Source organism: Myotis nattereri (assembly GCF_964212035.1).
Source record: "Myotis nattereri genome assembly, chromosome: 6".
Lineage (NCBI taxonomy): Eukaryota > Metazoa > Chordata > Mammalia > Chiroptera > Vespertilionidae > Myotis > Myotis nattereri.
Genome location: NC_138081.1, coordinates 40,199,718 through 40,488,075, shown reverse-complemented (window position 1 = coordinate 40,488,075; position 288,358 = coordinate 40,199,718). Strand labels below are relative to the sequence as shown.

Here is a 288,358-nt window from a genome sequence, read left to right as displayed (position 1 = left end):
GTATGAGACCTGGGTCCCCAGAGACTTGCCGGAACCGGAGTTCAGAGCAGTCGGGAGCTTGTGATTCAAAAAGACAGCCGCGTCCTCAGGTGCCACCCCCTTTCCGCGTGCGCGAGCCGCCGCCACCGCGGCGGAGGCGGCGGCGTACCTCTGCACTCAGCCTCCGCAGCTCCTCTGGCTCTCAGCGTGCTTTTCTTTCCTTCTAGTTGTAGAAATTACACTCAGCCAGCCTTCCTGTTGTTTTGGACGATGTTTGCTCCGTCCTTTGGGATAATTTTCAATTGTTGTGTGGGGCGACTATTTCCCGGTGTTTATCTATGCCGCCATCTTGGTTTCTCTACAGCTCAGTATTATTAAGTATATTCACACTAGAGGCCCGGTGCACAAAATTCAGGCCTAAACCAGCAGTTAGACATCCCTCTCGCAATCCGGATGCTGCATGCACCAGTGACCATACTTTTCATTCAGGTGAAAAGCATCTTGCTGTTGTATGGGCAGCTACATTTTTTTGCCCTGATTATAAAAAGTAGTACATAACATGATTCTTCTGAGGCAGTAGTACCATTTTCCCCATCTTGTAGGTGGAAAAACTGAAGCAGAGAGAAATTAAGTAATTGGCTTTGTCACACAGTTATAAGTGTCAGAATCAGGGCTGACCACAAAATGTGCATGCCAGAGTCCATGTATGTCATCGCTGCATCATCCTGTTCTTTCAGTGTTAGGGTAGTCTTGCCAGGTTTTAATTTTTAAATTAAAGAGACTGTCCCCAGTATATAGGGTAGGGTCCCTAGGCCTGGCCGGCGATCAGGGCCTATTTGTGGGGCAACCAGTGGGTGGGGTGATTGGGGGCCCCCCTGCTGGCACCCGCCTTGGCTGTCAGCCTGGTGCAGCCCACTGGCTGGCACCCTCCCCCAATCGCCACCGCTGGTTGCCTCCCTCTTGGGGGGGAGAGGGGTGCAGACGCTCAACAGTGGAGCTGCCTCCAGTCAGGGGCAGCTCCTGCGTTGAGAGTGTGGTCAGTGAGTGTCATAGCGGCCAGTCATTCCACCATTCGGTCGATTTGCGTATACCATTTGTATACCATTTTTAAAGAAATGATTATTCGCATCTTTTGCCTATTTTTGTGTTTATGTTGTTGGGGGTGTAGGAGTTCTTTATATATTCTGGATATTAACCACTTATCAGATATCTGATTTGTAAATAATTTTTACAAAATGGGTTGCCTTTTCATTCCAGTGATGTGTCCTATGATACAAAGAAGTTTATAAGTTGGATGCAGTCCCATTTCTCTCTCTCTTTTTTTTTTTTTATTGCTGGTGCTTTTGGTGTCATAATCAAAAAATCAAAAGCAAATCCAATGTCTTGAAGCTTTTTCTCTGTTTTCTGCTAGGAGTTTTATAGTTTGGGATCTTATGGTTAGAGGTTTAATTTATTTTGAGTTAATTTTGTAGATGGTATATGACATAAGGGTTTAACTTCACTCATTTGCATGGGGATATTAAGTTTTCCCAGTACCATTTGTTAAAGAGACTGTTCTTTTCCCTTTGAATGTTCTTGGCATCCTTGTCAAAGATCATTTATTTGATCATATACAGAAGGATTTATGTCTGTCTTCATGCCAGTACCACACTGTTTTGATAGCTATAACTTTATAATATGTTTTGAAATCAGAATGTGTGATACCTCTACCTATGTTCTTTTTCAAGATTGTTTTGGTTATTTGGAGTCCATTGAGGTTCCATAAAAATTTTAGGATGAATTTATTTCTATTTCTGCAAAAAAAAAAAAAAAAAAGCCATTAGGATTTTGATAGGGATAGCATTAATTCTGTAGATCACTTTGAGTAGTATTGACACCTTAATAATGTTGTCTTCCAATCCATGAGCACAATATGTCTTTCCATTTATTTACCCTTCCTTAATGACTTTCATCAGAGTTTTGTAGTTTTTGGTGTATATGTCTTTCACCTCTTAGGTTTGGTCTATTCCTGAGTATTTTATTATTTTTGATGTTATTGTATTTGAAATTATTTTCTTAATTTCTTTTCAGACTATTTATTGTTAATGTACACAAACATAACTGATGTTTAAATGTTGATTTTTCTATCTTGAAACTTTCCTGAATTTGTTCACTAGTTCTAACAATTATTTTTGTTTAATCTTTAAGTTTTTAATGTATAATATAATTTCATCTTCAAATAAAGATAAGTTAATTTATTTGGATGCAATAAACAGTTTTTTAAATAGTAAATTATTTCCTGTTTTATTGAGGCATAATTGACATAAAATATTGTATTCATTACAGGTGTATAACATAATCATTTGATATATGTATACTAGTACTAGGTATACTGGTTAATAATGCTGGATTTTGCAATCAAAGAAAACATGATAATTTCAAGAGAAACATCAAAAGTGCTTTATTTAAAGTAATGTCCACCGCTAGCTACACATTTCCCCATCTTTCAGGTAATTTGTGGATATCGTCCCAATAGGACTTTTCTTGTTTTGAGGTAAACCACTCAGAGACCCAATTTTCCACTTCTTTGTATGTTTTGAAGTGCTGCTCAGAAAGTGTGTGTGCCATCGATCGGAACAAGTGGTGATCTGAAGGAGCAAGGTCTGGTGAATACAGCAGGTGGGTTAATATTTCCCAGGCAAGATCTTTTAATGTGTCTTTAACTGGTTTGGAAGTGTGTGATGGTGCGTCATCATGAAGCAAAATTACTTCTGGCATATTCTGGTCATTTCACAATCAAAGTGTGGTTCAAATTGATTATTTGTTATCAGTAGCGGTCAGTATTAACATTTCACCTGGTTTTAGAAGCTCATAATACACCACACCTTCCTGATCCCACCAAACGCAGAGCATTGTCTTCTTTCCTAAGCGATTTGGCCTTGCAGTTGATGATGATGGTTGACTTGAATCAACCCATGATTTTGTGCATTTGAGATTCTCAAAATAAATCCACTTTTCATGGCCAGTCACAATTCGATGCAAAAAAGTCTTTCTTTCGTGCCATTGAAGCAACATTTTACTGATGACTTTTCAGTTTTCCATTTGTCTTTTGTTCAGTTGATGTGGCACCCAGTTTCCTTCCTTTAAAATTTTTTCCATTCCTTGTAAATGATCGGAACTTGTTTGCTGAGCAACATTTAATGTTTCTGCAAGTTGTTTTTGAGTTTGACACGCATCTTCATCCAATAATGCTTGTAATTGTTGGTCTTCAAACTTTTTCGGTTGACCTGGACGTTCTTTGTCTTTCACATCGAAATCGTCACTTTTAAAGCGTTTAAACCAGCATTCACAAGCATCTTGAGGTGGAGTATGTTCACCATAGGCTTCCCGAAGTATACGATAACTTTTTCTTCGAAATAAAGTAATGAATTAAAACTTCCTGCAAATGCTATTTTTTTTTTTTTGGCACAAAATTTGACATTTTTAAGCGTAAAAATATCTGATGTTAACACCTTCAGCAAATTTGACATATGAAGTTTTGAAGTTTGTTGTCAATACAACAAAATAGCATACATCTCAAATCGCATATATACCAGCATATGTGTAACTCCATCTATTGAAAAAAAAAAACCACATTATTAACTGGTACACCTAGTATAATGTGAAATGTATTTACTAAAGTAAGTTTAGTTAGCATACATAACTTCATATACTTAGAATTCTTTTTCTTTAGATGAAAACTTTAAAAATTTACTCTCTTAACAACTTTTAAATATACAATACAGTATTGTTAACTATAGTCACCATGTTGTACATTATATCCCCAGAACCCTTCTACTTTATAACTGGAAGTTTCTACCTTTTGATCACCTTCAACCATTTTCTCCAACACTCCTCCCTGCCCCCCACCACCTCTGGCAACTACCAATCTATTTTCTTTATCTATGAGTTTGGTTTTTTGAGATTTCATATATGAAGTCATATACCATATTATTTTTCACTGTTTGACTTATTTTACTTAGCATAATGCCCCTAAGGTTCATCCATGTTGTCTAAATGGCAGGATTTCCTTCCATATGACTGAACAATAGTTTATTGTGTATGTATGCATAGATATATATATATATATATATATATATATATATATATATATATATCATATTTAAATTTTTTTATTATTTTTAATCCTCACCTGAGTACATGCTTAGAAGAGGAGAGACAGAGAGATGGAGAGGGGGAGAGAGAGAGAGAGAGAGAGAGAGAGAGAGAGAGAGAGAGAGAGAGAGATGAAAGAGAAAGAAACATGATTGGCTGCCTTGTCTAAGTAACCCAACCGGGAAACGAACTAACAACCTTTTGATGCACAGAACGACACTCAATCAACTGAGCCACTCCAGCCAGGCACATATTTTTAAATCCATTCCTACATTAATGGATACTTGGATTGTTTCCATGTGTTGGATGTTGTAAATAATGCTGCAATGAATATGTAGGTACAGATGTTTTTTTCAAGATAGTGATTTTTTTTTCTTTTGGACAGATACCTTAAAGTGGAATTCTCAGATAATATGTTAGTTCTATTTTTAACTTATTGAGGAACTTTACAATGTTTTCCATAGTAGCTACCAGTACACCAATTTACATTCCCACCGACAGTGGACAGGAGTTCCCTTTTCTCTACATTCTCACTAACATTGTCTTTTTAATAATAGCCCTTCTGACAGGTGTGAGATGCTATCTCCTTGTGGCTTTGATTTGCATTTCCCTGATAACTAATGATGCTGAGCACTTTCACACAAGCCTGTGGTCCATTGCATGCTTTCTTTGGAAAAATACCTGTTCACTTTTTCTACTCAGAATAAATTTCATATACCAATTTTTACCATCAAGAGAATTTCCTACATCGTTAAAATACTTGTAAATATGATTTTAAATCATTGTATATTACTCCATCATTTAGATGTACTGTAATTTACAAGAAAATTCCTCATTCCTTTGTTGTTGAACATTTAGGTTGTTTTAAATTTGTATTATGAACAATATTCCAAAGCATATCTCTCTGTATTTTTTTCATCATGTTTAGGAATATATATATATATATATATATATATATATTCCTAGAACTGGCTCCACTAAGCTAAAGAGTATGGATACTAAGGCTTTGACACTTTTTTTTTTAATTTGGAAAAGCATAACTTTTTAAAAAATATTGATTGAACATAATTTGTGATATGTCATATCTATCTTCTGAATATTTACATTATATCTTACATGTTTAGATGGCTTGAACTATACCTTATATGTAGCTTTAAATACACAAATAGTAAATGAATTTTATTTTTTATAACATTGAGCTCTTTTGTTAACTTTAAAATTTATTTCCCAGTTCTGCTCCTGCTCCTCCTTTTGGGGATGCTCAACAACCAATACCCAAAAGTGGATTTTGAGAGGCCAGGATGGGGTGGGGAGCCTATTTTGGGATATACTAAGTAGGAAGCAATCATGGGGCCTTTTTTAGACAAAGCTTTTAAGGACAGAGGATGAGACTGAGAGTCATTTTCTGAGGAAATACAGGAAAGCCTGACGGTCCTGAAGTAGATTGGTCTTAAGAGTGCAGACCTGTGGTTTAAATGAGGCTAGTATCCCAGCTGGGGGGTGATTGGCGAGGCAGGAGATTTGGGGTGGTCACAATGATTGGGATGGTACCTGGCATCCAGGGAGCAGGGTGAGAAATGCTAGAGACATTGCATGGCTTGAAACTATTTCCTAAAATAATTTTCCAGCCCCTAAAGTCAATATATCTCCCACCAGCACACACTAGGCTAGTTTTACGTTGATGCATGTAGACTCCAAGGGCTACCCTGTATTCTGTCCCTTTAACCATTAAGGGCCATTGAAATGTGGACATTCAGTGAGTGAATAACTTTAAAGTCCCTAAATGTGGACCATTGAGTGTTGAAGCGCTTTAAAAATGTACACGCCAATACCAATGGGTTGAGAATAAAAAGAGAAAATTTATATCTATTAAAAACCTCTTATTATACCACCAACTTTGTATATTAGTTTCCTGTGGCTGCTATAACAAATTATCACAAACTGGGTGGCTTAAAACAGGACTTTATTCTCTCCCAGTTCTAGAGGCCAGGCATCTGAGATCAAGATGCCAGCATTCAAAAGGGCCACATTCCCTCCAAAGACTTGATCATTCCCTGCCTCTTCCTGTTTCTGATAGCTGCAGACACTCCTTGACTGTGGCTACTGGTCTCCAAACTCTGCCCTCAATAACTTTCTCCTCTTCTGTCAGTCTATAGTCCCTTTACCTCAATATATATATATACATATATATATACATATATATATACATATATACATATATATTATATATACATATATATATATATATATATACACACATTTTTTATTGAGAGAAAGGGAGAAACATCAATGATGAGAGAGAATCAATGATCAGCTGCCTCCTACACACCCCACACTGGGGATGGAGCCCATAACCCAGGCATGTGCCCTGATCTGGAACCCAACAGTGACCTCCTGGTTCATAGGTCGACGCTCAACCACTGAGCCATGCCAACTGCGCCCTCTGCCTCACTCTTATAAGGACACTTCTCATTGGATTTAGGGCCCACTTGGCCAAACCAGGATGATCTCCTCATCTCAAGATTCTTAATTTAATTATATAACCAAAGGGTTTTTTTTTCCCAAATAAGGGAACATTCACAGACTCTGGGGATTGGGACATGCATATATTTGGCGTGGGGATGGGGGTGAGCGCACACCATTCAGCCACTACACTTTACTTCCAGAATCTTGTCCCATTTTACACTAATCTTGCCCAATCTTGTGACAGGGGCATCAGTATCCCTTGTTTACAAGTGAAGAAATGGAAATTTAGAAAAAAATAAGTAGTTGGCTGAAGTGTCCTGATGCGTTCCAGGGCTAAGATTCACCGCGAGGCTCCCCGAGGCCTGGATTCAGCATTGAGAAGCTCCGCTCTGTGCTGGGCAGTTCATGGCATTGTCCTCCCCAGTGTAGACGCCGCTTTAGACAGCAGTGCTCCCAGGTGACCTGGTACACTCTGCTGGTCTCAACCTAAAGGAAGTAAACATTCTCTTTGGCAAAAGAGCATTCAGTCTAATACAAGAAAACATGTAGTCAAGCCATTGAACGTGCCCGTTTCACTATCAATTATCAATAAGTACCAGCCTAACCTAAACGTAGATAATCGTGCAATGTTCCAAAAGTGCCTTTTTCCATTTCCTTAGCCCCTGAAAAAAAGTCTCTTTTTTTCCTTTTTAGCTCAGTCTAATTTATTCTCTCAACATTTGTTGAGTACCTGCTATAATTTATGGCATAACCTCCCTTGAAATCTTTTTTCCCTTATTGTGGACATTTTTATTTTAGATACATTTGAACTCACAAAAAAATAAAAAGGTATAAATATATTCTAGCATTCTCTACATCCTGGATTAGTTTTTGAGCTGAATATACTGAGTATTTGCTTTTTGTTTTACTCCTTTCTTTTGCTTAAATTTAAGATGAATTAAGTAGCATCGAGATTTTACATAACTGTAACTGCCTACTTCTAAAAATGTATTTTTTTAAAAAATAAAGCTTTTTTCACAATTCGGATTTAGGAGTGGTTTGAAACAGGGCCAGGAGTGTACTCTCAGTCAGACCCAGCAAAGCAATTATGAAATAAAGGGAGTGTCATGCTGCTTTTCAAAGCTAGCTCATCCTTCTCCCCAGGACACCTTTTCAACAGATACACATTACTGTGTCTCAAGAGTGATACATCTCACAGAGTTTGAAAAGTTGATAGTTTAGAATCATAGCACCTTTTAGGGAAGGGATAGATTTCTTGATAATCTTGTGTGTTTAAGGCAATAATATCTTTAAGAACACCCCCCCCCCCAAAAAAAAAAAAAACAACACACACAAACACACACACACACAAATAGCATCTTATCACTGATTGGGGAAATTTAATGGAAATGCAGAAATTAAAATGACATTAATATGGTCACATTGCAGAGGATCTGAAGAAGAGACTCATGTTTAGATGCTTTAAAATGTAAATAGTGCCAGCAGGGGACAAAACCTCGCTTCACATAATCGGTTTTAGATAAACAAGTAGGAGAAATTTGCACTAATTCTATAGGGGCATAATTAAAAATAATTAGGAAAAATACCCCACATATTTTATAAAAAAACTCCAAGAAAACAGACAGAGATGGATTTTGCATTTTCAGAAAATGGTGAGCATGTAGCACAGGGTTGGGATCTGAAGTCCCCAGTGATGCAAGCTTCCTTCCTTGTGTATATACATGCCAATTTACTTGGAAAAAAATAAAGAGAAAAAAATACAAAAGACTGTCTCCAGGAAAGAGGAGTTACATGCTTAATGACTTGCTGGCAACCATCAATAAGTATGCTAGTTAAAGCAACTGAAGAATGTAATATACATACTGCATATTCAGGAAAATACTAAAAGGGATAGATAGAGATAGATAGATAGATAGATAGATAGATAGATGATAACCTATGGTGAAATAAAAAAGTAGACAGAATGACAATCACTCTGGTTTTTGCTACAGTAACAAATAATAGCCAAATTTCAACGCATCTACAAACATTTATTTCTTGCTCACATTACATGAAGGCTATTGGTCAACTGCGCTTGTGCTGAGCATGGCTGGGCTCTATGAATCTTATTCTGGGACCCAGGCCGAAGCAGCAGCCCATTATTTGGGGCACGCAATACTCATCTTTATTGTCTTAATTTCAGTGTCTTTATTGTCTATGTTCAAGTTGTGTGTTTCTTCTGTGGTCATGATTTTTGTGTGCTTGATGTTCAAATGCAGTCCTGCTCCGGCACCTTCTTCTTGAATTTCAACCGAAGTTGTTTTAAAACATGGCTGCTTTCTGCCAGTAAGATGGTGTCACTTACCTATCTTAATTTATTGATATTTCTTCCCCTAATTTTCACTCCTCCTTTCTCTGAGTTGAGCCCTGTTTTTTGTATGCAATGTAGCATACTTCTCGTCAGCTCACAGATTAAACAAATAGAGGGATAAAATGCACCCTTGTCTGACAACCTTGCCTATAGGAAACCATTCTGTCGCTCCATATTCGGTCCTGACAGTGGCTTCCTCTCCACAATACAAGGTACGCAGCAGGACAAATCACGTGCTGAGGGACACCCATTTCTTTCAGAGAAACCCGTAGCTTTCATGATCAATGCAGTCAAAGGCTTCACTGTCCTGTCATCTATAAAACATAGACAATCCTTCTTCTAAAATTCTTTGGAGCACTCCCTATTCAGTGAAGGATCGTGATTTAAAAAATGACAAATTTAGCCTGGCCAGTGTGGCTCAGTGATTAAACGTGGACCCATAAACCAGGAGGTCATGGTTCAATTTCCAATCAGGGCACATGCCCAGTTTGCAGGCTCGATCCTCAGTAGGGGGCATTCAGGAGGCAGCCGATAGATGATTCTCCCTCGTCATTGATGTTTCTATCTCTCTCTCTCCTTCTCCCTTCTTCTCTCTGTAAAATCAATAAAAACCTTATTGAAAATATTAAAAAATGACAAATTTAAGCTGTCCTACTTACTTCGAGCACATCACGAGAAGGCAGGGTTTTTGGAAAAGAATAGTAGTGCTGGAAAAAATAGAAGGCAGCAGGAAAAGAGGAAGACCAAATGTGAAATGGATTGACTCCATAAAAAAGCCACAGGCAAGAGTCTAAAGGAGCTGAGCAGGAGTGTGGCCTGAGCAGCACTGTGGCCTGTCTTTCATAGAGTAGCCACTCATTCACAGAGTGGCCAAGACTAGGAGCCAACTCAATGGCCTGTAACACAGTACTCACAGTGGACAGCAGAAGTTGAAGGACAGAGCCAAATCACACAAGGGCATTGTGATTTTCTGCTGGGACGCAGCATACTTCTCGATGGCTCACATTCTATTGGCCAAAGCAAGTCCAAAGTCAGTAGGGTAAGGAAACATGGCAAAGATTGAGAGGAATAAAAATTTGTGGACAAATAAAATAGCCTAAAAAAAAAAAAAAACAAATAAAATAGCCTATCACACCTAAGAATTAGAAAACTCAAGGCCTGTTTAGTTCAATGGTTAGCGCGTCCTCCCTCGGACCAAAGGGTTCCCCATCAAGGGCACGTATCTCTAGGTTGCAGGCTCCATACTTGGCCCCAGTTAGGGTGGGAACTGGAAGCAAACAATCGATGTTTCTCACCCCACCACTCCACTCTCTCTAGAAAAATAATAATAATAATCAGAAAACAAATGTATATATTTTAATGAAAATATTGTGATTATTAAACACTTAAGCAATTTAAACAGAAAAATCTAGATTGCTCTCCCAGTCAGTGGTGGACCCAAATTTTATTTGTTCTCAAACTTACGCAATTTTTGTGATTATTTTTAGGAAAATATGATCAAATACTACTATTACAAAATTAGGGCTCTTTGAAGCTTAAACGTAATTGCCTTCAGTTTACGTAATGTAAAAAAATCTAATGCTGATCATCAACAAAATTGTAGCAAAAACACTTAGCCACCATTTCAAAAAATATATTGGTACAGTTCTTCAAAAATAAAATACCATAATTTGTAATAGGCAAATGATTACTTATTCATTTGGACCTAAAAATACAGTAAGATAATCTTCTGTCCTCCTGAGACTGCCTCGGTCATACACTAAAAGGGAGGTGGGAATTCCCTGGAGGGCCTCCTATGAAAAAAACCATAGATTCACATTTTTATTTACTCAAAGAATCCAAATTGGCTGCCATTGTTTAATGTATTAGGTACCTCTTCATGGTGCTGTTGTGATGAGTATATTATTTTGGAAAAAAACATTTGCTCCCCTCATCCCAGAAAATAGGTGATGTATAGATGCCAGGTGTTTACTAAGAAGTACACATTGTTTTTAGTTTAAAAAGTAATTCATTTCTTATACATTTTCTATATGACTAGATGTTATTGAAGATAATGGGGGAAATGGTAAATCGTATCATCTTTAAGCCAGGTGAGCTCAAACTAAACAATAAGAGTGTTATATTGGGGTGTATGGCTGTAGACCCAGATCCAGTCAACAAGTTAAGACACAAGAATAACTTGAAAGGTGGAGGCCAGAAAGTCTTTACATTCTACCCATCACTTGGTAGGGTAGGCAGGATAATGGCCCCCAAAGAAACCCATTTCCTAATCCCTAAACCTGTGAACATGTTACTTGACACAACAAAAGGGGCTTTGTAGATATGATTAAGGTTACAGATCTTGAGATGGGAAATTATCCTGAAATGTCCACATGGACCCCCTCAAATCACAAGAATCCTTCAAAGCAGAGACTATTTTCTGTGGTCAGAGGTGATGTCAGTGTGACTGGGGAGAGAGACTCGACCTGATATGCTGGCCTCCAAGAACACAGCCCTGCTGACACATCGATTTCATCTGGTGAGATCCTCACTGGACTTTTGACCTACAGAACTGCAAGATAATAAGTTTGTGTTGCTTTAAGCCACTAAGTTTGTGGCAATTTGTGGAGGCAGCAATAAAAAACGAATACACTTGGTGAAGCAGGGAATGCGTCACCTGATGACTTATGCAGATGGGTTCTTAATTCCCCAGTGTGAGTGCTCCGGGAAGATTAAATTCCCTGAACCTCATCTTTTGACTCTCACCCAAGTTTCTGAGGCTCTCCCAGGTCCAAACACTGCCACGCTGTCACGGCCCACCAGGCAGTATTTCCAACCCAGAAATCTCTTCTAGTTTATTTTTTCCAGTTTCCTCAATGTGTGTTTGTGAAGTGACATTTCAGATCCTCTTAGTTTAATTATTCTGCAAGAGGAAAAGTGGGAAAATACAATTTGGCAACCCCGTGGGTCACACTCTCCAGTGTGATTAAGCTGTTTGCAGTGACCAGGGAAATGATGTTGGAAGCACGTTACTTTTCTGCTGGAGCAGTGTTTAACACTGTGGTTTGTTGGTGTTGCTGAAACTGAGAGCCTATAATATTTAGTTCTTCAGCGGTCCTTGAAATACGGACATATTTGAACTATTAAACTGCATTCTGTTCAAATCCACCTAAACACGGGTGCAACGAAAGCATGCCTGTATTTTTGTTCTTGGCTGGACATACTGCTGTGCAAAACAAGTGTCTGTCTAGCTCCAAAGGGGATACTCAGGAAGAAGCCATACGAGGAAGCTTTAATTAAAAACAAAGGCAAAAATGAGTCATTGGGGAAAGTTAGAAAAAGATAGAGACTATATGCAAAGGCAAGGGATGGACTAATTCCAAAATGTTGTTTAAAGTAGTTTGAATGGAAATGGTTTTTGACTGGAGGTGAGAAACGGTCACACAAAAGCTATAATAAATGGTTTTCCCTGCACATAAAATAGACTGGAAAATGGATTCGAGCAGCAAGGAAGGCGTGATAAATAAATGGACTAAATCTACTGAGGGAAAACAGAAGTCCTCCTGGAGAAAGACACTGTGAAACAATAAAGCCTCTTGCCAAATAATGGACCAGAATGATGACCCTTGAATTAATTGACATTGTCAAGTTATTGTATACTATTTTATTACACTTTAATATGTATTCTTTTTTAACATCAAAGGACTTAATAATGTCCAGAAGAGTGTTTAGCATCCTCACTGAGTTTAATTTCTGGATTTCAGCTATGCATCACCACACGAACAGAATGTAATACTAATGGAGCATTACTTTGCAAGGAATATTGGCTATCTATAATATACACTAGTTAAAAAGAAGCATCGCTTTGCTAATAAGATTTAAATACTGGAGGTTGGCAAAAGAGAAGGCTGTGTTCCTAAACTGGAGATATTTATTCATGCCGACTTTCTTCCCACTATAATCCAAGCAGAAGCCACAAGAATGTATTTTGTACTTCCCCTTGAGAGACAGCTAAGTGCAACAAAGAACACTGAACTTGGTGCCCGAACACCTGGGTTCCAGTCCTCATGCCCTGCCTCTGGCACCAACAATGCTAGGAGGCCTCCCAGAGCCTGTTCTCTACCTGGAAAACAGAGATAATGTTACCTATTTTTGTCTGATTCACAAATGAGGTAACATGATATACTACAATAGGAAGGTGCATTGTAAATTTTAAAGGGTACTATATATTAGAGACTTTACATTGGGCTTAAAAGATAGATAGATAGATAGATAGATGATAGATAGATATCATTGAAACACCAATTCAGTACAAATATATAGTTATAATGTTTGGTATAATTTTATCAAAATTTAATCTAATGATAGTTTGGAATGTGGTTCTTATCATCTTAGGCTGTATGTGTTTATAGTGGATACTCATTGCACATGAATATTTGGAAAATAAATGTTGCCTTCTCCACAGTGCTGCCTAGAGCTAGCTTTTTGCCTTTGTTTTTGAGTTCCTTATATTGTTTGTTTACAGCCAGATTATGCTTTCATTAAGGTACGGAACAAATGTTAAGTTCACTGATTTATTGACCAGAAAGTACTAACCACTTATTATGTGGGTAGCATTATACAAGGTATTATTTTGTAAACTCAGCAAAATGAGTGGTTTGGTCCCCCCACCCCCACCCCCTTCTAAACTGACTAGCTCTTTGTCTGAATTAATCAAATCAACCAGTAAGTTTTTGGCTTTCTGTAGACACAGCTTAAATGTCACTTTCTATCTCCAAGCTGCTATTTTGAGAATTGGTGATGTGTAGGTGAAAAACACTTTACTATTTAGAAATAGAGTACTACACAGTAAGGCTTATTAGACAGTTATTTTCACTTTGTAGTTTTTATTTCATTTAACCTTTTATTTTAAAATATATTTTTATTGATTTCAGAGAGGAAGGGAGAGGGAGAGAGAGATGGAAACATCAATGATGAGAGAGAATCATTGATCAGCTGCCTCCTGCAAGTCCCCTACTGGGGATCGAGCCCGCAACCCAGGCATATGCTCTTGACTGGAATTGAACCTGAGACCCTTCAGTCCACAGGCCAGTGCTCTATCCACTGAGTCAAACCAGTCAGGGCTCATTTAACTTTTTATTATGGAAGATTATAAATATGTACATAAGCATATGGGATAATATAAGGAATCCCCCATACACCTAACCCAGCTTCAACAATTAACTCGTGATCAATTTTGCTTCATCTGGACTCCCACCTAAACCTTTAGTTAGCAAACATCAGAAATTATATAATTTAATACTAAAATGCTTCAATGTGTGCCTCTAAAAGATAGGATATTTTTAAAAAAATAACCACAATAAAACCTAGCTGGTTTGGCTCAGTTGATAGAGTGTCAGCCTGCAGACCAAAGGGTCGAGTTCAATTCTGGTCAAGGGCATGTACCTTGGTTGCAGGCCCCTCCCTGGTCCAGGCCCTGGTCAGGGGGCGTGCAGGAGGCAACCAATCGATGTGCTTCTCTCACATCGATATTTCTCTCTGTCTTTTCCTCTCTCTTCCAGTCTCTCTCTAAAAACAAACAAACAAACAAACAAAAAAAACAAAACAGGAAAAATATCCTCAAGTGAGGATTAACAAAAAATAAAAATAATAATAACCACAATCACACATCCAAAACAAAATTAACAGTGATTCCTTAATGTCATCAAATATTCAGTATGTGTTCAAATTTCCAACTGTTTTATATTATACTTTTTGCTGTTTGTTTCAATCAATGTTCAAAAAGGTCCCCATATTGTGATTGGTTGAGCTGTCTGTCTCTGAAGTCTATTTTAATCTTCAACTCTCTCTTCTTTCCTCCTTGCAATTCATTTGTTGAAGAAACTGGGTCATTTGTTCTGTCATCTTTTCTACAGCCTAGATTTTACTGACTGCATTCTGTGATATAGTTTAATATGTTTTCCAATCTTACGTGTTTCCTGAATATTACTATATGGATGTAGAACTGTGCTGCCCAATAGAATATGCATATGTAGCTTTTTAAAAAATAAACTTCGTATTTTAGAATAGTTTGACTTACTGAAAAATGTGAAGACAGAGAGTTTACGCCCAGTTTCCCCTGTATTGAATATTAAGCATTTTCTTTCACGCAGGTAATTTACATACATATATTATTTCTATATATTTTACTATTAAATCAAGAGTCTGAAATTTTGAATTTTTCTACATTGTGCCAATTCAATCAGTTCAAGTGGCTATTTGGTTAAGTGATGCTAACTAAAGTGTCTGTGTGACCTTTGACTATTTTTTTTTTAATTTTTAGAGAATTGACTAAATATTTTGACATCTTGTAATTACAAAATACCTAGAGAAAGTGAATAAAATGGCAAGTATCATAAGGAGAGATTAAGTTTAGTTCTGGGGAAATCGTACAGTAAAAATTTAAGGCAAATCCTTTAAGGTAGACTTTCTGAATAGCTAGATAAACCAGTAGTTAAAATTTTCATTGTAAAATTTATGAATTACTTGTTATGAAAATACACAATGGTATTTTAAAAATCTAATACTAGAGGAATAACACATTTTCAAAGATTGTCATTTCTATACAAAATATACTAATTGGATTTTTCATCTATTTGTTAAGGTTATTTTCATAGAATTTATTTTTTAAAGATTTAGTTTCATGTAAGTTATCCATCGAGATTTCAAAGCCAGGCAAACCGAGCAAAACAACTTACCAACTATTTGACATTGGGCAAGTCAATCTTTCAGCATTGTTTTCTCCTCTGTAAAATCTGTCTTAAGACAAATTGATTCCTATATGTGAAGTACTTAATACATATCTACATGTATATGTAACATATATGTATATCTACATATATTAATATATGTGCTATATACATATATTAATATATACACACAAAAAAAAATATCTAGAGTCCAGTCCATCTTAATGTTCAATTATAGTTGTCCCTTTCTTACTTTTAATACTTTATTTTCCTTCTAAATACTTTAATATTACTCTTCTTTAGTAATATTCAGAAGTTAAACATTTTGCTAATCTAACTTCATCATTCAATTCAAATTAGTAGAATTTTGTTCTAGTTTATATGTTTCTTTATACCAACACTATAATGGGAATGTGTATATATATATACACATATATATGTATGTACACACACACACACACATATGTATATACACACACACACACACATTTTTATCTTTTGTATTTTTTAGTGTGCAACCTTTGCTCATTCTTCCCAAGGCATTAGGATTATATTATAAGTAGAATGCAAAAATAAAAAGGGTTTCAATATTCAGCTTTTAATATTCTAAGCAGGAGTTTGAGTTTGCAGCAAGAAAATACTTCTGAAATCCAGGCTTTGTCAAAAGGTTCCAAAAATTTCTCTGTTGACTTTGTCCATTGAAGTTATCAAATGCCAGAGATAGAGGCCCTGGCCAGGTTGCTCAGCTGCTGGGGTGTTGTCCTGTTCACCAGAAGGTTGCGGGTTTGATCCCTGGTCAGGCCCTTACGGGAGGCAACCGATCAATGTTTCTCACATTGTTGTTTCTCTCTCCCTTCCTTCTCTCTCTAAAATACGTAAAAGCATATCCTCAGGTAAGGGTAAAAACAAAACAAAACAAAAAAACAAAAAAAAACCAGCAAAGGATAGACAGAATTCAGGATAAGAACTTGGGAAGATCATGGATAAAGATAAGGAGAAATTAGGTTATCCCTTTTGGCCTAGGGCAGATTTATAGGAAAGAGAATAGAGACAGAAGTAGGAAGTAAGATTCAGTCCGACCATTCCTTTGCAGGCAGAAGCCCCTATGGAAGGGGTAGTGCCTTTAATATATTGGAGAACCCTGAAAGTGAGGGTTTCTGCTTTGCTCTCTTTGTGGAACCATGGGAGGAGACATGGGTGAGTAGCCCAGCAATGGCACTTGGTAGAAAGAAATTGTCTAGACCAAGAGTCTGGTCTCCTGGCTCTCCTGGCCTATGTGCTGTGAGCCGGGGATCCAGAGTGCCTGTGTGTCTTGGTGGGAAAAGCAAAGATCCAGAAAGGCCTGGTGGATTGACAAGATCCAGGGGTGAAGCAAACAGGCCAGTGGTCCAGTAGTGGGTGTCCACACAATGCCTCACAGCGCAAATGGGACCGTGAGCAACCAGCAGTCACAATGTCAGGAACCAGACCAGGCACTCAATTGCAGAGACCCATGAGGGTCCACTGAAGTCACCATCTGAATGCAAATCCCCTTCTCACCACCACTCTCTCCACCCCTTCTCCCCTCAGATAATGTCATGACAGTGTCTTGGAGCTAAATGGAAGGAGAGAAAAATTTTATATAATTAGCATTTTCTCAAAAGAGATTGACATGCCCCACAGAGACTGATTAAACCACCAAAAGCTCGGTTATGTGAATCTGTACATTTAAAACACACTCACTATCCAGTGAGTGAGAAAGAGTTATGAGAAATCAGTTATGAGAAAAAAAGTTACTAAATTTGCAACCCAATACAAATAGCAAAGGATTTGAAGATAATAAATGCCTGTCCTTATCTGGCTGCTCTGCAAACCAGATGGGACAAGTTGATGGGACGCAACTTTGTCACTGCAGGTATGACCGTGGCAGCTGCATGCTCTGAGCTGAGCATGCTAGGAATGGGACCACACAAGCAGCAGGCACATCTCAGCTCTGGGCCAGGAGGTGAGGGCACGAACAAGAAGCCAAGTTCACCATCTGAATGCAAATCCCCTTCTCACCACCGCTCTCTCCAAGTTCAAGCCAATTACAAAATGTCAGGTAGAAGAAACCAGGAGGTAAGGAGAACTGGAAATCCAAATGGTAGCAGAGGACCAGGTCTGAGTACAACCTCCCTCATGAGGAGGCAACATGGAGGCTCAGTTGTCCAGGAACATCTAGGGGCCTAGGGCTATCTGATGCTTTCCTTAATTAAATGTATTATGCAAAAGACTGGATATCACAACAGTGTGGTAATGGGGGGAATGGGGGAAGGTGGAAAGGGCATAGAGAGGATAAATGGTGAAGGAAAAAATAAAATAAAATACTGGATATCTAAAAGCAGGTTCACTGAAAGTATGTCATAGAATGTGTCTCTTAGTCCCACAGAGGAAGCCTTAAATTAACATTAAGAATCATTTTGTCAGGGTAGAGAAATATGAGAACGTTAAATCATAAAACTAAATAAGATCTGGATAATTAATTCAGGGGAAATTTCCTCAGAGGTTCACATTGAGGAAAGGAAGTCTGCAAGAATGTGTGTATGGAGGCGGGGGCGGGGGGGGGGGGGGGGATAGATGCAGGAATTCTGATGGACTATATTTTAATTCAGTCCTTTTTATGGCATCTAAGAGATTCTTTGATAGGTAATAAAGAGGCCCTTGCTAATGATCCAGTAGGAGCCCAGACAAGTCAAAAGACCTTTGAAACAAACACAGTAATTAGGGAGGAATGGGAGCACAGAGGAAGAACAGAGAGAGAATGACACTTTTTAGCCTGAACTAGCCAGTGTGGTATCTAGTTGGTCAACTCTCTCAGAGCATATTCACTGAGGACCTACAGGTGCTCGGCTGACCTAGAGGGTATAGACGGGAATGTGGGGTGCCAGAAGAGGCTTCCTGGAAACAGTAATATCCAAGTGGAGACCTGAAAGAGTGAGCATTTCTTTCCTCTCCTCCCACTCCCCTCACTCCCATCTCCTAGACCTAGGCTGTCTATTGTTCATCTGCATGGCACTTTTCCATTGCCTAACACAGTGTCTTCACAAAAGTGCTCAATAACTGTTGAATGAATGAACCAAACTCCTTTAAATCCCCTCAGAACCATCCCTGGCCCTCTGACCCTCTCCTGTAGTGGAGAGGAGCTTCCTCCTTGCTCCCAGAAGCCCTGTGACTACCAATCACTACAGCCAGCACTATAGGTTACTTTGATCTCTCTCCCCAGAAATCTGAATCCTGAGCAGAGTGGTGCTGAGACAGAAAATGGTGAGTGCAGATTCACTCCAATGGGCTTCCTGAGTGCACTGTGCATGGGCTCCTCCTACCTAGATTCCTGGAACAACTCTAGGGTCTGCCCCTCCCCAGGTTGTCATCAGCTTTCCTTTTGATTCTGTGAGCAAACCTGTGTTCTTCCAGCAAATTTCTTTTCTGTTTAATCAGGCAGAGTTTGTTTTAACTGCATACAATCAGACTCTTGTAGTGGTTGGATGTGCAAGTTCCACTTTTGCCATGGTTTATGGGTATAGATCAAATCAGCAAAAAAAGAAATAACTGAAAAAAGTCGTGTGTGTGTGTGTGTGTGTGTGTGTTTTCTACTACATGTATAATGCACAAGAAAAACTACACTTTGTGCTATAATATACAGGAGTGAGGGAAAAGTAGGTTTACAGTTGTGAGTATGCAAATCAGAGTTCATTCTTATATTTTTATTTATTAATTAATTATTGCACTATTTATTATTAACCTGCTTTTGCCCATCCCTATATATAAAGGGAAAACAGGCCAACTATGATTTATCATGGAAATCTATATGTGTCCTAAGGTAACCTGAAATTTTAATTACTCAAATGAGAGCTCTCTTTGCATATTTAAAGTTGTCATAATTCTTTTTAAAAAACATATAATGCAATATTACACACTTTTAAATTTAAGTTCTTTGTTAACTGGACTGATATACATTTCCCTTAAATATAATATTTACATTAAACTGATTTATTTATGAGGTAATTATAAAACAATAAAACACATCAAATTCATAAATTAGAGGAAATAATATGCAATTGTAGCTTAATTTGCTACAGTAAACTATAAACCCATTACATTTTATTAATACAAATATATGCATATTTTTATGTAAACACTATGTTAATAATTTCATGATGAACTTTAGCTGTTATTTATTTTTAAATTACACTTAATAAATTAAACTAGCAAATTTATAAAAGGTGTTCACTTTAAAAAGTACTTATTAAAATCCCTTAGGAATTAGCCTATAAGAACAATCACCTATGTTCTCTCTGAATAATAATTATTTTTTGGAAGAGTAATATACAAAGGTTTTCAATAAATAATTTTGAGGGATTTTCCCATCTCTCCTTTTGACTGCGAAGTTTTATTCATTTATTTTTCTTTATTTTTCTTGTTGACGCTATTGCAGATGTTCCTATTCCCCTCCCCACCTCTCCTTTGCCTGCCTCCACCCAGCCCCCACCCCTCCTGCCCTCTGATCATCATCACACTGTTGTCTGTGTCTATGGGTTATGCATATATGTTCTTTGGCTAATCCCTTCACCTTCTTTCACCCAGTCTCTCCCTCTCTCTGCCCCTCTGATGGCTGTGAAGTTTTAAAAGATTTAATCTACTTAACTCTTCTTTGGGTGAATGCATATTTTGCAAGCAGAATGTTACATTGAACACTGGAAATAATTCTAAGGCAGTATTTATAATGGTAGCAAAAAATTACCTAAAAATTTACCAAGAAGTTTTCACAATGCCTATAATGTACATTGTGTATAATACAAGTACACAGAGGAATTTTCTAATAGTTAATATGTCATCCTCTATGTTTGGCATATTCTTGGATTAAAAGATATGTTGCAAAAAAAAAATATGTTGCCTACAGAGGCAACACTGATTTTTATTACTACATACATTGTATTTACAACTAAGCAGAAAGAGAGAAGACCGAGTCTGGTATCATCTCCCTTCCCTTGTTTGAGGTTGCTTTGCCTGGCCTTTCATACCCCGACCTGTGTGGATCAGGCTGAAACTCTGGTCTTCAACAAGGGTTGACTTGGGGGTTATACGAGTGTTGTTATTTAGCAAACTACCTCTGATAGCACTTAGTAAAATAGTCTTTCATGAGCTGGAAAATATTTCAAAAGATGGTCCTGGTTTCCTTATTTTAAATTCTGGGCTTTTTGGTTTGTGAAAACTACTAGAAGTGTGTGTGTGTGTGTGTGTGTGTGTGTGCAAAAAATGCATAAAATAACTATATAGGAATAAAAAGACCAAGACAGAGAGGTCTTCTGAAATAACCTACTTTGTAGGTGTGCATGAATACATAGATATTATACACATTATAATTCCCAGATAATTTGTGCTACTATAAAGTTCTTAGTCATCATCCTAAACTGGGTCCTTGATATTTTCCCAGAAATCCTACTAGATCTTTCACATTTGCCACCAGCTCTTTCTCATTCCCACAGCAATCAATCACCAAATCTCATCAATGCTTTCTCCTAAATATATCTCCAATCCATTTGATGTTATACATTCCTGGGGCTCCTTCAGAGCTCTGGTCTCCATCCCTTGATGCTTGATCGTAGCATCAAACGTCTTGTGGGTTTGCCTACCTTTCTTACCATTCCTCTTCTTTCTGTATTCCCAATAATCCATTTCGGACTTCTCTTGACTTTTAAAACATGCCACATCTTCTTCTTCCACAAGTTTCCACGTGTCTTCCTTTTTCTCTCTACTATTTAAACAATATCTATCCTGCAAGTTCCAAATTAAATATCCCTTTCTTAGCAAGTTATTCCCAATTTTTAGGCCTGGCTGGGTTCCTTTCCTATATGTTCTGTCATAATAATCAATTCACTTGATTGCTTTTGTTGGTTGAATGTATCTTCCCTGCGTGTCTGTAAATTCCTAAGGGTAGGGACCATGTCTTGCTTTCTCTCCTGTGCTGTCAGCTCCTCAGGTTCCAACTGAAAATCCAGGGAATCTTTATCCAGTCTGGGAGAAGTTTCGAAACCTTCTCTTCTTACACTTCCTGCTTTCTTCCAAATATTTTGTCCTTGCCAAGGCCAATGTTTTTGAGACTCAAACGCAAAGAATTGATTCCTTTGTTCTCTGTCTTTGGTTGTTTCATCCCTCTGTCAAGACAATGGCAAATCGGACAGCCGAAAAGCCTGGGGTATAGGAATGTGTCTGTGAAAGAGGGGGCCAATCAACTGTCATTCCACCTCACACTCACAGCCAGCACCTGACCCAAAGATGACATCTGTTCTCCACGGCGTCTGGATCCTGTGCTGCACAAGGATCCTGTTCTCCTCCTGTGACTAAAGGTCTTATTCCCCCGGAACCAGGAATTTTGTCTGCTGACAGCTATGGCTCTCAGCTTTCTCTGGGAATTGCCCTCAGCTACAGAGAGCCTCCTTGCCTCAGTTCCAGCCCCTGGCTTTAGTCATCTCATATCCAATCTAAAAGCCAGCCCCTCCCACTGACTTAATCCCAGGAGTTGGCTGAAGCCTTGTTGTGACTACATTACAGACCATTTTCGTGGTCCCATTCTGCCCAGTCCTTTCCTTCACGCTGTGTTGATCCCAAGAACAGTCCCCAATAAATTTTCTGCACACAAACCTCTATTTCTGCACATAAACCTCTATTAGGAAGGAACAGTCTCCTTCCTTCCTAACAGACTTGTTCTTTAGACTCCTCTGTCTGTGTTTTTTTGTTTTGTTTTGTTTTGATTTGTTTTCATCTGTCTATCTCCCAGTTCCTGAAACCTAAAAAGGGTAGAGAAATTTCAGTTTGCTTAGAGTCTTCCCTTAAACAAGTGATATGGGAAAAGGATTATAGCCTATTTCTGTTAATTTTTTATTTTGGATACAGTCAGTGAGTATATTGTTCCAAGGAGAGGGAAAGACAGGGGACACAAAAACTTCTGCACTTTTACTTCTTGCATATTACAGAATATATAACATATGTATATGGAGAACTCATAGAATTAAAAGTAAGAAAGAAGTGTAAATGAAAGTTGCTGGTAATTTTTTAAGTACAAATTATATCAATTTCTCTAGGAAACAAAGTAACTTAAATCATTTTAAAGAGTAGAGCTGGTGTTTGTTATGCAGATTATAAAATATCATATGCCGAGACTTTTAGTGTCAATTCCTTTTCCCTAAAAAACTGAAGAAAATCAAGTTGAAGAAAAGGTAAGATTAAAAGAGACAACATTCACTGTGTTTTTTTAAGTCCAAAGGAATGATAATATTACTTTTTCCTGAGAGTCTAGAAGTCATATAGTCTAAAGTCCTGGCCAGTTCAGGAATATCTTCTGTGAGTTATTTTATTTTTGTTTAGAGCACACAAACATATTTCTTTTCTTTCCTTTTTTATTTATTTATTTATTTTTTTTTAGTGTGAATTAACTGTTAGAAATATTTTTGCTTCTGTTGTTATTTCACTACCATGGGTGTAACAGTAAGGACATTTAAAAGGAGAGCATGTGATTACAAGCTATTTGATAAAATGATAAAAGGGATTCATTTGTAAAAGTCGTTCTATTTCAAAACTACAATGTTCCCTGCTGTTTTATAAGGTTAAATTTAAATTCTTCAAAAATGGTTTCATGGTGCATTCATTTACAAATATATTTCTAATATTAATTTTATAGTTTCTTGTTTTGAAGTTTAATTAATAATCTTTGTTAAATGTCAACTTCAGGTTTTATGCATACAGTGCTTTTTCTTGTTCTTTGATTGTGTTAATATTGATGCTGTTGCCCTATCTTTTGTTTAATTTTGCCTCTGGGATCTATTACATTTAGTTAGCACAGAGCAACTAAAGGAGTTACATCGATTTACTTTGGTTTGCCCTCAAACTCATACTATACTTAACCCATATTCATGATAGTTCAGAAGGTTTTCCCTCCTTGCTGAACAACTACAAAACAGAGGTGAAGAGTGTCCGAGTAATGTAGCATAATAACTCTCTTGAGCATTGCCTCATTATGAATGGATTGTGCTACAAAGAATGCATCTGTAATTTGTTTCCCTGTGTGAATGTATGTGTATGAGGAGCAAGAGCTAGAATGTCCCCCTTGCCATAGAGTTTATTACTTTTTTGCCTCTTTATGAACACTAGAGCAATTTTATTCAGAACATGAAAATTAAAACAAAGTAATAACAATTGGCCAGTCTTTATAAGTGGTTCTTTTGTTCTAGGCACCATGCTGAGTGTTTTACATACATTTGGCCAGTTAAGCCCCATAACCCTGTACTGAGTGGGTTGGTATTAAATACCCACATTTTATAAGTATAACACCTGAGGCTCAGAGAGGTTTAAGTAATTTGTTTAAATTCACATGGCTGAAAAATTATCACAAGTCCTCTCTGATTTCTTTTAGCTACTCTTTTCAAACTTTTAAAGATTTCAACTTCAAGTCTTGACTGACTTCTCCAGAAACAGCCTTTCTGCCCTTAACTTCCAATGTGTTTAACTCAATTCCATTGCTTTCCCTCCTCTCTGCATAAAAACAAAACAAAACAAAAAAACACACACAAAAAAAACACAAAACTCCACACTTCTTCCCACTGCCAGCTATCTTCCCTTTTCCCAACCACCTCTCACTACTCCACACTTAATCTCTTTGTTATCTCCTAGAACTTGCTAACTGGATGACTAGCTGCCAAACAAAATCACAGGAGGAAAAGATAAAGCATCTCATCTTTCTCTCTTAAGCCTTTGCTCCCTTCAACTTCCTTGTCAGTGAGTGTTCAAGTTCTCCTATTTCCCGAGGCAGGCCCAGTGCTAAAAATAGGCCACCATGTGCGGTTGCACCAGTGGCATTTCCTGGGGTATGAGAGTCCCAGTCGGAACAACTGGTGAGATGAGATGATCAAATTCTGCAAGTGAGTGCGGGGACACCCTATCCCTTTCCCCTGCACCCACTGCTAAGATGCTCACACTTCCACAGGAATTTGTTTATAGCCACTCTTAGAACAGATCAAAAGGAACCAGTGTGTTTCCTCTTCTCAGATGAGGGTGGCATAATTTACCATTGTTTCAAGGGCGTAAAACAAATGTAATCATTGAGATAGAAATATAATTCAAACCTAACTGTCAACCATACCATTGTTACAGCTAAGCAGAAAAGCTTGATGAGACGTAAATGTTAATTGAACTACTAATGTTTAGCAAACCTAATTAAACACATTGCAAATCAATGGAGGGACATTTTTTTCTCATACATACATATTTGGGGAGCTATTTTAAAAGAAAGATAACATTAAAAAAAAAAAAAAAGACTTCCTGCCAGGATAAAGATGAAAAAAAATGATAAAGAGAAATTATATAAAAATCTGTACTCTCCCTCATCAATCTGTTATTATGAAACTAGAGGCCCAGTGCATGAATTCTTGCACAGCTAGGGTCCAGCCGGCCTCCCCTGAAGGGGGCTCATTGGGCCGGGCTGGCAGGGGGGAGGGCTGAGGGTGGTTGGCCGGCTGGCCCTGCCCCAATCAGGGTGTTGGGGGCTGATTCGGGGCTGGACTGGCTGGAGGGAGAAGGGAAGCCAGTCAGGTTAGCTGCTGCCACAGTGCATGCCATAGCCACTGGTTGTTCTGGTGGTGGTTCTGGTCGTTCCGCCGGTCTGGTCACTATATATATATATATATATATATATATATATATATATATATACACACACACACACACACACACTATATATATATATATAGTATAGTATATAGTATAGTATATATATAGTATAGTATATAGTATATAGTATAGTATATATATAATATATATATATGACACAAAACTTTTTCACACACACAAAAAGCTTTATCATCTTTTTCTGACATTAAAGAAGAATGTAAAAATTACACAAAATCCTCCACACAGAAAAATCAAAATTTTCTTAACAATCTTTAATGCATACACACAATTCATTTCCTAACCATGGGGCCAGGATGTGAGAAGTAACTTGCTGAAAAGTTTTTTTCCTCACTCTTAAAAATAGGTCATTAAAAGAAACTGGCTGTTTTTCTTCTGGCCAGTGTCAAGTGTAGATGCCACTTCCAGAAAAACTGCTGCAGCCATCTTGATACCAGCCCCAGCAGGAAGCCAATTCAAAATAAGTGAGTGAGAAATTACTTGAATAAAAACACTGGCTTAAGCCCACCCTGCCTCTGGACTGCCAGGCATTTGAGCCCAAAAAAATGCCTGTATGAGTTGAATTTTTTTGGTACTAGAAACTGAATGCATCCTAACACATATTTTTTGGCCTAACAAAAATTTTAATATTTATACCGGTTAATAATGCGGATTTTGTAATCAAAGAAAACACAACAATTTCAAGAGAAACATCAAAAGTACTTTATTCAAAGTAATGTCCATCACTAGCTACACATTTCCCCATCTTTCAAGTACTTTGTGGATACCGTCCCAATAGAACTTTTCTTGTTTTGAGGCAAACCATTCAGAGACCCAATTTTCCACTTCTTCATACGTTTTGAAGTGCTGCTCAGAAAGTGCGTGTGCCATCAATTGGAACTGTGGTAATCTGAAGGAGCAAGGTCTGGTGAATACAGTGGGTGGGTTAGTACTTCCCAGGCAAGATTTTTTAATGCAGTGGTTCTCAGCCTTCCTAATGCTGCGACCCTTTAATACAGTTCCTCATGTTGTGGTGACCCCCAACCATAAAATTATTTTCATTGCTACTTCATAACTGTAATTTTGCTACTGCTATGAATCATAATGTAAATATATGATATTCAGGATGTATTTAGGTGACCCCTGTGAAAGGGTCGTTCGACCCCCAAAGGGGTCACGACCCACAGGTTGAGAACCGCTGTTTTAATGTGTCTTTAACTGGTTTTGAAGTGTGTGAAGGTGAGTCATCATGAAGCAAAATTACTTTGCCGTGTCTTCTGGCACATTCTGGTCATTTCACGATCAAAGCGTGGTTCAAATTGATTATTTGTTGTCGGTAGCGATCAGTATTAATGATTTTACCTGGTTTTAGAAGCTCATTATACACCACACCTTCCGGATCCCACCAAACGCAGAGCATTGTCTTCTTTCCTAAGCGATTTGGCCTTGCAGTCGATGTTGATGGTTGACCTGGATCAACCCATGATTTTGTGCATTTGGGATTCTCAAAATAAATCCACTTTTCATCGCCAGTCACAGTTCGATGCAAAAAAGTCTTTCTTTCGTGCCATTGAAGCAACATTTTACTGATGACTTTTCAGTTTTCCAGTTGTCTTTCATTCAGTTGATGTGGCACCCAGTTTCCTTCCTTTAAAACCTTTCCCACTGCTTGTAAATGATCAGAAATTGTTTGCTGAGCAACGTTTAATCTTTCTGCAAGTTGTTTTTGAGTTTGACACGCGTCTTCATCCAGTAATGCTTGTCATTGTTGGTCTTCACACTTTTTCAGTTGACTTGGACGTTCTTTGTCTTTCACATTGAAATCATCACTTTTAAAGCGTTTAAACCAGTGTTCACAAATATCTTGAGATGGAGCATGTTCACCATAGGCTTCCTGAAGTATTCAGCAGCACTTTTCTTCAAAATAAAGTAATGAATTAAAAAATAAGGTATTTGGTAATTTCGTGCCAAATACTCTTTTTTTGGCACAAAATTCGACATTTTTAAGCGTAAAAATATCTATGATGTTAACACCTTCAGCAAATTTGACATATGAAGTTTTGAAGCTTGTTGTCAATACAACAAAATAGCATACATATCAAATGGCATATATATCAACATATGTGTAACTCCACCTATTGAAAAAAATCCACATTATTAACCGGTACAACTAGTATAGTGTTAATCACATGATTTGTTTATTTATTCATCCATTTCTTTATTTCTTTTTAAATTGAATTTATGGGGGTGACATTGATTCACAAAACCATACATCATCTGCACACCAGGAAGACAAACTAACTGAAAAATGGGCAAAGGACCTGAAGTGACACTTTTCCAAAGAGGACATACAAATAGCCAATAGACATATGAAAACACGCTCAGAGTCACCAAGCATCACAGCGATGCAAATTAAAATCACAATGAGGTATTATCTTACCCCTGTCAGAATGGCTATCATCAATAAATCAACAAACAGTAAGTGCTGGCAAGGATATGGAGAAAAGGGAACCCTCACGCACTGTTGGTGGGAATTGCAGACTGGTGCAGCCACTGTGGAAAGGAGTTTCCTTTAAAAATCACATATTTTCTTAACAATTTCAGGGTTACTAACTTGCTTTAAAAGGTATCCCCAATGTATAGGTTATACATATGATCTTCTAATTTTAACTTTCAAAAATTTTATTATTTTATTTAACTTTTAAGACTAATGCAATGATATATATATATATATATGTCATATGAGGTAGCAGTCCAACTATATACTAGTATATCTACCCAGCTCTCTTTCATATTCTACATAGTAATTATCACTTCAGCAACTGCTCAATAATTTTACTTGCTTCCATCTTGCCTCTTACCTTCTCAGCAGAAGACTTTACTTCTAGTATCACAGAAAATAATAGTATTCATCATGAATAAACTCCTCAACTTTCCTTTTCTGCCTCCAAATTTTCCTATATTATTTTTTCTCCCTAAATTTTCCTGTATGTTTCAAAGAAAGAAGTGGCCTTGTTTTTTTCCATCTTCTTCTGCCTCCTTTGAATTGTATGCCTATTAAGTATTGACTTTCAAATTTGTATTTTGGTCAGAATAAGTTATGCTGTGTGGCAGTAATAAAACAAAACAAAAACACAAAACCGTAAGTCTGATGGTTTAATAAAAATTGTGTTTTACTTATTTTACCCACCAAATGCATTGTGGACCTGGGCCACTCTGCACTGCAATTGTCTTTGATGTGGTGGTGACTAATGAATTCAGGCAGCTATGATCCTGTTCCTACATGAGTCTCTCTTGGTTCCCATGACAGGTGAAGAGAGACACTTCAATGACAAAGAGTTTTTCACTATCTCTGCCCAAAAGTAACACATTAAACTTTTGCTCACAATTTATTGGTCTGAAACTATTCACATGAGCTCAACTAACAGCAAGGAATCTAGAAATGGAATTTTCTTAGTCCATGGGAGAAAAAATATAAACAAATTCGAGAGCCATGTAGAATTGTTTTTTTCACTTTTCTATCATTCATTTTTCTCATTTTGATAAGTCTTTGCCTCTATCACAAATAGTTCCAAGTCTAAACCATCTTGAAAAGTGCCTACCCACCATTTCATATGTATAATTTCCCTTAGATATTCCCTACATTCCAGCCACACTGCACTGCTTGATGTTACCCACATGCTTCATGCATTCAACAGCTTTTTTGTCTCTTCCTCTCATGTAATTGCAGCTTCCTTGCACACAGATACTCTTTCCTAGAATGTGCGTTTCTCCATCCTTGCCTCTGCAGCATCTCTGCTCATTCCTCAAAGCCAACCCGAATACTTATGTAGCTTTCCATGAGTACCGCAGGTAGAAAAAAAGGCTCTCATATCTGTTATTTACATATTAGGATGCTACTAGGATTCTTTTGTATATTAAACTCATCACCAGTCTCTCTCTCTCTCTCTCTCTCTATATATATATATATATATATCTATATATATATATATATATATATATGTGTGTGTGTGTGTGTGTGTGTGTGTGTGTGTGTGTGTATATGTATATATATATATAGATGTATTATGTATTGGAGGGGACATGCTCATTTATAATACCTATGCTTCATATAGAAGTAAAATTTACTTGTATATTACTGAAGTTATAATTACTGAAGTTATAAACACTTGATAATGTTTATAACTTCAGTAATATACAAGTAAATTTTACTTCTATATGAAGCATAGGTATTATAAATGAGCATGTCCCCTCCAATACATAATACATATATATATATATATATATATAGAGAGAGAGAGAGAGAGAGAGAGAGAGAGAGAGAGACAGGAAGCTATCAGAAGAGTACCTAAACATGCAAACATTCAGTAACCTCTATTATAGTATATTTTAATTATTTGCATGATTTCTTAACCTTCCATCTAAACTATGAGATCATTAAGAGAATAATTATGTTTTATTTATTCATATACTCAGCAGCTTGTACCTAGCACACAGAAGGCTTTCAGTAAATGTTAGTGAATAAATGGCTGAATAGGTCAGTGAATAGTAACATTTCTGAACACTGATAGGGAAGACTGCATGTTGCAATTTTTAGGTATTTATGTTAGGGTTCTGTTTTATCTTTTCTTAAGAGAACACATTAAATACTTATTTCTTCTAAAGAATTATTTGGTAGCAGAAGTAGCATGAGGTAAAGAATTATGAATAGTATTATAATGTATTATTTATGAAACATTAAATAACCATGGCATAACACAAAACACATACTAAACAACCTATCCATTTAAAGGAGTTAAAGTATGCCTTGATATTTATGATATAATGCCTTGCAATTGAGGCGGGTATAGTCTGGCATGTCTCCCATGATTGGTGATAATGTTTATAACTTCAGTAATATACAAGTAAATTTTACTTCTATATGAAGCATAGGTATTATAAATGAGCATGTCCCCTCCAATACATAATATAAATTCTAGAAAGAATGGACTAATTAATAATAATAATAAAGCTAAACGAATGTTTAAGGAAACATTTTAAAATATTCTGAGGATATTTATAATTATTAGTAAAAGTTATTTAAATTTGGAATAGATAACAAGATTTAATAATGTTTAAATATTAGGATATCATTTTAACCATTAATTTTGGGTATTTTTATAATGCTTATTCATTTAATTATATATTCTACCATTTGGCTTAAATGGTATGACAAAAGTAGTTATCTTCTGAATCTTCCATTTGTTCTAAAATATAAGCAAATAGACAAAGGGATCCTGGCCAAATAACAGTGTTTTTATTCATTTGTTCATCATAAGTTATACCATATAGAATTTAGCCAATGTGGATCTTGCTTTTGTTAAAAAATGCTTTTTAGAAATTAAGATTCTTTTATATATCAAACTTATTTTATACACACACACACACACACACACACACGCACATATATATACTACTGGCCCGGTACATGAAATTCGTGCACTCTGAAGGGAGTCCCTCATCCTGGTCTGCGCCCTCTCACAGTCTGGGAGCCCTCAGGGGATGTCCGACTGACAGCTTAGGCCCACTTCCCATGGAGAGCGGGCCTAAACCCACAGTCGGACATCCTTAGCACTGCTGCAGAGGTGGGAGAGGCTCCCGCTACCACTGCTGGGCTCACTAGCCATGAGCCCAGCTTCTGGCTGAGTGGCGCTCCCCCTGTAGGAGTGCACTGACCACTAAGGGGCAGTTTCTGTATTGAGCATCTGCCCACTGGTGGTCAGTGCATGTCATAGCGACTGGTCATTCTGCCATTCGGTGTATTTGCGTATTAGCCTTTTATTATATAGGATTAGAGGCCCGGTGCACAAAAATTTGTGCACTCGGGGGGGAGGGGGGGTCCCTCAGCCTGGCCTGTGCCCTCTTGCAGTCTGGGACCCCTCGGGAGATAACGACCTGCTGGCTTAGGCCTGCTCCTGGGTGGCAGAGGGCAGGCCCAATCGCTAGGTGCAGCCCCTGGTCAGGCTCAGAGCAGGGCCAATTAGGGAGTTGGGGCACCGCCCCCTGCCATGCACAGAGCAGGGCAGATTGGGAGGTTGTGATGCCATCCCTAGTCACGCTCAGCATAGGGCCAATTGGGGGGTTGGGGCACCGCCCCCTGTCACACTTAAGGCAGGATCGATAGGGAGGTTGCGGCACCACCCCCTGTCATGCACAGAGCAGGGCCGATCAGGGGATTGGGGTGCTGCCCCCTGTCACGCACAGAGCAGGGCCCATCAGGGGGGTTGGGGCTCCGTACCCTACCATACACAGAGCCGCAGGGCGATCAGGGGCTTGGGGAGCTCCCCCTGTCACTCATAGAGCAGGACCAATAGGGGAGTTGGGGCACCACCCTCTATCACCCATAGAGCAGGGCGGATCAGGGGGTTGGGGTGCTGCCCCCTGTCACGCTCAGGGCAGGGCCGATGGGGGGGGGCGTTGGGGTGCCGCACCCTGTCACACACAGAGCCGCAGGCCGATCAGGGGGTTTGGGAGATCCCCACTATCAGGCACAGAGCAGGGCTGATCAGGGGGTTGGGGCGCCTTCCCCTGTCACACACAGAGCAGCAGGGCGATCAGGGGGTTTGGGCGCTGACCCCTGTCACACTGATCCCGGGTTCGGAAGGCCTTGCGGCTCCGCTGATCCCACTGCTTGGAGGCATGTTACCCTTTTACTATATAGGATAGAGGCCTGGTGCACGGCTGGGGGCCGGCTGGTTTACCCTGAAGGGTGTCCTGGATCAGGGTGGGGGTCCCCACTGGGGCGCCTGGCCAGCCTGGATGAGGGGATGATGGCTGTTTGCATCTGGTCACACCCCCTTCAGGGTGGGGGTCCCCGCTGGGGTGCCTGGCCAGTCTGGGTGAGGGGCTGAGGTCCGTTTTCAGGCTGGCGGGTGACTGAAGCTCCCAACCGCTCCTTTTTTCCTTTTTTTTTTTATTCTGGGCCAGCTTTAGCTCTGAGGCTCAGCTCCAGCTATGAGACCTCGGCTGCTGAAAGCAGGTTTCTGGCCTTTGTTTACCTTCTGTATTAGAAACAATGTTGCGGTCCTGCTGGCTGAAGCCTGGCTGACTAAAGCAGGTTTCTGGGGGTTTGTTTAGCTTCTATATTTGTTACAATGTTTCTTAGAGAGCAGCTGAGAGGCCGGCAAGGCAGGCGGGGAACCTGGCTTCCTCTGTCACTGGAGCAAGCAAGCCTCCCTGTTCGCGTCAGCTGCCTGGCTGCCGGCTGCCATCTTGGCTGGCAGTTAATTTGCATATCTCAGTGATTAGCCAATGGGAAGGGTAGCGGCTGTATGGCTAATTACCATGTTTCTCTTTTATTAGATAGGATAGGCAGGAAGCAATCAGAAGGGATACCTACATATGCAAACATTCAGCAAGGGTTTGCACTGAAATGGGAGTCAGAAACCAAAAGGAATGCAGAGTAAATCCAGAAACTGGAGTCAAGGATCAAAGGCAAGTTGGGCCCTAACAGACAGGTTATTGAAAAGAAAAGAAAAAAGATCAAGCAAGAGGAATATAGGTAGCCAAGGCAGTGAGCAAAAAACATAGTATGAGAGAGGATCACGAAGGGGGCAGAATAGTTAGCTGGGAGTGAATTAGTGCCAGAAGAATTGCTCAAAGAGCAAGAGTGTCTGTTCAGAATTCTGCTGGACAACTCATCTTTTCTACTTTTGTTTATTCTTAATCTCCGCATTGGGGGGTTTTGATCATAAGCCTTGAAGGCATGAATAATGACTTCTGACATTTCAACTCTCACAAACATTTTCTTTCTCTACAAGAAAAAGAGCAAAGGTCTTAACATTTCAAAATCCAAAGGTAAAAACATGCACCTAAGAATTTTTTTTAACACTGAGAAATTCTTTAAAATTTACCGAAGCCTTTCTCCCCCTGTATGTTGTTTTAAATTTCATTTTACAAGAATATATATATATATATATATTATAATTTCCCCCAACTTGGAAGACAGTAACCACATATTTGTCAATCATTCTGTATGTTCTATTTCATCTCACTGATTATCCATCTCCTACTAAGTAGGAACAAATGGAAAGTATTCAAGTCAACTTTTTGCTATTTTATTTATATCATGAGAGATTGTGGTGGATTAACAAAAAATATATTTTTATATAACTAATGGTCATCTCTTGTAGTTGCTGGCACCTTGGCAAAATTAAATTTCAGATTTGTTTCCAGAAGGAAATGGGCCAAGTAATTTTCCATGGTGGAGGTAGGCTTCATTCCCTCCTTAGATAACCAGAAAAGCACACCCCAGCTGGTGTCTGTGAATGACTGGAGAGAAAGGGGCATCAGCTCTTCTCTTGTGTGAGGCTGGTAAGTTAAATTCACGATGATAGCCACCTTCGTGCTATTATATATTGATTTAAATGCAAACAGAGGCTCCAAGAAGTTTAAAAGTTTAGCAAAGGTAGCAATGCTGGTGAATGGTGGAATTATCAGTTAAATTAGGCTCTGGTTCCCAAATAACAATTCTCACTTTAGGTAAGTTATACATTTACTTTGAGATTCAATTTCTTCAATTGTCAAGAAATTAGAAATATGTTGTTACTACTGTAACAAAAATCCTGGCACACAATCTCAGTGTCCAGAGATGAAATGTTTGAAGTGAGTATGAATATGACAAAGATACTGGACTGCCTTTTCCCGTCATAGAGAGAGCAGTACTAGTATATTCCAACCAATTTCTTCTTTAAAGAAGAACTACTTTTGTGAGAGGCATTAAGAGACAGTGGTTAAGAGCACAAAGCCCCTATTTTCTCATCAATAAAGTGGGGGTCATAATATCTGGTTCATAGGGTTGCTGTGAAGAGTAAATGAGATGATGCAAAGAAAGTGTGGGCTCAGAGCTTGAATATAGTAATCAATCAAAGCATGTTATAAATTACTAATATTATCATCATTATAAAAAAGCTATATTTCAATCTTAGATTACAATTACAAGAGAACAATGATGTTCATTGCTTAAGGAATATAAAACTCTGAAATAATTTTTAGTTACTCAAAATAAAAAAAACACAGCCATTTTTATATCTCTAATTTCTTGGAGAATTTTGTTTTGTAGGATCAACCTTTCTAAATGGAAGCCACACCAGATGGATGGTGATTCACATAGACTTATGCCCAAGATACTTCATTCCCAAAAATGATTGGCCAGGTTTTTGGTTTTTTTTTTTTAAGCATCAACTCATTTGTTACAAAAAGTAGGGGTCTCTGAAGGCTGAGCATAGCACTCGAGGGTGCCATAGTTGGCTCCCATTCCCAGGCATAGCCATTATCAAATTGGAGATATTCACAGACAGCCCAATAGCCCATGTCATTGATCGGTGCATAATTTTGGCCATAGAACTATTTTATCAAATGCAGACATTTTTATTACATGCAAGTTAAATACAAACAATCAGCTAGTGATTTGGTTGTAATGTATTAAGAACCAATTTAGGCTTTCCAACTAGGTAAACAAAGTAGAAATGTAAAATACAGCATGAAATATGTTTCTGATCTTTCCAATGATGTGGACCCCCATATCTAAATCAAATAATCGCTGAATCAAATCACCTACTATTCAGAATTGTGCGATCATGGAGTGAAATTCCCAATCATATTGTGTATGCACAGTTAATAATGGAACTTCATGGCTTTAATGAATGAGCAAAGGTAAAATATTTTACTATCTCCATCAAGCATTCAAAAGATCATAATCCTACTCAGATTATTTATGATTATAATTTTTTTTGCTAAAAATCAAGTTACCCCCCTCCCCCCAAAAAGCTTAAGCTATTTCTAAGGGCATAACATTTAGAAATAACATATGGTCCCTGTAGTCAAGAATAAGTTCCTTAAATTAGCCAAAGACATTCACAGAAAAGTGAGTTGGAGGAAATAGGATCATGGGCAAGAGGGAAAAAAATGTCATCTCTCTTCCCTCTGCTCTTCATGTTCTTTGCATAGCTGAATGTGGTTTTCATTTTCTACCCAATTCTAGAGGTAAAAATAGAGGTGCTATTAGTCTCAAAATGTGCTCACATTTTGTTTAGTTACTATTTTAAATGTTATTAAAATAGAAGAGTACACCATATCATGAAATGTGAATATTACTTATTCATTTAGTAAGCATGCATTGGATGCCTTCCATGTGCCCAGGGCTAGGCCCTTAGGACAGCACATATTCCCTACTCACTATCACAGTCTAGTTGAAGGGAGAAGACAGACATAACCTGGCTCCTTTTACTCTTGCATTCTCTAATCTTTTCAGGATCATATTACTTACCTGCTGAAAATCCTTCAATGCTTTCCCATGTCAGTAGAATAAAATCCAGCTAATTACTTTGTCTCATACAGTCATGCATGATCATGCATCTACCTCTCAAATTTTAGCTTTTGCCAGTACCATCCACTGGCCTTTCAGCCTCTCCCATTTGTCTTGCTTCTTCCCAACTGAAGGCTTTACATATGCCTCTCCTGTGTCTGGGGCATTCCAACACACACACACACACACACACACACACACACACACACACACACCATAGCTAGTTCCCTCTCATTCTTATTCTTCAGATTTCAACTTAAGTATCACCTCCTCCTGGAGAGACTGTCCCTGAAACTCACATGTAAAATTAAGCCACTTCACATGCTTTCTCTTATTCCCTATAATACATATTCTTTATATTTAATGATTTTACTTTTAGAGCAGGAGCCCTGGCCAGTGGTGCTCAGTGGGCTGGAGCACTGTCCCCTGCACAAAAAGGTTGCCGGTTGATTCCTGGTCAGGGCACATACCTAGGTTGTGGGTTCAATTCTCAGTGGAGGTGTGTATGGGAGGCAACCAATCAATGTTTCCTTCATACATCGATGTTTCTCTCACTCCCTTCCCCACTCACTAAACAAAACAAACAAAAAAATTCAATAAAACATATCCTTGAGTGAAGATTTAAAAAAAATTGGGAAGTAGGTACAGAGATTTTTCTTCGCTTTCACGCATGCATATCTTCCTCCATTATTAGTATCTCCCACCACAGTGATCTACATTGATATATCATAATCACCAAAGTTTATTTACAATAGTGTTCACCAAGAGTGTTCACTCTTGGTGTTGTACATACTTGTTCATGATAAGTTTCTCCTACTTATTAGCAGTGAAATACCTGGATCATAGTAGGTGTTCAATAAATTTTGCTGAATGAATGACTATTGAATGAGTGAAACAGCTAGGAAATAACTGCAGGGTAGCATTTACACAAGCACATAACAATTTAGTACTAATTCTAGATGTATATTCTGGGAAAGGCTTGATCAGAAAGGAATGGAACTTGCAGTCACAAATAATGTGTCCTACATGCTAACAATTTTTTTTTGTTGTGGTTAGAAACTTCCTGGTAATCACATTTTAATTCTAATTCCTGGAAGTAGGTAAATAAGACAATTATAATACTTAAAAAAAAAAAGGTGGGTTAATTAAGGCACTTGCCTCACACAAAGTTGAATTAGGCCACAAAAAAGATCCTTTGCATAATCTCTCCATGACTTTGCATTTAGTTAAGTGGATTCCAAGCTAATGTAACTAACCTCTAATTTTAAAGAAATTGTAGACATGCATTTATTATTTTTCCTTTGGAGAACTTCTTGATAAAAATTGGGTTGCTTTACTATCTATTTAAATCTCATTAGGGCATGGTTAGAAGTTCCAATAACAGCTCTCTCCAAGGGTTTGAGGTTTGGCATCCACCTTTGTAGGAGTTGATTCACTCTTTTTAAACTATTTTCCATGTAAAGAAGTGGGGCTCATTATCTTCACAAACCTAATAATTAACTAGGCATAATGCTTCTCTTTATATATCACATGACTGATGAGAAAATAAATCATTCATTTTACAAATATGTATTAGGAGCCTACGGTGCACCAATTATTAGGGCAGGAGTGAAAGGGTCAGAATCAACTAGGAAGGGAAAACTGGCATGGACATATCATTCAATGCAGAGCTAGCTACAGGGGTGGCACAAAGCTCTGCTAAAGAGCAGTTAGGGAGGATTTCTAGAGAAGATATTTAAGCTCAGGTCGAAAGTAAAAGTATGAATATTCCTGGTGGATTAGGGTTGGAACCTGGGTAGGAAGAAGCTGGGAGGATTGGGCAACCCAGGCAGAGGAAATCTATGTATATAAAACCCTAATATGCAAATAGACAGAACAGCAGGGCAACCGAACAACTGAAAAACCAGTCGCTATGACGTGTGCTGACCACCAGGAAGCGTGCATGGAACATGGCAGGCGTTGGCAGCAGGCGGCAGAACGCAGAACATGGTGGGCATCAGCCATGGTGGGATGGTGGAGCAGGTGAGTGGGGGTGCCAGACCAAGGCAGGGCGCCGGTCACTGTCATTGTGGCTAGCCTCTGGTGGTTACTGAAAATTCTTTGCTCCTGTGCACCACGGTCCCGTCTGGTGCTCACACCTGCTGCCAAGGCCAATCTCACTTGCACCCACTGCCGGAGCTGGAGCCGCCGCTTGCACCTGCTGCTGGCTCCCAGCGCCAGCTCCAATTGCTTGGTGCTGTCAGTGGGTGCAAGCAGCGACTGCCAGCCCTGATTGCCCTTCAGGGCTTCTCCACCTCCCCCTGCTCCTGAGGGATGATTGGGACAGCAGCTGCTGGCACTGGCCCCAATCGCCCTGCGCCATGAGTGGGTGCGAGCAGGGCCACTGGCAGATAGGGGGCCAGGGGCCATGGCAGGAGGGTCCAGGCGGGGGTGCAGAGGATGGGCCGAGCCCCGCCCCTGTGCCCACTGCAGCCTCGCGGCCCATAGTTCCTTTCAAGGTGCACAAATTTGTGCACTGGACCACTAGTATTGAAATAAATGTACAGGGGTATGAGACAAATGGCGCACAAGCTCAGCTTGAATGAAGCAACTAGTTTGAGAGCTAGAGCAGTTAGTTAGGCAAAAAAAATATTTATTGGGTGATTATTAAGTGCTGAGCACCTTGCTTGGTTTAGAACAGTGGTTCTCAACCTGTGGGTCGCGACCCCTTTGGGGAAAACACATAGATAATTACATATTGTTTTTGTGATTAATCACTATGCTTTAATTATGTTCAATTTGTAACAATGAAAATACATCCTGCATATCATATATTTACATTATGATTCATAACAGTAGCAAAATTACAGTTATGAAGTAGCAACAAAAATAATTTTATGGTTGGGGGTCACCACAACATGAGGAGCTGTATTAAAGGGTTGCGGCATTAGGAAGGTTGAGAACCACTGGTTTAAAAGATTCCTGAAGTAAATGAGACAGACCTTCAAAAAGATTAAAGGTTAGCCCAGAAGACAGATATTAGGCAAATGATTTCAAGTGTGGCATGTGCTTCAAAGAAGGAATATAGGGTGCTGTGAGAGAATACTAGTAAGTCTGGAAATATAATTAGGCAATACCAACAAAAGTTGTTTCTCTCTCATTTTTGCCCACCTTTGCTTTCTTCCACAAATGCTTCCATTTCCTTTCCCCATTCCCAAACCCAATTCAAGTAGCTTGTCTCATTGCCAAAGAGGAACACTTTGCCAGTTTAGAGAAAAGAAGTAACCTCTGCTGCTTCCTGGCATTGTGGTCATTGGTATAATAATTGAAAGCGTGGAAGTGGACGACTGACCTAGAGAGGACAAAGGATATGGGGTTTAAAAAGGGCAGTGCCTAGCATAGAGCTATGAGAAGCACACAGAGAAATTTGCAAAAGAGCTGACATGAGAAAGAGTCAAAACAGAATAAGAGAGAGAGAAGGCAAGTTAGGTGGGGAGTAGGCAAGGCTCAGCTCTATGACAGTGTCAGGAACAGGAAAATGAACATCACTACAGATCTTACCTACATTAAATGTATAATAAACACCCAAGAACAACTTTATGCCTACCAATTAGGGAACTTAAATGAAATGGACAAATTCCTTGAAATACACAAAATATCAAAGCTTGCTGAAGAAGAAATAAACAACAGAAATAGCCAGTGTTGATTAAAGAAAATGAATTTGTAGTTAAAAATCTTCACATGAAGAAAACTCCAGGCCCAGGTTGACTTCACTGGCAAATTGTATCAAGTATTTAAAGATGAAATAATACAAACTCTATACAAATGCTTCAAAAAAAAAAAAAGAAGAAGAAAAGGGGGAACACTTTATTTCGTAAGGCTAGCATTACCCTGGTAACAAAATGTGACAAAGACATAATGGAGTTAGGGTTGAAGACTCTGGGCTGAATTCCCCCCCCCCCCCCCCGCCCAATGTTCCTGATATACCTTTAACTTTCATAATTCCTGTGCAACCATGCCACATTGGAGATCTTTCCCCACAATCTTGCCTCCTACCCAGAGGTATACTACTATTGTGCTTATTATTCAACTGGGGGTCCAGTGCACAAAATTGTGCCCCTTGAAAGGAACTCTGGGCCATGAGGCTGCGGTGGGCACAGGAGCAGGTCTTGGCCCATCCTCCGCACCCCAACCCGGCCCCTCCTGCTGCGGCCCCAGGTCCTCTGCCTGCCAGCAGCCCCGCTCCCGCCACTGCTGCTCACATGCGCTAGAAATTCAAATTGTTTTTTAATACCTTCCATTCATCTCATCCTCATATTCATGTTTTTCTTAACCATCTTGAACATATGAAATATATATATATATATTTAATAGTTTGTTTTTATTGATTTTTAGAGAGAAAGGAAGAGGGAGAAAGAGAAACATCAATGTGAGAGTGTAACATAGATGTTACCTTCTGCACACCCCCAACTGGAGATCAAGCCCATAATCTTGGCATGTGCCCTGACCAGAATCGAACTGGCAACCTTTTTGGTGCACAGGACGATGTCCAACAAATGGAGCTACATTGGTCAGGGTTTTGAACATATGGAATATATTTAAATTAGCTATTTTACCATCCTTGCCAGCTAATTCTACTATCTGTATCACCCCGGGTCTGTATCTATTCATTGATTTTTTTTTCTCCTGGGTATGGGTTGCATTTTTCTGCTTCTTTATGTGGTGTTAATATTTACATAGTTAGGTGTTGTATTTTTTAGTGTTCACTTAAATATTGTTGGGCTTTGTTGCTTGGAATCAGCTTGACCCTTTTGATATTTGCTTTCAAGTCTGTGAAGCAGATTGAGAAAAACTTTTAGTCTAGGCTAATGTGTCCCCATTACTGAGGTACCATTCTTTTGAGGACTCTACTGAATGCCCATGCAGCAGGAGTTTGTTTCATTCTGGTTAGTCAGAATGCAGATTATTGGTTGTCTGTGTGAGCTTAGTGATGGTTCAGCCTATTTCTTCCTGAGAGTTGTTTTCTTCAGCCTCAGGCAGTTCCTTCCATAAATTCACAGATCAGTACTCAACCTCAAGACCTCGGAGGAGCCTTGAAAGATCTCTGGAGCTACCTCCTCCCCCAAAGCATTTACTTCTTCAGTATTTCCCCTCACAAATTCTAGTTAATTTTATCTCTCTGCACTTCAAACTCTATCTCTTAACTGAGCAAGACTGCCAGACTTCGTTTTGGTTCTCTCACTTTACTATGGCCTGGAAACTTCCCAGGCAGTGAGCTGGGGCAATCAAAGGGTTTACTTCATTAGTCTCCTCTCTCTTAGGGATCAAATGTCCTCCACTGTCTACTGTCTCAACTTCTAAAAAATGTTTTGTTGGTTTCTAATTGTTTAAAGCCAGTGAATAAATAGACTCTCTTTACTCCAGTATATCTACAAGTGGATGTAGCCAACTTAAATGCTTTAAGGTCCAGTGGTTCTCAACCTTCTGGCCCTTTAAATACAGTTCCTCATGTTGTGACCCAACCATAAAATTATTTTCGTTGCTACTTCCTAACTGTAATGTTGCTACTGTTATGAATCGTAATGTAAATATCTGATATGCAGGATGGTCTTAGGCGACCCCTGTGAAAGGGTCATTCGACTGCCAAAGGGGTCGCGACCCACAGGTTGAGACAATGTGGTAAAATTTATGGGTACATCACTCTGATTGGCCAAGAAGTATTAATTGGAGGAGAGTGGGACTAGATACAAAAATCAGATTAAGTAGAAATCATCTGTGCAACAGACAGCAGAAGCATAAATTCTAGGTAGTAGAAATGGGCGTGGACAAGAGGTGATGAATATAATAAATATTTAGAGCAATGGGATCTATTGATTGAATATGGAAAAATCAAATGAGGTAATGAACACAAAATCATTTTCAAACATTTATTGAATAACTACTGTGTGCCCAGCAGTATGGTAGATTAACAGACTACAAATATAAATACAATACAGTATCTGGGTAAAGAGAGTTAAAAGACTTATAAATATAATTATAAAACAATACAGGGACTGCCAGAATGGAAGTACAAGCAAGGGGCTATATTACATAAATGATGGAGCAATAATAGCAGAGGAGAGGCTTCCTTGAGATAGGGGGCCATACTTGAGATAACTCTTAAAAGGTAGGTAGAAGCTTTTTAGACAGATAGGGAAGAAAAGAACATTGCAGGCAAAGAATAATAAAAGCATAGTGACTTCCCAGAACAGAGACAGTCTCACTGTGAATGAAGTATAGATTATGTTGAATAATCAAGGTATATAAACATCAAAGTGTAATATTATAAAAGCAAGATATTATTGCATTTCCAAGGATTGTTCCTCTATACATATGCATACATCATGTGAAATGTGTAAATAAGTTTTGGTGATGCCATGGTACTCAAAGTAGATTCTGTATCATCAGTTATATAGAACAGAAGAAATCAATGTTTATGCCTACTTCCAACCCAGGATTCAAGGAATACAATTACTAAGAATGTCTGCATTTATGTACCAAGATAATGTTCAAACAATCCATGCAGTCTAAAAGAAATAGAAATGAATATTTGTAATGGTTCTAAGAAATAAAAAGAATTTTACATAGCATTCATTTTTTTAGAGTTCTCTTTATGTAGGTAAATTCCCTTGGCAATCATTGTTACACAACAAAATAATATTCTTTCTGTTATTTGCATCCATGACTCTAAAAAACATATAGCTCTCCTTAATATTTCAATTTTAAACATTCTGATGTTAACTTTGTCTTCATCTACCTGTTTCCCATTTGGAATTCCCATCGAGAAGTGTGCCTGTTCTCTAGTCATGACCCTCTCTTTAACCTTCTCCAGAAAATAGCCTCCAGTCTGTTGCTGTGTAGTAGAGGGTTAGTCATCTGCAGGGCCGAGTAGCGAAGGTGTCTGTGTAACTGCTTCTCAAACAGACTTTCAGCCAGCCTATTCTTGCCCAGCATTTACTTTCTCTATCAGAGGTGCCAGATACTAATTGCTGATCCTTTGGGGTGTGAGAGGGGGTGGGAGTGGGGACCGGATTCTGCACTACATGTAAATCAGGCTGCTTCTTGGCTTCTCCCCACTGCAGCCTTAGCTCTCCTGGGTCTGCTAAGTTAGTTTCCATTTATCTTTCTTCTTTCCAGCTTCCTATATTCTAGTGATATTGTTTTGTTTTGTTCTCTTTGTTTTTGTGGGTTTAAACCTTATGTTTAAAAATCCATTTACTATCACTATAGTGGTCTTCAGGAGGAAGCTGATATGTGTTCAATACTTCCTCTTTAACTGGAAGTTCTTCAGCTCATTCCTGTTTAATATCTGTGTCTTTTATAATGTACATAACATGTTTGTACAATAATACACACACACACACAATCCTATATAATAAAAGCCTAATATGCAAATTGTTCCCTCGGGCAGTTGTTCGACCAGGAGTTTGACCAGGAGTTCGACCACTAGTTAGACCACCTGTTATGATGTGCGCTGACCACCAGGGGTGTGGTGCAGAACATGGTGGGCATCGGCCATGTGCTGCGACCTTTCACTGGGGGCAGGGTGACAGGGACAGAGGTGTGGTGAGAATGCGGGGTGTCCTCCAAGCTTGCTCTCCTCCCCCTGCTACCCTCCCCGGGATGCCAGGGCTCATGCACCAGGGAAGCACACATGCTCAGGTGCCAGGTGCCCGCAAGGAACTTGCCCCACACCCGCGTGGCCTCTTTCGGGTGAAACAGGCTGCAGCCGCTGGGAATGCAGGGGCCAGTTGGGCTCCCCATGGGTTCGCGCAGGAGCCAGTCTGTGAGGTGGCCGCGCTGCCCACCTGGCTTCCATGCGCTGCCGCTGGGTGGCCCAGAGTCCCATTCTGAGCCCTGGCCCACGGCATCCGGCCGCACTCACCGCATCTCCGCATGGGGACTCAGGTGCTGTGACTCAGGCAGAAGGGGAATGTGGGGGCCTAGAGGCTCAGATGATACCCACGGCCTAGAGGTCAGCTGTGACCTGCCCTTCCACATGAGACACTCACACTTCGATCGCCGGCCAGGCCTAGGGACTGCACCCATGCATGAATTTCATGCACCAGGCCTCCAGTTTATGAATAAATACCTACTATCACATTGCTCAATTTAAATTATTTTTTCTTCTTACAGATTATGTGATTATAAAGGTTTAAAGGCTATGGCTCTTCCTGGCCTCTCAATCATGGAGCACCCCAAGGATCAGAGCTTGGCATTTTTCTCTTTTTGTATTCATACTCCTTGAGGTGATCACTGTTGATGCATCCTGACGTTGATGACTCCAAAATGTATACATTTAGCCCTGACTTCTGCATTCAATACCAGATATCCAGATAGTCACTTAATATTTTCACATGGATGTCTAACAGACTCAAATTTAACCTCCAAATCGGAACTCTTGACTACCACAACCCCTCACCCTCCACAAACTGCACCCTGCCCAGGCCACACCAGTTATACAACCAAAAACTTTTACTGAATATCTATGATTCCAAAGCCAGAGAATACAACACTAAACCAAACTGAAAGACTGCTGCCATGAAGCTACATGCTCAGAGGTGGAGGAGGAGACAACTAAAAATTTTGAAATCAATATATATCTTGTTTCTTTTTATATATACTTTATTAATTTTTTACAGAGAGGAAGGGAGAGGGATAGAGAGTTAGAAACATCAATGAGAGAGAAACATCGACCAGCTGCCTCCTGTACACCTCCTACTTGGGATGTGCCTTCAACCAAGGTACATGCCCTTGACCGGAATCGAACCTGGGACCCTTCAGTCCGCAGGCCAACGCTCTGTCCACTGAGCCAAACCGGTTAGGGCTATCTTGTGTTTGTATTTCCTTACATTTATGTAGGTTAAGTGCTACTAAGAAAAATATAGCTAAGTAAAAGGTATGGACAGTCATGTATATCTGTGTTTTCTGTTATCTCTTCTTTCCAGCTTCCAAAATTTTGTCATTAACATCTCCTATTTTGCTCTTTTTCTTTGTGAGTTACTGGGTTTAAAATACATTTATTAGCTGCCATTTAGTAGAGTTTGAGGAGAGTGATGAAGGAAATGCAGATGTTCAATCTTCCATCTCCACCTAGAAGTTGAAGAGTGTTCAGGGAATATTTATGAGAAAATGATATTTAAGCAGAAACCTGAAAGAAGTGAGGAAGTAAGCCATGTAAAGATCTAAAAGAAGAGCATTCCAGATGGAGGGAGCTACAAGTGAGAAAGCTTCTAAAGGAGTGCGTTTAATGTGTTCAAGGAACAGCAAGGAGACTAGTGCTGCTGACGTGGAGCTGAGAGGTGGGATGAAAAGGGGAGACTTAGAGAAGGAAGTTAGAAAGGTGGCAAGGGGCCTGATTGTTTACTGGAATCGATGGTAAGGATTTTTATTTTTATTCAGAATGAAATGGGAAGACCTTGGAAGATTTTAAAGAGACATTATTAAAACTATGTTTTAAATACTCACTCTGGCTGCTGTAGAATATCCTGTAGGGAGATGAAGGCAGAGAAGCAGAGATATCATTAGGAGTTTATCAGCAAGAGTTGATGATGACCTGACCTAGAGCAGTGCCAATAGATGTGGTGAGAAGTGGTAGGATTCTGGATATGCTTTAAAGTTAGAGCCAGAGAATTTTACTGATAGACTGGGCAACAGAAGAGTCAAGTATATTCCGAGGATTTTGGAGACTGAGGAAAGAATTGTCAATGAAACAGGAGAACCAAGAGAGGATGGTGCCTAGAGAAAAAGTGATGGAAGTGTTTCAAGAAGGAGGGAGTGATTGATTCTGTTAAGTCCTGCTAAAAAGGTGAACAAGATGAAGCCTGAGAAATGGTCGTTAGATTAACAATGTGGGGATCACTGATGACCTTGACGGGATAATTTCAGTGGAAAGAAGGAAATGTAGCTTAACTACAGTGCTGCAGACACTGACTTGCTGACTCGGAATAAACAGAAGTTATCTGTTGGAGTAATCTTCAAAAGTAGGCAAGAAAGAGGAGAGCCAGAGTTTAGATGGAGATGGTGCTCTTAAGTAGGAGACCAGACAGTTCATTCACTGCAATGGAGGGAAGCCAGAGGGCTCAGTTTGCAGTAAGTTGGGAGGTGTAGCCAGAGATATGGAAGCTCATTTTTTATTGAAATAGGAGGCAAGGCCATTATCAGCTGAGAAAATGGAGAATGGACAAGTATTGATTAAAGGAGAGAGAACAACATGTAAAATAGTTGTCTAGGAGAGTAGAAAGGCAAATTAACTAGGACATTATAGTAGGATTGCATGACAGGGCAAAGTTCCACTTGAAGTCATGAAGAAAGATTAGTTAGCTTGGGCATGTGATTTTTCTCCATCCATGTTTCATCATCAGGTGCAAGTGAAGAGTCAGTGGAAATTTCGATTTGACCCAGTTTGAGGTTTTCCCCAGCAAGGTTAATGGAGAGGGGCAAGGGAGCTGAAAGTGTGACAATGTAGTGATTATATTGTGGTGGGCCACCTCAGCTAATGCATTCTTTATCACTTGGTTGCTGGGTAGTAAGAATTGGGGCCGGCCTGATGACCCTGATCGGGCAGCCAACCTCCCACGGTCCCTCGCCTCCAACTCCCAGGTTGGCTGTAAGAGTGCACTGACCACTAGAGGGCAGCTCCTGCATTGAGCATCTGCCCCCTGGTGGTTAGTGCACTTCATAGTGACTGGTTGTTCGGTCGCTTGGTTGCTTAGGCTTTATATATATAGATTACTGGATTTGGTATTTAACATTTTCTCAAAAATAAGAAAAAGTGAGTATTTTATTTCAAAAGAGACAAAAAAAAAACCCACAATAGCTGGTGCCAATAAAAATTAAAGCTTCTAAATGAAAATTAGAATTTAGGAAAATTTTATCTACTACTATGAGCTAGACAGCTTCCCAGTACATAAGAACTTTTCTAATGAGATCAGAAGAAATGTGAATTTTTTAATATCGTATAATAAAATATGTCAACATTTGCAAAATCCACATAAGTAAGTTGGCAAATGACCTGTGCATGAAGTTATAAAATCATATATAGGCAAAAGATCCATTCAAATTTTAAAGTAGACCAATGAATTTCAATACACAAAGTGTTAAATTGATAGGGTTTCAGATTCCATGTTGTAACTAGCCTTTAAGGAACTACTACTTGTTGAGGTTTAGTGTAGTATCAAATAAGATATTCACAAGTATCTGAAAAAGTCCATAAAATATTCTTCTTTTTCCAGCTATGTTAGTATGAAGACTGATTTTTTTTTTATATAGTTCAACCAAAACAACATGTTACAACAGAAACAGATAGGAGAATCCAGATGTCTTATATTAAATCAGACATTAAAGATATTTGCAAAAATGAAGAATAATATTCTATTTTTTTGTTGTGGAAAATAGCATTATTTTTAATAAAATTATTGATGTTAATATGTAATAGGTTAATTATTGTTTTAAATAAAAGAATACATAAATATTTTCTAATTCTCAGTTTTAATTTCTAGTACTAGAGAGTAATAGGTATAACTCATATACACAAAATGTTTTGGGGTTCTTAATGACTTTTAAGAGTGTAAATTTCTGGAGACAAGTAAGTTTGAGAGCCACTGCTCTAGGACTTGGAAGGAGAATGAAAGAGACAAAGATACAGAGGTGAACAAATATATAAAGATAACTTCAGATTGTATAAGGCTCTAAAAGAAATCAGGTGATGTGATACACAGTACATGGGTAAAATGCTTTAAATACTAAGCTCAGGGAAGTCTCTGAGGAAGTTATAGTTTGATCTGAGACTTGAAAAAATGAGTAAAACTGATCAATTAAAGAGCCAGGGGAAGAGCATTCCAGGCAGAAGGAGAGATAATTTCATCAATCTGAGACAAAAAATGTTTGCATGTCTGAGAACTAGAGAAGAGTGGCTAATTGAGTGGTCATCAGAGGAAGCAGTACTAGAGGAGGTTGGAGAAGTGGGCAGAGGAGCAAGGCCCTTGGTGGCCTCCATTTGGATTAAAGCAAGTCCAGTGGGAAGCCACTGAAGGCGAAGTAGGGACTCTATAATTTGGCTAAAATGTTAGAAGCTGACTGTGGATGTTGTCTACCACATGAGGGAGAAGGAGAAGGATGTGGATGCACTCTACTGAATATGACACAGTAGCTAGAGACAATGTAGAGCTTAAAAACATAATGCTTTATGGAAACAAACAAAAAATGACATCTATGAATGTAAATTTTAAAATATACACATGCAAAATGAAACTACATGTTTCCAAAGTACATTTAACCTTAAGAACACACATCAAGCGCATTAGAGCAGTTACCTGTTAGGAAGGAGAGGATGGGAGTGAGGGATGTGATAATGTGAAGAAATCCATTTAGAATTGCTTTTTGGTCTTGTTCAGATCAGTGATGACAATGGAGCATGAACCGACTTAGATTAACTCAACCTCTGCATCTATTCCATCCTCCTCTAAATTTTTTTTTAATTAAATAAAAACTATGTATATTGTAGGATGGTAACAAATTCACAGTTTGCATATTTGTACAAGGATAATAAGAAAAAATTGCTACCTATTGTATGATTGATCAGAGGAATCAGCTAGAGACCTGTAGAATTCTTGAAAGCTGAAAGAAGATCTCAATAATTTGGTTTTTCTAGTTCCCTGGTTGCAAGTATATCTTTTCCCTGTTGGAAAAGACATCAACAAAGGGGACTCCACATCCTCTTTTAAGAGCCTGTTTTAATATGTAACAAACAACCCTTCTTTCTTATGTCTGTACTGTGTTTTCACTGTTACTTTCAAGTCATTTCTGAGAGAAGATGGATAAAAATTGGTCTATGTCTTTCTTATGATAATGCCTCATGTATTCAGAGACAATTATTGTCTCCTGACTAATTAATTCCAACTCCTTCTACCTGTTCTCATGGGTCTTATTTATTCACTATTTTAATCATATTATTAAACTACTCTGAGCTTCTCCACTTCACAGCATCCTCAAGGTGAAGAGACATAAAATGGATGCAATACTAATTCCACAATGGCCCAATGTATGCCTAATTGAGAAAGAAATTATTTCCAACGATTGCTACCAGGAGTCCTTAAAGATAATAACTAGGGGCTGGGAAATCTCATCAACCTTTTTCTTTATGCATTTTAATTATAACAATCCCTTATATGTATAAATGTTATTGTTACAAAACACTGTCTTATTTGATCTTCCAACTCAATAGTGATAGGAAAAATGTCATAATTCTCATTGCATAGATGAGTAATGTAAACTACAAAGAGATTAAAGTAACTTTCCTGAGGTCACTGAGCTCATAGGTGCTGGAGGTAGGATTTATGATTCTAAGCATGTAGGAAGCATGTTTTATTTCAAGCATGTAAAGAGCAGTATAGCATAAGAGAAAGAACATTAATTTGTTGTCAGAAGACTTGGAAATCAGACCCCAGCTTGGCCACTGGCAGCCCTGTGACCAAACAGGGATAATAGGGCTAATGTAAATGTATGGTTAAGGTGTAACAGAGTCTATAAGCATTGATTTTCATGTTTTCTTTTCTTTGTTTTGATTATTTGAATACATCTGATTTAAAAAAAATTACTCCAAAATAATTTCCCTTTGCGTTTCTGCTCCCACATCACCAGTTCATTCTTCTTGAAAATGTTTCCCTTTGTTGTTATTTGGGTATTCTTCCTGTTCCACCTGGACTAGAGCAACATCACCTTGCTCTTGCTTTTTAGATATTCATTAACAAAATTAGGAAACACATTTGCTATGACACTTTTGCTCTTCTTTAGATTATATAATCATCTTCAAGAGATTAATAGCTATAGACAAAAGAATGAAAAGCATTAGATATTTGTGCTTCCTTATACTTTTGAAAGGTATACTTATAGGAGAGAGAACAACATGAAGCACTAAAAGATGGAGCAAGTGACCACAGGAATTGAGAAATAAATATTTTAATATCAATGTAACTTTTGTAAACCTAATGACTTTTTAAGCCTTTAAAAGTAGGGGGGAAAGGGAACATCTGTAATACTTTCAACAATAAAGATAAATTTTTAAAAAGTTAATATTGGAGAACAAAATTTCAGAATGTGTCCATGACCCACTATTGCAATATTTTATTTTATTACACATAATCACAGTACTTATAGACCAGATTTTTCCCATATCGAGTGTTACAAAGGCTTTACAAATTATAAGCAATGTGTAAACTTTATTTTTTGCTACACAGGGGACATCTGAAAGTTTCTGGTTCACACCCACACCTAGAAAATGTCCTCTTCTCATTCACAGACTGAACATTGGTCCAGGGCCTGTGTCCAGAATTTCCTGAGACTCAGTGACTCCTTATTTATGGTTTAGTTGTTCAGTACTTCCTTGGATTACATGAACCAATTTAATTCTTGTTTTGCCTTAATGTGGTAAAATCTCTCTCTCTCTCTCTCTCTCTCTCTCTCTCTCTCTCTCTCTCTCTCTCTCTCCTCTCTCCTCTCTCTCTCTCTAGCTAATACCTGCTACAACGAAGATTTATTTATATGTGTAAGGTCACGTCTATCAGCTAGGATGCTGAGCTCAGTAGGTCCAATGGGAAAGTGAACAGGAGGAGAGAGCAGCCTGGAGAAAGTAATATTAACCTGGCAACGAAGAAAAAAATCATGTAGCATGGGAAGATTCAAGAACGTTACCTCGTGAGTGTTCAACACTGCACAGTCAAGGCATTAGCAACAGTATTGAAAGAACAAACAAATGAACTGTCTGATAACTGTCTCTGCTTTCATAGGCACTGTGAGATATTATTACTCAGTTGCCATTGATTTGTTGTAATTGTTGCTCACTTCAGCTTTGCTTCCAGTCTTGAATGATTTCAATGTGCTGACATCGCTGTAATATTCAAAAGTGTGACAGAAACATATCAGACTGATCTACATAATAGAAAAAAGTTGAAACATACTTTATTTTCTCAAACTCTAGTCTTCTCTATTTACATTTAATATGTCTAGAATTGGAATATATTTTACAGTGATATGAAAAAAACCCCCACAAAAACCCTTCCAGCCGTAGGGGGCGAGGTGGGAGGCGTGGGGAGGGGAGAATATGTTGTCATTGTCTGCGCATGTGCAAACTTGTATTTAGCCAGAATCTATTCAACTTTGTTATTTGCTGTTGAATTTTAATTTAATGAGAATCTTACTTATATAAAGTGAAAGCCTTTCACTAAAGCATTGAACGTCTATCTGTAAAAAGCTCCCAGCTGGCTTTTAAGAAAAGTAATTATTAATTTACAAAAAACCCTGTGATTTTACCCAAATAGAAAGTGCAGGAAAAACACTGGTAATCTTCAATATGCCTAGAAATTCTCCTCTCAAGCTTTATGATGTTAGAGTTCAAGGTTTGAGTTTAAACTATGATATGCACTGGGTCACCATTGTATTATCCATAATTAAAAATAGCCTAACATCATGCAGACTTCTTGATGTCAGACATGTAGATTTACTCTCCAGTGCAGATTTGCTGCTCAAAGAAAAAATACAGAATTATGTGGATAAGAGAATTATATTGGCAAATTAAAATAAATTATCTTCATTTAATATAGTTTTTATCCTTGAAACGATTGCAAAATGAATGAGGTGTCTCAATATTCCTGGCAATTGAGAGGTCCATATATTTTTTCTGTACTTTTAAAAGATTGCTAGTTGTGACTTGAGTATCTGTTTTTCATATACATAGATGTAAAAAAAAAGTGTGCCTGGCCTGTCTTGCTGTGTTCTAACATTGGCCTCCACCAAGTGGTTTCCGGTTTGATTCCCAGAACCTGGGTGGCAGGTTCAATGCTCCGCCCAGGTTGGGGCTCCTGCGAGAGGCAACCAATCAATGTGTCTCTCTCACCTCTCTCTCTCTCTCTCTCTCTCTCTCTCTCTCTCTCTCTCTCTCTCTCTCCTTCCCTCCCTTACTCTCTCTCCCTCCCACTCTTCCTCTCTCCCTTCCACTCTCTCTCTAAAAAAATAAAATAAAATAAAATAAAAATAATTCAATGGGAAAAATATCCTAGGATGAGGATTAACAAAACAAACAAACAAACAAACAAACACACAAACAAACAAAATATGTGTTTGGATTAAATACACCCTGGTTTAACTGAATTGCTTAATAAATAATTTTATCTTCTCATCCTCTAAAATTTCCAGGATATGATTGCTGTTGTAGAATGATAGTTCTGTAAGTTTCATCTGCCATACTTTTAAAAAATTATCTTTTGTAGAAAATGCTTTTTTAAGTTTTTATGAAAGGTTTTCGCCAAGAAGTCTACTCAAATCAATTGGTGATGATTAAATGAGTTTCACTGCCACTTTAGGGATTCTTTTTAAACTCTCAGAGAGATTGGGAATTGATTGGGATTGAAACAAGAAGAAATCTCCAACTTTAAAACATTTAATAAACCGCTCTGAAAAAAATTGAAAACTGCATGTCTTGAGGCTAGTGATTACTGAGATGGCAGGGTCATTAATAAGGTAAATAGTAAACATAGCCAGCCATGTAGCGGCCTTTCATTCCAGCATCAACTGATCTGACGAAGAAGGTTTAAGTGACCTTTAAGTTCAGAGTTGCAGCAGTATTAGGACTTCTTATTTTGGAATCACCCATTTAATTAAATTCCATAACCTATCTAGAATTTGTGTTCTTTGTCAAGTATACGTAGCTTTCTTGGATATTTGATATTTTAATAAATAGTTGTATCACAATATTTTAATGTCAACATAACCTTTGGTAAAGCAAAATTTCATTATGTAAGGATGTTTAATTTTTTAAAAGTAACTGAATACCTTTGTTTATCAGGACCCTAGTAAAAAGTAGTATGGATGGAGTATTGCAGCTTGATACTAGCAGATCAGATTCAGTTTCTTTGATCTGCTTAAGTTTCCACAGGAATGGATCTTAAAATAGTCCCCACATCATGCTAAGATATTGCAACCTGTCACTTTTGCCACCTGTGCTTGAACTGCCTACCGTTGTTCAAGGGAAGCCACATGCAAGCATGACCAGACTTTATCATCTCTATCATTGTTATTATGGGCCATAAATTAGGAGAACACATTAAAGCATTTCCTATAATCATATACTACTCTTGCAATTACAATTGCTGCTATTAAATTTAGCCTTTTTTTTCTGAACCCTGACATTTTATGTCAGTGCTGCATAGATAAATGATAATTTTCTTTCAGGGAGTAAAATACTTCACCGAAACAATGAGTACAACGGAAAAGCTTATATATTGATTTAAATTAATAAGAACACAGGAAGGGATAAGTTTTCATTTTTAAAAAGATGGTATTTTAAAAAATTAATATTCACTCATTATAGTTAGTTACAAAACAAAAAAATATGTTCTTAAAAAAACACACACCAAAATCAAAACACACAAAACAAACAAAAAACACCCCAGACTTTGTAGTAAAACACAGAATCTGTAGTTCTATTTATTTTATTGGATAATTGGCTAGTAAGATATATCCTCAAACAATAATGCAGTAAAATGTTTTAGTGATAAAAGAAAGCACCCCCCTTTTTGAAATATATTTTATTAACTATACACTGTATGTTTTATGCTTTTTGAATTAAAGAAATGAAATCAAAATGGGAAACTACCAAAGGGAGAACTGAGCATAAGTTGAGTCTGAGACATGGCATGAAAAACAAAACATATGAATGGATGATGGAATTTTTAAAAAGAATGACTTCATTGTTACCATTCTTTTCACCAAAGAAACATTCCCAGGTATCAAAAATGAATCAAAAGGGAGCATAAGAACCAAAGATGGTGCTTACTTAATAAACACTATTCAAAAATAAGAAGGTGGGCTTGCTCATGAACTTCAGCTGTTTTGAAGGTTCTGGTTAGTTAGAAATGACATAGAAATAATAACACTTCCCATATAAAAATTATGATAGTGAATTACCATATAATGATTAAAATGACTAACCTACATTCTGAGATCTAGTGTTGCTGGACTAGAAAGAGGAAAATAGCGAAGAAATTATTTACTGTGAGAAAGAATGTGATTTTTTAAAAAAATTACTTGTCGCCCTAACCAGTTTGGCTCAGTGGATAGAGCGTCGGCCTGCGGACTGAAAGGTCCCGGGTTCGATTCTGGCCAAGGGCATGTACCTTGGTTGCAGGCACATCCCCAGTGGGAGGTGTGCAGGAGGCAGCTGATCCATGTTTCTCTCATTGATGTTTCTAACTCTCTATCCCTCTCCTTTCCTCTCTGTGAAAAATCAATAAAATATATTTTTTTAAAAATTTACTTGTCTTGGTATATAATGAAATTAATTTTATCAAACTGGCTTCGTGATTTAGCACAGACATTGGTAAACTAACACCTCAACTTTAAAAGTTGACCATGTGGGTGAACATCTTTTGTTTTTTTTCAATGTCAGTTTCCAGCCTTAACCAAAAGCTTCACCTGAACGTGTATTTATTTTTTAATATGAAAGAAAAATAAAAACCAAATATAAGACAGTTACATTTTTTAAGGCACCAAAAGGCTGATTGTCCTGATGTTGAACCACCAGATACAATTTGAGACTTGGCAAGAGATCATTAGGCCAAAAATGTCCACTCGGAGGCTTGAGTGATCTAGATTCTTAACTTATCTTCAGAGGATAATTTTATAAGGGTGTCACTTGCAGTACTTTGACTGGGTCTGGTTTTTCTGTAACTCTACTCTGCAATGGGACTAGAACTAGATGGAGGAATCTTATATATAACAATGCTCTTTGAATACCAAATAAAGGTTATGGATTCTGTGTACATAAAATATGAACACTTACACAAATATCTGCATATACTATAATATCAAGATGTTCACCGATTCAAGAGCTCCTGTGTACCTGGTCCCAGGTAAAGAAATTATTTTGCAAGGTCACATATGCTATAAACTTGCTGTGAGCACAGTCTTTTCCCTGCCACTGAAGTCTACATAACTTCCATAATATGATAGTCTCACCTGCCAGTAGGTATAATGCTTACTGCAGGATAAAATAGCAAAGGAGAGGAGTTTTGTCTGCTAGTAGTAAACCCAGCATATAAAAGGAATAAAGAAGCCCTAAGTATTAGTCAACCCGTCTTCACTGACAGCCCCAAAGAAATCAAACCTAAACTTGCCTAATGCTCAAATTTTATCTCTTGATTTTACAGTAGCTTTGATAGACAAATGTATGTTTTACATAAGTAACTATAAAATAATATATATTTTACTCTTTTAAATGGGTTAAAAATATGTCATTATGACATTCTAACTCTGGTGGGGGAAAAAAGCACAAAAGAGAATATACATGGTTTCAAGCTTTTCTGCAAAAAATAGAACAGTGGTGAACAAGAATTAGGCATAGCAGTTAAATCTCTTGCTTGGATTTTTGTTACAATTAGAGAATGCATTCATCATACAATGTCTTACTGTCAAATTGATACCAATAGCTTACACTGAAGACATTTTATGAAGCTGATAGGTGAAAATTATATGAGTCAAGCACCGAGATAAATACAAGAGTGAAAAGCTTTCTTTTCCCCTTGGGGAAAAGTCACATTTATTTAGAGTGTCAAGGTTTAAAATGTTACTTAAAAATAAGCATAATGTAAGAGAGATAAACTACTCTAATTTGGGTGAGATAAACATTTTATAAGTTGAAATGGATTTCTGCTTACAGCCAAGATGGAATAACAGAGATTAGATTTACTCTCCTGCCTGACACAAATAAAAAACTGAATAAAATATATTAATCATTGGTTTTCAAGAAATTTAACATCAGGAAATCCGTGACAGTGATCTAAGATATAGAAAACAAATGAGATGAACAACAAAATTACCCAGTTTATTGCCTAGAAATATGTTCTAGATTGTGATGCAGAATGGAGGAAACCAGATGGAGACTAGGAAGTCTCCCTGAGTTCAGGAAGCATGGTTTGAGGCCAAGAGGGCCAAACTGATAGAGTTTGCAGGGCACGGAGGGGAAAACTGTATAAACAGAGATATCCTACATACACTAACAAAGCTCACTCAAGAAAAAAAATTAGATCATTTTAATGGTAATATATTTATTAAAGAAAATGAATTTTTATCTAAAAAACTTCTACAGAGAACAACTCTAGTCCAGAAGGCTCTATTGGTGAATTTCACACAAATGTTTAAAGAAGATAACAATCTTATAAAGACTTCACCAGAAAACTTAAAAAAAAAAAATACTTTCCAACTCATTCTATGAGACCAGCTTTACTCAGATTAAAAACCAGACTGAGACTATACAGACCAGAAACTACAGACTAATATTTTTCATTTACATAGATGCAAAAGAATTTTTAACAAAATTTGAGCAATTTGAATCAAAAAGTAAACTCCAAGTAGGGTTGTTTTTGTGGGTCTTTTTTTCAGGAATGCAAGGTAGGTTTCACATCTAAAAATATCTTTAATGTAATTCATGATACTAACAAATTAAAAAGGAAAACCATATCATCCCAACTGGTGCAGAAATGTTTAATTCACATCATTCCTGATTAAAACTCTCAACAAACTAAGAAAAGAAGGGGACTTCCTTAATGTGATAAAGGGCATTTATGGAAAGCCCACAGCTACCATCAGACATAATGGAGAAAGACGGAATGCTTTACCCCTAATGCCAGCAACAAGGCAAGTATGTCTGCTCTCACCATCTTTACTCAACATTTTATTAGAGGTTAGAAATAAAAGGTTTGGACATTGGAAAGAGAATAAAACTGCCTTTATTTACAGGCAATATGATTTTCCTATAGTGCAAATTAAATGGAAACACATAAAAGAGGTTAAAACTACTAGAGTTTAGTGAATTTGAAGCATAAAAGTGCATTATACAAAATTTAGCTGTTTTGCTCAGCTGGTGTGTCTCAGAGAGGTGATTGAGCAATGCCCCATGTACCAAGAGGTCACTGGTTCGATTCCCAGTTAGGGTACGTGTCTGGGTTGCAGGCTTGATCCCCAGTAAGGGAAGTGCAGAAGGCAACCAACTGATGATTCTCTCTCATCAGTGTTTCTATTCTCTCTCCTTTCCTCTCTCAATAAAATCAATAAAAACATATTTTTAAAATGTATTTAAAATTTTAGTTGTTTTTCTTTATATTAGCAATGAAAAATTAGAAATTGTAATAGAATTTTTGACAAAGAAGCAATGACGATTCAGTGGAAAAAGAATTATCTTTTGAACAAATGATACTAGAAAATTTGGACATGCATATACAAAAAAATTTGATCTATATGTCACATCATATACAAAAATTAACTAAAAATGGATCATAAAACAATGTAAAACCTAAAACTATAAAACTTCTAAAAGAAACATATTAGAAAATCTTGGGTTAGGCAAAGATTTTATAGATATGATTCTAAAAGCATGGTTTATAAAAGAAAAAACTGATAAATTGGCTTCAAAATTAAAAATTGCTCTTCAAAAGGTACTGTTAAGAGAATGAAGAGAAATTGGGAAGAAAGTAAAAGTTGTAATTTGAACATATAAGCCACAGACTAAGAAAAAATATTTGCAAGTAATCATTATATCTGATAAAGAATTTCTATCCAGATGTTTTTTAAAAACCACCTCTCAGATATCAATAACAAGAAAACAAATAACACAATTATAAAAAGGGCCATAAGATTTCAACAGACCTTTCACCAAAAAAAAAAAAAAGACATAGAAATAGCAATAAGTACATGAAATGATGCTTAAAATCATTAGTCATTAGGGCAATGCAAATTAAAACTACAATACACCACTCCAAGACTATTCAAAAGCTAATATACTGTACTAACACTAATTAAAAGCAAATGGGAGTAGCTGAATTAATTTCAGACAGAGCAGACATCAAAGCAAGAAAAGTTATCAGAGAGAAAGATGGGCATCACATAATGATAAAGCAGTCAATTCTCCAAGAAGATACAAGAATCCTTAATGTGTATTCATCTAACAACATGGTGTCAAATTATATGAGGCAAAAAACTGATAGAACTTCAAGAAGAAATAGATAAATCCACTACTGTAGTGGGAGACTTCAATACCCCTCTACCAGAAATAGACATCTCCAGTAGGCAGAAAACCAGAGGGACATAGGTGAACTCTAAAACACCAACAACTAATTGGCATCAATAGACTACTTCATCCAACAACAGCAGAATAAGCATGCAGTCTCAAGGTCACATTGAATATTCACCAAGAGTCTGGGCTGTAAAACACACCTTAACAACTTAAAACAATAGAAATCAAACAATGTCTGCTTTCAGACCTGAATGAAATTAAACTAGTAATCAATAACAGAAAGATAAGTGAAAAGTCTCAAAACACGTGAAGATTAAACAGCACACTTCTAAGTAACACATGGGTCAAAGAAGAAATTTTTAAGAGAATTAAAAATATTTTTAACTAAATGGAAATGAAACAACTTATCAAAACGTGTGAGATACAGTGTAAGCAGTGGTTAGAGGGAAATTTATAGCATTAAATGCATATATTAGAAAAAGAAAAACAAGTCAAAATAAAAAAAACACTAAGTTTCCACTTTAGGAAACTAGAAAAGTAGAGCAAATTAAATGCAAAATAAGCAGAAGAAAGGAAATAATAAGAATTAGAGCAGAAATAAAAGAAACCATAATCAGGAGATCAATAGAGAAAACCAACAAAACCACAAGCTGTTTCTTAGAAAAGATTAATGAAATTGATAAGCTTCTAACCAAACCAAACAACAAAGAAGAAAAAGAGATTGGACACAAATACTAATATAAGAAATGAACGAGAGGATATCACTAGAGAGCCTATGGACATTAAAATAATAATACAATACTATGAACAGCTCTATGCACACAAATTTAACAAACTAAGATAAAATGGTCCAATTCCGCCCTAACTGGTTTGACTCAGTGGATAGAGCTTTGGCCTGCGGACTGAAGGGTCCCAGGTTCAATTCCAGTCAAGGGCATGTACCTTGGTTATGGGCACATCTCCAGTAGGGGGTGATCGATGCTTCTCTCTCATCGATGTTTCTAACTCTCTATCCCTCTCCCTTCCTCTCTGTAAAAAATCAATAGTATATATATATATATATATATATATATATATATATATATTTAAAATAAATAAATAAAAAAAAATAAAATGGTCCAATTCCTTAAAAGACACAATTTGTCAAAACTCATACAAGAAACAATCTGAATAGTTCTACATCTAGTAAAGAATAGATACTAGATAATCTTCCAAAGCAGAAAACACCAGGCCCACATGGTTTTACTGGTGAACTCTACAAAATATATAGGGAAGAAATTATACCAAAGTTCTATAATTTCTTTCAGAGACCAGAAGCAGAAAGCCTACTTCCTAACTTATTCTATGAGGCCTGCACAAGAAAGAAAACTATGAACAATATCTCTCATGAATATAGATGTAAGCATCTTCAACAAAATATTCTTCCCTGTATTGCAGCAATGAACAAGTAAAATTTGAGATTAAAAACACAATACCATTTTCATTGCATGCCAAAACATGAAATATGTAGGTATAAGTTAACAAAATATATGTATAATCTATATGAGCAAAACTGCAAAACTCTAGTAAGCAAAATCAAAGAAGAACTAAAAGAATGGGTAGATATTCCATATTCATGGATAGGAAGATTCAATATTATCAAGATGTAAATTCTTTCCTGCTTGATCTACAGATTCAGTGCAATCCCAACTGAAATCCAGCATTATTTTGTGAATATTGACAAGCTGATTCTAAAGTTTACATATAGAGAAAAAGACCCAGAACAGTCAACACAATATTGAAGGACAATAACAGAGTTGAAGAACTGCTACTATTCACCTTCAATACTTAATATAAAGCTACTGTAATCAAGACAGTGTGATATCGGTGAATGAATAGACAAATAATCAATGGAACAGAATGGAGAGCCCAGAAATAGACCCCTCCCCATAAATATAGTTAACTGATCTTTGATAAAGGAGCAAAAGCAATACAGTGGAGCAAAGATAGTCTTTTCAACAAATGTTGCTGGAACAACTGGACATCCACATGTGAAAATAAATAAATAAATGTAGACACATATTTTACACATTCAAAAAATGAACTCAAATGGGATGAAAGGAGTAAATGTAAAATGCAAAATTACAAAACTTCTAGGAGATAACATCGGAGAAATTCTAGATGACCTTGGGTATGATGATAACTTCTTAGATACAACACCAAGGGCATAATCCATGAAAGAAATAATTGATAAAGATTAAAAATGGTGGCAGAGTAAGTGGATGCTGCACGGACATGCTACCTGGAATAAACTGGTATTACAACTAAAAAATAGAAAAACTTCCTGAATAATCAATGGAAAACCCGCAGGAAAGAACCCTGACACCCAAGGACTGTAAGTGGAGACTAGAGACTGGTAGAAGGGGCAGAGGCACGAAAGGCTGGCTGGGCGCCCACAGACAGCAACTGAAGTCCTGGAGAGATATCTCAACTGTGGGGGGTTGCCACTGAGAACTCTGGGATCTAATCCCCAAGCTAGGCCCTCCAGCAGAGAGCACCAAAACTGAGGAGGGTACCCACATAACATCTGGCTGTGAAAAGCAGCAGGGTACTGTCAGAGAGTAATAGCTAAAAATTCAGGCACCTTCTTAAAGGGCCAACACACAAAATTCCCTGTGGAGCCATCCACCTTGTGCTCAGGCAGAGGGAGGGTGAAGTGGACTGGAGCTGTGAGAGAAGAAGCCAGGATTGGGGACTCAGGGGATAGAGCTCAGAAGGCAGACACCCCAAGTTTCCTGGGCTGAGCATTCCCTCACACAGAAGAGGACATCTTTCCCACATAGACATGTGCCTTGCCTAGGGGGAAGAAAGTTGATACATGCTATTGGAAACAACCTTGCCCTGAGGCCACTTAATAGATTAAAAATAACAATTAGCCTCCAGGCAGAAGCAACTGCCCCACCCTGTTGAAAAAACTCTCACAACACCTGAGGACGATTGCCTGGGGGGAAATTAAAGTTGGAATCCTATCAGTCTGTAGGCAGAGATGTTTTCTGGAGGCTTTGAGTCTTTTCCTGATCTAATTAGTTAGAAACAGCCTTTTAACACTGTCCTGCACTAGAGATTGAGAGGTGTAGAGCAAGCATGTCAAACTCAAAGGCTAACACAAGACAAATAAATGAGGTATGCAGCCCGCAGGCCGTGAGTTTGACATGCTTGGTGTAGAGGATCTACCTAATACATAGTCACAAACCCAAACAGAAAGCCAAAATGAGGAGACAAAAAAAAAACCCTCAAATGAAAGAACTAGAGAATTCTCCAGAAGAGATAAATGAAGCAGAGATAAGAAATTTATCTGAAACAGAGTTCAGAGTAATGATGGTAAAGATGCTCAACAGCATGAAAAAAGATACAGTAACTATGAAAAAAGAACAGTCTGAGATAAAGAATGACATGGCACAAATAAAGAACACATTGGAAGGAATACACAGCAGATTAGGGGAAGCTGAGGATCAAATCAGTGAATTAGAAGACAGAGTTGAAAATATCACACAATCAGAAAATCAAAAAGAAAAAAACAGAGGACAATTAAAAAACAGAGGACAGCTTAAGGGAGCTGTGGGACAAACATGAAGTGTAACAATATTAGAATAGCAGGTGTCCCAGAAGAGGCAGAAAGTTCCCATAAGGCTGACACCTGATTTCTCATCAGAAACTCTATAGGCCAGAAGGGAATAGCATGAAATACTCAAGGTAATGGAAAGCAAGGACCTGAGACCAAAATTACTATATCCAGCAAGGCTATCATTCAAAATAGATGGTCAAATAAAGAGCTTCCCAGACAAAAAAAAGGCTAAAGGAGTACATCACCACCAAGCCAGCATTACAAGAAATGCTAAAGGGATTGCTGTAATGAGAAGAAGAAACAGAGAGAGAAACCTAGCCATTCAGAATTAAAATGGCAATAAATAAGTACCTATCAATAATAACCCTTAATGTAAATGGATTAAATGCTCTAATCAAAAAGTGTAAGGTAGCTGAATGGATACAAAAACATGACCCAACTATATGCAGTCTACAAGAGACCCACCTAAAAACAAAAGACACACACAGGATGAGAGTGAAAGGATGGAAAAAAATCTTCCATGCAAATGGAAAAGAAAAAAAAGCTGGAGTAGCTATACTCATATCTGACAAAATACACATTAAAATGAAGGCCATCACAAGAGACAACAAAGGTCACTACATAATGCTAAAGGGATAGATTCAACAAGAGGATATAATCCTGGTAAACACATATGCACCCAACATGGGAGCACCTAAATATATAAAAAAAAATTTCTAGAGGACTTTAACGGAGAGATCGACAACAGTACAGTCATAGTAGGGGACTTTAACACTCCTCTGACTTCACTTGATAGATCTTCAAGACAAAAACTTAACAAGGAAACGGAGACTCTAAAGGACACACTGGATCACATGGATTTAACTGATATTTATAGAACATTTCATCCCAACGCAGCAGAATATACATTTTTCTCAAGTGCACATGGATCATTCACAAAGGCAGATCACATCTTAGGATACAAAACAAATCTCTACAAGTTCAAGAAGATTGAAATCATATCAAGCATCTTCTCAGATCACAGTGGAATGAAATTAGAAATCAACTACAGTAAAAACACACAAAAACATTCCAACACATGGAGGTTAAATAGCATGTTATTAAACAACTAGAGGCCTGTTGCATGAAGAGATTCGTGCAATAGGCCTTCCTTTCCCCTGGGAAAGGTTTCTCTCTCTGTTTCTTCTTCTCATTACAGCAATCCCTTTAGCATTTCTTGTAATGCTGGCTTGGTGGTGATGTACTCCTTTAGCCTTTTTTTTGTCTGGGAAGCTCTTTATTTGACCATCTATTTTGAATGATAGCCTTGCTGGATATAGTAATTTTGGTCTCAGGTCCTTGCTTTCCATTACCTTGAGTATTTCATGCTATTCCCTTCTGGCCTATAGAGTTTCTGATGAGAAATCAGGTGTCAGCCTTATGGGAACTTTCTGCCTCTTCTGGGACACCTGGGGGCTGTTGGCACCAGTTTGCCTCCGGCACCCGGGGCCCAGGCCTTTGCTCTGGCCAAATTCTGGCCGGAGCCAGACCCGGAAATGTCAGGCTTCACTGCTCCACCGGCCCTGCAGCCATGAGGCCTCGCTGCTCCGCCTGCCAGGAAATGTCAGGCCTCGCTGCTCCACCGGCCCCGGGCCGTCAGGCTTCGCTCCACCACTTGGAGCCTACGTATGCAAATTAACCGCCAATTTTGTTGGCGGTTAATTTGCATATTGTGATGATTAGCCAATGGGAGGCGTAGCAAATGTACGGTCAATTACCATGTTTGTCTATTATTAGATAGGATGAATGGGTTACCAATGAGATCAAGAAAGAAATCAAAAACTTCCTGGAAACCAATGAAAATGAACACAAAACAACCAAAAATCTCTGGGCCACAGAAAAAGCAGTCCTGAAAGGGAAGTTTGTAACACTACCGGCATACCTCAAAAAAAAAAACAAAAAAAAAATCAGCAATAAATTATTTAACCCTACAACTTAAAAAACTAGAAAGAGAACAACAACAACAACAACAAAGCCCAGAATATGTAGAAGGAAATAATAAAGATTAGAACAGAAATAAATAACATAAAGACTAAAAAAACAATACAAAAAAAATCAATGAAACCAACAGCTGCTTCTTTGAAAGGATAAACAAAATTGATAAACCATTAGCTGGATGGCTTCACAGGGGAGTTTTACCAAACAGTCATAGAAGAACTAACACCTATACTTCTCAACTATTTCAGAAAATCCAAGAGGAAGGAACACTTCCAAACTCTTTTTATGAGGCCAGCATTATTCTAACTCCAAAACCAGATAAAGACACTACAAAGAAAAAGAATTACAGGCCAATATCCCTGATAAACATAGATGCTAAAATCCTCAACAAAATTCTAGCAAATCGCCAGTACCGGTTTGGCTCAGTGGATAGAGCGTCGGCCTGCGACTCAAGGGTCCCGGGTTCGATTCCGGTCAAGGGGCATGTACCTTGGTTGCAGGCACATCCCCAGTGGGGGGCGTGCAGGAGGCAGCTGATCGATGTTTCTCTCTCATCGATGTTTCTGGCTCTCTATCTCTATCCCTTCCTCTCTGTAAAAAAAATCAATAAAATATATTTAAAAAAAAAATTCTAGCAAATCGTATCCAGCAATATATTAAAAAGATCATACACCATGATCAAGTGAGATTTATTCCAGGGATGCAAGGCTGGTAGAATACTCTCAAATCAATAAATGTGATACATCACATAAACAAATTGAAAGACAAAAATCACATGATATATCAATAGATGCAGAAAAAAGCATTCAACAAAATCCAACACCCATTTTTGATAAAAACTCTTAGCAAAGTGGGGATAGAGGGAGCATATATCAACCTGATAAAGGCAATATATGACAAAACTATAGCCAATGGGCAAAAACTACTAGTAAAACAATTTCCCCTAAGAATAGGAACAAGACAGGATGCCCACTTTCACCACTCCTGTTTGACATAGTACTGGAAGTGGTAGCCATAGTGATCAGACAAGAAGAAGAAATAAAAGGCATCCAAATTGGAAAAGAAGAAGTAAAGCTGTCATTATTCGCAGATGACATGACATTGTACATAGAAAACCTCTAAGACTCCATCAAAAAACTACTAGAATAAATAAATGAATTCGGCAATGTAGCAGGATACAAAATTAACACCCAGAAATCTATGACTTTTTTATACACTAATAGTGAACTTAGAGAAAGAGAGACTAAAAAAGCAATCCCATTTACCATCACACCAAAAAAATTAAGATACCTAGGAATAAACTTAACTAAGGAGGTAAAAGACCTGTACTTGTAAAACTACAGGACATTGGAAAAAGGGATAAAGGAAGACATAAACAAATGGAAGAATATACTGTGTTCATGAATTGGTAAAATCAACATCATTAAAATGTCCATATTACCCAAAGAAATCTATAGATTCAATACAATCCCCATTAAGATAGCAAAAGAATATTTCACAGACCTAGAACAAACACTCCGAAAATTCATATGGAATAAAAAAAGACCCTGAATAGACACAGCAATCCTGAGAAAGAAGAACAATATTGGAGGGATCACAATACCAGATATCAAGCTATATTACCAAGCCACTATTCTCAAAACTGCCTGGTACTGGCACAAAAACAGACATATAGACCAATGGAATAGGATAGAGAACCCAGAAATCGACCCAAATAGTATGCTCAATTAATATTTGACAAAGGAGGCAAGAACATACAATGGAGTCAAGACAGTCTCTTCAATAAATGGTGTTGGGAAAATTGGTCAGATACATGCAAAAAAATGAAACTAGACCATCAACTTACACCATACACAAAAATAAACTCAAAATGGGTAAAGGACTTAAATGTAAGACAGGAAACCATAAAAATCTGAGAAGAATCCATAGGTAGCAAAATATCAGACATGTCATAGCAATATCTTTGCCAGTACAGCTCCTAAGGCAATGGAAACTAAGGAGAAAATAAACAACGAGGACTACAACAAAACAAGAAAGCCCACTGCATGGGAAAACATATTGCCAATGTTATCTCCGTTAAGGGTTTAAGCTCCAAAATTTACGGGGAACTCATAGAACTCAACAAAAGGAAGATAAACAATCCAGTCAAAAAATGAGCAAAGGACCTAAATAGACACCTTTTGAAAGAGGACAGACAGAAGGCTAAGAGACATATAAAAACATGTTCAAAGTTACTAATCATCCGAGAGATGCAAATCAAAATGACAATGAGGTACCATCTCACTTTTGTCAGAATGGCTCTATCATCAACAAATTAACAAACGACAAGTGCTGGTAGGGTTGCAGAGAAAAAGGAACCCTCTTGCACTGCTGGTGGGAATGCAGACTGGTGCAACCACTGTGGAAAAACAGTATGGAGTTTCCTCAAAAAAATTAAAAATGGAACTTCCATTTGACCCAGTAATCTCACTTCTAGGAACACATCCCAAAAAATCAGAAACACCAATCAGAAAGGATATATGCACCCCTATGTTCTAGCAGCACAATTTACAATAGCTAAGATTTGGAAATAGCTTAAGTGCCCATCAGCAAATGAGTGGATTAAAACATGGTGGTACATCTATACCAGTGGTTGGCAAACTGCGGCCCCTTGAGTGTGGCTCTTCCACAAAATATCCCGTGCGGGTGCACATGTACAGTGCGATTGAAACTTCGTGGCCACACTCAAAGGGCCAAAAAGCCGCATGTGGCTCGCAAGCCACAGTTTGCCAACCCGGATCTATACAATGGAATACTACCCTGCTGTAAAAAAAGAAGGAACTCTTACCATTTGCAACAGCATGGATGGACCTGGAGAGCATTATGCTAAGCGAAATAAGCCAGTCGGAGAAACATAAATATCACATGATCTCACTCATTTGTGGAATATAATGAACAACATAAACTGATGAAGAAAAATAGAGACAGAGAAAAAATATTTTAGAATATAACAGAAGTAATCCTGTTATATGTAGATTTTTAATATTTCCTACAACTTTTGTGATCGTATACTAAAATAACTATGTTAGTACAGTTTTTGTTTTTCTTGAAATATTAGTGATTATTGCATGTAACATTACAAAAAAAAATAACATAGATAGTGCCGGGTGGGTACTGGAAATACCGAGAAGAACATTTTGTAAAGCACATGATTGTCTAACCATATGCTGTATACCTGAAACTAATGCAAAATAATATTGAATGTAAACTGTAATTAAAAATAATTTTAAAAAGAAAAAATAAAACATGTTAGAGCAAAAGTAAAAAAATAAAATAAAGTAAGTCTCCAATCCCCATTAAGGATTATTTGTGTATTCCAATGTTACAAGAACAGTATTTTAAAGCATTTCAATAAAATATGTTAATTAAAAAAGAAATAATTGATAAGCTGGAGTTTATTAAGCTTACAAAATTCTACTCTGTAAAAGACAATGTCAAGAGAATTAGAAGACAAGCCAAGGGCTGCCAATATTTACAAAACACACATCTGTTAACGGACTTTTACCCAAAATACAGGAAAAAAAACTCAACAAGAAAATAAGCAACCCAATTAAAAAAATGGGCCAAAGAACTTAATAGACACCTCACCAAAGAAAATATATAGATGGCAAATAAGCCTATAAAAAGATGCGCAACATCCCAAGTTAGCAGAGAAATATTTCTAATGTTAATGTATAGTACCATGGGACAATGCTTTTTGTTTCTAGTACTCTTCCTTGTGGCACTTTGCATTAGTTTTTGGCACAAAAGCTATTTAGGATAATGTTTTATAGGGAATAATCTAAAATAACCATAGATCCCTTGTCTAGCAGAATAATCTAAAATAACTAGTAGATCCCTTATTTGTTCTAGTAGTTCATCTTAGGATCCTGCCACTTGACATCATTAGCTTGGCCTTTTCTCCCCATAAAAGCTTACTATCAACTGAAATTAGTAAATTTTAATGTGCATTTGTATGCCCCATCACATTCTAAAATATGAAACTGACTGACTCCATTGTTGACTCTGGATCTGTTCTTCAGAAACTTACTAAATTCTTTTCTTGCTATGTCTCATTTCCTCTTTACTAAAATTTGCTTATATGTCCAATAAAACATTGCTATTATATGTATAATTGCCTTCTATCATATATACATACCTACTCATACATCTAAGTGTGGTTTTGGTAGAAGAAAAATAAGAAGAGCATGAAGCATGACTTTGAATTCTGGTCTAGATGATGGAGTAGGTAAGTGCTATGCTCACCTCCTTGCATGACCACATCAAAAATACAACTAAACTACAGAACAACCGTCATTGAAGACCATCTGAAGTGTAGCTAAATGGAAGTCCTATAATTAAGAAAATATGAGAAGCCACATTGAGACTGATAGGAGGGGTAGAGACACAAAGCTGTCTGGTCCCACACCCACATGTGGTGGTTAAAAATCAGAAGGGATATCTTGGCTGCAATGGTTCTCCCTGAGATGTGAAGAGTCCCAGCCCAGGGTTCTAGTGCCAGGAAGACAAGTCCCCATAACTTCTGACTGTGAAAGCCATCAGGGAATGTAACTGAGTGAGAGAAGAGCTCCTAGAATCCTAGGTGTTCCACTAAAAAGGCTCACAAATGGACTCACTCACTTACAGATCACATGCTCTGAGCTCCAGCACTCGCGTAGTAGTTTGAAAGGCTGCAGGGACATACAGGGAGGAACTGAATTGTCTGACTTCAAGGTGAGGGCTGAGGAGACAGCTTCTCCCAGACAAAGGTGCTGGCAGAAGCCTTTGTTCCTTTGCTGAGCCCTCTCCTTGAAAGTGTAGGTAGGTACCATATCGGAGTCTACATCAACCTGGCTAACACCTTTGGTCTTGCCCGGATGATTCTCAAGACCTCACCCCACAAACTTGCTGGCCCACCCAAGCTGCTTCCAGTAGCTTTTCCATACAAACACCCTGTTTTGGCTCTTGCTGTGGACTTTCTTAAAATCTCCCAAAGGTTCACAAACACCAAACAAGCAGCATCTGGCCGCGGTGTGCCCTGAACCTCCTACTAAGCAGCTCAAACCCCAGCATTAGTGGGAACCAGCCTCAGATCCCAGCTTAGCCTCTCCCAGGCACCTCTAAGCCTATCATAAGTGGCAACCATCTATAGATCCCTTTGTAGCTCATACACAGTGGCCCTAGATAGGGCATAGGCAACGACTGACCTGGGCCTGTACCAGAGCCCCTCTCAAGAGGGTCCAGAATCAATATACCCAGCAGCCAGCTGCAGACCACACCAGAACAGCACCCAACCATCTCCATAAATTATACACCCAAAGGGAAGAGTCGGCGGCATCAGAATCCTGCTAAAGTGAATCCTGTGACAGAGGGTCAGCTGCTGCAAAACAGTTCCTTCACTGTAGTTACAGCCAGTCCTCACAACCAGTCAGCCTAAGGGCCAATCCCTCCCACTGATGTGCCCACAGCAATCAAGGCTCAACTACAACAAAAGGGTACACACAAATCACACAAAGGACACACCTGGAGCATTCGGCTCAGGTGACTAGGGAGACTGCACAACTGGGCACCCAAAAGGACACTTACTACATAATACCTCTCTGCCAAGACCGGGAAATTTATATCAGCTCTACCCAACACATAGAAACAAATACAGGGACCATAACATCCCTTTTTTTAATATTCAAATAATTCTGTAATGAAGGCTCTGAAAGGACAGAGCTAATGTCCAAATGTTACATGATATTCTGGTGTTTCTTTAAATACAACATATATTTTGTTTTCTTCCTTTAAGTAAAGTATCATATGAAATTATGGCAAACTGGGGTCATTGTTAGGAACCATCTATATAATAAAAGCCTAAGCGACTGTTATGTAAGAACAACCAGAATGACTGGTCACTATGATGTGCACTGACCACCAGGGGGCAGACGCTCAATGAAGAAGCTGCCCCCTGGTGGTCAGTGTGCTCCCACAGGGGGAGTGCCACTCAGCCAGAAGCTGGGCTCATGGCTGGTGTGCTCAGCGGCGGTGGTGGGAGCCTCTCCCGCCTCCGCAGCAGCACTAGGGAAGAAGCAGCCGAGCGGTAAGGAGCAGCGAGCAAGTGGGTGGTAAGGAGCGCAGGGTCCCGGACTGCAAGAGGGATGTCTGCCTGCTGGCTTAGATCCAATCTCCACGGGGAACAGGCCTAAGCCGGCAGGCACACATCCTCCAAGGGGTCCTGGACTGCAAGAGGGCACAGACCGGGCTGAGGGCCCCCCCACTCTGCATGAATTTTGTGTACCAGGCCTCTGGTACTAACATAATTCCAGAAATGACCATAGTTTCTTTATCTAATAGGCATATTTTAAGGAAAACAATTGAATGTGTTAAGTGCCTGTTGTATATTCTGAATTGTTGAATATACCGGGGACATAGAAAACCAAAATGGAGAGCTCATTCTACAGGAAAAATATTAGTGAATCAGAACAATATAAAACTGTAACATACCTGAAAGCTGTGCTACAGTTGAGACATCGAAAGGGGTTCTGGAAACACAGAGGATGAATACCTAGCTGTCTGCTGGGAGGAGAGGCATACAGGCTTTCTCAAGGAAGTGAGGATTAGGTCGTGACTTGAAAACTATGAGAATTGGTCTCATTCTGAGATGAAGAGTCCAGAAAGAGCAACCAGTATATGCAGAAAACGAAAGAAAGGCTTATTTGGATAATTATTTCCATATAGGAGGAGTTTAGAGTGCTTCTGGTACAGTGGGTAAAGTTGAGTGTGAAGAGGTTGAGGAGGGCAGATTATAAGGGATCTCATGTCATACTAAGGATTGTCCAGGAGTTCATGAAGCATCATTTAATGATTTAAGCAGTTGAGTGATATGCTCTGTTTTGTTAGCAGTTTACATTTCCAACCATAAGAGAACTTCTTTAGAAAGGATCCCAATGTCCTTGTCCAGCCAATCTATTTCCAAGGCTTAATACAGTGCCTAGAATATGATAGCTGCTCGAAAAATGTTTAATATATGAGGAAGTAAATAGATAAATCAACCAATCAATGACAGAGCTAAGTTAGTTAGAATTTGCTTCTGGACTACAGATCAAATTTTTTACAGGGGTAATGTTAAGTTTTATTTTCAGACATTTAAACAAAAAGGGGGTGAAATATGATTGACCAAATGTGGATAATTATGAATGCTGGGAATCTGGTACCTGGTGGGTCATATTTCTGTTTTCTTTACTTTTTCAAACATTTGACATTTTTCCAGAATAAAGAGGCTTAAAAAATTGCTCCTGAGATAAGGAGAGCTGATTTCTAGATTCCAGTGTGTTGAAGCATAAATATCTTAGTTTTAAAAAGCTGAACTTTTAAAGAATGATATATTTGTACTTAATAAAAATGAAAAGAAAAATCATGGACACTATAAAAAACGTTTGGAGTCAATGCAACCCTTGATTTCTAGATTTGTAAGTTTTTGAACTAATGTTGTCTAGAGAACTTCTTGATTTAAACCTTTTCATAGTTTATATTATAAAACTGAAACTAATCTGTTAGAAATGAGTTGTTAAATTTCTTTAAAATATGGAAATTATATGCTCATTCCAAAAAGTACTTTGAAAAAAATGTTTTCATATTAATCTATATCACACTTGATTACTTCACAAAATTTGTTATTTTGTAGTTACTAAAAATAACTTGGTGGAATTTATTTCTGCTTGTATTTGTAAAATATATATACTTTGTACTAAAAACTATATATATAAAAATTGTTTCTATTTCAGGAATATAAATTCTTTATATTTAAATTTAAAAGGTATGGATAGCCATTGATTCATACCTCTTTCAGTCCATTCAATAAATTGAGTAATTGCTCCTAAATAAAGTTAGGTTTTAATAATTGATAACCTCTGGAGACTGGCCAGACTAGCACTGAAGTTTTTGCTTTGCAGGTGTAGAGGAAAGTCTCAGCTGCTTCAGATTAGCTCTCATATCTACCATCAGCCTCTGGTGAACTGGTATCTCCATGTACTGGACACAATGCTGTACACATGAGTGTCTAACTGAAAGCCAGTATTTTAAATGATGATTCTTCAGTTGATGTACAGAGAGAAAGTAAGAATGCTGCAATGCGACTAAGATAGAAGTAGGAATGGCAGATGGAGACAAGGGACAGAGAGTAAAGATCGACTTTGGGTCTTTATTTTAACTCATATGATTTTGCCCAGGAAAAAAGGAAGTTTCACAGTAGTAGTACAAGTCACCAAAACTTGTGACAGAACTTATTTTTCTTCTTAACATTAAAAAAATTCATTTCTATTAAAATAATCTCTTAATAATAAAAAGGAAAAAGAAGAGACCACGTAAGAAACTGGCTGAATAAAAGGGAAATGAGCTTTGTAATTATCCTAACAGAAAAATGCTATGTTAATAGGCATTTACTAATGTGTGTGTACATTTTTTGGAGATACCCTACATATACTTCACAAATAGAAAATTCTTGCTGTTTATTACTTCATTTCTTTCCTATGGAAAAGCAGAGGAAGGAACTGTTTTTTCCTCCTTTCACACCCGCTGTGTAAATTGTCTCTCTAGTCTTTTGCCTAATAACCAGGAGAGCTAGAAATAAGAGATACTGAAGATCTTAATGTGTGACTGTCTCAACTAATAGAAGCAAAGAATAGATTCCTTCATATTTTAGAGCTCTTAAGATCTGTCCAAATTAATTGTGTATCTTACTTCCTATATTTGGTTTACCATTGGAAACTAAAGTTTGAGTGATGGAAGAGAAGGAAATTGGAAATTTGTAGAGATACTGAGAAAACTGAAAATTTGCTATATCAGGGAAATATGGAAATCTTATACATATATTTGGACACATACACAAAAACACCAAAATATTGAATGACAAAAACAAGTATAAAGTGTAACATGTGCAAACCAGAAAGGTAAGGATGGCAAGACAAAAAGGCAATATATTTCTTCCTTCTAATACAATACAGCTTACTTGATATTCTTAAGATGTTCTAGAACAATGTTCAGCTACATTATTCTGATAACTGTTGAGAGGAAATAACACATATGCCCTTACCAGTAGATCCCATTTAAAGGCTACATTAGTGTGGTTTTTTTTAAAATATATTTTATTGATTTTTTACAGAGAGGAAGTGAGAGAGATAGAGAGTTAGAAACATCGATGAGAGAGAAACATCGATCAGCTGCCTCCTGCACATCTCCTACTGGGGATATGCCCGCAACCCAGGTACATGCCCTTGACCGGAATCGAACCTGGGACCTTTCAGTCCGCAGGCCGACGCTCTATCCACTGAGCCAAACCGGTTTCGGCAGTTTTTATACAAATTATTATCAGTTGGTAAATTCTGATGAACATTAAAAAACCCGCTGTAACCATTTCACCCACACCAATATTTTTATGCATTCAAATGTAAGCATGAAAATTATGAATGCAATGGAATTTGTAGGTGTAACATCAAAACCAAATTATAAGCTTTTCTTAAATTTTGAACATATACATCTCAGTTGGAAGACCTACTTGCTATCAATATTTTAAATTTTAACTGTATAATAGAACTCATTCTTTAGGGTAGTTAGCTAACCAATATTTCAACAAATACACTACTATAGCCATCAAAAGGAACAAAGTAGAGAGGCATAAGTCAAGATCTTTGCCAAGTATTTAAATAAGAGAAGAAAAATAGAGGCAATTTATAAAATAAGGTAGTAAATTAGGCCTTCCTATAGGAATTTGGAAAAATGGAAAGCCCATTTTTTATTACAAAGTCAGTTTAAATCTATATTGGCTTTATTTTCCATTTTGAGTTGGATCTTACTTTCATATATGTCTTACTGTCATATTTGAATCTCAAGTCAGACTTGTGGGCACTCTGAAGATCTTATTCTTTTAAACAACCATTCTCCTTTCCCAACAACAGTGTCTACTTTGGTGTCCTTGATTCTGTGTGTTTTTATTATGCAGAGATTCCTCACTAACTTGTCAGATAAACCTCCCCCTTTCCTTTCCATGAGTAAAATAATTTTTTTCTTCTTTGGGGTTTTTAGTTTACGAATTTGGGTACATGTAAAGGCAAGTTACTACATAACTCTTGCCATCAAATTCCCTCTTAAAAGCACATTGACAATAGCATGCTTTGTTTAACACACTACCACTAGCAGCTTTCAATGACACTGCATCCCTTCCCCGAGACTATGCTCTCTCCCTCCACTGTTCTCTGATCAGTCCAGCCCACTCTCCATCCATCAGACATCTTCATATGATACAGCATGCCTACAGACTTCTCCTTTAAGTTTCTTGCCATCTGGAACAGCTTTTTCTACTCCATCCACTGTGTTGCTTTAAATCTTGGGGGAATATGTTCTAAAATTGCTTTTCTACATTAATCTTTGTAATCGTACGGTTAGATCATGAAGTGATGTTAAAAATAAAACATGTATGTCCATGAAGATATGTCTTTCTTGTGCAAACTAAAACTTACATTAGAAAAAAAAATTCCAAGCTCCTAGGATTATTTAATTTGGAGGAAAAAAAGTTGAGTGGTGAATTACTAATAACATTTAAATAAGTAAGGGATTATTTGATTGTTGGTAACCAGCTAATTTTTGTTAGGTTAAAAGGAATTGTGCTCTAATTTAAGTGAAAAGCTTTCTCAGTGGAGACAATATAAATTGTTAAATAATGACTTGGCTTCCTCTAGTCTTTCTGTAGCAGCTAAATAGTATATTTGCTCATATTGCAAATTTGACATATATTCAAGCTTGATAAAGGGAGAAGAATATGTGTGTTGAGAGAAAGTCAGAGAGATCTGAGCAGAAACATACAATATTGGGGAGCAATCCAGAAGAAGGAGTGAGGTGTATTACACAAGATTCTTTTGACAGCTGTATTTTGTTGTCAGGACAGATGAGTATTAAAAAAGGTTGTTTTTGAAGAACAGTGTTTTCTACTTTTCCATTTCTACATTTTATAGCTATAAATAAAGCATAATATCAACATAAAAAAGGGATTTAATATATATAACTTTAAAAAATTTTGCAGAGTTTTTTGAGCTATGTATTATTTCATGCTAGTGGAGATAAGCGAAATTTTTTCATAAGTGTGGTGGAATCCTTTTATTTATAAATACTATCCTATCTTGTTCCAGAAAGAACTTGAATGGCAGCATTTGATTATTTCATTAGAATAATAACTTATCACAATCAAGACAAACTTTTTGTAAAATATTTATCTTGTTTCATGTGATGCCAAGTGAAAACAAGTGGTGAATTTCACAGAAATTTTTCTTGAACTTCACATTTCAAGAAAAGTTTGTAATTCTCCTAAAGAGACTACTATAATAAAAACATGAATCATTGGTTTTCCAAACTTTTACTATTTTTGTTAGCCTTCTTATATAAAAGGCATGAAAATCTTTTAAATTAACACTTTATTTTTGAAGTCCATGAAAAAGTTAAAATAAACCAATAGAAAGGGATATAGATGGAATCTGAACTACCCTTATATGCAAAAGAGAAGGCTGAGAAAAGAATTGCAAGTGCCATCACCTTGGGAACTAAAATATAGGACTTCAAGGTAAGATTTTCTTTCTATATGATAGGCACAGTCTTTCCGTATATACATGCACAATAAATCACTTAATAACCCTATAGTTAACAGAATCCAGAAGTGTGTTTTATGTTTAAAGAAATTAAAATGTTATAAGGAGTATTACATTTAAAAAACTAAGTAAAATTCAATTTAACATCCACTGTTAAAAACAAATAGTTTATTTGGCTTAAGAGAAGTTTTAATTCTTAGCAGTTAATATATATTTTCTTAAAACAGACTGATAGTTATAAATTAGTTCAAAGGCAGCCATCTTGAAATTAGGTCTTTGAAAAATAAACTATAAATATTGTCAAAGGTTAGTCAAAATGACAGAAACATCATATTCAGAAAACTTCGAAGGGCTATTTTCCTTAAAGAAATTAGGAGCTAAGTATAGTAGCATACTTAGGGAAAGCTTTTGTAGCTTCTAAATGGAAAACATACATGAGATAATCATACTAGCTTTCAATGTTTACATAACAGTCACAAGATATATGTGGAAAACTTTACTCAGGGTAATTTTATATTTCATGTCATAATTTGGTTTATTTTCCTTCGCAAGGATACAACATCTATTAGGAAGAATCAGACTAATACAAACATTTCAAAACCACAAGATTCTAACTATAATCCTTAGTTCTTGAAATCTGTTTATTTGAAGAACATCGTAATATAAAATATTACACTTATTTGAAGAATATAATACTTTTTAAAAAGAAAAGATACACTAGAAAGCATCAATCATAGAAATAAACAACTGCATAAAGGCATATTAAATGTCTGTCTCTTCAAACCTAACCACCTAGAAGAAGCTACTTTACCTATAATAGAATGGAATTACTGTCTTTAAAAATGCAAATATTTTCAATATTGGAAGGATAGCCATTTCAATAAATAAGTTTCTCTGGTAATTAAAATGCAATCGGACAACTCTTTTTTATTTGAATTAAGGTTGTTAAAAAAAAAAAAAAGGCAATTTTTACATCGTATTATTCCAAGGATGTCTAGTCTTTCTTTCTCCTCCAGCATATGTCCGATGATTTCTGGATGTTTTCGTGTAGGATAGGGCATTACACAGATGCAGTCTGGCAGTGCAGCCCAAGGCAGTTGCAGCAAGTATCTCCCACTAGGAATGTTAAGGAGCTCAGCGGGCACAAGGCTTGAGGAAACAATCCAGAAAACCACGATACAGCTTGTGGGTCCTTTCCCCCACGAATCACCTTTTTCAGACCACATTCATAAAATGCAGTTTATTATCTAAAATTTTTAAGGAGAATCTTTTGTTAAATGTTAACAAAAGAACGACTACCCTAGCTCCCTTTAAAATGCAATCCTTACAAACAAAAATCCACTCTCAAGTCTTTTGGGAAAGTGCTTAAATCATCTGGAGATAAGTATCACGTAGTGTCCTTGTTTCCTAACAAATGGCTTTTTCCATTGTTTCCATTAATTTCACCCATATTCGTTTTTTAACAAACAAGGCCCTCATCCTCATCACAAAACGCAGATGTATGATTTAGCCTGTAAAAACGGTAATTACATACTAATTTACGAAAGATTAATTTTTTCTCCTTTTGTCAGTTTTCAAGAAGTCTTCCCGTGATTAACTGTAAACAGGAATGGTTTACACCTCAAATTATAAGCCATTAATTAGTATGACGAAGTCAACTACAAGATACACAGATAATTTAAATTATTTAATCACTAATCACCCGGGTTAAAGTGTAGTATACTGTTTCAATATCCTTCGGAGGTTATTGATCTGTCACTAAACTACCTCCAGATCAGTTAGGATAAATACCAATGTTCTTTCCTTTCTTTCATGTTTACATTATTCCTTCTGGTAAACACTTAAAAAAAAAAGCATCAAGGTTCTTGAATCCCAAATCCCTAATTAGCCGTCACTACTAGCCGTTTTGTAATCAGGAAAAGAGTATCTGAAGTACAGATCGGGAGTTCGCTTTGCCCCTGTAACAATAACAGCATTTTTTAAATGTACGCTTAAGGCAATGGCAGTAACATAAGATACACGAATAGGTGGCTTCAGCGAAGAGCGGGCTAGCAAACGCAAGTGCTTTAACAAAAAGAGCCCGAACCTTTCATTGCAATATCAAGCGCTGGAATAAATTACACTTTGCATCGGTTGCAGAAATAACGCAGGACAAGACTTACACAGATGCCAATCCGCAGCATTTATACACATGCACATGGCAAGAGACAGAAACCAAACACTCTCATTCAACTCGGGCCGGGGAGCGCGATCCCGAGTTTGCCCAGCGTGAGAGTGCGCTCTGCGTGTGTCTGTGTGCGTGCGTGAGAGTGAGACCCATCCTCGGGGCATTTCCCCTCTTTGGGCAGTTTTGCTTCATTTGTTTCCTATTTCTGCTACATAGAAAGTAACTTCCATCTCAGCGCCAGCCAGCGCCACTGAATAGAGCTGTGCTGCGGCTCCGTTTGCGTCAGATCCCTCCGCGGAGCCGGCCCCGGCCCCCTCCCTCACGCGATCGGCCTCCACAGAGAAAGCGCCTGCCAGCCAACCCGCGGCCCCGGCTCCGACATCTTCTCCAGCTGGAAATAAATAAACAAATCGCACCTTCGGCCAGGGAGGGGTGGGGTGGGTGGGTAGAGGGGTCTCACCGCGCCTCGGGGCGTAGGGCGCGAGGCACTCCTTTTTCTCTCCAGGGGGCGGGAGCGCGGGCCGGGGCCGAGCCTGGGGCCGGGAAGGCGGCGGACTCTTTTCTGCGGCGGAGGGATCCGCGGCGGAGGCGGCGGCGGCCGTAGCCGCTGCCTGAGAGTTGTTGTTTCCTCCTCCTCCGCCTCCGCCTCCGCCGCCGTCGCTTGAATGGTGGAGCCGAGGCTGGGCTCGTGAACACACAGTGACAGCTATAGGGCAGGCGGAGGCACCATCCCCGCTTCCCCTCGGCGGCGGGGTGTCCCGCCAGCGGCCCTGAAGTGACCCATAAACATGTCTCGTGAGAGGAAAGGCCTCTCGGAGCTGCGATCGGGTAAGTCGAGGGGCTCCCGGGGCCGCTGGCACCGGGCGATTCCGCTCGCGGTCCTCCGCCCCCCGCCGCCCGGCCGCTGAGCCCGTGTCTCCCCGTCCCTCTCTCCCGCGCAGAGCTCTACTTCCTCATCGCCCGGTTCCTGGAAGATGGACCCTGTCAGCAGGCGGCTCAGGTACGGCGGCGCGCGGCGCGGGCCGGGCCGGGTTCGGCGCTCGCGGGCGTGGGGGAGGGCGGCGGCGGCGCGGGGCCGCGGCCCGGGGCGCGGGGCTCAGCTCTCCCCGCTTTGTTGTTGCAGGTGCTGATCCGCGAGGTGGCCGAGAAAGAGGTAAGGGCGGCGGCGGTCCGCCGCGTCCTGCCGCCGCGCGGTCGCCCTTGGGCCGCGGCGCCACCGCTGCCGCCGCCGCTGGGGCGTGGGGCGCGGGGCTTGGGGTCCCCGCCGGGGCGCGGGGCGGGCGGGGGAGGGGCGCGGGCGGGCTGGGGCCGGGGGGCCCGGCTTACGGGACGTCCTCTCCCCGCAGCTGCTGCCTCGACGCACCGACTGGACCGGGAAGGAGCATCCCAGGACCTACCAGAATCTGGTGAGACATTCACGTCGCGGAGCAAAGAAACTTTTCCCCGAGTCGAATAAAAATTGAATTTCCCGCAATTTTTTACAGAGACAAAAACTTGGCCCCAGAAACGTGAAAGCTCCCCAGGCCAGGGGGGACGTTGGGAAGTCGGCGCGGGGGCGGCGGGGGGCAGTGGCCGGGGGGACCTGCACCCCGGGGCCGTAGGGGCTGCAGACAATTTATTTGTGATATTTGGTTAATGTGCTAGAAATAAAGATACGTCATGAGTGTTGTGCAGTGCAAGGCCGGAGGAGGAGGGGCCGGCGCGCGCGGCCGTGCGGGCGCGGGGGCGCGCGCGGCGGCGGCGGCGGCGGCGGGAGCGGCGCGCGGGGGGCGCGCCCGGCGCTCTGCTCGCGCGGTCGGCGCGGCGCTCTCCGGCCGCACACAATGGCTGGTGACTAACCGCTCCGAAGTGGCATTAGCATTTCACCGGCAGGCTCCTCGGCAGCAGCGGAACCGTGGCGAGACGTGATCTAATTTTTTTTTCTTTCCTTCTCTTCGTTTCTTTTTGCTTGCTTTAAATGCAGAGCTATGTTTTTTTGTTGGAGGGATTCAGATGTGTGATGAGAGTTGGCCTTCAGCACATCTTGCATTTACCAAAACAGCGTTCGCAGAAGTGTAAAAAAAAAAGCCTGTTAATGCCCTAAAGCCAGAAGTTGAGCAGGCTTTTTTTCCAATTTTGCTGATGCTGGTGTTCTGCCCCTTGTCCGATGAGCTGTTCCTAGAGGCCACTGAAGCGTCTTTATTTTCTTTGGCCACGTATTTAGTGAAGATGGAACTTGGGAAGTCAAAGTTTTCCGATATATCTTGGGATAGATTTTGTTAAATCGTTGAAAAAATGCCTACTACTTAGTTTTGTGGGTTTTCAGGATGGATAGTTTAGTAATTTGTAGAAATTGACTTCTAAATGTGGACCTATTACTTTAGGACTGTGACTGTGAAAAGTAAGGCATCTGTATCTGGGAGTTCTGTGTATTTCCCATGTTCTTTTCTCCTAAACGGATTTAGGTTATTTGTATGAATATGTGCGTGTGTTGGGCAGTTAAAGCACTCACTCGGGGCAAATCAAGCATTTAAAATTTATGCATGCATTGATTTTCTGAGACATATTTGCAGCTGATGTTGTGATGTAGTTAATGACTGTTACTTAATGAGGGCTTCTGAAACATTTGGACGTTTCAAAGCTAGCTTAGAATTGAATGGCTTGAGTAGGGTGAAGGCATGACGTGATTTTGATTTGATGGCTTTCCCTTTCACTTGGATGTAGAACATTTAACGAGTCTAATTCTCTTATGATTTAATATAGGTTGCTGATAAATGCCTACATCTGTTGAAATAAGCAAGGGCACTAAGGTTTATTAGTAAATTTAATGGAAACTTTAATAGTTTGTAAGTAGTGATTTAGGCTAGTTTCATTCAATACTTGGCTAAAATGAATAGAGTTTGAAGCCAACTCAAATTCATTAACTGCAGTATTTAAATTTTTAGATTGTAATCTTTGACAAAATCTAAAGTGCCCTTCCTTGTTACTCCAAAAAATTACAAAGATTATAATTTTCTTTTTTAAGAATTGGGCAGATTTTACAAAACTCATCTTTGCATCTTATAAAAACCAACAACCCCAAGTTTTTAAAGATTGCTGTGTTTTCTTGGAGACAGTTGGTAATGTTATATTTATATTTTTAAAATGAAGTGGTAAATGGTATCTGGCCAAATAAGGGGAATGTCTTATCCTTGTAGGAATATTGTTTTTTTTTCTCCAGTAACAAAAAGGGCACCAATGGTGATTTTTAGTTAATTTAATTTTTGAGAGGGTTTCTTGTCTCTCAAATATTAATGCATTTATATTCCTGGCTCTTTCTCAAAACTTAGGACACAATAAGTAGAGTCTTCATCGGTATTAATTATCGACATCCGCCTTTTTCGCACGGAAGTGGTTCTTGGTGTGTTTTCATCTTTATTCTAGAACAGTCATGTTGGCATTTCATGAGGCAGTTAAAATTCTCATTAGAATTCAGAGTTCTCTTTTTATTCATTCAGCATGTTGCTCACTCCGTATCTACTGGATACAAGGCGTCATTCAAGGTGCTTTCATATTCATCAAACTATATCTAGGTGTGTAGGTATGCTGTTTAACTTCGACTTTTTAATTGAGATTTAGTTAACTCTAAAAACATTTTGGAACAGCAGGTATCTGAGCACATTCTTGTTTAATAGTAAGTAGGATCTTGAATTTTATGTCTAGATGAACATGCAAAACTTCGTATAGTGTTCTCTATTGTCTTAGTTTATTCTTATGACATTAACATGTTTAACTTTGTTGCCCTTCAAATTGCTTTTATTTGACATTGATTTGAAGACTTTTGGTGAATGAAACCAAAATAACTATTTTTGATAGGTGGTTTCAGTAAGTGTCTGCCTCTACCTGGAAATTTGTTGTTACATTCCTGATAAATGAGTAACATTTTAAACGGAAGAATTCATTTCTAGAAAAATCTCAAATTACAGTTATTTAGAATAGGAAGTAATATTTATATTTATGAGCTTAAAAATAGGTGTAGATTAGTATATGCAATCAGCCTACAGATACAATCAGTGATTGATTGTACCAAGAGGAAAGTGGAGATTTATGAGCAGTTATAAAAGTTTACAGATTTTTTAAAAAAATTGATGTGTTTATTTCAAGTGTGATTGATAAAACTTCATTGTGATTATTCCCCTCTACCTTAAGATTTAAAATATTTTTGATAGGAAATTAAAGGTTTTTTTAAAAAAATTTTTGCTCTATGATATATGTCTTAGTTTTATATTTTTAAAAACAGGAGGTCGATTTAAAGCAAAAGGGCATTTTAAAAAACTTTTATCAGAATTGTTATTTTTTAAATGGAGAGGCTTAGGAGGCAAACTATAGAATAGGAAAACTCAAATAATTTTTGGACAATTATTTGTTTATTTCTTAGTTTGCATGATGGAATTAGTTGGTTTGTTAACTTCCCTTTCTAGTTGCCACCTTAATTAGTGATGGTTGCGTATTTATGAAGAGATCTTGACACAGAATTTTTACTCATTTTTACTAGATTTGGGACTCTGATCACATTTCTTGATTACATGGCTTTTTTTTTTCTTTCCAAAACAGGGTTCATGTTTTGCCAGTTTGTTGAAATGATATAATACTTATTTTATGTTTTGTAGTGGTATTTACTTTTCTTAAAATGATTCCACTTTATTAGAAATCATTCTATTTAAGTGAAATGATTGGGAGTCAGGAGATGTTGGGGTTGTGATCTTAGCCCTGCCAACAGTTAACCTGCAGGTAATCTCCAGCAAGTCATTTCTGGAGCCCCAGTTATTCATGAAATAAGTGAATTACAATTTTTCTAATCTGAAAATATGTTTTTTGAAATAGAAATAGCAATACATTGTCCCTAATAGTTCAACTCTTTCCTTTTGGAGTTTTATTATCCAAAACACAGAAAAGCAGATACAGAGAAATCAGGCAGATTTTAACATTTTATAAATGCTTTCGATAGTGCCATTGTTAGGTTGTAGTATGATTTCTCTTTGCAAGGATGAAAATTTTTAAGACACTAACTACATTGCCCACTGCCTCTTTACCCTCTAAGTTAGTATGATTTTCGGTATGGTTTAAGTTATTAGGTTTAGTGAATTATTGGTGGTCTTAAATTCAGAGGTGAACAGAAACCATGGTTAGGAATTACTTAGGTATGTATCAAGTATTTAGTGTGCTGATTAATGTGAAAGTTAAGGTAAAAAACAGGAGACAAGTTTTAGGGAAAAAATACATAACACTTTAAATGTTTTTGAGTCAAGGAATCTCATTCTATATTAGAGATAACATAGTACTTTTCAAAACTTAACCAGTATAATTTGGAGTGGGGTGTGCCATATGAAGTGTGTGTTGCAGAGTTTCCATTTTCTTTTTTAGTAGAGTATCAATGAAATAGTAAGCTTAGCTTGGTAGCCTCTAAAACAGGGCTTTAATGTATCATGATCATCATAACAAATGAAATGTTAGCTGAAGTGGACAAAATTTCATCTTATACATGTAATTATTATAATGGTACTTATAACATTATTTTTAAAAGTGAGAGATTTACAAACATTTCAAAATTAAGTAAGTTTCTGTTAAAATCTTGATACACTTGAATTGGCCTTATGCAAAGAGGAAGTTGTATTATCTTCTCCCTAACTACACAGTGATGTTTTGATTGTTATGGGGTAGAATAATAAGTACTGCAGGAGTCTGTTTCCCACTCTATGAAATGGGCTAATAATAGCACCTATGTTGTAAGATTCTGTGAGTGATAACAGACTGGCACAAGTCACATGCTAATTAAGGGTTTGTGTTTGCTATTACTAGAACTATAGTAGTTATAATAAAGTTTGTTCCAGTTACAGCTTTCTAATGTATTAAAGTTCATTTTAAGAAAAACATTATTTCAGAAACAAGTATACATAACTTTCTGAACATAACAGCTAAAGTATAAAAAAGGGCACTTAAAAACTTCAGAAAATACTATTAATATAATTACTTTTAGATTCAAGAATAAAAAAGCCTAAGATATAAAAAAAGTATAGTAAATACCAAAAATAAATAATTCTTTAAAAATGTTGGGTAGAATATCTAGAAAACTTTTGATGGTCTGTATAGTGATTCAAACAAGACTATTTTTCTGTAACAACATTAAGAAGTATTTGGGTGTTTGAAATATCCAGAATTGATTAGAGGATATATGAAGCTTTTTTCTTTTGAAAAGTGACGTTTAGGAATATGTGAAGGATGCTTGGCTGTTGCATCTGACTCCTCCTATCCAGAGATTTATGTAATTTAAAATCATCACTATAGTTTGTATTCTTTTTGGAAAGTGTAAGTGTTTTGCCAGTCTGGCTTAATACTATGTGTGTTTTTAATTAAAGAGTTTAATGAAGACTTACAAAAATTTTTAAGTGAACATTAGGTTAAATACTATGAATATCAATTTTTCAATCCACTTGGTATTTCTTTATTAGATAGATAACTAGAAATTCCTTTCACTTACTGCAGCCATACTCCCCCCCCTCCCCCAAGCTTGTTGTTATATATCATATCACTACAGAATTGTAGCAAATAAAACTGTATTTTACCCAACTTATTCTGGATAAATAATACCAAACAGGTTGATTTTATTCTTGCTAGTATTCCCTCACAAAATTTTAGAATTCAGAATATTGCAATACTAAGCAAAGGGGCAGTTAAACTAAACGTACCCATTTAGTATCACTTCCCATCTTAATGTATTTTTTATTAACTTTAAGAAAGTCATTACAATGAGTTTATTAGAAAAATTATTAAAAAATTGTTAGCAGTAAACATTTAGGTTAAGTTGCTTTCATAATTACATCTAAAGTAAAAAAAGACTATTTGATAATAGGAACCAAATTGAAATTTTTAGGAATAAATTTAAAATGTGTAAAGTTACCAATTTCTGTGTTTTGTTTTGTTTTGTTGGTGAGTTGCTATTGTTTGTGAAATAGTAATTTATGAAAATTAATTATTTAGGAATTATTAAATATGTTAATGAGCATATGGAATATAGATTTTAAGTATTTTATAACAGATTGGGGGAAATGATAGTACTTTTTATTGAATTTGAGAATTGAGGGTACTGAAAAATCAAATTATGATGATGCACATAAGAAATATTTAGGTGTAAGAAGCTTTGGTCTCTATAGAGAAGTCAGTCATTAGGTTTAAATCAAGTCTACCTTTAGTTATTCCCCCCCCCCCCCCCCACACACACACACACACACAGTGTTTGGATCTCAAGGATCATTTAAGGAAGAGGATGGTTGGATGAGAAGTTTTGATACTAAGAAAAATTAGGTAGCAACATCGTCTGATACAGCTCTACTTAGTTAAAAGGAATTGAAATTATAAGAGATGTGATTTGTTGTATAAGGCTTAGTAAGTTATTACTATTCATAACAGCATAAATGGTGGCAGCCTTCTGCAAAGGAAGCACATAAAAAAATCCATGTAGTGATTCTGGACTCCAGACAGCCTGTTGTCATGGTGGCATGACCCATTTGGTCTCTGTCATGGATAAATAAGAGGCACATAGTCTTCTCAGAGGTTATAATATAAATCTTCTCAGAGGTTATAATATAAATTCAAGAAATATTTATCTTTGCTTGTGTCACTTGGTTCTAGTTTAGTTTTGGGGTGTGGAAATAATAAATTCTAGGCAACTTGGAGAAATACACATTTTCTGAAACAACTTTACTGCTTTTGTATATGTGGTGTTAGTTATTTTGAGTACAGTGTTTGAAACTGAAACATTACTAAAAATGAAACTGGGCATTCTCTTAAAATCACTTACTTTGGCATCTTAAGCATAAACTGTTTAAGAATTTTCCATCTTTAAATTAATAGATACGAACTTTTTCAACAGAATTATAAATTTGAATTTTAAATGACTAAATAAGTGTTTTAAAGAGGATTTTTTATTACACAAATTTTGCTTAGCAAATATGACTTGATTTAAAAATGAAACTTCAAAATGTATTTAAATAGTTAAGTTTTGTTGTGTTTCAAATTAATTTTTATAGAGCATCTTTGTGTTTTGTGGAAACCTTAATTCTGGATAGGTTTGGGTGTTTTTGTTTTTTGTTTTTTTAGCAGAATATAGCTTGTGATGAATAAAATTTGAAAGCAATATTGCATTTTCTTTAAATGAAAAATTTGTATTGATAATTGTATTTGTCATACTGACTGAATTATCTAAATGAATTCTTAGGTGGTTGACTAAATTGTGAGTATAAGACAGTCTTTCAAGTGTGTTTATTCACAGTTAAGAGTAAATAGACCACCAAGATCAGTTTTGACAACTAATACTCTTCTATATTAATTTCATTATACATCTAATTATAAATAAATCATAGGCAAGTAAGAGTACTTCTGAGAACAGTTTCCCAGCTTAGAAGATTTGACTTGAAAGTGGTTATATGGGTTCTAGTAAGTTTATAATCATGAAACATGTGACAATTGGGGGGGGGGGGGAGTAATGTTTTGAGAAGGAAACTGTAATGTAATAAAAATAACAGTTAACTTGAAATTGGAAGATCTGGGTTTGATTACTGTTTTTCTTTTTAAATGTATGACCTTGGACATACTACATAACCTTTGGTCTTCAGTTTTCTTTACTTGTGAAGTGGGTAGGTACTCGTTTGTGAAGATAAACAAATTTGGAGAGTACTTGGCACAGAGTATTCTTCCTATATAATAAAAGCCTAATATGCAAATTGTCCTCTTGTCTGGGAGTTCGGGGCGGGGGGGGGGAGGGGGAGGTGGCCAAACACCCTAGGCCCCTCCCCTGGGCCAGCCCCGCCCTGGTCGGCAGTGGTGGCAGGCAGCCGGGGGAATGGAGGACCCAGCCGGCAGCTGCTAGGGACCCTACCTATGCACGAATTTCGTGCACTGGGCCTCTAGTTTCATATATTTGTCTATATGAAGATGGTATTAGTAAAATTACTCAGAAAAAACGTACACTTGCTTTAATGAATATAGATAAAATTTAACATATACTTTGTAATAATGGTAAGAAATTTATAATTATAACTAGAAGTTTTGAGAAGTTTAGGGGTTGGGTTTTAATAATAGGCTTATAAAGTGATTAAATAGCAAATAGATTTTTTAAATTTATGGATTTTTGTTTATGTGCTAAATAGTCATACAAATAGTAAATAAAGCCCGTTAAGCTGACCTTTTATTAATTTAATTAACTTATTTTTAATCCTCACCTGAGGATATGGTGTGTTTTTTTTCTTTTTTCACTAATTTTTAGAGAGAGAGGAAGGGAGGGGGAGAGAGAAAAACATCTATTGTTTGCTTTCCATACTTGCCCTGACTAGAAGTCAAAACTGCAAGCTAGGTATGTACCCTGACTGGAAATCGAACCTACAACCCTTGGTGCACTGATGACCCTCCAACCAACTGAGCCACCAAGCCAGGGCTAAGCTGACCTTTTAGTATTCAGAACTAGAGCAGAAAGCAAAAGCAGGTAGCCTTTCAGATCTGAAAAAATGGTGAGAAAATAGATGAGACAATCTGAAAAACACTCTTTTTAGAACCAATCAGCTTTTCTAGAAATGAAGGACCTAGTCAAATCAAATCATACTAGTGGTAATTATGAGGTGGATCTTATTTTCATAGGGACCTCTTATATGCTAGACAAAGGACTGGCATTTTCTCAGAGGTAAATTTAAGTCATTGGAATTAATATGTTGATCTAGTTTCACTTGGAAAAGATCCTTAAAAAGATGACCTTTTTTCTCCTTGTTTAGGTCTAGAAAGATTTTTTTTTAATATATTTTTATTGATTTTTTACAGAGAGGAAGGGGGAGGGATAGAGAGCTAGAAACATCGATGAGAGAGAAACATCGACCAGCTGCCCCCTGCACATCTCCCACTGGGGATGTGCTTGCAGCCAAGGTACATGCCCCTGACCGGAATCGAACCCGGGACCCTTGAGTCCTCAGGCCGATGCTCTACCCACCGAGCCAAACCGGTTTTGGCTAGAAAGATTTTTTTTTAACATGAAAGGCAACATGTAAAAGCACCTCTTGGTACTATGATTACCTCCCAAGGTGGTGATCTTAAAGTCCTAGTCTTACAGATGAGGACATTGAGACTTCAAGTAAAATGTTTTTCCCATGCTCAGTTGGAAGCTTAAATCTAGGTGATCTGACTTTAGAGCCCTTAATCAAACCTTGACCTTTTTTTAAAAGTTGATTAGAGAAGTTCTTAATGATAGTATATCTGGTAGAATATAGTGGCTTCCAGGTTCTTTATATTCTCGTTCCACTGATAACACCTGCATTTAAACAATACCTTCCACTGATAATGAGAAAATTTTCTTGGTTGGAGGGGATGGCTGTTAATATGAAGTAGCATACCATGCAGAAGCAGGTTGGTTTATCGCAAAATGCAGGAGAATAAACCACTCAAAGAGCTGTTTCTTTTCTTTGGTTCTTCCTTGCTACAACTTATATTTTCAGGAGATTATCCTATTGTTCAAATTGTAATTGATAATTCTAGGAATATTTTATATATGCAGTCTGAGAAAAGAGTGCTACAGATTTATGATTGGGCCAAGATGGAGAAAGTATGAGCACAGTTGCCTTTGTTTGCAGAATTGTATTACCCCTATTGCTGGGAAAGTTACTAGAACCAAGGGTCATTCTTTATATCTGGGTGGGTAAATTATGGATGACATGGGCAAACTGTGCAGATCTGCTTTGCAAGGCTCCTAAGCTAAAGTTAATACCTTTTAAAAAGAGTTGCATTTAGATAGTATTTCCCAAAGACTAAAATATTACCATCTGACACTGTATAGAATATGTTTGCTGACCTCTGTTTTATATAATGTAATATACTTACAAAAAGTTTAATTAAGTTCAGGTTTTAGCCATTAATTATAGACAGTTAACAAAAGATTGTTGTTGTTACTGGTCTATCAAGTGATTCTCAATTGGTATTGGAGGTAGGGGCAGGGATATAAAAAGTTTGAAAAGGCTCTGGCCAGTCCACTGGTCTAGGTTAATAGTAATCAAATTTTACAGTCTTAACCCTTTTGGTGTAATTTACTTATACCTCTCTTGTAACTTTATTTTTAATTTTTCCACATATAAGAGGAAACTTTTTTTAAATTCTTTTATTCCTTTTTTTTTAATATATTGGGGTGACACTGGTTAAAATTATACAGGTTTTAGGTGCACAGTTCTATAGCACATGATCTATACACTGTGTATTCACCAAGTCAGGTCTCCGTCCATTACCATTTATCCCCACTACACCCTCCACTATCCCCCACTCGCCTCATCCAGGCAGTCACTATGATGTTGTCCCCGTGAGTTTTTTCTTTTTCTTTTTGCTCAATACCTCCACACCCCTGACCTAGCCTTCCCACCATCACCATAGCTGTCAGCCTGCTCCGAGTCTGTGTCTGTTTTGCTGGTTAGTTCATTTTGTTCCTACGATTCCACATATGAGTGAAATCACATGGTATTTGTCTTTCTCTGGCTGGTTTATTTCATTTAACATAATGCTCTCCAGATCTATCCATGCTGTCACAAAGGGTAAGATTTCCTTTTTTTACAGCTAAGTAGTATTCCATTATGTAAATGTACCACAGCCCTTTTATCCAATCATCTACTGATGGATAATTGGGCTGCTTCCAAATCTTGGCTATTGTAAATAATGCTGCAGTGAACAAAGGGGTGCATATATTCTTTTGAATTAGTGTTTTGGGTTTCTTCAGATAAGCTCCCAGAAGTTAAATTGCAGGGTCATAAAGCAGTTTGATTTTTTTATTTTTTGAGGTAACTCCATACTGCTTTCTTTCCACAGTGGTTGTACCAGTCTTCATTCCCACCAACAGTGCACTAGGGTTTCCTTTTCTCCACATCCATGCCAACACTTGCTGTTTGTTGATTTCTTAATAATAGCCATGCTGACAAGTGTGAGGTGATATCTCATTGTTCATTGGCCCTTTAAGAGGGCGCCTGTGTCTTTAGTGGACTTCTCTCTCTCCCTGCTGGTCAGAAGCCCTGGTGCTTTTCACAGCCAAATGTTATGTGGGTGCCTCTTCCTAGCTTTTGGTGCTCTGGGCTGGGGTGGGGTGGGGGGCTGTTTTGGTGTCCACTCCATGCTTCTCAGGTAGAGCCTATGGCCAAGACATCCTTCCAGCACCTCAGCTGCCTCTGTGGGTGCAGGACCAGTTCTTTTCACGTCTCTGCCCTTCCTACCAGTCTTGATGTGGCTTCTGTAAATCCTTGGTTATGAGACTTCTCTTCAGCTAGTCTTCAGTTGGTTATTCAGGATGATTGTTCTAAAACTTAGTTTTAATTCCAGTTTGTTCTTGGGAGGAGGTGAGTGTACCTCCCACCTACTTCATTGTCAGCTTAGACCTCCATCTTTTTAAATTTAAGAGTTTAAAATTTTAATCTTAGTAATGTACAAAAGTAGGATTGATTTCCTTCAGCCATTTTGGTAGAGTATTAGTTTTATCTTTTACTTGTATCCTTAGATTTTAAGTGTTCCCCTTTACCTGTAGGAAATTATGCTCTTGTGCTTATTTTTTTTTAGTAGTGAGAATGAACTTTAAAACGTTTCTTTTTCTGGCTCAGTTTAATGTCATTTTAAAACTGTATAAAATGTCCCCTTTATAGCTTGCTTGCACACTGATATATGTATATTTGAAGCAATAGGTGCTGTGGGGTTGGGCAGTCTGAATGAGCTCTGGTGTTAGTCTGCCTTGGTTTTATTCTCATCTCTGCCATCCACTGAATGTGTGACCGTTCGTGGTGGTTTTATTTTTTGCACCATAATTTATTTATTAATGGGAATAATAATAATACATACCTTTTAGGGTTTTTAAAATAATTAACTTAGTTGTTATATGTAAAACTTACCACACTTACCCCAAGGGCTAGCATTTAGTGTTCAGTCATTATGTTTTAGCTCTGTAAGTGTTATTACTATTTATCACACTTTAACTTCATAATTTGGTCATGTATTTTTATGTGTTGAATATCTAAAGAGCTTGAAAGCAGCTCTGGTCATGGAAAATAATGGGTATATTAGAACTGAGGATGTCAAGTTGTGTTTTGTTTTTCCCAAATGATAATGTATAAATAGTTACTGAGAATTCAAATATAGATATTTTGGAGAAGGCAGTTTATTAGAATATCATTTCAAGTTTTCCTTTTTATTTTAATTTCCTTTAAATTATTTATTAGTGTAAGTAAAGTAATAGTTTGTTCAAACCCCAAAAGGCTTAATATTAAAGATAGAGCTTTTACTAATTTGAAAATTAAAAGTTATATATGTGTAGCCGTAATGAGCTATTTTAACTTTTTAAATTTGTTCTTGGTTTTACTTTTTAAATATTGACCATAGGTCAGTAGTGGCATGGGTTAATATTCATGAAGAATAATGTTTAGAAAAAGACAGTAGCAAATGATAATTTTAATTTTTTCCTTTAAATATGTATTGTGTGTGACAAAGTTGGGACCAGATGGGCATATATGGTCCCTGTTCTCTTATAGTTTGTGGTGAACTTGAGAATTTAAAATGTATAATCATAAACTGATAACATGAGTTAATGAAAAGTCACTGAGTGTATGCATCCAAGATATATATAGACTGAATAGGGTAAAAGAAAACAAATAAAATTACACTGGAGGGAAGATCTAAAGCATATAGAGAGTTGTGTGAAAGGGGTGTGGAAAATGAGTTCATCACCTGGGAAAAGCCTGACTGAAGAGAGTGCAGGTAAAGAACCTGAAAGGAGATGGGTGTGTCTAAATGTAGACAGTGGAGCTGGAGGGTGTATTGCTGGGAATGTGCCTGGTAAAGCAGAGAACCAGGAATGGACCAGAAATGTGTGCCAGGGTTTGTAGACAATGTTAAGGATTTGAATCTGTTAAGAATAAGGAAAGCCTCTTTTAGGTAAGGGTGACTTGACCAGATATATGTTTTCTGAAAGAGCATTCATTCAAAGGAAAATAGAGAATAGATTTGATTGAGGTAGAGGACATGAGTAGATGTTGGAAAGATGGGAGTTTATTGCAAAGATGATTTGAGGTTGGGCTGTTATTGTGGTGAAGGAGAGAGCTGCATTTAAGGATGGGAAGGACAAATCAGTTGGATTTGGTGAAACTGCTTGGATATTGGGAATGAGGGAGGAGGGAGGAATGGGCAAATAAAAAAATGACATCTTGATTTGAGGCTGTGTATATGGTGTTGCCGTGTTGGAGGGTTTTGGCATGAGGCTTAAGAGTTCATTTTTACATGATGAGTTGAGAAGGCTTTGGGATTTCAAAGAAAGATGTCTTCTAAGAAAGTGTGATATGTATAAGGACTGTCCAAGAAGAGAGTATAGAGCAGCCGTGGGCAAACTACGGCCCGCATGCCAGATCCGGCCCGTTTGAAATGAATAAAACTAAAAAAAAAAAAGACCGTACCATTTTATGTAATGATGTTTACTTTGAATTTATATTAGTTCACACAAACACTCCATCCATGCTTTTGTTCCGGCCCTCCGGTCCAGTTTAAGAACCCATTGTGGCCCTCAAGTCAAAAAGTTTGCCCACCCCTGGTATAGAGTGTGAAGAAAAGGAGTTCTAGAGCTGGTGTCCAGGATCTCAGACCATAAGGAACTTACTGTTTAGTAGCTTAAATAGAAGAGAAGTCAGTGCTTCTGCATATTTTCATGTCTTCATTTTTTTAACAATTTATTAAGCACTCAGTCTAAGTACTGCATTTAAGTACTGGGTTGACAGGTAAACAGGGTCTCATTTCATGCTTATGCAGGACATGGACCATAAATTGGCAGTTTTAGTATAGTGTCAGGGGTCTTATGAACCCCCCAAACAAGGCAAGATTGTGGTAGTACCTATATATGTGGTTTTTTCAGGGATGGGGAAAAGGAACATAACTATCATTAGATTCCCACTGAGGTCTGGGTATTATTAAGGAAAATTAATACAATGTAAGTATTGCAAACTGTTGGGGATGGGGTCATAAAGGAACATTTGGGAAGGAGTATATAATGTACTATGGAAACACAAAAGAAGGCAGTGGTAATATAACAGGTCAGGTAAGGCAGTAAAGCATTGACTGAGACTTGAAAGAGAGTGATAGTGGAGGTGGGTGGGTAAAGAATAGATTTTAAGCAGAGAGATCAGCTTGTATAAAGTCTCAAAAGCCAGGAAGCATGAGGAGTTTAAGCATTGAAAGTATCTCTTGTAACTAAAATGAAAGTTGATTTTGAAAAATTGTAATCATTAAGAAAATATTTAGTCAGGAAAAAGTGGATTCATAATATTTTATTAAAAGATGAAATTCTGCAATAAGGATTTTCAGGTTTGTTACCTGAAATGTATTTTGCAAAAAGACTCTAATACAGGATCATCACAGAATTAACATTAAGAAGTAATCAACTTTCTTGTTAAAGTAAAATTTTACAAGGAATTTTGATCAATTTAAAGAAGTCACATTAGAATAATTATCATATACAAATTTAGAACTGGAAGGGACATAAATATTTTAGATACTTTTTAAAATTTTATTGTAAGCAAAATAGGAAAGATTAGAGAATAGTATAAACATATCTAAAAATTCTTATTTTGGTATTTTCTTTTAAATGCGTTTTCTATTTAGCTAATCATACTGAAGCAGATATTTGAAAAAGTATTTTTTGGGGTCAAGATGATACTATTAGGGAAAAAGGGATACTATAGCTAATGAGTTTGGGAAATTGTGCATTAAACACAATTAGATAGTTTTATCTTAAGATTTTTCAGAGGCTTTAATGTCATTGTGCTTTGTGAATCTCAAAAGCAGAGATGTAGTGTGTATAATTTGTATTAGAACCTCTTTTTCAGAAGTATTTAGTCTATCAGTACTTATTGACTATCTATTGTATGCCAGACTGTATAATTTTAAATCACAGTGTGATGGTATGGCTTCATGCAGTCTCCATGACAGGAGTGTATTATGAGGAAAAGTAAAGTAAGTTCCTCTCAATTAGTTTCAGCTTAGAGGGGTGAATACTAGCTAAGTTTTTAAAAATACCATCATGGTCTTCAGTAGAATATGACAGTTATTACAAGATGGAATGAAATGATTTAATCCCCACACATCTCCTCCAAATAAGTTTTATAAGGAGTTCATACTAAAATTGCCATTACTAAATGAATTTGAGTAGAAATTCTCAAACTTCTTGGCCTCAGAACCCCCTTACATGAATAAAAATTGTTTAAATTCCTTTGTTTATGTAGATTATAATCTCATCATTTAAAAAATAGAAATTTTAAAATGTTTTATTTAAATTTATTTCACAGTACTATAATTAACTTTATTTTTTTAATATGCAGTCATTTAATTTTATTTATAAAGCATATACTAACATGAGAATGACAGATATTTTATGGAGAAAAGACAGGATAGAAAATTTGTATATGTTATATAAAAGTTACATATATATATATAAATATATGACATATGTGAATGATTATAACATAATGTAAAAATGCAAGGTAAACAGAGAAGAATGAAAAAAGCAAAAGGCCATACATCAACATTCTTTTTTTTTTTATTGTTTAAAGTATTACAAATAGTAGTACATATGTCTCCTTTTTTCCCGATTGACCTTCCCCCACATTACTATAATTAACTTTTAAAATAAAATAATTATTTTCCAAAACAAATTTGTGAGAATAATGTCATTTTTACATGATGAGTTGTTTTACATTTTTTTAGAACATTTATTGGTCTAGCTTAATAGAGATAGATTCTTATATATACTTCTGTATTCATTCTGTTGTAACATCACATGTCATGTGGCCTCTGGAAAACACCAAATACTCACGAAAAAAATGAGAGTGAAAAGTAAATAGTGTCTTATTATTTGTAATTTTTGCCTGAGGAACTCCCAGAGATTTTCTGAATACACTTTGAAAACAGCTGAACTAGAGAGTATTATTATTTAGGTACTACAATGAGAAATTGTTAGTAACTTGATAACCTCTAAATATAAAGTGATTAAATAGCATACTTTATTTTCTCTAACTCTCTTTAGATTAATATGCAAATATTGTCTATTTACTGAAAATACTGTAGGATAAGTAAAGTAGCATTTCATAACGTGTTTTCAAATGGTAGCATAAATTAAGTAGTGTTTTCAAGTTGTTCCAGAAATGCTCAAACTTTCTAGTAGGTAGGTTTTTGGTTTTTTTTATACAAGTCAAAATATGTTTCAGTTAATAGTTGGAATTTGGCCTTTATGTTAGGTTCTAGGTAAATCATAAAACTCAGCATAGATGCTCTCTAAGTCTTTAAAATTTTGTAATGAAAACATGAACAATCAAGTTTATTTAATCTTGAATTATTCTGGAGATACTCTTTATAATATCAAGGATATAAAACATTTTATTTTGTAGTTTGACTTTTTTGAAAATTAAAATGTTAAACTAAGACATTCCATTTAGATTATAATGCTGTATATTTTTTTCATCGTTCAGTATTTGCATTGACTAGCATCTGTTAATTTATAACTTGGTATATTTAGGTTACATTAATTCTTTTGTATTTTTCCTCCTCTGTGGTTTAAATGATGGTTGGGTAGCTGTTCTGTTCTGTGAGTCAAGTGATTTCACAGAATAAACATGAACTATTCTCCCAAATAAAATGAAATGTTAACTAGCCAGAACAAATTACTGTATTTTTTAAAGAGTATTTATTTGGTATAAAGAATTATATCACTTTATTTAGCAAATATTACATGTCTTTTATATAATAGGTGAAGTATTACAGACATTTAGCACCTGATCACTTGCTGCAAATATGTCATCGATTAGGACCTCTTCTTGAACAAGAAATTCCACAAAGTGTTCCTGGAGTACAAACTTTATTAGGAGCTGGAAGACAGTCCTTACTACGCACAAACAAAAGTATGAAAAATTTCTAATAGCATTTAGACATTCTTTTCTTATTGTTTGGCTTTGTGCCCTATCTTTGTAACCATAAGTATGTGTGTTTAATAGGCTGCAAGCATGTTGTGTGGAAAGGATCTGCTCTGGCTGCATTGCATTGTGGAAGACCACCTGAGTCACCAATTAACTATGGTAGCCCACCCAGCATTGGTGAGTTAAGCTCATTTTCTTTTTTCTTATATATTTTATTGATTTTTCACAGAGAGGAAGGGAGAGGGGTAGAGTTAGAAGCATCGATGAGAGAGAAAGATCGATCAGCTGCCTCTTGCACACTCCCTCCTGGGGATGTGCCGACAACCAAGGTACATGCCCTTGACCGGAATCGAACCCGGGACCCTTGAGTCCGCAGGCCAACTCTCTATCCACTGAACCAAACTGGTCAGGGCAGTTAAGTTCATTTTCAAGTTGAAACTAAAAATGTGTTTTATTTACTGTTAAATCAGAGAATTTCATATTATGTACATAAGCATTCAAAGAGGAAAAAGCTATCAGATTATTTTCTTATATAAGTGATATTAATAGTGAAGAAGTCATCCTCCTATATAATAAAAGGGTAATATGCAAATTGTCTCCACCACCGGGAATTCAACCAGGGAGCGGGGCTGGCTGGCCAGCTGCCCACAGTCCCTCCCCCGGCCGGTCTAGCTTGATCAGCCCGAATTGGGGTGGGCTGGCTGGACCCACTATTTCACGAATTCGTGCACCGGGCCTCTAGTAATTTATAATAATAAAAGTGTAATGTGCCAATTAGACCGGACATCCTTCCAACGAAGCTGCAGTGGCAGGTGCCAAGCCACTTGTATGAGTTTCGTGCATCAGGCCTCTTGTAATATAATTATGGATTGTGTATGTTGTATCTAATTTGGCTAATTAGTTCATCGATATTTTATTTTTACAAAGAATTGTTTACTGCATCGATTTTCAACCATGCACTATTTAGTCGGAATTTACCTCTTTTCCCTTAGATTGTCAAATGAAAAATGACAATAGCAAAAATAACAATAGCCATCTGGTGTGAATGCCCAGTCTTAAACCATAAATACATAGGTCATATAATAGAGTTGCATCTTATTGGTCATGTTACATAATAATGTTGTATCTGATTGGTTAATATCCTAAATCCTTGTATATAAGTACAGGAACCTGATTTTTATTTAAAATCACTTTGGAACAAAAAGTATAGGTACTTACTATTATTATTTTCTAAATCAATATTATACCTTCTTTTTATCAGGTCTGCAAAAAACATGTTATTTGTTGTGCTGCAGAATTTTAGTAATTTATGTGAGCCATGAGATGAAAAAGGTTGAAAATCGCTGGATTACTAACCTGTATGTTATTAGATTGGTTTAATGGGCAACTGTATCATAATACAGAACAGTTATAAGGGTGGAAAACAAAAAGTTTGGGGTTTTTTTTGTTTGTTTTTTATAAAGCATAGTGCATTTTTTTGCCTTTAAAATTTCAAAGAAAGAAAACTGATGTAGATAGGTCTTCCTCTTGAAAATGCCTCCTAGATCCCCTTTACCTTATCAGGCCCTTACCTTTTCATAGACTCCTACACATCTTCTTATGTCTTCCTTTTCTCTCCCTTCCACAAACAAAAGCATGAAAAATTCCAGGTCATACTATATAACACTGTAATAGTCCTTTTATTTAATTCTACTTTAGCTATGTCGCTCTTCTGATGAAGGTAGTATAATGATGTTAACATGTTTTAATCCTATATAATAAAAGCCTAAGATGCTAAGTGTTAGACTGTTCAACCAGTCGCTATGATGCACACTGACCATCAGAGGGCAGACATTCTGACTGGTAGGTTAGCTTGCTGCTGGGGTCCAGCTGATTGGGACTGGGCGAGACAGGCTGGACACGCCCTGGAGCCCTCCTCGACCCCAATGATGCACCAGTGGGGTCCCTAGGCCTGGTCTGCACCCTCACAATCCGGGACCCCTCGGGGGATGTCAGAGAGATGGTTTTGGCCAATCCCTGCAGGCCAGGCCAACAGGTCCGACCAGTGCACAAAAGCACTGGGCCTCTAGTGATATTATACTTCCTTTACCACCAAGTCTAAACTTGCGAATTTTCAGAGACCTTCATTTTATTTTATTTTGTTTTTTTATTATTTTCATGACACTTTATTTTAAAATTCTATTCAAAATGCAAATACTTCTGATATTAGAGAATTAAGAAAATATTTTTTTTTTCCTAGTGAATCACATTTTATGTCTCCTTTTTTTTCCCCCTTGACATTCCCCCGGCCTCCCCTACCCCCCAGTGTCTTGTGTCCATTTGTTATGCTTATATGCATGCATACAAGTCCTTTGATCTCTTACCCCTCCCTCCCGCCCCCCAACCCTCCCAAGCCTTCCCTCTGTAGTTTGACAGTCTGTTCGATGCTGCTCTGCCTCTGTATCTATTTTTGTTCATCAGTTTATAATGGCAGAGACCTTCATTTTAATCATTGCCTCTTCTATCACCCCATCCTCCTGCCTAGCCATCTATCCAAATACTATTTTTTTCTTTTTTGGGTACTTATTATAGTGATAATATTAGTTTGGAATAATTTTACTGTATGTTTATATACTATATCTTTTTCCATTGTTTTACTTGCAGTCTTTTGTATCCTTTCATTTTTTCTATCTCGTAAAAATAGTATCAAAGTCACCTTTAAAAAAATACAGTATGACAGTCTTTGTGTTTTATCTGAAGCATTTTGTCCTTTATATGTAATTATTATATATTTGTGTTAAAATCTATTGCTACTGGAAAGTGATCTCTTTCTCTGGTTGCTTTTAAGATTTTCTTGTTGGTTTTCTGCAGTTTGTGTTTTGGTGTTAATTCTTTTTAAATTTATCTTGTTTGAGATTTATTAGGCTTGAATCTATAATGTCTCCTATTACATTAGAAAATTCTCAGACATTATCTTTTAATATATCGTCTCTGCTTAATTCTCTCTCCTCTGGGAACTCTAGTTGAACAGATGTTAGACTTTTTTACTTCTCAGTTTAGCCTTTTTTTTTATAATTTATATTCTTTTTATCTCTGTGATGCATCTGGATTGTTTTCTGTGACCTATATTCCAAAGGTATGTGACATTTGTATGTTGGGTAATCATGGATGATTTTTTTGTGAACATATGATTGCCTTGGTTAAATAATGATCTCTTTCTATAACCTATATATAAAAGGCTAAGTGACCAACCGTATGTCTGTCCAACTGTCTGACCGACTGGCTGGTACTCATGATGCACACTGGCAATTTAAAAGTAGATGTTGACTTGTGCATGCGCGGTACACATAAAGGTGTCGCTGGCACCAATCGCACACATGTTTTAATTATTTATTTATATATATACATAGAGAGAGAGAGAGGCCCGATGCACAAAAATTTGTGTACTTGGGGGCGGGGGGTCCCTCAGCCCGGCCTATGCCCTCTTGCAGTCTGGAACCCCTTGAAGGATGTCCACTTGCCGGCTAAGGCCTGCTCCTTGGAGGATCTGGCCCAAGCTGGCAGTCAGATATCCGTCTGGCAGCCTGGCAGCCCTCGGGGGATGTCCACTTGCCAACAGAGAGCAGACCAAAGCTGCAGTCGGACATCCTTAGCGCTGCTGAGGAGGCCGGAGAGGCTCCCGCCACCACCGCTGTGCTGGCAGCGGTCAGCCTGGCTTGTGGCTGAACAGAGCTTCCCCTGTGGGAGCGCACTGACCACCAAGGGACAGCATTGAGCAACTGCCCCCTGGTGGTCAGTGTGTGTCATAGAAACCAGTCATTCCCAGTCGTTCTGCTGTTAGGGTCAATTTGCACATTACCCTTTTATTATATAGGATAGAGGCCTGGCGCACGGGTGAGGGCTGGCTAGTTTGCCCTGAAGGGTGTCCCGGATCTGGGTGGGGGTCCCGCTGGGGTGCCTGGCCAGCCTGGGTGGCGGCTAATGGCTGTTTGCAGGCTGGTCAAGCCCCCCCGAGTGGGGACCCTCACCCTATGGAGGTTTGACCAGCCTGGGTGAGGGGCTGATGGCTGTTTTCAGGCAGGCTACACCCCTTTAGGGTCGGGGGTCCCCACTGGGGTGCCTGGCCAGTCTGGGTGAGGGGCTAAGGGCCATTTTCAGGCTGGCCAAACCCCCTGGTGACGGAAGCGCCCAGCCTGTCCTTTTTCCTTTATTTTTATTTATTCTGGGATTTATTTACCTTCTATAATTGAAACTTTGTAGCCTTGAGTGGAGCTCAGATCCGGCTGTGGCAGGCGGGAAGCTTGGCTTCCTGCATCACTGGAACAACCAAGCCTCCTCACTTCAGTTCCGTGGCTGCCGGCCACCATCTTGGTTGGGTTAATTTGCATATAGTCACTCTGATTGGCTGGTGGGCATGGCTTAAGGTGTAGTGAAGGTATGGCCAATTTGCATGTTTGTCTTTTATTAGTGTAGATACTATTTTGATGTAATTTTTTATAGTAACATAATTACCGCATGAATCTTTTTTCTAAATAATTTCCTTTCAGTTTGCACAAATCCTTGCACTGGGCCACTAGTCCTATCTAATAAAGAGGGAATATGCTAATTGACCCTCACACCATTTCAAAAACGGCTGCGCCCACAGCCAATAAGGAGTGAATATGCTAATTGGCTGCCACGCCCTCAAAGATGGCAGAGCGCACAGCCACAAGATGGCCAGCAGGGAGGGCTTTTGTGGGTGACCAGGCCAGCAGGCGAGGGCACTTAGAGGCAACCAGGCCAGCAGAGCAGAGTAGTTAGGGGAGGCTGGGCCGACAGGGAAGGTCAGATGGGGGGGACTGGGCCGGCAGGGGAGGGCAGTTGGGGGCAACCAGGCCTACAGGTGAGGGCAATTAGGGGTGATCAGACCGGCAGGGGAGCAGTTAGGCGTCGATCAGGTTGGCAGGGGCATGGTTAGGGGGTGATCAGGCTGGCAGGCAGAAGTGGTTAGGGTGATCAGGCAGGCAGGCAGATGAGCATTTGGGAGCCAGCAGTCCCGGATTGTGAGAGGGATGTCTGACTGCCGGTTTAGGCCCGATCCCTGTGGGCAGTCGGACATCCCTGGAGGGGTCCCATATTGGAGAGGGTGCAGGCTGGGATGACAGACACCCCCTCCACTCAGTGCACGAATTTCGTTCACCGGGTCTCTAGTCCTATCTAATAATAGCCAAACATGGTAATTGACTGTACCTCCCATTGGGTAATCAGCGAGATATGCAAATTAACCGCCAGCAAAGATGGTGGCTAATTTGCATACTGCAGGGAGGGTGGGACAGCGTGAACCGCCATCCAGGCACCGTGGGCGACGCCAGATGCCACCTGCCTGCTGCCCAGGACCCGATCCGGTCCAGGGCCGCAGGCACGCTGGCCCCACAAGCCCCAGGAGCTGCCTGCTTTCCGCCCAGGACCCGATTTGGTCCTGGGCCGCAGGCACACTGGCCCCTCAAGCCCCAGGAGCCGCCTGCCTGCAGCCCGGGACCAGATTGGTCCCGGGCCGCTGGCGGGCCCTGGAAGCCCCAGAAGCCGCCAGATATGGCAGTAACTCTATCAATAAGCACTCTGAAAGTCACTGGCATAAATGCACCAATTAAAAGACAGATTATGAGGGTGAATCAAAAACAAAACTCACTTTAAATATAAAGACACATACAGATTAAAAGTAAATCAATTAAGCTGCAGCCTGTTTTGCTCAGTGGATAGAGCATTAGCCTTTGGACTGAAGGGTCCCAGGTTAGATTCCAGTCAAGGGCATGTACCTCAGTTGCTGGCTTGATCCCCAGTCCCTATCAGAGCATGTGCAGGAGGCAACCAATCAATGTGTCTCTCCCTTTCCCTTCACTCTCTCTAATATTCAATGGAAGAATATCCTTCCGTGAAGATTAACAAAAACAAAGTAAATGGATTAAGTAACATTAAAGAAATTATAAGAAAAATATATTCCAAATTTTGTTAGTTGTATAATGGTTATGTTTAATTTATTAACACCTAAGAAATTGGGTGAAGGGTAGATATAATATGCTGTAGTATTTTATCATTATTTTTTCCATGTATGAGATTATTTCAAATTAAAATATTAAAAAATTAAAAATTAATAAAATATTAATTGAAATGTATCCACATTACATGAAAAATCTCCTAATTGCATCTAGCATAATTTATTAAATTGTGCTAAAATTTATAAGGGTTCAGTTAAAAAATATCTTAATTCTAAATGATATAATAGAAAATATGTAATAGTGAAGTTATAAGCACTTATCTGAAAATACAAATTTAAAGAAGTGAATTTAAAGAAGGGATTAGCCAAAGAAAATATATGCACAACCCATGGACACAGACACCAGTATGGTGTTGGCCAGAGAGAAGTGGGGGGCAAGAGCTGGGTAGAGGGGGCAAAAGGGGGGAAATAGGGACATTCTATATCATATATAATAAAAGTGAAACATGGTAATTAGCGTACGACCGCTACCCTTCCCATTGGATAATCAGGGCGATACGCAAGTTAACTGCCAGCCAAGATGGCCTCCGGCATGCCAGGCAGCTTGAAACTAACATGAGGCTTGCTTGCTTCAGTGAGGACTCCAATGTTCCCCGCCTGCCGCTGTAGGCCTCTGAGGTGCAACTCTAAGCAACTTTGTTACAAATATAGAAGCGAAACAAAACCCCAGAAACCTGCTTTAGTCCCGGGCTTCAGCCAGCAGGATCTCAACATTGTTTCAAATACAGAAGGTAAACAAAGGCCAGAAACCTGCTTTCAGCAGCGGAGGCCTAAGAACTGGAGCAAAGCCTCAAAGCTAGCTGGCCCAGAATAAAAAGAAAAAAAGGAGCGGTTGAGAGCTTCAGTCACCTGCCAGCCTGAAAACAGCCCTCAGCCCCTCACCCAGACTGGCCAGGCACCCCAGTGGGGACCCCCACCCTGAAGGGTGTGTGACCAGCTGCAAACAGCCATCATTCCCTCATCCAGGCTGGCCAGGCACCCCAGTGGGGACCCCCACCCTGATCCAGGACACCCTTCAGGGCAAACCAGCCGGCCCCCAGCCGTGCACCAGGCCTCTATCCTATATAGTAAAAGGGTAATATGCCTCCCAGCACCGGGATCAGTGGAGCCGCGAGGCCTCCCGGCACCAGGATCAGTGTGACTGGGCAGCGCCCAAACCCCCTGATCACCCTGCGGCTCTGTGTTTGACAGAGGGCGGGGCCACAACCTCCCTATCCGCCCTGCTCTGTTCCTGACAGGGGAAGGCGCCCAACCCCCTGATCAGCCCTGCTCTGTGCCTGATAGGGGGAGCTCCCCAACCCCCTGATCGCCCTGCTGTCTGTGTGTGACAGGGTGTGGCGCCCCAACCCTCTGATCAGCCCTGCTCTGTGACGGGGCAGTGCCCGAACCCCCCCAACCCCCCAACGGGCCCTGTTCTGTGTGTTACGGGGTAGAGCCATAACCTCCCCATCGGCCCTGCCCTGAGTGTAAGAGTGTCGGCACCCCAACCCCCTGATCGGCCCTGCTCTGTGGGTGATAGAGGGCGGTGCCCCAACCCCCACCCCACGGGCCCTCCTCTGTGTGTGATGGGGTAGAGCCATAACCTCCCCGTCGGCCCTGCCCTGAGTGTGAGAGTGGTGGCGCCCCAACCCCCTGGTCTGCCCAGCTCTGTGTGTGACAGGGGGCGGTGCCCCAACTCCCCTATCGGTCCTACTCTGTGACAGGGGTAAGCTCCTCAACCACCTGATCGGCCCTGCTCTGTGCGTGATGGGGGAGCTCCCCAACCCCCTGATCGACCCTGCTCTGTGCGTGACGGGGCAGTGCCCCAACCCCCTGATTGGCCCTGCTCTGTGCGTGACAGAGGGTGGTGCCGCAACCTCCCCATCGACCCTGCCTTGAGTGTGACGGGGCGGTGCCCAACCCCCCAATCGGCCCTACCCTGAGCGTGACTGAGGGTGGCATCGCAACCTCCCAATCCGCCCTGCTCTGTGCATGACGGGGCGGCGCCCCAACTTCCCAATCGGCCCTGCTCTGAGCCCGACCAAGGGCTGCACCTAGGGATTGGGCCTGCCCTCTGCCACCCGGGAGCAGGCCTAAGCAAGCAGGTCGTTGTCTCCCGAGGGGTCCCAGACTGCGAGAGGGCACAGGCCCGGCTGAGGGACCTCCCCTCCCCCCGAGTGCACAAATTTTTGTGCACAAGGCCTCTAGTAATAATAATAAAAGGCTAATATACACATTGACTGAATGGCAGAATGGCCGGTTGCTGTGATGCACACTGGCCACCAGGGGGCAGACGCTCAATGCAGGAGCTGCCCCTGGTGGTCAGTGCACTTCCATATGGGGAGTGCCACTCAGCCAGAAGCTGGTTCATGGCTGGCCAGTGCAGAGGTGATGGCAGGAGCCTCTCCCACCTCCGTGGCAGCACTGAGAATGTCCAACAAATGGTTTAGGCCCGATCCCTTGGGGGCCTAAGCCTTTAGTCGGACATCCCCTGAGGGCTCACTGTCTGCCAGAAGGACTGCAAGCTTAGGCCTGATCTCCCGGGGAGTGGGCCTATGTCAACAGGTGGACATCCCCCAAGGGGTCCTGGACTGCAAATGGGCGCAGGCCGGGCTGAGCCCCCCGCCCCCCAGTGCACAAATTTTTGTGCACCAGGCCTCTAGTCTTATTATAATGAACAACTATTTAAAAAAACAACACAAAGAATTGGGACACTATAGCAGCAGTTCTCAACCTTCCTCATGCCACAACCCTTTAATACAGTTCCTCATGTTGTGGTGACCCCCAACCATAAAATTATATTCGTTGCTACTTCATAACTGTAATTTTGCTACTGTTATGAATCGTAATGTAAATATCTGATATGCAGGATGTATTTTCATTGTTACAAGTCGAACATAATTAAAGCATAGTGATTATTCACAAAAACAATATGTAATTAACGTGTTTTCCCATGGTCTTAGGCGACCCCTGTGAAAGGGTCGTTCGACCCCCAAAGGGGTCGCAACCCACAGGTTGAGAACCGCTGCACTAGAGTATATTTGTACTTAGAAAATAAAACTGGGGGTAGAATAGTTTTTATGAAATAAAAGGAAATTAAAATATTATGGAAGCTTCCCCTATAGGGAAAAGTTTATTTTCTCTCTGAGAATTTCAGATTTATATATTAAAGGAAATATGTTATGTTGTTCTTTGAATACCTTGTCAGGCAACCCTGTGGTAGGCAATTAAAGTGCAAGAGGGTTGATAGTAAATAACTTTCCTATTAATATTTGCTATGTAAGTAATTACTGTGTGCCAGGCAGTACTCTAGTATTTTCCCTTTTAAAACCTTAAATGGTCTGTAGGAGGAACTATTATTTTACAGAGAAAGAAATTGAGGCATGGAAAGTTTTGGCAACTTGACCAAAATTACACATTTAATGAGTCATGAAGACAGACTGACTCCATTATTCTCAATAAGCTAAACTTTCAAATAGTAACCTTGGGCTACTCAAGAAAATTGGTATTAGTCATATATGGTCAGATCAGTAAGTATTGCTGACATGAATATAGGGAATATAAGTATGACAAAAATATCTTGGGTTTTGTGTTACAACAGAGAAAGTCAACTGGTATATTCAGGTAACAATTAATTACTAAGCAGATAATTGTACCTTTCTGAAAGATTTTATTTTATATTTTTTATGTTATATTATACAAAAGTTATATTTTTCTTCTATTCATATCATCAGGAAAATGCTAGTTCTTTATATTAAAAAAAATATACCTGTACTAGAATGCTTGTCAATTATACCTACTTTTTTATTTTTACGTATACTTTTTGAAATCTAAGCAAAAGCTGGATTGTCTATCCCAGGGGTCCTCAAACTACGGCCTGCGGGCCACATGCAAATACAAATATTGTATTTGTTCCCTTTTTGTATTTTTACTTCAAAATAAGATAAGTGCAGTGTGCATAGGAATTTGTTCATAGTTTTTTTTTAAAATATATTTTATTGATTTTATACAGAGAGAAAGGGAGAGGGATAGAGAGTTAGAAACATCGACGAGAGAGAAACATCGATCAGCTGCCTCCTGCACACCCCCTACTAGGGATGTGCCTGCAACCAAGGTACATGCCCTTGACCAGAATCGAACCTGGGACTCTTCAGTCCCCAGGCCGATGCTCTATCCAGTGAGCCAAGCCGGCCAGGGCCATAGTTTTTTTTTAAATTATAGTCCAGCTCTCCAATGGTCTGAGGGACAGTGCACTGGCCCCCTGTTTAAAAAGTTTGAGGACCCCTGGTCTAACCACTATGCTGTACACCTGAAACTAATACAAAATAATATTGAATGTAAACTGTAATTGGAAAATGTAAAAGCAGAAAAGCTAGACTAATCAAACTGACTATTCTAGTCATGGTTTAGTGTCATGTCTTGTTAGTTTACGTTGGTGACAGCCTTGAATATCTTTGCTAGAAAATTATGAATAGGATGGTATGGAAAGCAAAATTCATCAAGATTTTTACCTTAATAGTTAGCCTGCATGGTGATACAGTGTATCATTTCAAGTTATCACAGAATATGGGTCAGAAAACATTTTTAAAATACAAACCTTTGTAATACTGACTTATTATTTTTTGGGGGGTTACTCTTTGCCATTTTCTGTCTGGCTATCTTTAAAGATTTTCTTTGCTCTTTTTTTGGTCAATGTGGTGTTACCAAATATCAGTGGGGGAAAAAACCACAAAACCTTAATATTTAGCTTTTCTTAAAATATAGATTTAAATGTTTAAAATCCACATATTTTAAATTTGATACATTTGGGATATAGGTAGGTTTTTAAAATACAGTTTTAATTTTGGAATAGGAAATCATCAAAAAGTTTCACAGAGCCCAACGCCAGGGATCCGTTTTTTTTGTTTATTTGTTTGTTTTTGACAACTTAGCATTTCTGTACAGACCTAATAAAACCTATGACTTGCAAAAAAATTTGCACAGATTGTTCAAAGAGCTCCTGTGTACCCTGTATTCAGTTTACCCTAATGTTGTAATCTGGTACAGTTCTCAAAACTACTAAACCAACATTGATACATTATTATTAACTAAGCACCAGCCCTTATTCATATCTCAACAGATTTCCCACTAACTACATTTTCTTGTTCCAGGATTTTCAGTCCAGGGTACCATACTGCACTTAGGGTTTTTCATTTTCACTGAACTTCTTGCTGTAAGTCAGATAGATGATCACTTAAGATCAGTATAGTGGTAAATTGGATTTTCATTCTTAACTTTTTTCCAAACTATATGCGAACTATTGGACCTCTATTTGAATACCTCAAATTTGTCTCATACTTCAAAATGTCTAAAATAGAACTTTTGGCCCTCTGAAACTTATTATTCTAAGCCGAGGAGTCATTTTATTTTAGACTTTTTATTCACTTTTTGTGTATGTATAGTAAATTAGATCTTATACTCTTTTCTAAGGTCTTTTGCATCTGTTTTCCATTACTATATCCACAGCAACATTTCAAGCCTTGGTACTTAATGCCTGAGTTCTACATCATTCATTCACTTACCAAGTAAATGTTGAGTCCCTACCTTATAATTGGCAATGGGCTATGATAAATGAATTCTTTTAGAATTGCAGGATGAACAAGGAAATGGCCTCTGTTCTAGAATTTACGGGTTGTCCGATTTTTTGCTACAGTCTTATTTCTGTATTGTAGAACTTAGCTCTATCCGGATTTCTGAATCAGGGTTTCTTAACCCTACCAGACTGCTGTACCGATTTTTCGGTAATTTCCGAATCTGCCGCTGTACCGCTGTACCTAATTTTCAGTACTTTTCCTAGATCTATTTTCTACAGTGTCTCCAAGTTCCATCTTATTCTAACCACTTGTTTGCATGTAACTAACATTTTTCTATATCATGTTGGTTTTTTCTCTTTAATGCTCAGGAGCCCAGGTATAGGGGACAGTTAGGTTCATGGTCTCAGGTCTGGTATGGTTAACCTTGATACTGCTTACATTTTGGGCCAGATAATTTGTTGTTCTGTGCATTGTATGGTGTTTATCAGAATCCCTGCCTGTACCCAATAAATTTTAATAGCAAACCACTCTACTCCATACTTGTCCCCCATGATTGTGACAACCAAAATGTCTCTAGACCAGGGGTGGGCAAACTTTTTGACTCGAGGGCCACAATGGGTTCTTAAACTGGACCAGAGGGCCGGAACAAAAGCATGGATGGAGTTTTTGTGTGAACTAGTATAAATTCAAATTAACATCATTACATAAAAGGGTACGGTCTTTTTTTTTTTTTAGTTTTATTCATTTCAAACGGGCCGGATCCGGCCCGCGGGCCGTAGTTTGCCCACGGCTGCTCTAGACATTCCCAAATGTCTCAAATAAAATTGCTTCTAGTTGAAAACCGCTGCTCTAAATGTTCTAAAAGGCACATATGCTCATATCCTGCCTCCTTTCTCCTGATGACTTTGAATAGGCTCAGCCCTATAATGTGGCTCCCAAAACTAACTTTTTCCTACTTGTCCTAACCTGGACTCTGTCCTCTAGCTTTGTACAACTCTTCTGCAGCCCTTACAATCAGCCAGACCCTCTTTTATACCTTTGTCTCTGCACGTTTTGTTTTTCTCTGCAATGTCTTTTTTGTCTATTCATCTTTTAAAACTTAAATGTCACTGGATAGAATTAAGTGCCTATTGTTAGTTATCTTTGTATAGCTTTTATCACATAGTTGTAGCTATTTATTTACCTTTGACTTTTATAATATTATACTTTTAAGCCCTGGAGGATATGGATTATGTTTTATTTTATTGGACTTTATAGACCAAATTCTTTAGCATCTACACTAATAAAAGACAAAGATGCTAATCGACCGTACCTTTGCTACTCCCAAGCCATGCCCACCAGCCAATGAGAGTGACTATATGCAAATTAACCCAACCAAGATGGCGGCCAGCAGATAGGGAGCTGGATCAAGCAGGAGGCTTGGTTGCCCTGGCGATGGAGGAAGCCAAGCTTCCTGCCTGCCCTGGCCCGCTGTGGCCTCCGCAAAAGGCAACAAAGTTTCAATTATAAAAGCTAAATCCCAGATACCTGCTTGCAGCCAGCCTCCACTGGGAGCTTGGGTGGCTGGGGGCTGTGGCCAGCCTGCAAACAGCCGTCAGCCCCTCCCTCACCCAGGATGGCCACATCCTCATGGGGTGAGGGTCCCTGCTCTGGGGCTTGGCCAGCCTGCGAACAGCCATCAGCCCCTCACCCAGGTTGGCCAGGCACCTCAGCGGGGACCCCCACCCTGAAGGGGCTGTGGCCAGTCTGCAAACAGCCATCAGCCTCTCAACCAGGCTGACCACACCCTCATGGGGTAAGGGTCTCCACTGGGGGCCTTGGCCAGTCTGCAAACAGCCGTTAGCCACTCACCCAGGCTGGCCAGGCACCCCAGCAGGACCCCCCTCCCTAAAGGGGGTGTGGCCAGCCTGAAAATGGCCCTCAGCCCCTCACCCAGGCTGGCCAGGCACCCAAGTGGGACCCCCACCCTGATCTGGAACACCCTTCAGGGCAAACCATCCAGCCCCCACCCATGCACCAGGTCTCTATCCTATATAATAAAAGGGTAATATAATAAAAGGGTAATATGCAAATTGACCCTAACAGCAGAGCGACTGGGAATCACTGGTCACTATGACACACACTGACCACCAGGGGATAGACAATAAATGCATGAGCTGCCCCCTGGTGGTCAGTGTGCTCCCACAGGGGGATCTCTACTCAGCCACAAGCCAGGCTGACAGCTGCCAGTACAGCAGCACTGAGGATGTCCAACTGCAGCTAGGCCTGCTCCCCACGGGCAAGTGGACATCCCCCTAGGGCTCCCGACCTGCCAGAGCGATGTCTGACTGCCCGCGTAGGCCCAATCCCCCGTGGAGCGGGCCTAAGTAAGCAGGTGGTCATTCCTTGAGGGGTCCCAGACTGCGAGAGGGCACAGGCCGGGCGAAGGGACCCTCCCGAGTGCACAAATTTTTGTGTACCGGGCCTCTAGTCCTGTATAATAAAAGCCCAGTGACCAGAACGGTAGAAGACCAGAACAACCGCTCTACCAGTCACTGTGACCACCTCTAGGCTTCTATCACCGGATGGCGAACGGGGAACCGGGCTGGGTGGTGATGGTGGGCAGTGCTGGCGAGCGGTGGAACGGCCCACCTCTTGGTCCCTCCCCTGGCCCACAGCCTCTAAATGCCGGATGGCAAATGGGGAACTGGGGATGTAGCAGCCCCAGGCCACACCCCACCGGTTGCCCCCCACACACAAGCCGACCCGCGGCGGCAGTGGGGCCGGCTAGCAGGCAAGAACAGCTAGCCTCTCGGTCCCTCCCCCCAGCCCTTAGACTCCGATCGCCCAATGGCAAACTAGGAACCTGGGTGGGTGTTGGGAGGGGTAGGGCCGGCTGCCTGCAGCCGGGGAAGAGGGCCCTGGTGACAGGCTAGGCCTACGGACCGTACCCACGCACGATTCGTGTGCTGGTCCTCTAGTTAGTAAATATTAACTAGACAGTAGGTAATTCATGTAGTTGATGAACTGGGGTGAAACAAGGAAAGTTCAGCAGTGGTGAGGGTAAAAAAAAAAAAAAAAAAAGTAGGTGGTTGGAAGAAGAGAGATAATTATCCAAGGGTAGCTTTGAGGTAAGGAAAAAAAATCTTGAAACTGTTATTTAGAAAATGAAGGTTTATTAGTGAACTAAAGTATCAATTGATTACACTTGGAATATTAAAACCTATGCTTGTACAATTTAAGAAGCAACTTTTGAGCTTATCTCAGTGCTTTCTTGTTGGTTTTTAAATACATTATTATTATTTTTAAAGTTTTAATTATTGATTTAGTTTTTTCAGAGGGAGGGGGAGAGAGAGAGATAGATATTTTGTTGTTCCACTTACTCATGCATTCATTGGTTGATCTTGTATGTGCCCTCTGGGGTTTGAGTCTGCAGCCTTGGTGTATGGGGATGATGCTTTAACGACTGAGCTATCTGGCCAGGGTTTGTCTTGTCTTGTTTTATTTTACTGACTTGTTTATAAATCCGGACTACTTAGTACCTACTAGTCTGTAATGCAAATTGTAAATATTTACCAAACTTAATGGAGGTAGTAGCTAAAACTCAGTTATTTCCCTGGTTATTTTGTCTCTGATCTTATGCATTTATATAGCATCTTTTTGCCTTCTCTGAAATTCTTTATGCATTAGTCTTGTACCAGCCGTGTCTATTTATAGGCATACCTCGGCGATATATCGCCACAATAAAGTGGCTGTTGCTATAAAGCAAGTCACAATCTTTTTGCTGGAAGAAGGTCCGTCCAATTTGTAAATAATTGCAATATCTGAATCATAGTAAAACAAACCACAATAAAATGAGGTATGCCTGTATTGATTTACGTATAGGAGCATTTTGTCTCAGAATCTGAACTCTAGAAACAACAAGACTTGATATGTTCTTTCAAGTTTATATCTTGCCACATAAATACTTAAATTTGAGAGGAAATTGTTCTTTGAGAAAGCTTTAGAATCTTGGCAAACATTAAATTTTTTCTAAAATGAAATTTTGTTTTTGGGAACCTTGATTTCTTTTGAAAAATCAGCTTTGGTTTTAGTTACATTCCTTCCGGTCTATTCTTACTGCAGTCAAGAGATTAAACTGCAACTACTTCAAAGCTATCTTATAATATCATACCCACTTCTTTCTTCCTAAAAGCCTTCAGCTTATTTTCCTTGGGAAATAGTCCAAAATTTCTGACCATACCTTAGAAAGTACTCTTAGTGTGCCCTCTGAAATGAAATTTTGTTTTTGGGAACCTTTGATTTGTTTTGCAAAATCAGCTTTTGCTTTTGGTTACATCCCTTCTGGTCTATTCTTATTGCAGTTAAGAGATTAAACTGCAATTACTTCAAAACTATTTTATAATATCAGTAGTGGCCCATTGCACAAAATTTGTGCAAGGGGCTAGGACAGCCATGGGCAAACTACGGCCCGCGGGCCGAATCCGGCCCGTTTGAAATGAATAAAACTAAAAAAAAAAAAAAGACCGTACCCTTTTATGTAATGATGTTTACTTTGAATTTATATTAGTTCACACAAACACTCCATCCATGCTTTTGTTCCGGCCCTCCGGTCCAGTTTAAGAACCCATTGTGGCCCTCGAGTCAAAAAGTTTGCTCACCCCTGGTCTAGGCCCTCGCAGCCCCGGCTTCATCTGGAAGGTTGTCCGGACGTTAGTTCTGCTGTTAGGTCTAATTAGCATCTTAGCTTTTTATTATATAGGATGGCCACTTCTTTCTTCCTAAAAGCCTTCAACTTATTTTCCTTGGGAAATAGTCCAAAATTTTTGACCATGCATACTCTGTAGTATGCCCTCTATCTTCTTAGTCTCTTTTATTTATTGATTTTAGAGAGAGAAATGGTCAGACAGACATTAGTTTGTTGTTCTACTTATTTCTGCATTCATTGCTTGATTTTTTTATGTGCACTGACTGGAGATTGCACATGCAACTTGGCATATCCAGATGATGCTGTGACCAGCTGAGAATCCTAGCCCTCTGTCCTCTGGATGCTCACCATACTACACAACTTCCTTAGGTTGTTTGAATACTATGTTCTTTCCAGCCTCAGAGCATTGCACATGTTCTTTCCTCGACCTATAATATGCTTCCATCTTTTACTGTACATTTTCCAGTCAAAAAGAGCTGAACTTTTTCAATTTAAATGTCAGTGTTTCAGAGAAATCTACTCTGACTCTCAGATAAAATCTCCCCTCCCCCCAGTTTATTACTGTACTATATTTTTCAAAATTTCCTGGTATCTTTTGTTTGATGACACTTGATATTGAATATTGTAAGTCCTTGTTTCATGTCCGTCTTCCCTGCTAGACTGCAGTCTCTCAACTGGTAAGTGCATTGTCTTTTGTTTTTCTCTATTATATCCTTTAGCCCGTACTTGGCCAAAATAGGTGCTCCATAAGATGTTTGTTGACTGAAAATTGAATGATTAAAATATTTTAAATAGCCCTGGCCAGTGTGGCTCAGTTGTTTGAGTGTCGTCCCATGCACTGAAAGGTTGCCAGTTGGACTCCCTGTCAGGGCACGTGCCCAGGTTGCTGGTTCAGTCCCTGGTTTGGGTGCATATGGGAGGCAACTGGTCGTTGTATCTCTCTCACATCATTCTCTTCTTCTCTGTTCCTTTTCCTCTCTCTCTGAAATTAATAAAAACTTACTTAAAGATATATTTGGCATAAAACTATAGCTTTTATTTTTATTTATTTAATACTAGAGGCCCAGTGCACGAATTCATGTGCCAGTGGGGTCCCTCGGTCTAGCCTGCGGGATCGGGCCAAAACCGGCTCTCCAACATCCCCCAAGGGGTCCCGGATTTTGAGAGGTTGCAGGCCAGGCTGAGGGACCCCACCATTGCACAATCAGGGCCGGGGAGGGACGAGGGAGGTTGGCCAGCCGGGGAGGGATGTGGAATGGCTCCAGGGCGTGTCTGGCCTGTCTTACTCAGTCCTGATCAGCTGGACCCCTGCAGCAAGGTAACCTACCGGTCGGAGCATCTGCCCCCTTGTAGTCAGTGCATGTCATAGCAAGTGGTTGAGTGGCCTTAGCATATCATTAGCTTATTACGCTTTGATTGGTTGAACGGACGACCTGACACGTGGCATATTAGGCTTTTATTATATAGGATTTTTATTAATTTCAGAGAGGAAGGGAGAGGGAGAGAGATTGATAAGCTGCCTCCTGCACACCCTCTACTGGGGATTGAGCCTGCAACCCGGGCATGTAACCTGACCAGGAATCAAACTCAGACTTCCAGATTCATAGGTTGACGCTCAACCACTGAGCCATGCCGGCCAGGCAAACTATAGCTTTTAAAAATAAATGTTTTTTAAAGAACTATAAAATACATAAGATATTTAAAACTTAAAATATTATATTATTTTCTGTCTGAAGCAGAATCAGACTAGTTTCCAGAGAAGAAAAGAGGAGGCAGAATAATATAAACCAAGTAATTATACAGCCCTAGTAGTTGTAACGTCTGTTTTGTTTTTAGTGCTTGTTATGTACTTGGTTCATGATATTTTTTATTTAACTTTTAGAATTATTGTTGCTTTCTATATTTTATTTCAGTTAGCATTTGTGTTCTTTTTTTCAGACAAACATGGTATCTTTCAAACAAGAGGTATAGCTAAACATCAAAATTGACTGTGTAAAGATTGGGAGGATAGCTACTGTGCATAATAATTATGTTAGTTACAGTAGTAAAATGAGAGCTCTCAGGGGCATAGTGTTGCCCAGGTGATTATTTATTTCCCTTTACTCTTCCCTTTTCTTTTGCCTTCCTCCTTTTTATTTTTGACCAAAAAGTTGATTACAGAATTATCAGGATTATCCTTTTAATGTTGCAACCTCCTCCTACTTTAACTAAACTTGGGACTTTTGTTTATTATAGTTATAAGTTTATTTGTCTTGTTCCTGTGTTGGTCATTTGTTAGCTATTGGTGTAGGATGATATAGAGATCAGATGGTGCTGTAGAAATAAACCAATCTGCGTTGAATTATTTCCCAGATTATCTCTGGCTAGTACCGTCAGAAAAATTATTGTGGCAAGCTTATCAGTTGGCTCTGTAGTGAATTAAATGTTAAAAGTTTCTCCTTATATGATTTCTTTCCAAGTTACATTGAATGTAAACTATCTTTGATGTGTTAGAAACGAAACTTATAAATAAAATTGTTAGCCCTTTATAATTTACTAGAGGCCTGGTGCACGAATTCGTGCATGGGTGGGGTCCTGCCAGCCCACCCTGATCGGGGGCAGGGCTTTCTGGGGGAAGTGGCCGCAGGCAGTTGGCCGGCCAGCCCAGCCCCCTGGTCGAACTCCCAGTCAAGGGGACAATTTGTATATTAGCCTTTTATTTATATAGGATGGCTAAACCAGATGTGAATTGTTTATAGCATATCATTTAATCCATTGTCATAGGCAGTGGTTATTCTCTGTGGTATAGTACATTTCAGTTAGTTTAATATACTTAATTTTTACAGTTTCCTTTTTATGGTTAAATAAACTTAAATTCCTTACATCTTTATCTGTGGGCCTATTTTTCTCAGTTTTTAAATATAAGTTAATCTCTTTAGACAATTTAGATTTTTCATATTGCTCTTGAGTTCCATGCAGTAGGTTGAGCTATACTTTAATTAAAAAATTAAGCAGAATGAATATATGCTCAATGGAGAAAACTTGGAAAAAAAGAGCAGCTCAAATATTAGTCAGTCTCGCTGATTATCTGTTATTAGTACTTTGGTATGTTTTCTTTCAGTCTTTTTTCCTAATAGTTTTCTTCCTAGGCAGCATAGTAAGAGTGTGCTCTTTGGAATCAGACTGTTTGAATTCAAACTTGGGCTTCATCTCTGGGAAAGTTACATTTTGTTCTTCAGTTTTCTTATTGGAGACTAGAGGCCCAGTGCATGAAATTCGTATTCTGTAGCCCTTTTTCTTCCCAAACTGTGTTTTGTATTTTGACGTTTATCCACATTGTTAATTGCTATAGATAAGCCTTTTTCTGCCATCAGATTCTTGAGGTCTTTCTAATAAGAGACTCTTTCTAGCTCTAAGTCCTGGTGACTTTTCTCTTCATCATAGCCATTTCACTTTTGGTTTTATCATAACTTCTCTTTTAGTGAATTATGTAGCAATTTTTTGACCCCCACAGTCATATCTCCTTTTCATTAGAATATTTTTTGTGGGTCTTTCTTTTTTTTTTAAAAAAAAATAAATATATCTTATTGATTTTTTTTTTTTACAGAGAGGAAGGGAGAGGGATAGAGAGTTGGAAACATCGATGAGAGAAACATCCATCAGCTGCCTCCTGCACATCCCCTACCAGAATTGAACCTGGGACCCTTCAGTCCACAGGCCGATGCTCTATCCACTGAGCCAAACCGGTTAGGGCTGTGATTCTTAAAATGAATAAAATTATATGCCTTATCAAATACTTTATACCACACAGTATATTGGATAGGAATTCTGGAATCACTAATACCGTATATACATATATATATGTGTGTGTGTGTATATACACACACACACACATATATAGATACACACATACACACACACACACATACACACACACACACACACACATATATATATATATATATAGAGAGAGAGAGAGAGAGAGAGAGAGAGAGAGAGAGAAAGAAAGAAAGAAAGAAAGAAAGAAAGAAAGAAAGAAAGAAAGAAAAATTATCTTATTTAGTTAGAAATTGCCCTCTTTGTTCCTGGTCATGGATGTAGCATTATTTGTGGGTTATATGTATGGGTTCTGAATCTATGAATTTAACCAACCATGGATCAAAAATATTTGAGAAAAAATGTTGCATGTTGCTGATGTATACTGTGTAGTTAAGCTAATGATGGTTGTATCTATACTGAACATGTACTGAACATGAACAGACCTTTTTTATTGTTTACTAAGCAATACAACTATTTTCATAACATTTACACTGTATTAGGTATTATATGTAATATAGAGGCAACTTAAAACATACGGGATGGTATGTGTAGGTTATATGCAAATACTATACTACTTTATATAAGGGACTTGAGTATCCATAAGGGGTGTTCTGGAAGCAATAGCCCATGTAAAGGTAGATCAGTTTGAAATTTATTTTTATGTGGTCTTGCTTTACAAAAGTTTTACTAAAATTTTTTTATGTAGTTTACTAAAGTTTAGTTTTATAGGTTCCCAAACTCTTGTTTTATAGTTAAGAGTTTAGCCATTGTATTAATCTTACATTTAGAAAACATTTATTAACACAGACCATGGAGATGAAAATGATTATTCAGAATTTATCTTTTGTACTGTAATTTAGGAATTGTTTATGTGGTTATTGATTATAAGTTATAGCTACTTTTGCATTTTATTTTCAGAAATTTTGGGAGCTTTTAAGGTCTTAAAGTAGAATCACAAAATAAAATAAGTCAAAATATAGTATAAAAATGAATTTAATAAAACTTAATCAAATTACTCTTTGGTAAAGTACTCTGGTGTTATTTCTGACCTGAGTATCCATTTTTCTGTATCAGAAAAGAGTCCACCTGTACTGAAATACCTTCTGAGTTACATATTTTATTTTCTCTGCCTCCTATTTAATTCTGATAATCAGAAAAGAGCCCACGTTGTGCTAAAATACCTTCTGACTTACATATTTTATCGTCTCTGCCTCCTATTTAATTCTGGTACTGGCACAAAAATTGGTTTTCAGGTTTTGGGATCTGACAACCACATGCTTCTTCTTGTAGTCACTATACTTACTCCAGGGCTTTGATTTCATGAGCTCATAGAAGTTAATAGGCACTAGTTCTGGAACCCTTCAGTTCTGATTGTTAAGGGGGAACAGCTTTCCTACACTGTAGTAGACATTGTACAGCATATCATATTGTTAACGGTTAAAAAAAATTTTAAAAACCTCTGCATTTTTGTTAACTAATAGTAATTTAATTTTTTCAACTCATCTTTTTAAACAATGGTTAATTTTGATCTTAGATAAATTATTGCAGTCAAACCATGTGTCCCTGTCCATTTTACAAAGTGCTTAGCAGAAGGAGAAGAAAATTTAGAAGGGCTGGGGGTTTATGGTATTTCTGCTTTATGTTCGTTCTTACTTGCAGAGATTTTATTATTTACTAGGGGCCCGGTGCACGAAATTCGTGCACTGGGGGTGTGTGTGTGTGTGTGTGTGTGTGTGTGTGTGTGGAGAGTGTCCCTCAGCCCAGCCTGGCGGCTCTCACATACTGGGAGCCCTCAGGCGTTGACCCCCATCACCCTCCTATCGCCTGATCGGCCCCTTGCCCAGGCCTGAAGCCTGGGTCAGAGGCGTCAGGCTTGGACAGGGGACCCCCATCTCCCCCCGATCACTGGCTCTGGCCCCCGCCCAGGCCTGAGGCCTCTGTCCCAGGAATCATGCCTGGGCAGGGGACCCCCATCTCCCTCTGATCGCTTGCTCCACCCCCCGCCCAAGCCTGACGCCTCTGACCCAGGCTTCAGGCCTGGGCAAGGGGACCATCATATCCCCCCAATCCCCGGCTCCGCCCCCCACCCAGGCCTGATGCCTTGGCCAGAGGAGTTGACCCTCATCACCCTCCGATCACCAATCACCGGATTGGCCCCTTGACCAGGCCTGAGGCCTCCGGCAGAGGTGTCAGGCCTGGGCAGGGGACCCCCAGCTCCCCGCGGTTGTAGGCTCCGCCCCTGCCCAGGCCTAACGCCTCTGGCCTAGGCGTCCGGCCCGGGCAGCGGGGACCTGCAGTGGCAGCGGGGGGCGCCGCGATCGTGGGCTTCGCTTTAGGCCCAGGCAAGGGACCCCTAGCTCCTGGGACTGCCAGCTTCGACCATGCCCAGCTCCCATTGCTGGCTCCACCCCTACTTCCTGCTATCACTGGCCAGGGCGGCAAAGGCGCCTGATTCTCTGATCATGGCTGGGGGGCAGGGCAAACGCGGCCCCAGGGCCGCCTTTGCCCTGCCCCCCAGCTCTTAGCTCCCCCCTGGGTTTCAGATCACTGTCAGTGGCAGGGGGCTTCTTCCTGCTTTCCCTTTTGCCTCCCTGCATTGTGCCTACATATGCAAATTAGCCGCCATCTTGTTGGCAGTTAACTGCCAATCTTAGTTGGCAGTTGACTGCCAATCTTAGTTGGCAGTTAATTTGCATATAGCCCTGATTAGCCAATGAAAATGGTATCGCCGTACGCCAATTACCATTTTTCTCTTTTATTAGTGTAGATTTTTCTAATGTCCTAAAAAATGTAGTTACTGTGGTATTGCAGATGCTCTTTTCTGGCAGCTACCCATTTACCACCCATGAAACTTAGTTTAAATGGCACAGATTTGTATAGTGAGAAAAACTATGGTAACTTTATGTTTATCTTTTTCTAAAATCCTCTGCATTGAAAACTTGGTCTCAACTATAAGAAGAAAGCATCATGTTCCTGGATATAAGTGAATGAAATTAAAGTTATGTTTTCAACACATTAATTTTTTTGCAGTCATTTTTATTGTTAAAAGTATTACAGATGTCTCCTCTTTCCGCCATTGACCCCTCCCAGCCCCCACCTAGGCCTTCACCATGGTTTATACACATATACAACAAATTGAAGTTTTAAAAACTTTTTAGTGATCCTCAAATTAGATAATAATCAAGACTAAGACATTTCAAAATGGACACATAATAAAGTAAAATAGCCAGATCAATATTAAAACATTATTATGTATAAAGTTAAAATTTTGGTACTGGCATATAAATAGACATATTATCAGTGACCTGACACAGAAATACGTATATAAGACAATCAAAATTTAACAGAAGGATTAATAAATGAAAAGGCTGGGATAATTGGTTGATCATTTGGGGGAGAAAAACCTTCCCTCCAAATCTTCACTCACTTCAAATTATATACTGAAGCTCCAGCTATATTAAGGAAATTTAAGTTAAAATAAATTTAAGCCAACATAAATTAAAAAATGTGAAAGTGGTTATTTATTGTACTGTTGGCTGGTAGGACTTTTCATATTAATACAGCAGAAGAAATTACAAACAAAAGGAAAAATATTGACAGAATTGACTATGTAAAAATTTTGAAATCGTGAGATGTCAGGAAACAGCATAATATTGAGAGCAAAGTATATTATGGAAAGTGTTCCTAGAAATATAACTGGAGAAATTAAAGTTGAGGAACTTGTTTCTAGTCAATCATAGTGTCAAATTTCAACACAAGTATGTTGAACTTAATGGCTTATTCTTATTTCATTTAGGAATATAGCATAGCTGTTAAAATGCTATTTATGAAGGAAACCTTTGCAGAATTCTAAAATTATGGATTTTTCTTTTTTGTTTTTATTTTCTACATTGAGTATGCATTAGTATTATGATTAGAGGAATAAATCAATTCTTGAAAAATCTATGTTTGAATTAGGAAAACGTGACTTGGGGAGCAATTTGATTTATCATCCTAGCACTTGAGAAGTAATCCTATCTATATAGGCAGTCCTCGGGTTACGTCGGACTTGACACATCGTTTTGTGGTTACGTTGCCATCTCCCATTTAGTGTTTATAAAAAAAAAAAGTTCCATCATTTTGACATATGTACATATGTGCTTTATGATTTTATTATTTATTAACCACAAGTAAAGGCCAGGAGTTGTTATCTTTCTTTCAAATTTTTTTTACTGTTTCACTTCATTACTGCTGTGTATGTTCTTCATGTGAGTGACATAGGTGCTTATGTAGGTGGGTTCCGACTTACGGTGAAAATCACGTTACGTCATGCTGTAGGAACATCTCCAATGTAACCCGAGGACCTACTGTACTAATAAAAGGGTAATATGCTAATTAGACCAGATATCCATCTGGACATCCTTCTCGACAAAGCCACTGTAGCGGGGGCTAAGGCCAAGGTAGTTATGGGCGATCAGGCTGGTATGGGGGTCAGTTAGGGGCGACCAGGTCGGCAGGGGAGAGCAGTTAGGGGTGATCAGGCAAGCAGGTAGGTGAGTGGTTAAGAGCCAGCAGTCCCGGATTGCCAGAGTGATGTCCAAGATTGGAGAGGGTGCAGGCCAGGCTGAGGGACCCCGCCCCTCCTGTGCACGAATTTCATGGACCAGGCCTCTAGTATAAAATAAAAGGCTAATATGCAAATTGACCAAATGGCAGAACATCCAGTCACTATGATGTCCACTGGCCACCAGGGGGCAGAAACTCAATGCAGGAGCTGCCGCCTCGTGGTCAGTGCACTCCCACAGGGGGAGCACCGTTCAGTCAGAAGCTGGCCTCATAGCTGGCAAGCACAGCAGTGGTGGTGGCAGTGCTAAGGATGTCTGACTGTCAGCTCAGGCCCGCTCCCCATAGGGAGAGCGGGCCTGAGCTGGCAGTCGGACATCTGCCAAAGGTTCCCGGATTGCAAGAGGGTGCAGGCTGGGCTGAGAAACCCTACCCCCCACCCTCTGAGTGCACGAATTTCATGCACCGGGCCTGTAGTAGATAAGAAGAATCACTGTTCAGATATGTGTACACAGTTATATCTAACATTAAGAAATCATGGGCCTTTTGTTTATTTCTAGTAATTAATTCTGTAGACTTTTGCACATAGACTTGACTTCAAAGATTGTTCTGAATGATTTGCTGTAAATTACACTTGTTATTTTGCTCCTTTTCTGTCTTCAAACTTTAAAGAGATTGATATTTTAAATGGATAGCTGTAATTTCTGGAATGTTTATTTCATTTACTGGTCTATTTACTTGGAAAATTGAGTAAATATGTTTACTCCTTTTTCCCTCCAAATTAAATCCATTTAGCAGGGCATTTGAAATGAAGGAGTATTTAGAAATAGTTTCCATCTGGAACCTGTACAATAAAGAAATCCTCCATTTTTGTTTTATTCCTAAACCTAATTGTTTTACTAACATGTAACTTTTTCATTAAATTCACCAAATATATATTGATCATCTACTAAGTGCCAGTTACCACTGTTCTTAAGCTAATCAAAGAGCAAAACAGACAGAAATCCTACCCACATAGAGCTTATTATAGTGTAGTGGGGAATATAGGAAATAATTAGTGAACATAATAAGCATATTAATTTAAAGCATCAGGTGATAAGTGATGGACAAAGAACAGTAATAAAGCTACATAAAGAGGGATTAGGAGTTATGGATGGTGGTGGTAGGGAATCGGTTGCAGTTTTCATTCGGCTGACTAGGTTAGGTCTTGTTGACAGACACGTGAAGAAAGACTTGAAGTGGTAGGTCAAGGAATTAGACATATGTGTATCCTAGTCAGATGGAATAGCCAGTGCAAACATACTAAATTAGGAAATAGATATAGAGGAGAACCAAGATGGCTGCATAGGTTAACGCCGGAGTTTGCTGCCTTGAACAACTACTTCAAAAGTGAAACTAAAAGACGGAACGGACATCACCCAGAACCACAGGAACGCTGGCTGAGTGGAAGTCCTACAACTAGGAGGAAAGAGAAACGCCCAGAGGAGGCGCAGTGCTGAAGTCAAATTGATGAATACCAAGAACCTACAACCAAGATTACTTTATCCAGCAAAGCTATCATTCAGAATTGAAGGTCAGATAAAGAGCTTCACAGATAAGGAAAAGCTAAAGGAGTTCATCACCACCAAACCAGGATTATATGAAATGCCGAAAGGTATCCTTTAAGAAGAGGAAGAGGAAGAAAAAGGTAAAGATACAAATTATGAACAACAAATATGCATCTATCAACAAGTGAATCTAAGAATCAAGTGAATAAATAATCTGATGAACAGAATGAACTGGTGATTATAATAGAATCAGGGACATAGAAAGGGAATGGACTGACTATTCTTGGGGGGAAAGGGGAGTGGGAGATGCGGGAAGAGACTGGACAAAAATCGTGCACCTATGGATGAGGACAGTGGGTCGGGAGTGAGGGCGGAGGGTGGGGTGGGAACTGGGAGGAGGGGAGTTATGGGGGGAAAAAAGAGGAACAAATGTAATAATCTGAACAATAAAGATTTAATTAAAAAAGTAAAAATAAAAATAAAATAAAATAACAATAATTTGATTTCTATTACTGTATTTACCAATAATGCTTAAGCAACTATAACATTAAAATTAGCTAATCAAAATAAAAAAAAAAACCATACTAAATTAGGAGCATACCTGATGTGTTGGAAGAATGGGGAAGATTGGAGTGGCTAAAGCAGAGCAAATAAGGGGTAGGGGGAGTAGTAGGTGAGGTCAGAGAGGTGATGGGATACAAGATTATGCAGGGCCTTGGTAGACTGGTGTATAAGGAATTTGGTGTTATTCTGAATGAAATGAAGAGTGGTTTACTTTTGAGCAGAGAAGTAAGTGTTGCAAGGCAACCAGTTACATTGACTACAGTCTTCCTAGAGGAGGTGACATTTTAACTGGCCCTGGATATGAAAGAATTTTCCAAGTAGAGATAGAGATTTGCTTTGGCAGGCTTAATTTAAGAATATTTTTCATCACTGTACCTATGAAAATAAATGTGCTTTTTAAAACGAAGCTCCTATATGCTGCTTGATTTAAGGTTAAACTATTGTAATGTCGTAGAACGAACTTATTTCTTTGTGACCTCTTATGTCTGTAATCATGCTCATTTAGAAAATTGATGTTCTAGTCTAATAAAATTTAAGGAGTTCCTATAATCCAAGAGACATTTCTTTCCTCTTTTACTCAAATCCAATTAGTCTACTAACAGTTTCTTTGGAAAGTGAATAGTTGCCATTTGCCTTTCTGCTATAAAACTATAAATTAAATTGAACCATCTTGGGTATCATATTAACTAAAATTCATTTATATACATTTTTATTTTAAAGGCTCTACACTCAGTTGTAAGAAACATGTATATGACAGAATTTCTGTCCTTAAGGTACTTTCGATCTGGTAAGGGAAACACATTATGCAAATTGTATAGTAAAATAAAATGTGAATTTACTAAGTAGGAGTCCTATAACATTGTTCTGTCTACTTTTGTAGAAATTATTCAATCTGGTCAGACCTTCAAATTTAGCCCCCTCAAATTGAACTTTAACTATTGAATCATACTTGTATTTCTTTTTCTAACTCACTGTATCAAGTTTGAATTACCAACTTATTACCTGAAAATTCTATATACTGGACTCTCTGTAGGTCATATATTTCATTTGCACCAGTTTGTAATTTGGTTGAGAGCAAGATTGTGGCTAGTACCTTCTTCTCACTTAGGATACAGTCATATGTTGATAGTCAGTAGTTAATTGGTAGTGAAGCATAACAGGCTAGTGTGCAATATAATTTTAACTGTAAATATATTGCACTTAATGTTATGTTTCTTAATGGAAAGTTTTACTTGAGAAGTTGACTGTAAAGTAACTTTTTGAGAGGATAATCTTTTTTTTCAGTTGACTCTCAATGAAAATGAACTTTAGGTAAAGATTTAGTAAAAACTATTTAAGAGAGCAGTAATATTTTTTTCTCTTTAGCTGAGGGAAGTATTTTTGCTTAGAAAATACTTTACCAACTCTGATTTTCCAAATGATCTTTACAAAATATTCAGTTAAAAAATTCCAATACACAATCAAGTGCTTGATCATCATTAAAATAATAGTTTTGATATTATAATTACCACCAACAATCCTTTTTTATATGTGAACAATGTTAAATATTTTAATAAAATTTGACATTTTTAGAATTTTATTAAATTTTGGAGGGAATTAAACTATGTTTTTGTAACACTGTCAGTGTTTGTGATATGTCATCACATTTTCTTTTTTGATATATTTTTATTGATTTCAGAGAGGAAGGGAACGGGAGAGAGAGATAGAAACATCAGTGATGAGAGAGATTCATCAATTGGCTGCCTCCTGCACGCCCCCCCCCCCCCCCCCCCCCCAGGGATCAAGCCCGCAACCTGGGCATATGCCCTCGACTGGAATCAAACCCAGGACCTTTTAGCCCACAGGCCGATGCTCCATCCACTGGGCCAAACCAGTTAGGGCTCATCACTTATTTTCTTACAGAAATGTCATTGATTCTTAGTTTTTCTCAAATGTCATTGAGAGGGATGTCTGACTTTCTGTTTAGGATAAGATTATTTGCATTATTGTTTGGCAAGACAGTTGATGTCTGTGCTTTTATGTGATGCCTGTTCTAAATCACTTTGGAGCCAAAGTACTGGAGGATGTCTTTTACCAGGCCATTTCTGTGCGTAAGGAAAGATGTGTCAGGCCTTATTAGAAACTTATTGAATCACTGTATAACCAACTTAAGCCTAAATATACTAATTCATAGTTGTTAAAGTTTATCTTAGATATTCATAGATGTTGAAATAGATTATTGTGTAGAACTTATATATTAACAGCAGGAGAGATAATCCTAATATATAAAAAGCTAGGGGCTGTCACGAACGAAACAACTGGACAGATGACCGAACAGCAGGCTGCGTGGGGTGACCAGGCCGGCAGGGGAGACAGTTTGGGGGGACCAGGCTAGCAGGGGGGAATTTGGGGGCAACCAGGCTGGTGGGGGGGGCAGTGAGGGGTGACCAGGTCGGCGGGGGTGGGGGGCAGTTGAGGGCGACCAGTCTGGCGGGGGGGCAGTAAGGTGGGACCAGGCCAGCTGAGAGGGCAGTAAGGGGCACCCAGGCTGGCAGATGGTGGTAGTTAGGGGCAGCCAGGCTGACATCAAGGGCAGTGAGGGACGACCAGGCTGGAAAGGGGGAGCAGTAAGGGCAACCAGGCCTGTGGTTGGGGCAATGAGGTGTGACCAGGCCGGCAGGGGGGGCAGTGAGGGGCGATCAGGCTGGCAGGCAGGTGAGCAGTTAGGAACCATCAGTCTAGGATTTTGAGAGGGATGTCTGACTGCCTGTTTAGGTCCAATCCCTGGCATCAGGCCTAAACCGGCAGTTGGACATCCCCCGAGGGCTCCCAGATTGGAGAGGGGCAGGCTGGGCTGAGGGGACCCCCCCCCCCCACCCCCACGCGCACACACACGAATTTCATGCACCGGGCCTCTAGGCTATCTTATATAATAAAAGCCTAACGTGTTAAGTATCCGTTTGTTTGACTGTTTGACCAGTCTCTATGACATGCACTGACCACCAGGGGGCCGATGCTGCAACCAGTAAGTTAGCTTGCTGCTGGGGTCCGGCGCTGGGGTCCGGCATATGGGACTGGGCGAGTCAGGCCGGACACGCCCTGGAGCTCTCCTATGGTCTCTTCCTGGTTCCAGTTATGCACCAGTGGGGTCCTTCAGCCTGGCCTGTGCCCTCTCGCAATCCAGGATCCCTCAGGGAATGTGCGCAGGCCATACCAGGGGACCTCACTGGGGCACGATTGCGTGTACCAGGCCTCTAGTTAGAATATAAAATGATTGATACAGTAAAAGAACATAAGGATAATGTAATTATTTCTTGAAATATTATTGTAAAATATTCTTTAAATCTCACCAGTCCCCAAGATTTTTTTTTTTTTTTGCTTTCAAATACACAAATACTTAAAATATACAAACATTTATTGTATGTGGATAAAAAAATACTGGTATTCTGTACGCTCTAATTGAGATATTTGTGTCTCATCAATAATTGCTAGGCTCTAAATCTAGTTTAAATAGCATTTTTTATATATACTTAATTATCTTTGGGACTAAACTCAAGTGAGAAACTGTAGTACTTACTATCCATCTAGTCTAGTGCTTACTAGATGGCACTTACAGTTAGAAATAAAGCTTTATATTAAAAATATGTAGGTAAATAATGTGCCTGCTGATCAGTCAGCATATGTTTATTAACGTATTCTTTGTTCATAATTATCAGTATAGAAGATAAGTACAGTCATAATTTAGTTGGAAGAGAACATTTTGTGCTGCAGTGAAGTAAATTTCAGTTATATTTGAAAGATAGTTAAAATGGATTAGTTGAAAAAAGAGCAAATAGGTTTTAGAGAAGGAGTCACTCATACAGTTGTTTGTCAAGATCACCATTTTAATTTTAAAAAATAATGCAGTGAATTATTCTTCTGTCTTCATTTGTAGTTTTTAAAAGCATCACTTGGCGTGTCAGGATTAGTGTGGTTAGGAATTGCTAAATGATAAAATCTAAAAATTACTGGATCCAGTTTAACTGCTTTTGTAAGAAAACCTATCTCATAGAGACCTTTAAAGAAATAATATCATATAAAATGAGACTAAAACTGAATAAAGAAGCCTGAATTTAAATTCTAGCTTCATATTTGTGACTTTAGACATGCCATTTAAATGAATTTGATACTTTGTAAAATGAGGATAAAAGTGCCTAACTTAATGAATTTCAGGTGACACAATATGTTTTTATTATGACTGTTTTGGAGACTTTTAACTAGGAGCCATATACATTAGAAAGCATTGTTATTATCAACATATGAGAAATTAGAATATGTGAATTCTTAAAAGGTAATAATTAAAAAAAATAATTTCTGATTTATAAATATTTTCCTCCTTTTTCTTGGTAGCGGATACTTTGTTTTCAAGGAGGCTGAATGGGAAATACAGGCTTGAGCGACTTGTTCCAACTGCAGTATATCAGCACATGAAAATGCATAAACGAATTCTTGGACATTTGTCGTCTGTGTACTGTGTAACTTTTGATAGAACTGGCAGACGGATATTTACTGTAAGTAATTTTAAAAATATCTTAATTCATATGTAAAATTGAAGAAACATTTCATATAGTTGAACCTCAGATAAAACCTTTATTTTTCCTTTTAATAAAAAACTGGAAATTTGGGTAATTTAGCTTATTCACAGAAGATTTTACTTAAGACTAGACTTTATCCAAGTTTGGAAAATTCCTAAAAGACATGTTATGTCACAGTCACAGCTATATTAAAGTCCTGCATCATGGATAAGTGTAATTCCCAGCATTATTTCAAATATATAGTTTAAAATTTTGGAAAATGTCAAATAATAACTTTAATTTTAAACCCAAGGACATTTCCAAAGTATGTTAAGCGTATTAGAGGAGACTGCTAAATATGTCTTTTTATATTACTTGTAGAAAACAGCTAGTCTATGGGAAATTTCCCTTTAAAATTGTGGTAGAAAAAATTCTGAGCATATTTAACATGCTTTGTTTATTACTTTTTCTCCTTAATACCTCACTCTTTAACGTGTATGATGTTGTATTCAAAGAGGCTCTTTGGGTTCATTTTTTATTCTTTTAACTTGTTGAATGGAGAAAAGCACTGGTTTTCAGTTTTAGGTGAGAAAATTATTTTGGGGGGAATTTCAATTTATTTTTGGACATCTTAACTATTACATCTACTAAGGGTAATACTTTTCATATTAAAAATACTTGTACTTAACAATCAAATTACTCACAAAGTTCTTAATTTCTTTTGAAATAAGAAAACAGCAAATGGAAGTTAAAATGGAAATTCCTGTCTCTGTCTTTGAAGCAAGCAGCTGTGAATTTTACACAGTTGGGACAGTTATAGATTTCCTCTTTTAAGTAAACATGCTTATAAACTGAGATTTATTTATATCTAGTTCTCCTGTACTTGTATATCCAGTCATCGGTAAACCAGTAGGATGTGAGAGAGATTTTTATACATATCTTTTCCCTGATTCTAATTCTTTCCAGGTAGTTGTAGGTCATTTTCTACCTTAATATTCCCCCCTGTTACCTTTTTTTTTTTTTTAATTTCCATTCTCTAGGAAGCAGCATAAAAGTGAAAATTTTTAAATTTTCTAACCAAGGTTATTTTCACTGTGAAGAATAGGTATATCTGTTTGCTAAAGTTTCTGACATCTGCAACAATAATTACATACAGCTTTTTCAAATTTATTATACTAATATTTAAATTTAGTTTTCAAAACAAAATGAATAATTTATTTCTAACATTTAAAAGAATTCTTTCAAAAATAGTAGTCTGTAATAATGAGAAAAAAGCATTACATTGTGTTTGTACTTCATTTTGGTGATTAAAAAGTTATGCCATTACATTGAGATTAAAAAAATAAATAATTCCTTAGTCTTTGTGTGTAAAGTACCTTGTGGGAATTCTTTTTTAAAGATTTGAATTAGGTCAATAATCTAGAAATTATTTTAGGGAAGTGGAGTGCAATAATAATGCTTTTATACTCTCATAAGTTTAGTTAGAGCGGTAGGTACAGAGTTGGAAGACTCCCCCACTCTGAATCAGTGGTTAGAAAACTACTGTGAGTAAAGTCTAACCACCTGTTTTTGGAAATAAAATTTTATTCAATTATAGACATGCTTAGTTGTTTATGTATTATCTATGGTTGCTTTTGCAATAGCACAGTTAAGTAGTTATGACTACAAAGCCTAAGATAATTACTATCTGGCTCTGTATAGAAAAAAAATTGCAGCTCCTATTCTAAATGTGTAATTCCTACTTTTAAGATCATTTGATTTGGGGAACAGGAACGATATGTGAAGAGGAAACTGTTTTCAGTTATTTTCCTTTGTTGAAGATATAAATCAGGGGTCCTCAAACTTTTTAAACAGGGGGCCAGTTCACTGTCCCTTAGACCACTGGAGGGCTGGACTATAGTTTAAAAAAAAAACTATGAACAAATTCTTATGCACACTGCACATATCTTATTTTGAATTAAAAAAAACAAAACAGGAACAAATACAATATTTGTATTTGCATGTGGCCCGTGGGCTGTAGTTTGAGAACCCCTGATATAAATGAAGGGAGAAAATTATCACTATTATTTTATATGGTCTCAACAAGAGTCTAAAAATGTTGATGTTTTACATATGTGATACAATTTATTAACACATTGTTTGCGGGTAGTTTTTATCGTGCGCTAACAGGTGGCGCGGGCCATTTTTGCTAGTTTTTTGTGCAAATGGCAACATTCAGTAAAATTACGATAACTTTAGTTTTACATATTTTTTTCAATTAAACTTTTTGTGATTTGCTATAAAATGTATACTGAATTATTTTTCTTAGAATCGCACTGAATGCGTGGCGAGGCAGAGAATTGTGTGAAGGGATGACTCTACACAGTTGAATAGATTACCGTTATACCTGGAAGTACATACATAATTCACCATTGTATGTATTACAGACCCAAATTTTGTCCTTTGGAATTCATATATCTGCATGTTAGCATCCCTTTAGAGTAATAAAAAAGTATAAAAATAAACGTATTTATACGTTACCCGCATTCTACCTCTAGTCTATAAAAAACGTATTAATACGTGCCCCACGCTCTACTACCAGTCAATGTAAAACGTATAAATACGTTTCCCGCATACAATGTGTTAATTGTGCCCAAATCCGTCTCATTTGTAATTTTTTATTGGTGATTTGCAGTTACAGATTCCAAAATGTTTCCTTGTGAATAGAAATGCAAAAATATGAGAGTCTATTATTTAAAATTTTCTTGTATTCTAATGATTAACCCCTCATTTGGCAGGTAGGGTAAATATGTGTTCACTGTTCATAACTATAAAGTGGGATGGCTGCTGGGTGTGTGTTTCCTCATTCCACTGGGAACACGCTAGCCACTGACTAATGCTTTGAAAAGTGAGAGGATAAGGCTTTTGGACAGTAGAGCATGACTGATAGTAGATCATAGTATTCTCTCAGGAATAAGCCATTCACTCAAAATACCGTCTTTCATTCCAGTGAGGGGTCACACTTGTTATTTATTGGAATAGCAATTCAATAGTAGACTAGCCAGTATTTCCTATTTATGTCTTATGTGTCTTAAGACTTTGTACATTTACTACAAAGGTTTTTGTGCAGATGTATTTGAAAGCTTTTGCCAAGGGACTAATTCTCTTGAGTTTTTTCTGAGTAGGAACAGCTAGAGGCAGTTTAGATAGCAGTGTGGTTAAGAGCCTCAGCTTGGCATTAAGGGACTACTCTTGCCGAAACCGGTTTGGCTCGGTGGATAGAGCGTCGGCCTGCGGACTGAGGGGTCCCGGGTTCGATTCCGGTCAAGGGCATGTACCTAGGTTGCGGGCGCATCCCCAGTGGGAGATGTGCAGGAGGCAGCTGGTCGATGTTTCTCTCTCGTCGATGTTTCTAACTCTCTATCTCTCTCTCTTCCTCTCTGTAAAAATCAATAAAATATATTAAAAAAAAAAAAAAGGGACTACTCTTAGTTCAACTCATAACTTTACCACTTCCTTGCAGTTTAGTTAAGCATGGACAGATGATCTCACCCCTCTAATCACCAGTATCTCATCTCAAAAAAAGTGGGAGGGGGAAAAAAAAATGGGAGGGGAAATAAGTAATAGGAGTTTTGTGGGATTACATGAAATAATGTATATAATTAGTATAGAACAAGATGTACAGTAAACAGTCATTAAGTTTTACCTGCTGGTCTTAATTTCATAGATTTAAATAAATTTTATTTTTTTATCCATGTAAGAATTTTATTTATAAACTAGAGGCCTAGTGCACGAAATTTGTGCACTCGGGGAGAGGTGGTCCTCTCGCAGTCTGGGAGCCCTTGGGGGATGTCCGACTGCCGCTGCGCTCGCCAGCTGTGAGCCCGGCTCTGGCTGAGCAATGCTCCCCCTGTGGGAGCACACTGACCACCAGGGGGCAGCTTCTGAGTTGAGTGTCTGCCCCTTGGTGGTCAGTGCATGTCATAGCAGCTGGTGTGCCGCCATTCAGTCGATTTGCATATTAGCCTTTTATTATATAGGATGTTATACAAGATTTAAACTGAAATCATTGTAATTGATAAGTGAAATTCTGTATTAGGAAGTTTTGCCATTATTTTATACCAGAATATTTAATAATAGATGTTTCCCAGTAAAAAATGAGAAGAACCCAGGGAGGGCGCTAGCATAATTACCAAGTAGTACTTGATCTCTAATTCTCTCTCTCTTAGTTTTTAAATTATTTTTACTTGGTTTCAGAATCATTGCCTTAAACAATATTTACCTAAGAAAAGTAGAATTAACAAATTCTCTCAGGAGTAAGCCATTCACTCAAAATACAAAAGTACGTTGAGGACCATATAAAAAGATCATCCGCCCTCTCCTTCCCTTTTAGAAACAAAATGTATCTCTCTTTTCAAAATAAGGAAAAAGAGCATAAAATATTAACATAAAGGCAATAAGTTATGATAAGGAGTATGAAATTATGCATTTTTTTTATTGTCTAAAGTTTTACATATGTCTCCCTTTTCCCAAATTGACCCTACCCACCACTCCTCCCTCTTCCCCCCCTCCCTACCCCCCCAAGGTTATGCATTCTTTTAACACACTTCAGTCTTTAGGATCCAGACACTGTTCTGAAACACTTAGGATATAGCAATGAAAGTCATAGTATCTTCTAGAGAGTTCACAGATTTTCAACAGACAATATTGATATAATGTAAAAAGAGACTGCTCAAGATACAGAGGAGATAGGTAACTAATCCAGTTTATAGTAGAGACTAGAGGCCCTATGCATGAAATTCACGCCAGAGTAGGCATTCCTTCCCCCAGCTTCCAGCACCAGCTTCCCTCTGGCACCCGGGATCCAGGCTTTCCTTGCAGCCCAGCTTCGTCTGGAAGGTCATCCAGAAGGACGTCTGGTTAATTAGCATATTACACTTTTATTATTATAGGTGGTAAGAGAAACTTACTAGAGAAGGGACACTTCAGCTGAGTTGAGCTAGACATTGCAGACTTGGGAAAGACATTTATAAACTTTGGGAGAATGTAATGTGCAATTGTGAATTATTGGATATGGCAAAGAATAAATATGGGTCATCGTCAAACGAGCTAGAGATAGTGGTGAGGGACAAAATCCTCAACATCCTTTTGGGTATATGAAAGATTGGGTTTCTTGCTTGAAGTCAATGGAGAGAAAATGACAAATTTAGACAAAAGAATGAGTAGAAATTCTTTTAATGACACCCTGGGCATTAAAGAGGATGGATTGAAACTAAATATATACAGAGGAATTGGTTCTAGCAGTGATCCATGAAAGAAATCATTAGGGCTTGAACAGAGCCACAATGAAAGTAGGGATGGAATTAACAGATTAAAGCTAGAATCTGTAGAATTTAAGAAATTCATTTGAATGTAGGGAGGCTTTAAGAGAGAACAGTATAGAATGACGTATTTTTAACTTGTGTGACTGGTTACAAAGTTTAGTCACTATCTGTGATGGTAGGGATTTAAATGGAGAAGTTTGTGAGGTTGGACATGTGGAATTTGAGATATTCATGTGGCTAGCTAAATAGAAAAGTTCAAAAGGCTGTGGGAGCTCAGGAGAGAGAGCTAGGCTAGAAGATTCAGCTTGGGAATCATTGAATAAGGAAATTGACTATATTACCTCATAAGTATGTAATGGAAGAAGGCTGAAACTTCACCCTTTAAAGCAGACCAAAGACAAGGAGAGGCATCAGTAACAGGCTGAGAAAGCGCTGCCTAAGAGGGCAGAGAAAAATAAAAAAGAAGTGGTATTTTAAAAGCCAATGGATTTCCATTTCATGAAAGATCGAAATCTAAAGTGAAATTAGAACTGAAAGACATCTTTTGGATTTGACAAGGCAATTAATGCCCTTAGCAAAAAAAAAAAAAAAAAAAAAAAAAATTAGTATTAGGGATAGGAGTGAGATTGCAATGCACTGAGGAGGGGTGTTAGGAATTGAAAAGCTGAAGAGACTTGATATAGACTTATACTCCAAAAAGTTTGACAGTTGACAAAGAAAGGCTGTTTTCTGAATGTGGAGTACCACCACTGAACTTCATACTTATATTGTATTTTCTACTATGTTGCAAAAATTTTTTAGATGTCTATTAAATTAAGAGTTTCTTAATAGGAAAGACTTTTTCTTGAACCTTATTAGATCTATAGTGCCTTACAGAGTATCTGGTGCATACAGTGGGCATAACAAATGAATGAATCAACCATTCAATTAGGAAAAAAAAAAAGAATAGTAGACTGATAGAGGAGATAAGTGCGAATGTCTATAGGACAGATTTCCTTCTGTGGCTCAGTTACACTGGTCTATTTTTGTACTAGAAACTTGCAAAACCCATTAATGACTTACAGACTTTTTGTATGAGCTATTTCCTTTGCCTGGAATTGCCTGCTTCAAAATATTTCTTTGTCTTATTCCTGTATTAGCTGTTCTCTGTTCAGATGCCACTTTCTTAGAGATTCTTCCCTGCTTACCTTCCTGCCCCTACTCCACCAGTATCTATCTCATTCCTGTATTTTTCCTATAATATCATTCTCTGAAATTTTTATTTTTATAACGTTTTTCTTGTATCTTTTACTGAGTTCTGTGAGGACAGAGACCTTGATTATTTTATTACCATTGGCTAAAATAGAAATGCATGAGTGATTCTGCTTTAAATAGGTAAATGAATTAGTGAAAGAGAAAGGGAAACCGCTTTACAATAGAATGCCAACTAATAATTTAGAAAAAATGATGGTTTAGCAGCCATCATAGTACTGGTTGATTCATTTGTGTGTCATCAATGAAGGCTAACACTGGTAGAGGATCTTAGTTTGAAGATCTTGGCATAATTTTGCAGTGTTTCCACACGATATTATTTAATTAAGTATACTAATCAATTAAAAGGGGGAAAACTGCAACTTTTCAGGGTAGAAACCTTGGAAACACTAACTGAAGAAATTTCACTTTATTAGTGGTGGGAATGGCTTGACAGTATGTGTCCTCTGAAGTGTTGCACTGAGAAAAACAGCATCTTGTCTGTGGGATATACCAAGTCACTAAGACCTGGGTCTGATCATGAAGAAACATTAGACCAGGGGTTCTCAACCTGTGGGTTGCAACCCCTTTGGTGGTCAAACGACCCTTTCACAGGGGTCGCCTAAGACCATCCTGCATATCAGATATTTATATTATGATTCATAGCAGTAGCAACATTACAGTTATGAAGTAGCAACGAAAGTAATTTTATGGTTGGGTCACAGCATGAGGAACTGTATTTAAAGGGCCAGAAGGTTGAGAACCACTGCATTAAACAGACTTAAGGGTCGGGGTCGTCTACAGAATGTAAGCTCTGTATTATTTATAAATTTCTGAGGACGAGAAACACAGAGAAAGCCTGAGGAAGTATTCCAGATAGAGTAAAGAGACAATATAACTAAAATGTAACAAGTGTTGCTATATGGGATCCTGGCAAAAAGGAAAATGGGACCTTCCTGGGATAGTTGACAAAATTTGAATGGGGCCTTAGGATTTGATGGCAGATTTATCAATATCAACTTCCCAACTTATGTAGGTGAGTGTTCCTATCTTAGAGAAATATGCCTAGGCTATTTGGAAGTGATGGGACATCAAGTCTGCAGCCTGCTCTTAAAGGGTGCAGAAAAACACACGTGTCCATGTGTGTGTGTGTTGAGAGATAGGAATTGAAGAGAGGTGGTGCTGGAGCAAATGTAGTGAATTGTTAATAGTTGATGAGTCTGGGTGATGAGATACGGAGGATATTGGCATTATTCTTAAACTCTTAAGTTTGGAATTAAAAAATTATGTTTTAAAAGTGTATGACAGGTATTTGTAGGGATGATGGTAAGTATTCAGTAAGTTTGTTAGTAATGGAAAGAGCTAGAGGATGGTAATTCATAGGAAGAAAAAATTGTGAAATATTGTGTGGGTCAAGAGGAAGGAACTAGGAGAGCCGACTTAAATTTATGAGAAGAGATCATTGATATGCAGTGGTTTCTAAGGAGGAGATATAGATGAGTAAGTAGATTAAGATGGGATATATAAAGAGCAGCTTATTTTGACTATTTGGAAAGATAGTTAATTAGGTTTCAGAATGAGCAAAGCCTACTCTTCAATGTGAAATATTTTATCTGCTAAGAATCTTGCTTAGGAAATGGGACTGTGTTCTAGACATGAGTGATACAATAATAGTAGAGGAAAAGAATGATGAATACAGACCAGTTAGGGATTAAAAAAAAAAAATACTGATTAGCCTTAGGTGGACAGAGACTGAGAAAATTGAGCATATGTTGAAAGGCTTGTTACTGAAGTTTAGGGTAATTTGTAAGGAAAATGATAGATTGGTAGGAAAGAAAACCAGTGCTATTTTCTTAAAGAAGGAAAAAAAAGAACATTGAACTAAATTTAAATTGTAAGCAACTTTTAGCTGCTTGAAGAGCAAGAATACTTTTTAGTTTAAATAAGAAAATAACATTGTAGAATACATAGTATTTTAAACATTTAATTATTTGTTCTAATGGCACCAAGAGGTGAAATCTGACTTATAAAGCTATGTAGTAGTAGCAAGAGAAATAAGAATTTTCTTTGTTCTGACAAGAAACAACAAATTCTCCAAGATAGAAGTTTAGAAATTACATATTTCTTATATCGTTTGTCAAAGTAATAATCTTTGGTTGATCTTCACGATTGATGCTTCTCTTAGCAGGGAAAGGTTTATAGGTCTACTTTTTAATTTTAAGGGCATTTGAGCAGAAGTAACCTACTGTACTGTTGCCAACTGTGTGCAGTTTTTTGCTTGCAGAAGTCAAACATTCTTTGTCATGTACTGCTCCACCCTGTACACTTTTCATTGAACAGATCACATAGTTGTCACCTCTAATCTTCTAGCTTTTAGTTTAAATAAAGAAATGCATATAAACCCTTTAAAACTTGTCTTTCAGAAACTATTAAATTTTTACAGACTTTAGGTTCTGCTTAGTCTGCATAGAATTTAATTGATTCAAAGTCCTGTGTCTGAAGTTATTTCGTAATGTTTTCATATAAATAGGTAGGAGATTTTTTCTAGGTTTTAAGGAGAATATTAATACCCAAGTACATAACAAAGTAGAGGAGAAAGCCTTGTCACAGAGACCTGTGGGACTTTTCTTTACCAGCTTACCAAAGCCAAATGTGTACTAGACATTGCCTTATGCTTTATTTTCGGAGAATGTTAGTATTTGGTAGACAAATAAAATAGGAATTACCTGTATTGTTAGATTCAGATGTATGCAGGAAGAAAAGGTCTTTGGTGCCACTATTTTCATAATCTCCTTAAAAGTATTAAAAGAAATAACAATGATTCTGGAGTAAGAGCCTGCTTCTGTTTTCTTTCTCTGTCCTAAGCTAAGGTGTATATTGATTGTCTTAAAGGCACAGGGTTTATCATTATGTACCTGGTTTCTTTAGGTATGGTGATGGAATAAGCAAATTTATAGGGTACTTCAAACTAAATTGCTATTCTTAGGCAGATTTAAGGTTTATTTAAGTCCCACCCTTTCTTACCAGGACTTTTTACTATATGGGTGTGTGTTTTCTCAGGATAGAAAAAAAAAGGTACTTTTATTCCTCCTTCCCTCCCTCCCTCCCTCCCTTCCTCCCTTCCTTCCTTCCTTCCTTCCTTCCAAGCTTCCTTGGCTTCGTCTTTGCATTGAAGATGTTTTGACATTTTTAGAAAACACACTACTATATATTTGGTGTCACATTTTGTTTGGGGATTTAAGTAAACTAAAGCTATACATTCTTATTGTTGTAACTAGGGGCCCGGTGCACGAAATTCGTGCACTGGGTGTGTGTGTGTGTGTGTGTGTGTGTGTGTGTGTGTGTGTGTGTGTGTGGAGAGTGTCCCTCAGCCCAGCCTGGCGGCTCTCACATACTGGGAGCCCTCAGGCGTTGACCCCCATCACCCTCCTATCGCCTGATCGGCCCCTTGCCCAGGCCTGAAGCCTGGGTCAGAGGCGTCAGGCTTGGACAGGGGACCCCCATCTCCCCCCGATCACTGGCTCTGGCCCCCGCCCAGGCCTGAGGCCTCTGTCCCAGGAATCATGCCTGGGCAGGGGACCCCCATCTCCCTCTGATCGCTTGCTCCCCCCCCCACCCCCCGCCCAAGCCTGACGCCTCTAACCCAGGCTTCAGGCCTGGGCAAGGGGACCATCATATCCCCCCAATCCCCGGCTCCGCCCCCCACCCAGGCCTGATGCCTCGGCCAGAGGAGTTGACCCTCATCACCCTCCGATCACCAATCACCGGATTGGCCCCTTGACCAGGCCTGAGGCCTCCGGCAGAGGCGTCAGGCCTGGGCAGGGGACCCCCAGCTCCCCGCGGTTGCAGGCTCCGCCCCTGCCCAGGCCTAACGCCTCTGGCCTAGGCGTCCGGCCCGGGCAGCGGGGACCTGCAGTGGCAGCGGGGGGCGCCGCGATCGTGGGCTTCGCTTTAGGCCCAGGTAAGGGACCCCTAGCTCCCGGGACTGCAAGCTTCGACCGTGCCCAGCTCCCATCGCTGGCTCCACCCCTACTTCCTGCTATCACTGGCCAGGGCGGCAAAGGCGCCTGATTCTCTGATCATGGCTGGGGGGCAGGGCAAACGCGGCCCCAGGGCCGCCTTTGCCCTGCCCCCCAGCTCTTAGCTCCCCCTTGGGTTTCAGATCACTGTCAGTGGCAGGGGGCTTCTTCCTGCTTTCCCTTTCGCCTCCCTGCATTGTGCCTACATATGCAAATTAGCCGCCATCTTGTTGGCAGTTAACTGCCAATCTTAGTTGGCAGTTAATTTGCATATAGCCCTGATTAGCCAATGAAAACGGTATCGCCGTACACCAATTACCATTTTCCTCTTTTATTAGTGTAGATGTTTTCAGTTTATGCATAATATGGTACATTTTGACATAGACAAATGGTAACGTATTAATGAACATACTTTCACAGTTATTATAAGAGGTTTTCATTATTGAAAAGTGAAAATAGTGATCCATTGCTGTTTGCTTGGCATTACATGAATTATTTTAAAAAGTATTTTTAATTTTGTACCTAGCTAGATTATGCATTTCTTAAAACATTGTGGCAAAAAATAAAACATTGTGGCTCAAAGAGTATAGTGACAAGGTCTTGTCTGCATAAAATTCTTCTGTAGTTACCTCTTCAGGTTAAATTCAAACCTCCTTAACAGGCATTTTTAAAACACTCTTATCTTCCTCAGATAAAATCTTTTTAGCTGAATTTCTTACTTCCACTATACTTTGTACTCCCAACGTTTTTCACCTTGCCATTTCATAATTCTAGCAACCGATAAATGACTTTATTTTCTCCTAAGCCTTGGAACTTGGCTGAAAAAAGTTGTCAGCTGGGGTTTTTCTAAAATCATACTATCTTATTTTATCAGGACTTTCACTGTTGCTCACGGATTTTATTTTATTTTTACCTTTTTTTATTATTGCTCTTATTCTTTCATATTTCTATAAACTTGCCTTACTTTTTTGGGGTTCCTTTTTTTGTTTATCCCTTCCCTCCTTTTAGGAAATAATCCTCAGATACTTGTTTTATTTGCTAAGGTTAGAATCATCTAATTTCTTTGTTGTTTATTTCAATACTAGAGGCTTGGTGCATGAAAATCGTGCATGGGGGGGTGTGCCCCTCAGCCCAGCCTGCGCCCTCTTGCAGTCCAGGACCCCGCGGGTAGGGTCCCTATGCCTGGCCCATGATCAGGGCCTATGGGGGCTTTCCTTCCCCAGGCTGCCAGCAGCTGGCTCCACTTCTGCCACTGCCAATGCTTGCCATCTGTGCAGCACTGTGCCCCCCTCCTCCCTCCCCCGCTACCCGTTGCCTCCCTCTGTGGGTGACAGGCATGGGGTGGGATTGCTTGGCTGGCCTGGGCCTCCCTCTATGGGGCAATTGATTGCGGGCCCCCAGATTGGCTGCCCCGCAGAGAGAGACCCTGCCCACCCACTGCAGCGCTGCCGGCCAGGTAGCCGGGGCTCTGCAATTGATCGCTGTGCAGAGGGTGGGGTGGGCTTCTCTCTTTGGGGCGATCGATCGCCGAGCCCCTTTCACCATTACCATAACATTGCTTTTATTTTAATGTCCATAATTCTTTTTTTTTTTAATATATTAATTTTTTTACAGAAAGAAAGGGAGAGGGATAGAGAGTTAGAAACATTGATGAGAGAGAAACATTGATCATCTGCCTCCTGTACACCCCCTACTGGGGATGTGCCCACAACTAAAGTACATGCCCTTGACCGGAATCAAACCCGGGACTCTTCAGTCCGCAGGCTGATGCTCTAGCCACTGAGCCAAACCTGTTAGTGCCATAATTCTTTTTTTAACATTTTGATTGAAAGACTGCACTGTCCTACTCTTTGGTTTATTATTGACCTCATTAACATTTGAGATAGGCTTGTGGGAAAAAGGTCATCTGTTCAAAAATTCTCTCTACGGGAATTTTGTCCTTTCACATTTGATTTAAACACATTTATAGTGCTTTTAAAAATATTTTCTGAGCCCTAACTGGTTTGGCTTAGTGGATAAAGCATTGGCCTGCAGACTGAATAGTCCTGGGTTTGATTCTGGTAAGGACACATGACTGGGTTGCTGGCATGATCCCCAGTAGGGGGTGTGCAGGAGGCAGCCAACCAGTGATTCTCTCTCATCATTGATGTTTCTATCACTCTCTCCCTCTCCTTCCTCTCTGAAATCAATGTAAAAAATATATTTTAAAAATAAAAATGTTTTCCCAGTAAATTTAATTTTTTTTCTTTTGCAGTCCTTTTTAATTATTTAAGTATATTTATATTTCTGATAGTCATTTTGAAATAGATGAATTTGTCAAATCATCCGTAGTTTCACATTCCCATTAAAATAAATCAATTATTACAATTAATGATGCATGGAATAGAAATTGCTTATGGATGCTTTAGGATTCTATTTCAAATTCTACCAGTTCTGGGGAGCAAGGGTGAGAGGAGATAACTACTCTGTAGGATCATGGAAGGAGGATAGTGAAGAGAAATTTCCCTGACAGGTAACTTATAAATATTTCTCTCCTGCAATTTAATGGAAGAATAGAAAGGTTAATTGGGATAATTCACACTCACTGAAAATGTGCATAGTGTTTTTTGTTCTTTTCATTTGTTTTTTATTACTTGTCTAAATAGAGTAAAATTATAAAGTAATATTAAATTGTTAACATTACTAAATAATGAACTCAATATGAACATAGTGGGTCTTTTTGTTAGGTTTTAATCAGTGAAAAGTCCTTGGAGGTGGATTTTTAGATCATAGGATGCCACTCTTGTCCTATATAATAAAAGCCCTAAGAGCAAAACGACCACCAGGGGCCAGACTCTCAACCCAGGAGGAGGGGGAGGGGGGCACAGTGAGGCCTGGAGGCGCATGCTATGGCCCAGAGATCCCAGGAACCACAAGCTCAGAGCTTGCTTTCCAGTAAAAAAAAATTAATTGAAAATCAAAAATAATGCCCAATGCTGCCATGCTGGGAAGAACGGCTCCAGGAGGGAAAGGCCTCCCCAGGCCCCACCTGGCCTGGCTGACACAGGCACTCACCAGTGACTGCAGCTACTTCCAACTACTGGCTTCCTGTCTGCCCTTTCCTAGACTACGTGTGCTTGGGGGCGTGGCTTTGGCCTCCTTGGCCAATAGCACCACATCAGCTCCGGTGTCCAGCTTCTGGCTTCCTGCCCACCCCTTCACAAACTGCCTGTGCTTGGGGGTGTGGCTTCAGCCCGCCCCCGCCCCCCCCCCCCCCCCCCCCCCAGCGCTGGCTGGGCATTGATTTGACCATGTGACTGACATCCATGTGCAGTTACACTGCATATTTACATTTGGAGAGAAGCAGGGTAGCCCGCTCCTGCCTCCTGCTTGACCTTCTAAGCTAAGAAAGGCCTGTTGATCTCCATGTTTCCCTCCTGTCCAGAATCAAAACCGCTTGGGGATGAATGATTCCACCAATGGCCCCAACACATGCTCGGTGTCACTGTCACAGACATTCTCAGTCATTACAGCCCATTCCTCAACTTGCAGTGCCCTGCTCCACCCAACTGCCACTCCTCACCCGTCACACCCTGAGGACCACCTTATGTTATCCTATCTGAAATGTTAGCAAGATCTCAAATGCCCCCCTGTCAATAGCTTCCTTGCCCTACCTTTCTTCCTCTAAAAAACTTGCATTTTAAATATATATATATTTGATTGATTTCGTAGAGGGAAATAGAGATAGAAACATCAGTGATGATAGAGAATCATTGATTGGCTGCCTCCTGCACATTCCAGACTGGGGATGGAAACATTCCCTGGCCCCTCCCCCAGCCAGCAGGCCCCCCACTGGCTGCGCAGCACTGAGGTTAGGAGAGAGGGGAGGCAGGGAACCGAGGGGTGGCGGGGCGCTGAGGACAGCGTTGGCATCTGGTGTCTGTTCCTTCAGCACCCAGCTTGGTCACTGTCACCTCCTCTCCTGATTGGCCCTGATCACCTGCCAGGCCTAGGGACCCCACCCGTGCACGAATTTCATGCACTGGGCCTCTAGCTTTCAATAAAATTTTGGTTAAAAAGCTGTGGGCTTTTTTCCCCTGTTAACATGAAAAATATGTGAAACACCTTCTGCAGTAGAATCTAAAGCAAAGTATTATTCAGATACAAAAGAACAAAATGAATTGTATAAGTAATGTGATGTATAATGAGATGTTGTGAATTTACTTTTTTTAAATATTCTACCTGTATTAGCATACTTAAATTTTTATTTTTGTTGTGAATGTAGGTTAGAGCCAGATATCACCTTAATTAATAGGTCAATAAATTGACTTAATTTGTGGAATGTAGTGAAATTGAGAGTTGAATGAATACTTGGAAGCCATTTTTTAACTCAGCAAATACCTAGTGTGTTTCCCATGTGCCAGGTAAACCAGCTTTCTGAAAGTCATAGTTTAATATAGTTTCTTCTTCACTTCCCCTAGATAGCAGTGATACAGTGTCATTTCTCTATTTTCCCAAATAGCTCTTTTATTCGCCTCTTCTGATCTTTCTATTCTGTAATAATCTCAGTTTTATCACTAATTCTCTTCTGCCTGTACTATTTTAACAACTTTCACCTAGTTTTCTACTTTCTAGCCTAATTCCCACTGATGCCAGGATGACCTTTGAAAAACACAAATCTGATTTTGATACTCACCTTCTTGATACCCTTAAAGTGATCCTCATTTTATACCATATTCCTTAATATTCCATAAAAGGTCCTTCACAGTTTTTTCCTGACTATATCCTATGCCTTCACCTCACACTCTAAGTTAGCTTAGACTACTTATAGTTTCTTAAAGAACTAACATATTTTTTTCATGACTTTGATCATACTTTTCTCTCTAGTCATCATATGGAATATTTGTTCTTTTTAAACCAATAGGAATATTATTAAAATAAGAATAGAATAGTACCACCAACAAAAGCAGTTCTGGTAGATGATCCATATATAGCTTTTACTGTGCACCAGGCACTCTGCCTTCATTACTCATAGTTTTTGCAACAACCCTAAAAGATAGGTACAAATAAGAAAAGAGAAGCACAGGAAGCATGTGTAACTTGCCCTAGGTCAAGCATCTAGAAAGTTGGTGTAGCAGTTCATGAACCCAGACATTTGCTACTACACGACATTGCGTGGTCATGCATGAGACTGTTTAAGCATCACTGCATCTGGTTTTCTTTCCAGATCTTACCTCTCCACCTCTCAGGAAAAACAGGCTGCTTCCTTGTTTGGATCTCATCTGTATAGCCCTTAGGTCATGTTACTGCATTTACACTCTTCTGCCTTGCTTCATAAGGACTGGAATACCATGTTTTTGTATCTTATCCTTGTATCTTCAGTGGTTTTGGCACATACTTAATGACAAGCAGTTGGATAAATGAATGCATAAGTCACAATTTAAAGATAGAGGGAACCCCTCTCTTTTAACCTTCTTATTTTGTAGATGAAGAGACTGAGATAAAGTGAACATGATGGTAATATCAGATTTTAATGTGGATGCTTTACCAAAGTTAAGTTTTAGTACTAGTCTTTAGTGGTTGGGAGATGTTTAATTTGCTTCAAAGCTCAATCTGAAGAGCTGGTTTAGTGGTTGAGAGTGTTCTGGGTAGTGTTGGCAGAATCTGGTTAAGAAGTACAGCATTTAACATGTTCTGTTAATACCATGTGATCATTTATATGCCATATCTGTTAATTATAAAGCAGATGACTAGTATCATTTGCTTTTTTAGGTCCTCTGAATAATGTCTAGATACATTGGTGCTTTTTTTTTTTAAAATATATTTTATTGATTTTTTACAGAGAGGAAGGGAGAGAGAGATAGTCAGAAACATCGATGAGAGAGAAACATCGACCAGCTGCCTCCTGCACATCCCCCACCGGGGATGTGCCCGCAACCCAGGTACATGCCCTTGACTGGAATCGAACCTGGGACCCTTCAGTCCGCAGGCCGACGCTCTATCCACTGAGCCAGACCGGTTTCGGCTACATTGGTGCTTTAAAAAAAAAAAAAAAAAAAAAAAAGATTGTGAGGTGAAGAATTTTAATATATGCAACCTTTGAAACTGGTTGGTAAATTTTGAATCTAGAAAATGGATATATGGGGTTAATGATGATATTCTCTACCTTTTTTGTATACTCAAAACTTAAAACATTTTAATAATATAAAGTAGGGGGCTATAAAGAGAGATTGGGAATAGAGTATAAGCTATAAGATGAATAAGGAAACTTTGAGAATGAAAAAAATAAATAAAAATAAAGCCTAAAAGTTCTAATCTCTACTCTGGCTGTGTGAAATTGGAATGTTTATTTGTAAATGTAGGTCTTCATAGTATGCACCGTATACTTTACAGTTTCTTCCTGAGCTTCTTTTGCTGTTGTAGCATAAACAAGTAATTTATGTTTTTTTTTATTGATTTCCTACAGATAAAATTTTTTTCTGGTAACTGGCTTTGGCTGACTTTAGATGTATGTTTAGCTGAAGATCAATGATAGGAAACATTTTTAGCTTCTTATGGGAAAAAGCCCCAAATTAGCTTACTTTTATTTTTATATAACACAATACCATAAATAGGATTAGTCACTATTGTATATTACATTTATTTTCACAATTTTTTTTTTCTTACTTCTGAAATTCAGGTTCTTTCACAAGATTCCAGATAAAAGTTATTATGGATGGTAGGTAAGGGCTAATAGATAAATGTTAGCTATTGGTAACATCCTACTTTTGTTAGATGTGTGCACCTGGATATTCTTTATAAGTGAGTAATTTAATAAAATAGCCTTGTGTAAAGGACAATTGATAACACAAGTATTTAATACGTTTCAGTTCTTAAAAATATAATTGTTGGGAAGTGGGCATAAAGATGTGATTTCTTTATCTTTGTTAAGATTTTGAATTAAAATATATAGAGTTAATTCTGTTACTTGCTATTCTTATTTTAAGGGTTCTGATGACTGTCTTGTGAAAATCTGGGCCACAGATGATGGCAGATTGTTAGCTACTTTAAGAGGACATGCTGCTGAAATATCAGACATGGCTGTAAACTATGAGAATACCATGATAGCAGCTGGAAGTTGTGATAAAATGATCCGAGTCTGGTGTCTTCGAACATGCGCACCTTTGGCTGTTCTTCAGGGCCATAGTGCATCTATAACATCACTACAGGTACTTGTTTTAATCCTTGTACTATCCATTTTTATTATAATTTAAAGTAAGTTTTGAGAAGTTACTTTTATAATTCATTGTATAAAGTCTACTAAGACAAAGGAATATTACTTTTTTCTTTATAAATACGTGGCTTTAGATAACTTGGTAGTCATGACCTTTGTCATTTCTCGACGTTTTTAATTCTGTTGCTGCTATTTGCATGGTGAAAAATGGGTTTATTATTTGGACTATGTCACTCTTGTAAAAAATTTTTTTTTTTCTTCTTTGATTGTTTTTCAGTTCTCACCATTGTGCAATGGCTCAAAGAGATACCTATCTTCTACTGGAGCAGATGGCACTATTTGTTTTTGGCTGTGGGATGCCGGAACCCTTAAAATAAAGTCAGTTGCTCTTTTATTTCACAGATGTAACTTTAAAAGCATAAATGTGTTTAGTGGTTGAAATTGCAGAAGTTATAAAGTAGTTGACAGTAGGAATAAATTTACTTTATCTTCTTGAGTGAGTAACATTTTGGCTCTTCACTGACCTCTCATTTTTATGCTTTCTTTTTCTTTTCATGCTTCTGAGAAAGTTTTCTCATGTTAACATGTTTGTTTCTTCTTTCTCTTATCTTTATCCTAGCTCTAGCTCTAGCTCTTTCCTATAGACTATACCTGTCTTACTACCATTTATTTCTGTATGCTACCTAGTTTTATCTAACTATCTCCTTCTGGTGCTGAGAACATAATCTTAGAGTTCATAAGCTATTCTTTAGAACAATTGTAATTATTTGTTACCACATCTATAAACTGTAGTTTTTATTGTAGACACTTAGGAAAACAATCATTACATTTTCACTAGGTAGGTGCACCCTCCCTTTTGGAGGTTTTTGCATTTATGTTTTCACTTATATTATCTTAGTTTATCAAAACAAGTTGGCTGGAAAACATTATCTTTTGATTAAAGGACAATGAGACAAAGAAAGGTTAAATGACTTTCCGATAGTTAATACAGTTTTTTTAAAAATTGGCAAAGCCAGGACTAGCACACTTCCTTGCCCTTCGGTCCTGCACTGTCTACGCCATGCCACCTTTCAAGTGGATGTAGTAGGTACAGGAAGTGCTCTCTTTACTCCATAGACAGTCAGTGAATGGGGAGGTAGTACATCTAGTGTTTCTACACTGTTGAAATGGCCATTTCTGTGCTTTCAGGATAGAAAGTCATTCGGATTAGAAAGTTTATCTCAGTAATTATCTCTTCTGTTTTTAAATTACCAATGAAATGAGTTATTTAATAAAAAAATTTTTGCAATTTATTCTTTTAAAACAATAGTGTTTAAGTAAATTCATATGTATGGACATTCCTGGAGAATACCTCTTCTAGTAGGGCATTAGGGGGCCACGGCAGTTTGAGTAACAAAATAAAACAAACTGCTTCATTTGAAAAAAGGATTGTGCCCCTAACCAGTTTGGCTCAGTGGATAGAGCATCAGCCTGCAGACTGAAGGGTCCCAGGTTCGATTCTGGTCAAGGGCATATACCTTGGTTGCAGGCACATCCCCAGTAGGGGGTGTGCAGGAGGCAGCTGATTGATGTTTCTCTCTCATCAATGTTTCTAACTCTCTATCCCTCTCCCTTCCTCTCTGTAAAAAATCAATAAAATATATTAAAAATAAAAAAAGAAAAGAAAAAAGGATTGTGATCAAAGACATGGTTCCTTGGAGAAAGCAAATTTCATTTCACCCTAGTTGCATTTTTAATATTTAGAATGTTAAAGGATTTCTGTAAACATTTAGATAAAAGTTGAAATAGCTTACTGATATATATGGACAATAGCAGTAGTTAATTGTTGTTTTCCTTGAGCATTTATTTACCTCCCTATGGACATGATTGGGATACCTTTATCTTTTTCATTATTGTTTTTGTATAGAAGAAAAAGTGATTAGTGATCTTAAAATTAGCATGGGAATAAAAATGGTATTACAAAATTAAATTCTTTGTGCTTCTTGAGAATTACATTGCTAAGTATAATAATACTTGTCTGTATCATTGAGAAGTTATTTCATATAACTTCTATGTAGATTTTTTAGAGCCTTTATGTAGATTTATCTATAAACTCTTTACCATAAATTTTTCATGTAAAATTTTTAAAAATTTAGACGTAAGTAGGGCAATACATATAATTTTCTGCTGTTTTTTAAAGTCTATCATAGCCATTTATAATAATTTCAATAGTTGCATTATATTATATTCCATTGAGTTGTTGATCCATACTTTGCTTAGTGATATTTTTTAGTTTTTTTTGGACATACAAGGTTTTCTAGTTGTTTGTAAGTAGTATTCTTTTCTATTTGCTATGATAATTGTTCCTTAAAAACTTTCAAGCTAGAGCCAGGCATCAAAATAAGAGTGATTATTTTTTTTAGATATAGGGACACCTGTTTTCTGTATTACACATAGTTGATACCTGCCAAAAAATTTGACAGGATTTAAATTACCATATTTATATCATATAAGCTTTAATTACTAATTGAAGGCAAAAAATGTATTATGCTATAATGCTTTTGCGTGTAAGTGACTTCAGCAATCTTCTCTGCATTAATTGAAAGAATCAGTTTCATCACTAATTGAAACCTGTTTCGGAAAACCAAGGCTCTTGATAAATTCAGAGAGTTTGATGTAGGTTTTGTATGTATGGTAACACTCCCCCCTGCAAAGATGCTGCTTCTTAGGTGAGGAATCTGACTGGCTGGGGCCCAGAAGCTAGCTCAAGAGGTCTCTAAGTAGGAGGAAGGCTGTCCCAAATATATGTAGCTTAGATGTAAGGCGAGAATTGGAATTCTAAAATATGCAGGTAATAATGATATACAGTTTTTATTAAGCACTTATTCCACTAAGCTAGTACCGAGCACTTTACATTTTTTTGTATCATTAATCTTTATGGCAACTCGTATGAGGAAGGTATATTACTATCTTCAGGATGTGGAGTGGTGGGAGGAAACTGAGGTGAATACTGACTGGAAGTATACCATCAGAACCCACTTTCTCTGTCTCTTTCTTTTTTTATTTTAAAGAACCTTCTCTTAACTACTGTGCCAAACTAAGTAGTGCTTATTCATTGATAGAGTATCTAGAACTGGTTTAACCTAATTAAAATACTAATAATACTAATATTTATTAATATTTATAATTAAAATACTAATAATACTAATATATATTATGCCAATAGCTAAGCACTTTACATGCATTATACTCATTCAATTTTCTCAGCAACTCTGAGATATCTTCTCTTCTTACCCTCGTGTTACATATGAGGAGCCTGAGGTACAGAAATGTTAACTTGCCTAAGGTCACATATCTGAATAAGTGGCAGAGCACGGAATTGAACTCAGTTTGTGTCCAAGGCCACATCTTAAAGTAGTTCCTCAAGTATGCACTTAAAAATAATTTGTACCGCCGAAGCCGGTTTGGCTCAGTGGATGGAGCGTTGGCCTGCGGACTGAGGGGTCCCGGGTTCAGTTCCGGTCAAGGGCATGTGCCTGGGTTGCGGGCACATCCCCAGTGGGGGGTGTGCGGGAGGCGCCTGATCGATGTTTCTCTCTCATCAATGTTTCTGACTCTCTGTCTCTCTCCCTTCCTCTCTGTGGAAAATCAATAAAATATATTTTAAAAAAAAATAATAATTTGTACCTTCTTATCTTAAACTAGAGGCCCAGTGCACAAAATCATGCTCAGGTAGGGTCCCTTGTGGCTGCCGACTGCTGGCCGCCAGCCAGGGCCTTCCTTCATTCCGCGCCTCCCCCTGGTGGTCAGCACATGTCATGGTGAGCGATCGAACTCCCGGTCTGCCGGTCAAATTCCTGAGGGGGCACTTTGCATATTAGGCTTTTATATATATAGATTATTTGTACCTGCTTATCTTTTTTCCCTTAAAAATATTAAAGCCTATTTCAAATGTTAATGTATATGATTATTTGCATATTCTGGTTATGAGTTCTAACTAAATGGTTGGTTGTTGTTTATGTGAATGATTATGCCAAAAAATTTTTAAATGTAGAACTGCTGACCCATAAGATATTAAGGAAAGTGCAGCACATTATTTGCCTTAATAATTTCAGATTAATTTACTTAAATTTCAACTACTTTATATTTTTAATATATTTTTATTGATTTCAGAGAGGAAGGGAGAGGGAGAGAGAGATAGAAACATCAATGATGAGAGAGAATCATTGATTGGTTGCCTCTGCACACCCCCTATGGGGGATGGAGCCCACAACCCTGGCATGTGCCCTTGACTGGAATTGAACCCGGGACCTTTCAGTCCACAGGCCTATGCTCTATCCACTGAGCCAAACCAGTTAGGGCTCAATTACTTTAAATTTACACTGATAAATTTAGCTTTAAAGAATGTTTTAATAACTTTAAGTTTATGTAAATTACATTTATTATGCTCAACTATATCAGAGCCTATGGATATTAAGAAAAATGTTTAAAATGTTAATTTTTACAAATTTATTTTAAAAACTTAACAAATAATGTGTTGTGTTCTATATCAGCAAGAAAGACTATTATTGTTCAGAATATATAATAGGTAGATCCAAAAAATAGATTTTATTTCCCTAAATGATTACAAAATTGAAACCACTCTATATTTGAATGCTGTGGATTGTGAAAGTTGCACAGTGCTTCTGGTTGAGGTTGAAGACTATTTTTGAAATTTTCTCTTAATCTGAGAAAAACTAGGTCAAAATGTATATTAAATAGGGCTTTAAAAGTAATTACTATATTTTGGAGCATTACAAATATATATGTATTGAAGTTGGTATATAAAATCTAATTTTTTTCTTAATAAAGTTAGTTATAACAAATATTTAATACCAATAGTATTAGACATAATCTAATACAGTAATACAATTAATGTAAATATAGCTGAGTGTGACCTATTTTCTACATATCAATGTTTTGATGAGCATTATAGTTGACTGAATAGTCAAATAGTTTAAGATTCTTTTACTAAGCATCTTAATTTTTGGAGTTTTATAAGACATATTTTGTGACATTAGAAGATAAACAAGGGGAGATGTTTAATGTCTGACATGGAGAAATTTTAGTTATTGGTGGTGTGTATATGTTGCAGAGGCAACACCTATTTTGCTTGAGTGTCCATGTTTACAAATGACTTGTTTATGTATTTGTGCTCTATCGAAATCTGTGAAATGTAAATTTGATTAGGAGTGGGTATAACTAATATATGCATGTCTTGTTGTCGTAGTGGCTTTGGAATTGTTTTCTGTGTGGATTGTTATGTAATCAGGAGCTCCTACAAAATCTGTATGTGGAGTTTCCACAAGATCTACTGATCATGACATATGATTTCAAACCTGTTTTTAGGAAGGGAGCCATCTGTTGCTTCTTATATAATTCTGTGATTATTTTTTGAAATAGCAGATTCCTGGTGTTGGTATTCCCTTTGGGATATTTTTAATTGTTAATTTTTTTGTATTATAGTCCAAGACCTGCAAAATTTACAGAGCGCCCTAGGCCTGGAGTTCAAATGATCTGTTCTTCTTTTAGTGCTGGTAAGATTTTTTTTTCTCCCTAATTTTCTACTTTAAGTTATACATTAGATCTTTCTCTTTTCCTGGATATTATACAGGGTGGGGCAAAAATAGGTTTACAATTGTTGGCATGGAAAATAATTAATAAATAATACAGAATAAACTCTGTTTCACTTACAACTATAATCTTACTTTTGCCCCACCTTGTATTTTCAAATGCAGTTATGTGCTTGAGGTAAGCTGCCCTAGAAAGTTCTCTGCACTGAGTAATTGTTGTGCAAAATGGTAAAATTACAATGTCACCCATAAGCAAAAGCTTTTAATGTACGCAGCGTATGTACATTGTGTGTAAATACACAAAAACCTTTGTTTCAGAGTTGAGAAAGAAGTGATAGATCTGTTGATTAAATGCTAAAATTTTCATGGATTAGAGAAAAATAGATTGGTTAAGGCACAGGAGATAAAAATATGACATTTTGTGATAAAGACACCATCAGGGTCCCTGACTTCACTTACATACAGCACTGTCATGGATTGAGTGTTTTTGTCCCCTCATCCCCATGCTGGCACCCTGATCTCAGATTTCTCAGCCTCCAGAACTATGAGTAATAGATGTCTATTGTTTTTGTTTTGAGAGAGAAAGAGAAGAGGGAAAGGAAAAAAAAAAGCTAGCTTATAGTGGAACACAGTTTTGGAAAATATTTACTATTGTAATATAAATCGTATTCTAATACATATGCCAGGGGATGAAAATTAATTTAGAAGTGATTTGAATTTTTTTAGAATTTAGTTTATATACTCATGTGACTAATATTTTTCTTTAAGAAGATTATAATGCTCTAGGACAGTGGTCGGCAAACTCATCAGTCAACAGAGCCAAATATCAACAGTACAACAATTGAAATTTCTCTTTTTTTAAAATAAATATTTTATTGATTTTTTACAGAGAGGAAGGGAGAGGAATAGAGTTAGAAACATCGATCAGCTGCCTCCTACACACTCCCTACTGAGTATGTGCCTGCAACCAAGGTACATGTCCTTGACCGGAATCGAACCTGGGACCCTTGAGTTCGCAGGCCGCCGCTCTATCCATTGAGCCAAACCGGTTAGGGCTTGAAATTCCTTTTGAGAGCCAAATTTTTTAAACTTAAACTATATAGATAGGCACATTGTTATTAACTTAATTAGGGTACTCCTAAGGCTTAGGAAGAGCCACACTCAAGGGGCCAGAGAGCCGCAGTTTGCCGACCATGGCTCTAGGAGGAGAGAATAAGTAGTTTCAAAATTTACTCTGTTAAGGAATACATCTTCGAGTAGGTATCTTGTTAGAAGAAAGGTACTTTAAATCTGCTTTATATTTTCATAGATTTTGGAGGTATCCCTTAGCTAACTAAAATAAACTTGATAGTTGTACTACGTTATTAATTACTTTGACAGTTGTTCTTATTTGCTTTTTAAAAATTAGCTGTATAATAGATTGTCAAACTGCAGTGGGAAGGCCGGGGAGGGTTGGGGGGCAGGAGGTAGGGGGGTAAGAGATCAACTAAAGGACTTGTATGCATGCGTATAAGCATAACCAATGGACATAAGACACTGGGGGATAGGGGAGGCTGGGGGACTGTCTAGGGCGGGGGGATAAAATGGACACATATGTAATACCCTTTGTAATACTTTAAGCAATAAAAAAAAAAAAAAAAAAAAGAAAAAAAAAGAAAAAAAAAAAAATTAGCTGTATAATAATGATGACATTCAAATTAACTTGAGTTTATGTAGCAGCATTTTGAATGGAAATTAATCTTTTTAAACACATTATGATCTGCAGATTTGAATTGAATTGATGATAAGTGAAACATGAATGGATTTTAATATTTAATGTTCCCAGTACTAGTTATTTCCACATTTATTTCCAGTTTTACTTTTATCTTTTCATTTCATAATTGTGGATAGCAGTAGTGCCTAAGATAAGTGATAGCAAACTGATGACATGAATGTATTTGAATATCAATATTCAAACATTTTTAATTTCTAACTTCTAGATTTCCACTGTTACTTCTATGAAGACAGTTTTTCTAGTCATAGCACAAATGTGGGCACTATACATGTGTTTGAAGTACTCTAGATACAGTTATACATATAGCACTCACTGTTCTCAGCATTGAGGGAGAGTACTGATTCCAAGGAGAGAGTAAATGGAATATATAAACAACTGTAATGGAAGCTAGACTGTGTATGCTATATGACAAAGTCTTAATGAGAGTTCAGAGGAGATCAGGCTCATTTGATTAAAAAACTTGTAAAGACAATTACCTGAAGGAGTTGGGCCCTAAAAGTTTTATAGAATTTTAGCATATGAGAAATAGGGCAAGAGAGGGATTTGACCATTTAAAAGGCATGTTTTCTAGTGAAGATTACTGTTAATTTCAATTTAAGATTATGTAATCACTTAGTGAAACAATTTGTAGTGGAAAGCTTTCTTTCCTAGTTAAAACTATGTTAGCAAACTTCTTTAATTCAGGTTAGATATATACTTAGGATAAATAGGAATAGTTTTAAAGTATTAACCATTTAGTATACATTCTGGTAATGTTTGTGTAACATTATCTAATTTTGAAATTGTGTTTTACTCTTAAATGTTTGTATGCTACTATTCTTCAGGTGGAATGTTCCTGGCCACAGGAAGCACAGACCATATTATTAGAGTTTATTTTTTTGGCTCAGGTCAGCCAGAAAAAATATCAGAATTGGAGTTTCATACTGTAAGTATGGGTGAAAAGAATTAGATGAGTACAATTTAAATGAGTCTTAACTGTTTATTTTCAGGATCCTCTTTTTTGTTTATCTGTTTATATATAGGACAAAGTTGATAGTATCCAGTTTTCCAACACTAGTAACAGGTAAAGTAATTATTTTTGTTTAATTCCAATTTTTAAATTATGAAATAAAGATAATTTTTATACTCAGATTTTAATTAAAATTATATAGGAATTAACCACCTAAAAGAAAGACCTTAAATAGTTATATTGAAAAGTGTATAGAGCATTCACATGTGAACATATCTTTGTTTCATTTGTAATGTTAGTTTAGTTGGCCATTTTTAATAATAGGGATTTTTATCCACCTTACCTATTTCATATATATATATATATGTGTGTGTGTGTGTGTGTGTGTGTGTGTGTGTGTGTGTGTGTATATGTATGTATATATATATATTAATATACACACACATACATACACAAATCAAAATAAAGGGACACTTAGTAGAGATTGGAAATGTATCACATTGTAATATTTGAGGCAGAACTGGTTTTTCCATGTTCTGGTTTTAAAATGAAAGAAAGTTATTTCTAAGAACCTTGAATAGAACGAGTCAAGGTCATTAATATTAAGAGAAAAGTCAGTAATTTTCTATTTGAAAATATCAATTCTTTTTCTAAGGTACTAAATGGTGGCCTCGAAACTCTTTTGGATATTACTTTGAGACCTACTCATTCATACTAGAATACATGTGTATAGAATTTTAAAAGCCTATAATGTTTCAGGAATTCTTAAATTTGCATTGAATATCTGGCTGAGTATGAAAATGCTATGTAAATAAAGATGAGTGTTGTCTTTTTGAATATTTTTAAAAACATAACTCTTGGAAAGTTCATTTAGGTAGAACATGTTTAATTTTTATTTTGGTGGTGGACTTTTTAATGCAGGTTTGTAAGTGGGAGTCGTGATGGAACAGCGCGAATTTGGCAATTTAAACGAAGAGAATGGAAGAGCATTTTGTTGGATATGGCTACTCGTCCAGCAGGGTAAGAAATCAAATTTGTTATAATACGTCAGTATAGATAGGTCATTTAGAGTATGCTGTATAACAAACAGGTTGGTGTGTCTCCAAGCCTATAAAAACATATATCATAATCATTTCATAATCATTGTTAAAATGATTGCTTTATGACTTGAGGTTCTACTGGAGAGGAAAGACTTAAATATTTTATTTTTTATCCCCCCCCCCCCCTTTATTGTTTAAGATATTACAAATGTGTCTTTATGAGACTTAATTTTTATAAAATGATTTTTGCACTATTGGAGAAGACCTACTACATTAATGATGTTTTTTTTTCAGTTCAGTTTTGTTAAGACATGATGGTATTGTAAAAATAGTTTTAACCCTTTGAGTGCCAACAAATATCCTAGGAACTATGCTAAAATTGCCAAGGCATTTTTGCTGATTTTACAGCTGTTTAGAAAAAAAATTAGGAATTGTAAGTAAATGAAGTTACATATTCAAAAAACTTAAGGAATCCTTTACTACATTTGTTTTCATCTTTGACATATATTGTTTGCTGATTGTATTACAAAATACTCGTAGAAAAAAAATTTTGAACAAAACATATAATGTTAAAATAGAGGGACACCCTTCTCCAATATCTTCCACAAAATCGTCATCTTCACAGCAAGAATTGACATATTTAGCAATATCATCATCACTAATAAAAGCAGACTTAGAACTGGACCCCATTTTGAAGCTTTAGGGCTACAAAATCAGAGTAAACATCATAAAATCGTAGTACCTGTAAAAAATTAGGCAGATAAATGCCAGTGGTCAATTTTAGAACTACAAACATTCGGCGTTATAAGTAATCTGCACTTAGGTGCCATCTGTCAATAAAGAGTGAACTACTAGCATCTAATAGCGACACTGCAGGAGGAGTGTGATAGCGCTCCTGGCACTCTAGGGGTTAAGTTTCACTAGTTTTTTAAAAGCAGAGCATATTATAATGTTACATTTGTCACAGAGGGATCATGTGGTTTATCCAATGGTTTTCTCTAGCCAAAAGAAATGATATTATACCTTGTAACTGTTATTTTGGTCTTAACCATTTTTTTCTATTTGTTTTTGTTTGGTAGTCTTGGATGGAAGAGCAGAGCAGTTAGCAGGGCATGACAGTAACAGTAAAAGATGGAGAGCAGCATGACACAGAGTTCCAGGGTCCAGATAGAGTTAAAGCAGTGACGTTTATTTTGAAGGCTTATTAGGAGTGCTGGAAATCCTGGGTTTGCTGACTTGGTGCAGTGATCTTTGCCGTCACCTTATGTTTATTCAAACTGTTCTTAACTGCTAGGTGATAGTTATGTTAATATAAGTTATATGAAAATACATTTAGCTTTTTGTCATACTTGTATTTTAATAAATAGTGTCAGTGTAAACAAATACTGTCTCCATCACTTTCAGTCAAAACCTTCAAGGAATAGAAGATAAAATCACAAAGATGAAAGTAACTATGGTGGCGTGGGATCGACATGACAATACAGTTATAACTGCAGTGAATAACATGACTCTGAAAGTTTGGAATTCTTATACCGGTCAACTAATTCATGTCCTCATGGTGAGAAAAAAAGATTAAAATTTATTTGGTATAATTAAAACTGATTGTAAAATTCAATATTTTCATTTAGGAATAGTCTTACATTAGCTAAAATCTCTAACTTGCTAGATTGGTAACTTGCCAAAGATTGGAAATAATTTTAAAATACAATTAAATGGGTTCGGCTTGGAAATACAGATCCATGCTGTTTTTTAGTATGTAGGGTTGCATCAATAGTATTCTCAGGTTTCACCAAATGATAGCAAACTCTGGACAGTGATATTAGCTCAGCTTCATTATTATACATTGATAAATATGAAGATTTTGCCACCTTAATTCTGAAAACTCAGAACTTCGAAACGTTTCCATATTGTTGGATGGAATTTTCTTTTTTAATATTTATAATTCTTTGCTACTTCAAAAATACTTTAGGGTCATGAAGATGAGGTATTTGTTCTTGAGCCACACCCATTTGATCCAAGAGTTCTCTTTTCTGCTGGTCATGATGGAAACGTGATAGTATGGGATCTGGCAAGAGGAGTCAAAATTCGATCTTACTTCAATATGGTAATTATCAGTCTCTTTATAGCTATTAAAGATTTGGGGACTTATTGACTCAGGTACTCTCCATATCACAAAGGAAATCCATTTAAGGATAAGTTCAGACATTATTTTGATTTAAAGTTTCAGAAAGTTGCTTATTCCACACTTTTATTTACATGCTATATTTAAAGGAAAATTAATTATGCATTTACAATACATATGAATATTATGATAACTAAGTTAATTTTTAAAATAGTTTTAATAGTGAAACTTTGAGAAACAAGTATGACGATACAATATAGAAAGAACAAAAGTTTGGAAAACTTATGTGAAGAAATTGTAAATAAATTTTTATATTGTGTTATTGTATTTCACCAGTAGTCCTGTAGTACAACATAATTTAATTAAAATACACCCATTTTAAAATGAAAGCCACAGAAATCAGCCATTCTTTCCTTTTACCAAATTGTAGTACATTAGATATTTATTTGTGATTAAGCACTCTTTCCTCCATATTTTGTTGCTTATATAGATTTTAGTGTATTTTGCTGAAAACTTGGAATTGCAGTGGTTTGATATCACATCTTATTCTGTAGTGTTTTCAAGAAGTGCTTCTTGAATACTGCTTAGTTACATTTTTTTGCTCTACTTCCTATACATCAATGATACCTTAAAAATAAAAACAAAAACGTGTCTACTATTTCGGCATGTTTAGATATTTTTAGAAATCAAGGATAGAAATCTTTGGTAATAAATCATAAAATAATGCAATTAATAGTGTGGTTGGTCAGTTATTTTGCAAAAATAATTGTTTCACAAAACAGTCTTGGGAAATATAATACTTTGTGAAAAAATTTCATGAAAGTGATACCATAGTTAGAGTTACATCTATGTAGTAAGAAATCATTGATCAAAACAGTTGAGGGAGGATTAAGCAGAAGATAAAAGGAATAATTTTATTAATGAAGGAATTGACTAGCTGTCTTTATTGATATGCCTTAATGTACAATAAGGTAAGAAATAAGATTTGTCAAATTCTTATTTTTCTAAAAAGACAGTGCTAATTTATTTGGGGTACAATTGTTAGTGATGGATGGATTTCCTTAGTGATTATATGTATAGAGGAGACTTTTTAAAAACAAATCTTTAAATATGCTGGTAAAGAATATTCACCTCTTCTTTCTATCCTTGTGTTTTCTGGTTTGCTTCTTTTTGGGACATTTCTATTGAATGTGGAAATTAGAAAAGAAAACAGTTTGTCTATACTTATATTACTTTCGTAATTTTATATTTTCAAAGGGCATTGGTATATTAATAGAGTATTTAGAGGGAAAGTTTTCTCTTACTTGAGTACTGCTGTCACCTTTAAGTTATAAAGGTGAATTTATTTATTGTCAGGTAAGTCTATCATACTAATATTCGATTTTATCAGTAGATATAAAAATTGAAGCACCTTGAGATTGAAAAGATTTTCTCTTAGGCCATTACAAATTAGTGATATAATCAGGAGTAGAAGTCACCAATATTATATTGTATACTCTTTGAAATTAGCAAAGGAGGTTAGTTATAATACTGCCTTAAAAATTATTTCTTGTTTAATGAGTGTTTTAGATAAGGATATTTTCCCTGCTCTTTTTAATAAGAAATTAAAAGCCTTTAAATGGCAGAAGAAACAAATTTATATAATAAGTAGAACCAAAAAGGATTAAAAATAAATCTTGCATTTAACAAAACAGAAAATGAACTACTCTATCTCATTAACATAAAAATACGCTGTTTAATTTTTTGGATGATTTTTAAAGGCTTCCAAAATACTTCTGCATATTATTTCATTAGTGTCTTATGAAAAGCTTGTAAGATAATAAGGGTAGATTTTACTGTTACTGGCTTTGCAAATGGAGAAACTACACAGAGATAAATGCTTTGCTTAGTGTCAGCTAGGTCACACAGCTATTATATGGGTACTTGTAACTTAAAACCAGTTTTTCTGTCCTTTGTTAATGTGTTCTTTATGCTAACTCTAGTTGGGTTAAGTTATTGCACAGCTAACTTCCAACTCTACCCAGTTAGTGATGTGTGCAGTGGGAAAATACTTTTTAAATGAAATTAACTCCAAGTAGATCTCTTAAGATATAAGTTAGCTTGATAATTTTTTTTTCTCTTAATATGAAGTCATCTTATATACCCTGATTTTTGCTCTTTACTCTTTTGGTGTTGGGTTTTTTTTTCCATTGTTTTATCTATGGGCATATGGAAGATAAAGCATCCAGCATTGCTATTAAGAAAATTAAAACAACTTGAGGGAGGAGTAGAAGCTTGTGTTCACGGTACACTATCCTGAATGTTGAATGTTGGCTGTAGTTATAACTCTTTGGCTCTCTGTAGCTAATAAGTAAGCTTTGGTGTTGCTAAAATTACCATATGTTGATTGAGTACAAATTCAATTTCTGACATTAAATTGAACTAGTAATCATAAGTTCGAATTAGTAATTATTTTATCGTTTCCTATGTAAAGGCACTAGGTACGGTGAAAGTTTAGAGCAAGTATTAAGATTAGTATTATTAGTATTTTGTGTGAGTTTTAAAATCAAACTTATAACATGAATAAGTAATTTCACCATTAGATCTATGGCCAGAAAGTAAGGAATGTAAATAGTGCCTTTATTTATTTACTTTAAATATGTATTTATTTATTTTTAGAGAGAGAGGAAGGGAGAGAAACTTCCATGAGAAAGAAACATTAATCCGTTGCCTTCTGCATGTTCCCTATTGGAGACTGAGCCTACAACCTGTGCCCCAACAAGTAATTTAACCAGTGACCTGTCAGTGCATGGGAAGATGCTCAACCAACTGAGCCACATTGTCCAAGGCTAAATTGTGCCTTTAAAAGAACAAAAAATTTACATACAAATTCTTAAAACAGGTTTTTATCAAGTATATTATGAGAATACTGTTTCAGTATTGGTCATGCCCCCCACCCCCTTCCCTTTTTTTTTTCTTTTAAATCTTCACCTGAGAATGTTTTTTCCATTGATTTTTTTTTTTTTTTTTTTTTTTTTTTTAGAGAATAGGGATGAGGGGAGGAGAGAGAGACAGATACAGACATCGATGTGAGGGAGACACATAGATTGGTTTTGGTTGCCTCCCTCACGCGCCTGGAGCAGAGCCAAGGATTGAGCCTGCAACAGAGGTAGATCTACTTGCCCTTTACCAGGAATCAAACTCACAACCCTTCGGACTATGGCCGACACTCTAACCACTGGGAAAACTGGCCAAGGCTCCCCCTTTTTATGATCATTTAATTTTCTATTTGAGAGTTATACCTTTAAAAGGTAATGAAATAATGTAATAAGTAATTATTTTGTATTAAAGCATTTTATTATACTTATTTATTACAGAAATTAAAATTGTTTTATGAAATTTTAGGAATAGTAAAAAGTCCTGTATCATCAGAAAGCCTTTTAAAGGTGAAAGGTTGAATTTTTAAATGCCTATGTTTGGTATATAGTAATTATGTTTTAATAAATAACTTTTTAATGCATTTAATGAATTTAAAATATTGAGCCATTAATATTTTAATATTGCACGGATATTCATCATTCAGATATTCTATTTTTTTCTGCAGCAAGCTATGATAACACTTAAAAATCTTATACTTTATTTTAGCATCACCCAAATATGTAAAAATTTTTGCGACTGAGAATTGAGATAAAGATTTAATTCCTTATATGCTTACATAATTCCCTAATTTATTTCATTTCCAAATCTTATAAATAAATTCTCAACTTGCTAGTGGAATTTTCTATAAAAGTGATGGAGTAATTTTCATTATTTTTACTGCTAACTTTATTGTTAATTGAGGAGCTGAATAATAAAAGCAGTTGGAGAATGAATGCTGAGTTTTGTTATAAGAAGTACATGTCAAGTGACATATGGTATGAAATGGAATGGACAATGTATATTCCTTGTACTCTCCCCCTTGTCTCCTTTTAAAAAATGAAATAATCTTAAAATGAACTTTTAAAAGCACTTACTGGAAAAGCATAATATATAAGGTAGAAACGTTGAACCCTTATTTTTTTTCTTTTAATGAACCTAAGAAAGAAGCTAAAGAGGATATTATCGAGAAGGTTATAAACATAAGACAAATTCTATTGTTAAAAACCTGAATTCTCAACCTTAAACTTTACTTATCTACATTCCTTTTTAAAAGTATGTAAATTTATTCATCTTTTAGCTGAACAGTCCTTATATAACTTGAGTGTTCAGGGCAAAAGTAGAGTATATTTGGACATCTTTTGAAGACAGATAGTGTATAAGAATACTCTTGCCGAAACCGGTTTGGCTCAGTGGATAGAGCGTCGGCCTGCGGACTGGAAGGTCCCAGGTTCAATTCCGGTCAAGGGCATGTACATGGGTTGGTGATGTGCAGGAGGCAGTAGGAGATGTGCAGGAGGCAGCTGGTCGATGTTTCTCTCTCATCGATGTTTCTGACTCTCTATCCCTCTCCCTTCCTCTCTGTAAAAAATCAATAAAATATATTTTTTTTTTAAAAAAGAATACTCTTATCTCCCTGGGTATAGTTAGTAAGCCCACATATTTGTGTTTAGTAGTGGCAGGAGGTTAATATCAATATAGTTTTGTTTTGATGAAAGTTGTTCTGAACTCTATTTTAAAAGCTCTAAACTCCCAATTAATTACTGAGAGGCAGATAAATTAGTCCCGGAAATAACTTGAAAATGTATACAAATTCACTGAACTGAAGCTGAGGGCATTTGTAATATTTTAATTCCCTGAAAGAGGTAGGCAAGTTAAGAAGTTTATAAAAGCATAAATGTCTTTAAATTTAAAAGTTTATTTTTTAGCACTTGTTCTCTTAAATTATCACAGCACAGCTAAGTTTTAACTACAAATTTAACTAAATGAATATTAAATTCATTTTGAAAGATATGAAAAGAGACTTTTAAATTTCTTAGTACTAGGCCATTTGATTATTAGGTAGTAAATAAAAGATGTTTGGAGTGGTGTTTGTAGATTCCACATTAGTAGTTTTCCTCATGTGTCTGGCCCTTTTGCTTTTATCTTGCTCTCTTTATATCTATTGTTCTATCTGTGTCTATGAATCTGTCTCTCATGTCTGTTTCTGTCATGTTATTCAAAGCTCTTTTCTGGTTGCCTCTTGTTCTGATTTTAACTGAAGAGTACAATATATCTTTTGTTAGAAAGCAATTTCACTGAATTTGATTGTTGCTTTGTTTTTGTTGTTTCATGAGTAATTTCCAAATAACAATTTAATTAATTTTTTCTTATTTTTATAATTGTTAACCTTTCTTTTACTTGAAATTTTTAAAAAATGTTCCAGTGTCCACTAATCCAGAACAATAAATTTCTCCTTGCAACGTTCTAAACAAGCAGAGGCTGCCAATCCACCACTCAGAATTTTTGCACATGCTTATTGATATTAACCTGTTCTCAGTGTGATTTCTATTTTAGTTTTGGACAGTTGTAGCTGTATGTATCTAGGAAAGGGAGAACAAAAAGCTTTAAAAAGGTATATTATATCGTGTTCTCTTGTGAATCCAGATTTCAAGATCTCTATCTCTTTTTCCTTCTTTCTTTCTTCCTTCCTATCTATCTCATTACCTATCATCACCTAACAAGATGTCATATCAGCATTCTGTGTGTTAAAGGATTCTTTGATGCTTCCAGTCTTTGTTTCAACCTTTCTGGGTAAGGAATTACTTTCAGTCTTCTGATTATAAACTTCATTGCTGCTGTCTTTCAGATTTCTGGAGTTCTTTAGATTCTGTCTCTTTCTTATCTGTATCTTGGTATCAAAGACATATCTTAAAATTTGTTGTCATGACTGTGTGTGTCCCTAGTTTGTCACACTATATTTGGGGAATTACATTTATGTTGTAATTCTTTAGTATGCTCTATGAGTTGATATCCAGAGGTATTCAAGATTTGAAAGTTATAAGGGAAAGTATTTTAAGTTCTATATAATGTAAACACACAGGTGAAGACATTTTGATTAGCAAATGTACTAAGAGATGGTACTTGATTTTAACCAGTGTGCAGTTGAATTGAGGAGATAAAATATACCTAAAAAAAGTATTAATAATAAGTAGTTTCAAATGCTAGCATGCGTATGAGAAGGTAATTGCTATATCTAAAGATGTAGGGAGATCACTTAAGGTGGTTGGTCAGAGGTTTTGTTGGGAAGGAGGAATTGAAAGTATGCCTTGGACAATAAGAAGAATTGAATCAGTAAAAATAATTTTAAAAAAGGAATATTCATAGAGCAGTTCACAAAAATATGTCTGGAATAGATTTTGAAAAATGGTTGATAAAATGTGAAGTTGAGGTGTGTTGTGGTGACCTCATATTATCACGTGAGCATAAAGAATAGTTAACATTGTGGGGATTTTTGGTAAATTATATTTATATTCCAGAAACTTAATAGAAAAATAGTTTGAATGCCAATAGTAGTATTTCAGGTATGAAATTGGATAGGTGGAGGAAGAATTACTTTTATTAGTGACATTATTATGAAAAATTACTGAGGTAGGTAGGAAATTTGTGGAAGAAAAAAATTATATATATGTACATATATATATGACTTCGTAATTTTATAGAAGGGTTAGAGCTAGAGAGTGATAGATTTAATAAATTAGTTGAGAGCATTAAGCTAGGTGATTTTATAATATTGATATTAGAAATATGAAAGATGTGAAGGAAAACTGATTCTTTATAGTTTATTTTTATACATTTACTGTTACATAGTTTTGGACTATCTATGTGGAAATGGGCAGCCAGACTTGGAGATAGAATAAAAGAGAAATAGAATAGTGTTTGCCTCCTCATGGAGATAGAAAAGGCAATGTAGAGAGCTTAAAGCTAAACTTTTAGAAATAGTCATATTTAGCAGGGTAGCGAAGAGATCACAATCTCTAGACACTGTGTCAGAGGGACCAAAGGAGGAAAATAGTTTTCAAGGAGGACTTGATTCATAGTATTGCTGCCCTCAGAGAAATCAGAATATGGTAAACAAAATCCTGTTAAATTTTAAGATGAGTTATTTGTTTTGGTAATATATTTTTTTCCTAAATGAAAATTAGAGTTGATTCTTTAAAATCACTTTTATATATCTACTGGCTTTATCAAGCCAGTTTCCTTTTTATGTAAATTTATCTTGGCACCATTTATTTTAAAAAGCTATATTTTATTCATACCTAATAATGTTACCATAAAGAATTTTCAGTATTAAAGGAAACATTCATTCAGCAGTGATCTTTTAAAGTAATTTCATGACACCTAGACTATTGGAATGTTGATTGCTTCCCTTAACATAGATTCTTTGTTTACATTGTAACTATTTTAATAATTAAAATGTCACCAAAGTATGACGGTGACTATCTTCATTATCTAGTGTACATTCATAATTACCTTTTTTTCTCTCAGGTTGATAAACTTTTAAGGTTCTTCATATATAAGAAAGGACACTTTCCATGTCTATCTCATAAAATTATAAGGTTATTTTAAATAACTTATTTTAAATTATGTACGATTTTCTGGATGAGATGCTCCCTTTTAATCAATGATGTATTTAAAAATGTGAATTAGACCAAAAAAATTGGCATTGATTATAGACTTGGAATTATTTCATAACAGAATGATTCTGCTTAAGAGAGTTCATATTTTTTACCTTTCTGATTTGTGTTGTGTTCCTTTAGGAATACATACTTCTCATATTCTGCTGTATGTGCCTCATGATTGATATAATTTAGACCCTATAATTTAGTCTTCATTGTAGTGCTTTTAGCATACCTCATTTCTAAAATTGTCCAGTTCTTCCAAAAAGTCTTCCTGAATATCAGATTTAGGATTTTAGATCTGGATAGGACTCTAAAGATCATTTAAGTATCTCCATCATTTCACAGAGAGAGTAGGTGATTTGCTTATTAATAGAGGAAAGGTCTCTTGGATCTAAGACCCCATTCCTCTGTTTCCATTAATTATTCATCTTTCCACTTCACAAAAATCATATTAGAAGTTATGGATAGTATTCTGCCTTGAAAAGGGAACTGATATACTTCATTAAATATTACAATTCTATCATTATTATTTCTTAGAATTATTTTCAGCATTCTTTAGCTAATATGAGAATTTTCTTGCAAATGTATTCGTTACTTTAACTCGTCAGGTTCTTTCATCTTTTGCTTTAAAAATTAAAATAACATTTATCATAATTGCTGGATATATTTTTATTTTTTATTTTAACTCCTATTATTGAAATTTTTGCACTAATTACTAAATACTAGCTTTTGGATTTCTCAGCTTTATTGTGACTTAATGTATATAAGTATTATGTGGTGTTTATTAACATGTTTCAAATAATATTTCATAAGCATACTTGATTTTCTTAGAGGAATAATTCATCTAAAATTTACTTTGAACATTTCTCATTCATTCTGGGTTTTTTAAATTCACTAAAGCTGTAATAGTACTAGCATAAGTTATATACAATATTACATTTTATATTAACTTATTCTCTTGTTAAGCAGTACATTTAATTTTATGTAATAGGTTTAACTTTAATATGGTAGAGAGGATATTTTTTTCTTTCGGTTTTTAAATACAAACCTCATTGCTTTCTCATTACACATATGTATTCAATAGTGCATAAATTTTTTCTTTGAGAATTCTTATAAATGCTTTTACCCCAGTTTAAGAAGATAAAATTATTTTCAGCGAGAAATATTTAACTTTTTTTGTTTGTTTGTTTTCTTAGTTAATCATAGCATAGATAATAAAAACAGCTAGGGTATATTTAGTATATAGAAAAGTAAAATATTTTCCTTATTTCATATTAACTGAAAAGCCTTGTCTACATTTTGTAGTTATGGGTGTTGGTTAACTGAGGAACCATGACTAAATATAAATTTGGCATTTTAATTAATAAGGTCATGGCACCTTTTCTAATTGGTTCATGAGTAGTGCATATTCTTTTAATGCCTTCTTTAATGACTAAGATTAATCCAAATACATTTTAATGTATTTTACCTATTTTTTATTTTATTGATTATACTTTCATTTTCTTCATATAAAAATCACTTTGAAGTTATGTAGATGCCTTGCACACACAAAATTGATACCATCCTGCCATATTAACAATGGCATGTGATACATCAGAAATTCAGTGGTCTTCAATTAGATTGCTATTTTTTTTTTCTTTGCTTTTTTTGAGCTTTATATGTTCCGTGTCTCCCAGGTACTTTTTAAAGATCTATGAAGTGTAAATGTGGCAACATTGGTAGATAGCAAGGTTATAGGTGAATTAATTCTCAAACCACTACCCCTCCTCCCCATAAAAAGAAAAAACTATAGAGCAAGATTGCCTAAACATCACATGAAGGCTATCCTTTGGCATTGCTGAGTCAGATTTCTTTCAAATCTCTTTCTCACTTTTATGTTCTTAGAATTGTAAATTTAGACTTACAATTATGAGTATATTTATGAAGTAGTTGCTTTTTTTGTTTTCTCTTTTATGAAAATTAATGAACCAAGATAAATAAAACATCTAATAACACATGGCCAAGGCAGTTTCTACTCTTTTATCTTTACTTGTTTTATGTAAAATTCTTTTTAGAGGTAAACTTTGCTGATGTGGTTACTTATAACAGTTCATTTAACTTTTTATTTGGAAAAAAAATTGGGGCTTGAATTCGGACATTTCTGCTTATAATCTTTCAATTTTGGCAAATAGTAAGTTATGTAGCTAACAGTGCCTTTATGTTAACTTGGGGAAATATATTCTTTCTCATTTTTAAAAAGTTTTCAAGGATTTGGTATCAGTTTCCTTCCTCTGCTGTCTTACCCTCCAACTTTCTTCATAACCAAGATATGGTCCTGTTTCAGATAGGATTCATTTTCTTGCTTTTATGGTAAATCTTAAAGTGTAGTAGACATTAGATACATTCAAGTTCACTAATTTCCTTTTGTATGATTAAGTTTTGAGGGAAGTTATTCTTCTTTTCCATTATTATTACTATCCAAAACAGCATTAATAAATACCAGTGGGCTCATTCCTTCTTTTCAGCAAGCTAAAGGGAAAACTTCTATTTTGTTTTTGAGGCAATTCCATTTGTGGTATCGAAATGTATTAGGGAGAGCCCTTCTTTTTAAAGTAAAGTTTTCTCTTTTGACCAAAATGTAAACTTTCCTTAAGAAATCTACTATTCTTCTAAATTTTAATTTCACTTCTGTATTTGCTGAACTGAACATTTATCCCTATGCCATATTTTTAACACTAAAAAAAGAAAGTTACCACTTCTCTCTTTTCCAAGCGTTACTTTGGGATATCGGAATAATACTAATAAAATTCAATTTGTTCTAGATCAGTGGATACCGGAACAGAGAGGAGGTGTTTCTTACCTGATAAAGTGTGTGTGTTCCGATTCTGCTAATCCAGAAATCCAATCTCATTTGTTTAAAATCATCCTTAGTTGTTATTTGTTAGGGAGTCAACTCCCTATTTTGATTTTTTTCTGAAATTCAGTCCCTAGATGTGCTTTAGATAGGGTAGAATTTTTACCTCTTTCAGAACACTGCTAAAGAAGTTTTCAACTGGAACATAGTCTGAAGAAGCACTGAGAGCAAAAAAATTCAGAGTGGTGATTGGCCACCTCTGTTTGATTGACAGGTTGCAGGGAGAAACCCATTCGTTCTGGATTAATGGAACTGGAAAGCAGAAAACAATTATCAGGTAAAAAAAACCTTTTCTTTAACCTTTGAAATTCACCATTTAAAATATGAGACCATCAAGGGAACTTATTACCAAAAGGAAAAATAATTAGTGTTTCACGAGCAGTCATCTTTGGCTACTACTACCAAGAGTTACCAAGAAAAAGAAAGCTACAGTTACTACACATTGTCAGCCTTTGCCGAAAGGACTTGATTAAATGCAGATAAGTTGAAAGCGTGTAAAGAGCAATTGCGTTTTAAGTCTGGGTTAAAGACATGAAGCAGAAATCTATGGGTGGGGGAGATTAGTGGTATTTTATTTCCTGAATTGTGTTTGGTCTGTGGATAAATAGAACAATTTGGTTTTCAGAGCTTTAATCTGGCACTTTTCATGAATATTCACAAGTTTTGTTACTATACTGTGTTTGTTACACTTATTTACTTTACTAGGATGTATACTTATATATCATCATAAAATTCTAGTAACAATAGTGACCAGTTCTTTATTTTTTTAATGGCAATTTTCTGATTACTGGTTAAATACATTTCAGATTGAAGGCCAAGGACATGGTGCAGTATTTGACTGCAAATGCTCTCCTGATGGACAGCATTTTGCATGTACGGACTCTCATGGACATCTTTTAATATTTGGCTTTGGCTCCAGTAGCAAATATGACAAGGTAGGGTATAATGACTATCTATCTTCTTTCTTTTAATCCCTGGATGTTTAGTGGTTGTATTTGGGGCAGGGGGTGAGAATCATTTATGCTTTCAACATATTTGAAGAATATTTCAGCAAAAAGAAGAGCCATATTTTAAATAGTCTGGAGATTTATGTTTTGGAGAGAAGGGTGAAGACAACAGTTTTTAAATCTTTTCTATAATAGATAATTATATGTTACTTAAATAAGTAAAAATAGAGTCTTTATATTTCAGAAGGAAGAACTTTATACTTAATTAGCCTTCAAGAACAATCTAGATTGTAGTCTTAAAATTGGAGTATATAAACTGGGGATGGGCGATATTATCCATAAAAGGACTTGAAATTATGTAAAACATTTTATTTGTATGGATAATATGCTTTTACCTGGGGTACAAATTTGTGGTTTTCAAATGTGTGCCATACTGATGGTAGCTAATCTTTTTAAATAATTAAGACTCTTAAGATGAGTGACTAAAATTGCTTCTGCAGTAGGGTGGTATAAAAGATTATCATAAAAATTGCATAGCTCATGGTTTAGTTTAAGACGTTCCAAATTGTCCAGTAAAAATGTTGATGTTACAGATGTCTCAAGCATGAGTTCATATTAATAATTTATATTTCAGAAATTTAAAAAAAATGCTTAACTCTTGAAAATTGGATAATGTTAAATTTTTATATTAACATTATATAAACCCTATTCACTGTATACTTAAGGATTTTCTTAAATTGTATAAGTGATGTCATTAAAGAGTTTAATTCTAAGAATAAATTCATTGAATGTTTACCCTTTGTAAAAAATGCTAAAAAATAATTTAAAAAGTAAGATAGGGTGTGATAGCTCTGTGAAAGTTATAGTACCGCGGAATGATTTATGCCTAGATTTGACTTCATCATGTAATTTGAAATTATATTAGCTATCTTTTCAGTCTCTTTCTTGTTTCAGAGAAAATTCAAAGTAGCTACTTTTCTGATTATAAAATTCAATGTAGAAAACATAAAGATTTATTTACAATTCAAAAAAAGAATATTCTTTTATATTGCTCTTAATATGATTTATGGTGGACTGTTTGCTTTCTATTAGAAATTTATAATGATAAATTTTATTCTTCCGATAAAGTTTATTCTTCCAATCTTTTATCATCCTTTCTTTTTAAAGATAGCAGATCAGATGTTCTTTCATAGTGATTATCGGCCCCTTATTCGAGATGCCAACAATTTTGTGTTAGATGAACAGACTCAGCAAGCACCACATCTTATGCCTCCTCCTTTTTTGGTTGATGTTGATGGTAACCCTCATCCATCAAGATATCAGAGATTAGTTCCTGGTCGTGAAAATTGCAGGGAGGAGCAGCTCATCCCTCAGATGGGAGTAACTTCCTCAGGTAAATGTTCATTTTCATAGACAACCAAATTTTTCTTTTCCTACTGAAATTTTATAAAATTATTAATTGGGTAACACTCTGTTTTGAACATATGAGAAGTAAAATGATTTTCTGTACTTCCCTAAAGTTTTTTGAATAATGCTTTTGAAAAATGTTTAAGAATTGTAAGGTAATTAAGGAACATAGAAGGTTTAAAACAATAATTTGATCTATATCCATTAACCTCCGGGGACTAATAAGTTAAGTTCCTATATTTGATATGAGATGAGTCAACTTACTTATTCATTCAGCAACATAAATTGAGAATATCCTCTGTCCCTGACACCTGCTAAGCTGTGGTATTCAGTAATCACAGTTGTAGACAGATACATGGTTAAAAATTGTGATAAACCTTATGAAGGGGGTAGTAATAGTGTGATTTGAGAGACTAAGATTAGATAGTCTATTCCTATTGAAGATTGTTTAAGTGATCAACTTTTATTTATTGAATTGATTTTTTTTTTTTTTTTTTTTTTTTTTAGAGAGAGAGAGAGAGGAGGAGGAGAGAGAAATTCATTAATTGGTTGCCTCCCCTCCATGCCCCTATTGAGGATTAAACTGGAAACCCTGGGTATATGCTCTGACCAAGAATTAAACCCGCCATCTTTTGGTATGGGATGATGCTCCAACCAACCGAGCCATATACCAGCCAGGGCAAAAGTGATTAACTTTTAGAAGTTTATATGTAAGAGAGGGATGAAAAATGTTGAGAGCTATGATAGTGATGTAATGAAGGTGAATATTAAATGAGTTACGAAATTGGAGTTTAAAAGTCCATAGACACCGTCTTCCACCCTTTTGACAAGAAACCACTAATTTATGAAGTGAAAATAATGGACTCTATAAAGAAGGTTAAAGCCAGGTTTGATATTATGAATCATTCTGTTATATTTTAGAGTAGAAAAATGTTTGTTAGATATTTTAAGTTCTTGACTCTAGCATAACAGACAAGTAGATTTAAAGGACATACATGAGATATAATCTACACTAATAAAAGACAAACATTCAAATTGACCATACCTTTGCTATGTCTTAAGCCACGCCCACCAGCCAATCAGAGCAAATTAACCCAACCAAGATGGCGGCCAGCAGCCACGGAGCTGGAGCGAGCAGGAGGCGTTGTTGCCACAGTGATGGAGGAAGCCAAGCTTCCCACCTGCTGCGGCCAGCTCTGAGCTCAACTCAAGGCAACAAAGTTTCATTTAGAGAACATAAATAAACCCCAGATACCTGATTTCAACCGGCTTTGGCCATAGAGCTGGAGCAAGCAGGAGGCTTGGGTTTCCACTGGTGATGGAGGAAACCAAGCTTCCTGCCCGCCCTGGCCGGCTCTGAGCTCCACTCAAGGCTACAATGTTTCAATTATAGAAGGTAAATAAATCCCAGAATAAACAGAAGAAAAAAGAAGAAAAGGAGAGGCTGGGAGCTTCTGCCGCCAGGGGGTTTGGCCAGCCTGAAAACGGCCTCAGCCCCTCACCCAGACTGACCAGGCACCCCAGCGAGGACCCCCCACCCTAAAGGGGGTGTGGCCAGCCTGAAAACAGCCATCAGCCCCTCACCCAGGCTGGCCAAACCTCCATGGGGTGAGCTTCCCAACAGGGAGGGGCTTGACCAGCCTGCAAACAGTGATCCATCAGCCCCTCATCCAGGCTGGCCAGGCACCACAGTGGGGACACCCAACCCTGAAGGGGGTGTGACCAGCCTGAAAACACCCATCAGCTCCTCACCCAGTCTGGCCAGGCACCCCAGTGGGACCCCCACCCTGATCCGGGACACCCTTCAGGGCAAACCAGCCGGCCCCCACCCTTGCACCAGGCCTCTATGCTATATAATAAAAGGGTAATATGCAAACAGCAGAACCACTGGGAGTGACTGGTCACTATGACACACACTGACCACCAGGGGGCAGATGCTCAATGCAGGAGCTGTCCCCTGGTGGTCAGTGCGCTCCCACAGGGGGAGCTCTGCTCAGCCACAAGCCAGGCTAATGGCTGCCAGCACAGTGGTGGTGGCGGGAGCCTCTCCGGCCTCCTTAGCAGTGCTAAGGATGTCCGATTGCAGCTTAGGTCTGCTCCCTGTTGGTAAGTGGACATCGCCCGTGGGCTGCTGTACTGCCAGAGGGATGTCTGACTGCCAGCTTGGGCCTGACACACCCCCCCCCACCCACCCCCCAGGGAGCAGGCCTAAGCCAGCAGGTGGACATCCTCCGAGGGGTCCCAGACTACAAGAGGGCATAGGCCTGGCTGAGGGACACCTCCCCCCCCCTCCCCCCCGCCCCTCCAGGGCACAAATTTGTGTGCACCGGGCCTCTAGTGTATAATAAGTAACTTAAGTAATGAATTCAGATTCTATAGGCAGCATAGAAAAAACTATTTCATTGCATTGTAGAGCACCCACTTATTTTTCTTAAAGGATTGGTCATGAAATTTCATGAAGATAAACATATTACATAGGAAAGACTGCTTTTGTAACTATACATACCCACTCAGGATGAAGGCTGTGGAGAAACATGAATGAAATAGTCCCTGCTGCCACTTGTAGAGTGTAGTACAATCCAGCAGACCTGAGTATCTGGAGTATGTGAAATTAAAATGTCTCATTACAGGGACACAGCATGGCTTGGATTTTAGGCATAAGGAAATGAGGAAATGATTCCCTTATTAAAATTATAGTGCTACTAATTAGTGTGATTACTTTTTTCTTCATTTAACTTTTTATAAAGGGCTTTCATTTAATCCTTATATCTATGGTATCTCAATCCTAAAAGTTTAGAAAATGAAAACAAGAGTCTATCTTGTCCGAGTTAAAGTATATGAAATCATAGGGACTCAAACTCAGCTTGACTTCCAGTCAATTGTTTCTTCCATACTAAGCTGACGTTGCTCTAAAAAGTAGACTTGATTTTGAAAATGAAATAGACACTGGTTATCAGTACAGGGCCACAAGAGAACCCATAGCAATAATTGTGGCTTCAAAGGAAATCACAGAATTTTTAAGTGTTCTAGGTCATAGAATTCAGGTTAAATATTATTTATTTCATTAAGAGTTAAAAAATACAAAAACAGAACAAAAGAATTGTTTATTTTTTATATATTTTTAAAATTTATTTTTATATGATTTTAGAGGGGAAGAGGAAGAGAGTGAGAGAGAGATACTAACATCATTGATGAGTGAGAATCACTGATTGGCTGCCTCCTGCACAGCTTCCACTGGGGATACCCAGGCATGTGCCCCGCCTGGGAATTGAACCATGACCTCCTGGTTCATAGGTTGATGCTCAACCACTGAGCCATGTGAGACAGGCAGTAATAATTTTTTTTTAACTCAGCATTATTTTTTTATTATTATTAAAGTATTACAACGAGTATTACATATGTCTCCTTCCCCCCCCCCCCCCCTTGACAATCCCCTGGCCTCCCCTACCCCCCCGTGTCTTATGTCCATTGGTTATGCTTATATGCATGCATACAAGTCCTTTGGTTGATCTCTTACCCACCCCCCTCCTGCCCTCCCACCCTCCCCAGCCTTCCTGCTGTAGTTTGACAGTCTGTTTGAGGCAACTCTGCCGCTGTATCTATTTTTGTTCATAAGTTTATAATGGTCTTTATTATCCATAAATGAGTGAGATCATGTGGTATTTTTCCTTCATTGACTGGCTTTTTTCACTTAGCATAATGCTCTCCAGTTCCATCCATGACGTTGCAAATGGTAAGAGTTCCTTCTTTTTTACAGCAGCATAGTATTCCATCGTGTAGATGTACCAGAGTTTTCTAATCCATTCATCTACAGATGGGCACTTAGGCTGTTTCCAGATCTTAGCTATGGTGAATTGTGCCGCTATGAACATAGGGGTGCATATATCCTTTCTGACTGGTGTTTCTGGTTTCTTGGGATATATTCCTAGAAGTGGGATCACAGGGTCAAATGGGAGTTCCATTTTTAGTTTTTTCAGGAAACTCCATACTGTCTTCCATAGTGGCTGCACCAGTCTGCATTCCCACCAGCAGTGCACAAGTGTTCCTTTTTCTCCACATCCTCTCCAGCACTTGTCGTTTGTTGATTTGTTGATTTGTTGATGATAGCCAGTCTGACAGGTGTGAGATGGTAGGTACCTCATTGTTGTTTTGATTTACATCTCTAGGATGATTAGTGACTTTGAGCATGTTTTCATATGTCTCTTGGCTTTCTGAATGTCCTCTTTTGAAAGGTGTCTGTTTAGGTCCTTTGCCCATTTTTTGATTGGATTGTTTATCTTCCTTTTGTTAAGTTGTATGAGTTCCCTATAAATTTTGGAGATTAGGCCCTTATCAGATATGACATTGGCAAATATGTTTTCCCACGCAGTGGGTTTTCTTGTTGTTTTGTTGATGGTTTCTTTTGCTGTGCAGAAGCTTTTTATTTTGATGTAGTCCCATTTGTTCATTTTCTCTTTAGTTTCAATTGCCCTAGGAGCTGTATCGGTGAAGAAATTGCTTCGGCATATGTCTGAGATTTTGTTGCCTTTGGATTCTTCTAGTATTTGTATGGTTTCCCGTTGTATGTTTAAGTCCTTTATCCATTTTGACTTTATTTTTGTGTATGGTGTAAGTTGGTGGTCTAGTTTCATTTTCTTGCATATATCTGTCCAATTTTCCCAACACCATTTATTGAAGAGACTATCTTGACTCCATTGTATGTTCTTGCCTCCTTTGTCAAATATTAATTGAGCGTATTGGTTGGGGCTGATTTCTGGGCTCTCTATTCTATTCCATTGATCTATATGTCTGTTCTTGTGCCAGTACCAGGCAGTTTTGAGAACAGTGGCTTTGTAATACAGCTTGATATCTGGTATTGAGATCCCACCTACTTTGTTCTTTCTCAGGATCGCTGCAGCTATTCGGGGTCATTTTTTATTCCAGATGAATTTTTGGAGAGTACATTCTAAGTCTGTGAAATATGCCATTGGTATTTTAATGGGAAGTGTGTTGAATTTATAGATTGCTTTGGGCAGTATGGACATTTTAATGATGTTGATTCTACCAGTCAACTCAGCATTGCTAACTAAATTTCTATTTGAAAATCTAGATCTATAATAATATTTATTTTTGAAAAATATCTGTCGTGCTAGGTAAAAATAGATGGTGGCTATTGTAATAAAAAATTGACTCTAATGCACTTTGTTATATTTACTCTGAACAATACACTTTAAATGTGTTTCTTCAATTGTAAACTTGAGCTATGTAAAATTACTCATGGTTATTTATACATGAGATGTTTTGCTAGCAGCATACCAGGAAAGAAGCATCCATAGGCATTTTAACAGTTACCTCTTTCTTCTTTTACCACTTTCTATCTTTGTGACCTTGGACAAATTATTTTATCCCATTGATTTTTAGTTTTCTCTTATTTTATAACATTATAAGCGTAATACATGTATCCCTTCCTTTATATCTTCATTACTATACTTTAAAATATATATATATGTGTGTGTGTATATATATATATATAATTCATTTCAGAGAGGAAGGGAGAAAGAAGTGAAAACATCATTGATGAGAGAAAATAATTGATTGGTTGCCTCCTGCATGCCCTGCTGTTGGGGATAGAGCCTGCAACCTGAGTATGTGCCTTGACTGGGAATTGAACTGTGACCTTCTGGTTCATAGGTCAATGCTCAACCACTGAGTCACACCAGCCAAGCATTAATACTTTTTTACTGTAAGATACCTTTTGTGTCTTCTTTTCGTAGCCCATGTTAAAAGTTTGATCTCATCAAATATTCTCTTCTATACCTTCATACCTCATATTGATTGCTCCCTTCTCAAGTCTCATGTCAGTGCTTTCCTATATCTCATGACACTTAAACATTTTTTATTCATTGAGCAGGATTGAACATATTTGTATATCTAGCTTTGTGCTAGATTTAGAATTAGAATATTAAAATAAATAAGTCAATCCAGGCTTTTGAGGAACCCATGCTTTTGGGCTTCCTTTCTGTATTGGGCTGAACACTTGAGATATACATGTACATATTGTTCGATTAAATGAAAGAGAATAACGGCTAATTTTTTCAGAGATGGTTTGGGAAGATTTCACGAATGAAATGTCATGAAGATACCATTTTAGTTGGTGCTTAAAGGATAAGATAGTGATAATCACGTGTATACTTGAAGTGAAAGTATTATGGTCAAAGCATAAAGATGTTTATCCCATAAGAGTAAGAGTCAAGTAGTTTCATATGGTACAGGTGAGAGTTGATGCTGGAAAAGTAGAGTGGGTTAAAACACATTAAGTTCCCTCCTACCTCAGAGTCTTTCCATCGACTCTTAGCCTTCTATCTGGAGTGTTCTTATTCTACCTCCCCACAAGGATTACCAATTCTTCTTTAAGTGTTAGGTCAAATGCTGCATTCTCAAGGAGGGCTTCTTTGACTTTTGTGACTCACCATAGTATCATATCCCTTTCCTATTTTCTCTTTCTAATCATCTTTATTTAAACCTTTTTTACAATCTGTATCTATGTATGAGTTTATTGTTCAATTTCCCCATTGGATTGTCAGCTTCCTGAAGGTCAGGGACCTTGATGTTTCTTTTTTTTTTTTTTTTTTAAGGTGACTATTTTTTTTTAATATATTTTATTGATTTTTTAAAGAGAGTAAGGGAGTGGGATAGAGACTTAGAAACATCGATGAGAGAGAAACACCAATCAGCTGCCTGCTGCACACTCCCAACTGGGGATGTGCCCGCAACCAAGGTACATGCCCTTGACCGGAACCGAACCTGGGACCCTTGAGTCCGCAGGCCGATGCTCTATCCACTGAGCCAAACCGGTTAGGGCCTTTGATGTTTCTTATTCACCACTGGATCCTCAGTTCTTTGGCATAGTCCCTCGCACATAATAGACACTCAAGAATTTGTTGAATAATTAACCTGTAAAGATTTATTTATTTATTTTTTTTGGAAAGTAGGTAATCAGATTTGCCTTTAAAACACACACACACACAACTATGATCTCTAAGATGAAGTCCTGTTATATAACTTTATTTATTTTGGTTTTCTCACTTGCAAATTAGAGTTAATCATACATACCTAAATGATTATATGAGTGCCTTAATCATGATAAACACTCAGATATCCTCATCATTTCAATTTTCAATAGATTAAGATTGATGGGGACATGTTTCCATTTACTCGCATCATTTACTGTTGATCATTTTAGGTGTTCTCAAGCAAAATTTACTTTTACTTCTAGACTCAAAGTGAGGTAAATGAGTGAAATGGTTTGAATAGTTGACTAAAGTATTCTTAGCATTTTATGTCTTATTACATAGGACTGAACCAAGTTTTAAGTCAGCAAGTGAATCAGGAGATCAGCCCACTGGACAGCATGATTCAAAGACTACAACAGGAGCAAGACCTGAGGCGTTCTGGTGAAGCAGGTGTCAGTAATACCAGCCGTTTAAGTAGAGGTAAGATGTGATGCTCTTAAGTGAAATATTAAAAACCCAAAACAGTCTATATTTTTAACAGTAGAGACGAGATTAAACAAATTATTGTACATCTATAAAATGAAATACTATGTGCCAAAATGATAATGTTTTTGAAAAATATTTAATGACCTAAGAAAATGTTCCTAATGTAAGGTTTTAAACAGTAGATAGAATTTTTAATATGTATATTCTTCCAAATACCCCATAATAATCATGTAGAACTTAGAAAACTTTCAAAATCAAAATAAATGTTATTCAGTAATTTATAAAATGTATTCAGAGCCACATTCTCAAACAACTAATCACTTTGTTGTATATGATTAAACTTTAAGAGAAAAGTTAAAGCAAATTTATGAACCATAAGTGTCCTTGGGTTTGTCTGTTTCTGCTTTTTATATCATTACTAGAGGCACGGTGCACAAAAATTTGTGCACTCGGGGGGAGGAGGGGTCCCTCAGCCCGGCCTGTGCCCTCTCGCCAACTGGGACCCCTCGGGAGATAACGCCCTGCTGGCTTAGGCCTGCTCCCGGGTGGCAGAGGGCAGGCCCAATACCTAGGTGCAGCCCCTGGTCGGGCTCAGAGCAGGGCCGATTGGGGAGTTGGGGCGCCGCCCCGTCATACACAGAGCAGGGCAGATTGGGAGGTTGTGATGCCGCCCTCAGTCACTCTCAGGGTAGGGCCGATTGGGGGGTTGGGGCACCACCCCCTGTCACACTCAAGGCTGGGTCGATGGGGAGGTTGCAGCGCCACCCCCTGTCACGCACAGAACAGGGCCAATCAGGGGGTTGGGGCACCGCCCTCTATCACCCACAGAGCAGGGCCCATCAGGGGGTTGGGGCGCCGCCACTCTCACACTCAGGGCAGGGCCAATGGGGAGGTTATGGCTCTACCCCGTCACACACAGAGCAGGGCCCATGGGGAGGGGGGGTTTGGAGAGCTCCCCCCTATCAGGCACAGAGCAGGGCTGCTCAGGGGGTTGGGGCCCCACCCCCTGTCACACACAGAGCCGCAGGGCGATCAGGGGGTTTGGGCGCTGCCCCCTGTCATGATGATCCCGGTGCCGGGGGGCATATTACCCTTTTACTATATAGGGTAGAGGCCTGGTGCATGGGTGGGGCCGGCTGGTTTGCCCTGAAGGGTGTCCTGGATCAGGGTGGGGGTCCCCACTGGGGTGCCTGGCCAGTCTGGGTGAGGGGCTGAGGGCTGTTTTCAGGCTGGGAGTGACTGAAGTTCCCAACCGCTCCTTTTTTTCTTTTTTTTTCTTTTTTATTCTGGGCCAGCTTTACCTTGAGGCTTGGCTCCAGCTCTTAGGCCTCCGCGGCTGAAAGTATATTTCTGGCCTTTGCTTACAATGTTGCGAATCTGCTGGCTGAAGAGCGGAGGTATTTGTTACAATGTTTCTTAAACTGCCGGCTCAGAGGCCTGCAGCCGCAGGCAGGAAACGTTGGTTTCCTCCAGTGATCCTCCATCACTGAGGCAAGCAAGCCTCATGTTAGTTTCAAGCTGCCTGGCTGCCGGCCGCCATCTTGGCTGACAGTTAATTTGCATATCTCGCTGATTCGCCAATGAAAAGGGTAGCGGTCGTACGCCAATTACCATGTTTCCCTTTTATTAGTGTAGATCCCCAAAATACATGGTGAGCATTTTTAAAAAGTAATTATTTTACATCTTCGGGCCTTAATAGTCAATACTTACGACTATTAGATATGTTTATTAACATATCTAATCAACTGAATAACTATGTTTTATTTTCATTAAACTTTTGCCTATGGTTAAGTTCCTGATTTGGTAATTTATTATTTGCCACAATATGAAGTTTCATGTGGAAGTTAGTGCAGGGGTTTTTTTTCTATTATAAGTTAATGGAGAAGTGTCTCTAAATATAACTTACTATATTTTTTACTAAGGTTCTGTAAGCTCTACCTCAGAAGTTCATTCACCTCCAAATGTTGGGCTAAGGCGGAGTGGACAGATTGAAGGAGTACGGCAAATGCACAGCAATGCACCAAGAAGTGAAATAGCCACAGAGCGAGATCTTGTAGCTTGGAGTCGAAGGGTGGTAGTACCTGAGCTTTCAGCCGGTGTAGCCAGGTAAGTGGAGTTGTGGATTCTTATGTACCCCAGTTGTTTGTGTTTATTTTGAATTATAGTCTTAAAAGTACCTTTTAAGCACTGTAATTTATTTTAAATTTATCTGAAGAGCTAGCCTTTTAAACTAATTGTAAAAAATGTAATACATGTTTTTTTCTAGAATGAGTCATGTAAAGGATATGAAGGGAAGATGTGTTAGGGTGAATGGGGGAAATAATAAATTTGGATTAACCAAATATGAAATTTATTGACTAGCATATTTAAATCTTAACCTGTATTATTTAATTGTAGCTTAAAACACTCCAGAAATTTGTTGTAATTAAATTTTCAATGGATTTTATTCATTATTCGTATCATTCACAGGCATAATGAAAATTACTTATTGGTAATACATTATATAAATATGTTTATATATTAAAATGATTCTTTTTTGTATTCGAGTATATTATACATGTATAAACTTAAAAGTATTGATTTGATATAATCTTTTTCTTGAGGCTCATGCTATAAGGGAACTTTAAAACCAGTTCTTTTTTATTCTTTAGTAATTCATGAATGTGGTCCATCTGAATCCAGCAGACTACATACTCTTAATACTACACTATAATAAAAAAATGTGAAGGTCAAAATGTGAATTTGATTTTAGGATTTTCTATTTCTTTTTTATTCTTACTGATTTCAGAGAGGAAGGGAGAGGTAGAGAGAAACATCAATGATGAAAGAGAATCATTGATTGGCTGCCTCCTACACACCCCTTGCTGGGGATCGAGCCCGCAACCCCAGCATGTGCCCTTGACTGGAATTGAACCCAGGACCGTTCAGTCCATAGATCGACGCTCTATCCACTGAGCCAAACCAGCTAGGGCAAGATTTTCTATTTCTTAAAAAACTCAAAAGATAATAGTTATTTACAGACAGTCTCTTACGAATTTTTTTACTTTACAATGGTGTGAAAATGATTTTCATTCAGTAGAAACCATACTTCAAATATTTAATTTTGATCTTTTCTTTGACTGGCAATATGATACTTGCTCATGATGCTGGTTGGGTAGTGGTAGTGCGTTGCAGCTCCCTGTCAGATAGGCAATCATGACAGTAAACCTCCTATACTCTATGTTGCCAGTGTTTTTTTAGGGTATTATGTTCTGAGCATGTTTAAGGTAGACTGAGTTAAGTTGTGATGTTGGTTAGTTTAGGTGTATTAAATGCATATTTGATTTCCAATATTTTCAACTTATAATGAGTGTATCGGGACGTAACCTTATCTTAAGTTGAAGAGCATCTATGATTAAAATAAATACCTTTGAATGTGAATGTTTATATAGGAAATGCTTTTTTATTGGACAATACTTCAAATTTGTGTTAGGGTAGGATTAAATGTACACCTAAAGTATACATTTGAACAATAACTTTATCTGATGGAAAATACACCTGAATGTCTTTAATAAAAATTAACTTTCACTTTATTTTTAGTTGGATTCCTATCCACTTTTTCATTCTTATTATTAGGGTTGGGGGGCTGGTAAGGTAATTTAAAATAAAAAAAAGCATAAAACAGGAAATCAGAATATTACTTTTTATAATTGATACAGCTGTGGCTTTATCTTGTATAAACAAGATAATGTGGCTTTTACTTGGCATTAAAGTGCGCTTTCTAATAAACTCCAATAACAGGTAACATTGAGCTTCTCGGTATTTCTCCCCATGGAGAAGCAGCTGATTTACTTATTTAAAATGCAGAGCAGAATATATAGATTGCTAAGCTGGCTTTTTCTTCCAGGAATTAGTTCACTTCTCCCCTTCTTAAAAACCTAAATATGCATTTACCAGTGCTTATCCTTTTGGGGATGTATACCAAAGGAATTAAAACTTATGTTCACACAAAAACATGAACATTGATGATATATAGCAGCTTTATTTGTAATAGCCAAAACCTAGAAACAACCCAGGTATGTTCTTCAATTGGTGTGTGTTTAAACAAACTGTGGTATATCCACTGCATGGAATACTACTTTGCTATAAGAAAAAGACATAGAGAACATACTAGTGATGGCTAGACATTGGGGAGAAAAAGGGCTGAGGAAGAGGAGATAAAGATAAATTATGATAATTAGAAGGGCACAACAAGTGATCTCTGTGGTGATGGATACATAAACGTACACATGTGGTACAAGTAATCACATTCTAACACAGGGGTGGGCAAACTTTTTGACTCGAGGGCCACAATGGGTTCTTAAACTGGACCGGAGGGCCAGAACAAAAGCATGGATGGAGTGTTTGTGTGAACTAATATAAATTCAAAGTAAACATCATTACATAAAAGGGTATGGTCTTTTTTTTTTTTAGTTTTATTCATTTCAAACGGGCCGAATCCGGCCCGCGGGCCGTAGTTTGCCCACGGCTGTCTAACACCTATATACACAAGTACAAGTAAAACTTGGGAGTTCTGAATATTGATGGATTGTATCAGTGTCAATATCCAGGTTGTGATATTGTACTACAGTTTTGCAAGATACTACCATGGAAAAAACTGGGTAAAGGATAAAGGAATCTTATTATTTCTTAAAATTGTATGTGAATCTATAGTTATCTCAATAAAAATTTTAATTTAAAAAACTACAAATAAATGGTTAAGAACTAACAAAAATTAAATCAAGGCTATTATTTTCATAAGATTTAAATTAACTCATTTTCCACTCAGAATTATGACCAGCTGCAAAAGAGATTTTGCAGTTAAGTAAAATGACATTAATGTACTCTAGTAAAAACAAAATTAACTTTATAGAACTTTTCCAAATTTGAATGTTAACTCGCAGCTGTGAAATCTCCAGGAAAAATTATAGTTCTAAAACTTGAAAATTGTAAAGAATTAAAGTAAAAATCAAAATTTTGATTTTTGTCCTTGTGAGTTCAGGTTTCATGACATTGTAATTCACAATTAATGTTACTCAACGTTTTCTGTTGTACAATTTCAGCTGAATTCTGGATAGAGTTGAAGTTTTTCAGTAGATGAAGGCTGACTTGCCTTTCACTGGAAAGAATGTACTTCTTTCAGGGATTTGGGTTATGTTAGTTCAGCCAGAAGGTTCTGTTGTGCCTTTTCAATTTATTTTTATTTTAGGATTTTAGCTATTTGGCACAAAAGATTATCACAGCATAAGCCCTATACTGATGTAATATTTCCACATAAATCCAATTTCTAACTCTATAGAGCAGTTACCTTAGGAATATAATCATGTTCCCAGAACCTAATATTTGATTTGCCAACAAACATAGCAGAACCAGTAGTATCAAGTTCAAGTGGTCAGTCTATCTTTACCATGTTTCAGTCACCTAATGCCAAATGTACAGAGCACATAATCTATGAATATAAACTCAGAAATATTTATCATATGCCTCTCTAAAAGAAAAACATTAAGAGTAACATTCCTTCTCTAACACCCAATACCTCTTTAGGTGAGAAATTAGTTGTAAAAATTCAAGATTAACATGTGGCTTTTAATTTTCTTTCAGTAGGCAAGAAGACTGGAGAACTGCAAAGGGAGAAGAAGAAATAAAGACTTACAGATCAGAAGAGAAAAGAAAACACTTAACTGCTCCAAAAGAGAGTAAAACACCCACTGTCTCCAAGGTAAATAGTAATTACTTTTGATGTGTAATATTTTCTTTATAAATTTAGTAACCTTTTTAAGACCCTTTTGTAATAAAAGATGTCAACTTTTAAAATAAGATGCTTAATGAAGTAAAATTATTATAGTTATTTCTTGATTTCCTCATGTATTACCTATACCAATAAAGAGCTAATATTCTAATAGCCAGGACACTCTAATTCATAACGACCAGACCATTAGCATATTAGACGGGACCACCTGAGCTGGGGAGGGCAGGGTTGAGAGCCCATAGTGCCCCAATCACCAGTCCTTTGCCACCCACCGCTCACACTCAGAGTGTCCCCTGGCCCACCTACCAGGGGAAGGAGCACAGTGCAGGAGGCTGGAGGCTTCCACGCTTTCCTCCGGCGCCATGAAGGGGCAGAGCCGCCACATTGCTCTGGAGACGGGGCAGGTACGCGCTTGTGACCAAGAATCAAGCAAGCGATTCTTCGGTGTGCAGGCCAACGCTCTAACCACTGCACAACACCGACCAGGGCAGGTTTAAATTCTTACATTTATTGAGTTTTATTTCTGTCGCCATGTTGGACTTTTTTTTGGACTGTTGTCTTTTCATCTGACGCAGAACTTTTCCCACATTCTGTATTTAGAAGAAAGAAAGCTAGCTACCTGATATTCGAGTCTCATAGTGACATGGTAGTTTTGTGATCACCTTTTTGGTTTCTAGTTTGTCTTTATTAATATGCCTCACAGTCTGTGGTCCTCTTTCTCATATCTGTTTTATAGGTTTGGTTTTGTGTTGGTATGGGAGAATTCAATGTTAGGCTTGGTTTATTAGGAATCCTTAAATCCGTATTAGTTAATCAAAAGCAAGGTTTTTATAACATCAGTTAGCAAGTGAATTTCAATATACACAAATCTGTGATTTTACCTGATATAATAAGATATTTGAACAGGTAGTCTAATCTAGTTTATGTAATATAAATATGTATGGATTTTTTATAATTAAGAAATACAACTTTTAAAGTAAAAAGTTAGCTCTTTAAGCATTCTGTAAATAAATTTAATTTACTTTTTCCCCAGAATCATGCTCATGAGCATTTCCTGGATCTTGGAGAATCCAAAAAGCAGCAGACAAATCAACATAGTTATTGTACCAGATCTGCATTGGAAGAGATTCCTAGACCTTCGGAAGAGATAGAAAATGGCACTAGCTCTTCAGATGTAAGATCTCATTACATGCATAAATTTGTTTTCATTTTTACTTTTTTGAAAAAATATTACTTTTATTCTTCATATTTATTGATAAATTTATAGATGTAGCTCAAACATGGTATTTCTGGGCCTTATAATAATAGTGATAGCTTCCATTAGTTCTGAAGACCTGCTGTGTATGTTCCAGGCATGGCACACATATGCATAATCTCAGATGCACAACACAAATTTGTATGAATTACTCATATTTTATATTTATGAGGAATCTGAGGTTCTAAGATGCTTAGATTACACATTTACCTAATCCTATATAATAGAAGGTTAATATGCAAATTGACCAAACAGCAGAACGACCAGTTGCTGACATGCACTGACCACCAGGGGGCAAATGCTCAACGCAGGAGCTGCCCCCTAGTGGTCAGTGCACTACCAAAGGGAGAGCGCCACTCAGCCAGAAGTCAGGCTAATGGCTGGCAAGCACAGCAGCAGTGGTGGGATCCTCTTCCGCCTCCGCAGAAGCGCTAAATATGTCCGACAGGCCCCAAGGACTCCCACACTGCAAGAGGGTGCCCAGGCTGAGGGTCGCTCACTACCCCTATCCCCACCCCCAGCGTGCATGAATTTCATGCACTGGGCCTCTAGTTACTAAATAGTAGAGCAGGGATTAAATCCAGATTCCTTTTACTCTAAAGCTAAGGTTTTTAAATGGTACCATCTAGCCTATCTAATAATAGAAAACATGGTAATTAACAATACCTCTGCTACGCTTCCCATTGGCTAATCAGGGCGATATGCAAATTAACTGCCAACCAAGATGGCAGCCAGCAGCCAGGCAGCTGAAGCGAGCAGAAGGCTTACTTGCTCCAGTGATGGAGGAAGCTAAGGTTCCACGCCTGCCACAGCCAGGCTCTGAACTCCAGTCTAAGCAACAATGTTGCAATTATAGAAGCTAAACAAACCCAGAAACCTGCTTTCAGCCAGCCAGCCTTAGAGCTGGAGGCACAACAAAGTTTCAATTACAGAAGGTAAATAAATCCCAGAATAAAGAAAGAAAAAAAGGAGAGACTGGGAGCTTCAGTTGCAGGCTTGGCCACCTGAAAACAGCCCTCAGCCCCTCATCCAGGCTGGCCAGGCACCCCAGTGGGGACGCCCACCCTAAAAGGGGTGCGGGCAGCCTGAAAACAGCCATCAGCCCCTCACCCAGGCTGGCCAGGCACCCAAGCGGGACCCACACCCTGATCCGGGACACCATTCAGGGCAAACCAGCCAACCCCCACCCGTGCACCAGGCCTCTATCCTATATAGTAACAGGGTAATATGCAAACGGACCCTAACAGCAGAAAGACTGGGAATGACTGGTCACTATGACACACACTGACACCAGGGGCAGACGCTCAATGCAGGAGCTGCCCTCTGGTGGTCAGTGTGCTCCCACATGGGGGAGCTATGATCAGCCACTAGCCAGGCTGATGGCTGCCAGTACAGCAGTGGTGGTGGGAGCCTCTCCTGCCTCCTCAGCAGCGCTAAGGATATCCGACTGCAGCTTAGGTCTGCTCCCTGTTGGCAAGTGGACATCCCCCAAGGGCTGCCAGAGGGATGTCTGATTGCCATCTTAGGCCAAATCCCCCAGGGAGCAGGCCTCAGCCAGCAGGTGGTCATCCCCCGAGGGGTCCCAGACTGCGAGAGGGCACAGGCTGGGCTAAGGGTCCCCGCATCCCCCCCCCCCTCCAGTGCACAAATTTTTGTGCACCGGGCCTCTACTATATACATATAAAAGCCTAAGCAACCGTTCAAATAGTAGGTATGACACGCACTGACCACCAGAGGGCAGACACTCAACGCACAGGCATGGAAACATGGAGCCGACTGAGGAATTTCAGGGGAGGGGGGAGGGTGGGGAGAGATTAACCAAAGATCTTATATGCATCCTAGAGGCCCGGTGCACGGATTCATGCACCGGTGGGGTCCCTCAGCCTGGCCTTCCAGGATTGGGCTGTACCGACAGTCCGACATCTACCGAGGGGTCCTGGATTACGAGAGGGTGCAGGGTGGATTCATGCACTGGGCTTCTAGTGAAACTCTAGTCTGGTAACTATAATTAACCAATAAGCGTTTAACTATTTTTCTTACTTTTTTTTTATAAGTCAGATAACATTTTCTTTTTAAAGAAATTATTTTAATTTACTTGAGAGAGAGAGAGGGAGGGAGGGAGGGAGAGAGAGAGAGAGAGAGAGAGAGAGAGAGAGAGAGAGAGAGAGAGAGAAGAGAAGAGAGAGAGAAGAGAGAATCAGGGATTAAAACCATAACCGGGGTATGTGCCCTGAATGGGAATTGAACCCACTACTTTTTGGTGTAGGGACCATGCTCCAACCATCTAAGCTACATTGGCTAGTGCTTGCTTAGTTTTTAATCTCTATACCGGTGGGTTAGTTTTTTCAATGTAATAAATATTTCCGTAAATATCATTGTTCCTACTAAATATTCTTTCAGCAAGATAGTCAATTTGTAGGCACAAATTAATCTTATTCAGCACTTAGAACCATTTCTCTTCCCCACTCACCCTACCACTCCCTCCCCCACAGTTAGCTCAAAGACTCTATGATCTTAAATAATGATTACCAAACATTTTTGAAGGTGTGATGTGTTTTACAATGTTAGACATATGGGAATTTTCTGAGTATATTTTATATGGGTAGGGCAATGTTAATTCAAATTGAGAGTATTCTACCCATAATTTAAAAGTTAGTCTTTGGTGGCTTAGGTCTTAGTGTGGCCAGGTCAAAATGATATGTCTAATCTGGTAAAAAGACATATTCCCTAATTACATAAACTCGACACATGAGAATTTAGATATGTATACAAAACATAAAATGTATGTCAGCACATTATTTGCCTTTTAAATGGTTCTGTATTTTTTAAAGGTTTATAGCAGGGGTGGGCAAACTTTTTGACTTGAGGGCCACAATGGGTTCTTTTTTTTTTTTTTTTTTAATATATTTTATTGATTTTTCACAGAGAGGAAGGGAGAGAGGTAGAAAGTTAGAAACATCGATGAGAGAGAAACATCGATCAGCTGCCTCCTGCACATCTCCCACTGGGGATGTGCCCGCAACCCAGGTACATCCCCTTGACCGGAATCGAACCTGGGACCCTTCAGTCCGCAGGCCAACGCTCTATCCACTGAGCCAAACCGGTTTCAGCACACAATGGGTTCTTAAACTGGACCGGAGGGCCGGAACAAAAGCATGGATGGAGTGTTTGTGTGAACTAATATAAATTCAAAGTAAACATCATTACATAAAATGGTACGGTCTTTTTTTTTTTTTTAGTTTTATTCATTTCAAACGGGCCGGATCCGGCCTGCGGGCCATAGTTTGCCCACGGCTGGTTTATAGTATGATTTTTTAAATATTAAGTTTCTAGAAAATACTTTTTTGGTAATGTATTTATTTTTAATTAAATGTATTGGTGAGACATGGGTCGACATGATAATACAGGTTTCAGGTGTGGGTTTCTATGTTACAAGATCTGTATATTGCACCATGTATCCACCATCCAAAGTCAAATCTCCTGTCACCATATATTAGGATCCCCTTCTCCCCCTATCTCCTTTCCTCTAGCAACCAACACACCGTTTCTGTTCACGAGTTGCAGTTTTATATCCCACATATGAGTGAGATCATATGGTTCTTAGCTTTTTCGAACTGACTTATGTCACTTAGCATTATATTCTAGAAAATACTTTAAATATGATTCAGCTTACTAGAATCTTATGTATTTTCGGGTGCATTTGTTACATAAGAAAAATTTACTAATTCTTTATGTTCAAATTAATTTGTGCTTTACCCTCCTTTTAGAGCAATTAAATAAATTTCTAGAGGATTATATTAAGAACAGAATAGCACCTTAGGCACAACGTATTATTAATGGGAAAAACTGCTGATTTTGGTTCAAATATTTTGTACTTTCATATAATGGCTATTTTATATTTAGCAATATATCTTCTTCCTCTTTAAAGAAGTAATATACTAAGGGTGGGAATAATCAGATCATTTGTTTAGATTTTTCAGTTATACTAAATAAAGATTAAAGAGAAACAACATGCTTGGATAGTTTTTAATCCTCTACCATTTGGACAAAATAATACCAGACAGGAATAAGCCATTTCTATAATAATAATTATAATACATAAAAGTTTGTAATTTTAAGCTTCCAAAAGCATCTATTTTTTTAAAAAGCTAAATTTTAAAAAATTCCCAAGAGGTAAAAAATGATTTGCTTTGTCAACTATGGAATTTGATAACCAATCTAGAAGAGAAGTGATAAATCTTCTAAAAACAATAAATATGCGATGGGGGGCAAAAGTGTAGGTTTACAGTTGTGAGTATGTGAAGCACCATTTATTCTTGTATTACTTATTACTATGTTTTATATAGGAACCTACTTTTGCTGTATCATGTATGTTATTTATCCAAGAGATTGCTCTGAATCCAATATTAAAAATAAATATTGTATGCTTGGATACATTTAATAATTTGGATATATTTAATTATTAAATACATTGAATAATTTTTATATAAAAAAGGCCTGTATTTTTGCAACTAATATAAGTCAGGTTTTTATTTAAATATTCTGCTTTGATTGGTAATATTAGATAATACTGATAATTTTCTATAAACATAAAACGTTATTTTATAAAATTGCACAATAAAATATATATTCAATATCTCACAGGAAGGTGAAGTTGTTGCTGTTAGTGGTGGAACCTCTGAAGAAGAGGAGAGAGCATGGCACAGTGATGGCAGTTCTAGGTAATTTAATGAATTTTTATTTCTCCCAATGTAATTAATATAAACTCTTTAGAAAGCTGAATATTCTTTTGTATCAGTCTCTTTGATTTCAGATTTGCTCCTTTTTCAGAGATATTTTGTAGTCATCCAAAATTTAGATTTTCTTTGTAACATGTTTTCTCTACTAGAAAAAAATTTGGTTATTGCAACTAGATCTACAGAGATGCTTTATCTTTCCAGGTGATGTTTTATTATTGAATGTTATTATTTTAACACTGAACCACAAATTAGTTTCATTACAGGTTTTGAGAACTATTTGAACATTAAATTATGAAAGTAATGAGATCTTACAGAATTAACTATCTTATATAGTAGAATTTGTTGAATGCTGTTAATAATTTTTTTCCAGTAGTGAGAGTAAGTTTTTCTTTTTCCTGTTACCGCCACCTCATTTGGTCATGTAAGTGAGGATTCTTTCAACTTCTTATGGTAGTAATTCACATTATTACAGGGCTGATATTCTTTTCTGACTTTGTAAGATCTTAGTAACAAGAAGGAGTGTAGCCTCTGGAGATGATAATTATGTTTAGCTCCTCACACTTACTCCTTAGCAGCAGTAGCTTTTAATATACAATTGTCAGAGTAACCATGAAGATGGAGGCTCTAAGAATTCCATATGTCAATGTTAGAATCAAGGACTTTCCTATGTCCACAACAGAAACGATAGGCAAGTGCTCATGGTTATATCTGGTAGGTTCCTGCATTTGAAACAAGGCAGTGAAACAAATATTTTCTTTTGGGCAATTTTATAAAGAACATGGGCTTTCAGTTTTATAGTTAGGTCTATGCTGGCAGCAGAAGATTTTCCATAAGAGCTGAGTGCTTCAGATAGTAGCAACTGTCAGTATTTGGCAGGTGCCATTTGCAGGGACCGTGACTGCAGCAAGTATAAATAAATGCTTATAAGTTGAGAACAGTCTATTCTTGTATAGATATTTGCTCTACAAATGCATTCCCATGCATCTAGAATAGTGTCTGAAATTTTTTAAGTTCTCTAGAATCAATTTTAAAATGAAGTCTGAAATCATACTAGAAAGCCAGTTAATTATTTAAATTTTATCTGTGGTGATAATTCTTGGGGAGGTATAGGTAAATGCCTATAAAGGACATTGAGCCAAGGGGAGGAGAGGTGGTGGGAGTGGAATAAAATTTCAGAAAAATCTGTCCTTTCAAGATTTACCAGGAATGTTTTTAAAAGAGTGAGGTCATATATCACTAAATTTAGGCAAATAATTATTGATTTTAACATAGTATAACTTAGATTTAAAGCATTTATATTTGTAAAACTGTATAAAATCAAGTAATGTTCTCATATACTAAAATTGAAACAGAAGATAACATAACTGGATTCTTTATTTTGCAACAACATTAGTTAAGCATAACTTTTAAGTCTGTTAAAGGTAAACTGAAAAGAAATGGCAAACATGAATTGTAGTGATACATAAAATAATAGGGTAAGGGTTGAAGTTTTTTGAATCATGGCATGCTTCGAAGCATAAGATATATCTAAGATATATGTAAATGCTCAGTATAGTTTACAATCACAACCTTTTCACTGAACAAAAGTACTTCTGATCTTGCCATGAGGGCATCAGTGTTCAACATAAGAAATTCCCCTGGCAAGAGCTCTCACGTCTCAAAAAAAGTAATCCCTGTGCCTCCTTCTCCTCAGTGTTGATACTTCCTGTGCTGTCCAGGGCTATCTTTCTACTGTTACTAGAATTGAGGAAGGTGATTCTGCTGCTTGTTTTTGCATGCCCCACAGTATTTTGAACATATGAAGCACTATTAAATTAATATGCCTAAAATCATAGAAGGCACTTAAATTCATTGTTTCAATTAAAGATGTGGCCCTGCCTTAGCCATTTTGGCTCTGTGGATAGAGTGTTGGTCTGTGGACCAAAGGGTCCCAGGTTTGATTCTGGTCAGGGGCACATACCTAGGTTGCAGGCTCCTCCCCGACCTGGGCTTGCACAGGAGGCAACCTATCGATGTGTTTCTCTCACATAAATCTGTGTCTCTGTCTTTCCCTCTGTCTTCTAGTCTCCTTAAAAATCAATGGAGCCCTGTCTGGTTTGGCTCAGTGGATAGAGTGTCTGCCTGTGGACTGAAGGGTCCCAGGTTCGATTCCGGTCAAGGGCATGTACCTTGGTTGCGGGCATATCCCCAGTGGGGAGTGTGCAGAAGGCAGCTGATTGATGTTTGTCTCTCATCGATGTTTCTAATTCTCTATCCCTCTCCCTTCCTCTCTGTAAAAAATCAATAAAATATATTTTTTTAAAAAAATCAGTGGAAAAATATCCTCAAGTGAGGATTAACGACAACAACAAAAAGCTGTGGGCTTATTTATCTTAATTGTTTTTTATATATTTAAGTAAGTTAAGCCTATAGAATTTTAAGAAACTGTTTAGAAGATGAGTTGAAAGTTAAGGAAACACTTTAGTTTATTAATATGTACTATTTTGTCATTTATCTTTATTATACTCATTTTTATAAAACAGTCTTAATATGTATTTTGTCTGTGTGTGTTTTAAATAATTTTTTTTCTTTTCTAGTGACTACTCCAGTGATTATTCTGACTGGACAGCAGATGCAGGAATTAATTTGCAGCCACCAAAGAAAATTCCTAAGCATAAAACCAAGAAAGCAGAAAGCAGTTCAGATGAAGAAGAAGAATCTGAAAAACAGAAACAAAAGCAGATTAAAAAGGAAAGGAAAAAAATACATGAAGAAAAAGATGGACCAATATCACCAAAGAAAAAGAATCCCAAAGAAAGAAGACAAAAGGTTAATTTATATATAAACTAATGTTTTCTATGAAAACAAAGCACACATTTTAAAAGTGCAGTTTATGAACATTAACGTTGTTGAGCTGTACCAGCAAGCAGTAATAGAAAAAATTTAGAAGTATACAGTAGTAAAACAGAGTACAGCAGGTCCTTGAATAAGGTTTCAATTAATAGCCATTTGATGTAATGGTATGAGATGCTATAGGAACACTTGTTTATATTAATTAGCCTCTTACAAATTGGTTTTATTATATGTCATTTCGACATTGTAAGTCAGAGATCCTATTAACAACCGTGAGTACCTAATTATATATCAAAATATATTTAGTTTATTCAGGTTTAAATATTTACCTTATGAGAGTGTTTTCTTGTGGAATTAATTACTTTCTAAATATTGAACATTTCGTCTATAACAAAAGCAGATTTTTCTTGACAATCCCATGGGGTTTGTTTATGTATGTTTTTTAAAATCTACAGTTTATTAGTCCTTTAATTGCCATTACCTTTTAAACACCCTTATTTTTATTTCTGAAAATAAACAGGAAACATAGGGAGAACATCACCTGGAATAAGAATGGCAAAATTTGGCCTTTGGGGATCAGCCCAAATCTGGCAGTCCGACATCCCCCAAGGGGTTCCGGATTGCGAGAGGGCACAGGCCAGGCTGAGGTACCCCACTGGTGTGGGCCTCTAATCCTATCTAAGAAAGAGGGAATATGCTTATTGACCCTCCTGCCATCGCGAAGAGGGTGGCACGCACAGCCAATAAGCAATGAATATGCTAATTGACTGTCACGCCCTCAAAGATGGAGACACCCACAGCCACAAGATGGCGGTGCCCAGTCCCCTCAGCCCCGCTGGGCCAGCAGGCGTGCGGCAAGGCCAGGCCCACCTCCAGGCAGGGCTGACCCGAGGCACAGTCAAGCCTCAGATGGCGGCTGCCCAGCTGCCCAGGGCTGCCTGAGGCTCAGGTAACCAGGGCCAGCCAAGGCTTACGCTGCCACCACTAGCAGCAGCAGAAGTGTGATGGGGGCGTCTCCTTCCCCTGATCTCTGGTGAGGGCTCCCGGGACTGTGAGAGGCGGCAGGCCGGGCTGACAGACCACACCCCCCTCCAGTGCATGAATTTTCACGCATCGGGCCTCTAGTATAAATATAAAGGCTGTAACAAGCCTTTACTGATTTATATAGTATGTGAGCTATAATCACATGGTCCTTAGTCTGTCATTTGTAGAATTAAATACTAGGGTCTTTTAAGGTCTTTATCCCCAAAGACCTTTGAACGTTTTAAATAATTCTTTAAATTTGTCTAAAGTGTTTATTTTATACTAGAGGCCCGGTGTATGAAATTCATGCACTCGGGAAGGGGGGGTCTTCAACCCAGCCTGCACCCTCTCGCAGTCTGTGAGCCCTCGGGGGATGTCTGAGTAACAGCTCAGGCCCGCTCCCTGTGGCAGTCAGACATCCTTAGCACTGCCCTGGAGGCAGGAGATGCACCCTCCACCACCACTGAGCTTGCCAGCCATGATTTGGCTTCTGGCTAAGCGGCACTCACCCTGTGGGGCCATACAATGACCACCAGCATTGAGCATCTGCCCCCTGGTGGTAAGTGTGTGTCATAGCGACTGATCGTTTTGTTTGTGTTTTTTTTTGCTGTTAGGTCAATTTGCATATTAGCCTTTTATTATGTAGGATGTCTCCATTGAGCTCTTGTTTGTTTCAGCTTTATAGTTATGAATTACTTTAATTTGGATTCCACTGCCTGCTATTCTTCTTGTCACCTCCTTTTATCTGGGGAAGATTTACCAAAGAGAATACCATGCTTTTGCTCAGTTTTCTTCTTCTCTCTTGTCAGTTATGATAAATGTATATGGACACATTATTTTATGTGGTAGATTGGTTAAAGAAACCTTATTTAGCCATGTATCTCACTAAAAATGTTAACACTTTTTTTTCCCTAAGTTCAGGACAATTCTGATTCACCTTTGAGTTTTGCACTGTGAGACTATAATTCTTTTTTACTTTGTGGTTTCGTTTGATTGATAATCATCTACAAACTAATACCTTAGGCTTCTTTATGCAGTGCTGCATTTTTATTTGCTATTACTGTTTGGTATATTTTAATTTCACTGTTTTACTTATACCAGTAGTGTTGTAACAGGATCTATCTGCCACTAAATTTATGTGGGACAGATTTAAAATATAGTAAGATTACACCCTAGCCGGTTTGGCTCAGTGGATAGAGCATCAGCCTGCGGACTGAAGGGTCCCAGGCTCAATTCTGGTCAAGGGCACATGCCCAAGTTGCAGGCTCGATCCCCAGTGTAGGGGTGTGCCGGATGCAGCTGATCAATGATTCTCTATCATCATTGATGTTTCTATCTCTCTCTCCCTCTCCCTTCCTCTCCTTAGTCAATAAAAATATATTTTAAAAAAAATAAAATATAGTAAGTCTAGGATATTGTAGGCCATTTCCTTTCATTTGGATTTTGTTCACATGGTTTGGTGCTAGCCTACTAGTAGTAGATCCAGCAGTGGGTAGAATTGTCCTTATTCCTTAGTCTTCTTGTTATCTCAACTAATATTTCCCTTTTTATGCATAGAGTTGTAGAGCTGGAAAATAAGAGATCATTAAGCTATTGATATTATTGCTTCTATTAAAATATTTTCCATGTGACTAATTCTGTTTCAATTAATTAAGCAAGAAAATCAGTAAGGTAGATATAGAAAATGCTTATAAGAAAGTAGAATTCTCCAAAAATGAACTAAAGAAATCTCAGATGGTATCTGACATATATCCCTTATGGTTTTAGGGGCTCTGGAAACCAGATCAATAAATTTTTATTGTGTACTTATTATTTATAAAGCAACACAGTGGATAAAAAGATATGCAAGACATAGTTAATATTTATGCTAAAAATAATGTGTGACTAACAAGTTGCTTGAATCCCCTAAGGTAAAAATAGAAGAAATAATCATACGTTTAGTTGCCAGATAATGTTTAAAAATAATAGATCAGAAACCAAATGGGGACATCTTATTTTAGAGTTTTCGATAAGGCTTTCAGAAGAAATAAGATTTGAGGTGGGCCTAGAAGAATTTCTGTGGGTAGAAAATAAATTAATTACCCATATTTCCAAAATTTAAAAGAAATCTTATCATTAGGCTAGAAATTTTGAGGAATATTCAGTGCATTTTATTCCCTAACTGGTTTTAAATACTAAGTGACAGAAATCTACTTTAACCAAAAATTATAGGTGTTCTAAGAATTATTGGTGAACAAGATTTATTCTCAAAATGATTCTTGGCTATGCAAGAGTCTTACAGTTATAAATATAGTTATTCCTATTTAATGTCCAATTTATCTAGCTTTATGTAAGAGTGATTAGTTATTGCAATAAACATAGAATTTTCCTTATGGGAAGAAATACTTGTCTAATTTAATTGGCAGTCCTTACTGAGGCTGGGTTTAACAATTTTTAGATTTTTTTGTACGTGTTTTTCTCTTTATTAAGTCAAAGGACACCTTTTTTAAAATATACTTTAACTTAAAACCTCAATATATAAAACTGATAAAATTTGTGGATCTAACTCTGATGCAGTACATAGTAACAGTGGCTACTCAGAAACGCTGTGGATAAAATTACCATTCAGGTGTCATCTGACTTAACATAACATTACAAATCTTAGACATACAAAATTTATTGTCAAGTGATCCTCTGTAGCCTGTTGTACTCTGGTCCTCCTCATTCCAAAACCTTGATGTTATTCATTGTAATTATTGTGGTTCTTTCTTTTAAATAAGTTCAGCACCTAATTGTTTTCACCATTTCTGCTGTCACTCTCACTTGATTTATTGCAGTAGCCTTCCATCATTCTTTCTACTTCTGCCCTTTCCCCCTTAGAGTCTATTCTGTGAAGCAAGTATTGACAAACTTTTTATGTAGAGTTCCAGCTATTCTGCCATTGTAGCCTGAAAACAGCCATAGACAATAAATAAATGAATAAATATGGCTGTGTTCTAATAAAATTTGATTTATAGATAGCAGACTGAGCTTGGACTGTGGGCCATAATTTCAAAATCCCTGCTCTGATGCATCCAGAGTGATCCTTTAAAAATGCAAGTCAGATCCTATCACTCTTCTGACTAAAATTCTCCAGTAGACCCATGTCACATGCAGTAAAAGCTCATCTTTTTTTCCTTCCTTACTCTCCAGGAAGATGTGGTTAATGAAGAGGAAAATGGACATTGAATAGTAGCTCTTACAGTACTTGTTGCACATAGTGTTCTGTGATACCCCATTATGACATTGCTTCTTATAGTGAACTTGCATTAACTCAGTAATAACTGTCTTCTTTTTTAAAAAACACAAGAGAATAAAATTTAGAATCCTATATATATAAACAAAGAACCAAACAGTTTTAATCAATTGTATGAAGTTTCTCTGCTTATAAATACTAGGTTTCAAAGTTCATTTTTTCTAAGTCTAGTGTAACAACATTCAGACCATGATGGCCACTTGTCGGTGAGCAGCAAAGTTTAAAAGGCCTAGTTTTATATTTATCACATATTTTATATTTAACATATTTTCTAAGTGATCCTTTCTAACCTGTTGTACTCTAGTCCTCCTCATCACTTAGAAAATTAGTTTTCTCAGAGGCCTACTTTTATATTTTTCCACAAAAATTTAAAAGTAAAGTAATTGGCTTAACAGCATTTTGTTTGGGAAAAATCCGAAGAAATTTTTTGTTGTTGTTAGAAGCTAATTGTGAGCCAAGAGTGAGAAATGCTATTTTAAAAAGGGAAGAGGAGTATTCTTGGGCTATAGAGAAGTATAATGCCCAGCCATGGAAACAATTAGACTTCTGTGTTTTACATGAGTTAGCCCATATGAGAATATCTTAGTTGTTATGAACACATTGTGACTAGGATTTAAAAAACAAACCATCAGGTATGCTTTGCTTTGCTACATGCAAAGTTTATAAAACTGATGGAACTTTGAGAGAAAGGGAGACTACACAGAGCTTATACTCTGATGTTTATGGGAATATCTTTTCACTTAGTTTTGTTGTGAATGTTGTCTGTAGGTTTTGGATTATCTAGTTTTTTGTGTTGTTTTTTTTGTATGTATGCACAGTGATTTGGCCACTATTGCCATCTTTCCAGAATAGCTTTTTAATACCTAAAAAATATACATTGTTATACAATGATTTCCTTTATTTGTTTAAATACCTTTATAGTTATTTTAAAACACAGATTATAACTGAATGCTTTTACGTAATACTACTTTAAATGTTCTAAACCTTAGAGATTGGCGGTAGGAGAACTAACTGAAAATGGATTGACATTAGAAGAATGGTTGCCTTCAACATGGATTACAGATACTCTTCCCCGAAGATGTCCATTTGTACCACAGATGGGGGATGAGGTACGTTTAAACTTTTAAAACATCCTTTATTTGTTTTTTCAAGTTACTTTAAACATTGTTATAACTCTAGAAACAGAACTCTGGAAGATTGCAGTTGTTTCTTAAAGTATCGCATTCTAGGTGTTTGTAGCTATGTTTGGAAAAAGTGAAGTCAGGAGAAAAGTGCTAATGATCATCTTTTTTGAGATTTCTATAAATATTGTAAATCAAAATAATTTTCAAAATGGAAATTTTGATGACATTTTAAAAACTACCATTTATTTTTAATAATAGAGTTTTGTTGCCAGTTTTCTTTTTAAAATTAAAATACATTAGTTTTTCATTTTAGACTTCAGTATTTTCTTTTAATTTCATTCATAAGTTTTATGTAAATGCTTACAATGTTCATAATTTGTCTCTTAGATCTTTAAAAAGTTCTATTATTTTAGAATAAGAAATATTTCATTTTTAAGAAAATGTGATTGGCCATCATTTGATTTTACACTTTGGACTATGAAATGAAAAATGTATGATCTTAAATCAAAGTTTCTCATTCAGGGATTCGTGTCTCCTTGCATAATGTTAAGAGATAGGATTATCTGGTGTCCAGTAGATGAACAGTAAGAAGTCAGGAATTAAAATGGCTTCTTTAGCAAAGCATACTAATTAGCTGTAGAAAGTGGCAGGTGGCAGTTGATAGTAGAAGAAGGAACTCAAAAACTTTATATTGCAAGAATAACTCTAATGAACAGTCTAAAATAATTCATGTAGAGATCCTATTTGTCAAAGAAGTTTTGAAGCGTACAGAACATTATCACGTTGTTGTAATTTAGTACAATGATAGATCCTAACAGATCCTGCCACATCAAGAAAATGCTTGATTATATTATATTTAACAAACTGTTTCAAGATGGTCAGAAAGTTCATAATTGTTTGTTGAATAATTTCCTATCAAAATGTCCAAGTTGTCTTTTTAGTTGTTGGTGCTTAAATAGGTAATTTCTCATTATTCAGCACCATTCATTCCTTCATATTAGATTTCAGACAACTGAATAATGATATTAATGGATAGAATGAAAGTATGTAGAATAATGAATGTCCGAAAATATTACTAAGAACTTAACATTTTTAAAAATTTTAATACCTTTTTTTTTAATAAGCTCTATTTTTTTATTAGTGGGAAGAATTTTTGGTATCCAATTACTGTGTTCAAGTATCAGTTCTACAGGATAGTAGTCAGGAGTTACTTAAATTTGACCTTTATAGCATAAGGATAAATGGATGTATTGCTGTTTTTATAAGGATAAAATATATGTGACAATACATTTTTCACTTTCAAGTTCTGCATATGTATAAACGACTGCTGCAAAAGTAAGGGAACAATAAACCTAATCATGATCCGTCATCATAGCTTTTTTATGCAACAAGATTAACTTATTTTGAATAAAAAAATAAAATGGTGAAATGAAAAACACTAAAAAATGACTACTCTTCTTAGTCTATAACAAAATTAATGTTATTTTGAACACTTCAGTTATGATTGACATTATAAAACACATGGCACAGAGGTTACACGACACATTAAGGATTTCTGCTGCAGACTCAGCTGCTTAAGAGCCAGGTGAATCACAGCACATGACACAGCCACCGAATGAACCCCATCCTCGAACTATTTGAAAATATTATTGAACTATATACAATAAATTGTGTTCATTTATTATCATTATTATTATTAAGTAGAGGATCGGTGCATGGATTCGTGCACCGTTTGGGTTCCTCGGCCTGGCCTGCGGGGATCACGCTGAAACCAGCTCTTCAACATCCCCTGAGGGGTCCCGGATTGCGAGAGGGCGGTTCTCAGGTGACACACCTCCTCTGGTTCCGGGTGTATCACCTGAGAACTATAGCTGCCAAGTCACTGCAGCTCAGCAGTTCCTGCGTTGATTGTCTTCCCCCGTGTGGTCATAGCTACTGGTCTAACAGTTGGATACTCACTTAGGCTTTCATATATATAGACTAGAGGCCCGGTGCATTAAATTCATGCACAGGTAGGGTCCCTAGGCCTGGCTGGTGATGAAGGCTGATGAGGTTCCATGCCTCCTCCTTACCTCGCTGTCTGCACACCACCACTGTACAGTTCCCCACCTCTTCCTTCCCTCGCTCCCTCAGCACCCTGCTGCCACTGCTGGTTGCCCACCATGTTCCGCACTGCTCCCTTGTGGTCAGCGCATGTCATAGCAAGCGATTGAACTCACAGTCGAGCTCTCAAGAAGACATTTTGCAAATTATCCTTTAATATATATAGGTATTTAGTCCAACAAAAAGAAACAAAAACTTGAGGAAAAGAAGGGGGAAAATAAAATATTAGAATAACTTTAAAGGACATTAAATTCTTGCATATTGAGTTAAAGGAAACACATTCAAGTTTTAAATTGTGACTTTATTTACTTCTCAGGTTTATTATTTCCGACAAGGACATGAAGCATATGTTGAAATGGCCCGGAAAAATAAAATTTATAGTATCAATCCCAAAAAACAACCATGGCATAAAATGGAACTACGGGTATGATATTCATTACTATTTAATTGCCCCAAATTACATATTTATGGAATATGGAGAAAATGATATTGTTAATAGTTTTACTATAAGAAACTGTATCATGAAGATACCTTTCTCAACTGAAGCAATCTGGGGAGTAGAGGGTGTTTAACGTTCTAAGAAACACAAGATTGACTAATTTTGTATACTCTGATAGTTTATAAACTGCGTACAAAATATAATTATAGTGAAAATTAGACAACACTAATGTCTAAGGTAAAAATTCATGTTTGTAAATTTGTTAAGTATTTCTAGATTTATCAGCAGTACTTCAGAATTACTAGTTCTAAACCTCTAAGTGTTGGAAAACTCTTATTTCATTCAAAGGTTTCATTCTAGTTTTTCTTTACTGTTTAAAATTTAAATATAAATCCTTGGGTTATGTCGGAGATCCATTCCTACGGCGCGACATAATGCAGTTTTCGCTGTAAGTGGGAACGCACCTACATACGCTCCTATGTCACTCACATGGAGCACATACACAGCAGTAATGTAGTGAAACAGTAAAAAAAAAATTTAAAAGAAAGATGATTCCTGGCGTTTACTTGTGGTAAATAAATAATAAAAAACATAAAGCACATAGGTTCATACGTCGAAATGACGGAACTTTTTTTTAATATAAATAAATGGGAGATGGCGATGTAACCACGAAATGACGTACGTCGAGTCCGATGTAACCTGAGGACTATCTGTATGTACCTCAATGAATTTACTTATGTACACACACACTAAAGGCCGGTGCATGACATTCGTGCACTGGAGGTTGTGGGGGTCCCTCAATCTGACCTGCACCCTCTCCAATCTGGAAGCCCTCAGAGGAGCCCTCTCCAATCCGCGAGTTTCTGTCTTTGCAATCATATGAGCGAATTGTCTGAGACCCCAACTCAGTTTGGTTTGTTGCTCAGAGAATAATAGATGCTTTTTTTTTTCTTTGCTTCATTGGTGGAGATTTCATGGAAGTTTTAGGATATCTTCCCTTTAATTTTTCCTAGACACTCTGATTTTACTTAAGTCTCTCACCTTTGCTTTCCCTCCATCCCCCGCTGCAACAGTAACTTGCTCCAGGCTCACTTTGCTCTAGTGCAGCAGTTCTCAACCTGTGGCTTGCGACCCCTTTGGGGGTCGAACGACCCTTTCACAGGGGTCGCCGAAGACCATCGGAAAACACATAGATAATTACATATTGTTTTTGTGATTCATCACTATGCTTTAATTATGTTCAATTTGTAACAATGAAAATACATCCTGCATATCAGATATTTATATTACAATTCATAACAGTAGCAAAATTACAGTTATGAAGTAGCAATGAAAATAATTTTATGGTTGGGGGTCACCACAACATGAGGAACTGTATTAAAGGGTCGCGGCATTAGGAAGGTTGAGAACCACTGCTCTAGTGTCTAGGACAGTGGTCGGCAAACTGCGGCTCACGAGCCACGTGTGGCTCTTTGGCCCCTTGAGTGTGGCTCTTCCACAAAATACCATGTGCGGGTGCGCACATACAGTGTAATTGAAACTTCGTGATCCATGTGCAGAAGTCGGTATTTTGTAGACGAGCCATACTCAAGGGGCCAAAGAGCCACATGTAGCTCGTGAGCCACAGTTTGCCGACCACTGGTCTAGGAGATCCGTCTGTCACCAGAACTACAATTCCCAACATTCCTGGTGCTCCCTGCGCTCTGGGCTTCCGCTTCTGGTCCTGGGGCTGCCACCAAAACTATTCCAGAATTCCTGGTGCTCCCTGCGATCTTGGTTTTACCCTTCCTACTTTGTCTCCGTCCCATGGCCTCCCACTCTGCCACGTCTTCCAAGCCACCAGCTCTCCCTCTCTGCTCTCTGTCTGGCGGCTTGGGTAGCCAATTTTCCCAAGCCGCTCCATTCTCTGCCGGCTCTCCCACTCTGCTCTTCGCCTTGCGCCTGTGTATGCAAATTAATCTGCCATCTTTGTTGGGTTAATTTGCAGGCTGGTGAGTGTAGCGGAGGGATGGTCAATTTACATGTTTCTTTTTTATTATATAGGATACACACACAGAGTAAATTACCTATATGAAGATTTAAATGAAGATGCTTTTTCAGTTATGTTTAGCAATTCATTTATCTTGTGATGATGGTTTCTTATTTCCTGTATCTTCCTCAGGAACAAGAACTGATGAAAATAGTTGGCATAAAGTATGAAGTGGGCTTGCCTACCCTTTGCTGCCTTAAACTTGCTTTTCTAGATCCAGATACTGGTAAACTGACTGGCGGATCATTTACCATGAAGTAAGGACTGTTGAAAAAGGCAATAGTTTCTTAGTATTGTAAATTGTTTATCAAGATTCAGTTAAATTTGAATGTCTCTTAGGTATTTTTAGGTATGTGACCTAATCAGTTTGTTTCTCTTTGTAATTAGATACCATGATATGCCTGACGTAATAGATTTTCTAGTCTTGAGACAACAATTTGATGACGCCAGATATAGGCGGTGGAATATAGGTAGGTAATTTTAGAAACCATAGATGTTTGTTTTTAATCTAATCATTTAATATTTTTCATTATTTAGGAAAAGATAACCACAGAAATTGTCTTGTCATTTCTGGGACTATTAATAGCAAGTACAATATTGTGTCACATACTTTTAAATATTTTTTTTTATGAATGAAATGCTTTTAATTTAGTTGATGCTGAAATTCTAAGCATTTGTTTCTCTTACATTTGTTAACTTATACGGTTCTTTATAGCTGTTCTTTAGCTGTTTTGTTTGTTAACTTAAATCTTTATTCAGAAATATTAATAATTCAAAATTGAAGCAAAAGATGTCTTCAAGGTTCAAAATGTTTAATAATAATTTAGACTGAGATTAAAGCTAAATTGACATTTTTTGTTCGTTTAACTGTTATGTAATTCTTAAACATTAATACTGTTATCAAAACTCAAAAGACATTTTAAAATCCTTAAAAGTTTCTAGGTATTTAAATGCATTAATTTATGTACAAATGGATGTGCTGTTCATTAAAGTATTTCTTTTAAAAATGTCGTGCAGGCCACTCTTTGTCATCTTGGAGTGAAATGTGAATTTATAGATAGCATAATGTGGTTTAAAAAGGCACATTAATTGATATATCATTCAATCTCTCCTCCAGTGCCATTGTCATGATTTGTTTTTTTTTTGTTTGGGCTTGGTGGACTTGGAAATGTATATGTGTTTTCTAAAAGGAAAAATTAGGAAAATTCAAGTTATCAAAATTACGGTCATGGGAGTTACCAAAAAAATTATGTATCATGTATCATTTCTCTGGAAGTTTTGAAAGGTGTATTCCATAAAATAAAGGAGTAAGCCAAGATAGAGAAAGATATGGAATCCCCCCTATCCCACAGGAAACAGGAAATTTTTTCAGAGCAGATAGGAATTCCCAAGTAATAGTCAACAAAAGTCTAAGGATAGCATCTAGCAAGCCTATAAAACAACCAGATCAGAAGATATTGTCTACCAAGAATGCAGTCTTCAGGGGAACAAAATGGAACTGATAAATTATCTAACATGTTTGACTTTGTGGGAAATTATATTGGAGAGTGTTTTTTAGTTTGAGCTGTTAGAGAATGTGGGAAGACAATCATAAGTGCAGAGAAAACTAACCATTTAAAAAAATGGAACAATTCTTACAACATACAAGAAAGTAAGTGTGTGCAACTTGACTTAGGAGCAAACAGTATTTACATAGTCATGATAAAGAAAAACAATATGGATTAAATAAAATACATATACCTTTTATATACAGTTGTATGGATAGAGGTCACTACTTAATGTCTAAAATTGGTGAATGGAGAAATAGATCTATATTCATTATTTAGAAATTTGTAAGTATCTCAAGTTGGAAGAGTTAAAAGTTTTCTTGGTTTTGGTTATAATTTTGTACATTTGAGTTTCAAAACTTATTTGCATGCGTTGGTTGATAAGGTACATTTTATTTTTTTATGAACATGCATCTGCCAATTAATTGCAGAACAAATATTCGTGCCCACAAATATATCAGAAATGAGCTGATAACAAACTAAGGAGATAAATATGGCGAGCATTAGAGAAATAAAAGAGATATTTCAAATGGATGTACATCAGAATTTTTTCACTTGGATCTTATAGCCACTACCACCACCAAATTTATAGATTAATATTTCTTCTAAAGTTAGTACTTCTTAGTCTTTTATTTCTGAAGATATAGTAGTACCAAATCCTTGTCCACGGGTATGTGTTTCAAGGCTCCCAGTGGATACCTAAGGCTGCAGATAGTACAGAACTTTATATATAGTATTTTTCTATGCATACATACTGTGATAAAGTCAAATTTATAAATTAGGCACAGTAAAGAGATTAACTACAATAAGTAATAAAATAGAATAATATAACAATATATTATAATAAAAGTGAATGTTCTCTCTCTCTCTCTGTGTGTGTGTGTGTGTGTGTGTGTGTGTGTGTGTGTGTGTGTGGGATGTCCTAAGATTGCTTCTTGCTACTCAGAATGGTGCACAATTTAAAACTTAAAATATTGTTCATTTTTGGAATTTTCTGTTTAATATTTTCAGTCTGTTGTTGACCACAGGTAACTAAAATTATGGAAAATGAAATTGCATGTTGGGGGGACAGGGCTATACTGTATATGTATCTGTATAACAACTGCTGTTTCAAATTATATTAATAGTAATTGCTCTAGCCTTCTTCAGAAATGTTTAATGCTTATTTTGACTAGTGGACTCTATTCCTTGTTTAACTTCATTGTTAGCACTGTAGTGTACCATTCATTTGGGTTAGGCATTCATTGTTCAGTTCTATCTCTTTAGAATAATGTCATCAGACTATGTAGGATCGTAAATAGTTACTAGGTGTACCGGTTAATAATGGGGATTTAACATCATAGATATTTTTACGCTTAAAAATGTGGAATTTCATGCCAAATAAAAGCATTTGTGGGAAGTTTTAATTCATAATTTTGAAGAAAAAGTTATTGTGTACTTCAAGAAGCTTATGGTGAACATGCTCCATCTCAAGGTACTTGTGAACGCTTTAAAAGCGATGATTTCAATGTGAAAGACAAAGAACCTCCAGGTCAACCGAAAAAGTTTGAAGACCAACAATTACAAGCATTACTGGATGAAGATGTGTGTCAAACTCAAAAACAACTTGCAGAAAGATTAAACGTTGCTCTGCAAACAATTTCCGATCATTTCCAAGCAATGGGAAAGATTTTGAAGGAAATCGTGCCACATCAACAACTGAACGAAAGACAACTGGAAAACCGAAAAGTCATCAGTAAAATGTTGCTTCAGTGGCACAAAAGGAAGTCCTTTTGCATCGAATTGTGACTGGAGATGAAAAGTGGATTTATTTTGAGAATCCCAAGTGCACAAAATCATGGGTTGATCCAGGTCAACCATCAACATCGACTGCGAGGCCAAATTGCTTCAGAAAGAAGACAATGCTCTGCATTTGGTGGGATCAGGAAGGTGTGGTGTATTATGAGCTTCTAAATCCAGATGAAACCGTTAATACTGGCCATTACTGACAACAAATAATCAATTTGAACCACGCTTTGATCATGAAATCACCAGAATGTGTCAGAAGACACAGCAAAGTAATTTTGCTCCATGATGACACACCATCACAAACTTAAAAACCAGTTAAAGACACGTTAAAAGATCTTGCCTGGGAAATATTAACCCACCCTCTATATTATCAGACCTTGCTGCCGGGGTCCAACCCCAGCAGGTCCAGGGGTTCCCAAAGGCGTAGACGGAGTCGGCGAAGAAGGAATGACACGGAGACAGCGTTCAGTTGATCAGCAGCCTAGCCAGGATCTCCAGCCAAGTTCTGGTCTCGATCTCCAGAGAGGTTCTGCTTAGGATCTCCAGCCAGGTTCTGTGTCCATGGTCTCTTGCTAGGTTCTCCAGCCAGGTTCTCCAGCCAGGTTCTGTAGCCATGTTCCCTCGCTAGGTTCTCCAGCCAGGTTCTGTCCAGGTTCTCCAGCCAGGTTCAGTCACCAGGTTCTAGTCAGGTTCTCTTGCCAATTTCTGTAGTCAGGTTCAGTCAAGGATCTTTTGCCATGTTCTCTCGCTAGGTTCTGTCTCTAGGTTCTGAGGCCAGTTTCTGTCCAGGATCTTTTGCCATGTTCTCTCCAGCGAAGTTCTTCTGTCCCTAGAGAACGTTCTGTGTAGGTTCTGTGCCAATCTCTGTCTTGTTACATCTGTATTTATACCAGTTGATTCAATCCTATCAATCGCTATTACAAAGGTTAGGGCGTTTCTTATCTCCATTCCAGGGAGTAAAGATTATGTAACTTAAGCATGATTGTTCATAGTTAAAGTGATTAATTACCCGCCTGGCACTTAGTTAAGAGATTTTATTCCCTCCCTAACTTCAGGGGAAAATCCCTACCTGGGGAAACAACCTTTCTCAGAGACCTTGGTTAAAACACATAGTGCCAAGAAGGTGAGCAAACATATTAAGAACAGTATGCCATATATGCCAGGTCCCTTGAAACAGCAAGCATGGACCGGCTCCCGGCACCTTGCTACTTCAGATTACCACTTGTTCCAATAGATGGCACATGCACTTTCTCAGCAGCACTTCAAAACGTATGAAGAAGTGGAAAATTGGGTCTTTGAATGGTTTACCTCAAAACAAGAAAAGTTCTATTGGGACATTATCCACAAATTACCTGAAAGGTGGGAAAATGTGTAGCTAGTGATGGACATTACTTTGAATAAAGCACTTTTGATGTTTCTCTTGAAATTATCGTGTTTTCTTTGATTACAAAATCTGCCATTAGTAACCGGTACACCTATATGAAACTCATCATTCATTATATTTACTGTAAGGTGGTGGTGTCAAGAATGCTGGTTATTATCCTTGGTCAGGTGGCTCAGTTGGTTGGAGCATTGTCCTGTACACCAAAAAAGGAAAAAAAGAGGTTGTGGGTTCGATTCCCTATCAGGGCACATACCTAAGTTGTGGGCTCGATCTTAGTCAGGGTGCCTATGGGAGGCAATCAGCCAATGTTTCTCTCTCCCTCTCTACAATAATAAAACAAAAAATATATCCTTGGTGAGGTTAAAAGAAAAAAATGCTGTTTATTAAATTATATAGTTTCTCGCTAAGCTTAGTATCACTCATGCATCTGAGGAACTATTAGAGACTCAAATATAATGATAGCTCATATTTCTGTCTTGACACTGGCTGTTAGAATGCTTGAATGTAAACTTGGATCCCAGTGTATACCCACTCAGAGACTATGTATAACTTAACAACATGTACTCTTGGCTCCAGCTTTTTTTTTTAAATCAATAAATTTCTTTTATCTCCTTTTTAAATTTTTAAATTTATATTTTAAATCCTTTCTGGTAAAAAATGAGAACAAACAAATACTAATTGATTTGTTCAAAGTCACGTGGGTAAGTTATTTGAACTCAACCTATGCTTTTCAGGAGAAAAGTCATTAAGTACTAAAGTAAAGTACCATGAAAGCCAGGGAAGGGGAAAATGTGTCAAAAAAGGAAGAGAGTAGTTTGTAGTTTTCATATGACATAGAGGAAAGCTGAGAAGATAACTTATTAGGTCAGTTTCCCTAATTTGCATTTGGGTAAGGAAGGAAAGGTAAAGAGTGAATTTGTTTTACAAAGATTAGTTGTTTTTGTTGCTTTTCCATTTGTTTTTTTATAGGAAAGGGAGTGTATGCATGAGTGTTATAGCTGGGGGTAATTGAGGTGAAGGAAGGTAGTTTGGATTTTTGTTTTTGGTTTTGTTATTTTTAGGCTGGACTCTTGAATGTTGGTTAGAGTAACCTAGCTATAGGAAATAAGAAATTAAAAGATAGAGTATAAGTATTTGTTGAGCAGAAATTATGAAACTATACATTTATTTGAATGAAGAATTTTGACATAGTCCTTACGAATTAAAAATTCTAGATTGTTAAAAATGCTTGAGGCAAGAGTGAATTTCTTCTTACCTAATAAAATGTAAGAAATGGTACTGGAAACTGGTAAGTCACACTTCAGGTGTGCTTATTAAATAACTTTTTTCCCAGTATTGCTGATTTATTTACTTATTTTGAAGTTTGTATGTCACTTTTTATATAACTTCTGAAATCATACAGGCAGTTTAAGTATCTCAAGGTTATACTTTTGGATAAAGGAGCAACGATAGCAGTTTTACATTTCAGAGTAATGAGATGGCTTTTATTCTTGTCCAGGTGACCGTTTCAGATCAGTCATAGATGATGCCTGGTGGTTTGGAACAATTGAAAGCCAGGAACCTCTTCAACATGAATACCCTGATAGTTTGTTTCAGTGCTATAATGTTTGGTAAGGAAGTGTTTATTGTAATTTAGTGCAGCCTGAGTTGCTTTGAATGTTTTCCCCATCTATCTATATAAAAGCCTAATATGCTAAGTGTCTGACGGTTCAACCAGTCACTATGGCGCGCACTGACCACCAGGGGGCAGATGCTCCGACCAGTAGATTAGCTTGCTGCTGGGTCCAGCTGATCCAGACTGAGTGAGAAGGGCCAGACACGCCCTGTAGCCCTCCCACAGTCCCGCCCCAACTGGCCAATCTCCTGAGGTCCCTCCCCAGCCTCTAAAATATTTCTTCTAATTAATTTCCTTTCAGTGTGCATGAATCCATGCACACCACGCCTCTAGTCTATCCATAAAGAGATAGAGATTCTTCTTTTAAACACTGAAGCAATTATTTTTATGACACGATTTTATTTTAAAAATTGAATAACAGTATTTAGGTTTCTTTAATAACAGTATTTTTTTTTTTTTTACTTTAAGCTGGGATAATGGTGATACAGAAAAGATGAGTCCTTGGGATATGGAACTTATACCTAATAATGGTAAGTGTATGTTAGGCTTTTCAGATATGTATTATGGAATTAATTTCTTAAATAAGATACCTGATTTGCTGATTTGCTGTTGCATAGGGTTGTATTGACCTGGACTTTAAAGGCATAGCAGTGAACAAGATATACATAATCTTTGCCCACTGGAATTTATAATCTAACAGGGAAGATTGAAGTTAATTAATTACAGCTAAATATGAAATGTTTTGCAAGTTATTATTCACTCCTAAAATGTTATCTTTGTAACTCTAGAATACTTAAGAGTATAACATAATATAAAAAGTTCAGGCTTTTGAGTGAGACAGCATAGACTCATATCCTAGCTCTACCATCTTCTGACTATTCCATATTGGCAAGTTCCTTAAAGTCTTCAAACCAGACTCTTAAGATTCAGCCTTTGAAATTATGTAAACTAATATCTTCCTTATGGGGCTTCTGTGAGGATTAAAAGACACCATTTGTCTAACAAACTTATTATAGAACCCTGACCCATGTAAGGGCTCATTGAGTAGGTAATTACAATTAACCTATCTGTATAATAGAGGAATATGCAAATTAGCCAGGATGCTGCAACATAACGACTGAACAGCAGGGACCTGAGGCTGCATGGCTCCTGGCAGGGCAAGGGACCTCAGGCCACGCCCCCCGCCCCTTGGGGTTTGACAGGGGGCCTCAGGCCGTGCCCCTTGCCTGGTGGGGCTTGATGGGAGACCTCAGGCTGTGCCCTCTGCCCCAGCGCTGGTTTGGGAGACTTCAGACCCCGCCCCGGCGCCAGGCCAGGAGACCTGAGGCTGTGTCCCCTGCCCGGAGGGGCTTGACGAGGGTGGGGCCGGCTGGGTCTGGGTCTCCCACAATGAGGTTGGGGCCGGCCAGGTCTGGGTCTCCTGCGTTTTCGAAGCACATGCAGGTGGTAGACGGGGACTTGACTCTAGGCGGCACGGCACGCCCCAGACTATGACAGGAGGGAGATTTTCATATACATGTTACTAATTTTCTTTCATTTCTTGACACTTCTATTATAGAGAAAGGGCAAATAACCATATTAAAATATTTCCTCTAATTAATTCTCTTTTAATGTGCACGAATTTTATGCACCAGGCCACCAGTAATAATATAATAACTGTCACCTTATATATGGCCTGACACATAGCCTTGGGATTTGGGAGTTAACCTTAGGCAGTGAGTATAACATTTTTCTGGAACTGAGAAAAGGCCAGTGTGGCTAAATACTTGAGATTGTATTTTCATTCTACCTCATTACCTATCTTTGTTTCAATTTAAGAAAAAAGCACACATTTTACTGTATATGCATAAAATGTTTAAAAGGATATATATTCTAGATTACTAATAAGGATCATTTATAAAGGCTAAGGATATGAGGACTTCCATAAATTATGCTTTGCATTATGCTATATTCAATTTTTTAAAATACTACTTTTACTATCAGATAAAAGATTTTTTTTAAAAAAAGGAAAAAAATATGACTTGTGAAATAGTAGAAATAATCATTTATGAATATTCACTAGTTATTGTATTCTAAGAAGTCAGAGAAAAAAATATAACTTAGAGAAAGTAAACCCAATATGATAAACCTTAGAAATGAGAAAATCATGCTAATATTGTCCAAGACTAGTTTTTCTTAGAAATTATCACTTGAAAAATTTAATACCAGTAGTGTATTTTCATCTCACTACTAGTCTAGAGCTGTTTAAAACTTTAAAATATTTTAATCAACTTGTGACCATGTTACATGGCTTATATTCTGATTTTGTTGTTCTTTGTGAAAGTTTAAATTCACATTGCACTATTATGAATATGAAAGAAATGAAGCTGCTAATTAGTGTTGTAATGCCTCAGGTGTTTATTGAAATAAATTGATGCCATTAAAATACTATTTGTTTCCTGCCTAAATATTTCTGTATGTGGAGGGGTACATTTTTGTTGTTTTTTATCTATTTGGATACACATACATATGTACCCATAGAGTTTAATTGCATTTTGTGAGGAGGAAAAATTTTGTACACAACTTTCTCTAATTTAGGTCTGGTTCAAAGAAAAAATTACTTGGGAGATTTAAAGACTTAGGTCATCATAAACCCCTAATAATTCTCTAAAAGATTCAGTTAAAAATTCTATTAAAGATTTAGGCATTCATTAAGGAAACCATCATTTAAGAGCAATAAGCATAAGAATTATCCATCAGTATTCATAATTTTCTCTGTTCCTACATTTTTGAAAATGTAAGCTTTATTTGAAGTATTCCAAAAAATCCCACTTTAGTTCAGTTTTACCTTATGTATATTTTATCAAAATAAATAAGTAGATTATATTATGAAATAATTGATAACTTTTAAATTTGCCTCATTTTATAGAAATACTTTCTACTTTACCTTAAATGACTAGAGGCCCGGTGCACAAAAATTTGTGCACTCGGGGGGCAGGTGGGTCCCTCAGCCCGGCCTGTGCCCTCTCGCAGTCTGGGACCCCTCGGGAGATAACGACCTGCTGGCTTAGGTCTGCTCCCGGGTGGCAGAGGGCAGGCCCAATCCCTAGGTGCAGCCCCTGGTCGGGCTCAGAACAGGGCCGATTGAGGATTTGGGGCGCCGCCCCCTGTCCTGCACAGAGTAGGGCGATCAGGAGGTTGTGATGCCACCCTCAGTCACACTCAGGGTAGGGCCGATTGGGGGGTTGGGGCACCACCCCCGTCACACTCAAGGCAGGGTCGATGGGGAGGTTGCGGCTCCACGCCCTGTCACGCACAGAGCAGGGCCAATCAGGGGGTTGGGGTGCTGCCCCCTGTCACTCACAGAGCAGGGCCCATCAGGGGGTTGGGGCGCCGCCCTCTATCACCCACAGAGCAGGGCCCATCAGGGGGTTGGGGCGCCGCACCCTGTCACACACACAGCCGCAGGGCAATCAGGTGGTTGGGGAACTCCCCCGTATCAGGCACAGAGCAGGGCTGATCAGGGGGTTGGGGTGCCTTCCCCTGTTACAAACAGAGCAGGGTGGATAGGGAGGTTGTGGCCCCGCCCCCTGTCACACACAGAGCCGCAGGGCGATCAAGGGGCTTGGCTGCTGCCCCCTGTCACGCTGATCCCGGTGCTGGGAGGCATATTACCCTTTTACTATATAGGATAGAGGCCTGGTGCATGGGTGAGTGCCGGCTGGTTTGCCCTGAAGGGTGTCCTGGATCAGGGTGGGGGTCCCCACTGGGGTGCCTGGCCAGCCTCGGTGAGGGGATGATGGCTATTTGCAGCTGGTCACATACCCTTCAGGTTGGGGGTCCCCACTGGGGTTCCTGGCCAGTCTGGGTGAGGAGCTGAGGGCTGTTTTCAGGCTGGCGCGTGACTGAAGCTCCCAACTGCTCGTTTTTTCCTTTTTATTCTGGGCCAGCTTTAGCTCTGAGGCTTGGCTCCAGCTCTTAGGCCTCCGCTGCTGAAAGTAGGTTTCTGGCCTTTGCTTACAATGTTGCGATTCCCGCGGACTAAAGCAGGTTTCTGGGGTTTTGTTTAGCTTCTATGTTTGTTACATAGTTTCTTAAACTGCAGGCTCAGAGGCCTGCATGGCAGGCGGGGAACGTTGGAGTCTTACGTCCCTAAAGCAAGCAAGCCTCATGTTAGTTTCAAGCTGCCTGGCTGTCGGCCGCCATCTTGGCTGGCAGTTAATTTGCATATCTCACTGATTAGCCAAAGGGAAGGGTAGCGGTCGTATGCCAATTACCATGTTTCTCTTTTATTAGATAGGATAATAAAGCAAATTGTGAGGTAAAAATTTGGAGAAGTAATTAAAAAGTTTTAAAAAATTATTTATTCCCTAGCTGGTTTGGCTCAGTGGATAGAGCATTGGCCTGCAGAGTGAAGGGTCCCGGGTTCGGTTTCGGTCAAGGGCATATGCCCAGGTTGTGGGCTTGATCCCCAGTAAGGGGCGTGCAGGAAGCAACCGATCAGTGATTTTCTCTCATAATTGATATTTCTATCTCTCTCCCTCTCCCTTCCTCTCTGAAATCAGTAAAAGTATACTTAAAAAATAAAAAATTATTTAAGTTTTATTGACCCTTAGAACATACTTTAATGAAAATAAAGAATATACTTATCAAATCATTATAAAAATTTACTTTAGTTTTATAACAATACCAATTCTATTTTTAAAGATAACCTAAATATTAGGAGATTACCACATATTTTCACTAAATTTGTATTTCTTTCTGTGTATTTTAGCTGTATTTCCTGAAGAACTAGGTACCAGTGTTCCTTTAACTGATGTCGAATGCAGATCATTGATCTATAAACCTCTTGATGGAGAATGGGGTTCCAATCCCAGGGATGAAGAATGTGAAAGAATTGTTGCAGGAATAAACCAATTGATGACACTAGGTAAATGATAATAGTAGCATATTAACATAGAAAAGCTGGAAGAACGCAAACAGAATAGTCTTTCATAATATTAAGTCAGTGGTTTTCAGACACTTTCACGTGGAAGTTTAAAAAATGAGATCTTACACAGGACTTAGATATCTAAAACAGTTATAAATGGGATTGATCCAGCTGAATTTAGAGTGAGAACCCCCAGAAATGCCAGGGGTATTTCTGAACAATCTGGTTCCTCCAGAACCCAATTTTAAAAACCCTCGACATATTCAGGCTGACATGATGTAGATTGGGAGAGAATGTCTGAAAGCTGAATTATAATTATTTGGATAGCTATGTTAGTTCCCTTAACTTTACAATGCATATACATAAGAGAATATTTGTAAGGGGATGGGAGAAGGACATATTAATTGCTTTGCCTCATAAAATAAAAACAATGACCACAAGTTATCTGGAGTAACTCTAAACTAGTATGGTGCTTTGTAGCAACCTCCTCTTTCAGTCTGGAATCAGTTTCAGAGTCTAGGGAGAAATTAACATGAATAAGAAGAGCTAAAGACACTGGAGACACATTGGATAATATTTTCATCTGAAGTGTTTTATAAAATGGCAACACTTCATAAAAATTGTCTCAAAATGATTTAAAATTACTATCTTAAGTAATTTTAGTAGTATTTTAGTAAAGATTTAAGTACATGATGTCATACGGTGTGTGCATGAGCAAAAAAAATGGAGCTGCTAATTAGTGTTATATGCCTAGATTTTATCAGTTTACTGTTGCCATTGGGTCAGTGACTTGGAGCCAAAGACTTCTGTATCTGTTTCCTCTTCTCTGCTTGCCTAATATTTCACAGAATTATGTTGCAAAGATTAGATAAGGTGATAAGTTTTGAGAAAATCAAAGGTTACAACATTTGAATGTAATGTATTATTATAATGTTACTGGTAAAATGTCAAGAACACAGATACAGGAATGCCAGGTTTTAATTAGAGAAATGTGTGTATCCTTAGTAGGTCAGATATATATTATTTGTCCTCTTTTCTAAGCAACCCATGAATAACAAATATCTCTAGAATTTTGCAGTGTAATTGTCTAAATAATAAAAAATGGGACTCTTAGGTTAGCTAAATTAATGTATTTCCTATGAAAAGACAGTGGCAGCCTAATGTTATGTGGATCAAACCTTAAGTTTTAATTCATGCAGAATTGTCCATGAAGTATTTTAAGCAATACAAATATAAATTTATAAACTTATTTGTCTTATTTATTTTAGATATTGCTTCAGCATTTGTGGCTCCTGTGGATCTGCAAGCCTATCCCATGTATTGCACTGTAGTGGCATATCCAACAGATTTAAGTACAATTAAACAAAGACTGGAAAACAGGTTTTACAGGTTAGAACTGTTTGCTACTACCAAAGGAAAGCTAAATGATTCTTTCCTCCATTTACTGATCTTCTATAGCACTGTTTCTCAAACATTGATGTACATAAAAATCATCTGGGATTTTGTTAAGGTTTACAGGTAGGACCTGAGATTCTACATTTCTAAAAAGTTTCCAGCAATGTTGCTGCTGGTGGTCTTAGAGTTGCTAATATGAGTTTCTGCTCACTGTCTTTATATTGTATTTTATAAAGCAAGCCGAAGTATTTCATTTTCTCCAAGATACTGCATTGAAATATTTGTTTGTTAATTGATTTTTCATAGAATAATATAAAAATTTGTCTTTTTTTTCTTATTTTGCTTCTATTCAGCTTATGAAGACTTATCCTGAATTTTCATTTTTCAGTTATAGGTTAGCTTGAAATATAACTAGGGGTTTTTTTTTTTAAAGACAATTTTAATTAATTTGCATCATCACCTTCCTGTTAATTATTTCAATAAATATTGAGTTCTAATCTCAGACAGGCTTTGTAGGTTTATTACCTAAAATACCTTGTCAAAAAGTGATTTAAGTCTATAGTTTTGACATAATGAAATCATATTTGTTTTCATTTTTCTTATATGACTTGCTAGACAGGCCAACAACATTTTAATTCAGATAATACTTCATTAAAATTTTCTCTTTCTGACCAGCTTTATATTACTTCAGTTCTTTACATTTTTATTTATTTAAATTAGGAAAGTTTTTATTCATATTTTTCTACATAAAATTAGTGCTTTCCATTCTTTTTATTACTTAAAGTATAACTCTAATTTGGTACTTTGTTTACCTGGCACTGAAAATGCCATTTGTTATTCCTTTCTGACAAAAGTAGATTTTCTCAATAAAACCATTACTGGCATTTGGGGCTGTCCTCTATCCTTTAAGTGCCAATAGCAGCCCCTAGTTGTAAAACTAAAAATGTCTCCAGACATTGCCAATGGCCAGAGTGGTGGCGGGGGAAAGGAGGGGGCCAGAATCACCCCTGATTAAGAACCACCAGAATAAAAGAAAATTAAGAAATTAGATTGCAGGTTCTGAAGACCTTTCTGATCTTGTTAGGTGTTTCTACTGTTGCTTCATTGATATTTATCAAAAGCATAGGAAATGATAATGTGCCTCTCAGCTATCTTACCTTTGTAGCACATTTCTTTAAATTTTTAACTCCACGTGTCAGAAGTTTAAGAGAATAAATGGAGAAGAAATTATTAACTATAGCCTTCTTTCTCCTAGTCCCCCTAAATTGCTATGTCTTAGGACTTATATCTAGTGCTTCAAAGATGGAACACGATATGGAGGGTAACAGGGAAAGAATTGTTCTTATACAATGGTTTTTGTACTTCAGCTAGAAAGATAAACTACGGCATCTCCCACTGTTGTTATAAATATACTTTCTCATAGAAATACTGCTCATTATAAAAATTGCTAAGGTATACATATCAAGTACATTGCAGCTTAAATAGAATTTTTGGCATTAGCCTGGCTTAATAATAATCAAGTTTGGAAAACATCTTTTGGGATACAATCCTTACATAAATTTGATACTACATGTTTTTCTGATAATATGGTTACAGACCGGAATTATGTTCATAAGTGCCATTTCACTGTTTAAGCTTTTTTGCTTCTCTGTTACTTATTGGCTTCAGACTTCTTACAGTTTATGATTTTCCTCTTCAACACTTCTTTTAGTCTTTCGTTAAACTGTCAATTTGCCCTACTGGTATTAATCTAATACCTTATTTTACACACAGTTTTCTATAGGGTTTTCTGAAGATACCTGTGATTTTATTAATAGAATTAGCCTTGTGAATGCTATTTTAAATCCACAGAAGTATTTCTGTATCCACAATTATAAATTTTTAAAATTCCATATAATTTTTTTTCACACTTCAGTAATATTCTAGAAGTCATCTTTGGTTTTTCTTTAAGAAATAAGATAATAAACACCAAATGTCAATTCAATGTTAAAAATAATTTTCATATACTTAACCTTTCTTGGTAAACTAACATGGTTACTGTGTTTTTATATTTTTATATCACATAAGCAGGCTATCAATTAGTTTTTCATTTTTACATGTCATTTAATTGCCAGTAATATAATTAGATGAAAATTGTTTTCTGTTCACATAAATGTCAGATATGCTTATTATAAAAAATGACACCATATTTGACAGGAATAAGCTAAAAATAAAAACTCCAGTTCCCTTCTGCTACTCTCCCTATAGACAGTCTTTCTCCCTAAAAGAAGGAACATTGTGGTTAGACACAGTGTGTCTAATCAGACATATGCTATGCAAATACATAATGTTACTACATTTTTTCCCCCTTACACAAAGAGGTGATATTTTGAAAATAACTTTAAGGTGTGAGTTTTGTACCTGATTTAAGACTGCAATTTGAAAAGTTTCAATGTCTTGGTTTAAAATTTTGTGGCTATATTTCTAAATATAATGAGGTTAATCCTTCTGTATTTTGTTTAAAGGCGGGTTTCTTCCCTAATGTGGGAAGTTCGATATATAGAGCATAACACTCGAACATTTAATGAGCCTGGAAGCCCTATTGTAAAAGCTGCTAAGTTTGTGACTGATCTTCTTCTACATTTTATCAAGTGAGTTATTTTTCCACACGTAATTATAATCACTGTAATAATTAATAGAAATATTGTCAGATACAATCTTTTTTATATGAATAATATCAATGCTGTGTTATACACATGGTCTCACTCAAAACAGGGAGCACATAATGTCTGTCTAAGGCAGCGGTTCTCAACCTGTGGGTCGCGACCCCTTTGGCAGTCGAATGACCCTTTCACAGGGATGGCCTAAGACCATCCTGCATATCAGATATTTACATTACGATTCATTACAGTAGCAAGATTACAGTTATGAAGTAGCAACGAAAATAATTTTATGGTTGGGTCACAACATGAGGAACTGTATTTAAAGGGCCAGGAGGTTGAGAACCACTGGTCTAAGGTAACATTTAAACATTTAGTTCATTAGTATTATTTACGAAATCATAAAAATTGTGTTATACAGTTAACATAAACAAACATGTATCCTTTTCTATATCCAACTGTTGGACAATAATAATAACTATTTATTGAACATGTAATGTTTAACCTAAAATAATTCTTATAGCCAAAATAATCTTAAATGTGGGAGAGATCAGTATCTGGAATTTATAGTTAAGAAAACTGAGTCTTTTAGAGGTTAACTTCACAGTCAATAAATGTCTGCTATTTGATTTGAAAGCCTTTAATTTTAATATTATAGTACCCTGTCAAGTTTATAAACAAGTATTTAAAGAGTCTAGCAGGGGACTAAATTTAACTTTCGAGATGATTCTTCTTTAAAGCCTGCTTTACCTCCTCATTCATTGATCCTATATCAAGAGTGATAACAATCACTTTTTAAGGCAGCCACACTTTTATTTACTTGTCTTGGGGATTTATGTAAGCACTAGAGACCCAGTGCATGAAATTCATGCACTGGTAGGGTCCCGAGGAGCTGCCTGCAGGGGCCTCCCTCCCTTCCCCTGGCAGGCCCCACCTCCTGGTCGAACTCCTGGACGAACTCCTGGTCAAGGGGACAATTTGCATACTATGCTTTTATTATATAGGATAGAATGAATTGAGCCTTCTAAATTGAAGCCAGAGGATGAATGATCTTGTTAAGAGGAGACAATGTATTTTATAATTTAAATATTCAGCTGCTATCAGCTTTTATTTTTACATGAAGGGATCATCAAGACTTTTTTTTTTTTTTTTTTTAACATCTCAAGCTATTGTCTTTACCAATCATAATCAGAGGCTCCCTTTTCCTGGTATTAGTTGTTTATATTTTTGCTAATGAATGTAGGTAATTTCAATATAAGAAAACAGTAGAGAAAATTAGTAGAATGAACTTTATGCCCTCCGTCTACCTTATTCCCTAAAGAAATCTGTTGCCTTGCAAGTGGTTTGGGGGTTATTGTTGCAATCCTTTGCTTTTCAGTAAAATTGATAATCAAGAATTAACTCTCCTCAGAGGACTGTTTATTTAACTTGGTTTCATTAGCTTATAATATTTTAACTAAAGTCTTTAGTCTATAATTTTGTGTTATGTGGATATTTATTTACATCTATTTTTTCAGAGATATGAATCAGTAGAATTTGGATAGAGTAAATTTATATTTTAGTGAAATAATTTAAATAAAACAATTATTTTTGTATTTGGAATAGACTATACAGTTGTATTTTTTTCAAATAGTTATTGTGAAGTGCCTTGTAAGAACAGACTAATACAACATTTTATTTATTTTAATCCTCACCCAAGGATAGGCTTTCCATTGATTTTTAGAAAGAATGGAAGAGAGCGCGGGAGGGATAGAGAAACTGGGGCCAGGATCGAACCTGCAACCCAGATACTTGTCCCTGACCGGGAATCAAATCCAAGACCTTTGGTGTGTGGGCCGACAGTCTAACCGCTTAACAATACCAGCCAGGGTAATTAATACATTTAAAGCATTCATATTGTATGTATCTAAAAATAAATCTCTGGCAATTTATATATATATATAATTTGTTAAAGCCATTTTTAACTGAAAGTAGTTTTCAAAATGTTATTTCAAAATTTTGATTATACTTTTTAATGGATTTATTTGGCCTAATTTCAAACAATGGATGTATACAAAGTTATGTAATAGATACTTGGAGATAGAAAGAAGTGTATATTTAACCTCTTAATATAATTTATAGACAGGTAAATCTGTAAATAACTATAATTTATTTCTTTAAATTGGGTGAAGTAGAGTACATGAGCAGAAAGAAGTAAGGGATACAGTGTTGTAAACTCATATGTGGGTCAAATCACGGAGGGCCTTGAATGCTGATCTAAAGAACTAGACTTTTAAAATATGGGCACTGGAAGCATGGGTCTATGAAAATATTTTAACATGAAACTTATCTGATGCATAATATGCCTTAAATATTGTAATTTAAAAAAAAATTATGTATTGATTTTAAGGAGAGATAAAAATACCATTAATTTATTATCCCACTTATTTATGCATTCATTGGTTGATTTTTGTATGTGCCCTGAGTGGGAATTGAACCCACAACCTTGGCATATTGGGACAACGCTCTAACCAACTTAGGTACCTGTCCATGGCATCTCTGAAAATATTTACTGCAGTGTATAATATTTATAGGGAAGAGACATAAAGCATAAATAGCAGATTGGCTGCTATAGCTTCCAAGTAAGAAGTGATGAGGGAGCCGAAACCGGTTTGGTTCAGTGGATAGAGTGTTGGCCTGTGGACTGAGGGATCCCAGGTTCGATTCCGGTCAAGGGCATGTACCAGGGTTGCGGGCACATTCCCAGTAGGAGATGTGCAGGAGGCAGCTGATCAATGTTTCTAGCTCTCTATCTCTCTCCCTTCCTCTCTGTAAAAAATCAATAAAATATATTTAAAAAGAAGTGATGAGGGATTAATTTATGGAAGTAAGAGAAAGGCGGATGCCAAGATATTTTAAAGGTTATATTCACAGAACTTGTCCCATGATTGGAAATGAAAAACTGTGCACTACTTCGAAAACGTGGAATACTGTTTTAAGAAAATACAGAAAAACGAGGAAGAGTGTCTGGGAGTGACATTTAGGTTCAGAAATGTGGAATTTTAGATAATGGTGGGGGAATCTCAGAAGAGTCAGACCAAATTACAGGAATTTGGAATTCATTTACACAAATACAATGCAGAAATACAAGGTTATCAGGGCAAAAGTTACAGTGTCAAGAGAAGATGACTAAGGATAAAATTTTAGGAAATAACTATGTGTAAGAATGAAAAAATTAAGAAATTAATAGGTATTACCTTTTCCTTGTAGACTGAGTAATAAAAGGAGGCATCCGACCCACATCAATGATCTGAGCAAAATTTGAAGATGAGAATTGGATTGGGTTTGGTGTAAAGAAATAGGCCTGATTGGAGGTTTCACATAGAGTGGAGGAGAAGGGTCAGATGTGTGTTTTGGCGTCAACCTATGAAATAAGCCTTCAGCCTTTAAGTTTTATCTTAAGATCGGTTTTAGTAACAGATTTAAAGGGAAAATATCTCATGACTCTAATCTCATATACTAATATTTCCTTGTTATTTAGGGATCAGACTTGCTATAACATAATTCCACTCTACAATTCAATGAAGAAGAAAGTTTTGTCTGACTCTGAGGTATTTAATATTTCATTATAATTGTTACACTGGTCTTATTCTGTATAAAAAACATACACACAGTAGTTTTAAATAAATGCCATTATGAAAACTATTTTTGTCTAATGCTATAGTTAACTTAATGGTTCAGAATTTTTTTGTTTTTTGTTATAAAGAATTTTTTTAAAAAAGATAGGGAAGAGACTTTAATGAGTCAGTAAAGTGCTCCAGCATATGCATTATAGATTTACTAAAGTGTAAAGGAGATAATTGGTATATAAACAACTGTGGATTACGGTTGACACTTGAACAACATGGGGTTTAAGGGCGCTGACTCCCTGAGCAGTCAAAAATCTGTATAACTTTTACCTCCCCCAAGACTTAGCTACTAATAACCTACTGTTGACCAGAAGCCTTACTGATAACATAGTTTATTAACACACATTTTATATGTTATATGTATTATATACTGTATTCTTACAATAAAGTAAACCAGAAAAAAGAAAATCATAAAAGAAAAAATACATTTATGTATTATAGTGTATGTATTTAATAAAAAAAAATTGTGTGTAAGTGGACCTTCCTAATAAACACATATTCAAGCGTTCATTGTAATAATGAAACCTAGAACATTTAATAAATTAGATAAATTCTTGCTTCAAAGGAAGAAGAGAAAGATGCTGATGTGCCAGGAACTTCTACTCGAAAAAGGAAGGTAATATATTTTTTGTTTTAACAGAAGAACTTTATGTGAATTAAAATGTACTCAGAGCATTTTTTTTTCTTTTTTCTTTTTTTATTTACTGTTAGTATTCCAAGTAAATTCCCATCACAAAATGCATGATTACCAGAACTAGCTAAATGATATTTTCTATTTTTTGTGTTACTGGATATTACCTAATTATGTAAGACTGCATTAAAAATACAAGATTTATTTTTGTCATTTTGTTAATATTTTTTAACACTTTTATTTTAGGACTATCAGCCTAGAAGAAGATTACGAAATAGAGCTCAGTCTTATGATATTCAAGCATGGAAGAAACAATGTCAAGAATTGTTAAATCTCATATTTCAGTGTGAAGATTCTGAGCCTTTCCGCCAGCCGGTAGATCTCCTTGAATATCCAGTATGTATTTTTGAAAATGTTTTCTTTACCTGTCTGTTTCGCTCCATGTCTTATTCATGGAAATTTGCTATTTAAATTATTTTTTATGGTTATAGTGTATTTCTTCATTATTTCATACGTGTTCTCATTATCCATTTGGTTATAAAGAGCATCTAAGTTGGATATTGTGGTAAAATAGAAACAACTCTGAACTAATATTCCAAAGAATTGGGTTATGGTTACTAATTGTGCAATTTTCTCAACTAATGTTTTTTTAATTTCTACACACACACACAAATTCTATAAATTTATTACAACCTTATGGGGTTGTAGAGATGAAATGAGATTACATTAAAATAGTTTTAAACTGAAACACTATATACAAATGTAAGTTGACATTATTATATATGTTTAGGTTAGGTCAACTCATGATCTTTTGGGATTCATGGTTAAAAGATTGAGTAATCATGATTTAAGTATTTAGTTTTGCATGTAGTCTTAGCAATCTAAATAAGCTTAAAATGAACCTTAATTTCTTCATTCAGTTATTAAAGTTTGTACAGTTCAGATAACTTTTGTGGTTTGAAATTAAAATTAAAATGCAGTATTTTATAATATGAGACCATGAACTGGATGTGGTATTATCTGACATATGTGTTTATGTGTATGTTCTAACTTAGTGATGAAAATAGAAATTTCATCATAAATATCATAAATGCCTTTTCTCATTTAAAATCAAGAAACATGGAATTTTAAGTGTAAAAGATTAATCTTTAATTCCAGCAGTGTGATAAACTGGGCTAGTTCAAGCCCTACCCTCCAAAAAACTCTGTAGAGGAACTGAGCTAATGCTTCAGTGCTCTGGTTTTCAGTTCTTTTTGTTTTGGGAACCTGTGGATTTCCCTTCGTTTCTTGCAAACCCAACTTTGTGTCTTAGAAAATAAGTTATAATTTACCCACTGCTTGCAGGAGTTTGTATTCTGGACTTTTCCCCAGAAAAGAAGTGATAGATTTTAGAAGCACAAGTATTAACACTGAGCACGGAGACAGGTGAAGCCATATGAGCCATGATGAGGAAGGAAATTGGAACTGAGACTCCACTGTTGAAAGACATTACCTTCAATGAAAATAATAGAATAATTATTCTTTCTAAAGAAGAATGTCTCTTTGGTGTCAGAGAAATATCCCTAAGCTTGCACTATGCACGGATTTGGAGTCTAGATTTACACACCCTGTGGTGTAGATATTCATCAAGGGAAAAGAAACCAATTCCTACTAAAGCTGAACTAATGATAAAAAGAAATTGTAAACTATATAAGGGTGTGATCTGTTATGTATATGATAACAGAAACAATAAATGGAAATAATAGATTATTCTGAAACATGATTATACTTCATCAAATCAAAAACACTTTCATTGTAAGATGAATGGTATTTTATGTACCACTAAGACCAAGAAATAAAATTGCCAATTAAACTTTGACTTGTCATTTTGGTTTAAGAGATAAATGGAGGGATAAGAAGCATAAGGAAATAAAGACTAAAGACAATAAGAAAAATGTTAAAGCAATTATACAGAAAATACAGGAGACACCCAAAACTGGCCCAATCAATTCATTTTACTGAGGTTGAACTGAGGCTTAGATTAAGTAGCTTTCCAAATTATGTAGCAATTTATTGACACAGTGAGAACAGGAGGCCATTTCTCGTGTATCTAGTGCACTAGAGCTATATGTATTGTTCTTAGAGAATAGTTAATACATAGGAATGCAGTCTCTCTTAAGTATTCAAAATAATGAGAATGCTATTTAGAACCTCTCAACCTGCAAGGTATTAGCAGACAGAAAATACCAGAAGAAAAAAATTTAATCTGTCGCTTGTTGAATTCCTTGATGGAGGTGTGAAAACTTATGGCTCTTTACGATTTCTTAATACTGTCACAAAGGAGAAGAGGAAACTTGGATAACCTGCTTTTTTATACTTCAGAATTAACTATAATCAACTATCAGCCTTATCAGTAGAATATTTAAGGCAATAATGCTCTTCATACTTAAGCTTTTGTGTGAAAATAATTACTTTACATTTTGAGTTTATCCAAATCAAGATTTTAAAAATTAAACTTTTTTATGGAAAGTAGAATGCTAAATATTCTACTCCATTTACTTATTCAACAGAATTCAATTGAGTGGCTACCATATGCACTAAGGAAAATGAAATGCTCTACATAAATTTGACATTTAACCAACATTTTATAAAACATGAAAAATTTTCTATATCATTTTTCCAAATTTTGCAGTTTATAAATCCAATATATTATAATATTTAATATCCAAGTAATTATAGATTTTGGTCAAATTGATTTGATGTCCTTAAGAATATAGAAAGGTTGGACACTGTCCAGATGTTGTTACCATGCATAAAGCAATTTTGTAACTATTCCCTCACTCCCATCTGAAGAGTCAGGCATTCAGTCTTTGGAATATTAAGTATGTTTTTTATTGATTTTGGAGAAAGAGGAAGTTGGGGGCGGGGGGGAGAGATACATCAATTGGTTGCCTCCCATATGCATTCTGATCAGGCATCAAACCTGCAACTTGGGTTTGTGCCCTGACGGTGAATCGAACTGGTAACCTTTCTGTGAGAGGGACTATGCTCAACTAACTAGGTTACACCGCCCAGGGCTGGAATTTCCCCCCGCCCCCCCCCCCTTTTTTTTTTTTTTTTAATGACAGCCTTCTGCTAGTAAGGTACTTAATTTCTGCAAATGGCCAAGTTATGTAGACCAAATTTGGTACATAAGGTAGACTTGTACACTGTTTTTTGCTAAAATCAAAATATTACTAAAAGGTAGTAAGACCAATTTAATGTGTGACTTTATAAAGTGGTTCTAAAGTTATTAATAGGTGAAACACTTCAAAATATTTTAGTCAGCCCATGCCAGGTGGCTCAGTTAATTGGAGCATCATTTTGTACACCAAAGGGTTGCGAGTTTAATTTCAGGTCAGGGCACATACTCAGATTGTGGGTTCAATCCCTGAGCACACATAAAAGAGGCAACCAATAGATGTTTCTCACATCAATATTTCTTTCTCTCTCCCCCCCCCCCTTTCTTTGTCTCTAAAATCAAAAATATATCCTTAGGTGAGGATTTTAAAAAATATAAAAAATACATTTTTTGGTCAAAAGCTATATAATTGGATTTATGAGAAGGCGTAGGCATACTTTCCCCCATTTTCCCCACTAAATAGAACTAGAAAATTGTGTATGTTTGGTATAAAAGAAATTTAAGAAACTTCTGAAAGGTGAAGAGAAGATGGACGGACAGGGTAGGACCTGAGGAACAACACAGTAGTGAATTTCGTGGGGTTTTGTTTGTTTGTTTGTTTGCTTTGCCTTACATATTCACTACCTGGATACTGGAGAAATGCCAACATGCACTGACCAGAAAAGCCTACTGTCTCCAGCCAAGAAAGGGGTAGCCTAGCAGCACAAAGTTTATAGACAATAATTGCTCTATCAGCCAAATACCATAGAAAAATTGTGGCCTTACTCCTTTCCCACCTGCAAAGCCTTTGGAGAGCCATCTCCATGCTTCCCAAGTACCAGCCTAGACTTCCACCCCCCACCTGGCAGTAATGAGGTAACCCTGCCCTATGTCTTTGTGTGATATAAGCAGAGGCCTAATGGGGAGTCAAGACTTTGACCACTGATCAGTGATAACAAGGCGACCCTCATAGTGTCAGTAGAGGCTATGCAATAACAAAGGTACTCCCACCCTAGCTGGTATCATGGAAATCTAGCAAGGAATATGAACTCCTAGCCCTTTCAATAGTTTCAAAGAGGTAGTTCTCAATCCTCAAGCGTCCATGAAGGCCGAATAAGACCTGGACTTACACTCCCACTTGGCAGTAACAAGGCAGTTCTCTCTCTTAGCCCAAAGAGAGGTCAGAGTAAAGCACAAGATTTAAAAAAGATCTAACCTTAGACTCAAAATGTCCAGGTTTTAATCAAAAATCTCTAGTCATACCAAGAAAGTTTCAAAAGGATTTAGAAGAATCAAATGGAAATAGAACTAAAAAATAATAACTGAAAAACTCGCTGAAGAGAGCAAAGGAAAGAATCAGTGAGCATAAAGGTAAAAAATATGGGTAGGGAAGGTTTCTGTGCATCACTTGAACTGGTGTTTCCGTGCATCACTTGAACTGGTAAATGTTGACACCATTATATTTTGATGATCATGTATATAAGATACCTGAACAACTACTTACTAAACTATATAGAGATTTATAGTCGTGAACATTATAGACAAAACAAATGGAATTGTTCAAGTGACCTATAAGATTGGAAAAAATAAACAGAACAAACCAAACAATTAAATGAGACATAATTGAAATCATATAGTGTGTCTTTCAACTACATTGTAACCAAACTAGAAATCAATAACAAAAAAGTAACAAGAAAATCTCTAAACACATGGTAACTAAACAGCATACTTCTAAATAATCCATGATTTAAAGAAGACTTATTTGGCCCTTAACTGGTTAGGCTCAGTGGATAGAGCATTGGCCTGTGGACTCAAGGGTCCCAGGTTCGATCCCGGTCACGGGCACCAAAATACAAAAATAAAAAAATACCATAAATAAAGAAGACTTATTTGGAAATAAGTTTAAAAAAACATTGTACTTAATGAAAATGAATACAAATCAAAATCTGTGGAATACAACTAAAGCAAATCAGGGAAATTGATAGCACTAAATAGTTAATCAGAAGAGGAAAAGTCTCAAATCAATAATATAAGCTCTCTCTTTAAGAACCTAGAAAAAGAAGAGTAAAATTAACCAAAAGTGAGCAAAAGAAAGGAAATATTAAGAGCAGAAATCCATGAAACTGAAAACAAAAACAACAGAGAAAATCCATAAAACCAAAAGCTGGTACTTAATTGGCAAAGCTCTATTAAGATTTACAGAGTTAAAAAGAGAGAAGACATATTGCTTCTATGAGGAATGCAATAGGGGATATCACTGCAGACCCTGCCAATATAAAAAGGATAATAAAGGAACACTACAAACAACTCCACATATAAATTTGACATCCTAGATGGAATGGGCCAATTTTTAAGTTCAAAGTGCCTTATTCACCCTATATGAATAGATTATTTGAATAGCCCTATAACTAATAAGGAAATTTAATTTGCAGTTAAAAGCTTTCAGAAAAGAAATCGCAAATCTAGATATCTTCACTGGAGAATTCTACCAGATGTTTAAAGATTTCACACAAATTCTACACAGTCTTTTCCACAAGTAGAGAAGAGAACACTTCGCTCAATCTGTAAAGCCAGTATTATCCTGATATCAAACTAGACAAAATCAGTACAAAAGAAAAATTTAAAATTCTTAATAAGATCAACAAATTAGAATTCAGCAATATATAAAAATGATTTTATGCCATGACCAAGTGGATGGTTTTTTTTTTCAGGGATGTAAAACTGGTTCAGTATTCAAAAATTAACCATATTCATTAATGTAGAATAAGCAGTTAACAGAATGAAATACCTGTTCTGAAATGTACATGTTGGATATGATAGGGTATAGTAAAGTCATCATGGCCACTGGAGAACAAGAACGAAGCTTTTGAGAGGAAGGTTATTATACTTGCAGGTTCTACGGAGAGGGCTCACCCAAAGCTACTTGGCACCATAGTGAATCATCACATTTTGATTGGGTGACAGAAGATAGGAGCAAGGGAAAAGTTTAGGCCAGACCCTTTCTTGGGATTTCAGTGAGAGAGACAAGGCAGGGCAAGGGTAAACAATTTAGAATGGATTAACATGTTCCCAGTGCAGCCCTTAGCTAATGTTAAGAGGAAGGTCAGTGTCTTCTCAGATTTGTAAGGCCCCCAAAATGCCAGAGCATCAAGAATACAGAAAATAAGAAAAAATAGTATAATTGGCCCTGTGACAAATGGATGCTAAATAGACAAATACATAACCTAAGAAAACTAGGAATAGCGGGGAACTTGAATAACTTGATAAGTAACCTATAGCTAACATTATGCTTAATTGTGAAAAACTGAATGTTTCCCTCCCTGATATTGGAAATAAGGCAAGAATGTCCATTTTCACTGCTATTCAATATAGTACTACAAATTCTAGGCAGTGGAACACAGCAAGAAAGGAAATAGAAGGTATGCAGATTATTAAGGAAGAAATACATCTTCCAGTTTTTAAATGGCAATCCTGTTTGCTTCATGGTAAAACATATTTGATCATAATTTAAACTTGATGGTTCAAAGTCAAGTTATATTTCGAAAAATATGGTTGCATATGCCCAGGCTATGGAAAAGGTATAGTACTCTTTATCCCTATTAGGAGATACTGTATTTAGATACCCTTCTACTGTTCTGTTGCTTCTTTTCTGCTTTCACTTGTTTTTATTACTTTTTTATACATAGTTGGCTAGATGGAGACTGGATGATTCCCCTTCTCTGTAATATGAATTACATAGGCTTTGTGACAACTATTTAAAATTATGATTATGTTTCAGTGAGTCAGCAGCCTTTAGAGTTTATAGGTAGCATAAAGTTTTGGGGTTTTTTTACATCAAACTTATATTTGTAGTTGTAGAGCTGAAATTTTTTTTTCAATACTTTTTTAATCCCCTTCTAATACAATTCCATTTACCTCTTCCCCAAGGAGCTTTGGGGGTGAGGGGCAGCTGTGGGAAACAGAATTTAACAGGTTCTTGAATGAGAAAAATCTTGTGTTGACTGCAATATAAGGTAGAGAGCATGAAAAAAATTATTAGGAAAAAGGGATCCTTGGTGAGGAAAACAAGGAACGATTATTAATAGTTCTAGGACTTTTGTTCATCACAGAAATTGTATGTGAATCCCTGTGCTGAGATGTAATGCCTTGTGGTAGTAATGATGATAATACCACCTATTTTTCCTCTCTTAGGACTACAGAGACATCATTGACACTCCAATGGATTTTGCTACTGTTAGAGAAACTTTAGAGGCTGGGAATTATGAGTCACCAATGGAGTTATGTAAAGATGTCAGACTTATTTTTAGTAATTCTAAAGCATATACACCAAGCAAAAGATCAAGGGTATATAATTAAATTGTTTTCTTTTATTTGTGTTTAAATTAAATGAAATTATTAGAAAAAGTTTTGTCATTTTTATTTAAAATTTAGAGCAAAGTTGATTGACTTTCTATGTTCTTAATAGTATCCTACTGGAAAAAAAGAATTGACTTCTTTATACATTGTTCCTTCTATGAAATAACACTGGTGTCACTAATGTTTAAGGATGCCTACTTTTCGTGAAGTAGTATAGTTAAATAGATATCACATATGTATTGTCCTGGTATATATTAGGGCTATGTGGGCTTTTGCACCTATTTTCTGCATTAGAAGAAAGGACCATTTTTGTGAATGATTCATAAAAATGAGTAAAACTTTAATTTACCCTTGTTTGGCCAGATAAGACATCACAAAGGGGTGATATGTGTACATGAATCGAGAAAGAATAGATAGCTAGTTTTAGGTAGCAGTGGAAAATAGATTAAAACTCTCAGGGATAGTGTCAGTATGACCAAGTTTACAGAAAATTTTGTCTGTATAAGCCATCTGAATTCATAGTAGGGCTTTTCTTTAAGAATCTCAAAGCTTGGGAGATTCGTAATCTAAATACAAAAATAATTGTAAAAATGCTCCAGTTTTACTTTTCAACAAAAGAGATTGGGAAAAGGCAAAGTTTAAATTCTAAAAACGTTTGGCTAGAAAAAATGTTTAAATTATATGTCAATATTTTCTTTTGAGAAATGTTGGAATAGTTTCTTTTTCTTATCATAGATTTACAGCATGAGTTTGCGCCTGTCTGCTTTCTTTGAAGAACATATCAGTTCAGTTTTATCAGATTATAAATCTGCTCTTCGTTTTCATAAAAGAAATACAATAACCAAAAGGAGGAAGAAAAGAAACAGAAGCAGCTCTGTTTCCAGTAGTGTTGCATCAAGGTATTTAATTTCTTTTCAGCAGCATCAGCTGATCTATAACTTTGTCATCTAAATGATAGAACTCAGTGTTTTTTAATATTTCCTTTACTATTCCCTATATTACAGAATGATATATTTGACATGCAAGTTCCTATGATGTGGAGGATTTTTAATCTTTTAACTAAAGCTTTTCTAGTGTAAGTGCTTAAATTCAAACTGCTAAATCTATACAGTAAAAGAGCATTTTTAGGTTAGTGATGGCATCATGCTTTCTGTCATATATAACTACAGCATTTACAGTGATCCTTCACTAAATATTCCATATGAAATCCATATTTTAACATTTTTCATAATAGTGCAAATATTGGATCCAATAGTATTTATAAAACTGTGTTTTATACCACATAGAGCTATAAGAATAACTAATGATACTATTTTATTTACAGCCCTGAAAGGAAAAAAAGAGTCATAAAACCCCAACTAAAGTCAGATATCTCTACCTCTCCATTCTCTGCAACTACACGATTAATACCACCAAGGCATAATGCTGCGCAAATAAATGGTAAAACAGAATCCAGTTCTGTAGTTCGAACCAGAAGCAACAGAGTGGTTGTAGATCCAGTTTCCACTGAGCAACCTTCTACTTCTTCAGCAGCGAAGACTTTTATTTCGAAAGCTAATACATCTGCAATGTCAGGGAAAACAAGTAAGAATCAGTTACAGTTTCTAAATTGAAATATATACCATGATTTTTTTAATTTAAGCTTTTACTTTGCCAAAGGAAATATATTGGATTTTAGTAAATTTTAGCAGACAATGTTGGTTTTTCATTATCGTTTTTCTTCTTTTTGAAAAAATATATTTTTAATAAAAATAAAATTGAGGTTAAGGAGTGTCAGTATAGAATAATGCTTAAAAATGGCAACTCTGATCCAAAATGCCTGAATTTCAATCCTACTTTCTAGACCAGCCGTGGGCAAACTACAGCCTGCGGGCCGGATCCAGCCCGTTTGAAATGAATAAAACTAAAAAAAAAAAAGACCGTACCCTTTTATGTAATGATGTTTACTTTGAATTTATATTAGTTCACACAAACACTCCATCCATGCTTTTGTTCCGGCCCTCCGGTCCAGTTTAAGAACCCATTGTGGCCCTCGAGTCAAAAAGTTTGCCCACCCCTGTTCTAGACTCCCTAGCAATTTTCCAAGACTTGCCTTCATAATCTTGAAGTGAGTGGATAGCTTATAAGAAGTTCTAAAATTAAGAGTTTGTTTATGCCTTTTTCCTATTTTGAAAATAGATTTCCTAAAGAAGCTTTAAGTCCCCCATGTTTTGTCCTCTTGGCTAATTTAGGTAATTCAGGTTATATGTAATCCCAACCTTCTTGCTTGTTTTTAGGTTAAATAACTCTTAGTTTTTAATGTTTCATATGTGTGTGTGTTTTAGTTCTAGAGAATTCTGTGAAACATTCCAAAACTTTGAATACTTTATCAAGTCCTGGTCAATCCAGTTTTAGTCATGGCACTAAGAATAATTCTGCAAAAGAAAACTTGGAAAAAGAAAAGCCAGTCAAACGTAAAATGAAATCATCTGTACTCTCAAAGACATCCACTTTTTCAAAGTCATCAGCTCTCATTGAGCAAGGTAAGGTGCTTTTGTATCTTTTAAGGTACAGTAGATCTTTCTTAAAAATGATACTTTTGTTGGAGTTAGCATTCTGTCAATTTTTTTAGATTGCTCATTTAAAAGTCACATTCTGTATTAGTTGGTAAGTTTAGTGAGACATGTTTTGATTTGCAGCCTTGTGCCAAAGCAAACTGCATTATTACATTTCAAAGGCCAAGAAAATTTTTCTATATGGAAATGAAAACAAATTGTGGACCTGCCATTGTGGCTCAATTGGTTGGAGCATCATCCCCTACACCAAAAAGTTGCAGGTTTGATTCCCGGGCAGAGCACATACCTAGGTTGTGGATTCCATCCCTGTTTGGGACACCTATGAGAGGCAACCAATCAATGTTTCTCTCATACTTTAATCTCTCTCTCTCTCTCTCTCTCTCTCTTTCTCTATATATATATCTGTATATCTCTCTCTCTCTCTAATTATATTTAGTTAGCCCTTATAGTAGTCTTCACCTTTTTTTAAAAAATATATATTTTATTGATTTTTTTACAGAGAGGAAGGGAGAGGAATAGAGAGTTAGAAATATCAATGAGAGAGAAACATCGATCAGCTGCCTCCTGCACACTCCCCACTGGGTATGTGCCCGCAACCAAGGTACATACCCTTGACTGGAATCGAACCTGGGACCCTTGAGTCCGCAGGCCGACGTTCTATCCACTGAGCCAAACCGGTCAGGGCACAGTCTTCACTTTTTAAGAAAATTCCGTAGTTACTACATCACAAAATTCAATACACCAGTCTTCACAAAGTAATAATTCATCAAGGCTGTCTACAACAAGGCCATCTATTTTAGTATACAACTTTTGTCTTTCACAGCTATTCTTCCAAGTTCTTTCATCGGCAGATTTTAGTTTTAAAGGCATTATGTTTGAAAGAGAAAGTAAATGATATAAATCCACTCTATGACATGTTAAAACTATATGGCTTATTGGCAGCAGACACTTCAACAATAAGCATTTTGTATCATGACTTCCAATTGTATCTAAACCATTTCATCTTCAATGTTCTCCCCAGAAACCTCTCAAATTTTAATTTTTTATTGAAATGCTCTCATTTTGATTAATGGTATTGGGATCTATCCACTAACATAAGTTTAAAATCAGGGAGTCATCCTAGCCTTGTCTTAAGCATCCAGAACTAGACAGTTGTTTCTGCCTATTTAAAATCTCTAATGCCTATTTCCCCCTCACCTTTCTCATTTCCATGGCCTTAATTCAGGCTTACAGAATTTCTCACCTGGACTGTTGTCTTAATTTTCTAACTGATCTCTCTGCCTCAGTTCTTAACTCTTCCTTACCCAGTCCATCTTCCACATTGCAACCAAAGTGACTTTTCTGATCATTTCTCTCTAGCACAGGTGCACAAACACACTTAAATCCTTACTTTCCAATCATATATGAAATCAGATTTTAATGTTTTTTGCATATTATATAAAACTAGAGGCCCATTGCACGAAATTCGTGCACGTGTGTGTGTGTGTGTGTGTGTGTGTGTGTGTGTCCCTCAGCCCAGCCTGCACCCTCTCCAATCTGGGATCCCTCAAGGGATGTCCAATTGCCCGTTTAGTCAGGCAGTTGGACATTCCTCTCACATCCAGGACTGCTGGCTCCCAACTGCTTGCCTCCCTGCCTGCCAGATTGCCCCTAACTGCTTCTGCCTGCCAGCCTGATCACCCCCTAACCACTCCCCTGCCAGCCTGATCTACTTCTAACTGCTCCCCTGCTGGCCTGGTCACCCCCAGATGCCCTCCCCTGCAGGCCTGGTCCCTCCCAACTGCCCTCCCCTGCAGGTCTGGTTCCTCCCAACTGCCTTCCCCTGCAGGCCATCTTGTGTCCACATGGGGGCGGCCATCTTGTGTGTTAGGGTGATGGTCAGTTTGCATATTACCTCTTTACTAGATAGAATTCTTCATTACTTGGCTAACATTCAGCTTTCTTATTTGCTTTCCCCCTTTTATTTCCCAGCTATTTCGTAACCTACTTGGAAGTCCCTGAATATTGTTGTCCTTTTCTTCCTGTGGAGTGTCTTTTTCCTTCTAGTTCAATGGTTTCCTACTACTTTTTTAAGTTTTACTTTAAAGTGCAATATTCTCCAGGAAGCCTTCTCCTGGTTTCTTTAGGCAAAATCAAGTACTTCTTTGTGTTCCCAGAATACCCCGTTCATTGACTTCAGTGGCCCTTAAACTGTTGATAGAATTATTCGTTTTTACATGTGTCTATCTCCATTTGACTCTGAATTCTTGTGTTTTATTATTCATTTTTAAATCACCTCAACTTAATATGTAGTGGACAGTAAGTCTTTGAATAAAATAAGCAAATGACTTTGTATACAAATGTTTTACCATTTCTTCCTTTCTGAACTGAATTAAAAGTTTTAAATAGTATATTGGCCTTGCTTCTGTCACTTCTGAATCCCAGTGAAATAAAATGTATATAGTGAATTTGTACTAGTATTACAGTAGGGGAGATTCATTAGCCAATTTGATTTATAATTTTTGAGTATTACAAATACATAAGAGTACCAGTACAATATAGAAATACAATTAGCTTTAAATAACTCATTAATGATGACCTATTGCATAAATATTGACACCTGAATTAACTACTAGAATTAAGAACAGTGCTATCTAGTGAAAATATAAGCCAAATATGTAATTTAAAATTTTCTAGTAGCTACCTCAAGTAACAGCAAACAGGTGAAATTATCCATTTAAATAAAATTTTATTTAGTCTATTATATCCAAAATATTATTATTTCAACATATAATCAGTATTTCAAATGTATCCTGCTTTCATTTTCAAATTTAAATTTAATTAAAAATTCAGTTCCTCGTTGTCATAGGTACATTTCAGGTGCTCAGTAGCCACATGGTTAGTAACTACTAGCACAGATCCAGATCAGTGCTTTTTCGCTTTCTTTTTTTGAGTTCTTGAACTCGTTTTTAAGAGAGCTGCGTTAGTTCTTAACCTTTTATTAGGTTTATATATTGCCTTGTGAAGCTGATGAAACCTGAAGTCCTTCCCCCAGAATTTGCACATAGGCATATTCACTCAAAATTTGGACCATTTCAAGGAGTTAGGGAGTTCCTGAGTCCAGTCAGTAGAACTTTTGTAGGGGGGATGCGGACTGGATATTTAGAACCCTTGTCAGTAGTTTTAATGGAAAACAAATGGAAGAGATTGACAGAATTCTCAGGCAGTTTAAGTGTAATTGTTTGTTAGTAAATGCTCAACTGCTTTATGTGTACACACATATCTTCCCCCATCATTATAGAAAACCACCAATCTAAAGAAGATCATTTGTACTTTGGGGGTCAGGAAATGAAGGCTTTGTCTCCTCCCTTTGCTATTGGCTCTGACCTTTTGTGAGTCTCTTGATGTTGTTTTTTTTTTAAATATTTAGGAAATAAAACTCCAACCCATGACCAAAAAATACTATTACGAAAAAGCATTCTCTCTTAAAGCAGTTTCCATCCTTTTATGGATTTCCTTTAAAATATTTTATTGCAGATCATGTACCACATCCAAAAAAAAAAAACCAAAAAAAAAAAAAACTCCAAAATTTTGGAAGAAAAAAGTTAGTGGTAGTGCATGTATGTCATCTTTTTGTTTTCTTCATCTAAAAGGGTATAGACTCTTTTTTTATCATGATCTCCAGATCCTACATATTTAGAATTTGATGTCCCAAATTTTCTTTTATATTTTAATAAAGCATGATGACCTTTATAGTAGAGATTGTTACATTGGTATTTTAATCATGATACTGGTGGCACACATACCAGGCATACGTTGGAGATATTGCAGGTTCAGTTCCAAACTACCTCAATAAAGCTAATATAACAATAGAGCAAATAACACAAATTTTTTGGTTTCCTAGTGCATATAAGTTATGTTTACACTCTGCTGTACTCTGTTAAGTGTACAATAGCTAAAGAAAATGTACATACCTTATTTTTAAAATACTTTATTGATTTAAAAATGCTAACGATCATCTGAGCATATTGGAAAAATGATGCTGATAGACTTGGTTGCAGAGTTGCCACAGACCTTCAATTTGTTTGTTTTTTAAAAAGCAATATCTGTGAAGCACAATGAAGCGAAGTACAATAAAATAAGGTGTGCCTGTAAATAATATTAAACTGTTATGTTAGCCTTTTGTTGTTTTTTCTTATGTTAGTAAAAAAAGTAATCAGGATTATGTCATTACATGTAAGTATAGTGATGGACTTATTTATGAGTTTGAGGGTCAAATAAAAAAGCAATTCCATATATTAAATGTGGTGATGTTCCCTTTTTTTACAGATCGTAAGAACAATGCTCTTGTACCAGGAAGCATTCAAGTAAATGGCCATGGAGGGCAGCCATCTAAGCTTGTGAAGAGGGGACCTGGAAGGAAACCTAAGGTAGAAATTAATACCAATAGTGGTGAACTTATACACAAGAAAAGAGGTAGAAAGCCCAAAAAGCTACAATATGCAAAGCCAGAAAATGCTGAGCAAAATAATATACACCCTATCAGAGATGAAGTAGTTCCTTCTTCAACATGCAATTGTCTTCCTGAAACTAATACTGTAAAGGAGGATTTGTTACAGAAAAAGAGTCGTGGAGGCAGAAAACCCAAAAGGAAGATAACACAAAAACTAGACTCAGGTCTCATAGTTCCTACAAGTGTTAAAATGCTAAGGAGAAGTAACCGGAAAAAGACAGATGATCCTGTGGATAAGGAAGAAGAGTTTGGGGAACTTAAAGGCTCTGAACCCCACATGAGAACTAGAAACCAAGGTCGAAGGACAGCTTTCTATAATGAGGATGACTCTGAAGAGGAGCAAAGGCAGCTGTTGTTTGAAGACACCTCTTTGACTTTTGGAACTTCTAGCAGAGGACGAGTCCGAAAGTTGACTGAAAAAGCAAAAGCTAATTTAATTGGTTGGTAACTTGTACCAAACTATCTATTTTACTTCAAATCATAAAGCAGGTACAATTAAGGAATACGTAGAACTAAGGCTTCTGTTTCCTTGCTGCTGTGGTGGTTTAGGGAATATTATGATTTGATTTGCAAAAAAAGGTAAACTTATAAGATACTTCACTTCTTTAAATGAATATATATATAAATATATACATATATATTTTAAATGTTTGCTATTTATTACCCTTAGGTAGTTACGCATTTCAACATTCATTTCATTCACTATTCGAAAAAAACACCACCACAAAATTGAGTACCTATAATAAATTCCCTGTTTACTTCTGGAAAAGACAGTTCTACATTTTTAAGGAGCATAATATTCCTAGTGATAGAGCATTTCATGTTAAAATGAATTATTTTTTACCAAGCCAGGTACATTTCTATTGATACAGAAGTCATGCCCCTTAGGAAGACATACGTTACCAGAGCAGCAGTAAATTAACTAATGTGTTTCTTCTAAAGATAAATATAAAATTCCCACAATTTGATACCCTACAGAGTTTAATTTTAATTGTACAATGTTCATCTACAAAGATTCTAGAGGATGCTTTTGCTGTATTCCATTTCTGCCAAACATAAGTGAAAATGTACTGATGGAAAGGAAACATATCCACATTGGAAAACATTTGACTGTCTAATTTTTCAGACCTTGATTCTTATATAAATCACTTGATCTCTGTTTATTGTGCCAAAGAGTGAGAATCAGTGCAGTGGAAAGCCTGTTTTTGACTGTCAGAACAGCATATACTTTTCAGTATTGGAAAGGCTGTATATTATTCTAAAGAGCGCGTTATTAAAGAGTTATGCTGAGATGCATCTTTTTTTGGTACTAATAGTAGAAAGTAATGCACTGGTGGGTCCTTTGACAGAGATGTTTTAGAGAAAATGTTTAAGTGGTTAAAGGATTCAAGGAAAATACAGGAAAAAGGTATGGGATTTGATGTTTACTTATTGATCTGGATTAATGTCATTTCTAAACTTTAGACATAGCTAATAGGCTAAAATACTTACAAAGAAATGTGTCTGTGTGTGTATGTGTATATATTGATAAATGGGTATAATTAAATATATATACAAACACATACTTATATGCTATTACCCAGACATAAATTCTTTTCTTCAGGATTTTTTAGATAGTGGTAGAATAAAAATAATTTTTAAATGTCATACTTTAGAGTTTAATTTTAAGGGGAAGATTGGTTATTTTCATTCAATTATTAAAAGTTAAAATAGGCCAAATCACTTTTTATGCAATCATGTTTTATACAGTGGTATCATTGCACATTGTGTTTTTTCTGCACTTTTTACGGTATCCTTATCACGCTGGTATGTCAATATACACCCTAAAGAAAAAATTCCATTTAATGATTGTGCCTTGTATTCTATTCTTTTTTTGCATCATTAGTAAAATTAAGTTGTCTATTGTAAATGATAATTATATGACTTAGGAGAATGTATTGCTATATGTACTGCTATGGAAAAGGAAAGCAGTTATTTATTTGTTTATGGTACAGTTACTTATTTTATACCTTAAAAACCAACATAAATACCATTTCTATTGTTTAAAAATTATTGTCCATTTTTTAAGAAGTTGAAAGAATGTAGTATTTTCTGAGGACTGGTATGGTACAAAAATGTAACCAAAATTTTCAGATACTACATTTTTTTATTTAAGTGAGGATGGGAAAATATGTATCAGCATGACCCTGATGTAGAAAAATAAAGTTTTTAATTGAACCTCAACAAAATACATTACATAATTATTTCTTTACTTATTTCTGGTAGAGATAAATGTTAGCTATCATTTAATTGTCTTGAAGAAGAATGGAAAGCAATGCATTTGGGCTTTTTAAATCATTTATAACTAAATTTGTACAGAAATCCTGTGAAATTAAGTAAACCATTTTCCAGATCTTAACTGGGTTGCTGTGATTTTGCAGTTGAAAAATTTCAAATTTTTCAGGTTTTTTGTATATTTATTTTTTTCTAACATATATTTACTATATAATTAAAATTCAGTAGCTAAACTCTTCATAATTCAGAAATGGATGGCTTGGTTGTATAGTAAAATGAGTCTCAGTTACACAATAATAGTTTATATGTTTGAAATTTGCCATTAAAGTAATTTGTTGCTTTTGAAGGCAATCTATTTGATACATGTTATTTCCTGATGTTATCTGCATTGTGTTAGAAAAAATAATAATAGACTATAAATCCATTTTTGTAAAAAATATGTGTACAGTTTTAAAGTGTGTACAGATAAATAAAGGAAGCACGTACACAGTCTTAGAGTGGAATATGCTCTAGTGCGGTGTATGGATTAGTTCTAATTCTTGAGCAAAGAAATGAGTATTTACCATTTTACCTGCAGCAAGTAACTGTGTTACTCCTGTTCTAAAGACACTGTATATTTATGACCCTTATTTGGACATTATTAGACACTGGTTTCTTAGTAAAGCAAAAATTACTTGGATGAGATTATTTGTAATTAAAACACTTAAAAATGTATTAGTAATACGAGATATATTTAGATTTTATATCTTTAGAATTTAGCTTCTATACATTGCAGAAGTTGAACTGAGAAATTTAGGTCATCAACATATTTTTGTTTTGTTTGACCACTTGGAAAATACCTTCTTTGAGACAGTGACTCCTTGTATGTATTGTTTATAGGCAAAAGGAAATGTTGGCAGTTGTCTTAGGTGAGCAATAAAAAAACTCAAGTTTACTGAAAATTTCAGAAATAACTATATAACCTGTTACATGAATGGGAATTGTAAATCAATTTGTGTATTTTTAAGTACTAGCCCTAATATTCTCCCTTCACCCCAACATTCTCAAATTCCAATCAAAGCTTAAACAGTTGTAAAATGTACAAATGAGCATTTTAAACATTCAGCCTAGTTACAGTCTCACAACTGGGCAACTGATAAATACTTTATTAAAATTTATATATTTTTAAAATTTTATATTTTGCTATTTGCTATTACGGCATTGGACTGTTTTCTAAATACATTTCTGTACTCAAGATTTGTTGCTCTTGTTTCCATTCTTTTTATTATTGCACAGCTTCACAGTTTGAAGACATCACAAAACTCATCCCCCTAAATTTAATTAGAAAACTATACAGAATATTTGTGAGCTTGATTGGGTCACATCTGAGACATGAATTTGGCTAATTTGGTATCACGGAAATGGATTACCATAAGATACATTGATCAAAACAATCCTCATGTGGCACGTATGTGTTAACACCTGGGATTGTCCCTTATCTGCAGTGCAGTACATTACAATTTGACATTTTAACAGATGTGTTCAAATAACAATTTTTTGTGATATTAGAAACATTTACATGTTTTAAAATGATTTATAATATAAATTAGTTCATCCAATTAATAGTGTTTAATTCTAGCATTCCATTTTATACATACCAACATATCTCTCAGATGTCAACTATAAGCAATTTTATTTTCAGTGTTCCAATGAATGAAACCTAAATGGATGTTTTTGTTTACTAAAACTTACTTTTGAGTAGGCTTGAAAGGACCAAGACACTTGAGTATTTAAAGGGCTGTAAGTGTTCTTAGATGCAGGAAGTACATGATATTAAAAGTTATAAAGGGGGAACTACTTTTATGTTCTGTGAATTACCCCATACTTAGAAAGTAGTTTTTACATAATAGTTTGAGAAGTGGTTTAGTTATATTTAGTTGAGAATTTACTTTGCTGTTAAAATTAGAAAAAAAAATATACCTTTTCCTCTCTTTTCTCCTTAAACTTCTCCTCAGTTCCCCAAATCTCCAAGTGATTTGAACCAAATGTTACTTTACTAAGAAACTATTTTTGTTCTTAATTACGCTGAGCTAGTCACTTCAAATGAAGTCATTTTGTACCAACTACAGTACCCAAGACAAGGTCAAATTAAGTCAGAAACCTGTAAGTACCACTTTGGATGTTCCACAGATAAACTTTGTACATGCTGCAGTAAAATGATTAGAAAATATCACAAGTTATAAATACATACTTACTTTTAGTTTTGATAGCTCTGTGTTGAAATATTTTTTTAATGCAGATAAAATCATCAGGAAATTAATCTTATATGGCACAAACCAAATACATATAGTGGGTGGCTATGAGTTACGTCATTTACGGAACTAAAAAAATAGGTTTGAGATGATATATAGTACACATATATGATTCAGATGTACACGTATGCTCGTTACTTTTAAGATTGTGCGTGTTGATTCATCACGGTAAATATAAATTGAGACAAAATACAAAGTTACATTTTTGGACCATATTAAAACTGTAAGACATGGGGTCTTATTAAAGATTTTCTAGAAAACTGTTAAATGCTGTCACACGATATTTAGACTTGTAGAATGTAGTTCAGTTTTTAAAAAGTAACTGACCTAGAGGGTTAAAGTTGAAACTGACACATTTTCAAATTAAAATTATGCTTATTTTGTACAGAAAACAATGTTAAACACAAGCAAATCTGTTTATGTAATAAGTAACAGAATTTAAAGACAAATTAATTATTTACCTTTATTGAGGTTTGGGTTTTTTCCTTCTTGCAACCTGGAGTATCATGTTATAAATGGCAGTCTCACACCAGAATAGCAGTACCCTTTCTTTTTGTACATATTGATTGGACCTTTCTTTATTGTTATGTGGACACTTTCTATGTTAGTTTTGATGCATAATTCTTTGAATCCTTTTATACTAGAATGTATGTGTAACAATTCCTGTCCCTGCAATGTAGTAACTATAAACTTATTTTTAAATAAATAGAAAACTTGTTTTTCTAAACTATTTTGTAGAGCCTCATGATTTCTTTATTATTCTTTTTTGTTTATTTGTTAACACATGAAGTACTCAGTACATAATTTCAACAGGCACTATACCAAAGAAGCTTTTATATAAATGGTGATGCATTAAATTTTCCAATGCTGAGTATCAAAAAGTTAAAATTACTAGCCAATCAAAGGATTGTGAGTACTGCAATGTAATTTAATTCTAAAATAACAAGGTTAAAGATAAATCATTTGCCTTTTAGTGTGTACACTTAATGAAATAATCTTATTGACCTGTTACTGGGTGATAACTTCATATTCATATATTTTTGTAAGAAATATTTAAAAGGAACAGTTTGCATAAGTATTTTCTTAAAAGTATGAAGTGAAATTTAAGGGAAAAAATTAAATAGAGGAATGATGGAACGTTTTTCTTATTAAGCAACTATACAAAATGAGATTTATAAAGCGATTGCTGTTTTCCTAGGAATTTGTTTAGATTGGCATACATATTTCTTGGCTTCTTGAGAATCCCAATTTTAATATAAGGAATATATAAAGGTATAATAAGTGACAATCAGATTAAGCACATGAGGGGATGGTTTGTACTTTTTGTGCTATTGGTCATTTCTGCCTAAGAAATTTTGTTTAAATGACTGTATAAAATTTAAGATAAGGAAAGCAGGTAAAATATTTCTAGGTACTTTTTCTTCCTACAGTATGCTGTTACTAATATATAGTGTATACTTAGAAGAACCAATCAAGAAAAATTCATTTTCAGCAACCACTTTTTCTCTCTTGTATTGACATCAATTTTATGTTCTAGGCTAAGTTTCCCCATTATTAAAAAACATTTAAAACAAAATGTTCTGTTCCTTGGATTTGTAAACTTTTCACACTTCACACATTTATCACATGGTGATAACTTTTTTGGTTTTGTTTGGGAAAAGAATAATGGAAAGGATTCAACGAGGCAGCTTTCTGCCTAGCTAGCAAGGCATGTTGGCAGCACAGTGCAGTGGAATGAACTGGGCTTAGAATTGAATCGTCTCATTGAGCTTTACTTTCCTCATCTATAAAGTCAAAAACAGTGCTTAGATAATCTGCAGAGTCCAATTCCATCCAAAAAGCCTATGATTATTTGTTGTCCTCTGTATCCCCAACTCACTCTTGGCTTTTCTATTTAGTCCCTAAAGAAAATATGCCATTTAATGCATAGCTTCCAGATAAGCTGTGTCTTGTGACCATAACCTGATTGTAATAAGTGGGAGATCTGAATCCTTAGAAAAAGGAGTTCAAATGCTTTTGTTGCAACAAACTATAAATTGCGAGTTGAATTGAAATGTGTTAATTACTAATAAAAAGTAATAAACTTTGTGCTTTTCCAGTGGCCATCTAAAAAATGTTAATTCAATAAGTGAACCAGTAAGAAGTGAAGACCAAAGAGCATTTGAGAGGGTAGGTCTTTATAATTTAACTAGAGACCCGGTGCATGAAAATTCATGCACTGGAGGGGGGCGTCCCTTAGCCCGGCCTGCCCCCTCTCACAGTCCGGGAGCCCTTAGGGGCGGGAGGCAACCTGGTGATCAGGAAGGCGACGCCCCCATCACACCTCTGCTGCTGCCACTGCCAGCAGCGCAAGCCTCTGCTGGCCCTGGTCACCTGCACCTTGGGCGGCCCTGGGCGGCTGGTGGCCTGAAGGGACTGGGGGACTCTGGGGGCAGGTGCACGGAGCAGCCGGGCCCACCGCCCCAACGGGGCTGAGGGGACTGGGCACCGCCATCTTATGGCTGTGAGTGCCATCTTTGAGGGCATGGCACTCAATTAGTATATTCCCTCCTTTTGACTTTGGGAGCTGCCATCTTTGAGGATAGGGCACTCAATTAGCATATTCCCTCCTTTTGGCTGTGGGCGCCGCCATCTTTGAGGGCAGGACAATTAGAATATTCCCTCCTTATTGGCTGTGGGTGCCGCCATCTTTGAGGGTGTGGCAGTCAATTAGCATATTCCCTCTTTATTGGCTGTGGGCGCTGCCATCTTTGAGGGCGGGGGAGTCAATTAGCATATTCCCTCTTAATTAGATAGGATATGTTAAGATTGCTGGAGGAGTTATGCCACCAAAAATTGTGGAATAGAGAATTTCAAAACTCCAGCCCTCCACTAAGCTGTCAGAATCAACTTTTTCTCATGAAAAACTATCAGGGGAATGTTGAATAAAGAAAGAAGCTGCTAAATTTCAATAAGAAAGTTGCGTTGTTTTAGCTTATCCACCATTCCCACTCCCTTTCTGGCAATACAGCAAGGACCAAGAGGATGGCAGCTTGCATTCCTAGTACCTGAGAGAGGAACGATACGAATTTTGTTCTAAAAGAATTGTCGTTTTGACCTTTCTGGTGGTTCCCGAAGGGGTTAGTTCTGGGGCTTGCCTTTGTTTCACTGCTGAAGTGGCCACAACAGATGGTATAAGCAGCAGACGGACCATAAAGCTTGGGAGGAAGGTATTACATGGGAGAAGGGAGTCTGGGTGTCTGACAACCAATAACCCTGATGTGCAAAAACCAGACATTTGATTTTGGAAAACAGAGTATCAAACAAGTTTAATGTGCTGGATATAATACCAAAACTCAGATAATGGCTTATCTTTAAAATTAAGATTCATTTCAGTCAAGACTTTTTAAAAAGTTACCCTCTGAGTTAACCTTTCCATAATTCTAGTTAGGTGAAAGGCAAGTTAAGAGTCGTACTTCCTTGAGTTTTGAGAAAATTTTTCAATGTTTTCTTACAAATTATTAACATAGGGGTTTGCTAATAAATGTACTAGTTTGTTGATTCCTAGTTAAAGCAAGTATTTTTAAATTTAGAGGAAATGTTTAAAATTATATTACAAATAAATTTTTTAAACATTTCATATGACTCAAACATTTTGAGTTAGTGTAATATTGCAATTACAAATATAGATTCTAAATTCTGTCATCCTGTGGTTACAAAGCAGCTAAAACATGTCAAAAGACAGAAGAGTATATCATTTGCTAACTTCCTATTCTTCCTATTTTACTTACTATTGTACCTAATATGGGGATTTTCCCAAGAAATCTAAGAAATGCCATTTTTTCACTTCATTAATAGAAATAATTAAACTATTCCTAGAGAAAAACAGGAGTGTGATTTTAAATATGTGTCAGTTTGTTCTCATCATTTTTTGTCTAAACTCTCCCAGACTCATTAAGGTATAATAGACAAAAATTGTTTGGATTAAAGGTGTATAACATATGGTTTGATATATACATTGTAAAATTATTATCGCAATCAATTCATACATTCATTACCTCAACCTAGTTATCTTACTTTTTGGTGTAGTAAGAACACTTAAGAACTCTCTTACTAAATTTCAACCACACAATTCAGTATTATTAAAGATAATCACTGCCATAATATTAGAGCCCCAGAACATACTCATCTCATAAATGAAAGTTTGTACCTTTTCCCCCAATTCCTGCTCCCTACCGGCCCTTGAAACACTGTTCTGTTGTCTGGTTCCACAAGTTTAACTTTGTTAGATTCCACATTTAAGTGAGATCATACAGTATTTGTCTTTTTCTGTCTTTTTATATCACTTCGTCTAATGTCTTCCAGATTCATCCATGTGTCACAATGGCAAGGTTTCCTTTTTTTTTTTCTTTTTTACTGATTTCAGAGAGGAAGTGGGGGGGGGGGGGAGAGAGAGAGAGAGAGAGAGAGAGAGAGAGAGAGAGAGAGAGAAACATCAACAATGAGAGAGAATCATTGATCAGCTGCTTCCTGCATGCCCCCCACTTGGGATGAGGCCGCAACCTGGGCAAGTGCCTTGACAGGAATCAAACCTGGGACCCTTCAGTCCACAGGCCAACACTATATCCACTGAGCCAAACCAGCTAGGGCCAGTGTTTCCTTTATAATGGCTATGTAATATTCCACTGTATATATGTACCACATATTTTTATTCACTCATCCATAGATGGACACTTAGGTTGTTTCCATGTCTTGGCTGTATTGAATAACTAGAGGCCTGGTGCACAAAATTCACACAGGGGCGGGGGGGGGGGGGGGGTGTTCCCTCAGCCCAGCCTGCACCTTCTCCAATCCAGGAGCCCTCGGGGGATGTCTGACTGCCGGTTTAGTCCTCATCCCGCAGCCAGGGCCTAAACCGGCAGTCGGATATCTCTCTCGCAATCCGGGACTGATGGCTCCTAACCGCTTGCCTGCCTGCCTGCCTGATCACCCCTAACCACTCTACATGCCTGCCTGATTGCCCCTAACTGCCTCTGCTTGACAGCCTGTTGCCTCCTAACTGCCCCCTTTGCGTTATTTGAGGTATTTTAGGTTGAGGAAGAAGGCCATGGATATGGAGGACAAGTTTATCTTTACTCATCAAGGTTAGTTTTGATTTGGTTTGTGTTTTGTTAGCTGCTTCTTTATCTCTGTTTTGGTTGAAGTTATGTTTCCTCCCTTTGTTATTACCCATTCTTATATTTCTTTAGGTATTTTTGTAGCTATTACACAATTTAGGTTTACATCTGTATATTTATAATCCTTCAGTTACTGTTGACTCTACCAGAAATGGATTTTTCTCTCAAATGTAGCAGAAGCTCTGTAATTAAATCTTCCCTCCTTAGCTTTTCCCGGGGGAACAGGGGAATGCCATCTAGTTTATTGAGCTTATTACAATACTTTTCAACAGTATTTGATCTGAATACTTAAAAAATTGCCATTAGCTTTAACAACAGAAACTCGTAAAAATCTTTAAAAAGTAGCCTGAGCACTGATGGCAAATGGGGGATCAAGATAATTTTGGAGAAAATGAGGTCACTTAATACCCTTAGATGAAAAAGTAAGATTTCTGAAATATAATTACTTTTTAGCTTTATCATTTTAGGAATCGATACAATGAAGATGAAGAAATCTTTGCTTTGCATGTATTGAATTGTGAAACACTCAAAGTATTTAAAATTTTATTTTATTTAGTTGACATTCAACTTTGATTTTTACTTCACCCCCTACTCCAGTATGGAATGTAATACCTAGACAGCGGTTCTCAACCTGTGGGTTGTGACCCCTTTGGGAGTCAAATGACCCTTTCACAGGGGTCACTTAAGACCATCAGAAAACACATATTGAATATATAATTACATATTGTTTTTGTGATTAATCACTATGCTTTCATTATGTTCAATTTGTAACAATGAAAAGACATCCTGCATATCAGATATTTACATTATGATTCATAACAGTAGCAAAATTACAGTTATGAAGTAGCAATGAAAATAATTTTATGGTTGGTGGTCACCACAACGTGAGGAACTGTATTAAAGGGTCGCGGCATTAGGAAGGTTGAGAACCACTGCCTTAGACTTTTCACAATTGATTTAGCATCAACTATAAAAAATTTATTTTCATGCTATTTAATTACTTGTGCTAGAGTTGACTTATATGAATCATTATACTAATTTTTAAAAAATGGAGTTACAGTAAAAATGACTAATTCAACAAAAGGAAACAGCATATGTTTTTGTAATAGCTACAAATTAATTAATTGTTACCAAGTACAGATATGGTTTTCTAAAATAGCCTTTGAAAGTAAAATTAATGCTAATGGAAACAAATTCAATTTAAGCATCTGACAGCCAGCTTTTCCTCTTCCTTAGCCTTTTACTAACCAGATACTGGGAAAACAAATGTTTAAAACATAGCCCTACTCTTGAGGCATTCATAGTCTTATGCAGACTATGATAAATTAAAAATGGAACTGCCTTTTGACCCAGTGATTCCACCTCTGGAAATATATCTGAAGAAACCCAAAACACTAATTCTAAAGAATATGTGCATCCCTATGTTCACGGCAATGTTATTTACAATAGCCAAGATGTGGAAGCAGCCCAAGTGCCCATCAGCAGATGAGTGGATTATAAAGCTATGGTACATTTGCATGGTGGAATACTACTCGGTCATAGAAAAGAAGGAAATCTTACCTTTTACGACAGCATGGATGGACTTGGAGAGCATTATGCTAAGTGAAATAAGCCAGTCACAGTCAGACAAATACTATATGATCTCACTGACATGCAGAATCTAATCAAAATAATTTAACAAAGTAGAAACAGAAGCATAGATACATAGAACAGACTGACAGCTGTCAACAGGGAAGAGGGTGGGGGAGTGGAGAGGACTGGGTGAAAAAGATGAAAGGATTAAGCAAAAATCCTATCTAATAATGGACAAACATGGTAATTGACCGTACCTTCACTACATCTCCCATGGGCTAATCAGCGAGATATGCAAATTAACTGCCAACAAAGATGGTGGTTAATTTGCATATGTAGGCACGAAGCGGCAGAGTGAAGACTGAAGGCGGCTCCGGCCGGAGCGAAGGCCTGGGTCCCGGGTGCTGGAGGAAAACCAGTGCCGGCAGCCAGGGAAAGGGAAGGCCTATTGCATGAATCTTTTTGTGCAACAGGCCTCTAGTAAAAAAATAAAACAGACACAGACAACTGTAAGGTGATAGTTAGAGGGAGGAGGGAAGAGGGCAAAGGGAGGCTGAATGGGGACAGAAAGAGAGTTAACTTTGGGTGATGGGCACATGGTGCAGAGTGCAGATGATGTTTTGTTGCATTCTAGACTTGAAACCTATATGGTTTTGTTAACCAATATCACCCCAATAAATTCAATAAAAATAATTACAATATATGAATGTGTTCAGGTATTTATGAAAATGTTGGAGCTAATTACCTGAATTTGACTTGTTGCCAAAAAATTGTTTATAGAAGGGAAGGAGCAGAGGGTAAGTGATAGAACCTCTATATTAAAACACTTACACACATGGTACTTGGAGTATTTTTTAAAAATTCAGGGATCATTATCTTTTTTTATGATCATTTAGATTAGCACTTTCTCCTGCCATCTGGAATTTTCATATCTTAGTGTGTAAACTAATTTTAGTTTTTGGTTCACTTTTGTCTGTTATTAATTGTACTGAGTATATGAAACACTGATAAATCTTCAACCCTGTGTAGCAAGTAATATGTTTTGCTTAGTCTTTCTGTGTGTTTTTTCCCACTGTTATAATGGAACCAATTTACATCTGAAGGCCAGAGCCAGCGTTTGTTCATTTTGATGTGGGATCATCCACCAGCGACATGACTACCTGGGAGTAACTGTTGGTTGGGAAGTTGAAGCCAGAGCTTCATAAGAATGGCTGAAACAGAACTATCCTCCGATAACCCGGCAATAATGGGGTATTAATTTTTTTAATAAAAATAGTACAAATAATCCCCCTTGAAAATTATTACCTCATCCTGAGAGTAGTGTTTGACTTGGATTAGCCACTGTGAATTCTAGTCTTTTAACATAACTGAACATGTTAAAGTAATTTAGGCCACATTAGATTATGAGTAGAAGCTATTTGCATAAAAAACTGATAAATATTTGCTATTATTTTTATTGATTTTTAGAGAGAGAGGAAGGGAGACAGAAACATTGCTGTGAGAGAGAACACCGATAGGTTGCCTCCTGTATGTGCTCTGACCAGGGAATTAAACCCGCTATTTAGGTATGCCCTGACCAGGAATTGAACCCACAACCTTTTGGTGTACTGGACAATGCTCCAACCAATTGAGTCATCCAGCCAGGGCTATTTATGTTATTTTAATTAAACTACAATTGACTGTTAAAAAATGTGGGGGTTAGGGATACCAACCACCTCCCACCACACAGTGAAAATCCACATATAACTTTTGACTCCCCAAAAACTTTGTTGTCCCTTAGCATCCATTGAGGATCGGTTTCAGGATTTCTGAGGCTGCTCAAGCCCCCTATAAAGGATGGCATAGCCCTCTACATTTGTGGATTCCAAACTGCTGAACAAAACAGTACAGGTATTTATTGAAAAAAATCCACATATAAGTGGGTCTACATGATTCAAACGTGTTGTTCAAGGTTCAACTATAATACATACAGTTTTTTCTGGAATGAATAATAAAGCATTTTCCTTCCATATAATTTTATAGTATAGGTATCATAATCCCACTTTGACCTAATAATTCACATTTTTATTTCTTTAAGCCAGTCAGAAGAATTCCTTACTATCAAATTCTCATCAAGTCTGACAGAATTGGGATAACCTTGACCTACATTCCTGGGGAGGACATAACAGTTATGGGATATGAGGTACAGCATCTTAAGTTACAAATTATTTTTGCAGGTCTTATTTACATTGAACTCAAATTACCTGTCAAATAAGAATACTGATAAAAGTAAGGTATATTGCTACTATCAAAAAAAAAAAGTAATTAGCATGTAACTAAATAAAATCCTAAATTTATATCAACCAAAGGACTTACATGCAAGCATATAGGCCTAACCAATGGACACAGACAACAGGGGGGTGAGGGCATGCATGGGGGGGATGGGAGATAATGTGGGGATAAGGACACATATGTAATAACTTAATCAATCAATCAATAAATTTTACAGTTAAAAAAAATCCCAAATTTTGTCAGTAGTATTTAGAAACCTTATTTAAATAGTATTTCCTTTTATAAAGGAGCTTAGAATATAGTGGTTTCGTTTCAAATATCCTAATTAGAATTTTTTTTTTAAAGAAAACAGCAATTAGAATTTACTGCTTTTTGGGAAGATTTTTTTAAAAAATATATTTTTATTGATTTTCAGAGAGGGAGATATAGAAACATCAATGATACAGAATCATTGATTGGCTGCCTACTGCATGCCCCCTACTGGGGATCGAGCCCACAACTCGGGCATGTGCCCTGACTGGGAATCGAACCCTGACCTCCTGGTTCATAGGTTGATGCTCAAACACACAGGTTGGATTGGAAAGATTTTTTAAAAGGAGGTTCAGAAGAAAGGAATTTTGTTAGGATTGAGTTCAGGATAGGTTTATTCTAGCAGGCTTTGTGGCACAGGTCCACTAAGTAATTCATTGTGAGATTCCAGTATATGCCATGTGTCAGAAATTAAATTGCCATCAACTGTCTACAAAATGTGATACACCCTTAGTACACAGGGTATCATACGTAAACCAGTCCAGACTGAAGAATTTTCTTAGCTGCTCTATAGAATTGTATGACTGTCCATTTTACATAATTATTTTTTGAAGCAACATCTTTAAAAATTTCTGCAAATTCTAAAATGTGTTTGATAACTTAAAATCAAATTTGTATTCTTTCATACTAAGTTGAAACATACAAATATGATAGAACCAAGAATATAATGAAGCCATGGCTAAGAAAAATCTAGCCATATGATTAAATTTTTGAGTGTAAAGTTTTTTTTTCCTTTATGTACAGCTCCAATTGCACTTTTCTACCTAACTAGATAAATAAAAGCTGATATAATTTAACATTTTTTTGAAATAAAAATTCAAATTCATTATATCTTAAACTGTTTTTCTTATAACCTTATTTTTAATCTGGCTAAAAACTCATCTTAACGTTAGACTTAGAACTAAGTCAAATTAAAAAGTAATATGTTTTTATTCATTTCAGAGAGGAAGGGAGAGATAGAAACATCAATGATGAATTATGGATCGACTGCCTCCTTCACACCCCCTATGGGCATCTAGCTGGCAACCCAGGCATGTGCCGTGACCTCCTGGTTCATGGGTTGATGCTCAACCAGAGCTACACTGGCCAGGGCAGAAAAGCCAACTTTTGACAATAATCAGAGAATGCAGTTGATAATGGCTACCATGTACTGAGTGGCTGCATTATTTTCATGGTTATATGTTTTACCAGCTTTAATCTTATAGTAGTAAGTATTGTTAGTTTCATTTCATTAGTGAGGAAAGAGAAGCTTAAAGAGATTCAAGTGCCTTGCGAAGTTTGCGAAACTGGTAAATTTGCTCAGCAAATACTCGAGAACTGACTCTGGGTTGGCCCTGACACTATGTTAGGTCTGAGAATGCAGCCATAAATAAGAAAGACAGGATCTCTATTCTAAGGGAGCTTTCACTCTAGGAGTAAAGTCAGGATTTAACATAGTGGTGTCAGATTCTAAAACTTTTCATCTTAGCTTCCATACTCCCTTCCTGCTAAGAACATTACAGAAGAGATGGATAAAACTTCCAGTGTAACTTAAGAAAGGTGGGGATGGAAACTATATACAGTAGGTCCTCAGGTTACGTTGGAGATCTGTTCCTAAAGCACGACGTAAGTGATTTTCGCCGTTAAGTCGGAACCCATCTACATAAGCACCTACATCACTCACATGGAGCACATACACAGCAGCAATGAAGTGAAACAATAAAAAAAAATTTAGAAGAAAGATAACAATTCCTGACCTTTACTTGTGGTAAATAAATAATAAAAAACATAAAGCACATATGTACATACGTCAAAATGATGGAACTTTTTTTTTTATAAATAAACCAGTGGCCTAGTGAATGAATTTGTGCACATTGAAAGGGAATTAGAATATTTTAATATCATTATTTGCCCTTTCTCTATAATAGAAGTGTCAGAGATTAAAGAAAATTAGAAAAATGTATGTAAAATATATATATTTATTAATAAATAAACAACATGATATAACAAGAACAAACATGATATAAAAACAACAAAAACATGATATAAAAACAACATTGATACAGCTGATTCTGCGAGGGACAGGGCTCCCACCGCCCTGCTGTCTGGGTCCTGGGTGTGGGTATCTGGCTCCCCACTCCCTCCTGTCAACAGTCTGGGCCAGCGCCTGTGGGGACGCAGTGACAAGCCCAGCCAGCGCCGTGAGACCCAGAGTCAAGTCCCCATCCACCCGAGTAAGACTCAATGCACGCAGCCACGCCCACCCGCACGCACGAGCCTCACCCAGCACACAGCCCTGCCCACCCGTGTGCGCCTCGAAATTGCGTGAGTCCCAGACCCCCTGGCGCCTGCGTCAAGCCTCCCCTCCCCCCCTCCCCCGCCCCACGTGCTTGCAAGGCTCCCCTGAGTCCTGGAGTCCCGCCCTATGGGGCAAGCACCACACGGGACTCCTGCGATGCACCTCCTGGTCAAGTCCCTGCTGGCACCCGTGGGGATGCAGTGTCAAGTCCCAGTCCACCCGTGCGCACCTGCTGAGTACGCAGCCTCCTGGTGATCGGTCATTACGGTGTGACAGCGTCACGACCACAGGCTTGGACTGCCTGTACTGGGATATGTTGTTGTAGGGAAGAAATATTGGTATATAGGTATCAAGATAGGTCAAAATTAAAACTTTGGGACCTGAGCTGAATGGTGGGGAATGGAAAGTCCATGTAGATAATGTGTAATTCAATAGCAATGCCATGTACATAGTTACATCTCAAATAGCCTAAGTAGTATCTCAGTGTATAACCCTGCACTGTTCAACATGGTGACCATTAGCCACTAATGGCTTCAGAGTACTTGAAATGTGGCTAGTAAAAGCAAGGAATTGAATTTTAAATTTTTTACAATTTTAATTTGAAAACAGATAGTTGATCCAGTTGCTAGATCTTTTAAGCATATTTGGAACAACTTGGATATGTGAATGTATTGTTTAGACTAAACTTTAGGAAACTTAAAAATAGATAATATATTTCTGGTGAAAATTTAGCATCTGAATTGAAATGTGCTATAAGATATTCACTGAATTTTGAAGACAATATAAAAGTAAATATAAAATACCTGTTAATTATTTTTAATATATTGATTACATAATAAAATGATAATATTTTGGATATACTTTGTTAAATAAAATATTAAAATTAGTTCCAACTGTTTTAAAAATTTTTTAAAAATGTGTCTACTAGGGAATTTTAAATTACTTATGTGGCTTGCATTATATTTGTATTGGAGAGTGCTGGCATAATCAAAGCAAAGAAGCTCTGATGAAGAGAGTCTGGTCCATATATTACCTTTTATTTCTAGTATCAAAATACTTTCATAATATACTTCCTTATCCTTTTATCAAAAGTTATGTTTTGCTTTTCATTCTTTCTATTAATGTTAATGATTATGCTAATAACTGTGTCAATATTTCTTCTTATAGTAGAAATATAGAAGTTACTTACACATATACTAATATAAATTCAGTATATATAAGTGTGCACATATTTATTTCCAAAGAGTATTTCCCACAGTAAGATTTTCAAAATAGAAAGTAAACATAAGTATTCTGTGGAACTATATTTAAGGATTCACAGATTTTGGGGAGAAAACACTTTATATACTATACTATATATATATATGCAAAAGTAAACATTATAAAAAGTATAAAAATAGACAAAAAGATATAAACACAATATATTTTGGTTGGAATTTCAGAGATGTCTTTTTTTCTTCTCTTTTCCCTTTACTTCAAAAGTTAAAAATACTTTTGAAGCAGCATGTATTGTTGCACTTTTGATTTTTTGTTGTACAGTTAATGAACTTGAGAGTTTGGATGACTGGTGATCATCTATTTGGCCTTCCCATTCTTTCGTTTCTTCTTCTTTGATTAATAAAGGTTTTCCTAGAGTTTGGCCAACAAGGTTACAGACTTCTTGAGCTTTGCGCCATGCATTCTCAACAGCAACAAGACAGGCTTGCCGTCTTAGAAATGAAATGCAGAGATTATTAATATGACATTCAATGAACTGTAACACTGAAGAGTTTTGTTTAATTAATTGATAATTTAAAGATGTGCTGAACTTACCGAAGATTTTCAACAGAACCTGGAGTATGATAGAACTGGGGTTGACTGATAACAACAGAGCTATCTAGTTTTTCAACAAGAAAGTTACAAATATTTTGCATTTTTCCAAATTCAGCAAATGTAATGCAGACCTGCAAATGAAATGACACTTGAAATTATTTTCATGCCTGATACATTATTTCAAAATTTTCTCTAAATTAGAGTTTAAAAAGTAAAGCCATATTACACTGAGGTCATTTTACAGTATGTAACAGATATAAAAAGCCTAGCTGATACTTATAACTAAATTATTTTGTTATTAAATTTATTTTTGCTTATGAATTTTATCTCATATTAACTTGAATATTTAAAAATACATTTTAAGCCAGTCAGGGACTTTTTATGAAAGAGAAATGGAGGTTTTCCCCCTTCAACTTTATTATTTGGTTGAATTCTAACTCTGATAAATTTTTCATGACTCCTTAGTCGAATCTATGCCATTAACTTTCTGATTAGCAGTAATTACATGATACTTCACTTCACTGCTGTCAGTGAGGTAGGTATGTTTCTTCTTCCAGTAGTTATTTTCAGATTTATATGTGGAAACATCTATTTCATTATGTCCCCTTTCTATAAATATGTGGGAGGAATCCCTATAGTTAGCAAGACAAAACTGTAGTCTTAAAAACCTTTTTAAGGAAGCAGACTAAACCTTTCTTTTAAGGAAAGTTTACACAAGCTTAATATGTAAAACAAAAAAGTACAGGTACTGGACAGAAGACAGGAGTAGCAAAGAGAGAGAGGGGTGACCTGACCTCCCGAGTCATCTTATACAAGCAGAACAGTTGCCTTTAATCATAAATGCTATCCAGTGAAGACTATGATCGGTCTGATTTCAGTTCTAAGTAAATAAGGTATTTTATAATCATTTTGTCAACTTATATTATTTTAAAAAGCTTACTGGGATTTTGATTGGGACTATAATGAAGCTATATATATTTAAGGAAGAACTGATATCTTAATGATATTGAGACTTCCAAATCACTAACAAGGTATGTTTCTCCGTTAGTTAGGTCTTCTTTTATTTCTCATAGCAATGATTTGCAATTTCCAGTTATAGCTCTTTCACATTTTTAAAATCAGACTCATCCCTAGGTATTTTATATTTTTGCTGCTTATCAATTCTAATAGCTCTTTTGTAGGTTCCATCAGATTTTCTACATAGATGGTCATGTTATCCATGAATAAAGACAATTTTACTTCTCACTTTCTATTCTGGATGCCTTTTATTTCTTTTTCTTGCCTGACTGCTTTAGCCAGAAAATTTCAAGTACAATGTTGAATAGAAGTCATGAAAGTAGCTATGTATGTCTTGTTCCTGATTTAGGCACAAGTATTTAGTGTTTTTTCACCATTAAATATGTAGATTTTTCATAGATTTTTTTTTTATCAGTTTGAAGAAGTTCCCTACTATTTTAGCTTACTGAGAATTATTAGGAATAGATAATGGATTTTTGTTAAATGCATTTTCTGCATCTATTGAGATGATCATACGGTGTTTCTTTTTTATTTTATTACTGTAGTAAATTAGATTGGCCTGTACTAGCTATATTAAAGTACAAAACAGATTGATATTATCATATAAATGCTTTCATATCTCTGGTCAAGAAGAATCCCCATTAGTTTAGCATTTCAGTAATAAAGCAGAAACTGAATTCCAAAATAGGTGAGATTTTAAGTGCTTTTAATAAATTCATCTCCTGGATAAATCAAATCTCGGCTATTGAAATGTTCTGCATATAAGCCTTCTGAATTATAATTGTTAACCTAAATTACCATAAAGTAACGGCCAAAATCCTCCCTAAAAGTATGTGTAGTTCTAATTTCCAAAAAAAGGCGGGCAGATAAAACTGAACAAACTAATTCTAGTGGGCTAGACACCTTTCAATCCCAGGCAAGATTCTAGAACAGAGTATTTTAAAATTTAGTTTGTAAGAAATAAGAAAAGGAAAAAAAAAGATTTCTATCAAAGGAAAGAAAATAGGGCCTTTGGTTCATTTTGATCCCTTGCCATAGGCCTCAGCACTTTGCATATTTTCTTTTCTCTTTGGTACTGACTGCCATAAACTATTTTTGTCTTCCCCCTCAAGTCTCCCTGGCTTCCTTGTTCCTGTCTCTGAAGAAATGCATACAGGGCTCCCTCCAGGTAGGCCTTTGTGAATAACAATATAAGGACACAAGAATTTAAGACTGAAATCTTGCAAGGTCCTTAGAATCATACATTCAAACTCTGATTACCGAGTTTCTTGATGAGACACTAAGTAGAAAACTCATCTGACTTCTAACTTTGCTTTTACTCTTGAGAGTGAAATTCACCAACTCTATACTGTTCTTTTAATCTCTACCTTCTGAATCACTGCCAAATTATTTCTTTCCAAAGGCCAATATATTGAACATGTACATTTGAAATCATTAAGAACAAATGAAGATGTACTAAATTTGACTTTCTAGTTGTTAAATCACCAGAGAAATACCATAGCCATAGGGCGTTTTCATTTTACCTATATATTCATACAAGCCTTAGGATATAATGACATACAGTCTTCATGGCAACATTGTTGCTTACGGTCATAGTTGATTAATGCTACTCAGTATTTTAATTAATTATATAGATAGAACACTGATGATCAAGTCAGCAGTTGAGATAAAGCTGGCAGTACTAAAAATAACACGGCTTGATAAAATTGAGATTTAAAAACAATCCCAATAGGCTGGATATATAGATCAAATCTAGTGGATAAAATCATCCAGAGATAAGTGTAAAATCCTATAATTCATTTTAAAACAGCAATAACAAAGTGTAAGATAGGAGAAAGATGATTTAAAAGCAGCATGTAAGAAAGACACTTTTTTTTTAGTTGTAACGGTTAACTAAAGGAGTTTCTCATACAAGAAATGGCCAAAGAAACTGGGGATCGCATCTCTAGAGAAGAAAAAAGTAGCATCAATATGATACTGAACTGCAAGTGTGTGCTTCAAGGAAGAAGAATTAGCGTTGCTTTGTTCTTGGAGAGGTATACTACTTATAAAAAAGGAGTACTAATAAGTCAATTCTGGTTTAATGTCAGAAAATGTTGTATTTATTAGATATCTGAAAATGGAACGGGCCTTTTATATTCATGCTTGTCTATGTATAAAGTATTCTACAACAAAAATTAAGAGTTAAAAAAAATTAGATGAGATAATGTATGGAAAACACCTGACAATGGAAAACATGCAATGAAAAGGAGAGGGGAAAACTGTCTGAGTGGTTATATTGCTTTTTCTATTCAAAAGACATTTACTCAGTCTTTTATATCCCAGGCTTTTAAAATCCCTTCTAACACTGAGATTATGTGGATATATGAACTACAAAGCCTATGTTTTTAATCCAAATCCCCTCCTTACACAAAACCACCATTCATCCACCTTTAAAGATGTCACTTAAAAAATTTCTAACTTTCCATCTTCTTATCTTTATAGCTAGAGGCCTGGTGCACGGATTCGTGCACCGGTGGGGTCCCTCGGCCTGGCCTGTGCCCTCTTGTAATTGGGGACCCCTCAAGGGATGTTGGACTGCCGGTTTCTGCCCAATCCCCGCAGTCCAGGCCAAGGGACCCCACTGATGCACGAATCTGTGCACCGGGCCTCTAGTATGCACATAAGATCTTTGGTTAATCTCTTCCCATCCTCCCCGCTCTCTACTTCCCTCTAAGATTCATCAGTTTATCCCATGTTTCCATGCCTGTGCGCTGAATGTCTGCCGCCTGGTGATCAGTGTGCAGCATAGCTACCAGCTGAACAGTTGCTTAGGCTTTTATATCTATCTATGTAAAAGGCTAATATGCAAAGTGTCCCCTCGGGAGTTTGACTGGGAGACCGAGTGTTTGTTTGCTCACTATGATGTGCGCTGACCACCAAGGGGTGGCATGGAACGAAGGAAGGCCCAGCTGGCAGCTGGAAGGCCCCGATCAGCCCTGATTGCTGGCCTAGGGACCCTACCTGTGCATGAAGTTCATGCACTGGGCCTCTAGTATATAGATAAGCAGCAGCAGCATGGTAGGTGGAAGGATAAAGAATCTTTAGAGTGCCTTTCAGGATGAAAGTTTCAGATATTACATGAAAAGTAATGTTCTACCATCTCCTCTTAATGTATATATTTAACTGTCCATGAGAATCTTGGTATATGTAAGACATTAGGTATTACTTTTCACGACATCTGCATCCATAAAGCCACACATTGTTCTTTACCTTGTGATCCCACCAACCTGGTTTCTGCTGACTGCTGAGGCTGACTTAAGGGCAAGCATGTACTAAATTGTGTGATATGAGTTCTGTGTACCAGGGGGCCCTATACAAAATATAATCAGATTCTCTCTTAAGAAATTTGAGTACAAGATATTAAAAAGGTAAGTACAGCAGAAGGAAGATGAGCAGAGTTTAGCCAAGTTCTCATTTAGCCATGCCTTATAATAAAACAAGTAGCTCTAATGTACTTTCTGTACATTAAATAATAATTTACTTTCTGCTAATAAAATATTATCTGCCTGAAGGTATGGCTAGATTATTTCTTGAGTATTTTCCACCTCTAAAGACAAAGATTCTCTGACTAGATAAGATTCCACTCTAACCCTGTTCTTGTTTCCTGTGGCAAGGCAGCAAGCATGCACCAAGCACATACCCCAGGATGTTTCTAATCAGAAACAGACAGCAGTCCTGTAACCTACTCACAACTATAACATACTCTGATTCATAAATTCTGATCATAAAATCTTTAAAGATCAGTAAAAAGTATACACAGTTGTAGGAAATAAATGTTATCATTGAGTATACAAAAATATTTTGTTCTTTCCACAACACAATAAAATTGCATTGTGAAACAAAAGAATGTTAAAAAAGTGTTTCAATCCTTTGTTATGACTTTATTAATTTGCTTTTTATCTAAAAAGAAATTTCTCTCTTGTAGTGTTTCCTGCTCACTATGTAATGATATTTTAAAGTTTTATTCAGGTGGTAATTAACTGCTACTTCCCCCTTGTTATTTTTATTGCATTTCAAAACAACTTCTCTTAAGTATATCTCATTACATTTATTTTAAAAGCTCACAGATATGTAACACCAAAAATGATTTTGAGAAAACCTTTTATCAATACCATGAGAAACATTTCTCCTGTACATTTCAGTTCAAGAACAAAAATAAATGTAAATTATTCACACAAAGTCATGCTGTTTTCAATTATTTGTAAGTACATACCTCTGCTTCCATGTGATAAGCATTTTCCACTCTTCTAAAATCCTTTGTCACAGTTACATTTTCTGCCTGAAACAGAAAGTACAAGGGTATGATTACTAAATGTCTGGAAACTAAATGGAATTACTCTAAAGTAATGTTAGAGTTTTTAAAATATTTAATATACAGTCTGGCCAGTTTGGTTCAGTGGTTGGGCACTGACCTATGAACCAGGAGGTCACTCTAACCTGTTCAATTCCCAGTCAGGGCATATGCCTGGGTTGCAGGTTCGTTCCCCAGTGTGGGGCATGCGGAAGGCAGCCAATCAATGATTCTCATCATTGATGTTTCTACTTTTCTCTTCCTCTCCCTGAAATCAGTAAAAAAATTTTTAAAAATATATATTTAATTTAAAAATAATTTAATATAAATGTACTGAATATTTATAGTATGCAACTTTGGGCAAGTTACTGAACTTTTTTGAGCCTTAGTTTCTGCATTTATAAAATTAGGTTAATACCAAGTATATATTACACAGAATTGTTTTGAGGATTTAATGACAAGTTATATATATATAACACTTGACACAGAGAAGATACTAAGCAAATGTAAATGCCATGCTATTTTAATATAAAAGATGCTATGCTATGTAATATAAAAGTTTTCTAAAATATCGGACCCAGACCAGTTTTTGAAAATATTAATGCTTTATGAATCTCTGCATAAATTTCAGGTACACAATTTTGATAAAAATGTTAAATTTTTTATTTACTTTTCAAAATAGTTTTTAAAATTTAGTAAAATGAACTCTTTAGCTACTCTCATCTTTGGGGACAGGCATACCTTATGTTTTACAAAATTTTTGTATCCTTCAAAATATATGCTAAATAAATATAAAGATTATTATGCTCAATAATAATTTAATTGTATGTTATTTTTAAATTTTATTGATTTTAGAGAGAGAGCAAGAAACATTGATTTGTTGTTCCACTTATTTATGCATTCATTGGTTGATTCTTGTGCCCTGACCAGGGATCAAATTAGAAACCTTGGTGTATGCAGATGACACTCTAACCTGAGCTACTTGGCTGGGATCTAATTATATGTTCTTTTGTAGGGGACCTACCTGCATCTGAATTTTAAGATATAAACTAAGTTCAAATAGTTTATATTATCCAGAAAAATTAGAAAAAACTTTAACCCAAAACTTTGAACTAAAGTTCAAATTATAGCTCTAATGCCTGTCATTCTCATGAAAATATGTATGCATTTTTATGATAAAGACTAGAGGCCCAGTGCATGAAAATTCATGCACAAGAAGGGGGGTCCCTCAGCTCAACCTGCTCCCTCTCACAGTCCAGGAGCCCTCAGGGGCAGGAGGCGACCTGGCCATCAGGGGAAGGCAACGCCCCCATCACACTTCTGCTGCTGTCACTGACGGCAGCGCAAGCCTCAGTCGGGCCCTGCTTACCTGAGCCTCAGGCGGCCCTGGGCGGCTGGGCAGCTGCCATCTGAGGCTTTCCTGTGCCTCCGGGTCGGCCCTTGGCGGCTGTTGGGCTGAGGGGACTAGGGGACTCTGGAGGCAGGCACACAGAGCGGCTGGACCCACCTGGGGACAGGGCCGGCCTTGTCGCGTGCCTGCTGCCCTGGCGGGGCCGAGGGGAATGGGTGCCACCATCTTGTGGCTGTGGGTGCTGCCATTTTTGAGGGTGGCACAGTCAATTAGCATACTCCCTCCTTATTGGCTGTGGGTGCCACCATCTTTGTGATGGTGTGAGGGTCAATTAGCATATTCTCTCTTTATTAGGTAGGATAATTGCTGACTGTAGAAAACTTAGAATGCAGATAAATTTAAAATGAAACTGTACTGTATTTCTTGTGATCAGCTTTATTCACTTGATTAACATGAAACTTTTCTGTCAATATTCTTTTATATTGGGGAAAAGGAGACATGTAAAACTTTAGACAATAAATAAATTTAAAAAAATATAAAAAAATAATCTTTTATAACATAAACATATCTCCTACCAAGACATTAAAGCAGCAATATACTCTAGTGGTTAAGAGCATGTGGTCAGAGTTCTTGGCTGGAGTCTAAACGCTGCCACTTCCTATCTGTGTGACTTGAATAAGCTAATGCCAATAACTACTGTGATCCTGGGAGTTCTCATCTCTAAAGCAGCAACTAAACTGCCAGTCTCATATGATGGGAGTATCACATAAGATAACATCTGTAAAAGTTCTAGCAATAGTACAAAGTTTTTTTATTATCAATAATATCCAAACTCCTCAGTATTGCACACAAGGCCTTCCTTGATGTTCTGTGTACAGCTTTCCTCTTCAGTCTTATTGCTTGATTCCCCTCCACTTGCCCTAGGCACTCCTGTGCCCTAGCCATAGGGAGCTGTGTATAGTGTTCTGAACACATACACTTGCTGCACTCTAGTGTGAAACTAGAATGCTTTCCTGCCAGCCACTGTTTAAGATCTGACATATGTCATTTCCATTATGAAAGCTTTCTGGAATTCCTCAAGTAAAACGAACATTCTTTTCTTACACTACTATATTGCATCATGTACATACTTTCATCACAACATCTACTATGTATTAGTCTATTCCGATCGTGTGACTCCTTCAGCACAATCCTGAAATTTTACTCATTCTCCATTTCTGGCACCTAGCAACATGTTTAAGGCCTCCATTACATGTTTATAGAAAAAAATACAGTTATGAAGCTTACAGCCTGTGAGAGGAACATACAAACCAGAAAACAAAAGAATTACACATTACACTAAGTGCTGTTTTAAATTGAACAGTGGTAGGGAATGCCTAGTAAATGTCTGATGGTTGAATGAGTTCTGCTTAGAACTTTAAAATATTTTCCAAGAAAACCCTAAAAAATGAGGCTTACGCCTTCAGACATGAAGCTATGTGATCATGAAACTATATATGATCTGTAATATAGTTGAAGTCATTGTTTATGCTTCTCTCATATTTTTCTTTTATTCATTCAGAAACCATTTTCTGAGTATGCACTATGTGATATATATGAAGCATAACCCATGAATGCAAAGCAAACACGGGGCAAAATGATTTCTTCTCTACAGAGGTTTAGAATATGGAGGAGAGACAAGTAAAGCAACACATATAATACAGAATGATAAGTTTTATTACAAGTGGGGAGTGAAGTGTGGCATGACAGGGACTATACTGTTAGGAAAATAATGCCAAGGAGGTGAACTTGGGCTAGTCTTCGAAGAAAAAAAAAAATGGGAGTCAGCTAGTAGTCAACCAGGAGAGAAGGATGACAGGAAATGATAGAGTTAGGCTCTATCTATAAAGCAAAGGAGTTTGGAATATGAGGAGCCCTTTAAACGGGGGAGTGATGTTTATAAACCCAAGATTCCAAAGTTTAAATAAAGGCTTTGTGAAGACCCATTATAATTCGTCCTGCAAAGTAATATAAATTATTTTTTTTCATTACCTATTGAACAAATTACCTACATGACTGCTTTTCTCCATTAGCAGAGATAATTGGAAGATTACTCACCTTTGTATGTCTTGCCCTGAACACTGAATCTTAATATAATCTTAACTGTAACCTGGACATAGTAATTTATTTTGTTTTACATATTAGAAGTTACAGTCAGTGGGAGTAGTATACATTTTATGTAAGTAACTTAAGAATTAGGTTTTATTCAACAGGACTGCAGTACTGGCAGCAGTTTTTCTCGGAAAATATTTCTCTATATATTAAATACATTAAATTCATTTTATTCACATTATTTTAATTAGCATTTGCATTCTTCTCAACTGAAAAATCATTTAGAGACATTCTTTTACAACTGATTTTAAAAATAACTCTTTGTTTGTAAATGCAGTACAAGTATGTTTTCTCCTTAAAGTAAAAACTTGATTTTTTGGATGTGTCATTTCTAACAATAAACTGGAAGCACTTTCATAAACTCAGTGTTACCCTGGGTCAATCGCAACTATGGCCCTTAGGGTCCTCTTGTGTAAAACGAAAGAATTGAGAGAGTTGCCCCATTCATTCTATGGTTTCTGATTTTCTTTCATTCTAATTATCCTCCGCAGCCTGGCACTGTCGGAAGCAAGCTGTGTTTTGGTTTCAGGAATACAGGAGTTCAAATATCGCCTTGGCTGACGTTCAGAACATTACTTATTACTTAACCTCTTTAAATCTGGAAAATGAAGATATTAAAACCTGCCTAATGAGGCTGTTGTATGGATTAAACAAGGCTGCTCATTTTTTTATTCTGTTCTTAAAAATAGGCTTAAGGTTGGATTTATTTAGTGATTTCATTGACACCTGGTAAATAGGGGTATTTTATATAGGCGGCATCTACAATATAACAGCTTAATTTTTTAAAACTGAAAAATCTGGAGAAAACCTTTGAGTCTTCAAGGACCCCCTCTCCCCACCCCCATTCCTGTTTGCCCAAAATACTGAAGGGCCTTTCCATGCGAAGCTTTCCGGGGCTGGGAGGAGGAAGCTGGTCATGCTTTCCACTTGCCAAATCCAAGGTGCCGCATCAGAACAAAAAACGATTCGGGTACAGCACACTACTTAGGCAAGCACTGGCATCTAACGTTTCAAGTCTGACAGCTCATCATTACGAGGGTAAAAACCAAACTACGGCAGCAAATATCGCCATATTAAAAAAAAACAAAACAAAACCCTACTCAATTTGCATTCTCTCATTTTGGAAGCCACCGCAGCCAGTAATCACCTTCCTCAAGAAGGGTGGGCTGAGGATTCACGCTGCCAGGTCCTGGCGCCAGTGATCCCAATGCGACAAAGACGCCTCCGATGCTCGAGCCCCTTGGCCCCTCCACCCCCGCCCCAGCCGCCATGGGGACCAGACCCTCCGCCATCTGTTTCTGCGCCCCGGCTTCGGACCCCTCCTCCCGCGCCGAGCTCTCACCTGCAGACCCTGCTGCTGGAGGCTCTGCGTGATGTAGTCCAGGCGGCGGCAGACGCTCTTCTTGGCCTCGGCCGCCGCCTCCTTGGTGCTGCTCACCCGCACGGCGACCTGCGCCCGGTCCGGACTCGCAGACACCTCCGCGGCGCCGCTCACGTGCACCTCGCGGGCCGAGGTCTGGGCCTGCGCCGAGGAGAGCGGGTGGCGGGGGATGGGCAGCGTTTCTCCGCCCGAGACCAGATTGTTCTCCCGGCTCCGGTCCGCCCAGGGAACCAGTTCCACGAACATCCGAGACCGAGAAGCTTGTGGCAACGACATAGTGATGGCGGCTGGGTCACCATAGCAACTCGGAGCGGACGGCGGCCGAAGCGGCCACAGCGGCCACAGCGCGCCAGGGCTTCCCTGTGCGCGGCGCAAAGGCTGCCGGGAAGGGCCGGGCGGCGCGGGAGCTTCTAGAGCGGGAGCTGCGCTGAGTGGAGAGTTTTGCCGCATGTTCCTTACACGGTGTTGGCCGAACGGCTCGTCCTAGTGTTTAACAGCTTCACCACGTGGCCCTCGAAAGTCGTAGTGGGCTTTGCCCTCGCCCGCCTCTCGCGGGCGAACCTCGGAGGAAGTTCCCGAACGGCCCGCGCAGCCCGGCGGGACTCCCGGCTCTTGCCCGTGTCTCTCCGTCGCGGTCTGTGATTGTCAGCCGCGTCCGCCCCGACTTAGCCGCCGTGCGCGAGGGGTGGCCGTGGGCAGGGACTGCTCATTGCCACTGTGATTTGGGGAGTTGGAGTCCTCGAATCTCATTCTCATCGTCTCAAAAGCCACGTTGATGAGACGATTCCCGTTTGCAATGTGGTGGTCAAGGGCTTGCACATGCAGAGCCGAGAGGAGCAGACGGACAGCTGACTGTAGGGCAGCCGAAGCTGCGGCAGGGGCCGAGCCGCTCGCGCTCTCCCGGGGGCCCTGGAGCCGTAGCCTTAGACGCGGACCGGACCGCGGACCGCACCGGAGCGGGCTGGGCGGCACCCCGGTGCGCGCCACGTGGACACTGCCGGCCTGAACGACTTACATCTTATTTATCCCCTTTTCTCGAGAGAACAACACAACCCTGAGCCCACTGATCACCATTCGGTAGGTTTTCTTCTTACCAGTCAGTATGTAAAAACATCTAGTCCTGTCCCGGAGGAGAAAAATTTTTTTTTTAATAACTATTTTTTTTTTAAGGACAACTATTCTCACAAAAGGAGCCTGAAAAAGCCTACTGCCCATCCTCAAGTAGTTTCTTCTGCACTACTTTTCTTTCCTAGTAAGATAATGCAGCTAAACCAGGTGGTACTCCCTTCCCCTTTATTGGCCTTTCATTTGGTTAATTTTGTCTGTGTTTATTTTGATGTTTGTCATTACTTAAAAACAATTATATGATAGTATTCTAATTTAAAAACGTGAAAAACTTCCCCCATATTTTTAATAACCTGAGAGAAAATAATGTTTCTTGAACTTGATGGAAAATTCATTTTTCCTAATGATAAGTATAGAAAAATAATCTCCAAAGAGAATTATTGAATTAACGGATGCCATAAGTAAAAAGCAGCAGAAGTTTTAAATGCATGGAAGTATTTAGGAAATGATAACATTTCAAATAAATGGGAAGATGAATAAGGGATACAGGGATAATTGGTTAGCTATATGAAAAAAGAATTGTTCTATCTTACATCATATAATGAAAATAAAATTCAGAGGAGACATAAAAATTGGAATAAAATATAGGTGAATATAAATATCATTCTGGGAATAGGAAGGACATTCTAAGCACAGTTTCCAATGAAGCAACCGTAGGAAAGGTATGAAAGTTTTGACTAGACTAAAAAAAAAAAATTCAGTATACACATCAAAACAAAAAGGGGGCCCTGGCCCGCCTGGCCTTGACCTATGAACCTGGAGGTCATGGTTGGATTCTGATGAGGGCACACGAGGGCGGGGGGTGGGGGGGTGTTAGCGGTGGGGGGGGGGGGTTGCGGGCTCCATCCTCCATCCTCACTGTGAGGTGTGCAGGAGGCAGCGAATCAATGATTCTCTCTCATCATTGATGTTTCTATCTTCTCTCTCCCTCTCCCTTCCTCTCTGAAATCAGTAAAAAATATATTGTAAAAAAAGGTGAGAGGGAAAATGAATTGGGAACAATATTTGTAAATTAAAAATATTTGTAAAATAATTATTTTATACAAAAGGCCAATAGCCTAATGTTTAGAGAGCTCTTTTCTTTTCAGAAGAAAATAAAAGAAAAATGGATAATGAACAAAGGCACACTGTAACAAAATACCACAAATGGCTTAACAGAAATTTATTTTCTCACAGTTCTGGAGGTTAGAAGTCTAAGATGAGGTGTTGACAGGTTTGGTGTCTTCTGAAGCCTCCTTGATTTTCAGAAAACCTCACATGCCCTTTCCAATGTACACAAGCATTCCTGATGTTTCTTCCTCTTCTTATAAGACCACCAGTTCTCTTAGATCAGAGCTCCACCCTAATGAACTCATTTAACTTTAATTTCCTCTTGAAAGTCTCCTATTCCTAAATATAGTCACATTGGGGGTCAGCATTTCAACATATGAATTTGGGAGGGAGGAGCACAATTCAGTCCATAATACAAACCAATGAAACAGAAATACTAATCCTCCTATATAATAAAGAAGTCATATGCAAATTGACCATCACACGCTCCCACAAGATGGCCGGGAGGGGAGGGCAGCTGTGGGCGATCAGGCCAGCAGGGGAGGGCAGTTGTGGATGAACAGACTGGCAAGGGAGGGCAGTTGGGGGGGACTGGGCTGGGCTGGGCTGGAAGGGGAGGGCAGTTGGGGGGACCAGGCTGGCAGGTGAGGGCAATTAGAGGTGATTGGACTGGCAGGGGAGTGGTTTTGGGGTGATCAGGATGGCAGGCAGAAGTGGTTAGGGGCAATCAGGCAGGCAGGTGAGCGGTTGGGAGTCAGCAATCCTGGATTGTGAGAAGGATTGGACCTAAGCCAGCAATCGGAGATCCCCTGAGGGGTCCCAGATTGGAGAGGGTGCAGGCTGGGCTGTGAGACACCCTCCCCCCTCCCCCCCGTGCATGAATTTTGTGCATCAGGCCTCTAGTTATCTATAACATGGGGAAAAAGTTTATCCTCACCAGTAGTTAAAGAATGTAGACTTAACTATAATAAAATATCCTTTTCCTGAATTATCATTTTGGCAAACAATAAATGGTGGGCTGGAGATATAAGTAGATGAAAGTAATTTTGAAAGAAGAATGGAATAGTTTCTGGTGATAGAACTATATAGAAGATAAAAGAGAAGGATACTGAGAGAATGAATGTTCAGTTCATAGTGACCTAGTTTTCTGTCAAAGTCAAGGCTGATTTTTGAGCAACCATTTTGAGTAAGAAGACTCTATTTTACACAATTTGGACCCAAAATTGGAATCTGAGTTAAGCTGGGTCAGAGGGTTTTTGTTTGTTTGTTTTGTTTTTAGAATGGAAATCCATATTTACACCAAATTTTAAAAATTCAGTCTCTCTCATGTCGGATCATGGCATACCTTTATATATACATATAAAACCTTGAGAGATAGCCATAGCCGGTTTGGCTTAGTGGATAGATCATTGGCCCGAAGACTGAAGGGTCCAGGGTTCGATTCCAGTTAAGGGCACATGCCTGGGTTTCGGGCTGGATCCCCAGTAGGGGGTGTGCAAGAGGTAGCCAATCAATGGTTTTCTCTCATCATTGATGTTTCTATCTCCCTCCCTCTCCCTTCCTCTCTGAAATAAATAAAAATATATTAAAAACAACAACCTTGAGAGAGATAGTCAGTTTTCCACAAACCATTTCTAGTAGAGAAGCAGAATATGTCAGAAAATGAGAGAGAAGAGAGAGGAGAGAGAGAGAGAGAGAGAAGAGAGAGAGAGAGAGAGAGAGAGAGAGAGAGAGAGAGAGAGAGAGAGAGAGGGAGAGAATCACACATTCAGAAAGAAACGGAGATGAGATACAGGAAGAGTTCGGATATAATTCCAATCTGTTTGTGGAATTTCCCTTAGGCCTGCTTTCACTCCTGCCCTGTAGCTCTAAAAATTAGTCCTACCTTATCATAAAATCTCCCCTCGCCCTTTTTTGCATAAGTAGCTTGATTCAGTTTTAATTTTATCTTAAAATTAAGAATATTGACTGAAAATAGTGAATGATAGAGAAGGAGAATTCAGAGTTCTCCTGTATAGCTTTCAGCCTTAAGAAATTTATAGAGTTCCCCATAAAGTGAATCATTCGGTGCACAGCTCAAAGCTTCACACTTTGAAAAAATTTTGCTCTCTGTAGTTATTAAAGGCACCCTTATTGATGCTATCATGCAGCTGCTTTCCATTTCCAACTGGAACCTGCTAATCCAGCCAACCTATTTATAAACCTAGCCGCAAAAGCTCAGGTGTTTTCCTCCTCCCTTAATTGTTCATATAAGAATGTCCATATAACCATTGGTGTGAGCTGAGAATGGTGTTCTAGTGCAACCTTGGTAGGTGGCAAGGAAGTTTGGGCTACCTGGTCATGCAACTTGCTTAAGTCCTCTATCTTGTTCATGCTTGGTGTCCCAGATGCACTATTTTCATCTTTAGATGGATTTGCTCTGTCGACCTGTAGTACTTGGAATTTCTGACAAGACCCAACTTATAATGGGTGATTCCAAATATCTCAAAAAATTTAAGGATGGAAATATGCTCATAAATACAATGTGTAGACATTTATTAGTGACCTTCAAAGAATTGTTTCACTGAAAACTGAATGACAGGGTTACGGGATGAGTGCAACTCTAGAACAAGTAGGAAGAACAGTTAAGTATTTGGTACTGTTGTCTTAAGTGAGGTTGTTGTTTGAAAAAGTAATTAATTGGATTCAGGATTTCCAGAAATGAAAAAAAGATAAGATCATACCTTATGTCACAAACATCTCAGACACTGGAAATAGCTCTCCATCTTGTCTTTTCTCATTATTTCCAGGTTTGTTTTTTACTTTCTTATAAGCGACGGATGTTTATCTTCTGAAACCTTAAATGATGCAGGTAGAACAGGATAGTGGGCATAGGGTGTGTCTATGTGGACTTTTGCCAGGTTTATTTGCTTGTTTCCCCAGGCCCCCTTACACAGAGTTCGAGTCAAATGATTATATCTTCACCAATTATATAAAGTTAAGAATTATCCCAGGAAAAAGTATTCTCAAGTACATCTCTACTCTCTGAGGGAAAATAAATGTGAGATTGCCTCCCCCCTATATCATCTTGTTGTTTGGCTGAGCTGACCTATATTTTGCTTCTGGATTGGAAACAACCCGACTGGACACTTCAGTATTTCAGATAAGCTTTTGGTTTAAATCTTTTTTCACTTATTTTCTCCCCAGTCCATTTCACATTACTCATTTCCTTTGGTATTATATGGTTTATTAATTTTAGCTTTCACATGTTTGGCTGCATAATGTAACTACTTACATTTTAATTGTTTAGGCAAAGTACTGGATGTCCCTTTTAATCAGAGGAAAAGTAATCTATACTAATAAAAGCCTTTGTGGTCATCACGCCCTCACGCTGTAACAATCCATCACCAGGAGACTGTGTGCGCAGCGGGTGCGGGCGGGTGGGCAGGGACTTGACGCTGAGTGCGCAGTGTGGAGGCGGGCCTTGGCGGCTCTGTGTGGTGATGCTGGGGGCAGGAACCCCAGCTCCAGCCTACTTCTTTGGGGCAATCCATTGAGGAGCCCCAGATGGGTGGGCGGGGCCTACCTCTTTGGGGAGATCATTCGCTGTGAGAGGGCACAGGCCAGGCTAGGGACCCCACCCCCGAGTGCATGAATTTCGTGCACTGGGCCTCTAGTATTTTATAAATGAAGCTACTATAGTATAGTAACAATTATGAGTAATTATGTCTTAATTGATTTACATTATTTGTATCTAAGAGAATAAGAAATGTTTGACAGTTCATTTATAAATTTAAGTTATAAAACTCTCACTTGAATAAAGATTGTTTTTTTCTTGATGTTAATTCCCTTTGAAAGCAGTGGACTAGAGATAGCTTTGCCAATAGATATTTTTTAAAAAATCATTGTAAATCTTAGTTAAATGATCAATGATTAGAGAATTAATAGGGCACAGTGAGGTAGATGCTAAATAAATGATTAAAATTAAAAATGAAAAAGGATGATATCAAAAACTGTGACAAAGAAAAAGAGAAAATACTGTGGCAAAGAAAACATAGAATTTGGAAGCTAGAATAAACATAGTCTCATTTTACAGATGAACACATTACAGCACACCAGAAAGTTTTTAAAATTATATCCCCCGGTTATGGGGCAGAGACAGTCTAATGCTTTTTCCACTGTGCCGTGCTGCCTCCCAGTGACCAACGACTATTTGACTACACACAGGCATATTACTGCTGGCAAACCTCTTTCTCAGAGCAAATAAACAAAACATCCGATCACCTCTGGTCTTCCTTGGCTCCTACAACACTCTATTCTAATTCTACTTCCTTCTCTCTGGTCAGTTTTTACTGCATGTTTCCTTGACTTCTCCTTTCCTCTTAATGATTCAGTCCTCAGCCTGCTTCTTCTCTCTCTAAATTTATAGCTACCTTCATGGGTTCAGTTTTCAATTGTCTTATTTGTAAAAGGAGTAAACTAGAGTAGCTTCTTTTTTATTTTAAACTCAGGGTCAATGACAATACAAAATGATGGATGTTATAAATGTCTTATTTTAAAAATCAGCATTGTCTGTGCAAACACCTCAGCAAAAAAGATATACAGATGGTAAGTAAGCATGTAAAATGATGTTCAACATCATATGTCCTGAGGGAGTTTCAAATTAAACAGCGAGATACCTCTACACAATTATTAGAATAGCCCAAGTCCCAAACTCTGACAACCCCAAATACTGATAAGAATGTATAGCAACAGGAACTCTCAGTCATTGTTTGTGGGAATGCAAAAATGGTACAGACACATAGAATAAACAAAACCATGTGTAAACTCTAATGTAAATGATGGACTTTTGGTGACTCTGATGTGTCAATGTAGGTTGGTTCATCAATTATATCAAATTTACCACTGTGGTGCTGGGTGTCAACAGTGAGAGGGATTGTGTTAGAAGGGGGTGGGGAATAAGAGGTATATGGGAACTCTGAACTTTTTGCTCAATTTTTCTATGTGCTTACAATTGCTCTAAAATATAGTTTATTAAATTAAAAAACAAACAAACCACCATTGTGTTTTAAAAAGACAAAGGTATTTTGAGTAAAATGACATTCATTGTCAAGATAATGTGAGATGTGAAATTTATCTCCGCTGAGGCTTAGTTCCTTTATTTTTTTAAATTAAATATATATTTCAGGAAATATTATGGCCATATTTGGGGAACCATCTTGAGAAAAATGCCTTGGTAAACTTCCATGAATGTGGACGATGAGGCCTTGAGAGTGAGAGCTGATGGAGTCTGTAATACAAAGAGAGAACTAAAGAGTTATGCACAAAGAAGTGAACATAGGTGTGAGAGGAGGAATACCAAAAAGAAAGACAAAGATGGAATTAGAGAAAAAGTCAGATAACATAGACGAGAGGCCGGATTTTGTGGAGGATAGAAAAATGCCCTGGTTGCATATAGCCAAGAACTTTAAAGACCGTAGACATCTAATTTACAATATTTAGTTGTTGGCCTTTGACAATGTAACAGTTCACAGCATTGCATTATCTATGTAATGCAATGCTGTGAGTAGGGGAGATCAAGGAAAGAACCTCAGTATAGAATGAGGAGAAGCAAGCATCTGCAAGAGTTGAGACTATGATATCAAGAGTTCAGAAGTAGAAGCAGCAGTTTACTATGAGAATTAAAGTGCACAGGATTTAGGACAATGGAGTTTCTCACAGGAGACTTTCTCAAAGAGAGAATGAGGTTCCAATTGACAAATCAGATGACTGTATTCACAGGACAATTATGAGCATATTTGAATGTGTTCAGCACAATAGTTACCACGTGGTAGTAGAAACTTATGTAAGCATTTAACTTCTAGTGGTCTTGTGTGGTTCTGCATCACTTTTGCAGCTGAGAACTGCATTGGCTTTGAAGATTATGTCTGAGTAAGGTAGTAGGGTAGCTCTATAGATCAAAACTTTTACATGGTATCTAAAAGAATATGGAGAAAAATTGCTTACCAGAAAATGCCATTCATTCAGTTAAGGAGAGTACATATTAGAAGAAAAGGTTTAACTCAAATTATGTCCCCATAGGGATGCAGTTCAGACAGTAATCTTCTTTGTCACAGACTTGTGGAAAATATGCTTAAGTCACATTAAGCTTAGAAAATATCATATATTGTGAAAACAGTAAGAGATTAACCCAAGGAGGCTTAAGGTTAGATAAATAACATTCTGAACTGAAAAAAAACAGCAACAGAATTTTCTCAGAACTGTGTTCATAAAATTTAGTAGTTCAGGAATACTGACTAACAAGATTGCAAGTGCTCCTGAGGTGCAGTGGATACAAAAATTGAGAGAAACAAACATAGCAAATGACTAGCATCTTTGGATCTACCTTTTTTAACTGTTACAGTTAACATCCTTCTAGACAGCTTTCCTGTCTGTTTGCTTCCCAATTTTCCCACCCTAACCAATTGCATAATTCAATGGCCACCTAATGAAATGTGCTCATTTGCATTGGCAATTCATATCAAATTCAAGTTTCAAGTCTGTGAACTTCAAAATTTCTTATGATATATTCCAGTATTTTTAACCTAAGTAATCTTTTGATGTACCTTGGTTTATATCTCATTTGTAGCCAAGTTAGCATAATGAGTTCTACATATATCTAGCAATTTTATCTATAGTTCATAGCCAGCTCACTAGTCATCTATCTATGAAGAAAATGCTCCACTTTCATCTTAATCACTTCACATTCTCTCCTTCCCCTAAGTGTAATCTATTTCTGTTTGTTCAGAAATTCAGGGAATGAAATAATTCTGAATATTTGAACAATGTGGCTAATTTAGTGTAAGTTGCCTACATGAGTTATTTACCTTAAATGAGTTATTCTGTAATATAATTCTCAATGATAAGATTAGACTAAATATAATAAAGTCTCTCTTTGATAAATCAGATGAAATTTTAGAATCTGGAGTGGCTTAGGCTCACCAATACAAGCAAAACTTGTTATTCAAAGCACTGCAGAATAAATATAATTATTAAGGTATTCTAGGTATTTTTGGACTCTGGATAGCTTATTCTAGCCTTCAAAACACAAATATTCTTTGTGTGAATGGTTAATTCTTTTATTATGTATTTTTGTTACTGAAATATAATTGTGCTATAACATGGTATTAGTTTTAGGTATACAACATAATGCTTTGATATTTGTGTATATAGACATACTTTGAAGATACTGTGGTTTGTTTCCAGACCACCACAATAAAGCCAGTATCACAATTAAGTGAGTCATAATCTCTTTGCTGGTGGAGTGTCTTGCCTTTAATTTGTAAAAAATGTAACATCTGTGAAGCATAATAAAATGTGGTCTGACTGTTTTGCAAAGCGATTACCACAAGGTCTAGTTAATATCCAGTTATAGGTTTGACATCACATATTTAATCCTTTTGTTGACCTATTAAATTTATCCTGTGTCATTGTAACTTCAGTCGTATGCTTTACATTTATAATTGTTTACAAGAGAGAGAATAGACCAGTGTTGTTCAATAGCAGTATAATGGGAGCCACAAACATAATTTAAAATTTTCTAGTAGTTATATTTAAAAAGTTTTTAAGAATCAAAATGAAATTAATTTTGTTTTCTTCTATGGCTCTTTTATTATTATTTTTAAAAAAATCTTTACTGCCCAACCAGCATGGTTCAATGGTTGAGCATCAACCTATGAACCAGGAGGTCATGGTTTGATTCCAGGTCAGGGCATATACCAGGGTTGCTGGCTCGATCGCCAGTGTGGGGGCTTGCAGAAGGCGGCTGATCAATGATTCTCTCTCATCATTGATGTTCCTATCTCTCACTTTCCCTTCCTCTCTCTGAAATCAATAAAAATATTTTTTAAAAATATATTTATTGTTAAAAGTATTACATATGTCCCCTCCCCCATGACCTCTTCTAGCCCAACCTGGCCCCCCACCCCAGGCTTTCAGCACCCTATTGTCTGTGTCCATGTCTGTGTCCATCAACAAGTTCTTTGGTTGATCTCTTCCCACCCATCCACCCTCCCCTACCTTCCCTCTGAGGTTTGAAAGTCTGTTCCATGCTTATATGTCTCTGGATCTATTGAGACAAAATTAACTTTCATAATTTATTATTTAACCTAGTACAGGGTAGGAAGAAAGGTTTATAGATGTTTGTATGAAAATAATACAATAATTAATAAATAATAATACAAGAATAAACTATGTATTGTGTTCTCACAACTGTAAACCTGCTTTTGTCCAACCCTGTGTATAGACAACATGTTGAAATTCTATTTTGAAATATATATTTCAACATGTAATCAATATTGTTTGTATTTTTTTATGGTGATTCTTGAAATCAGTGTGTATTTTACATTGACAGCACAGTTTGATTTAGACTAGCCTAATTCCCAGTGTTAAGTAACCACATTTTATATAATGTGGCTACCATATTGAATAGCTCAGGAATGGACAACCCAAAAAAGATCTATCACCACTTCTGAAGAAGTATCTTCCAAGTCATTTGCCACATTTTCTTTGAGGATGGAGGATAGCATTACTCTTATTGTTTTGGAAGAGTAGACATGGGAGGGCAACCATTCACATCGCCAGGTTCTAGAGAAGAATATTTTACTTACGGGGCGTCAATTTTCTGGAGATACAAATCTGGAACTCCCATTGTAATCTTGTATATAGGAGGTTTTTACTGAAAGTTATCAGTGGGGATGATTGATGTTCATATAACTATGTATTCAACATTTATAACTTTATAATAAAAATATAACTCATAGAAAAACTAATCATGTCATGTGCTAAGGGAAGCCATGCAAGAGCCTAACATACAGTCATCCAAAATCTGAGATAGCAATAAAAAGCTTATTTTTCTTCAGGAAAAACTACTCTGTTTTCAAAGGAAATTTAACTTGTTTATATAAAATATATTTTTAGAAACCCATTAATGCACATTGAAATGCACATCCTCCCTGGTTTTAATGAAAGCATAGATATTAGTCAGTTTCCAGTATCAATAATAATAAAGACATAATATGCTAATTAGACTGCACAGCCGAACAACCTTCTGGACGTCATTTTGGACGTCCTTCCAGATAAAGCTGCGGAGGCAGGGGCTGAGGCAGAGGTGGTTAGGGGCAATCAGGCAGAAAGGTGAGCAGTTAGGGGCATTAGGCAGGCAGGCAGAGTGGTTAGGGGCGATCAGGCAGGCAGGTCAGCGGTTAGGAGACAGCGGTCCTGGATTGTGAGAGGGATATCCGACTGCCAGTCGGACATCCCCCGAGGGGTCCCGGATTGCAGGAGAGGGTGCAGGCTGGGCTGAGGCTCCCCCCGCCTGCCCCCCGTGTATGAATTTCATGCACTGGGCCTCTAGTATAAAATAAAAAAACAGAGTTTAGTTCAAAGACATTGGATTTATCATAATAAACAACGTTTGAATAGTATGGTTACTTTAAAGATGACAAGAAGTCACACCCAGTAGGGAAATAATATGTTGCAAGGTTGAAAGAAAATGGATTATTCAAGATGTCATTTCATGAGAAAAAAATGATGTCTTTGATATTCAAAGCACCAAAAGAGAATTTAATACAACTGCTACAGAAACCAGAGATACATTTGATGGTTAGAAAAGATAGGGTTTAAAGGAAAAAGTAAATTACCTTGTTTTCCTCTTCCATCATAGGAAGGAGATTAGATATATAAAGAAAATTGGAGTGAATTCAGAGGAGAAAGTAGAATGTATAAGTCAGGGGATATAAGGAAAAAATAAAGCTATATACATACAGATGGTTAAATGATAAAGGAAAGAAACAGGTCATGTTTAACATAACATTTTTTTTTAAAAAAAATGTAGTCATCTTGTTATTTATATCCCAGTACTTAGCTATTTTATAGTTATAACTACATATTAAAATTAGAATGCAATTTTGGTGGAAATATAAGTTGGTACACCATTATTGAAGTGATTAAAAATTAAAAATATAACTACCATTTAATCTGTCATGTCTCCACACTACCCCTTATCCAACACACTGTAAAGAACTGAAGATTAAGTTTTCTCTTAATGCAAGTGGCATGCCTTTATACTCACAAAGTAGAAATAGAGGACTGGCTCAACTATTTTATTTCTGGTAGAAGAGAGTTGGGATTTAGAATAACTATTCAGAAACAAAACCATCATTTTGGGGAGGTGTTCCCTGGCTTATAACTTGCTTATAGCTATCAATCTATTTAGTAGTTGACTCATTAGGTGACTTAGAATACATTTTGTAGTGTTTTATTCTCAGAAGATTTACCAAGAAATTACATTTAAACAATTAAACATTTGATGGTTATAGTAATGATATTTTAAAGGCCAAAGCGATATTAGGTGATTCTGACTTTTAAGAAAATATCCTTGATTATTATAATTATTACAGTCTTGCTTTACATCATAAAATTGTCTGCTTTAAAATTAATAAGGGATAAAGTAATAAGATCTCCAAGTTATATATATGCACATTAAAGTCGAGAAGCACTGTCTGGAGAAACTCCTGCCACTATTCAGAAGTTATGTATGAGAAAATAAATTTCAGTATGTTTGTAGTGTGTCAAATTGTGGTATGATCTAACTGCTAACCAGCAGTTAAAATGAATTATGTATATAAACATGGATAAACTATGTACACAATATTGAAAAAAAAACAAATGTATGTGTGAGAAAGACTCCTATATTACCATACCATTTTTATAGAATTTTAACATAAAAGAAACTATACTATAAATTGTTTGGAGATTTATATCTATATGGTTAAATTATAGAAATATTCATGGAAATAATAAACACCAAATTTAGGACAGCTCCATTCATTTGGAGAGGGCTGGTAGGGATGAGAAAAATGATAAGAGAGGAAGAATAAAGAAGACTTTAATTATATTTTTCATGTTTTATTTCTTAAGGTATGTAGTGGGTATACAGGTATTTGTTATTCTTTAAACCTTGTTTATCTGAAATATATATTTTCTATCTCCATCCAGAGTGGTCAGTGTCAGTTTCTTATTGTTGACTCAGTCTCAGCTTGGTGACTGTGAGGGTAATCAGAAAGTTGAGAAACATTTTTGTGAAAATTCAAGATCACTAAAGTTTTCCTCCAAGTTATTCAGGCTAAAAAATAAGTCTTAGCAAATGAACTTAGGGTTTTTTGTGTGACTCAAATTTGGATGAATGCCTTAAAAAATGCTTATATAGTTATTAGTGGCCTGGTGCACGATTCTTGCACATTGAAAAGAAATTAATTAGAAGAAATATTTTAATATTGCTATTCACCCATTCTCTATAATAGAAGTGTCAACCAAATTCGCGATCAACAATGACAGATGGAAACGCATGTGTGTGATTGGTGCCAGCGAGAGCTTTATTATGTATTGTGCATGTGTGAGTCAACGTTTATTTTTAAATTGCCAGTGTGTGTCATATGTACCGGCTGGTTGGTTGGTAGGATGGACGGATGGTTGGTTACAGCCTTATATATATACATAGATTTCCAAAGCTTTTTACTTTAAAGTTGGTGACAACATCCAAATAACAACAGACATATTCTGGAAACACTTTCATTGCTCCACTGCTTGATGGTATTAGCTATTTGCTCTCATGGCCTTTGAAGAGTAAGGGCACCAAGGAGGATTTTTGCTTTAGTTTCTTTTAATATCTCAGTAATAAACACCTCAGATAATTTCTTGGTGGTTTGGCTACTATAAATAGTCATCTTTGTATCCTAGAGTTACAAAAATGATCATATTTATCTTCTAATTACCCTTGGAGCTGACTTGTTTGGGACACAATTCTCACAATTCTCAGTTTTGTATGCATTCAACCTGAGTAATATTGTTTGCTTGATGCTTTTTAATCCTTTCTCTCTATTAGAATCATCTGGTGCAGTGGTTGGCAAACTGTGGCTCGGCAAACCACGGCTCACGAGCCACATGCGGCTCTTTGGCCCCTTGAATGTGGCTCTTCCACAAAATACCGGCTCTTCTCAAGATACTGACTTCTGCGCATGGGCCACGAAGTTTCAGTCGCACTACACGTGTGCGCCCGTACGTGGTATCTTGTGGAAGAGCCACACTCAAGGGGCCAAAGAGCCGCATATGGCTCGCGAGCCACGGTTTGCCGACCATGGATCTGGTGAATTGAAAAAAAAAATATAGGCTTAATTTCTAAAGATTCTGACTTAATTGGTTTGATACTTTAAAAAAGACTTCCCAGGATAATCAAATTTGCTGCCAAGTTGAGAGGTTCTGATTTCACAAATGGGTTTTCTTCTTTGTTGTCTAAGCATTTTATTAGCTTTTCATCACTGACTTCCAGTATCTTTGCCCCTTATAACACTCAATGTAGTCAGCGAACTGGCCTGATGGGGGGGAGGAGTGGGATCGGCCAGCCAACCTCCCACGGCCCCTCCCCCCAGCAGGCCCAGCCCCTTATCAGCCTCTCCCACCCCAATTGAGGGCAGGATGGTGGCCAACCCTCACCCCCAGGCCCTTCCCACTCCCTGGCTGGCCCGCCCCTGATCATACCCCCCACCCCAATAGAGGGTGGGGCCAGCCAGCCAACCTCCTGCAGCTCCTCCTCCAGTCAGCCCCACCCCCAATGGGCCCCCAACACCCGGATTGGCCCACGGCCCCTCTTCCCAGCCAGCTCCACTCCTGATAGGCCCCCCCGCCACTCTGATCAGGGGCAGGGCCAGCTGGGCAACCACCCATGGTCCCTCCTGCTGGCCCCTGATAGGTCCCTCCCCACCCTATTCTGGGGAGGGGCCAGTTGGCCCACCGCCCACAGCCCCTCCCCATGTCCGGCCCCACCATCCCAATTGGCCCGTGGCACCTCCCCCTAGCCAGCTCTGCCCCCGATTGCCCCCCACACCAATCAGTGGTGGGGCCTGCCAGCCAAATGCTTGTGGCCCCTCCCCCCAGCCAGCCCATCCCTGATCCATCCCCATAGGGTCTGTGCTGGCCAGACCCCACCTGTGCATGAATTTGTGCACTAGGCCTCTAGTTTAGTTCATATTCCTGTTAGCTCTAAGAAACTAGGGAGCCTTCTGTGGCTTACGGCCTAATTTGGTTTAAATCAATTGGTAATTAAAATTGATTTAACAATGATTTGTATGGATACTTTTATCTTTGGAAACCAGGCTGAAAATTGATCAGTTACATAGATGTGTTCTCTGTGTGTCATTGTTTTAGCAAGAAATGTTATATATTACTCTGATTGGATTTTGTCCAGTTTTTATGTGGCTTATTGCTATTTGTAGAAGAATTATTTTATTAATGTTCCTTTGTAACTTTACTGATCAATTTTCATAGTTCTGCTATATAATTAAGCAGAACATGGTCATTGTTTAGAATCTATTCCTGTATGTTCATTGCCATGCTTGTGTCACCATAAAGGAAATGATTTAAAGACCTGGGAAGTGAGTAGGTGGGATATTTTCTTCTTGTTTTTCTAAAATGATTAGGGCCGTGTTGTTGTTTTTTTCAATTAAGTAGACATTTTCTTTTGAATATTTTTATTTTGAAGGAAGAACCTACTGCTCCCCACCTTCTATACCAGTGATAGTGAACCTTTTGAGCTCAGCGTGTCAGCATTTTGAAAAACCCTAACTTAACTCTGGTGCCGTGTCATATATAGAAATTTTTTGATATTTGCAACCATAGTAAAACAAAGACTTATATTTTTGATATTTATTTTATATATTTAAATGCCATTTAACAAAGAAAAATCAACCAAAAAAATGAGTTCATGTGTCGCCTCTGACACGCGTGTCATAGGTTCGCCATCACTGTTCTATACCATCCATAATGTTGTTAAATAAACATCAGCGATTGAACATCACTTAATAATTAACACTTATGCATTGAAGAACTGATTGAACTTGAACATATTAATATTCTTAGATATTGTAATAAGAATAAACAGTGTTCTATCAAAAATTACTTGCACAGAACCTAATTTGTGGAAGGGCTTTTTTATACAGAATAAGAGACTCAGAGGGACGTCCACATCTTTTCCAATCTCCTTTTCAGACAACTGATGGTCTGAACCATGTTACTTCACTTTTCACTTTTTGTCTTCTGAAATTATTAGATAATCCAGAAAAGTGCAAAGAAGAAAGTGGAAATCACCCATAATTTCATCATGGTTGACTCTTGATAGATATCTAGAAAGAGAAGTTAGTTCTTGACCTGATATCTTATTATCTTGAAAGTCATAGATTCTTTCTTTTCTGTATCATCTCTGTTCCAATTTTGATCTTTTATCCTTGCTGAGAACAGTGACTTAATTTTCTTCTAAAACACTTGAAATACTTCGGAAGAAGAATTTAAACAATGCTCATATATTTTCTATGTGAAATGAAGCAGATCCATTTAATCTGCTTCTAATACTGATATCCTATCTACAGGACACATTTTAACATCTTTTGGATATTTCCAGTTTCTCTAAAACCCATTCATTCAAATTTATGTGATTAAGACTGGACACATGCCTGTGAATGAAGAAAGATGTGTCAGTAATATCTGATAATTTGTATCTCTTCCCCAACCCACAGATTTTTCAAAATTCAGCTGATCACTCATTCTCTTTAGGATTCTTGCTGATGCCCTCATCTGGTTTACTGTATTCATTTTTGTGAGGATGTTTTGGAGACCTGCAAGGGCAGGGAGTAAGTCTCTGTAATTTTCCGTCATATGACCTCTGCCCTATGTCCCTTAGCTCTACAAAATTCAGTTGGTTTTATATTGATTTGTTCTTGTAAATAACCCTGTCCTTTAGCCCTTTCATTTGTTTTCTCTGAATGACAGGTAAACTCATTTTAGGGTCATGGGAGGAAAAGGGAAAGTCAAGTCTTCTGTTTCTTTAACATTTTTTCTTGTTCCCCTTCCTAACTCTCTAGGACCTAGTATGGATTCTGTTTATGGTTCTTTTTTATTATTTACTTTTATTGGTTTTTATTTTATACATCTTTATTGTTGAAAGAATTACATATGTCTTTCTTTTTCCCCCATTGACCCCCTCCAGCCTGCCCCTGCCCCTCTACCCCAGGCCTTCAGCTCCCTATTGTCTGTGTCCATGGGTTATGCATATATCCATACAAGGTCTTTGGTTGATAGTAGTCAGCCAAAGACCTTATATTATTTATTTTAAAATTAAAGTTGATGTATAATAATATATTAGTTTCAGGGATACAACTCCCTGATTAAACATTTATATAACGTATGAAGTAATCGCCTTGGTAAGTCTAGCATCCATCTGACACCATATAGTTATTTTTTTATTATTTTATTTTATTTACTGACTAAGGTATTACATATGTGTCCTTATCCCCCTTTGCCCCCCCACCCCCCACTCATTCCCTCATCCCCCTGGTGTCTGTGTCCTTTGGTTATGCTTATATGCATCCATACAAGTCCTTTGGTTGATTTCTTCCTCTTATCCCCATCTTCCCCTACCTTCCCTCTGAGATTTGATGGTCTGATAGATGCTTCTCTGTCTTTGGAGTTCCTTCCCTTTTACATCAACGTAGTATTCCCTTGTGTAGATGTACCACAGTTTTTTAATCCACTCATCTGCTGATGGGCACTTAGGCTGTTTCCAAATCTTGGTTATTGTAAATTGTGCTGCTATGAACATAGGGGTGCATATATCCTTTCTTATTGGTGTTTCTAGTTTCTTGGGATATATTCCTAGAAGTGGGATCACTGGGTCCAATGGGAGTTCCATTTTTAACTTTTTGAGGAAACTCCATACTGTCTTCCATAGTGGCTGCACCAGTCTGCATTCCCACCAGCAGTTCACGAGGGTTTCTTTTTCTCTGCATCCTGTCATTTGCTGATTAATTGATGATAGCCTTTCTGACAGGTGTGAGATGGTACCTCATTGTCGTTTTGATTTGCATCTCTCAGATGATTAGTAACTTTGAGCATGTTTTCATATGTCTCTTGGCCTTCTGTATGTTGTCTTTCAAAAAGTATCTATTTAGGACAGTTGCCCATTTTTTGATTGGGTTGTTTATCTTCCTTTGTTAAGTTGTATGAGTTCCCTGTAAATGTTGGAGATTAAACCCTTATCAGAGATAACATTGGCAAATATGTTCTCCCATGCAGTGGGCTTTCTTGTTGTTTTGTTAATGGTTTCTTTTGCTGTGCAGAAGCTTTTTATTGTGATGTAGTCCCATTTGTTTATTTTCCACCATATAGTTATTACAATATTATTGAGGATATTCCCTATGCTGTACTTTATATTCCCATGACTATTATAACTAACAATTTGTACTTGTTAATCCCTTCACTTTTTTCACCCATCCCCTCAACAACCCTCCCATCTGGCAATATAAAAATGTTCTCTCTATCTATGTATCTATGTCCATTTATGTTCTGCTTGTTCATTTATTTTGTTTTTTAGATTCCACATATAAGTAAAATTGTCTGGCATTTGTCTTTCTCTTTTTTTAAATTTTTTTTTATTTTTTTAAAATATATTTTATTGATTTTTTACAGAGAGGAAGGGAGAGAGATAGAGAGTTAGAAACATCGATGGGAGAGAAACATCGATCAGCCGCCTCCTGCACATCTCCCACTGGGGATGTGCCTGCAGCCCAGGTACATGCCCTTGACCGGAATCGAACCTGGGACCCCTCAGTCCGCAAGCCGACGCTCTATCCACTGAGCCAAACCGGTTTCGGCTGTCTTTCTCTTTTTGACTTATTTTATTTAGCATAGTATTCTCTAGGTTCATTCATGCTTTTGCAGATGGCAAGATTTCTTTATTTTTATGGCAGAATCATATTCCATTGTATATATGCACTGCTTCTTCTTTATCCATTCATCTATTGAAGGACACTTAGGTTGCTTCCATATCTTGGCTATTGTAAATAATGATACAATAAACATATGGATGTATATGTCTTTTTGACTTAGTGTTTTGGGTTTCTTTGGATAAATACCCAGGAGTGGAATTGCTGGATCCTTCTTTGGCTCTTGTTATAGCCTTGATTTCAGATTTAACAATGGAGAGGGATTGAGAAAGAAATATCTTTTGCATGTCCCCTACTAGGGAAGAGCCTGCAACCCCGGCATGTGCCCTGACCTGGAATGGAACCATGACCTGGTTCATAGATCAGTGCTCAACCACTGAGCCACACCTGCTGGCATAGCCTTTGCTTTAAAGTCTATTTTGTCTGGTATAAGTATTTCTACCCCAGATTTGTTTGTTTGTTTGTTTCCATTTTCAAGAAATATCTTTTTCTGTCCCTTTACTTTCAGTCAATCTGAAGTGAATCTCTTGTGGACAGCATATTTAAGGGTCTTGTGTTATTATCCATTTAGTCACCATATGTCTTTTGATTGGAGTATTTAGTTGATTTGCAGTTAAAGTAATTGTTGATAAATATGAATGTATTGCTATTTTATAATTCATATTGAAAGAGTCTGACAAAGACCAGATTTAGAAAAGACCTTCTGAGGTTACTGTTATCATTGGATCCCTGGTGATAATTTCTTACAAAAGACTGGCTTAGGCCAAAACCGGTTTGGCTCAGTGGATAGAGCGTCGTCCTGCGGACTGAAAGGTCCCGGGTTTGATTCCAGTCAAGGCATGTACCTTGGTTGCGGGCACATCCACAGTAGGAGATGTGCAGGAGACAGCTGATTGATGTTTCTCTCTCATCGATGTTTCTAACTCTCTATCTCTCTCCCTTCCTCTCTGTAAAAAGTCAATAAAATATATTAAAAAAAAAAAAAAAAGACTGGCTTAGCCCAGGCCTGGAATATACTGCCCATATTAGTGTGGTCCTTACATTGGCAGGAGGTTTTCTCTAGGCCAGATCTCTTTTTCCAGGTCAGTGCCAGCTGTTTGTTGCCTGTGATTGGGTCTGACATCTCTGTTGCTGCTTGCTGGGTATATTTATCTCTGTGAAATCTGTACTTCAATTCCCAAGCATTATTATTGGTTCTCTTTGTCTGTGGCACTTAAAGATTTCCCTTAATTACTTCAAGCTTGGCTGTGTACTTTTCCTCCTAATACTTTATCTAGCATTAGGTAATCTTGACCTAAAATCTTAATTATAGATCAATGTTAATCTCATTCTTTGTGGCAGACATTTTTTGTTTCTTCCCACTATCACTTCCTCCCTTGTATCTTGCGAATTTTGTTCATAGTGAATGTGCTGAACTAAATACTGGTTTCCTTAGTGTCCTTTGCTTCTAAGAATGGCCAGGTGACATAGTCTTGGCCATGAAGCTAATAACGGATAATGATAATATGGGAATGCATGCATCTGGCACTGTTGTTTTTTTTTTAATTGTTCCAATCTTGACACAGATTTATTATTTGAAACTATAGCAACCATTTTGTACCCATGAGGTGACAAAAATGAAGAGAAAGGTCAATGGCCTAAGGATAGGGGAATGGAAAGCTGGATAGAATTTTAGTAACTAATGACCTTGTTGAGAAATAGAATCAAAGGTAGCATATGCTGTGGGACAAACCTTGATCTGTTTGAACATAGGTAGTTGGCAGGTGTTATTTGTTTGGTTTTATTTTGTTTTGTTTTTGTTACTTGTGGATGAGCCTATTCCTAATTGACCTATTTCTCTAATAGTTGGGATATTGATATTAGGTTGTCAAATAAAAGACAGGAAGCTCTCTCTCGTACTTGCATTGGGTTATATGATCTTTTGAATAGTAATTGATTAGTGACATGTATTAAAAAAGAATTGTTAGAATTTATAGAAAATGCAATACAAATTCACCTATTTGACCTGTGATTTTTAGGTTAAAATGCTGGTATGTGTTTACAATTGACAAATTAAGTTAAAATTTTATAGAAAATTGATGGCTTATGACTTGGCTGGTTTCAGGATAAAATTCTGTAAGAAAGTCTGTTGGCTTCTATAGCTTTAAAATATAGAACTATGCTTTGTTTCTGCTTTATTGTTATACATTCTAAACTCCAGCTTTTGCATTACTTATACATCTGAATATTATATAATGCTACACAGCAATAAACTATATAAGCGATAATAAATATGACCAGAATAGAAAATTTAAGAAATTAATAGGAAAGGAATTATAATTAATTTGCCTAATAACCAAACTTTAAAAAATCCTATTGTAAGTAGATGGAGAATGGAAAAAGAGATACTTACTTTTTATGTGAGAAATGTGGGTTGATATACAACTTCCAGGAAGTATTCTTGTTTTTCCTTAATGTATATTTCTCCTTTTGTATTGTGCAATGACAAGACATTACATAAGATGGCAGTAGGAGATTATAAATGTTCCTTCTCCGAATGACACGTTTCAAAGAATCGGCCAGTGAAGCATAATAAACACAATTATATAATAGCTATTTTAGATTGCTAGATTTTTTACATATATTATTTTTTTTGACTACCCAACCCTCTTTTTAATGGAAAGAATAAAGCTTCTAATATTGAGTTTGCATACATTTTTAAAGGAACTACACACAATAGTATATTTCAGTTCACTTTTCTCAGCCTAACTCTCTAAAAAGCACAGTTTTGCTTAATTTTGTGGGGGTATGACTTCATAGAGTAAACCAGAATTGCTTAGAATATTTTAGTATCTTAAAATATATATATTTAATTGCTCACTGTAAACTCCATTAAAAGGCTATATTTCCAGAGATGAACCATTTCTTTACTCCCCCCCCCCCCCAAGGGTTCTTGGACTGGATTATTTTTTTAGAGTATGCCATTATCTTTTTTAAATAAATCTTTATTGTTCAGATTATTACAGTTGTTCCTCTTTTTCCCCCCGATAGCTCCCTTCTACCCAGTTCCCACCCCACCCTCTGCCCTTGCCCCCACACTGTCCTCATCCATAGGTGTACGATTTTTGTCCAGTCTCTTCCCACACCCCCCACACCCCTTATCCCCCGAGAATTGTCAGTCCACTCCCTTTCTATGCCCCTGATTCTATTATATTCACCAGTTTACTCTGTTCATCAAATTTTTTATTCACTTGATTTTTAGATTCACTTGTTGATAGATATGTATATGTTGTTCATAATTTTTATCTTTACCTTTTTCGTCTTCCTCTTCTTAAAGAATACCTTTCAGCATTTCATATAATACTGGTTTGGTGGTGATGAACTCCTTTAGCTTTTTCTTATCAGTGAAGCTCTTTATCTGACCTTCAATTCTGAATGATAGCTTTGCTGGATAAAGTAATCTTGGTTGTAGGTTCTTGGTATTCATCACTTTGAATATTTCTTGCCACTCCCTTCTGGCCTGCATAGTTTCTGTTGAGAAATCAGATGACAATTGTATGTGTACTCCCTTGTAGGTAACTGACTTTTTTTCTCTTGCTGCTTTTAAGATTCTCTCTTTGTCTTTTGCCCTTGACATTTTAATTATGATGTGTCTTGGTGTGGTCCTCTTTGGATTCCTTTTGTTTGGGGTTCTCTGCACTTACTGGACTTGTAAGTGTATTTCTTTCACCAGGTAGAGGAAGTTTTCTGTCATTATTTCTTCAAATAGGTTTTCAGTATCTTGCTCTCTCTCTTCTTCTGACACCCCTATAATTCGGATGTTGTTACACTTGAAGTTGTCCCAGAGGCTCCTTACACTATCTTCATATTTTTGGATTCTTTTTTCTTTTTGCTTTTCCGGTTGTGTGTTTTTTGCTTCTTCGTATTTCAAATCTTTGACTTGATTCTTGGGATCCTCTTGTCTGATGTTGGATCTCTGTATAATATTCTTTATTTCAGTCAGTGTATGCTTAATTTCTAGTTGGTCCTTTTTCATATCCTCAAGAGTCTCACTAAATTTATCGGCGGTTTCTAGAAAATTGTTGAAAGACCTTATAAGTGTGGTTTTGAACTTTGTATCCCGTAGTTTGCTTTCCTCCATTTCTGACGTTTGTGATCTGTTTCTTTGTCTCTGCATTTTGGCTGCTTTCCTGTGTTGATAGAGTGGCTTTGTGTGCTAGGTGTCCTATAGGGCCCAGTGGCTCAGCCTCCCCAATTACCTGAGGTGGACACTCTTGGTGCACCCCTTTGTGGGCTGTGTGCATAGTCTTGTTGTAGTTAAGCCTTGATTGTTGTTGGTATCACTGAGAGGAATTGACCTCCAGGCCAATTGGCTGTGAGAATCAGCTGTGTCTACAGTGGGAGAACTTCAGTGCTGAAGACACCCTTATGGGGCAAGACTTGCTTCAGTGGGGCTTTGGTGCTCAGCGAGTCTGTTCCCTGAGTGTGTCCCTTATGGATCTGAGGAGTTATAATCTGGATGGTCCCACTCTGACTACTGGATACACTGGCTCTTGAATCTCTAAAGAGGTGCTAATTTAGCCTCTTCCTGAGGCTACCCAGCAGGAGCTATGGAGAGATCTGCAGATTCCTCTTCCTTGTTTGGGGTTTGGAGGTGCACTCTGACTACTGGATACACTGGCTCTTGAATCTCTAAGGAGGTGCTAATTTAGCCTCTTCCTGAGGCTACCCAGCAGGAGCTATGGAGAGATCTGCAGATTCCTCTTCCTTGTTTGGGGTTTGGAGGTGCCCAGATGAGGCCCAGCTGTGAAGCAATGCAAGGGGCTGTGGGGACTTGGGCTTTCTTTTGGATGTTCTGGGTCTCTCTGACCCAACTGCAGTTTGTTAGGTAATTTTAGATCTCAAAGGGCCAGCAAAAGGCTTTGCTAGCAGCTTGGGTGGGGCGGGGTCTCAGGGGATCAACAGGGTGGAGCAAAAAGCTATAACTGATCCTCAGCCCTGCCCTAAGAGGCCCCCCGGGTCTCAGTGTCCCATCTCAGTGTCCTGTGGTAATCGCTCTAAGCACCTCTGAGAGAAAGCTGCCCTCGAGTTCCGCTCACTGCCAGACAGTCCAGTTTCTCCCCATATGATTCTGGGTCCCTAGAGACTCGCCCGGAACTGGAGTTCAGAGCCGTCGGGAGCTTGTGACTCCTTCCCGATTGAAAAAGACACCGTCGTCCTCTGTTGCCAGCCGTTTCCACGCTCGTGTGCCTCCGTACCTCTGCACTTTACTTTTGCACCTCCTCTGAGTCTCAGTGTGTTTTTCTCTTTCCTTCTAGTTGTAGAATTTCTACTTAGCCAGCCTTCCTATGGTTCTAGATGATGTCTGTTTTGTCTTGTAGTTGTAGTTTTGAAGTGGTTGTGCGAGGCAGTAATTTCCGGTGTTTACCTATGCCGCCATCTTGGTTTCTCTGCCATTATCTTAAATCTTAGAAAATTAATCTGATATGAACTAAGTTTCCCAGGATGTAGTTAGACATAAGAGATAGACAGTAAGCTTTATGTTCTTTGATGCTTCCAAAAAGGATGAACATATTGCTTAATGCCTTTCTGCATTTGAGAAGCCACATATGAGGATGACTCATAATGATTGTATCTATAATAATAAAAGCATAATATGCTAATTAGAATGGACATCCTTCCGGATGACCTTCCGGACAAAACTGGGGCTGTGAGGGCCGAGGTGGCCACTGTGGTGATGGGGGCAAAGGCAGCTGCTGCTGCGGCGGGGGCTGAGCCCCTTGCAAGTATTTTGTGTATCGGACCTCTAGTGATTATATATTAATAAAGGGTGAAGAAAAATTGGAGGGAAATTTTCCAATACTAAATTTGTACCTATCTTTTTTGAAATAACTTCTGTATTCTTTAACATCAGTCTATGAACACCAGAGGACCATCTAAGTGTGGATAACTCTGCATTTCTTTCAGCTAAGTCAGGAATGGAAACATGGAATCTATCTATATAGAATCTTTACATGAATTTGTTGATATCCCTGGAGAACTGGGTTCCATAAACCGGTGAATAAAATACCATGGTAGAAATACTTCCTCTATGACAAATGTGATGTTGTTCAACTATTACCCTTTTTACATTAAGGAAACTGTATTTCAGTTCCTCATATTAACCTTCTAGAATACTAAGGGTCATGACATTTCCTCTAACTATATAAACACTGAGGATTTGGTATTTTTTATGTGTGTGTTTTTATAAAAACCCATTCTCTTAGGATAAAGTAAGGTCATAGCTTTGGTCTTACAACATCATAAATCTTAACCCAATATAATGTGCTGATCCAAAATGCAATTAAACATATATAAGTTTATAGGCATATCACAAGCCTGTTACAACTGGAAATTTTTTAATAGACTTCAATTTTCTTAGAGAAGTTTTAGGTTCATAGTAAAATTGAGCAGAAAATATAGAGTTCCCATTATGCCCTGTCCTCACCCACATAACTTTCCCATTATTAACATCCTGCATCACAGTGGTATATTTGTTTTCATTGATGAACCTATATTGATTCATCACATTTACCCAAAGTTCATAGTTTATGTTACGATTTACTATTGGTGTTGTGTAGGGTTTTTTTTTCTTGTTTTATGGGTTTTGATAAAATTATACTATGTAATAACATGTATCTGCCATTATA

At 37.3% G+C, this 288,358-nt stretch overlaps 2 protein-coding genes across 2 annotated transcripts; one reads left to right on the top strand and one right to left on the bottom strand.

Annotated features, from left to right (window-relative positions):
* The first annotated feature begins 77,685 nt into the window (after nt 1-77,685).
* PHIP (PHIP subunit of CUL4-Ring ligase complex) lies at nt 77,686-235,100 on the top strand. Its single transcript, XM_081095074.1, has 40 exons — nt 77,686-77,952; nt 78,066-78,124; nt 78,248-78,277; nt 78,471-78,530; nt 94,925-95,075; nt 95,169-95,267; nt 126,162-126,322; nt 143,843-144,064; nt 144,347-144,447; nt 149,554-149,624; nt 152,259-152,359; nt 152,457-152,497; nt 153,305-153,403; nt 154,828-154,981; nt 155,393-155,527; nt 166,801-166,929; nt 168,109-168,334; nt 175,683-175,820; nt 177,749-177,932; nt 181,446-181,563; nt 182,627-182,767; nt 187,493-187,569; nt 190,164-190,395; nt 195,706-195,825; nt 198,260-198,367; nt 200,544-200,668; nt 200,799-200,881; nt 206,629-206,740; nt 207,214-207,275; nt 211,499-211,654; nt 212,923-213,043; nt 215,554-215,679; nt 219,209-219,278; nt 219,922-219,972; nt 220,234-220,383; nt 227,318-227,470; nt 228,218-228,381; nt 228,807-229,066; nt 229,807-230,004; nt 234,346-235,100. Exons 1-40 carry the CDS (start codon nt 77,913-77,915, stop codon nt 234,975-234,977), a joined length of 5,460 nt encoding a protein of 1,819 aa, XP_080951200.1. The 5' UTR covers nt 77,686-77,912; the 3' UTR covers nt 234,978-235,100.
* Nucleotides 235,101-251,688: 16,588 nt separating this feature from the next.
* IRAK1BP1 (interleukin 1 receptor associated kinase 1 binding protein 1) lies at nt 251,689-263,363 on the bottom strand. Its single transcript, XM_081095073.1, has 4 exons — nt 262,687-263,363; nt 257,765-257,830; nt 252,493-252,623; nt 251,689-252,389 (listed from the first exon to the last, which is right to left on the bottom strand). Exons 1-4 carry the CDS (start codon nt 263,173-263,175, stop codon nt 252,119-252,121), a joined length of 957 nt encoding a protein of 318 aa, XP_080951199.1. The 5' UTR covers nt 263,176-263,363; the 3' UTR covers nt 251,689-252,118.
* Between the last annotated feature and the right edge of the window lie 24,995 nt (nt 263,364-288,358).

Excerpts from the sequence above, each read along its gene's own strand:
- PHIP (XM_081095074.1), top strand. The coding sequence starts at position 77,913 with ATGTCTCGTGAGAGGAAAGGCCTCTCGGAGCTGCGATCGG. Across the intron at positions 211,655-212,922 it reads AAACCAATTGATGACACTAG|ATATTGCTTCAGCATTTGTG; the intron begins GTAAATGATAAT and ends TATTTATTTTAG. Across the intron at positions 213,044-215,553 it reads CTGGAAAACAGGTTTTACAG|GCGGGTTTCTTCCCTAATGT; the intron begins GTTAGAACTGTT and ends TTTTGTTTAAAG.
- IRAK1BP1 (XM_081095073.1), bottom strand. The coding sequence starts at position 263,175 with ATGCGGCAAAACTCTCCACTCAGCGCAGCTCCCGCTCTAGAAGCTCCC. Across the intron at positions 257,831-262,686 it reads TCCAGCAGCAGGGTCTGCAG|GCAGAAAATGTAACTGTGAC; the intron begins GTGAGAGCTCGG and ends TTTCTGTTTCAG. Across the intron at positions 252,624-257,764 it reads CTTATCACATGGAAGCAGAG|GTCTGCATTACATTTGCTGA; the intron begins GTATGTACTTAC and ends TTTCATTTGCAG.